Source organism: Calonectris borealis, chromosome 24 (assembly GCF_964195595.1).
Source record: "Calonectris borealis chromosome 24, bCalBor7.hap1.2, whole genome shotgun sequence".
NCBI classification, from domain to species: domain Eukaryota; kingdom Metazoa; phylum Chordata; class Aves; order Procellariiformes; family Procellariidae; genus Calonectris; species Calonectris borealis.
The window spans coordinates 8101946-8386195 of record NC_134335.1 but is presented as its reverse complement, the minus strand read 5'-3'; the positions used below and the strand labels follow the sequence as shown (position 1 = coordinate 8386195).

The window sequence follows — 284250 nt, the reverse complement described above, 5'->3', positions numbered from 1 at the left end:
TTAGTCCAATTCATAACTCCAGCGATTTTATTATGGAGCTGTAAAAAGGTATTACTTTCCCACGTATAAACTGTTCTTGCCCATAGTCCTATTATACCTACGATGAATACCCATGAATACCCATTTTTCGTTGAAAGCGTAATTTTAGGGGCCCAGCTGGTGTTGATTTCCATAGTGACCGAGGGGCCTTTTTCACTCTGGTATGATGGATCCAGGCGCTCTGTTCTTCAATCTTGATTGCCGTGAAGGAGGTAAGGAGTACCTGGAATGGTCCTTCCCACTGTGGCTCCAAAGTCTTTTCTGTAAGAGACTTTATATACACATAGTCCCCAGGTTGTATGTTATGTACAGGCCCATCCAAACCCCTACTTCGAGTCCCAACCACATGCTTCTCAATTTTACTGAGTTGTTTGCCTAATGCCACCATATAGGAGGTCATGATTTCATCCCCAACTTGTGTAGACATCCCTTTCTGTATTCTATAGGGTCGTCCATACAAGATTTCAAAAGGGCTCAGTCCTTCTCTTGCTCTTGGCCTAGTTCGTATGCGCAAAAGAGCCAAAGGAAGAGACTGAGGCCAGGCCAGGTTAGTTTCCTGTCCCAATTTCACGATCTGCTGTTTGATTAAGTGGTTCATTTTTTCTACTTGGCCACTCGACTGAGGGCGATATGGGGTATGAAGCTGCCAATCTATGCCCAAATGGCGGCTAATTTGTTGTACTACTTTTGAGATGAAATGTGGTCCTCTGTCAGAAGATATGGTTGCTGGAACCCCAAAACGTGGTATTATTTCTTGTATTAATGTTCTAGTTCCCTCCCGAGCCTTGGCTGTTCTGGTAGGGAATGCCTCTGGCCAACCTGAAAAGGTGTCAGTTAATACCAATAAATATCGATACCCCCCTTTTCTTGGGAGTTCTGAAAAGTCGATCTGCCATTGTTGTCCAGGCCCGTTGCCTTTCCCAATTTGGCCCATTTCTGGTTTGGGGGTATTCTTGGGATTAATCTGGAGGCAAAGATCGCACTGTTGAGTTACTTGTCTCACAGTGGTGTATAGATTTCTGGCTACGATCTCTCTAATTAGATGTTTATATAAGGCTTCTGCCCCCCAATGTCTCTTCTTATGTTCCTCCCTTATCAGAGACCATGTTAGCTGGGAGGGAATGATCAGTTTCCCTTGTGGGGTGAGAGCCCACCCCTCTTTATTATATGTCCCTTCTAAATCTGTAATAAGCTTTTGATCTTCTTTTGTATATTCTGGCTTACCTTCTAGGGAGATTCGCTCGTCAGGGACTAAAGCTCCTTCTATTTTTACCTTTGCTTTGGCTGCCTGTTTTGCCTCTCTGTCCGCCAGCTCATTTCCTCTTTCCAACTCCAAATTCACTTTCTGGTGCGCTTTAATGTGCATGATCGCCACTTTCTCAGGGAGTTGGACTGCCTCCAACAGTTTCAGGATCTCCTCTGCATGTTGGATGTTTTTACCCTGTGTGTTCAGTAATGCTCTCTCCTTCCAGATTGCTCCATGCGCATGTACAACTCCAAAGGCGTACTTCGAGTCTGTATAGATATTCACAGCTTTGCCTCGGGCCAATTCCAAGGCGCGAGTTAGAGCAATTATTTCTGCCTTCTGTGCAGAGGTATTCATGGGCAAAGGCCTTGACTCTATTACTTCCTGACTGGTGGTAATGGCATATCCGGCATGTCTTTTACCACTTGGGACATAGCTGCTTCCATCCGTGAACCAATTTTCCGTGTTTTCCATAGGACTGTCTCTCAGGTCCGAACGGCTCGAATATGTTGCTTCTATGGTTTCCAGACAGTCATGATGCACTGGTTCTCCTGTGTTTTTACTGAGGAAAGAGGCTGGATTGACAATGTTAGTGACTACAATCTCCACATCACCTTGTTCTACCATTATAGCCTGGTATTTCAAGAATCTTTGTGGGGAAAGCCAGTGTCCACCTTTCGCTACTAGTACTGCAGATACTGTATGGGACACCAACACAGTCATTTTCTGGCCCAGGGTGAATTTTCGGGCTTCCTGGATGTTTAGTACTACGGCCGCGATCGCTCGCAAGCATCCCGGCCAACCCTTTGCAGTTGCATCCAATTGTTTGGAAAGGTAAGCAACTGCTCGTCGATACGGGCCCAGATCTTGAGCTAATGTGCCTAGGGCAATCCCCTGCTTCTCGTGGGAAAAAAGGAAAAATGGCTTACTTGCATCTGGGAGTCCCAAGGCTGGGGCCGACATCAGGGCCTTTTTTAGCAGCTCAAAGGCCCGTATGGTCTCTTTGTTCCATTTAAGGGGTTTCTGCTCAGTGGTCGTTAGTGCATACAGGGGTTTAACAAGCAGTCCATAGTTGTAGATCCACAGTCGGCACCACCCAGTCATCCCCAGGAAAGTTCATAACTCCTTCACCGTTTGCGGTCTCGGAGTTTGGCATATTATTTCTTTTCGGGCCTGTCCCAAAGTCCTTTGTCCAGCACTGATTTCATAGCCCAAATAAATCACCTTGCGCTGTATTACTTGGGCTTTCTTCTTAGACACCCGGTACCCTTGGAGCCCCAAGAAATTTAATAGACTCACCGTCCAGGTGATGCAATCATTCTCTGTTTCGGTGGCAATCAGGATATCATCCACGTATTGTAGCAGTTTTCCCTTTTCAGACGGGATTTCCCATGATTGCAAGTCCTTTGCAAGCTGATTGCCAAAAATCGTAGGGCTATTTTTGAATCCTTGTGGCAACACCGTCCAGGTGAGTTGAGTCTTGCGACCGGTTTTGGGGTTTTCCCATTCGAATGCAAATATTTTCTGGCTGGCTTTATGGAGAGGGAGGCAAAAGAAGGCATCCTTCAGGTCTAAAACAGTAAACCAAGTTAGCTCAGGCGTTAATACAGTTAACAGAGTATATGGATTAGCCACTACGGGGTAGAGATCCTCAGTTATCTTATTTATAGCCCGTAGGTCCTGGACCACCCGATATGACCCGTCGGGTTTACGGACAGGTAGTATGGGAGTGTTAAAGTCAGATTCGCATTCCTTTAATAATCCCAGTTGCAAAAATTTTTCTATTATTGGCTGAATTCCCTCCCTGTCCTCCTTCCTTAGGGGATATTGTTTGATTCTTACCGGCTGTCGTCCGTCTTTGAGCTTAACCTCAACAGGTGAAGCATTCTTTGCTTTCCCGGGCACATCGGTGGCCCATACCCCGGGATATACCTGGTTCATGATTTCTTCGCTGATTTTTCCTTCTGTAGGAACACTAGTTAGGAATAAACTCATTATTTGGATATACTGCTGGTCATTTACGTCCAGAGTAATTTCTCCCTTTTCAAATTTAATTATTGCACCCAATTGTTCCAATAAATCCCTCCCCAAAAGTGCTTTTGGGGAGTTAGGCATGTACAGAAATTTGTGGATGCCCCATTGTTTTCCCAGTTTATAACTCAGAGGTTCACAAAAATATGCCTTTTCACTTTGGCCAGTTGCCCCTTTTACCATGATACAGTCACTTCCCAGGGGCGTCAAGGCTTGATTCAAAACCGAATACGTTGCCCCCGTGTCAACCAGAAATTCTACTTTCTTTTGCTCCTTCCCTAGCTGCATTATAACCAGTGGATCCGCTAGGGTAGATTCCCCCGGTTCCCATCAGTCCTTTTTCACATGAGCCACTATCCTCCTCTTCTGATTATTCCACTCCTTTTCCTTCCTTTTCCATTTCTCCGGACATTCATTCTTCCAATGACCAATTCTTTTGCAAAATGCACACTGATCTTTGCCTAGCCGCCTAGGTATCCTTTCTTCCTCTTCCCTAACAGCCGCTATTATTCTCCTCTGCCCTTGCCTATAACCCTCCTCTCTATTGCTAAACACTCTCCACGCTTCATCCAACAATACTTCCAAATTCCTGCTTTCTGTAGTGCATAATTTCTGGAGCTTACGTCTAATGTCCCCGGTGGACTGACCTAGAAACAAAGAAACTAGCTGTTGTATCCCTACTTCAGACCCAGGGTCCAGTGGCGTATTACGGCGCATTGCATCCCTCAATCGATCCAGGAATTCGGATGGGGACTCAGAGGGACCCTGTTTCACTGCATACAAAACTGACCAATTTATAGTTTTGGGGATGGCCCTTTCCATTCCTCTTGAGATCCACTCTTGATAGCCTTGTAGTTTTTCTATATCTGCTGATCTATTTGGGTCCCATTTTGGATCCTGGAGGGGGAAAAATTCCTTTACATCCTCTCTTGTGATTTTGTAGTGATCCTCAGCCAAATCTCCTGCTGTTTTTAAAATCAACTGCTGCTCTGTTTCTGTCATATATTCTAATAGCAGTTGTATGTCCCTCCAATCAGGGTTGTGCTGTTTTATTATAAACTGAAAATGCTTGGTTACCCCTATCGGATCACTCCTATAATCCTTTGCAACTTTTTTCCATTCCCCTAAGTCAGTAGTGGAAAAAGGTACCTTGATTAGCATTGTCCCACCCTCGGGTCCTACCGCTTCTCGCAGGGGTGCCTGCAAGGCTGTCGGGACAGATTTCTTTCTGGTGCGGGAAGATACTGGGCTATCTGGGGGAGTGGAAGTTTCGTCCGAGTCCGCACCCCGTTCCTGTGGTCGAGGGGGAGGCTTAAACAGGTCAGTTAAGTCTGGCTCCGGTGCCTGATGGATTTTGTTTACTTTAATACACCGATGCCCAATACTGCACGCCGAACAGCATCGTCTCAATTTACTTTCAGATTTTTTGTTATTTTCTCGCTCAAGTGCAAGTACCATAGGGTCCTGCGGCAGCACCATCCCGCAGTCCCTTTGCCACTCGGGATGATTTCGGAGGGTGAAAAACATATCTGCATATGAAACTTCATCCCACTTCCCTTCCCTTCTTAAAAACAGCATCAACTGTAAGAGAGTATTGTAATCTATAGATCCATTGAATGGCCATTTAGCCTCACTTTCCAATTTATACAACGGCCACCATTGGTTACAATACTTAATGAGAGTCTTTTTACTTTCTGTCCCTCCAGTTCCAACAATATCCTTCCAATGGGCAAGCACACAGCCTAAGGGGCTTTTCTTCAAGATTTCCCTTTGAGTGTTACCCATTTCGTAACTCCCTCCTTATCCAATTCCCTCCTTCGTTTAAATATTCCCAGGGTTTGAGTCCAAACCACCGAAGAAGCGATCCCCTCTGTCTTGCTCCTTCATTAACATATAGAGACATTTACAATCTTTCAATCTTTCCATACATTACGCACACATAAAGACAAAGACATAATTGCCAGCCGCTCTCCTCGCGAAGGTCACAAAACAAAACTCTTGCTCTCACTCCGCAGCTGCGCTGCGTCCCAAACACACAAATGGTTCTAACATAAAATACCCAGGCGTTTCATAGATAAAGTATACAATTCATATGCTGGCTGTTATCCCTCCAGCAGCTGCAAATATAAAAATAGCCCAACCGCAATTGCGGGGAGGTTTGCTTACCCTTCTCCTGCTTCTTATATACCAGTCATTAGCAGGTCCGTCCTGGTTCCCAACACTGGGATGCAGCGAAAACCTCGGATCCACTCGATCTACTCCCAAGATCGCTAGCGGCCGCTCTATCGGTCAGCGGATCCCCCTATTACCGTGCAGGGTACCCTCCTACCATACGGGGACTATGCTGCACGCCAGACGTCTCTGCGCGATTTACCAGCAGCCCCGGCCACGCGTACGACTTACAGGCCCCTCTCCTAAAACATACCTTTCCTTTCCGCGGGCTCAGGAGGTTCTTATCTACTCCCAGGGTGAGCGGCTGGCAGCGGAGTCCCCTCCGAGGAAAGTGCTCGGGGCGCGCCCAGGGGCGTCCGCTTCTCAGCCGATCCCGCAGTGAAGCAAAGAAATCTCCTGGCTGGCTCAACAAAACTGACTTGCGGAAAACAGACTCCACAATCTGTGAGATTGTAAAGTAGGTATGTTTATTCAGCGCTGGGCGGCACGGGGGGTAACCCCACCAAAGTCGTGCGCGCCTCAACACGGTACTTGCCAGAAATATATACAGCGAAATGTTGCATATACATAACACGCCTATACATATGCATGACCTATCCCCGCTTTGTATTAAAATAAGCTTCCAGACGTTATTTCCATGAGCCCCTCCTATCTACGCTTGCGCATTGCCTCCTGCTGGTGGTCGTCGGGGGTCGTGGGGATGAAGGTTAGTGGTTCCTCTTCGTCACCGCTAATAACCCCCGTCTTTGTGCAGACTCAGTTGTTCCTTGGCCTTTACCCAAATCACAGGGTTGGTTTCAACTGGCTTTGAACAAACTCCTGGTTCTTATCAGGAACTGTTGTTGCGATTCCTCCGCTGAGCCTTACAAAAATGTTGCAACTAATGTACTAAGTCATTTCGCCCATAGTTTCAATTCTTTAATCACTCATCCCTTCTCGTTCACCCTTTCATTAGGGTTCTGGACATGTCTGGGTGCTGGGTGTTGGAGGTGCGGGGTATGTGCGGCTGCTGAGTGCTAGGTGCTGGGCATTGGGGTAGCTGGGTGCTGGGTACGTCTAGGTGCTGGGTATGTCCGGGTACTGGGTGGTGGGCGCTGGCTGTGCTGCAGGCTGGTCACTGGGGGTACTGGGTGCTGGGTATGTCTGGATTCTGGTTGCTGGGCGTTCTGGGCACTGGGGGCAGAGTGGTGGGCCTTGGGGGTGGTGGTTGCTGGTCATGTGTGTTTGCTTGGCATGTGAAGATGCTGGGTGGGCTGGGTACAGGGGATGCTGGGAGATGGAAATGACCGTGTGCTGGGCATATCCGGGTGCTGGGCTCTGGGGGTGCTGGGTGCTGGGTGCTGGACATGTGCTGGTGCTGGGCACGTCCGGGTACTGGGTGCTGTGTGCTGGGCACTGGGGTGCTGGATGCTAGGCATGTCCGGGTGCTGGGTATATCTGGGTTCTGGGTGCTGGGGGCTGGGGGTGATGGCGTTGGGCATGTCCGTGTTCGAGGCATGTCCACGTGTTGCGTGCTGGGCTCTGGGGGTGCTGGGAGTTGGGCGCTGGGGGTTCTTGGTGCTGGGCATATCCGGGTGATGGGTGTTTGGCTCTGGGGATGCTGGGTGCTGGGTGCTGGGGGTTCTTGGTGCTGGGCATATCCGGGTGCTGGGTGCTGGGCGCTGGGCTCTGGTGGTGCTGGTGTTGGGCATGTCTGGGTGCGAGGCACGCCTGCGTGTTGCGTACTGGGCTCTGGCAGTGCTGGGTGTTGGGCATGTCCATATGCTGTGCACTGGGCATGCTGGATGCTGGGCGCTGGGGGTTCTTGGTGCTGGGCATATCCGGGTGCTGGGTGCTGGGCGCTGTGGTTGCTGCATGCTGGGTGCTGGACATGTCCTGGTGCTGGGCATGTCTGTATGCTGGGTGCTGAGTGCTGTGCACTGGGGGTGCTGGGTGCTGAGCATGTCTGGGTGTTTGGTGCCAGGCCCTGGAGGTGCTGCGTGCTCGGCACGTCCGCTTGCTGGGCACGTCCGTCTTCTCGGTGCTGGGCACTGGGGGTGCTCTGCTGGGTGCTGGGGGTGCTGCGTGATGGACATGTCTGGGTGATGGGCATGTCCGCGTGCTCTCTGCTGGGCAATGTGGTTGCTGAGTGCTGGGTGCTGAGGTTGTTGGGTGCTGGGTAAGTCCAGGAACCGTACATGTCCTAGTGGTGGGTGCTGGCTGATGTGCAGTGGAGGTCCTGGGTGGTGGGCATGTCCGTGTGCTGCGCCTGTCCGGGCGTTGGCTTCTGGGCGCTGGGCTTGCTGGCTGCTGCGCGTGTCCGCGTGCTGGGCATATCTGGGTGCTGGGTCCTGGGCACCAGGGTGCTGGATGCTGGGCACATCCAGGTGCTGGGTGCTAGACATGTCCAGGTTCTGGACATGACTGGGTGCTGGGTGTTGGAGGTGCTGGGCATGTGCGGCTGCTGGGTGCTAGGTTCAGGGCACGTCCAGGTGCTGGGTGCTGGGCCTGTCCAGGTCCTAGACATGTCTGGATGTTTTGTCTGGGCGCTGGGCAGTGGGGGTGCTGGGTGTGGGGCCCTGGGAGTTCTGGGTGCTGGTAATGCTGGGTGCTGGCGGTGCTGGGTGCTGGACACTGGGGGTTCTGGGTGCTGGGTGTCCAGGTTCTGGTTGCTGGTCACTGGCTGTGTGGGATGCTGGGCATGTGCAGGTGCTGGGTCCTGGGGGTGCTGAGTGCTGTGCGCTGGGGGCGCTGGGTGGTGGGCATTGTTGGTGATGGGTGCTGGGCATGTGCGTTTGCTGGGCATGTCAAGGTGCTGGGTGCTGGGCATGTCCAGGTGCTGGGTATGTCCGGGTACTGGGTGGTGGGCGCTGGCTGTGCTGCAGGCTGGTCACTGGGGGTACTGGGTGCTGGGTATGTCTGGATTCTGGTTGCTGGACGTTCTGGGCACTGGGGGCAGAGTGGTGGGCCTTGGGGGTGGTGGTTGCTGGTCATGTGTGTTTGCTTGGCATGTGAAGATGCTGGGTGGGCTGGGTACAGGGGATGCTGGGAGATGGAAATGACCGTGTGCTGGGCATATCCGGGTGCTGGGCTCTGGGGGTGCTGGGTGCTGGGTGCTGGACATGTGCTGGTGCTGGGCACTGGGGTGCTGTGTGCTGGGCACTGGGGTGCTGGATGCTAGGCATGTCCGGGTGCTGGGTATATCTGGGTTCTGGGTGCTGGGGGCTGGGGGTGATGGCGTTGGGCATGTCCGTGTTCGAGGCATGTCCACGTGTTGCGTGCTGGGCTCTGGGGGTGCTGGGTATTGGGCGCTGGGGGTTCTTGGTGCTGGGCATATCTGGGTGCTGGGTGCTGGGCGCTGGGCTCTGGTGGTGCTGGTGTTGGGCATGTCTGGGTGCGAGGCACGCCTGCGTGTTGCGTACTGGGCTCTGGCAGTGCTGGGTGTTGGGCATGTCCATATGCTGTGCACTGGGCATGCTGGATGCTGGGCGCTGGGGGTTCTTGGTGCTGGGCATATCCGGGTGCTGGGTGCTGGGCGCTGTGGTTGCTGCATGCTGGGTGCTGGACATGTCCCGGTGCTGGGCATGTCTGTATGCTGGGTGCTGAGTGCTGTGCACTGGGGGTGCTGGGTGCTGAGCATGTCTGGGTGTTTGGTGCCAGGCCCTGGAGGTGCTGCGTGCTCGGCACGTCCGCTTGCTGGGCACGTCCGTCTTCTCGGTGCTGGGCACTGGGGGTGCTCTGCTGGGTGCTGGGGGTGCTGCGTGATGGACATGTCTGGGTGATGGGCATGTCCGGGTGCTCTCTGCTGGGCAATGTGGTTGCTGAGTGCTGGGTGCTGAGGTTGTTGGGTGCTGGGTAAGTCCAGGAACCGTACATGTCCTAGTGGTGGGTGCTGGCTGATGTGCAGTGGAGGTCCTGGGTGGTGGGCATGTCCGTGTGCTGCGCCTGTCCGGGCGTTGGCTTCTGGGCGCTGGGCTTGCTGGCTGCTGCGCATGTCCGCGTGCTGGGCATATCTGGGTGCTGGGTCCTGGGCACCAGGGTGCTGGATGCTGGGCACATCCAGGTGCTGGGTGCTAGACATGTCCAGGTTCTGGACATGACTGGGTGCTGGGTGTTGGAGGTGCTGGGCATGTGCGGCTGCTGGGTGCTAGGTTCAGGGCACGTCCAGGTGCTGGGTGCTGGGCCTGTCCAGGTCCTAGACGTGTCTGGATGTTTTGTCTGGGCGCTGGACACTGGGGGTGCTGGGTGCTGGGCATGTCCAGGTTCTGGTTGCTGGTCGCTGGCTGTGTGGGATGCTGGACATGTGCAGGTGCTGGGTCCTGGGGGTGCTGAGTGCTGTGCGCTGGGGGCGCTGGGTGGTGGGCATTGTTGGTGATGATTGCTGGGCATGTGCGCTTGCTGGGCATGTCAAGGTGCTGGGTGCTGGGCATGTCCGGGTGCTGGGTATATCTGGGTTCTGGGTGCTGGGCGCTGGGGGTGATGGCGTTGGGCATGTCCGTGTTCGAGGCATGTCCATGTGTTGCGTGCTGGGCTCTGGGGGTGCTGGGTGTTGGGCGCTGGGGGTTCTTGGTGCTGGGCATATCCGGGTGATGGGTAATGGGCTCTGGGAGTGCTCGGGATGCTGGGCGCTGGACATGTCCTGATGCTGGGTGTGTATGCGTACTGGGTGCTGAGTGCTGTGCAGTGGGGGTGCTCAGTACTCGGCATGTTTGGGTGCTGGGCACCGGGGGTGCTCTGCTGGGTGCTGGGGGTGCTGCGTGATGGACATGTCTGGGTGATGGGCATGTCCGGGTGCTCTGTGCTGGGCAATGTGGTTGCTGAGTGCTGGGTGCTGAGGTTGTTGGGTGCTGGGTAAGTCCAGGAGCTGGACATGTCCGTGTGGTGGGTGCTGGCTGCTAGGCAGCGGGGGTCCTGGGTGCTGGGCATGTCCGCGTGTTGTCTTCTGGGCGCTGTGGTTGCTTGGTCCTGGGTGCTTGGCATGTCCGGATGTTGGGATATCTGGGCGCTGGGCAGTGGGTGTGCTGGGGGCTGGTAATTCTGGGCACCTGCGGGGCTGGGTGCTGGACACTGGGGTTGCTGGGTGGTGGGCATTGGTGGTGGTGGGTGCTGGGCATGTCTGAGTGCTGGGCATGTCTGGGTGCTGGGTGCTGGGCACTGGGTGTGCTGGGTGCTAGGCGAGTCCGTGCGCTGGGTACATCCGCGTGCTGGGGGCTGAGGGAGCTGGCGTTGGGCATGTCCGGGCGCGAGGCATATCCATGTGATGCGTGCTAGACGCTGGGCGTGCTGGGTGTTGGGCATGTCCATGTGCTGAGTACTGGGCTTGCTGGGTGATGGGTGCTGAGGGATCTTGGTGCTGGGCATATCCGGGTGCTGGGTGCTTGGTGCTGGGGGTGCTGGGTGCTGGGTACTGGACATGTCCCGGTGCTGGGCATGTCCGTGTGCTGGGTGCTGAGTGCTGTGCACTGGAGGTGCTGGGTGCTGAGCATGTCTGGGTGTTTGGTGCTGGGTGCTAGGGTTGCTGCGTACTCGGCCTGTCCGGATGCTGGGCATGTCCGTCTTCTCGGTGCTGGGCACTGGGGGTGCTCTGCTGGGTGCTGGGGGTGCTGCGTGATGGACATGTCTGGGTGATGGGCATGTCCGCGTGCTCTCTGCTGGGCACTGTGGTTGCTGAGTGCTGGGTGCTGAGGTTGCTGGGTGCTGGACATTGCCAGGTTCTGGACATGTCTGGGTGCTGGGTGTTGGAGGTGCTGGGTATATCCGGCTGCTGGGTGCTAGGTGCTGGGCACTGGGGTTGCTGGGTGCTGGGTACGTCCAGGTCCTAGACATGTCCGATGTTGTGTCTGGGCGCTTGGCAGTGGGGGTGCTCGGTGTGTGGCCCTGGGGGTTCTGGGCGCTGGTAATGCTGGGTGCTGGCGGTGCTGGGTGGTGGACACTGGGGGTGCTGGTTGCTGGGCATGTCCAGGTTCTAGTTGCTGGTCGCTGGCTGTGTGGGATGCTGGGCATGTGCAGGTGCTGGGTCCTCGGGATGCTAAGTGCTGTGCACTGGGTGGGCTGGGTTGTGGGCATTGGTGGTGGTGGGTGCTGGGCATGTGCGTTTGCTGGGCATGTCAAGGTGATGGGTGCTGGGCATGTCCACGTGCTGGGTATCTCCAGGTGCTGGGTGTTTGGCTCTGGGGGTGCTGGGTCCTGGACATGTCTGGGTGCCTGGCATGTCCCTGTGCTGGGTGCTGTGTGCTGGGGACTGGGGGTGCCGGGTGCTAGGGGTCTGGGTGCTGGGTATATCCGGGTTCTGGCTGCTGGGGTTGCTGGCATTGGGCATGTCTGAGTTCGAGGCATGTCTGCATTTTTCCTGTTGGGCTCTGGGCGTGCTGGGTGCTGGGCATGTCCGTGTGCTGGGGACTGGGTGAGCTGGGTGCTGGGCGCTGGGGGTTCTTGGTGCTGGGCATATCGGTGCTGGGTGCTGAATGCTGTGCACTGGGGGTGCTGGTTGCTGAGCATGTCTGGGTGTTTGGTGCTGCGCGCTGGGGGGGCTGCGTGCTCGGTATGTCCACGTGGTGGTCATGTCTGTCTTCTCGGTGCTGGGCACGGGTGCTCTTCTGTGTGCTGGGGGTGCTGCGTGATGGACATGTCTGGGTGATGGACATATCCGCATGTTCTGTGCTGGGCAACGTGGTTGCTGAGTGCTGGGTGCTGAGGATGCTGGGTGCTGGACATGTCTGCATGGTTGGTGCTGGCTGCTAGGCAGCTGGGGTCCTGGGTGCTGGGCATGTCTGGGTGGTGGGTCCTGGGGATGTGCTGGTGCTGGGCATGTCTTGGTGCTGGGCATGTCCGGGTGCTGGGTGCTGGGCACAGGGGGTGCTGGTTGCTGGACATGTCTTGCTGCTGCGCATGTCCAGGTGTTGGCCTCTGGGCACTGGGGGTGCTGGCGTTGGGCATGTCTGAGGTCGAGGCATGTCTCCATTTTTCCTGTTGGGCTCTGGGCGTGCTGGGTGCTGGGCACGTCCAGGTTCTGGTTGCTGGTCGCTGGCTGTGTGGGATGCTGGGCATGTCCGGGTGCTGGGTACTGGGGGTGCTGATTGCTGGGCGGCACTGCGGGGGCTGGGTGGTGGGCATTGGGGGAGATGGGGGCTGGGCATGTGCATTTTCTGGGCATGTCAAGGTGCTGGGTGCTAGGCATGTCTGGGTGCTGGGTATGTCTGGGCGCTGGGTGTTGGGTGCTAGGCGCTGTGGGTGCTGGGTGCTGGGCACGTCTGGGTGTGCGGTATGTCCGGGCACTGGGTGCTGGCGCTGGATGTGCTGCGGGCTGGACACTGGGGGTGCTGAGTACTGAGAATGTCTGGGTGTTTGGTGCTGGACGCTGCGGGTGCTGCGTACTCGGCACGTCCGCGTGCTGGGCATGTCCGTCTTCTCGGTGCTGGGCACTGGGGGTGCTCTGCTGGGTGCTGGGGGTGCTGCGTGATGGACATGTCTGGGTGATGGGTATGTCCGGGTGCTCTGTGCTGGGCAATGTGGTTGCTGAGTGCTGGGTGCTGAGGTTGCTGGGTGCTGGGTAAGTCCAGGAGCTGGACATGTCCGAGTGGTGGGTGCTGGCTGCTAGGCAGCGGGGGTCCTGGCCATGTGCTGGTGCTGGGCATGTGCGTGTGCTGGGCATGTCCGGGTACTGGGTGCTGGGTCTTGGGCACCAGGGTGCTGGGTGCTGAGCACATCCAGGTGCTGGGTACTGGGTACTAGAAATGTCCAGGTTCTGGACACGTCTGGGTGCTGGGTGTTGGAGGTGCTGGGCATGTTCGGGTGCTGGGTCCTAGGTGCTGGGCACTGGGGTTGCTGGGTGCTGGGCATGTCCAGGTCCTAGACATGTCCGGATGTTGTGTCTGGGCGCTGGGCAGTGGGGGTGCTGGGTTCTGGTAATGCTGGGTGCTGGCGGTGCTGGGAAATGAACACTGGGGGTGCTGGTTGCTGGGCATGTCCGGGTTCTGGTTGCTGGGCACTGGCTGTGTGGCATGCTGGGCATGTCCGGGTGCTGGGTACTGGGAGTGTTGAGTGCCTGGTCCTGGGCATCAGGGTACTGGGTGCTGGGCACATCCAGGTGCTGGGTGCTGGGGCATGTCCGTCTTCTCGGTGCTGGGCACTGGGGGTGCTCTGCTGGGTGCTGGGGGTGCTGCGTGATGGACATGTCTGGGTGATGGGCATGTCCGGGTGCTCTCTGCTGGGCAATGTGGTTGCTGAGTGCTGGGTGCTGAGGTTGCTGGGTGCTGGGTAAGTCCAGGAGCTGGACATGTCCGTGTGGTGGGTGCTGGCTGCTAGGCAGCGGGGGTCCTGGGTGCTGGGAATGTCCGGGTAGTAGGTCCTGGGCATGTGCTGGTGCTGGACATGTCTGGGTGTTGGATTCTGGGCGCTGGGGTCGCTGGCTGCTGGGCATGTCCGCGTGCTGGGCATGTTCGGATGCTGGGTTCTGGGTCCCGGGCACCAGGGTGCTGGGCACTGGTAGTGCTGGGTGCTGGTGGTGCTGGGTGCTGGACAGCGGGCTTGCTGGGTGCTGGGCGTGTCCAGGTTCTGGTTGCTGGTTGCTGGCTGTGTGGGATGCTGGGCATGTCCGGGTGCTGGGTACTGGGGGTGCTGAGTGCCATGTACTGGCGGGGCTGGGTGGTGGGCATTGGGGGTGGTGGGTGCTGGGCATGTGCGTTTGCTGGGAGTCACCGAGTGCTGGGTGCTGGGCATGTCCACATGTTGGGTATCCCGGGGTGCTGGGTGTTTGGCTCTGGGGGTGCTGGATGCTGGGTCCTGGAGATGCCTTGGTGCTGGGCATCTCTGGGTGCTGGGTGCTGGGTGCTGAGCACTGGGGTTGCTGGCTGCTGAGCATGTCTGGGTGTTTGGTGCTGGGAGCTGTGACTGCTGGGTTTTCGGCATGTCCAGATGCACGGTATGTCTGGGTACTGGGCGCTGGGCGCTGACCGTGCTGCGGGCTGGACAGGGGGTGCTGGGTGCTAGGCATGTGTGGTTGCTGGGTGCTGGGCGCCTGGGGTGCTGGATGCTGGGTGCTGGACATGTCCCGGTGCTGGGCATGTCTGGGTATTGGGCGCTGAGTGCTATGCACTGTTTGGCTCTGGGGGTGCTGAGTGCTGGGTGCTGAGCATGTCTGGGTGTTTGGTGCTGGGGGTGCTCTGCTGGGTGCTGGGGGTGCTGCGTGATGGACATGTCTGGGTGATGGGCATGTCCGGGTGCTCTCTGCTGGGCAATGTGGTTGCTGGGTAACTCCAGGAGCTGGACATGTCCGACTGGTGGGTGCCGGCTGCTAGGCAGCTGGGATCCTGGGTGCTGGGAATGTCCAGCTGGTTGGTCCTGGGCATGTGCTGGTGCTGGGCAAGTCTTGGTGCTGGGCATATCAGGGTGCTGGGTGCTGGGCAGTGAGGGGTGCTTTGTGCTGGGCATGTCTTGGTGCTGCTCACGTCCTGGTGTTGGCTTCTGGGTGATGGGGTTGCTGGCTGCTGGGCAAGTCCGGGTGCTGGGCATGTCTGGGTGCTGAGTGCTGGGTCCTGGCCACCAGGCTTCTGGGTGCTGGGCACATGCAGGTGCTGGGTGCTGGGTGCTAGACATGTCCAGGTTCTGGACATGTCTGGGTGCTGGGTGTTGGAGGTGCTGGGTATATCCTGGCATGTCTTGGTGCTGGGCATGTCCGGGTGCTGGGTGCTGGGCACAGGGAGTGCTGGTTGCTGGACATGTCTTGCTGCTGCGCATGTCCAGGTGTTGGCCTCTGGGCGCTGGGGGTGCTGGCGTTGGGCATGTCTGAGGTCGAGGCATGTCTCCATTTTTCCTGTTGGGCTCTGGGCGTGCTGGGTGCTGGGCACGTCCAGGTTCTGGTTGCTGGCCGCTGGCTGTGTGCAACGCTGGGCATGTCTGGCTACTGGGTCCTGGGACTGCTGAGTGCTGTGCGCTGGGGGGTGCTGCATGCTCAGTATGTGTGGCTGCTGGGTGCTAGGTGCTGGGCTCTGGGGGTCCTGGGTGCTGGTTATGTCCGGGTCCTAGACATGTCCGGATGTTGTGTCTGGGCGCTGGGTGGTGGAAGTGCTGGGTTCGGGGCCCTGGGCGTTCCGGGCGCTGGTAATGCTGGGTGCTGGCGGTGCTGGGTGCTGGACACTGGGGGTGCTGGGTGCTGGGCACCGGAGGGGCTGGGTGGTGGGCATTGGGGGTGCTGAGTGCTGGGTGCTGGGCATGTGCGTTTGCTGAGCATGGCTGGGTGCTGGGTGCCCAGGCCCTGGGGATTCTGAGTGCTGGGCATGACCTGGTGCTGATTGCTGCGGGTGCTGGGTGCTAGGCGCTGGGTATTCTCGGTGCTGAGTGTGTGCGATTGCTGAGCATGTCCGGATGGTCGGTGCTGGGCTCTTGTGGTGGTGGGTGGTGGGCCGTGGGTGTGCCTGGAATGCTGGTTGCTGGGTACTGGGCATCTCTGGGTGCTGGACATCTCTGGGTGCTGGGCACGTCCGAGTGATGGGTGCTGGGCGCTGGGGCTGCTGGGTGCTGGGTGTGCTGGGCACTGGGCCCTGGGTTTGCTGGATTCTATGCATACACAGGTGCCTGGCATGTCCGGGTGCTGGGTGCCAGGCAGTGGTGGTGCTGAGTAATGGGCACTGGGGATGGTGGTTGTTGGGAGTGCTGGGTGCTGGGCACGTCCGGGTGCTGGGTGTTCGGCGGTGGGGATGCTGGATGCTGGGTGTTACCTGTGCTGGGTGCTGGGCACTGGGGCTGCTGAGTGCTGAGCGCTGTGGGTGCTGGGTGCTAGGCATGTTCCCGGTGCTGGCATATCCAGGTGCTGTGTGCTGGGCTCTGGACATACTGGGTGCTGGGCATGTCCGGGTGCTGTGTGCTGGTCACTGGGTTTGCTGGATGCTGGGAGTGCTGGGTGCTGGGCGCAGGGCATGTCCGGGTGCTGTGCATGACCGGGTGGTGGGTGCTGGGAGCAGAGGTCCTGGGTGCTGGCATGTCCGGAGGCTGGACATGACCAGGTGCTGGGTGCTGGGCGCTGGGTCTTCTGGGTGCTGGGTGTGTCCGGGTGCTGCGCATGTCCAGATGCTGGGTGCTAGATACTGGGGGTGCTGGGAACTGGGTATATCTGGATGCTGGGTATGTCCGAGTCATGGGTGCTGGGTGCTGGAGCTGCTGGGTGCTGGGTGTGCTGGCCCCTGAGTGTGCCGGGTGCTGGCCCCTGGGGGTGCTGGGTACTATGCATATCCGTGTGCTGAACCTTACTGGGTTCTGGATGCTGGGTGCTCAGGGTGCTGTGTGGTGGGCGCTGGGGGTGGCGACTGCTGGGCATGTCCGGATGTTGGGCATGTCTGGGTGTTGGTTGCTGGGCACTGCGGGTGCTGGGTGCTGGGCATGTCCTGGTGCTGGGCATGTCCGGATGCTGGGTGCTCGGCTCTTTTGGTGGTGGGTGGTGGGCTGTGGGGGTGCTGGGTACTGGGCACTGGGGATGCTGGGTACTGGGTGTGCCGGGTGCTGGGCATTGGGTTGCTGGGTAGTGGGCATCTCTGGGTGCTGGGCATGTCCTAGTGATGTCTGCTGGGCGCTGTGGCTGCTGGGTGCCGGGTGTGCTGGGCGCTGGGCACAGGAGGTGCTGTGTACTATGTATATCTGGGTGCTGGACATGTCTGGGTGCTGGGTCCTTGGCACTGGGTGCTAGGCACTGGGGTTCTGGCTGGTAGGCATGTCCACGTGATGGGCTTGTCGGTGTGCTGGATGCTGGCTGCTGGGTGTACTGGATGCTGGGTTCTGGGGCTGCTGGGTGTTGGGAATGTCCAGGCACTGGGCATATCCGGGGCCCGGCTGCGTGCACTGGGGCTGCGGGGTGCTGGGCTCTGGGGGTGCTGGTTGGTTAGCATGTCCGGGTGCTGCGTGCTGGGCGGTGTGGGTGCTGTACACTGGGCACTAGGAGTGCTGGGTGCTGGGCTCTGGGGGTCCTGGGCGATGGGCATGTCCCTGTGCTGGGCATGTCCGGGTGCTGGGTGCTGGGCATGTCCAGGTGCTGTGTGTTGGGCGGTGGGGGTGCTGGGTGCTGGATATGTCTCGTTACTGTGTGTCGAGCCCTGGGGGTGCTGGGTGCTGGGCATGTCCAGTTGTTGGGTGCTGGGCCCTGGGGGTGCTGGGTGGTGGGCACTGGAGGTGCTGGGTTCTGGGCGCTGGGGGTGCTGAGTGCTGTGTGCTGGGGGTACTGGGTACTGGGGGTGCTGCGTACTGGGCATGGCTAGGTGCTGGGCATGTCCGGGTGATGGGTACTGGCCGCTGGGGCTGCTGGGTGCTGGGCTGTGCGAGTGCTGGGTGCTGGGAATGTCTGCGTGCTGGGTGTTGGGCACTGCGTGTGCTGGGTGCTGGGCATGTCCGGTTGTTGGGTGCTGGGCCCCGGGGGTGCTGGTTGCTGGGCATATCTGGGTGCTGGGCATGCGTGGGTGCTGGGTGCTGGGCGCTCGAGGTGCTGCGTGGTGGGAGCTGAGGATGCTGCCTGCTGGACATGTCCATGTGCTGGACATCCGGACATGCCCAGCACCCAAGCATACCCAACACCCAGCACCCCCAGCGCCCAACACTCAGAACCCCCAATTCCTAGCAACCAAGAACCAGACATGCCCAGCACCTGGACACTCTCAGTACCCAGAAGCCCCAGTGCTCAGCACCGAGCACCCGGTCATACCAGGCACCCGGACATACCCAGCACCCCTAGAGCCCAGCACCCAGCAACCCCAGCACACGCACCCAGCACCCGGCCATGCCCAGCGCCCAGATATTCCCACCACAAGACCCCCAGCACCCACCACACAGCACCCCCAGAGTCCAACACCCGGATATACCCAGCAGCCAGCACTCCCACCTCATGACACCCAGCACCCGGACATGCCCAGCACCCGGACATGCCTAGCACCATCACCCAAGATCCAGCACCCAGCACCTGGACCTGCCCAGCACCCAAGACACCCACTGCCTAGCAGCCAGCACTCGGACATGTCCAGCTTCTGGAGATACCCAGCACCCAGCCACCCCAGTACCCAGCCTCCAGAAACCACATCGTCCAGCAACAGAGCACGCAGACAGGCCCATCACCCAGAGATGCCGAGTACGCAGCACCCCCACTGCCCAGCACCAAACACCCAGACATACTCAGCACCCAGCACCCCCAGTGCACAGCACTCAGCACCCACTACCCAGACATACACAGCACCCGGACATGTCCAGCTCCCAGCACCCCTAGAGCCCATTACCCAGCACCCAGATGTGCACAGCACCAAGCACACCCAGTGCCCAGCACATAGACATGCCCAGCAGGCAGCACCCCCGGAGCCCAGCATGCAATGCGAGGGCATGCCTCGCACCCAGACATGGCCAACACCCAGCAACCCCAGCGCCCAGCACCCAGCACGCGGACATGCCCTGCACCTGGACATACCCAGCACCCAGCAAACCCAGTCCCCACACTTAGCACTGAGCAGCCGGACATACCCAGCACCTCCAACACCCAGCACCCAGACATGTCCAGAACATGTCTAGCAACCAGCACCCAGCACCTGGATGTGCCCAGCACCCTGGTGCCCAGGACCAGGCACTCAGCACTGCCAGTATCCAGCACGCGGACATGCCCATCACCCAGACATATCCATCACGCAGCACCCCCAGCAGCCAGCAGAGCACCCCCAGTGCCCAGCAACCAGAACCCAGACATGCCCAGCAACCAGCACCCCCAGTGTTCATTTCCCAGCACCGCCAGCACCCAGCATTACCAGCACCCAGCACCCCCACTGCCCAGCGCCCAGACGCAACATCTGGACATGTCTAGGACCTGGACATGCCCAGCACCCAGCAACCCCAGTGCCCAGCACGTAGCACCCAGCAGCCGCACATACCCAGCACCTCCAACACCCAACAGCCAGACGTGTCCAGAACCCGGACGTTTCTAGTACCCAGCACCCAGCACCTGGATGTGCTCAGCACCCAGCACCCTGGTGCCCAAGACCCAGCACCCAGCACCCGGACATGCCCAGCACCAGCACATGCCCAGGACTCCCGCCGCCGAGCAGCCAGCACCCATCACTTGGACATGTCCAGCTCCTGGACTCACCGAGCACCAAACAACCTCAGCACCCAGCACTCAGCAACCACACTGCCCAGCACAGAGCACCCGGACATGCCCATCACCCAGACATGTCCATCACGCAGCACCCCTAGCACCCAGCAGAGCACCCCCAGTGCCCAGCACCGAAAAGACGGACATGCCCAGCGCCCGGACATGCCGAGTACGCAGCACCCGCAGCGCCTAGCACCAAACACCCAGACATGCTCAGTACCGAGCACCCCCAGTATCCAGCCCGCACCACATCCAGCGCCAGCACCCAGTGCCCGGACATACCCAGCACCCAGACAAGCCTAGCACCCAGCACCTTGACATGCCCAGAAAATGCACAGGCGCAGCCCCCATCACCCCCAGTGCCCACCACCCAGCCCCTGCAGTGCCACCCAGCAATCAGCACCCCCATTACCCAGCACCCGGACATGCCCAGCATCCCACACAGCCAGCGACCAGCAACCAGAACCTGGACATGCCCAGCACCCAGCACACCCAGTGTCCAGCACCCAGCACCGCCAGCACCCAGCATTACCAGCACCCAGCACCCCCACTGCCCAGTGCCCAGACACAACATCCGGACATGTCTAGGGACTGCACATGCCCAGCACCCAGCACGCGGACATGCCCTGTACCCGGACGTACCCAGCACCCAGCAACCCCAATGCCCAGCACCTAGCCCCCAGCAGCCGGATATACCCCGCACCTCCAACACCCAGCACCCAGACATGTCCACAACCTGCACATGTCTAGCACCCAGCACCCCGATATGCCCAGCACCAAGACATGCCCACCACCAGGACATGCCCAGGACCTACTACCCGGACATTCCCAGCACCCAGGACCCCAGCTGCCTAGCAGCCAGCACCCACCACACGGACATGTCCAGCTCCTGGAGTTACCCAACACTCAGCACCCACATTGCCCAGCAGAGAGGACAGGGACAGACCCATCACCCAGACATGTCCAACACGCAGCAACCCCAGCACCCAGCAGAGCACCCCCAGTGCCCAGAAGACGGACATGCCCAGCCCCCGGAAATGCTGAGCACGCAGCACCCCCAGCGCCCAGCACCAAACACCCAGACATGATCAGCACCCAGCATACAGCACCCCCAGAGCCAAACACTGCATAGCACTCAGCGCCCAGTACCAGACATGCCCAGCACCGGGACATGTCCAGCGCCCAACATCCAGCACACCCAGCGCCCAGCACCCAGCACCCGGATATACCCAGCAGCCGCACATGCCTAACACCCAGCACCCCCAGTGTCCAGCGCCCAGCACCGAAAACCCAGACATGCTCAGCACCCAGCACCCCCAGTGCACAGCAGTCAGCACCCAGACATGCCCAGCACCAGCACATGCCCAGGACCTACTACCCGGACATTCCCAGCACCCAGGACCCCAGCTGCCTAGCAGCCAGCACCCACCACACGGACATGTCCAGCTCCTGGACTTACCCAGCACCCAGCAACCTCAGCACCCAGCACTCAGCAACCACAGTGCCCAGCAGAGAGCACGCGGACATGCCCATCACCCAGACATGTCCATCACGCAGCACCCCCAGCACCCAGCAGAGCACCCCCAGTGCCCAGAAGACGGACATGCCCAGCCCCCGGAAATGCTGAGCACGCAGCACCCGCAGCGCCTAGCACCAAACACCCAGACATGCTCAGCACCCAGCACCCCCAGTGCACAGCAGTCATCACCCAGCACCCAGACATGCCCAGCACCCAGGCATCTCCAGCAACCAGCACCCGGAGATACCTGGCACGCGGATATGCCCAGCACCCAGCACCTGGACATACCCAGCAAACGCACATGCCCAGCACCCACCACCCCCAATGCCCACCACCCAGGCCCGCCAGCGCACGGCACTCAGCACTCCCAGTACCCAGCACCCGGACATGCCCAGCATCCCACACAGCCAGCGACCAGCAACCAGAACCTGGACATACCCAGCACCCAGCACCCCCAGTGTTCATTTCCCAGCACCGCCAGCACCCAGCATTACCAGCACCCAGCACCCCCACTGCCCAGCGCCCAGACACAACATCCGGACATGTCTAGGGACTGCACATGCCCAGCACCCAGCAACCCCAGTGCCCAGCACCTAGCCCCCAGCAGCCGGATATACCCAGCACCTCCAACACCCAGCACCCAGACATGTCCAGAACCCGGACATGTCTAGCACCCAGCACCCAGCACCTGCATGTGCCCAGCACCCAGAAGCCTGGTGGCCAGGACCCAGCACTCAGCACCCAGACATGCCCAGCACCCGGACTTGCCCAGCAGCCAGCAACCCCATCACCCAGAAGCCAACACCAGGACGTGAGCAGCACCAAGACATGCCCAGCACAAAGCACCCCTCACTGCCCAGCACCCAGCACCCTGATATGCCCAGCACCAAGACTTGCCCAGCACCACCACATGCCCAGGACCGACCAGCCGGACTTTGCCAGCACCCAGGACCCCATTGCCTAGCAGCCAGCACCCGGCACTCGGACATGTCCAGCTCCTGGAGTTACCCAGCAACCACATTGCCCAGCAGAGAGAACAGGGACAGACCCATCACGCAGACATGTCCATCACGCAGCACCCCCAGCACCCAGCAGAGCACCCCCAGCGCCCAGCACCAAACAGCCAGACATGTTCAGCACCCAGCACCTCCAGTGCACAGCACTCAGCACCCCCTACCCAGACATGCCCAGCACCGGGACATGCCCAGCACCCAGCAAGCCCGCTGTCCAGCACCCAGCACCACCAGCACCCAGCACTACCAGCGCCCAGCACCCTGGTGCCTGGGACCAGGAACCCAGCATCCGAACATGCCCAGCACGCGGACATGCCCAGCACCAGCACATGCCCAGGACCTCTGCTGCCTAGCAGCCAGCACCCACCGCTCGGACATGTCCAGCTCCTGGACTTACCCAGCACCCAACAACCTCAGCACCCAGCACTCAGTAACCACATTGCCCAGCACAGAGCACGCGGACATGCCCATCACCCAGACATGTCCATCACGCAGCACCCCCAGCACCCAGCAGAGCACCCCCAGTGCCCAGCACCGAGAAGACGGACATGCCCAGCCCCCGGAAATGCCGAGCACGCAGCACCCGCAGCGCCTAGCACCAAACACCCAGACATGCTCAGCACCCAGCACCCCCAGTGCACAGCAGTCATCACCCAGCACCCAGACATGCCCAGCACCCACGCATCTCCAGCAACCAGCACCCGGGGATACCCGGCACGCGGATATGCCCAGCACGCAGCACCTGGACATACCCAGCAAACGCACATGCCCAGCACCCACCACCCCCAATGCCCACCACCCAGCCCCGCCAGCGCATGGCACTCAGCACTCCCAGTACCCAGCACCCGGACATGCCCAGCATCCCACACAGCCAGCGACCAGCAACCAGAACCTGGACATGCCCAGCACCCAGCACCCGCAGTGTTCATTTCCCAGCACCGCCAGCACCCAGCATTACCAGCACCCAGCACCCCCACTGCCCAGCGCCCAGAAACAACATCCGGACATGTCTAGGGACTGCACATGCCCAGCACCCAGCACGCGGACATGCCCTGTACCTGGACGTACCCAGCACCCAGCAACCCCAGTGCCCAGCACCTAGCCCCCAGCAGCCAGATATACCCAGCACCTCCAACACCCAGCACCCAGACATGTCCATCACGCAGCACCCCCAGCACCCAGCACCAAACAGCCAGACATGTTCAGCACCCAGCACCTCCAGTGCACAGCACTCAGCACCCCCTACCCAGACATGCCCAGCATCAGGACATGTCCAGCACCCAGCATGCAGCACTCCAGGCCCCCAGCACCCAGCACGCGGATATACCCAGCAGCTGCACATGCCTAGCACCCAGCACCCAGTGCCCACCACCCAGCTCACCCAGCGCACGGCACTCAGCACCCCCAGTACCCAGCACCCGGATACGCCCAGCATCCCACACAGCCAGCAACCAGCAACCAGAACCTGGACATGCCCAGCACCCAGCAAGGCTGCTGCCCAGCGCCCAGCACCACCAGCACCCAGCACTACCAGCGCCCAGCACCCTGGTGCCTGGGACCCAGAACCCGGCATCCGAACATGCCCAGCACGCGGACATGCCCAGCACCAGCACATGCCCAGGACCTCTGCTGCCTAGCAGCCAGCACCCACCACTCGGACATGTCCAGCTCCTGGACTTACCCAGCACCCAGCAACCTCAGCGCCCAGCACTCAGCAACCACATTGCCCAGCAGAGAGAACAGGGACATGCCCATCACCCAGACATGTCCATCACGCAGCACCCCCAGCACCCAGCACCAACCAGCCAGACATGCTCAGCACCCAGTATCTCCAGTGCACAGCACTCAGCACCCCCTACCCAGACATGCCCAGCACCGGGACATGTCCAGCACCCAGCATCCAGCACTCCAGGCCCCCAGCACCCAGCACCCGGATATACCCAGCAGCTGCACATGCCTAGCACCCAGCACCCAGTGCCCACCACCCAGCTCACCCAGCGCACGGCACTCAGCACCCCCAGGACCCAGCACCCGGATACGCCCAGCATCCCACACAGCCAGCAACCAGCAACCAGAACCTGGACATGCCCAGCACCCAGCAAGCCCGCTGTCCAGCACCCAGCACCACCAGCACCCAGCACTACCAGCGCCCAGCACCCTGGTGCCTGGGACCCAGAACCCAGCATCCGAACATGCCCAGCACGCGGACATGCCCAGCGCCAGGACATGCCCAGGACCTCTGCTGCCTAGCAGCCAGCACCCACCGCTCGGACATGTCCAGCTCCTGGACTTACCCAGCACCCAACAACCTCAGCACCCAGCACTCAGCAACCACACTGCCCAGCAGAGAGCACCCGGACATAGCCATCACCCAGACATGTCCATCACGCAGCACCCCCAGCACCCAGCAGAGCACCCTCAGTGCCCAGCACCGAGAAGAGGGACATGCCCAGCCCCCGGAAATGCCGAGCACGCAGCACCCCCAGCGCGCAGCACCAAACACCCAGACATGCTCAGCACCCAGCACCCCCAGTGCACAGCAGTCATCACCCAGCACCCAGACATGCCCAGCACCCACACATCTCCAGCAACCAGCACCCGGAGATACCCAGCACGCGGATATGCCCAGCACCCAGCACCTGGACATACCCAGCAAACGCACATGCCCAGCACCCACCACCCCCAATGCCCACCACCCAGCCCCGCCAGCGCATGGCACTCAGCACTCCCAGTACCCAGTACCCGGACATGCCCAGCATCCCACACAGCCAGTGCCCAGCAACCAGAACCCGGACATGCCCAGCACCCAGCACCCCCAGTGTTCATTTCCCAGCGCCGCCAGCACCCAGCATTACCAGCACCCAGCACCCCCACTGCCCAGCGCCCAGACACAACATCTGGACATGTCTAGGGACTGCACATGCCCAGCACCCAGCACGCGGACATGCCCTGTACCCGGACGTACCCAGCACCCAGCAACCCCAGTGCCCAGCACCTAGCCCCCAGCAGCCGGATATACCCAGCACCTCCAACACCCAGCACCCAGACATGTCCAGAACCCGGACATGTCTAGCACCCAGCACCCAGCACCTGCATGTGCCCAGCACCCAGAAGCCTGGTGGCCAGGACCCAGCACTCAGCACCCAGACATGCCCAGCACCCGGACTTGCCCAGCAGCCAGCAACCCCATCACCCAGAAGCCAACACCAGGACGTGAGCAGCACCAAGACATGCCCAGCACAAAGCACCCCTCACTGCCCAGCACTCAGCAACCACATTGCCCAGCAGAGAGCACGCGGACATGCCCATCACCCAGACATGTCCATCACGCAGCACCCCCAGCACCCAGCAGAGCACCCCCAGTGCCCAGAAGACGGACATGCCCAGCCCCCGGAAATGCTGAGCACGCAGCACCCGCAGCGCCTAGCACCAAACACCCAGACATGCTCAGCACCCAGCACCCCCAGTGCACAGCAGTCATCACCCAGCACCCAGACATGCCCAGCACCCAGGCATCTCCAGCAACCAGCACCCGGAGATACCTGGCACGCGGATATGCCCAGCACCCAGCACCTGGACATACCCAGCAAACGCACATGCCCAGCACCCACCACCCCCAATGCCCACCACCCAGCCCCGCCAGCGCATGGCACTCAGCACTCCCAGTACCCAGCACCCGGACATGCCCAGCATCCCACACAGCCAGCGACCAGCAACCAGAACCTGGACATACCCAGCACCCAGCACCCCCAGTGTTCATTTCCCAGCACCGCCAGCACCCAGCATTACCAGCACCCAGCACCCCCACTGCCCAGCGCCCAGACACAACATCCGGACATGTCTAGGGACTGCACATGCCCAGCACCCAGCAACCCCAATGCCCAGCACCTAGCCCCCAGCAGCCGGATATACCCAGCACCTCCAACACCCAGCACCCAGACATGTCCAGAACCCGGACATGTCTAGCACCCAGCACCCAGCACCTGCATGTGCCCAGCACCCAGAAGCCTGGTGGCCAGGACCCAGCACTCAGCACCCAGACATGCCCAGCACCCGGACTTGCCCAGCAGCCAGCAACCCCATCACCCAGAAGCCAACACCAGGACGTGAGCAGCACCATGACATGCCCAGCACAAAGCACCCCTCACTGCCCAGCACCCAGCACCCTGATATGCCCAGCACCAAGACTTGCCCAGCACCACCACATGCCCAGGACCGACCAGCCGGACTTTGCCAGCACCCAGGACCCCATTGCCTAGCAGCCAGCACCCGGCACTCGGACGTATCCAGCTCCTGGAGTTACCCAGCAACCACATTGCCCAGCAGAGAGAACAGGGACAGACCCATCACCCAGACATGTCCATCACGCAGCACCCCCAGCACCCAGCAGAGCACCCCCAGCGCCCAGCACCAAACAGCCAGACATGTTCAGCACACAGCACCTCCAGTGCACAGCACTCAGCACCCCCTACCCAGACATGCCCAGCACCGGGACATGTCCAGCACCCAGCATCCAGCACTCCAGGCCCCCAGCACCCAGCACCCGGATATACCCAGCAGCTGCACATGCCTAGCACCCAGCACCCAGTGCCCACCACCCAGCTCACCCAGCGCACGGCACTCAGCACCCCCAGTACCCAGCACCCGGATACGCCCAGCATCCCACACAGCCAGCAACCAGCAACCAGAACCTGGACATGCCCAGCACCCAGCAAGCCCGCTGTCCAGCACCCAGCACCACCAGCACCCAGCACTACCAGCGCCCAGCACCCTGGTGCCTGGGACCCAGAACCCAGCATCCGAACATGCCCAGCACGCGGACATGCCCAGCGCCAGGACATGCCCAGGACCTCTGCTGCCTAGCAGCCAGCACCCACCGCTCGGACATGTCCAGCTCCTGGACTTACCCAGCACCCAACAACCTCAGCACCCAGCACTCAGCAACCACATTGCCCAGCACAGAGCACCCGGACATACCCATCACCCAGACATGTCCATCACGCAGCACCCCCAGCACCCAGCAGAGCACCCCCAGTGCCCAGCACCGAGAAGAGGGACATGCCCAGCCCCCGGAAATGCCGAGCACGCAGCACCCCCAGCGCGCAGCACCAAACACCCAGACATGCTCAGCACCCAGCACCCCCAGTGCACAGCACTCAGCACCCAGCACCCAGACATGCCCAGCACCCAGGCATCTCCAGCAACCAGCACCCGGAGATACCCAGCACGCGGATATGCCCAGCACCCAGCACCTGGACATACCCAGCAAACGCACATGCCCAGCACCCACCACCCCCAATGCCCACCACCCAGCCCCGCCAGCGCATGGCACTCAGCACTCCCAGTACCCAGTACCCGGACATGCCCAGCATCCCACACAGCCAGTGCCCAGCAACCAGAACCCGGACATGCCCAGCACCCAGCACCCCCAGTGTTCATTTCCCAGCGCCGCCAGCACCCAGCATTACCAGCACCCAGCACCCCCACTGCCCAGCGCCCAGACACAACATCTGGACATGTCTAGGGACTGCACATGCCCAGCACCCAGCACGCGGACATGCCCTGTACCCGGACGTACCCAGCACCCAGCAACCCCAGTGCCCAGCACCTAGCCCCCAGCAGCCGGATATACCCAGCACCTCCAACACCCAGCACCCAGACATGTCCAGAACCCGGACATGTCTAGCACCCAGCACCCAGCACCTGCATGTGCCCAGCACCCAGAAGCCTGGTGGCCAGGACCCAGCACTCAGCACCCAGACATGCCCAGCACCCGGACTTGCCCAGCAGCCAGCAACCCCATCACCCAGAAGCCAACACCAGGACGTGAGCAGCACCAAGACATGCCCAGCACAAAGCACCCCTCACTGCCCAGCACCCAGCACCCTGATATGCCCAGCACCAAGACTTGCCCAGCACCACCACATGCCCAGGACCGACCAGCCGGACTTGCCCAGCACCCAGGACCCCATTGCCTAGCAGCCAGCACCCGGCACTCGGACGTATCCAGCTCCTGGAGTTACCCAGCAACCACATTGCCCAGCAGAGAGAACAGGGACAGACCCATCACGCAGACATGTCCATCACGCAGCACCCCCAGCACCCAGCAGAGCACCCCCAGTGCCCAGCACCGAGAAGACAGACATGCCCAGCACGCGGACGTGCCGAGTACGCAGCACCCCCAGCGCGCAGCACCAAACACCCAGACATTCTCAGCACCCAGCACCCCCAGTGCACAGCACTCAGCACCCAGCACCCAGACATGCCCAGCATCCAGGCATCTCCAGCAACCAGCACCCGGAGATACCCAGCACGCGGATATGCCCAGCACCCAGCACCTGGACATACCCAGCAAACGCACATGCCCAGCACCCAGCAACCCCAATGCCCAGCACCTAGCCCCCAGCAGCCGGATATACCCAGCACCTCCAACACCCAGCACCCAGACATGTCCAGAACCCGGACATGTCTAGCACCCAGCACCCAGCACCTGCATGTGCCCAGCACCCAGAAGCCTGGTGGCCAGGACCCAGCACTCAGCACCCAGACATGCCCAGCACCCGGACTTGCCCAGCAGCCAGCAACCCCATCACCCAGAAGCCAACACCAGGACGTGAGCAGCACCAAGACATGCCCAGCACAAAGCACCCCTCACTGCCCAGCACCCAGCACCCTGATATGCCCAGCACCAAGACTTGCCCAGCACCACCACATGCCCAGGACCGACCAGCCGGACTTTGCCAGCACCCAGGACCCCATTGCCTAGCAGCCAGCACCCGGCACTCGGACATGTCCAGCTCCTGGAGTTACCCAGCAACCACATTGCCCAGCAGAGAGAACAGGGACAGACCCATCACCCAGACATGTCCATCACGCAGCACCCCCAGCACCCAGCAGAGCACCCCCAGCGCCCAGCACCAAACAGCCAGACATGTTCAGCACACAGCACCTCCAGTGCACAGCACTCAGCACCCCCTACCCAGACATGCCCAGCACCGGGACATGTCCAGCACCCAGCATCCAGCACTCCAGGCCCCCAGCACCCAGCACCCGGATATACCCAGCAGCTGCACATGCCTAGCACCCAGCACCCAGTGCCCACCACCCAGCTCACCCAGCGCACGGCACTCAGCACCCCCAGTACCCAGCACCCGGATACGCCCAGCATCCCACACAGCCAGCAACCAGCAACCAGAACCTGGACATGCCCAGCACCCAGCAAGCCCGCTGTCCAGCACCCAGCACCACCAGCACCCAGCACTACCAGCGCCCAGCACCCTGGTGCCTGGGACCCAGAACCCAGCATCCGAACATGCCCAGCACGCGGACATGCCCAGCGCCAGGACATGCCCAGGACCTCTGCTGCCTAGCAGCCAGCACCCACCGCTCGGACATGTCCAGCTCCTGGACTTACCCAGCACCCAACAACCTCAGCACCCAGCACTCAGCAACCACATTGCCCAGCACAGAGCACCCGGACATACCCATCACCCAGACATGTCCATCACGCAGCACCCCCAGCACCCAGCAGAGCACCCCCAGTGCCCAGCACCGAGAAGAGGGACATGCCCAGCCCCCGGAAATGCCGAGCACGCAGCACCCCCAGCGCGCAGCACCAAACACCCAGACATGCTCAGCACCCAGCACCCCCAGTGCACAGCACTCAGCACCCAGCACCCAGACATGCCCAGCACCCACACATCTCCAGCAACCAGCACCCGGAGATACCCGGAACGCGGATATGCCCAGCACCCAGCACCTGGACATACCCAGCAAACGCACATGCCCAGCACCCACCACCCCCAATGCCCACCACCCAGCCCCGCCAGCGCATGGCACTCAGCACTCCCAGTACCCAGTACCCGGACATGCCCAGCATCCCACACAGCCAGTGCCCAGCAACCAGAACCCGGACATGCCCAGCACCCAGCACCCCCAGTGTTCATTTCCCAGCGCCGCCAGCACCCAGCATTACCAGCACCCAGCACCCCCACTGCCCAGCGCCCAGACACAACATCTGGACATGTCTAGGGACTGCACATGCCCAGCACCCAGCACGCGGACATGCCCTGTACCCGGACGTACCCAGCACCCAGCAACCCCAGTGCCCAGCACCTAGCCCCCAGCAGCCGGATATACCCAGCACCTCCAACACCCAGCACCCAGACATGTCCAGAACCCGGACATGTCTAGCACCCAGCACCCAGCACCTGCATGTGCCCAGCACCCAGAAGCCTGGTGGCCAGGACCCAGCACTCAGCACCCAGACATGCCCAGCACCCGGACTTGCCCAGCAGCCAGCAACCCCATCACCCAGAAGCCAACACCAGGACGTGAGCAGCACCAAGACATGCCCAGCACAAAGCACCCCTCACTGCCCAGCACCCAGCACCCTGATATGCCCAGCACCAAGACTTGCCCAGCACCACCACATGCCCAGGACCGACCAGCCGGACTTGCCCAGCACCCAGGACCCCATTGCCTAGCAGCCAGCACCCGGCACTCGGACGTATCCAGCTCCTGGAGTTACCCAGCAACCACATTGCCCAGCAGAGAGAACAGGGACAGACCCATCACGCAGACATGTCCATCACGCAGCACCCCCAGCACCCAGCAGAGCACCCCCAGTGCCCAGCACCGAGAAGACAGACATGCCCAGCACGCGGACGTGCCGAGTACGCAGCACCCCCAGCGCGCAGCACCAAACACCCAGACATTCTCAGCACCCAGCACCCCCAGTGCACAGCACTCAGCACCCAGCACCCAGACATGCCCAGCATCCAGGCATCTCCAGCAACCAGCACCCGGAGATACCCAGCACGCGGATATGCCCAGCACCCAGCACCTGGACATACCCAGCAAACGCACATGCCCAGCACCCACCACCCCCAATGCCCACCACCCAGCCCCGCCAGCGCATGGCACTCAGCACTCCCAGTACCCAGCACCCGGACATGCCCAGCATCCCACACAGCCAGTGCCCAGCAACCAGAACCCAGACATGCCCAGCAACCAGCAACCCCAGTGTTCATTTCCCAGCACCGCCAGCACCCAGCATTACCAGCACCCGCACCCCCACTGCCCAGCGCCCAGACACAACATCCGGACATGTCTAGGGACTGCACATGCCCAGCACCCAGCACCACCAGCACCCAGCACTACCAGCGCCCAGCACCCTGGTGCCCGGGACCCAGAACCCAGCATCCGAACATGCCCAGCACGCGGACATGCCCAGCACCAAGCACATGCCCAGGACCCCCGCTGCCTACCAGCCAGCACCCACCGCTCGGACATGTCCAGCTCCTGGACTTACCCAGCACCCAACAACCTCAGCACCCAGCACTCAGCAACCACATTGCCCAGCACAGAGCACCCGGACATACCCATCACCCAGACATGTCCATCACGCAGCACCCCCAGCACCCAGCAGAGCACCCTCAGTGCCCAGCACCGAGAAGACGGACATGCCCAGCACGCGGACGTGCCGAGTACGCAGCACCCGCAGCGCCTAGCACCAAACACCCAGACATTCTCAGCACCCAGCACCCCCAGTGCACAGCACTCAGCACCCAGCGCCTGGATATACCCAGTAGCCGGACATGCCTAGCACCCAGCACCCCCAGTGTCCAGCGCCCAGCAGTCAGCACCCAGACATGCCCAGCACCCAGGCATCTCCAGCACCCAGCATCCAGCACCGCCAGAACCAAACACCCAGCACCCCGGGATGCCCAACATGTGGACATGCCCAGCAGCCACCACCCCCAATGCCCACCACCGAGCCCGCCCAGCGCATGGCACTCAGCACCCTCAGTACCCGGCACCTGGATACGCCCACCATCCCACACAGCCACTGACCAGCAACCAGAACCTGGACATGCCCAGCACCCAGCAAGCCCGCTGTCCAGCACCCAGCACTGCCAGCACCCAGCACTACCAGTGCCCAGCACCCTGGTGCCCAGGACCCAGAACCCAGCATCCGAACATGCCCAGCACGTGGACATGCCCAGCAGCCAGCAACCCCAGCGCCCAGAATCCAACACCCAGACATGTCCAGCACCGGCACATGCCCAGGACCTACTACCCGGACATTCCCAGCACCCAGGACCCCAGCTGCTTAGCAGCCAGCACCCACCACACGGACATGTCCAGCTCCTGGACTTACCCAGCACCCAGCAACCTCAGCACCCAGCACTCAGCAACCACATTGCCCAGCAGAGAGCACCCGGACATACCCATCACCCAGACATGTCCATCACGCAGCACCCCCAGCACCCAGCAGAGCACCCCCAGTGCCCAGCACCGAGAAGACGGACATGCCCAGCCCCCGGAAATGCCGAGTACGCAGCACCCCCAGCGCCCAGCACCAAACACCCAGACATTCTCAGCACGCAGCACCCCCAGTACACAGCACTCAGCACCCAGCACCCAGACATGCCCAGCACCCAGGCATCTCCAGCAACCAGCACCCGGAGATACCTGGCACGCGGATATGCCCAGCACCCAGCACCTGGACATACCCAGCAAACGCACATGCCCAGCACCCACCACCCCCAATGCCCACCAACCCAGCCCCGCCAGCGCACGGCACTCAGCACTCCCAGTACCCAGCACCCGGACATGCCCAGCATCCCACACAGCCAGTGCCCAGCAACCAGAACCCGGACATGCCCAGCAACCAGCACCCCCAGTGTTCATTTCCCAGCGCCGCCAGCATCCAGCATTACCAGCACCCAGCACCCCCACTGCCCAGCGCCCAGACACAACATCCGGACATGTCTAGGGACTGCACATGCCCAGCACCCAGCACGCGGACATGCCCTGTACCTGGACGTACCCAGCACCCAGCAACCCCAATGCCCAGCACCTAGCCCCCAGCAGCCGGATATACCCAGCACCTCCAACACCCAGCACCCAGACATGTCCAGAACCCGGACATGTCTAGCACCCAGCACCCAGCACCTGCATGTGCCCAGCACCCAGAAGCCTGGTGGCCAGGACCCAGCATTCAGCACCCAGACATGCCCAGCACCCGGACTTGCCCAGCAGCCAGCAACCCCATCACCCAGAAGCCAACACCAGGACGTGAGCAGCACCAAGACATGCCCAGCACAAAGCACCCCTCACTGCCCAGCACCCAGCACCCTGATATGCCCAGCACCAAGACTTGCCCAGCACCACCACATGCCCAGGACCGACCAGCCGGACTTTCCAGCACCCAGGACCCCATTGCCTAGCAGCCAGCACCCGGCACTCGGACGTATCCAGCTCCTGGAGTTACCCAGCAACCACATTGCCCAGCAGAGAGAACAGGGACAGACCCATCACCCAGACATGTCCATCACGCAGCACCCCCAGCACCCAGCAGAGCACCCCCAGCGCCCAGCACCAAACAGCCAGACATGTTCAGCACCCAGCACCTCCAGTGCACAGCACTCAGCACCCCCTACCCAGACATGCCCAGCACCGGGACATGTCCAGCACCAGCATCCAGCACTCCAGGCCCCCAGCACCCAGCACCCGGATATACCCAGCAGCTGCACATGCCTAGCACCCAGCACCCAGTGCCCACCACCCAGCTCACCCAGCGCACGGCACTCAGCACCCCCAGGACCCAGCACCCGGATACGCCCAGCATCCCACACAGCCAGCAACCAGCAACCAGAACCTGGACATGCCCAGCACCCAGCAAGCCCGCTGTCCAGCACCCAGCACTGCCAGCACCCAGCACTACCGGTGCCCAGCACCCTGGTGCCCGGGACCCAGAACCCAGCATCCGAACACGCCCAGCACGCGGACATGCCCAGCGCCAGCACATGCCCAGGAACCCCGCTGCCTAGCAGCCAGCACCCACCACTCGGACATGTCCAGCTCCTGGACTTACCCAGCACCCAACAACCTCAGCACCCAGCACTCAGCAACCACATTGCCCAGCAGAGAGCACCCGGACATACCCATCACCCAGACATGTCCATCACGCAGCACCCCCAGCACCCAGCAGAGCACCCCCAGTGCCCAGCACCGAGAAGACGGACATGCCCAGCACGCGGACGTGCCGAGTACGCAGCACCCGCAGCGCCTAGCACCAAACACCCAGACATGCTCAGCACCCAGCACCCCCAGTGCACAGCACTCAGCACCCAGCGCCCGGATATACCCAGTAGCCGGACATGCCTAGCACCCAGCACCCCCAGTGTCCAGCGCCCAGCAGTCAGCACCCAGACTCGCCCAGCACCCAGGCATCTCCAGCACCCAGCATCCAGCACCCCCAGAACCAAACACCCAGCACCCCGGGATGCCCAACATGTGGACATGCCCAGCACCCACCACCCCCAATGCCCACCACCGAGCCCACCCAGCGCACGGCACTCAGCACCCCCAGTACCCGGCACCCGGATACACCCGCCATTGCACACAGCCAGTGACCAGCAACCAGAACCTGGACATGCCCAGCACCCAGCAAGCCCGCTGTCCAGCACCCAGCACTGCCAGAACCCACCACTACTGGTGCCCAGCACCCTGGTGCCCAGGACCCAGAATCCAGCATCCGAACATGCCCAGCTCGCGGACATGCCCAGCAGCCAGCAACCCCAGCGCCCAGAATCCAACACCCAGACATGCCCAGCACCAGCACATGCCCAGGACCTACTACCCGGACATTCCCAGCACCCAGGACCCCAGCTGCTTAGCAGCCAGCACCCACCACACGGACATGTCCAGCTCCTGGGCTTACCCAGCACCCAGCAACCTCAGCACCCAGCACTTAGCAACCACATTGCCCAGCAGAGATCACGCCGACATGCCCAGCACCCAGGCATTTCAAGCAACCAGCACCTGGAGATACCCGGAACGCGGATATGCCCAGCACCCAGCACCTGGACATACCCAGCAAACGCACATGCCCAGCACCCACCACCCCCAATGCCCACCACCCAGCCCCGCCAGCGCATGGCACTCAGCACTCCCAGTACCCAGCACCCGGACATGCCCAGCATCCCACACAGCCAGCGACCAGCAACCAGAACCCGGACATGCCCAGCAACCAGCACACCCAGTGTTCATTTCCCAGCGCCGCCAGCACCCAGCATTACCAGCACCCAGCACCCCCACTGCCCAGCGCCCAGACACAACATCCGGACATGTCTAGGGACTGCACATGCCCAGCACCCAGCACGCGGACATGCCCTGTACCTGGACGTACCCAGCACCCAGCAACCCCAGTGCCCAGCACCTAGCCCCCAGCAGCCGGATATACCCAGCACCTCCAACACCCAGCACCCAGACATGTCCAGAACCCGGACATGTCTAGCACCCAGCACCCAGCACCTGCATGTGCCCAGCACCCAGAAGCCTGGTGGCCAGGACCCAGCACTCAGCACCCAGACATGCCCAGCACCCGGACTTGCCCAGCAGCCAGCAACCCCATCACCCAGAAGCCAACACCAGGACGTGAGCAGCACCAAGACATGCCCAGCACAAAGCACCCCTCACTGCCCAGCACCCAGCACCCTGATATGCCCAGCACCAAGACTTGCCCAGCACCACCACATGCCCAGGACCGACCAGCCGGACTTTCCAGCACCCAGGACCCCATTGCCTAGCAGCCAGCACCCGGCACTCGGACGTATCCAGCTCCTGGAGTTACCCAGCAACCACATTGCCCAGCAGAGAGAACAGGGACAGACCCATCACCCAGACATGTCCATCACGCAGCACCCCCAGCACCCAGCAGAGCACCCCCAGCGCCCAGCACCAAACAGCCAGACATGTTCAGCACCCAGCACCTCCAGCGCACAGCACTCAGCACCCCCTACCCAGACATGCCCAGCACCGGGACATGTCCAGCACCAGCATCCAGCACTCCAGGCCCCCAGCACCCAGCACCCGGATATACCCAGCAGCTGCACATGCCTAGCACCCAGCACCCAGTGCCCACCACCCAGCTCACCCAGCGCACGGCACTCAGCACCCCCAGGACCCAGCACCCGGATACGCCCAGCATCCCACACAGCCAGCAACCAGCAACCAGAACCTGGACATGCCCAGCACCCAGCAAGCCCGCTGTCCAGCACCCAGCACTGCCAGCACCCAGCACTACCGGTGCCCAGCACCCTGGTGCCCGGGACCCAGAACCCAGCATCCGAACACGCCCAGCACGCGGACATGCCCAGCGCCAGCACATGCCCAGGAACCCCGCTGCCTAGCAGCCAGCACCCACCACTCGGACATGTCCAGCTCCTGGACTTACCCAGCACCCAACAACCTCAGCACCCAGCACTCAGCATCCACATTGCCCAGCAGAGAGCACGCGGACATGCCCATCACCCAGACATGTCCATCACGCAGCACCCCCAGCACCCAGCAGAGCACCCCCAGTGCCCAGCACCGAGAAGACGGACATGCCCAGCACGCGGACGTGCCGAGTACGCAGCACCCGCAGCGCCTAGCACCAAACACCCAGACATGCTCAGCACCCAGCACCCCCAGTGCACAGCACTCAGCACCCAGCGCCCGGATATACCCAGTAGCCGGACATGCCTAGCACCCAGCACCCCCAGTGTCCAGCGCCCAGCAGTCAGCACCCAGACTCGCCCAGCACCCAGGCATCTCCAGCACCCAGCATCCAGCACCCCCAGAACCAAACACCCAGCACCCCGGGATGCCCAACATGTGGACATGCCCAGCACCCACCACCCCCAATGCCCACCACCGAGCCCACCCAGCGCACGGCACTCAGCACCCCCAGTACCCGGCACCCGGATACACCCGCCATTGCACACAGCCAGTGACCAGCAACCAGAACCTGGACATGCCCAGCACCCAGCAAGCCCGCTGTCCAGCACCCAGCACTGCCAGCACCCAGCACTACTGGTGCCCAGCACCCTGGTGCCCAGGACCCAGAATCCAGCATCCGAACATGCCCAGCTCGCGGACATGCCCAGCAGCCAGCAACCCCAGCGCCCAGAATCCAACACCCAGACATGCCCAGCACCAGCACATGCCCAGGACCTACTACCCGGACATTCCCAGCACCCAGGACCCCAGCTGCTTAGCAGCCAGCACCCACCACACGGACATGTCCAGCTCCTGGGCTTACCCAGCACCCAGCAACCTCAGCACCCAGCACTTAGCAACCACATTGCCCAGCAGAGATCACGCCGACATGCCCAGCACCCAGGCATTTCAAGCAACCAGCACCTGGAGATACCCGGAACGCGGATATGCCCAGCACCCAGCACCTGGACATACCCAGCAAACGCACATGCCCAGCACCCACCACCCCCAATGCCCACCACCCAGCCCCGCCAGCGCATGGCACTCAGCACTCCCAGTACCCAGCACCCGGACATGCCCAGCATCCCACACAGCCAGCGACCAGCAACCAGAACCCGGACATGCCCAGCAACCAGCACACCCAGTGTTCATTTCCCAGCGCCGCCAGCACCCAGCATTACCAGCACCCAGCACCCCCACTGCCCAGCGCCCAGACACAACATCCGGACATGTCTAGGGACTGCACATGCCCAGCACCCAGCACGCGGACATGCCCTGTACCTGGACGTACCCAGCACCCAGCAACCCCAGTGCCCAGCACCTAGCCCCCAGCAGCCGGATATACCCAGCACCCCCAACACCCAGCACCCAGACATGTCCAGAACCCGGACATGTCTAGCACCCAGCACCCAGCACCTGCATGTGCCCAGCACCCAGAAGCCTGGTGGCCAGGACCCAGCACTCAGCACCCAGACATGCCCAGCACCCGGACTTGCCCAGCAGCCAGCAACCCCATCACCCAGAAGCCAACACCAGGACGTGAGCAGCACCAAGACATGCCCAGCACAAAGCACCCCTCACTGCCCAGCACCCAGCACCCTGATATGCCCAGCACCAAGACTTGCCCAGCACCACCACATGCCCAGGACCGACCAGCCGGACTTTGCCAGCACCCAGGACCCCATTGCCTAGCAGCCAGCACCCGGCACTCGGACGTATCCAGCTCCTGGAGTTACCCAGCAACCACATTGCCCAGCAGAGAGAACAGGGACAGACCCATCACGCAGACATGTCCACTACGCAGCACCCCCAGCACCCAGCAGAGCACCCCCAGCGCCCAGCACCAAACAGCCAGACATGTTCAGCACACAGCACCTCCAGTGCACAGCACTCAGCACCCCCTACCCAGACATGCCCAGCACCGGGACATGTCCAGCACCCAGCATCCAGCACTCCAGGCCCCCAGCACCCAGCACCCGGATATACCCAGCAGCTGCACGTGCCTAGCACCCAGCACCCAGTGCCCACCACCCAGCTCACCCAGCGCACGGCACTCAGCACCCCCAGTACCCAGCACCCGGATACGCCCAGCATCCCACACAGCCAGCAACCAGCAACCAGAACCTGGACATGCCCAGCACCCAGCAAGCCCGCTGTCCAGCACCCAGTACCACCAGCACCCAGCACTACCAGCGCCCAGCACCCTGGTGCCTGGGACCCAGAACCCAGCATCCGAACATGCCCAGCACGCGGACGTGCCCAGCACCAGCACATGCCCAGGACCCCCGCTGCCTAGCAGCCAGCACCCACCGCTCGGACATGTCCAGCTCCTGGACTTACCCAGCACCCAACAACCTCAGCACCCAGCACTCAGCAACCACATTGCCCAGCACAGAGCACCCGGACATACCCATCACCCAGACATGTCCATCACGCAGCACCCCCAGCACCCAGCAGAGCACCCCCAGTGCCCAGCACCGAGAAGACGGACATGCCCAGCACGCGGACGTGCCGAGCACGCAGCACCCCCAGCGCCCAGCACCAAACACCCAGACATTCTCAGCACCCAGCACCCCCAGTGCACAGCAGTCAGCACCCAGCGCCCGGATATACCCAGTAGCCGGACATGCCTAGCACCCAGCACCCCCAGTGTCCAGCGCCCAGCAGTCAGTACCCAGACTCGCCCAGCACCCAGGCATCTCCAGCACCCAGCATCCAGCACCCCCAGAGCCAAACACCCAGCACCCCGGGATGCCCAACATGTGGACATGCCCAGCACCCACCACCCCCAATGCCCACCACCGAGTCCGCCCAGCGCACGGCACTCAGCACCCTCAGTACCCGGCACCTGGATACGCCCACCATCCCACACAGCCAGTGACCAGCAACCAGAACCTGGACATGCCCAGCACCCAGCAAGCCCGCTGTCCAGCACCCAGCACTGCCAGAACCCACCACTACCAGCGCCCAGCACCCTGGTGCCCAGGACCCAGAATCCAGCATCCGAACATGCCCAGCACGCGGACGTGCCCAGCAGCCAGCAACCCCAGCGCCCAGAATCTGACACCCAGACATGCCCAGCACCAGCACATGCCCAGGACCTACTACCCGGACATTCCCAGCACCCAGGACCCCAGCTGCTTAGCAGCCAGCACCCACCACACGGACATGTCCAGCTCCTGGACTTACCCAGCACCCAGCAACCTCAGCACCCAGCACTCAGCAACCACAGTGCCCAGCAGAGAGCACGCGGACATGCCCATCACCCAGACATGTCCATCACGCAGCACCCCCAGCACCCAGCAGAGCACCCCCAGTGCCCAGCACCGAGAAGACGGACATGCCCAGCCCCCGGAAATGCCGAGCACGGAGCACCCCCAGCGCGCAGCACCAAACACCCAGACATGCTCAGCACCCAGCACCCCCAGTGCACAGCAGTCATCACCCAGCACCCAGACATGCCCAGCACCCTGGCATCTCCAGCACCCAGCACCCGGAGATACCCGGCACGCGGATATGCCCAGCACCCAGCACCTGGACATACCCAGCAAACGCACATGCCCAGCACCCACCACCCCCAATGCCCACCACCCAGCCCCGCCAGCGCATGGCACTCAGCACTCCCAGTACCCAGCACCCGGATACGCCCAGCATCCCACACAGCCAGTGCCCAGCAACCAGAACCTGGACATACCCAGCACCCAGCAAGCCCGCTGTCCAGCACCCAGCACTGCCAGCACCCAGCACTACCGGTGCCCAGCACCCTGGTGCCCAGGACCCAGAACCCAGCATCCGAGCATGCCCAGCACGTGGACATGCCCAGCAGCCAGCAACCCCAGCGCCCAGAATCCAACACACAGACATGTCGAGCACCAGCACATGCCCAGGACCTACTACCCGGACATTCCCAGCACCCAGGACCCCCGCTGCCTAGCAGCCAGCACCCACCACACGGACATGTCCAGCTTCTGGGCTTACCCAGCACCCAGCAACCTCAGCACCCAGCACTCAGCAACCACATTGCCCAGCAGAGAGCACGCGGACATGCCCATCACCCAGACATGTCCATCACGCAGCACCCCCAGCACCCAGCAGAGCACCCCCAGTGCCCAGCACCGAGAAGAGGGACATGCCCAGCCCCCGGAAATGCCGAGCACGCAGCACCCCCAGCGCCCAGCACCCACACCCAGACATGCTCAGCACCCAGCACCCCCAGTGCACAGCACTCAGCACCCAGCACCCAGACATGCCCAGCACCCACGCATCTCCAGCACCCAGCACCCACTACCCCCAGCGCCTAGCACTCAGCACCCGGATATGCCCAGCACCAAGAAACTCCAGCGCCCAGCACCCAGCATGCCCAGTGCCCAGTAAACAGACATGCCCAGCACCCAGCACTCTCAGTGTCCAGCATGGAACACACGGACATGTCTCGCACCCAGACATTCCCAACCCCAGCACTCCCAGCACCTGGATATGCCCAGCACCTGTACATGCCTAGCGCTCAGCACCCCCCGTGCCCAGCACCCAGCACACAGACATGCCCAGCACCAGGACGTGTGCAGCAACCAGCAGCCCCAAAGCCCAGCACCCAGATATGCCCAGCACATGGTCATGCCCAGCACCCAGCACCTCCAGTGCCAGCACCCAGCATCTTCACATGCCCAGCAACCACATATGCCCAGCAACTACCACCCCCAATGCCCACCGCTCTGCACCCTGCCCCACCGTGACCAGAACCCCCAGCAACCAGAACCCAGACATACCCAGCATCCAGCAGCCCCAGTGTAGAGCCTGCAGCACAGCCAGCACCCAGCACCTGGTACCCGGACAAACCGTGCAGCCGGACATGCCAAACACCCAGCACCCACAGCGCCGAGCACCCAACACCCAGATTCGCGCAGCACCCGGACATACCCAGCACCCGGACACGGTCAGCACCTGGACATATCCAGCACCCGGACATGCCCAGCACTGGGACATGCCCAGCACCCTCAGTGCCCAGCACCCAGTACCCTAACATGCCCAGCACCCAGCCCTCAGCACCCAGAGTAGGTGATGCTGAGCTGGGAGCGGGCCATGGTGGGGCTGGCCGAGTGGTGTGGGCCGCCCTGTCCTGCCGGGGGGCTGCGGCTCTGCGCCCCCCACCCTGCTTTAGTGGTGCCGGGGCGAGGCCCTTTGTGACAGGGGCACGTTACATGGCCAGCCTCACCAGCGACATCACAATGTCCCAACGGTGCCGCCCGGCCACGCCCGGGCTCCATGGCTACCGGCCAGCCCCAGCCGGCAGGAGGAGGGCGGCCGCCCCGCGGCAGCACCGGCCCGGCGTCACCACCACCACGTGCCACCAAGGCGGACAGGGCCGGCAGCAGGCGGGTGAGGAAGATGCCGGCGACGGGGAGCGCGGCTCTCCCGAGGACGAGCAGGGCCGGCAGCACGTGGTCCTGCAGCACAAAGAGGGGCAGGAGCAGGACGAAGAGGAAGAGGAAGGTGGTGCAGAGCAGAAGCAGGACGGATGCCACCGTGAGGCCGAAGGAATAGATGTATATTGTTAGAAATTGGTAAGAATATAAACAATATACAATACACAACAATTTGTAACAATTAACAATTGATGTCGATTTACAAGTTTACTATAACACAGGAGGGGGACTCCTGGGTCCCCCGTGGTGGGGCTGGGACTCCTGGCTCCTCTCTGCCCTTCCTGGAAGGGTCCCAGCCCCACAGCGAAGACCCCGAACAGACCCCAGAACAAGAGCAGGAAGGTGATGCCTGTGGGGACAGAGGGGACACGTGGCGGGGGGTTGGGGACTCACTCAGCCCCGTCCCCAAGCCCTCCGCAGTGGACCCAGGCGTCCGGGCCCCCTTACCCACAGAGAGCAGGGCCAGGTCGCCCACGAAGGTGCGGTGCGGCCGGACGCTCAGAGTAGCTCCGGCCATGGCCATGGAGAGGTTTATTGTGAATAAGAGCTGGGGGAACACGGTGGTCAGTGAGGGGACCCAGGCGTGCGGGGAATGGGGTTCCCAGTAGGGCCCAGAAGCTTGGGCAGCCCCAGGCGTCCAGAAGGTCCCCAGGAGTGCCCAGGTGTGTAGGTGGGGGTCCCCCCGGAGGGCCCAGGCGTGCGGATGCACCAGCAGGTCCCGCCCTGCACTCCAATGAGAAATGATATAATCGTAATGATAATCATAATAATATAGTAAACTAATATAATAAAGTCGTATCATAAAATGCTAATATGACTCCCATGAAACCTTCCATGCACCCCCCCACAACAGGGACACCCCTGCAGACCCCCCTGACTGGATGTCTCCAGAGATCCCCTCCTGGGACACCCAGACACCCCTATGCTCCCCCAAATCCCCCGGGACTCCTGAGCTCCCCACCCCCCACCCCCCGCACAAACCTCCCAGTGACCCCCCAAGTCTCCCTGGACATCACACCCCCCCCCCCCGGTGCACCCCAGGACACCCAAGGACCATTGCAAAAAATCCGCTGGGACCACCAGGGACCCCCCCCAGTGCCCTCCCAGGATCCCCTGGCCCCTCCATAACCCGCCCTGCAACACAGCCCTCTCCGAATCCCCCCCGGGACCCTCTGGAGACCAACCAAAGTCCCCTTGGGACTCCAATCATGTTCCCCCCGCAACCCCCCCGCAAAACACTCTTGGCACTCCCCATCCCCCACTGGGACCACCAAATCCCCCCTCACCTTTACAGGTCTCAAGGCTTTCAGTTACCTCCTCCTCTATAAGCCGCTGGAGGGGCACCGGGAGCTGAGGGGTGGCATCAATGAGGACCCCATATGGGCAGCCCCGCAGGGCCCCCTGCATCCCAAAAATGTAGGTGGACACCCCCTGCATATAGGAGAAACAGGGGCGGGTTAGGCTATGGGTTTAGCAAGGGGTGAGGGGAGGGGGAAAAGGCGTTATGGGCCCCCCCAACTCACAGTTGTCCTCCAGGCCTTATCCAGGTCCCTCATGAGCTTCTCATGCTGTGGGGGCACATGGTCAGTGGAGCCCCGACATGGACTCTGCACCCCCAGACCCAGCCCGGTACCCCCAGCTCAGCCCTGTCCCCCCAAAACCTACTATGTACCCCCAAGGTTTTCCTGGCACCCCCATAACCCAGCTCTGTAACACCCATTTCCACGTTGCACCCCCACATCCCACCCTGCACGCCAAAACCCTGCCCTGCACCCCCAAAACAGACCTTGACAAAATAAAGTCACTCATCCCCCCGCCCCACCAATCCCGCCCTGCACCCCAGCCGGACCCTGCAGACCAGGCTCCCCCCCGCACCCCAAAGCCTCCCCTCGAGCTCCTCCTTTCAGGTGCTGCCGAGAGGGACGGGGACGCCCCACAACGCACCTCCGTCAGCCGCTCCTCCGCCTTCTCGGCTCCAGCCCGGGAGGAGGGCCCTGCGGGGCAAGGGGGCATTTTAGGGACCCCGCTCTGCTGTTTGGGGGGATCTCCCCAGCTGGATCTCCCTGCATGCCGCCTCCTTCCCCTGCTGTCCTCAGGACCACGCAGACAGCAGAACAAAAAGGAGGAGATGGCCCTCATCGAGCCCAACATCGAGCAGAACCAGTCCCTCTGCTCTCCCCTTGGCTCAGGTGGCCAAGGCTCAAAGTCCCTCTTGAAGAACATCAACGGTTTCACTCTCCTCCCTGGGAAGGGTGTCGAGGCTCGGTGTCATGCAAAAGGAGCAGGGCCTCTGGGGGTGAGGGCCGTGCGATTCACCAGCGATTTGGGGTTCTCTCTGCTGGAGAGGGCTGAGAGGAGAAAGAAACTCTGTCGAGAGAGATAGCGGCGTGCTCATGAAGCATGGCGGTCTGTCTGCGAGGCAGGAATGGCTGCAGGAGTAACGGCAGCAAAGAGCTTCAGGCACGCAGAGCGCTCTGCAGTTGTGCCTCGACTTCATCCGCCCTGGCCTGCCTGTCTCAGGTTTTCTTCCCACCCTTCTTCCACCTTCTCTTCATCTCCATTTCCTCCAGCTCTGTCCCTGAACCTTTGCCTGCGCCGTGCTCCCCTCGCATTCACTAGTGACTTTTTTCCCCTGTTCTCTCGCTCCACATACGGCCAAGGTGCTTTTCTGCGGCTCCTTTGGTTTATGCCCCTTTTCTCTGCCCTGTGTCCACCTGAACCACACCGCTGGCAAAGCTCTGTGGGGCTCCTCGTCTGCCTCTGAGCCGGGCCTGCCACGCACAGCTCAGCCTGCTAACTGCCAGAAGCAAATGCCTAGGCAGACCTTCAAGTGAACACACTTCCACCAAAATAGATCCACTTCTGTTTCAGAAGGAAGGTGCCGATTAAGAAATGCATGGGAACACACCGCCTTCGGGTGTAGTGTGCTGAAAAACAGCCAAGGTACAGATACCATGCTGAACCATGATAAATGGGAAAAGAAGAGATACCGTGATCGTGGGGGTGTTTTTTAATCCAGTTTTATGAAAGTAGGTGAGCATTTTCTCCACTGTTACAGATGTTACGATGCCAGAAGTGTAGCTTTTTAAGTGGCTTTGCCTGTCAACTCTCATTCACTGCAGCGAAAGCCCACAGGGTGCTTCAGAAAAGGTCCACTTCTAAGATGTTCTTCCAGATAGGAGTTTTCCAGGGTCACGCCCGAGTACCTCAATATCACTATCTATAAAGGGGCTTTGTTTCTGGCTGGTCCAAAATGGCAGAGAGGGAATAAGAGGAGCATCTCCCAGCAGTGTGGAAATGCAATGCCGTTCCTACTGCTCCTAAATGGGAAATACCACCTGGCAAAGTCAGCGCTGGTGGGAGAGATCTCCTACAAAAGCCGCATTCTGAAATACTGACTGGCTTAGCCATCTGCAAGTTACTGAAAAGAATGAGTGTGACATATAGCTCTTAGAAAAAGATTGCTGTTTATGTTTAAAACAGAGAAAACAAAGAAAGGCCAAAAATACAAACAGCCGAGGACCAGTTGCCATGCTTTGGCCAAAATGAAATTGCGTGTTTCCATTAAATTGTGTGTGTGTGTTTTAACAATTCTTTTAAAAATTGGGAAAAAGGCAAGGAAAAAGATTTCTGTGCGCTCTTCCCTAGACGGGTGGGGGGAGCAATTCCCTAGATTGGGCGGGGGGGCGGGGAGTGTCTTGCTAATCCCCCTAGGGAAATGGCAGTTTTTCACTTGGAAAGGTGTCTCTAAGAGCATGCGAGGGCCCCATTCTGTGCCTGTAACAGAGAGAGGAGGGGAGGGAGAGTCCTAACACACCAACCCTCATTTCCCAGCATTTCACCAGTAGTTGTGGCTGGGATCATTTAAGGATCCTCCTGTAGACGCTTCTGTGGCCAGGCTGGGCAGAGGCGTGAACGCCTCGGGTTGTGTGGGGCTCAGCCACTAAATGGTGTGGGGTCAATGGCACCTGCCCCCCGCATCCCGGCGGGGAGTGTCCCATCCCAGTACAAAGCCGGTTACAGTGGAAGGGAACCCAGTGGTTCCCCTTGCCTCTCTCCTGGGACCCTCCCTGCCCCGGCCTCGACCCACCCGTGCCGAGCCAGTGCTGGCCTGCTCAGGCCTGACCCCGCAGTGCTGGCCCAGTCAGGCCCGGACTAGCCCAGTGCTGGCCCAGTCAGGTCCAGACTACCCAGTGCTGGCCCAGTCAGGCCTGACCCCCAAGTACAGATCCAGCCAGGCCCAGACCCCCAATGCTGGCCCAGTCAGGCCTGACCCCCAAGTTCTGGCCCAGTCAGGTCCAGACTACCCAGTGCTGGCCCAGTCAGGCCCAGACCCTCCAGTACAGGCCCAGTCAGGCCTGACCCCCAAGTACAGATCCAGCCAGGCCCAGACCCCCAGTGCTGGCCCAGTCAGGCCTGACCCGCCAGTGCTGCCCGGTACCAGCCGCGCTAGGCCTAACCCTCCTGGTACCGGGCCTGGTCAGGCACTCTGCCAGTGGCAAGAGACCCCCCCAGGGGTCAATCTCTCCCCAGGGGCAGATACCCCCCGCCATGGGCAAATCTTCCCCCCAGGGCGAATGCCCCCTCCCCAGGTGCAGCTCCCCTGCCCAGGGGCAGATCCTCCCCAGGGGCAGATCCCCCTTGGGGCAGAGATCCCCCCCAGGGGCAGAGATCCCCTCCCCGGCTGTAAACCCCCCGCCCAGGGGCCGATCCTCCCGCCAGGGCAGATCCCCCCTAGAGGAGATCCTCCCCGCCCAGGGGCACTTCCCCTCCCTGAGCTCTGTGTGGGGCAGCCGAGGGGGGTAAATGCCCCCTCCCCGGCCTGGGGGGTGGGCAAATCCTGCCCCCGGGGCAGGAGCGAGGGGCAGAGCCGGGGGCGGCGGGGTGAATTGTCACCGCAGGGCTCAGGAACAAAATGGGGAGACATTTAGAATAAATGGCAACTGTCAATACTTTTAACAAATTAATTTATAGTAAAGATATAATAAATTTGTACTAATGTTTAATAGCTTAGAAATGTATTTATCACGAATCACAGCAGCCCTAAGCATCTTCCTGGGGGGGTTTATTTATTTATTTATTTAAAAAAAAAAAAAAGGCTGGCGAAGGGCCTTTCCCATCTTCCTGTTGCAAGTCCTTTCCCTCCTCAGTGAAACTGAACTACTGGTGGTGCACCGTGTCGTCTCCAGAGCCGCGCTGGCAGACTGCCTTGCTGACGTCAGTCTGCGCTGCCATTAGCCCCCCCACCTCAGGAGCGGTGCAACCTCGGGGACTGGACCGGTCCTCCTCTTTCTGTCTCTGGAAAGTGCAACACCTTTAAGAAACAGCTCCCTAGGGAAGGGGCAGCTTTACCATTCCCCGGGAGGGAGATGACACTGCTCTTCAGCACAGCCTCGTCTCACCTCCTCTCCCCCCAGGACTGCCAGGACCAACAGCAGCTGCAAGGGCCTTTCCACCACGCCATGATGGGCTGGGGACATGGAGATGCATTGGGGCCATGGAGATGGGCTGGGACATGGAGATGGGCTGGGGATATGGAGATGGGTTGGGACGTGGAGATGGGCTGGGGACATGGAGATGGATTGGGACGTGGAGATCGGCTGGGATATGGAGATGGGTGGAGATCGGCTGGGACTTGGAGACTGGTTGGGGACGTGGAGATTGGCTGGGACTTGGAGATTGGTTGGGGACGTGGAGATTGGCTGGGACTTGGAGATGGGGCTGGGACATGGAGATGGGTTGGCACATGGAGATGGGCTGGGGATGTGGAGATGAGCTGGGACATGGAGATGGGTTGGGAACATGAAGACGAGGGCCAGCACAGGAGCAGGCAGACTGAGGCATCTCCATCCCTGGAGACGTGTGCTGGTCCTGGACATGCGCACCCCCAACAGACACGGACACCCACCCATGGGACACACACCCCAGCAGACACAGACAACCAGTCATGGGACACGACAACAGGGGACACGCAGACGGCGCACGGGGACACCAGGAACATGCACACCCCTTGTGCAATCATTCCAGCTTTATTCATGGAGCCAAGGCCGCGGGGGTGCGGCGGCGGTGGTGGCCAGGTGTCTTGGGGACACAGGCTCCGCAGACACCCAGTGCTGGGGTCGGCTCAGCAGCGGCGCCTGCGTGTCACATGCCGCCGGCGGCTCTTCTGACACCGGCGGCTGAGAGGCCCAGGCCGGCTCCTTGCGTACCGCCGGCGAGGCCGCCGCTGGTAGAGGCCAGGGCTTCGGCAGCGGCGCCAGGTCCTGCGGCCGGTCCTGCTGAGCTGGGAGCGGGCCATGGTGGGGCTGGCCGAGTGGTGTGGGCCGCCCTGTCCTGCCGGGGGGCTGCGGCTCTGCGCCCCCCACCCTGCTTTAGTGGTGCCGGGGCGAGGCCCTTTGTGACAGGGGCACGTTACATGGCCAGCCTCACCAGCGACATCACAATGTCCCCACGGTGCCGCCCGGCCACGCCCGGGCTCCATGGCTACCGGCCAGCCCCAGCCCGCAGGAGGAGGGCGGCCGCCCCGCGGCAGCACCGGCCCGGCGTCACCAACACCATGTGCCACCAAGGCAGCCAGGGCCGGCAGCAGGCGGGTGAGGAAGATGCCGGCGACGGGGAGCGCGGCTCTCCCGAGGACGAGCAGGGCCGGCAGCACGTGGTCCTGCAGCACAAAGAGGGGCAGGAGCAGGACGAAGAGGAAGAGGAAGGTGGTGCAGAGCAGAAGCAGGACGGATGCCACCGTGAGGCCGAAGGAAAGGAATAGATGTATATTGTTAGAAATTGGTAAGAATATAAACAATATACAATACACAACAATTTGTAACAATTAACAATTGATGTCGATTTACAAGTTTACTATAACACAGGAGGGGGACTCCTGGGTCCCCCGTGGTGGGGCTGGGACTCCTGGCTCCTCTCTGCCCTTCCTGGAAGGGTCCCAGCCCCACAGCGAAGACCCCGAACAGACCCCAGAACAAGAGCAGGAAGGTGATGCCTGTGGGGACAGAGGGGACACGTGGCGGGGGGTTGGGGACTCACTCAGCCCCGTCCCCAAGCCCTCCGCAGTGGACCCAGGCGTCCGGGCCCCCTTACCCACAGAGAGCAGGGCCACGTCGCCCACGAAGGTGCGGTGCTGCGGACGCTCAGAGTAGCTCCGGCCATGGCCATGGAGAGGTTTGTTGTGAATAAGAGCTGGGGGAACACGGTGGTCAGTGAGGGGACCCAGGCGTGCGGGGAATGGGGTTCCCAGTAGGGCCCAGAAGCTTGGGCAGCCCCAGGCGTCCAGAAGGTCCCCAGGAGTGCCCAGGTGTGTAGGCGGGGGTCCCCCCGGAGGGCCCGGGCGTGCGGATGCACCAGCAGGTCCCGCCCTGCACTCCAATGAGAAATGATATAATCGTAATGATAATCATAATAATATAGTAAACTAATATAATAAAAGTCGTATCATAAAATGCTAATATGACTCTCATGAAACCTTCCATGCACCTCCCACAACAGGGACACCCCTGCAGATCCCCCTGACTGGATGTCCCAGGGATCCCACCCAGATCCCTATACCACCCCTGGGACACCCAGACACCCATATGCCCCCCCAAATCCCCTGGGACTCCTGAGGCTCCCCCCACCCCCCAAACCTCCCAGTGACCCCCCAGGTCATTTATAAGCATTTCTAACAACATATAACCATTTCTAAAAATAAACCATGTCTAACAATATAAAAAAAAATAAAACCAAACAATTTATAACAATTTACAACAACATACCGGGGCCGCGGGCATCTGACGCGCTTCGCGGGGACGGGGAGCGCTGGGAGGGCCGGGGACTGGGCACCGGGGATTGCGGAGCAGGGACCGGTCAGGGCGGCCAGGGGGACCTCGGGGCCACTCCTCACCGCCGGTTACCCGCCACCGGTCGCCACGATGGGTGCATTTGGCCGGAAGTGGCACCGGGGCGGGCAGCAGTGCCCGGGCGTGAGGGCCGTGCCGTGGGCAGGGGCAGAGCGGCCGGGGAGACCCGAGGAGAGCCAGGCACGAGGAGAGGCACAGGGCGATGCCCAAGTGATGTCTTTTTGATAGGACAGGTCCCATCCACGTGTAGGTCCCAAAAAATCAGCTTTCCATTGTTGTTGGCCTCTCAGGCCAGCAATGGAGGCTGGCAATGTTTTCCCACCAGCTGGAATAGTCAACTGGGTAGCACCTTTTACCCTCACTAAAGCCAGAAAGGTGTTGTAACAGAATTGATGGAGAAGTCAATGGGAATATGAATTCCTGGGACAGTCCCCCAGCATTGACAATTGCCTCAATGAAACTAAGCTGATGGAGAGATCTACTTAGCTCGGATGGTGCTCGGATTGTTGCTGTGGCCAGAGGAGCAGCTTGCATCTCTCCAAAATGCCCTTGGGTATGTTGTTACCAGAACGCGACGTTTCCAGCTTGTGGCAGAGCTTGCTTAGATCATTGCAGGTGCTTAGGAACATGTTGAGGATACGCCTGCCGGTGGAATTGTTGCAGTGACGGTCCATGTAGGACTGTACCTGTACGTGGGGAAAGACCGGGTCGTGCATGTTAAATTACGTTGTGCTGCAAAGTTGCTTAGGTCAGTGATGAGAAGCTGCTTTCTCTTGTGACTCTGCAGGCGTGAGCCGCCATGGACACTGCAATAGAGCGGCAAAGACGCACTCGGCGCTGGTGGCAGCGGCAGCACCGGGTCCTGCTTGGTCCAACCCTCCCCCCCATCCCCTTCCCGGTGCCCCCCGCCTCAGCGGGCCAGGACGGCTGTGAGGTCTCCAGGGGTCGCTGCCATGGGGGTGAATTTGGGGGTTCAGATGAGGTTGCAGGATGATTGGGGGTTAACATCAGGGCTCTGTGGTTGGCTGGAGGCAAGGGTACTGTTGGGGGAGGGGATTTGGGGGGTCTGCTGGAGTTGCGGGGTCAGGGGCCAAGGTGGGGTCTCCAGGCTCGGTGGGGGGTGCTGTTGGGGGGTGGGAGATTTGGGGGGTGTCCAGGGGGTGGCAGCTTCTGTTGGGGTGCCTACGCCCCCCCCAGGCTCAGCCAGGCGATGCTCCAGCTCTCTGGTCAGGGGGTGATGCTGGCTGAGGTGCCACCGGTACTTTGGGGGGAGATGTCCCCCTGGCCCCATGGGGACCACCATGGAACCTTCCATGCACCCCCAAGAGGGACAGCTCTGCAGACCCCCCCCAAGTGGATGCCCCCAAGGTCCCACACAGACCCCTGTAACACCCATATTCCCCTGAAAGCCCCCCAAATACCCTGGGATTTCCAGAACACCCCCCACCCTCCCCTGACAAACCTCCCAGCCATCCCCCCCAGACAGCTGCGCCCCACCCCCCCACAGTGCCCCCAGGACACCCAAGGACCCCTGAAAAAAATCCCCTGGAACCACCAGGGCCCACCCCCAGTGCCCTCCCGGGATCCCCTGGCCCCTCTGTACCCGCCCCTGCAACACTGATTCCCCCCTGAGACCCTCCAGAGACCAGCTGAAGTCCCCTTGGGACTCCAATCATGTTCCCCCGCAACCCCCCGCAAAACACTCTTGGCGCTCCCCATCCCCCACTGGGACCACCAAATCCCCCCTCACCTTTACAGGTCTCAAGGCTTTCAGTCACCTCCTCCTCTATAAGCCGCTGGAGGGGCACCGGGAGCTGGCGGGTGGCATTAATGAGGACCCCATATGGGCAGCCCCGCAGGGCCCCCTGCGCCCCAAAAATGTAGGTGGACACCCCCTGCATGTAGGGAGATGACGGGGGCGTGAGGTGGAAGAAATGGGGGGTGGTTAGGCTATGGGTTTAGCAGAGGGGTGGGGGGAATGGGCTTCGATGGGGAGGGGCAAAGGCATTATGGGCCCCCCCAACTCACAGTTGTCCTCAGGTGCTCATCCAGGTCCCTCGTGAGCTTCTCGTGCTGTGGGGGAACATGGTCAATGGAGCCCCAACGTGAGCTCTGCATCCCTAATATAAAAGAATTCCTAAAAACAACCAATTTCTAACAATTTACATCAATAAACAATTTATAAAAATATACAATTTATAAAAATAAACAATTTATAACAATTTCTAAAAATAAACAATTTAGAACAATATATAACAATTTCTAACAATAAAGAATTTATAACAATTTCTAGGAATTTCTAACAATAAGCTATTTACAACAATATATAATAATTTCTAACAATAACCTATGTACAACAAGATATAACAATTCATAACACAGGAGGGGGACTCCTGGGTCCCCCGTGGTGGGGCTGGGACTCCTGGCTCCTCTCTGCCCTTCCTGGAAGGGTCCCAGCCCCACAGCGAAGACCCCGAACAGACCCCAGAACAAGAGCAGGAAGGTGATGCCTGTGGGGACAGAGGGGACACGTGGCGGGGGGTTGGGGACTCACTCACCCCCGTCCCCAAGCCCTCCGCAGTGGACCCAGGCGTCCGGGCCCCCTTACCCACAGAGAGCAGGGCCAGGTCGCCCACGAAGGTGCGGTGCTGCGGACGCTCAGAGTAGCTCCGGCCATGGCGTGCACTTGTTGAATCTGGAATGAGAACATGAGTGTCCTTCCAGGGAGACAAAGGCATGCGGCTGCAACGGCATGTCTGGCCCCGCGCTCCAGTGAGAAACTATGTAATTGCATAATAATGTAATGATATGATATAATAATAATGTAATAGAATTATAAATATAATATAAATATAAATACAATATAATAATAGAAAAATGAATATACTAACATATAATAAAATGCTAATATGACCCACATGGAACCTTCTGTGCACCCCCCAGCAGGGCCAGCCCTGCAGAACCCCAGTAGATGCCCCCAGGGATCCAACCCAGATCCCAGTACCACCCCTGGGACACCCAGTAACCTCCCCCAGGCTCCCAGGGGGTCCCAGGCATGGCGGGTGGGTTCCCGGGGCAGAGGGCGGGCCAGGCCAGTGGGTGCACATCTGAATGTCTCCCCATTTTGTTCCTGAGCCCTGCAGTGACAATTCACCCCGCCGCCCCCGGCTCTGCCCCTCGCTCCTGCCCCGGGGGCAGGATTTGCCCACCCCCCAGGCCGGGGAGGGGGCATTTACCCCCCTCGGCTGCCCCACACAGAGCTCAGGGAGGGGAACTGCCCCTGGGGGGGGAGGATCTCCTCTTGGGGGGATCTGCCCCGGCGGGAGGATCAGCCCCTGGGGGGGGGTTTACAGCCGGGGAGGGGATCTCTGCCCCTGGAGGGGATCTCTGCCCCAAGGGGGATCTGCCCCTGGGGAGGATCTGCCCCTGGGCAGGGGAGCTGCACCTGGGGAGGGGGCATTCGCCCTGGGGGGAAGATTGCCCATGGCGGGGGGTATCTGCCCCTGGAGGTGATTCACCCATGTGGGGGGTCTCTTGCCACTGGGGCAGTGCCTGACCCAGTACCCAGTACCGGGTACCCAGCCGGTACTGGGGGGGTCTGGGCCTGACTGGGGGGTCAGGCCTTATGGAAGCTGATCAAAGTCGTCAACCCAGTCCCTAAATCATGCCCAAAAGAGCCCCAAGAGGTATCTTCAGCACCCCCGTAGCAGAGTTCACCTGAACGGGCACTATTTTTACGAGCAGAACTCATCAAAACTGGGGCTGAGGCGCACAGAGGCCGTGGAGGAGGCTTGGCAGGGCAGTTGTCTCTCTCCCGGCCGCGGTCACCAGGCTCTGGCAGCCCGCGTCAGCCCTGGGCAGTGGGGACCTGAGGGTCGACCACCGACCCTGCCCAGGGGAGCAGCCTTGTCGGAGTGACCAGGGGTCGGAGTGGGAGGCGATCCCGGAGTAATGAGGAGTCCCAATGTGGGTATGGTCATTCTCCTTTATTTCAAAATACTGCGCTACTTTTATAAGCCAGCCACAGTAACACGCGCACCTCCGAATCCTCTATTGGTTACAGTCAGCAAGTACGAATCTTAACATACACAGATTGGTCAAAAGCAGGCGTCCACGCGAACGCTTTCCGCGCCTGCATTCCGTTACCTAATCTACTGATAGTTACATTCCTCAGCCTGCTTCCCTATTCTGCTATCGCTTCAGAGACTCTAAAACTACAATTGCTCTTTAGCAACCCTTTGCCTTATACTGTTGTTAACAAATCCTCAGTGCTTGGAATGTTCATAAGATGTCCGTTATTTAATAAAAACCCTTCCACAAATTCCCCTTTTTGTTTTTGAACAATCCAAGCCTTATTTATTACTTTCGATACAGCCTTTTTTATACAACTAAAAGCAATACAAAAGCATACACACAATATTAAGATGATAATCAATATGCACAAGCCTTCTTTTATCAAAGCTATCAGCCATTGCGGCAACCCTCTAAAAATATTCATGAGCCATTCATCTAAAATGCCATGATTTTGTTGTATCATGCTTGCATGGTTTTTTAACCATTGTAATTGTTTATGTGTAGACTCACCATGATCGGATAGGTTCATGCAACACATAAACTCTTCCACCCAGAAACCAGGCCCACCAAACAGGTTCTGAAAGGCTCTGTTGCCGTAGCAAGAGACAAACAAAACGCAGATTGACCTGTTTTGTTTGCCCAGGTAGCCCACATATTTTCCCTAGGCTCTATGTGATGTATGGACATGGTCACGGGGACTACCATCACTACTACTAATGTTCCAATCACCAGGTTTCGTAGTTGTTTTGCTTTACTTTCCATGCGAACCGCTTTTGACATTTTTCTTTTGTTGCAGCCCATTGGTTAAAGGGTACTTTCCAGATCTCTGGCACCAGGTTATGTCGTTTACACTCAACACCTAAAATAATAGGCAAGCAAGCTCTTTCAGCAGTTAATCTAGTCCACTGGTTACAGCTGATCTGATATGAAAGTGTGTTAGTTATCTCATGCCCAGTAATCAACAATATTTTAGTCAAATCAATTTCTTTGGATAACAGTGATCACACCATCGATTAGCGTGATTAAGCCGAACCCACCATTTTTTCCCACATTGATAACATTCACATAACACCCAGGGTTTACATCGGTGACAGTCTTCGCATCTGATTTTGCTTTTTTCTATTTCATAAGGAGAGTTCATAACAACGTACAGTCTCGGTCGTTACAATTCCTTTGATACGTCTTCCTCTTCTTGTGAGAGCGCAGGCTTCACCGCTCGGCTAGGCACCCATATTGGTCCCTTATCTGTGGAAACACACATGTATCCCCTCCCATGAAATATTACCGAAACTGGGCCCAGCCACATGCCAGTGATTGGGTCTCGATACATTACTTTTAGTTTTGGAAGCGTTGTATGAGAGTTAAACTTAAGGTTTTGGTGATGTATTATAATCGATGGCTCTTCTCTGTCTCCCATCAGACACAAATAATTTAGGGTAAATAAGACTTTATGCAGTCTCATCTGCAGGTCCTTTTCTTCCTCCTTTTGCTTTGTTAGATAGTCCTTCAATACCTGATGCGTGCGTTCTACAAGGCTCTGCCCCGTCGGTGAGTGTGGGATGGCAGTAATATGCTTGACCCCCCATCTCATCAGAAAGGTTCTCAACTTCTGACTGGTGTAAGCAGGGCCATTGTCTGTTTTCAGTTGTTCTGGCACACCCAACACCGCGAAGCAAGCAAGGAGGTGCTTACACACATGATGAGCCTTCTCACCCGATAAAGTCGTGGCCCATATTACCTTAGAAAAGGTATCTATGGTGACATGTACATATTTGAGCTGCCCAAACTCAGCGATATGAGTTACATCCGTCTGCCAGAGCTCTAAAGCCTTGAGACCTTTTGGATTAACGCCCAGCCCTATTCCAGGTCCGTGATTTCCACACTTGGGACAGGCCTGTATGATAGAGCGAGCTTCGTTTTCTGATAACCCATATTGCTTTCTTAAACCCTTTGAGTTTTGATGAAATATTTCATGACCCTGCCTAGCTTGTAAAAATTTATCTACAGGTGGTACATGACACGCTGGACTGACAAGATCGTCCGCTATCTGATTGCCTTGTCCTAAACCCAACTCCCATTGATGGCTACGGATATGAATGACACAGCACGGAGCCGCTCGCTGGGAGATGGTCGATCTTAATTGAATAAACAGTTTCCCTAGCTGAGGATTATTTGTTTCCCTAATCAGCGCATCTTGAATTCTTGGTATAAGCCCAGCTACATATAGAGAATCAGTCACCACATTCAAAGGATGATCAGGCCAGTTCCCTAACGCCCATACCACCGCCATTAATTCTAAAGTCTGTAAGGAATCTCCAGCTTGCCCTTGCAAAATCTTTTTGCACCATTGATCTGTTTCCCACCATACGCATGCAGCTTGTCTAGAGCGTTTTCCCGCATCTGTGTATACCATCAACCCCTCGAGTATCGGGCTATCAACCACCTTAGGTTTTTCTAGCCACTGATTTCGTTTTAGAATCTGCCACAATTTCCCTTGAGGTTGCTGAGAGTGCACCTTTCTGCTAAATCCTAACAGAGATTCTTGAATGGCCAGCATGTGGCGTATCCACCATTCTAAATCTACAGCGTTAACAGGAATACTGATGTCTGCTGGTTCCTGTCCTGTCAGCTCTATAATTCGCGTTCTCCCTTTTCGGATTAATTCCCCTACGGCTTCAGGACGAGTTTGTATACTGAAACATGGTTGTACCCGTAAGAAAACCCATTCCAAAATTTGAAAAAAGGAGGAATTTGGCAAGTTATCATTATTCTTGTTGTCAATGGCAGTCACGGAGTTCATTCCCTGTTGTCCCTTCATCTCCCCCTTCTTGTTTTGCCGTTGACATATAACGGCAAAAGGTGATTCTTCGGCGTTACAGATAAGCAAAGAAAGTGGCAGTTCAAGGATTCTTCTTGCGGTCCAGGCTATAGTAAGTTTGTTTATAATGTGCTGTAAGGCTGCGTTTTGCTCATCCTTCCAGTAACTCAAAATACAACCTAAGAGGCTCTTTTTCACAATGCCTCCACTCTGTTGACCCCCCATCCTGCTTGCCTACACAAAGAGTAGTTAAAATTAGATTTAAAATCACTAAAATTTTACAGATATCCTCTGATTGCACCAAATATACTTCACACGTACAATGCAGACACTCAGTCACACAAACGGGCCTGTTACACTTCTCACTCACACCACAAACTGTACCAATTAGAATAATAATCAAGCTCACATAGAGCATAAATCGTTAACCGTAAACCGTTTGCCACAAGTCCACACAGATCAGTTTAAACCATAATACACGGTACCGGATTTTACAACAGATGACCATAATTATGGCAATGCCACATACAACTCCTATCACTACAGTTAGGCGACCCCAAGGGCAATCGCTCTTCAGTCATGGGCCACTGGTCAACCCAAACAGGGTCATTAGCGAGCCATGTTATGTTGGATGCAACCCCCCACTGTCCGTCCAAAATAGCATCCCGAACAACTGCACTCCATTGGCCGGGACGGGCAGCTGCGGTGGGTCCGGAGAAACAGGGTGGCAAGTTGTCTCTCGAATCTGCGTTTGACCAAGGTTCTCCTTTTTTCTGAGTCAGTGTAGTTAATTCCTTTAGTTGTTGCACAACCTCTTTTAACAGCTGATTAATACTTTCTGTTGAATTTTCCTCTTTTCCGCTGGATGGCAGTGTGGCAGCGCCAGAGGAATCGCTGTAGAGAGGAGGGGCGGTGGGAGGAGGGCGGCACCTTTCCCCGCCTGGAATTGGGGGGGTGGGTGGAGCTGGCCGCTCCTCCCCCTTCATGCCCGGCGGTTGAACTTCCGCCTTTGTCCCGCACTGCTGCTGTGCTTTAGCCCCGGCAACTGCCGGCTTTTCTGGCGAAGACGACGTTACGACATTGGGCGTTTTAACCTCAGAGTCCTGCTCAACTTTATCACGCAATTCGGCAACGGTCTTACAGGTGGACCCCGTCATACCCTTCACAGCAGGCAGCCCAAAAAATCGCGCGATAGGTCCTGCCTTGGATTCCATGCTCTTAGACTGTTCCGGTATGGGGTCCGGAGCCAGCATCTGAGCAGCCGCACACGCCACCTCCCGTTCAGCTTTCATAGCTTTTAAAGTTTCTAGTACGTCTCTCCACAATTCTCTCACAGACTTAATCTCCTTCTCCAATTTTTCATCACCGTCAATAGTCTTCTGCCACATTAGTTCCCCCAGCTCCCGCCATTCAAGCACCGAAAACGACGTGTGAGTGTCTTTAAAATGTCCCAAATGTTGTCCTAACTTAATTAGCTTGATAAGCTGTTTCACCGTTGTCTCGATCCCTCTCTTAGAGAGTAAACCAGTGAGCAACGTAGCAGCTGCCTCACTTTCCATGATGGCAGCTCACCCTCTGGGAGGCAGTTGGCCACTCTGCACCGTTATCTATTCTATTTGTTTGAGCAATAGAATAGTACTTCGCCCAGTTGCTTGTTTCCCACTCCCCTTCTCTTGCTGCTCTTACCGCAGTCTCGAAGAATTGTAGCTTGTAACCATCGACCTCTGGGTTATGAGCCCAGCACGTTTCCGCATCCTCTGCTACCAGATGTCGGAGTGACCAGGGGTCGGAGTGGGAGGCGATCCCGGAGTAATGAGGAGTCCCAATGTGGGTATGGTCATTCTCGTTTATTTCAAAATACTGCGCTACTTTTATAAGCCAGCCACACTAACACGCGCACCTACGAATCCTCTATTGGTTTACAGTCAGCACAGCCTGGTGCTAGATGGACTCCTTAACCTGCTCCACGCCCTGAAAAAAAAGCTGGTTTAAGCTCTTTCTTTTTTTGTGTCGCCTTCAACAGAAAGTGATCCCAACCCAAGGGCTGTAACGGCTCAAAGGAAAGGGAAGCGAGATAAAAACCCTCCTGTGCGTCTCTCGGTTTTACAGACAGCCGGATCGCTGGACTGAGCAGGTCAGAGCCTGCTGACGTGCAAAAGCCGATTCCCACAGCATCCCTCGACGTCACAGGGACGATCTCTTTCGCTGCCGATTCAGCTCGTTTGGCGATTGTCTGGTTTCGGCTGGGATAGAGCTAACTTTCTTTCTGGTGGCTGGGGGGTGTGCTGTGTTTTGGGTTTGGTATGAGAGGAGCATTGATGGCCCATTGACGCTTTGGTTGTTGCTGGGGTGTGCTTGCACCCAGGGACTTTTTGGCCTTCCATGCTCTGCCAGGTGCACGGGAAGCTGGGGGCGTGGGGAGCATAGCTGAGGCAGTTGACCCAGCTGGCCAATGGGATATTCCATACCATGTGACATCATGCTCAGTATAAAAACTAGCTGGGAGGGGCTCTCGCAGGTCAGGACACGCAGTGCGTCGATCGGTGGGTGGTGAGCAGTTGCATTGTGCATCACCTGCTTTGTATATCCTATTATTGTTGTTGTCACTGTTATTATTACTGTTCTACTTTGTTTTATTTCAATTATTAAACTGTTTTTATCTCAACCCGTAAGTTTTCCTACTTGTGCCTGCCCGATTCTCTCCCCGATCCCACGGGGTGGGGGCGGGGTGAGCGAGCGGCTGCGTGGGTTAGTTGCTGGCTGGGGTTAAACCACGACAGTGACTGATTCCCTGAAAGCCGAGCAAAGGAGAAAAAACAGGGAAGCGGGATTCACTCATCTACTTTCTAAACAGGAGCAAGGTAAGGACTGGACAACAGTCCTAAAATCAAAGAGATACTGTAGTCATGGTCAATCTCTTCGGCTCCCTCGTTTTGCATTGTCTTCTATAAAAGGTGGTTGTATTTTCTTTCTTCCTCTATCCGACATGTCTAAGGTCATCTAGAAACACGGCGTTTTAGTATCTCTAATTGAATTCCAGTTTGGATTACTTTTCGAACTTGGGATTTAATCTTCAAACCAATTGACTCCAAACCTTGCTGCTTAGCTTAAACTTGTGCCGGGACACAGGAGTAGTCACCTCTGAATGTGAATGCTTTGGTACAAGAAGCCCTAAGTGTCAATCATGATGTCGGCTTCATCCAGCACAAACATGCTGATCTTCTTCACGCTCACGCCTCTCCAAAACACCAGTCCAGCATTGTGCTGGGAGTCCGGATGACAATCTGCTCCTCCAGCATGGTGCCCCATCACATTAGGCACAGCCTTAGAAAGATGGACCCTAAAGGAATGGGAGAGTCTGCCTCTGTTCCACAGGGAGCCGGTCCAGTTCAGAAGATGGTAATGCACATAGCACATCACGAACTGGGTCGAGGGGAAACCCCGGGCTTCCAGGGAAGCTGACAGAGTATGATATCCAATGGGAAGGAGGTGCTGAGCCACCCCTTGATATGCCACCCTCCCCCAATTCAAGGCACACCACCCCGTCCGATTTACAGAAGGCTACCAAGGATGGGCCTAGTATCTGGATCAGTTCACGGGAATGAAGGGGAAGAGAAGGGCAGGGCTGCCCTCGTGGTCCTCGGATGGGTTGTCCTCAGTCATCCCCAGTCCGATGGTATTACTGAACTCTGGAATGGACTTCTTCAAACTCAGCTACAACTTCGCACTCAGACCAGTGAGTCCAAAACCTCAACTATTACCTCCCTGTATCTCATTACCTTAATGACGCAGTCACTGCCTTAAACGATAGGCAGTCTGGTCTGGGAAGCTTTTGATTGCAGCCACAGTGTAACTTTAACTTCAGGTGAAAATGATAATCATCAATTTTCTGTAGGACAAACTGCCCAGGTTAATTATCCACAAAAAGGAAGCTTTCCTTGCATACTACAAACACCCCCTTGAAGAACCATGGGGAAGGTGTTCAATCCCCAGGGAAATGAACATCTCATTTCCGAGCAGTGGATATCCAAATTATCACAGAATCATAGAACGGTTTGGGTTGGAAGGGACCTTTAAAGTCATCTAGTCCAACCCCTCTGCTGTGGGCAGGGACATCTTCAACTCGATCAGGTTGCTCAGAGCCAGGGCAGTTGCCCTGCTCTGCCTCTTTGAGCAACCTGATCGAGTTGAAGATGTCCCTGCTTATGGCAGGGGGTTGGACTAGATGACCTTTAAAGGTCCCTTCCAACCCAAACTATTCTATCATTCATTCTATGATTCCAAAGCCCCGTCCAACCTGCCCTTGAATGTTTCCAGGGATGGGGCATCTACCACCTCTCTGGGCAACCTGTGCCAGTGTTTCACCACCCTCACCTTAAAAAATTTCTTCCTTATATCTAGTCTAAATCCACCCTCTTTTAATTTAAAACTCATTACCCCTTTTCCTGTCGCTACAGGCCCTACTAAAAAGTGTGTCCCCATCTTTCTCATTAGCCCCTTTAAGTATTGAAAGGCCGCCATAAGGTCTCCCCAGAGCCTTCTCTTCTCCAGGCTGAACAACCCCAACTCTCTCAGCCTGTCCTCATAGCAGAGGTGTTCCATCCCTCTGATCATTTTTGTGGCCCTCCTCTGGACCCGCTCCAACAGGTCATGTCTGCCCTGTGCTGAGGGCTCCAGTACTGCAGGGGGGGTCTCACCAGAGCAGAGCAGAGGGGCAGAATCCCCTCCCTCGCCCTGCTGGCCACGCTGCTTTTCATGCAGCCCAGGATACGGTTGGCTTTCTGGGCTGTGAGCACACGTTGCCGGCTCATGTCCAGCTTTTCATCCACCAGTACCCCTAAGTCCTTCTCTCTCTCAGGGCTGCTCTCCATCCCTTCATCCCCCAGCCTGTGCTGATACCGGGGGTTGCCCCGACCCAGGTGCGGGACCTTGCACTTGGCCTTGTTGAACCTCATGACGTTCACATTCCAAGTGAATAGTACTGAAGATGGATACACACACACATCCATTGTCACATACTGTCCTGCTTCCGGCTGCGACAGGGTTAACTTTCTTCCCAGTAGCTGGGGGGTGCGCTGTGTTTTGGGTTTGGTGTGAGAGGGGCGTTGATGGCCCGTTGATGCTTTGGTTGTTGCTGGGCGGTGCTTGCACCGGGAGACTTTTGGTTTCTCTTTTCGGCCTCCCATGCCCTGCCACGCGCAGGGCAAGCTGGGGCGAGGGGGAGCACAGCCGGGGTGGTTGACCCAGCTGGCCAATGCGGTATTGTATAGCATGTGACATCATGCTCAGTATAAAAACCAGGGGTGGGGGGGGGCCCGCACCCCGTTCGTGACACATGGTCGGCGGACGGTGAGCAGTTGCATTGTGCATTGCCTGCTTTGTATCGTCTGTTATTGTTGTTGTTCTCGTTATTATTACTGTTCTACCTTGTTTTATTTCAATCATTAAACTGTTCGTATCTCAACCCGGGAGTTTTCCTACTTGTGCCCTCCGGATTCTCTCCCCCATCCCACCGGGGCAGGGTGGGGGGGGCGGGGCTGTGAGCGAGCGGCTGCGTGGGGTTTATTTGCTGGCTGGGGTTAAACCACGACAATCCGTTTTGGCACGCAATGTGGGGCAACGAAGCGTTGAGATGACAACAGATTAACTAGAGCATATTAAGGAATTTATATCTGGTAACATATTAATTTGTTCTGCACCATGCTCTTGTTTTTACTGTACCTGTTAAAGATTGGAGTTGGGTTTTGTAGTCTGCTGTGCTCTGCAGTGATTAATGATGTTTTGCCTGGGAGATTTGTTACTAAAATGCCGGCATTGGGGGTTATTTGGGATTTGGGACTTGTAATGAAGCCGTTTCTGTATTTCGGGTACCACCTCATGGAGACCATTAGCAATTATACCTTTTCCTCCGAGAGATTTTTTATGGAGGAAATAGAGAATGGCACCCTCGCTACCTTCCTCTATGATGTCATCTCCTTTGTTAAAATAACTTGCCAGTACCTTGAACATCCCTGGGTAGTTAAGATACATCTCTTGGTACTCCTTGGGAATATTGTTGCGGTTTTACCCAAGGTTAGTAAGCAATTTAAGAACGTCAACCAGAGATCTGCAAGGCTGGATAGTTATGAGTGGCAGGGCGAGTGGGATAGCATGGGCAAATGCCTAGGGCGATGGGCACCCCCAGTGCTCTGGAACTTCACCCCTGAACAAGTGCAGAACCCTGAAAAATTAGTAGAATATTTGGAAGAAGTATGCTGTCACCCTGGCCATTCTAGGGAGACGCAAATCACTGCAATGTGCTGGGGCCTGGCCCACGCCTACCGAGCCCTGTTTAACACCACTCAGAACCCCCAAGGGGAAGGAAACGTCTCTGATGCAGCTGATGACAAAGCAACAGGCCCTGTGGCTACCCCACCCCCCACGGCAAGCACAGCGGCTCCCTCGCCCCCCAGGGCAGGCACGGCAGCTACTCCGCCCCCTGCGACAGAGAACCAACCCACACCGGTATCAGTCACCCCTATACAAAAAAGAAAATGCACAAGAAAATCAGCCCGTCTAGTAAGGGATGAAGATGAACAGGAGGAGGAGGAGGCAGAACCCGTAAATGAGATGGTGACCACTCGATCCCTATCTCTGGGTGAGCTGCGAGATATGCGAAAAGACTTCAGCCGTCGTCCAGGCGAGCACATTGTCACCTGGCTGCTCCGATGCTGGGATAACGGGGCCAGTAGCCTGGAATTAGAGGGTAGGGAAGCCAAGCAGCTGGGATCCCTTTCTAGGGAAGGGGGCATTGACAAAGCGATTGGACAAGGGGCACAAGTCCTCAGCCTCTGGAGGCGACTCCTGTCAGGTGTGAAGGAAAGGTATCCCTTCAAGGAAGATGTTCTATGCCACCCAGGCAAGTGGACCACCATGGAGAGAGGTATCCAGTACCTGAGAGAATTAGCCGTGCTGGAAGTGATTTATGATGACCTGAACAACGAGCAGTTATCCAAAGACCCAGATGAGGTCAAATGCACCCGACCCATGTGGCGGAAGTTTGTACGGAGCGCACCAGCGTCACATGCAAACTCATTGGCAGTAATGACCTGGAGAGATGGAGAGGAACAAACAGTGGATGAACTGGCTGGCCTACTCCGGCAATATGAAGAAAGTCTCTCTTCCTCCCTACGAGCCTGTGTCTCTGCTGTGGAGAAACTGTCTCAGGAGGTCCAGCAACTCAAAGAGGATATGTCCTGCTCCCCCCCTGCACGGGCCACTGTCTCAGCCATTAGGAGCAAGCGTCCCTCTGCTCAAGAGGGGAGACATCGTGGGTACACACCCCGGGGCACCCTGTGGTTTTACCTGCGTGACCACGGAGAGGACATGAGGAAGTGGGATGGAAAACCTACCTCAGTCCCACAGGCACGGGTACATGAGTTGCAAGGGAAAACAACCACAAAAGGGGGTTCTTCCAGGAAAACCGCTGCTCCAGTCTCCAGTGAGCAGTTCCCCACACAGAAAGGAAAGGGACAACTGGGTTTACTGGACTGTGTGGATTCGATGGCCTGGCACATCAGAGCCACAGGAGTATAAGGCTCTCGTAGACACCGGTGCACAGTGCACCCTGATTCCATCAGGCTATAAAGGGGCAGAACCCATCTGTATTTCTGGAGTGACAGGGGGATCCCAAGAGTTAACTGTGTTGGAGGCCGAAGTGAGCCTGACCGGGAACGAGTGGCAGAAGCACCCCATTGTGACTGGCCCAGAGGCTCCGTGCATCCTTGGCATAGACTACCTCAGGAGAGGGTATTTCAAGGACCCAAAAGGGTACCGGTGGGATTTTGGTATAGCTGCCCTGGAGACGGAGGAAATTAAACAGCTGTCCACCTTGCCCGGTCTCTCGGAGGATCCTTCTGTTGTGGGGTTGCTGAGGGTTGAAGAACAACAGGTACCAATCGCTACCACAACAGTGCATCGGTGACAATACCGCACCAACCGAGACTCCCTGATCCCCATCCATGAGCTGATTCGTCGACTGGAGAGCCAAGGAGTGATCAGCAAGACTCGCTCACCCTTCAACAGTCCCATATGGCCAGTGCGAAAGTCCAATGGAGAGTGGAGGCTAACAGTAGACTACCGTGGCCTGAACGAAGTGACGCCACCACTGAGTGCTGCCGTGCCGGACATGCTGGAACTTCAATACGAACTGGAGTCGAAGGCAGCCAAGTGGTACGCCACCATTGACATTGCTAATGCCTTCTTCTCCATCCCTTTGGCGGCAGAGTGCAGGCCACAGTTTGCTTTCACTTGGAGGGGCATCCAGTACAGCTGGAACCGACTGCCCCAGGGGTGGAAACACAGCCCTACCATTTGCCATGGACTGATCCACACCGCACTGGAACAGGGTGAGGCTACTGAACACCTGCAATACGTTGATGACATCATCGTGTGGGGCAGCACAGCAGAGGAAGTTTTCAAGAAAGGGGAGAGAATAGTCCAAATCCTTCTGAAGGCCGGCTTTGCAATAAAACGAAGTAAGGTCAAGGGACCTGCACAGGAGATCCAGTTTTTAGGAATAAAATGGCAAGATGGACGTCGTCAGATCCCAACGGATGTGATCAACAAAATAACAGCCATGTCCCCACCAACTAGCAAAAAGGAAACACAAGCTTTCTTAGGCGTTGTGGGTTTTTGGAGAATGCATATTCCAAATTACAGTCAGATCGTAAGCCCTCTCTATCACGTGACCAGGAAGAAGAAGACTTCAAATGGGGCCCTGAGCAACAACAAGCCTTTGAACAAATTAAACGGGAGATAGTTCATGCAGTAGCCCTTGGGCCAGTCCGGGCAGGACAAGATGTGAGGAATGTGCTCTACACCACAGCCAGGGAGAATGGCCCTACCTGGAGCCTCTGGCAGAAAGCACCAGGGGAGACTCGAGGTCGACCCTTAGGGTTCTGGAGTCGGGGATACAGAGGATCCGAGGCCCGCTGCACTCCAACTGAGAAGGAGATATTGGCAGCATATGAAGGGGTTCGAGCTGCTTCGGAAGTGGTTGGCACTGAGGCACAGCTCCTGTCACGAATGGGTGGTTTTAAGGCCGTGTAAAGAATCACTGGCAGGGTATTGGCAAAGGGAGATTTTAACAGAAATTTGTAGAAACGTGACTGAACAGAATTTGATGGCAAGGTTCACTCTATTACTTATTACGTGGATGAAGTTACACAGGGGAAAATCGTATTAGACTTGTGTTGGAATGATTTGTACAGAGATTAAGAGTAAAAGGGTTAAATGATAAAAGGGTAAAAGGTAAAAAGGGGTTAAAAGGTAAAAAGGGTAAAAAGGGGGACCCTCCCGTTGAGTCACGAGGTTCAGAAGAGATCCAACTGGACCCAATCTTAGTCTCAGACTGGGACAACGGTTTATGTATAATACAGAAAGGGATAGGAAGGACCTCCCGTTGGGAGGTAGATCCCTTTGCTTTCTAAACTCCTTCTCAGAAAGGAGCCTAGGAGCGGCTGGATCTCCCCTTAGTCTCAGACCTGGGCAACGGTTTATGACTAAAGGGTTAAGGGTTTTAGCAGCAACTTAATGCTTAAACATTCATCAATTTGACAGCTGCACAAAGAATTAGTCAAGTTGCTACAAATACTCCAAAGACTAAAACAACTTAACCACAGGTTATACTTGTTAGTAACTGTACAGATAAGCGCGCAAAAAGATCTACATCAATCAATACATATATATGTAACTACAGATTATAACTGTAAGCACGCAAAAGATCTAGATCAACCAATACATATATATATATATATATGCATATGGATCTGGTACCAAAGCTAAATGAAAGGCCTAGAGTTAGTTAATTTATAAAGGTATACCTGTTAAAAATTCCCCTTGAGTACCGTGAAAGACTCACGTTAAATGCTTTGGCACTTCCCAACGGGCAAAGCGTTGAGCCCCGAGGAGCGTCTCAGCCCAAAATCTCGGGGATCCTCCGAGTATCGCAAATTCGAGTTTGTGGACTCTGAGAGGCGTCCCACTCAGAGGGAGATTCTGGATGCGGCCCACTGCGGTCCAGGAGAGCTCAAAGGGTCTCACTTGGTACCGCTGTTTATAGGTTTGCAAGATGATTGGCTTTAGTCATCAGTAAATTTCCATTTTGGCTACTATCCGAGGTGGTCCAGGGCAGTAATTATGGTATAGTTTCACGGTAACAATGGTATAGTTCCACTTGAGCTATGATCCAGGTGGGGAAAGCTTCAGAGCTGTCAGAGATGAGGAATTATCTCTTGTTTCTGTTCCCTACCTTGATCACGTAGCTAGTGTCCCTGGCACGATCAGTGTTGTTCCCCACCTCAGCCATGCAAGAGCGCTTGGTACGGCCAAGGGACGCTTAACCGCCCAGCTCATACACGATGGCTAAAGCTTAACAGAAGGTTCTGAGATCGTATCGTAGCTCAGAGGAAAGGGGGGGGAAGGAATGCACCACCACAATCCACCCCGTGACTAAAGTCAATCCATCTGTCCCTCACAGAGTGGCGGTGTGGTCGCCTCTTGCCTCTGTGCCTGTAAACAGATCAATGCCATATTCCAATTGTAATGGAGGGAAATTTTTGGTCGGTTTGTTTCATTATTAAGATTTTGTTAAATGTGATAGAGCAATCTTATATGTGCGAGGAGGTTTTGATAACAGTGTTACTTGTCTAGCTATTTTCCACACTCAGAAGAATTCCACATACAGAATAATGTTTAGCAACAAGCAAAATATAACAGAAATCAGTAAAATTACAATGGGGTGTAAAATTTGATTTAAAGTCCTTGTTGCAGTCGGTGACCATCCGAATAAAGTGTCCCACCAATGGTGTTCTCCATCTTTCTTCACTCTTTCTAAGACACGGTGTATTTCTTTTATATCGTGATGGACAGTAATTAGAGTCTTTTGTCCATGGTTTTGTATTCATTGTAGTACTTGGTTCAGGTCGTCGTGTTGCAACAGTTTTCTCACCAATGTGAGGTTCATTCCAATGGGGGTAGGTAGTAAATTTTTATAGAGTGTGTAGTTTGATAGTAGCATCTGATGAGTTGTAACAGGGGCTGAATAGTTGAAGTCACATCCTGTGATTTTGGTGAAATTACAAATACAGACATTTGAATGATTATTTGTTTTTATAGTGGTGTTATCTGTAAGTATAGAATCACAAAGAGTTCTTGAACGAATGCATCCGTTTCCAACATATATTAGTACAGTTTCGGGGTTTCATCAGGATGTATTTCAAAATGACAAATACTTTGTTCAGCGTTGTCCTTCTGATTCTCTCCCCCATCCCACCCGGCGGGGGGGGTGAGCGAGCGGCTGCGTGGTATTTGGCTGCTGCCAGGTTAAACCACGACAGTCCTTTTTGGTGCCCAACGTGGGGCTCGAAGGGTTCGAGATAACGACACGTTTGATTGGAATGTGCTAGATTGAATTTATAGCTGTTACTGCTGTTTAGCTATTAATTCGCAGGCTCTTGTGCTTGCCATGGGGCTTGCTTGCCTTAATGTGTATGAGGGTCTTGTGCTCGTTAGTGGTTGCTTTTTTGCTCTCGCTGCTTGCTGTACTGCTGCACTGCTGATCGTCTTACTGTGTTGTGCCTGGGAACATTCTGATAACAGCAATGGGGATGCGCCTGGGCTGGCAGAGGGCCAGGGCATCGCTGCTGCTTCTGTGCTGCTGTGCTGGACAGGCTGGAACTCCAGTGTGAGCTCAAGTCGAAGGGACTGTGACCTGTGGCTGAGTCCATGCGGGACAGGACACCCCGAGGCGTCTGTGACTGTGGATAAGCCCATGCCCAAGCAGGTACATCTTGAAGCGTCTGTGGCCGTGATTATGTCCGTGCCGCAGCAGGTATACCTCTGAAGGGATTGTGGCCTAAGGATAAGTCCACGCTGGAGAAGGTACACCTCGAAGCATCTGTGGCTGTGGATAAGTCCATGCTGCAGCAGGTACACCTTGAAGTGTCGGTGGCTGTGCATGAGGCCATGCTGGAGCACCTCAAAGCGTGTGGCCATGGATAAGCCCATGACAGGGGAGGTACACCCCTGGAGAGATTGCAGCCATGGGTGAGGCCATGTTGGAGCAGGTTTACTTCTGAAGGGACTGTGGCCCATGGAGAAGGCCACGCTGGAATCGGTGCACCTCGAAGCGACTGTGGCTGTGGATAAGCCTGAGCCACAGCAGGGATACCCCTGGAGAGACTGTGGCTCATAGGTAAGGCTCCACTTGGAGCAGGTACACCCTAAGGGACTGCAGTCTGTGGGTAAGTCCAAGCCGGAGCAGGGGCAAGGGGAGGAGTTCATTGCAATGTTAAACCCTATGGTCTGGCCCAAAGGGACCAGGGGTGGAGATTGTAATGGATATACCTTTAAATTGTTGTAACCTGTTAAATTGTTGTAAATGATTTGAGTTGCACGTTATCGGAATTACTATGGCAGGAACCACCTTAACCAACGGAGGACAAACTTTACAAGAAGCAGCGCAGGTGCAGCAGTGACCCGACCTGAGCTGGCTTTGGTGCCCAGTAACTCCACGCAACATACCACCTCTGCTGACCTGAGTGACCACCATAACAGATGGAGCCCAAAGTCATGGACTAAATGAACGCAGTGGACATTTTGTGGACATTTATGGATATTTTATGGACATTTTACAGGGGTGGTCCATAGACTAAGGGAATGATATCTGTGTATTATATCAAAAGATGGGAAGGGGGATGGTGGGTAATGAGAATGTATTGGATAGTGTGGGACCTGAGCATGATGTAAATGGTATGGAATAAGGGGTGGATACTGTCCTGGTTTTGGCTGGGATGGAGTTGATTTCCTTCCTATTAACTGGTATAGTGCTGTGTTTTGGATGTAGTGTGAGAATAATGTTGATGACACACTGATGTTTTGGTTGTTGCTAGGTATTGTTTACGCTAGTCAAGGACTTTTCATCTTCCCATGCCCTGCCAGATGTGCAGGGGGCTGGGAGGGAGGGCGGCCAGGACGGCTGGCCCAGCTGGCCAATGGGCTATTCCATACCATATGACGTCATGCTCAGCATATAAGGCTGGGTGAAGAAGAAGGAGGGGGGGCGTTCGGAGTGATGGCGTCTGTCTTCCCAAGTAACCATTACGCGTGATGGAGCCCTGCTGTCCTGGCGATGGCTGAGCACCTGCCTGCCGATGGGAAGTGGTGAATGAATTCCTTGTTTTGCTTTGCTTGCGTGCGCGGCTTTTGCTTTCCCTATTAAACTGTCTTTATCTCAACCCACGAGTTTTTCTCACTTTTACCCTTCTGATTCTCTCCCCCATCCCACCCGGCAGGGGCGGTGAGCGAGCGGCTGCATGGTATTTGGCTGCTGCCAGGTTAAACCACGACAAGCGTCAAGACAAATGTCTTGGGCTTTTATGGTGTTGCCTTCACAAATGAATCCTTGTTGGTTTTGTACAACACATGCATCTACATCAATAGTTTGCCGTTTGTTTTTATTTTGTTGGGCCCATACTCTGTGTTCTAATGGATAGAGCACCGTTCCATTGTGATTCCATCCTAGCGCAACGACTGGGTACATGGTGTATACCGAAGCATTGCGTATTGTCAGGACAAAAGCTGTCACTTTGTTACCAGTGGGGTTATAAGTGAAATTAATGAAATGCTATCAGGATTGGAATTCCTTTTCAAATTTAGTTGCATTATCCCAAAATGCCTTTTGAATTTCAGTGGGCAAGGTGCCTTACTGCTTTCCCTTGTAATTGTTGTTACAGTAGATTGCACCCACAGCTGAGAAATGTGTATGGTGCAGAACGTACTGTAGTTACCACATTGATTAGCATGAACAAAGGAAGTGAGGGTCTCCACCCTGTGGGTCAGGTTTGTTGGTGTATAAGCCAAATTTGGTTTATGCTGGCAATGATTGCTCCTGTGAGAAGGATAAGCAATCCTTCGATGGTCAACCCAATCTCCAAGGGAGGTGTGTTGGTATCACTCCTGGTGTTGTTCCTGGAAAGAGAAAACAATACAAGTCTCGGCGGGGTTTTTCCGGACGGGTTACCCCTTAGTGGTTTAACTTGTTTAACTGCTCGGACTAAAGATAATATTCCCTTTTCCCACTTGGAATATCTCTGTTCTGTTTCTTTAAATGCAGTCAAGCTGAACATCAAAGGTCTTTTCGCTCCGTCAGGGCCAGTTTGGAACAAGTTACAGTAAGTACCGTGTTCAGCAAAACTCCATTCTGCTGTAATAGGGTCGTGGGAGTGTACTGGTCCCAGTGACTGACATGGCTTTAATTCCTGTGCTACAGTTTTGACTGCCTCTTCATGTTCTGAATTCCATTTCCACGGTTTTCCCTTTCGTAAAACTGAGTATATTGGGTGAGCATGATAGGAAATTTAGGTATATGTTTTCTCCAGTATCCTAAAGTACCTATAAGCTGTTGTCATTCTTTCTTAGATTGGGGCATCTGCAATTGTTCTAATTTACTTAGGTGTCCGGTGGAACTGTTGCACTACCTGCAATCCACCAAGTGCCTAAAAATTTTACTTCTTTCCTTGGTCCCTGACATTTCTCCGGTGGAATTTCTGCCTTTTGTAGCATTTGCCATACTGTTGTTGTTGCTTTCCCTACTTCTTCAGGGGAATCTCCTCCAACCAGAATATCATCTACGTACTGGTACAGTTTCACATTCTGAGGAAGTGAGACTGTTTGTAAAAGTTCAGCAAGCGCAGCATGAGCAATGGTGGGTGAATGTTTATACCCCTGCGGGAGTCTGTTAAAGCTATATTGTATACCTTCCCAAGTAAAAGCAAATTTTTCTTTACCTTTTTCCTGCAAGGGGACCATAAAGAACATGCCTTTCACATCTAGGGTTGCCAGCCAGGGGTGTGCGGCTGCTTGCAGTGTGGTTGTTAAAACTGCAATATTGGGTACTGCAGCCGTTAGTGGAGTTGTGTTAGCATTTAGGCGACGATAATTAATTCTTAATCACCACCTCCCATCTGATTTTCGGACCCATTTCCGAAACACCCTCATAGACACCTGGGCCAAAGAGCATGGCATGGAGTGGGTCTATCACATCCCCTACCATGCACCAGCCTCTGGGAAAATTGAACAATACAATGGACTTCTAAAGACAACGCTGAGGGCAATGGGTGGTGGGACATTCAAGCATTGGGATACACATTTAGCAAAGGCCACCTGGTTAGTCAACACTAGGGGATCTGTTAATTGAGCTGGCCCTGCCCAATCCAAACCCTTACGTGCTGTAGAGGGGGATAAAGTCCCTGTCGTGCACATAAGAAATATGCTGGGGAAGGCAGTCTGGGTTACTCCTGCCTCTGGCAAGGGAAAACCCATCCGTGGGATTGCTTTTGCTCAAGGACCTGGGTGCACTTGGTGGGTGATGCGAAAGGATGGGCAAGTCCGGTGTGTACCTCAAGGGGATTTGATTTTGGGTGAAAGTAGCCAATGAACTGACTTGTATGATGTTAGTTACTATATAATACTGTATGTCATCACTTCTATGGTTACCATATGCCATATTAACAGTATTACAGTAAGAATCACCCAGATTAATGAACAATGAACTCCAATGAAACCGAGCAAAGTGCAATGATGATAAAACCAGACGAGCGCAGTGATAATGGAACCAGAACTGGCTTCAGGATGCAACAGCCCAACACCACACACCATCCCTCCTGCCCTGCAAGACTGTTATGACAGATGGAACCGAAGTCATGGACTAAATGAACTCAACGGACATTTTAGAGGGATGGCCCATGGACTAAGGAACTGATATCTGTGTATGTGTATTTATATAAAAAGGCAGGAAAAGTGGTGATGACTAATTGGAATGTATTGGAAAATGTGAGACCTGGGCATGATGTAGATGGTATAGAATAAGGGGTGGATTCTGTCCTGGTTCCGACTGCGACAGGGTTAACTTTCTTCCCAGTAGCTGGGGGGTGCGCTGTGTTTTGGGTTTGGTGTGAGAGGGGCGTTGATGGCCCATTGATGCTTTGGCTGTTGCTGGGGGGTGCTTGCACTGGAGACTTTTGATTTCTCTTTTCGGCCTCCCATGCCCTGCCACGCGCAGGGCAAGCTCTGGGGGGGGAGCACAGCCAGGGTGATGGACCCAGCTGGCCAATGGGGTATTCTATACCATGTGACATCATGCTCAGTATAAAAACCAGGGGTGTGGGGGAGCCCGCACCCCATTCGTGACACGCGGTCGGTGGTCAGTGAGCAGTTGCATTGTGCATCACCTGCTTTGTATTGTCTGTTATTGTTGTTGTTCTCATTGTTATTATTACTGTTCTACCTCGTTTTATTTCAATCATTAAACTGTTTTTATCTCAACCTGGGAGTTTTCCTACTTGTGCCCTCCCGATTCTCTCCCCCATCCCACCGGTGCAGGGGGGGTGAGCGAGCGGCTGCGTGGGGTTTATTTGCTGGCTGGGGTTAAACCACGACACATACCCATGTCTCATTACCATGCATACATTGCCAGATGCAGGTACGAGGCAAGTGTTTCACACTGCATAATTCTGGAGCTTTAGGCATGGTAGGGCAGGACCATCCTCAACTTGATAGCCAGTAGGTGCAACGTTTACTAATTTCACAATTAGTATTACAATGCAAATGATCTCCTGCCATTGTAGGTGCCCATTTCACACTATTGTCAAAACCACGCGCAGCCAGCTTCTCGTACTGTGTTATCACAAATAGTTAAATTTAGATTAACCTTAGAACTCAGGGTTCGTGTAACATTATTGCCTATTATGCGGCCTTGACCTCATGGTATTACAGATGGTATTCCTCCTGTAAATGTAGTTCTAAAGATGGGTTGCGATTTATCTTGGGAGTTGGACTCTATGATCCTTATGGATCCCTTCCAACTTGAGATCTATGATCTTCCATATCTGAGTTATCCCATAGGCAACAGGGAAAGGCGGAACCTGTTAAAAGACAGGTTTTGGGTGTACGTTCCAGTTATCAGTGCTCCCACGGTGATAAGGAAACGCCACATTTTCCTGTAAGAGAAGACACCTAGGTCCTGGACATAATCCAAGCCTCAGTTATGGTTAATTTACTCCCCTTAGTGCCTACAGCATCCCGTGCTCCTTCTGCTTCGTAAGACAACAGAGTCACCCAGATCAATCCCTGAGCTGGGTGTTTAACCACCGCCTCATCTCCAGGACTTCGATAAGATTTCATTCCCTATACCACGAATTATTTCTACTCCTGGGAGGATGTATTTCCAGCCTTCCCAGTGTTCGCTTTATGGGACCAATACCACCTCCTTGTCAAGTTTCCCAGAGTCGTTTACCTTCCTTGACATTGGCAAACTGTTGCCCTTTTCACGTGTACTGTGCCACTGTTTGACAAAAATGGATGTGCTCTTAGACTGAGCTATATCAGAAATATTTTTCCAGTGTGGTTTCCCCCACGTGTCTCTACCATTTACTCGCCAGTTGGTTTTCATCCAATTTTTCATTGGTTTTTCACCTGCCCATACAGCATACGAGTCTACGTATACACACAAGTGGCTCCTTGCTCCCGGGCCATCTCCACCGCTCTGAGCTCTGCCAGAGACATCGATTCCTTCTGTGAAAGCTTCCCTGGTCTCTACCAGTTATCGGGGAGGAGGGCGGCTGGGAGTACTCCATAGGCATCCCAACCCACCCTACGCTCTCCCATAGCTTGTTTTCCACATTCATCCCATCGCTCGTCACTCAGTGATGTATAGGCAAAGCCTGTCGCCATACTGTAGTCTTAGCGGTAACGGCTTTCTACTTAAAATTGGTTTTAAAATAGGAATAGGCACACATAATTTATCTTTTTTTGAGTTAATGGCTCGGTAGTTGGCAGCCCTTCACATACCACTAGTAGCACTTTCTGGAATGGAGAATAATTCCATTGGGAGCCTTGCCAGGATTTAGAGCCAAAGGTAATAGGGGACTCCTTTCTACCTTGCACATCTTGCTGCCGTCCCCTTCGAGATCCCATATCACCTATGCCTATATGTAGTGTAAACAGGTGTGTAGGGTGGATGGGTCCCACAGAGTGTAGCGTGGTTGCATCCCATCGTGTGTAGGGTGGTTAGGTCCCATAGAGCGGTAAATAAAATTTTCATTTTTTAAAGCAGTTGATGCTTCGTTTTCTTCTTTTCTGTTTTCTTCTTCTTTTATTTCTTCTTCTTCTATTTCTTCTACTTTTATTTATTCTTCTTTTTCTCTTTTCTTCTTTTCTTCTTTTTCTCTGCCGGATGGCAGAGTTTTCCATTCTCCTATCCATCAGTTACCTAAAAATGTAACCTCTTGACTTGGTCCTTGCCGTGTTGAGTCAGGAATGCTAATATTTAATTCCTGTAAATGCTGGACAATAACGTTCATATGTTGGCCAACCGTTTCCTCATCTGGTCCCCTGATCAGGATATCATCTATACATTGTAAAATTGTCACTTTGGGTGGGAGGATGATTGATCCTACCTCTTTAGCTAACATGGCATAAGCAACAGGGAGGCTTGCGGTAGGCAATTAAAGGTGTACCGTATTCCACCCCAAGTTTTGCTCTTGTATTGGGATCATAAAGAATAGATCTTTTATAATTAACACATATCTAGCACATTCATTTATTGCATTAATTGTATCTACCATGCTAGGAAAAGCAGCTGTTAGAGGGTCAGTGACTTTATTTAAAGCCCTATAGCCATGCCCTGTGTCCCATCTGGTTTTTTGACAGGCTGGGTGCGGCTGTGATATGATGAATGTGGTTTTATTTTCCCCTATAATACCCAAATTATTACTCTAATTGTTTGATTAATTCTGTTACAGGTTTTATGGCAGGAGCAGTTTATTGGTTTGCTATTAGGCAAGAAGGCTATATGAAATATGGATTTACATCCACTATTGCAAATGATAAACCTCGCCCTAACTGTATATCGTGCCTTAAGACATGAGTTAATGATCATACGAAGTCACCACGACTAGCAGGACATGCAAGAATGAAGCATCCAGAGATGAAGGCAAACCTCTCCCATTTCTTCAGCGCCACGTCAAGACATGCGATGCTCCAGCCGGGACTCGACAAAATTTCACTCAACTTAACTGTAAACGTTTCGCAGCCTCTTTTGAGGTTTCTCACTTAATACGGATGACAAAAAGCCGTGTGCCGAGTGGGGAAACCCTTGTTCTGTCCTGCTGTGTTAAAAATCCGCGTGGAAAAGGAGTCACGTGATGACGCTCGTCCTCCCTTTGCACCCCCATAGCCCTGTGAGGCCAGCCGTTAAACCCGGTACCAGGGGAAACGAAACTTAAACCCGGTGTCAGGGGAAACTGAACTTAAAACCAGACCTTCAAAGAGCTGCACTGCAAACTGTTAAGCCGAGATTTAAAAAAAGCAGCGTACGTGACCCCATTGCTCTAAAACATGTTTACTTAAAAAAAACACCTTTTTTTTTTGAGAGGAAAAAGATTTTTTGGACCGTTAATAAATAAAATAATTTTTGGGGGAGATACTATTTCATCCTTAGCTCTTTTTTAATTCCTATTTATAATGTACGTAACATATGGGTACAGATGTGCATGTGTATAAATAAATAGATATACACTGCGGGGGGGGGGGGGAGGCCAACAATATTTTAGGGATCGAAAAAGGTTGGAGACCACCCCCCGGGGGGGGTGTGTGTGTGACGTCAGGGCTCCCTTGATCACGATCTGCACCCACCTTCCTGGTGACGTCACCCCTCCTCCCCCGCGCGTGCGCAGTGCGGCACCGCCCCCCCCCCCACCGCCCCGGCGCGACGCGGAGGATGCGGGGCCGCAGGTGGGTGCGGGGCGGGGGGGGTCTGGGGTGCTGCGGGGTGGGGGGGAGTGTGCGTGCAATGAGGGGTGGGTGGGCGTGCATGCGCGGGAGGGGGGATTTTGGGGTGCAGCCGGTGGGGGGTGCACGCGGCGGGGGGTGCAAGGGGCGTTGCTGTTGCGTGCAGGCGGGGGGGGGGGGATGTTGGGGCGCAGCACGGGGATTGCACGGAGGTGCGGGCACCCCCGGGAGCGCGTGCACGGGGGGGGTGGGGGTGGTGTGTGTGCATCGGGGGCGCGCCGCCGTGGTGCATTGTGGGTAATGCATGCATTGCGGGGTGCAGTGGGGTTGCGCTGGCGTACAGGCGCGGGGGAGGGATTTTGGGGGTGCATCGTGGTGCAAGCTCCGGGGTAGGTCTGGGGGCGCGTGCATGGGGGGGAGCTCGCGCCGCAGCGGTGCATTGTGGGGGGTGCCCGCATTGAGGGGTGCATTGGCCGTTGCGTTGACGTGCAGGAGGGTGGTGCAGCACGGAGGGGCGTTGGGGTGCGGGCGCCTCGGTGCATTGTGGGGGTTGGCCGTGTTTGGGGGGGGGCAGCGGGGCGCTGCCTGCCCGGGGGTGCTGCGCATCAGCATCAGCATCCGTCCAAGGGTGGTGCATTGTGGGATGCGCACGCGCTGCGGGGGGGAAAGAGGGGGGCACGGGGCAGAGGCATGTGCTTTGGGAGCATTTTGGAGTGTTGGGGGGGGGCAAGCACGCGGGTGCATGCACGGGGGGTACATGGGTGAGTGCATGCACAGAGCTGCACGAATGGGGGTGCACACAGGCAGGGGCTGCAGCATATGCAGTGCATGCATGTGCAGGTGTGTGCGTGCAACTGGGGAGCTCGCGTTTGGGGGTGCCCGGAGGAGGTTGCATGTGAATGGTGCAGACATGTTGGATTGCATGGTGCATGCACGGTGTGCGTGTATGGGGATGCATGCGTGCACAGCGGTGCACACGTGCACTAGGTGCATACTTGCATGGTGCATGTGGGGGATGCATGCATCCACAGGGGCACATGCGTGTGGAGGTGCACGTGTGCGCATTGTGCGCTTGCACGCCTCTGCACACACCCACCCCAACACGCATGCACCACCTGAGCATGCATGCAGCGAGCACCTTCAGCTGCATGCACCCCTTGCACACGTACACTCTGACATGTGTGCACCCCGTATGTGTGCACTGTGCATGCATGCATAGGGCTGCACATCTGCAGAGGTGCAGGCAGGCACAGGGTGCATACCTGCAGAGTGCATAGGCACGGGGTGTATCGTGCACGGTGTGTGTGCATGCACCCCCCTGTGTGTGCATGCACCCCTTGCACACATGCACCATGATGTGCGTGCAGCATATGTGTGCACCGTGCATGCGTTCACCCTCAAGTGCACACACACAGGGGTGTACATGCACCGCGTACATATGTAGGGGTGCATGCATGCATGCACAGGGGTGCATGCGTGCACAGGGTGCGTGCTGCAGACCTGTGGAGGTTCGTGCACACCCGCTGCTGCACGCATGTTGGGGTGCACATGTGCACGGTGGGCGTGTGGACATGCTGCACATGGGTGCGGGTGCCCGTGTGCACAGGTAGTACTCAAAGCCCCATCTGGGCAGGTTTTCCCCCAAAAGCTGCGGCGTGTTTCTGTTCTCCCCCCCTCCCCAGGGGAAGCGTGAGTGGGGCTGGGTGAGTGGGTTGGGGTAGTGGCGCCTTCACTGGGCTATTACTGGCTTACTATTAGGTTACTATTTGCTTCCTATGACGCTACTGCCAAGATACTACTGGGATACTCTCAGTAACCTTGGAGGGGAGTAGTGAGATACTATCAAGACACGGCTGAGATACTCTCAGGATACTACTGGGATGCTACTAAGATGCTCTCAGGAGTTTACTAAAATGCTGTCAGGATACTCTGCAGACAGTACTAAGGCGCTCTCAGGGTGCCACTAAGATACTGTCAGGATACTATGTGGATGCTACTGGGATACTACGAGAACTCTACAAAGGTACTGTCAGGTCCCTAGCAGGATGCTATCAGGACACTACTAAGGTATTTCCAGCATCTTTCCAGGGCTGATATTGAGATACTATTACGAAGGTACCACTGGGGCAGGGCTAACATGCCGTCAGGTACTCTCAGGATACTACAGTACGTATGGTTAAGATGCTTTCAGCGTAGTAACGTGGCACTAAGATGATATCTGGATATTATATTGCACTACCAAGATACTATCAGGACACTACTAAGGTAATAGCATTGCAACACTATTAGGATCCTGTCAGGACACTGCTCATACGCTGCTGTGATACTATCAGGGCACTGTTAGGATGTAACTGGGATGCTATTGGGATGCTCCTGACATAGTATCAGGATACTACTACCTGTGCTAGTACAACATCAGAGCAATGCTGAGCTATTCAATAGCTGCTACTAGGATACTCTCGGTGTAGCACAAAGGTACTACCAGGATGCTGCTAAGATGTTACCAGGGTACTGCCTGGATACTCCAAAAGACACTGCTGAGATACTTTCACAATACTATCAAGGCACTACTACATCCAAGATGCTACAGGGCCATTACTAGGATACTGTTAAGATACTATCAGGGTACTACTATGATAATATCACGACACTGCTAAGGTGCTATCAGGACAGTACTCATTTTTTAGTAGGATGCTGTTGGGATGCTGGTAGGATATCAGGAGGATACTTCAGAGATACTACAAGGGCAGTAGAAAAGATAGTGGTAAGATACGTCTGGGGTACTATCAGGGCAACGCTCAAACTTTTGGGATACTGTCAGCACATTGCTGATGCTACCATGGTACTTTCAGGCCACTACTAAGAGAGTGATATAGTATAAGGATACTACTAAGATACTACCAGTTCAGTAAAATAGGTAGTGTTATGATACTTTTTATATACGACCAGGGTAGTACTAAGATACTTTTGGGCCACTATCAGCACTTTCTTGCTACTATTAAAGTACTACTAGTATAGTGTCAGGATGTCAGCATATTTCTATGAAGACAGTACTAAGATGCTGTTGGGATACTACTAGGATACTACAGAGATGCTGTTGGTGGTGTAATAGCCCTGGCAGTAGGGATTCAACCAGCATGATGGCAGGAAAGGGAACGGGGAGCCCTGGTGTTGTAACCTGTGAGTAGCCTGGTGCCTCACGGGCACCCTCTCCCCGCAGCTAAGGCGGCGCGTCGGCGTTGAGGAGGATGGAGGCGCCCCTGGTAAGCCTGGAGGAGGAGTTCGAGGAGGGGCCCGGGGACGATGGGGGGACCCCGCAACGCACTGCGGACCCGGCGCTGGCCGAGCTGGAGAGCTTCTCGGCCGAGATGATGAGCTTCAAGTCGATGGAGGACCTGGTGCAGGAGTTCGACGAGAAGCTCACCGTCTGCTTCCGCAACTATGATGCTGCCACCGAGGGTCTGGCCCCCGTGCGGGGGCGTCTCCAGGCGCAGGAGGAGGAGGAGCGCCTCCAGGATGAGGAGTGAGTAAGGCCCCCCTACTCCTGGGGACACGTGCCTCCTCGCACACCTGCAAAATCCACCCCCCCCCAGCGCAAACTGGCTCGCTGCATTGCAGCGTGGTCATGCAACACAGCAAAGTAGTGGTGTAGTAACCTGTGAGTAAGCCCCCCCCCCGGCCTCCTTGCATCCTTGCGAGACTCCCCTGACCAGCTCCCTGCATTGTGGCACGATCATACAACATGTCGGGAATAGCACCGTAGTATCCTATGAGTAAGCCCTCCCTCGGGGTCTGCATGACGCCTTGCATGTTAGCAAGGTACGCCCCACATGCAGGTCAGCCCCCTGCCTCGCGGTGTGGTCATGCAGCAGTTTGGAGTAGCTGTGTAGGATCCTATGAGTAGCTCTATAGGATCCTTGGAGTAGCTGTATAGAATCCTATGAGTAGGCCACCCATGGGCCCACATGCTTCCTTGCACGGTCATGGGATACACCCCATCCCACGGCATGCTGACCAGCCTACCCCATGGCAGTAGCACATCAGAGTAGCAGTGTAGTATCCTATGAGTAACGCCCCTCTGGAGCCTGTTGCACCTCCTTGCATGCTTGCGAGATCTCCACCGCGTGCAAATCAGCCCCTTGCACTGTGGCGTGATCATGCAGCGCCTTGGAGTAGCTGTGTGGGATCCTTGGAGCAGCTGTGTAGTATCCATGGAGTAGCTGTGTGGGATCCTTGGAGCAGCTGTGTAGCACCCTATGACGAAGCACAGCGGGGTGCCCCATGTCACATTGCAGGGGGTCACGGCAGGCTCAGTCTATGTGAGGAGAGCCCCCGGGGGGGTGAGTGTAAACCTTGAGTAAGGTGCGAGTAGAGCTCGCCCTCCTGCTTGCAACGTACAAGCTCTGCACCAAGCCAGGGGGCAGCCAATTTGGGGCAAAATCCCCCCAGCCCTGCCAGAATATAGTGGCATTTACATTAAAATTTAAATTTTCATTAAAAACCTTTTTTTTGTTGCAAAACGCCATTTTTTTGCCAAATTTATGTGGTTTTTTCCAGCCATGTTTATATACACGAACACCCTTCTAATGGATTTTTTTGCGTTTAGTTGGGATTATTCCCCAGGCTGCAATTCCTAATACTCATTTTTCACCACGCAAGGTGGTTGTTTTTAACCCAAAAGCCCCCAAATCTGTTGGTGGGTTTTTTTTTTTTTTCACCAAAAGCCACCGAGGCCAGATTGCTTTTTGTAATTGGCCAAATTGATGGTTTTTCAGAGAAAAACGCGTTTTGGCCCGGTGCCGGGAGCGCCGCGCTGTCGCCGGCAGCTGGCTCGCGGCGCCGCTTTGTGCTGCTTATTGTGTCTTTTTGGGTCAGTTTGGGCAAAACAGGGCTTTTTTTTTTTCTCCCTCTTGAATGAGCCCTGTGTGCACAGGCGGGGGATGGGCTAGGGCCTTAAAGGCGCTGTATTTCCCTAATTATTAACCAATTCTTGCCATAATTAACCCAGAAATCTGCTGCTGCTGCTTGCCTGACCCTGCAGGGTGCTGGCCCTTTAAGAGCGGGGAAAAAAAGCAAATTCGGGGGGATAATAATTTTTTCTTTATTTGCTGCGTTTTTGTTAAAAATAGGAATATAGGGGGGTTTTGACATACGCATTTTTGTGCGTTCATTTGTGAAATATGTGATTTAGGGGGAATTAAGATCAGGTGAGGAGGGAGATGAGCTAAATACCCAAAAATGAGCGTTTTGGGGGTTGGGGAGGGGCAGGCGGTTTTGGGGTGGTTTAGCGGGAATCGGGATGTGCGTGGACGCGGCACGGTGTCGGACTAAAAACGCCATTTGTGGTGGGAAAACGGGTGGGTTTGCCTTAACTGGGGAGAAATTTTCTAATCTCTTTGTGTGCCTTTTTCTCCATTTTTGACCTTTTTCTCCATTTTTGACCTTTTTCTCCATTTTTGACCTTTTTCCCAATGTCGCCACTTAGCAGCTCTTTTCTCCCGTTTTCCCCATTTTTTCCTTTCACCCCCTTTTCTGCCTTTTTCTCCAGTTTTCCACCTTTTTCCCTTTTCCCCATTTTTCTCCTCATTGCCCCTTTTTTCTTACTTTTTCTCTTTTCCCCCATTTCCCCTTTTCCCCCCCATTTTTTCCTTTTTCCCTCTTTTACCCCTTTTCCTCTTCCCCTACCCTCCATTTTCCCATCTTTCCCTTTATCCCCTTTTCCCTTCTTTCCGCCTTTTCCCCCTTTTTCCTTCTTTTTCCCCTTTCCCATTTTTTCTTCCATTCCCCCTCTTTTACCCCCATTTTCCCTTCCCCCACTTTTCCCCATTTTCCCCCTTCTTGCCCTTTTTTCCCCATCTTCTCCTTCTTTACCCCTTTTTTCTCCTTTTTTCTCCTCTTTTCTCCTCTTTTCTATCTCTTTTTCCCCTTTTCCCCCCTTTCGCCCCTTTTCCCCCTTCCCCCTTTTTCCCTCTTTTTCCCCTTTTTTCCCTTTTTTCCCCTTTCCCCCTCTTTTTGCCCCTTTTCCCCATTTTTCCTCTTTTTCACCTTTTTCCCCTTTTCCCCGTTTTTTCCCCTTTTTTCCTCTTTTTCACATTTTTTCACTTCTTCCGCATTTTTTCCCTTCTTTACCCCCTTCTCTCCCCCTTCTCCCCCCTTTTTTCCCCCTTTCTCACCCTTTCCCCCCCCTTTTTTCCCCCTGTTCCCCCTCCCCCATGCACCTTTTTTTGGGGTGAAATTGGGCAAAATTGGTCCAGCCCTGCGGGGGAGAATCGGGCACCCCTAATAGTGGCGCAGAGGAAGGGGGTTTAGGGGGGTTCAGGGCAGTTTTGGGGTGTTTTGGTGCATTTTAGGGTATCAGGGCCATGCTTTGGGGTGGTTTGGGGCAGTTTTGGGGTGTTTGGGGGCAGTTTTGGGGTTGTTTCCGGCTGTTTCAGGGGGGTGGTTTGGGGCAGCATTTCAGGGTATTTTGGGAGGTTTTGAGGGGTTTCAGGGCATCACAGCTGGTTTTTGGGGTGTTTCGGGGTGGTTTTGGGGGTATTTCAGAGCAGCATTTTTGGATGTTCCAGGGCCATATTTTGGGGTGTTTCAGGGCAGTTTTGGAGTGTTTCAGGGCTGTTTCAAGGTGACAATTTGGGGCGTCTCAGGGTGACATTTGGGGGTGCTGTCACTGCATTTTGGGGCATTTCAGCATGTGCCAGGGCAGCATTTTGGGGAGTTTTGAGGCGTTTTGGGCATTGCAGAAGCGTTTTGGGGTGTTGGGCAATTGGGGGGTGTTCTGGAGCATCATGGCGGCATTTTGGGGTGTTTCTTTGGGGAATCAGGACAGCTTTTTGAGGCATTTTAGGGTATTTCTGGGTAATGTTTCAGGACTTTTTGGGGTCTTTCCCAGTGGCATTTTGGGGTGTTTTGGGGTGTCAGGGCGGTATTTTGGAGTATTTGAGAGCTTTTTGGGGTGGTGTTTTTTGGGACAGCATTTTGAGGTGTTTTGGGGTGTTCTGGGGCAGCATTTTGGGGCATTTTGGAGCATTTTGGGGCAGTGTTTCAGGAAAGCATTTTAGGGTATTTCTGGGTGTTCAAAGGTGGCATTTTGGGATGTTTTGGGGCACTCTAAGGTATTTGGGGTTTTTTTGGGGGTGGTGGCTTGGAGCATTTCAGGGTGGCATTTTGGAGCATTGCGGCTTTTGGGGGCATTTTTAGGTGTTTCAGGATGGCATTTTGGGGCATTTCAGGGCATTTTGGAGCTTTGGGACCTTTAGAGGTGTTGTGGGATGTTTCAGAACATTTTGGGGTGTTCCAGGGCAGCGTTTTGAGGTGTTTTGGGGCCTTTCAGAGAGTCCTGGGGCTTTGGGGCAGTGTTTTCGGATGGCATTTCGGGGTGTTTCTGGGACTTTGGGGGCATTTCAGGATGTTTGGGGGCATTTCAGGACATCATGGTGATGTTTTGGTGTGGCATTTTGGAGCATTTCAGGGTGGTCTTTTGGGCCATCTGGGGACATGTTGGGACATTGCAGTGGTCTTTTTGGGGGTATTTTGATGGCAATGTTGGGGGCATCTCAAGTGCTGGGGCAGCATTTTGGGGTACTTTGGGGGATTTCAGGGCAGCATTTCATGATAACATTTTGAGAAGCTTTGGAGTCTTCTAGGGCACCATTTGAGGTCTTCTAGGGCACCATTTGGGGTCTTCTAGGGCACCATTTGGGGTCTTCTAGGGCAGCGTTTGGGGTGTTTTGGGATATTTCAGGTGTCTCAGTGGTGTTTTGGGATTTTTCCAGGCAGTATTTGGGGACATAGCAGGGTATTTCTGGGGATGCGTTTTGGGGTGTTTTGAGGCATTTTGGCACACCGTTTTGGGATGGCATTCTGGGAGGCAACATTCTGGGGTCGCTGCTCACCACCCACCTCCCTGCAGGGTCTGGGATGCTCTCACCGATGGCTTCGCCCCCCGGGGCTCCCCCCGGCCCTGGCTGCTCCCCGGGGCTGAGGCCCCCGACGGCACCGACCCCCAGGTACGGCTGCGGCCCCCCCTTGGCTCCCCAAACCCCCCCTGTCCCTGCATGACCCCCTGGCGATGCTTGACAGCTGTCAATCAGCCCCAAGGCTCAGCGACCATCCGGGCACCGCAAACTACCCAAAAATGGTATTTTTGGGGTGCCGCAGCACCAACACAGTGGGTGTCCACATTTTGGGAGGAAAACACACTAAAACAGGCAGAATTAAGTGTTTGGTTTGGCAATCTGGTCTTTGCCAATTTGCCCCCAAGCCAGGGGTGAGGTGGTGTATTTTTTGGGGTAGAAAATAGTGTTTTCTGCGTTGTAGTGAGTTCATGCTGTGAATAGCTGCGTTTGGGTTTGTGGGAGGGCTGCAAAGATGTCCCAAAATCCACTGAATTTAACCCGTTTGGATGTTACACAACCTGGTGCTAAAGGGGGAGGAGAAGGTAAATTTCTTGGGTTATTTTCTGCTAAAAAGGTGAAATAAACTGTGAAAGGTGGTAAAAAAGAAGATGCCTCCCCGTCCAACATCTCCATCCAACATCTCCATCCATCAGTCCCCATCCAGTGTTCCCCTCTGACATCTCCCCATCTAATGTCCCCATCCCATGTCTCCATCTGACCATTTCACATTCAGCATCACCATCCATTGTCTCCCCATCCAACATCCCCAGCGTCTCCATCCAGCATCTCCAACACCTCCCCATCCAATGTCACTGTCCAATATACTAATTAAAACATCTCTCCGTCCATCTCCATCCAACATCTCCATCCAAGATACCTGTACTTCTCCCTGTCCAACTTCCCAGTCCAATGTCTCCATCCAACAACTCCCCATCCAGTGTCTCCCCAGCCAACATCTCTATCCATCTCCTTGCAACACCTCCCCACCAACACTTCCCTGTCCATCATCTCCCTCTCCAATGTCTCCAGCATCCCCATCCAGCATCCCTGTGCAAAGTCCCTATTCAAAGTCCCGTCCAACATCCCTGTCCAACATTTCCCCATCCAACATCTCCGTCCAGTGTCCCTGTCCAACATCTTTCCATCTCATGTTCCCATCCAGTGTCTCCATCCAACATCCCCATCCAACGCCTCCACCCACTGCCCTCATCTAACGTCTCCCCATCCAATGTCTCCCTGTCCAACCTGCCCATCCGATGTCTCCATCCGATGTCCCCCCATGCAAACCCCACCGCGCAGCGTGTCCCCCTGAGCTGTGGTTCCCTGGTGGCTCTCCCTGTGCCAGGGCCAGGGCCGTGTCTGTGTCCGTGCTGGGGCCATGCCTGTGCCGTGCCGTGCCTGCGGTGCCACCAAGGCCGCCCAGCCTGTGTCTCCTGCAGCTCTGCGAGAAGGAGGAGGAGGAGGAGCTCACTGAGAGGAGTGAGCAAGACTCGGGCATCAACGAGGAGCCACTGCTGACAGCTGAGCAGGTACCCCTGGCCCCCGTGGGCACCTGAACGCCTGCGTGTCCCCCCAAAGCCAGGCTTTAGCCCCCCAGCGTGGCCTCAGCCCACCCCAGCCCCGTGGCCATGTGCCGAAAGCGTAAAAAGAGGCCAGATCCCATCATCTTGGGATGCGGGATGCAGGGCATGGAATGCAGATTTGGATGTAGAGGGAGGTGCAGGTTGTGGCTGCTGAGGTGGGATTTGGGTGCAGATGGGAACGTGGGGCGCGCCTGCTGGGTGCAAATGGGTGGGACGGGATGAAGGGTGAAAACGTGGGGGACGGAGGCAGGATGCAGGTGTGGGATGCAGGTGTCAGGTGCAGGGTGCAGATGCGGGGAAGGGGGTGCGGATGCAGGTGCGGGGTGTGGATGCTGGATAGAGGGTGCAGATGCAGGTGCAGATGCAGGAGGAAGGGAGCAGGATACAGATGGAGGATGAAGAGGAGGATGGAGGATGGAGGATGCAGATGGAGGATGAGGGATGCAATGTCCAGGGTGCCGATACAGATGGAGGATGCAGGTGCAGGATGAAGGGAGCAGGTTGCAGATGCAGGTGCAGGACACGGATGCAGGGTGCAGGTGCAGGTGCAGGGTGTAGCTGTGGGCTGCAGGCTGTAGATGCAAGACGGAGGTAGGATGGAGGTGCACATGGAGGACACTGATGCCCTGCAGGTCATCGAGGAGCTGGAGGAGCTGATGCAGAGTTCGCCCGACCCTGAGGCCGACCCTGAGGTTGATGAGGACGAGGAGGAGGAGGAGGAGGAGGAAACCGAGGCCGATGCTGAAGGCGAAGGCGGTGGCGGGGGCACGGAGCCCATCCTCCTGCGTGAGCTGCGTGCTTTCTCCCCTGCCTTCAACAACAACTGCTCCCATGAAGGTACAGCCAGCAAAACCCGCGCCAGTCGCTTTTTGGGGGCAATTCCAACCAAATTGGACAATTGAGTCTCTCCAGGCTTCAGGGCTGGCTTGCCCCGGTGTTTACACGCTGTTTGGCCAGGAGGGGGCTCTTGGTAAAAAATGAAGCCCACGTGGATCTCGCTTTTAGTATTGCTTTAAATGCACCCCGGGGTTTCGCCCAGAGCGCCATGCATTTTGCAGAATGCCTCGTGCATCGCGCTTTGCGCTAAATGCATGTTGCTAAATGCATGGTGCCTTTCCCTAAAGCTCTCGGCGTTTTGCAAAATGCACCGTGCCGTTCGTTAAATATAGCGTGCCTTGCATTGGCGGTGTCGTGCGCTGTCCGTTCTCCGTGCGCACTGAGCTTTTGGCTACACTTGCCATGCATTTTGCAAAAATGCCTGGTGTGCTCTGCATTTTGCTGTTTGCATCCTGCATTTCAGGAAACGCACTTTCTTGACAGCACCGTGCCTGCGACGGAATGTGCCGGGCACTTCACTGAACCACGCATGGTGCATATTCCTGACTGCACTGTGCATTTTGCTAAGTGTTTCGCTCCCCTGAATGCACCGGTTGCCACTTATACACGCTGGGCACCAGGCATTTTCCTGATTGCACCAGGCATTTTCCTAAATAGATGGAGAATATGGTGGTGCTTTTCACTAATTGCATTATGCATTTCCCCAGGAGCACCACGCATGCTGCTAAGTGCACCATGAAGTATGCATGTAACTGATTGCACCATGCACATGTGGTGCATTTCTCTACATGCGCCGCGCATGCCACTAAATGCACTGTACACTAGGCTCTTCACGAACGGCATGGTGCGTGTCGCTAATGGCCCCAAGCATTTTGCTAATTGCTCTGCGCGTTCCCCTAATTGCACAGTGCATTTCATTTATTGCATTATGCGTGTCACTAATTGCACCAGGCAATTCCATAATTTGCTCATTTATGACACTGGGCATTTCGGTAATTGCACAATGTATTTATTTATTGGTGGGCCAATAAATGCACCGTGCATCTCATTAATCACGTGATGCATTTTAACAGTTTCAGTGTGCATTTCACTAATTGCGCTGTGCATTTCATTAATTGCCCTGGGAATTTCACTAGACGTAGTGTGCGTTCACTTGCACCATGCATGTCACTAATTGCACAGGCATATCACTAATTCCCCTGGATGCGCCAGTAGTTGCATTGTGCGTATCACTAACTGCACCAGGCATGTTACTAATTGCACCGGGCATGCAACTAGTTGCATCAGGTGTTTCACTCACGCACAATCCATTCCAGTGATCGTTCCAGGCATGTCAGTAATTGTATCAGGCATTTTACTAATTGCACCAGGAATGACACTTAATTGCACCAGGAATGACACTAACTGCACCAGGAATGTCGCTAATTGCACTATGCATTTCATTTATTGCACTGTGCATTTAACTAATTGCAGAGGGCATCCCACTAATTGTACCGGGCATTTCCCTAGTTGCAGCGTGCATTGCACTTACCATTGCACTGCATAGGGTGCCTCACCAGTTGTTCCAGGCAGCCAAATAATCGCCCTGTGCATCTTAATAATTGCAGTGTGCATCTCACCAACTGCACGAAGCATTTTGCAAACCTTAGGGTGCCGTTCCCTAATTGCACCATGCACATCAGCGAATGCACTGGGCATGTAACTGGTTGCAGCGGACATTTCAGTAATTGCTCCAGGCATGTGACTAGTTGCACTGGGCATTGCACTAATTGCACTGGGCGTTGCACTTACTGCACTGGGCATTGCACTTACTGCACTGGGCGTTGCACTTATTGCACTGGGCATTGCACTTACTGCACTGGGTGTTGCACTTACTGCACTGAGCATTTCACTTACTGCAAGTGCATTTCATTTATTGCACTGGGCATTGCACTTATTGCACTGGGCATTTCATTTATTGCACTGGGCATTGCACTAATTGCACTGGGCGTTGCACTTATTGCACTGGGCATTGCACTTACTGCACTGAGCATTTCACTTACTGCAAGTGCATTTCATTTATTGCACTGGGCATTGCACTTATTGCACTGGGCATTTCATTTATTGCACTGGGCATTGCACTAACTGCACTGGGCGTTGCACTTATTGCACTGGGCATTGCACTTACTGCACTGAGCATTTCACTTACTGCAAGTGCATTTCATTTATTGCACTGGGCATTGCACTAATTGCACTGGGCATTTCATTTATTGCACTGGGCATTGCACTAATTGCACTGGGCGTTGCACTTATTGCACTGGGCATTGCACTTACTGCACTGAGCATTTCACTTACTGCAAGTGCATTTCATTTATTGCACTGGGCATTGCACTAATTGCACTGGGCATTGCACTTATTGCACTGGGCATTTCATTTATTGCACTGGGCATTGCACTAATTGCACTGTGCGTTGCACTTGCTGCACCGACCATTTAACTTACTGCGCTGTGCGTTGCACTTATTGAACCGGGTGTTTCACCAATTGCACCGGGCAGCCCACGAATTGCCCCGGGCATCTTAATAATTGCACCGCGCACGTCTCTAACGGCACGGTGCATCTCCCTGTGGGCACGTGCCCCTCTCTAACCGCGACGCCTGGGCGGCAGGGCTGGGGCGGCTATCGGCGCGGGAGCTGGTGGCGGCGGCGGGGCGCGCGGAGGCGGCGAGCCGGGCGCTGTCGGCGGAGCTGGTGGCGCAGTTGGCGCGGCGGGACGAGCTGGCGTTCGAGAAGGAGGTGAAGACGGCGTTCATCGGGGCGCTGCTGGCGGTGCAGGGGGAGCAGCGGGAGCAGCGGGAGGCCGCCCGGCGTCGCCGTCGCGACAGGGGGCTGAGCCTGCAAGGGGGGCGTCCCGAGCGTGGGAACCACATGCCCCGGAAGGTGGGGGACACCGCGGCCTCGGGGACAGGGGGTGGGGGTGGGGGGGACAGGGGATGGGGGGATTTGGGATGGGGGGAGGGGAGATGGGGATGTGGGGGGTGTGGGGACAGGGGGACATGGGGCAGGCGGGTGGGGGATGGGGGGACAGGGGGATGGGGGGACGGGGGATGTGGGGACAGGGATGTGGGGACGTGGGGACAGGAGGCAGGGGGATGTGGGGACAAGGGATGGGACAGGGGGATGTGGGGACAGGGATGCGGGGACATGGGGACACGGGGCAGGGGGATGTGGGGACAGGGAGGGGACAGGGGGACACGGGGCAGGGGGATGTGGGGACAGGGAGGGGACAGGGGGACATGGGGCAGGGGGTTGTGGGGACAGGGAGGGGACAGGGGGACACGGGACAGGGGGATGAGGGATGGGGGGACAGGGGGATGCGGGGACAGGGGGACACGGGGCAGGGGGATGTGGGGACAAGGGATGGGACGGGGACACGGGGCAGGGGGATGTGGGGACAGGGAGGGGACATGGGGACACGGGGCAGGGGGATGTGGGGACAGGGAGGGGACAGGGGGACACGGGGCAGGGGGATGTGGGGACAGGGAGGGGACAGGGGGACACAGGACAGGGGGATGAGGGATGGGGGGACAGGGGGATGCGGGGACAGGGGGACACGGGGCAGGGGGATGTGGGGACAGGGAGGGGACAGGGGGACACGGGACAGGGGGATGAGGGATGGGGGGACAGGGGGACACGGGGCAGGGGGATGTGGGGACAGGGGATGGGACGGGGGGACACGGGGCAGGGGGATGAGGGATGGGGGGACAGGGGGACACGGGGCAGGGGGATGTGGGGACAAGGGATGGGACGGGGACACAGGGCAGGGGGATGAGGGATGGGTATGGAACGGCAGGACATGGGATGGGGGGATGAGGTGACAGGAGGGGGAACACATGGGTTTGGGCGGATGGGGAACAGGGGGACATGGGGACAGAGGGAGGGGGGGATGTGGGACAGGGAAATGGGAGTCAGGGAGCTGGGGGGACGTTGGTGCCAAGGGAGGGGCCATGGGTGATGTCCGAGTCCCGGGAGGTGACGGGGTGACACGTGCGTCCCCAGCGCTTCAGCATGGAGGGCATCTCCAGCATCCTGCACTCCGGCCTGCGCCAGACCTTCGGCCCCGCCGCCAACGAGAAGCAGGTGCCCTTTTCCCCTTTTTCCCCCCAGAATTGCCCAAATCTGTCCCCTTTCACACCCCCCCCCGCACACTCCATTCCCCTGCATCCCTCAAACCCCTTTTAAAATATTTTTTAATTTTACAGCCCCACTCCGTCCCCTACATCCCGCTAATCCATCTTGCAAAAATCACTATTTTTCATCCCCAAAAATCCTCCCTAAGCAGGGCTTTGTGTTTGGGCGGGTTTTGCAGCATGCAATTAATTTGTTTCCCCCCAAAATACCAGCAAATTAAATGCAATCACAGGAAAATCGCAGACATATTCGGCTTTTGCACCAATTTGGGGTGATTTGTCTCAAGGCGGTGCGAAAAATAGGCAGTTTTGTGCCATCTGGGTGTTTTTTGGGGTGGTTTTTGGTTTTTTTGCAGTACCTGAACACGGTGATTCCCTACGAGAAGAAGGGGTCGCCGCCCTCCGTCGAGGACCTGCAAATGCTCACTAACAGTGAGTACTCATTCAAGCCGCAGTTTTGGGGCAGAATCAGATGTTTTGCATCGCAGCGGGATGGCGGATTTGGGACGCAAATGCACATTTTGCATTGCCGCAGCAGCTGCAATTTGGGTGCATCGTTGCAATGCAGCCAATTCGGGGTGCAATCCCCTTTATTTTTTTGCATCATTGCAGCACGGGCAATTTGAGGTGCAATTGCCCGTGTTGCATCATTGGAACGAAGCCCGTTTTGGGGGGGAAAGACCCGTTTTGCAGGATGGTTTGGGACGTGATCACCCATTTTGCATCACCGCAGCACAGCTGATTTGCAGCACCACCACCCCCCCCTCCATTTTTGCACCCTACACCAGTGCTGATTTGGGGGTAAAACGCCCATTCTGCATTGCCACGGATCGGCTGGTTGGGGGTGAAGGTGCTTGTTTTGGATGCTCTCAGGCCTGGTGCATTGTGGGAAACTCTGGCAGTGTTTCTAGCGCGACTGTGGGGCTGATTTTGGGGGGGGACATTTGGGGGGCTGTGGGGCCGGGCTCACGGCTCCGTTCCCCCTCGCAGTCCTGTTTGCCATGAAGGAGGGGAACGAGAAGGTGCCCACACTGCTCACGGACTACATCCTCAAAGGTACCTGCTCACCTCGTGCAGCTCCTGTGCACGCCTCCTGCATCCTTCATGCAGCTTCCGTGCAGCCCTTGTGCCTCTGTGCAACCACCGCGGATCCCTTGTGCATCCCTTCTGCATCCTTGTGCACCTCCCTTGCATCCTTCATGCATCTCCTGTGCATCCCCCATGCACCTTGTGTGCATCCCTCATGCATCCTTCGTGCATCTCCATGCATCACTTATGCATCTCAGGTGCATCCTTCATGCATCCTCTGTGAATCCCGGGTACATCTCCTGTGCATCCCTCATGCATCCTTCATGCACCTCCCGTGCATCCTTTCTGCATCCTTGTGCATCTCCCTTGTATCCTTTGTGCATCCCTTGCCCATCCCTCGTGCATCTCCATGCATCCCTTCTGCATCTCTGGTGCATCCTTTGTGCGTCCTCTGTGAATCCCGGGTACGTCTCCTGTGCATCCCTCATGCATCCTTTGTGTAGGCCTTGTGCATTCTCACACACCTTCGTAGATCACTGTGCAGCCTCCCTGCACCTCCCTTGCACCGTTACATGGCCCATCTGCTTCCTTCATGCAGCCTCATGAACCCCTGTGCACCCCCTTTCACCCCTCATGCACCATCGTGCGTCCCTCCTGTGCATCCCTCATGCATCCCCATTAATCCTCCGTGCATTTCCTGGGCACCCCTCATGCATCATCTGGGCATCCTTGTGCATTCCTGTGCATCTCCCACACAGCTCTTGTGCAGCCTCCTGCATCCTTGTGCATCCCTCATGCACCCTTCGTGCACCAATCTTGTGCATTCCTCGTACATCCCTTCCATGTTCCTCCTGCACCCTCTGTGCATCCTATTTGCAGCCACTGGGCAGCCTCATGCAGCCCTCATGCACGCTTGTGCATCCTTGTGCACCCACATGCCCTCATGCATCCTTTCTGCATGCTCGTGTGCACGCACACGCACCCTTGCGCACCTCCATGCATCCATGTGCACACTCATGTATCCTCATGCAATCCCCATGCAGGCTTGTGCATCGTTGTGCACCCTCATGCACCATTGTGCACCCTTGCACACTCTTCTGTATCCCAGTGCATGCTTGTGCATCCCAGTGCAAGCCTGTTCATCCTTGTGCATCACTGTGTGTGCTCGTGCATCCCCGTGCACGCTCGTGCATCATCGAGCATCCTCATGCATCCCTGTGCACACTCGTGCATCCTCATACATCCCCGTGCACATTTGTGCATCATCATGCACGCTTGTGCAATGCCGTGCACACTCATGCATCCCTGTGCATCCTCATGCATCATCGTGCATTCTTATGCATCCCTGTGCACAATCGTGCATCCTCATGCATCCCTGTGCACATTCGTGCATCATCGTGCATCATCATGCATCCCCATGCACATTTGTGCATCATCGTGCATCCTCATGCATCCCTGTGCACATTCGTGCATCATCGTGCATCCTCATGCATCCCTGTGCACGCTCATGCATCATCGTGCACACTCGTGCATCATCGTGCATCCTCGTGCACATTCGTGCATCGTCGTGCATCCTCATGCATCCCCGTGCACGCTCGTGCATCATCGTGCACCCGTGTGCAACCCCATCCATCCCTGGTGCACCCTCGTGTGCGCCGGTGCACACCCATGGCCTCTCTCTTTGCAGTGCTCTGCCCAACCTGATGCGGTGCTGCCCTCGCGCCCCCCCACCCCGGCGCCCCTGAAAACGGGGCCAAACCCGAGGAAAATGGGTCGCCCGCGGCTCCCCACCCCTCCCCCCTGCACTTTCCCCACCTTTGCACAGCTGGGAAATAAATAATTCGTTTCATTAATTAAGCAACCGGCCTCCGGCGTCTTCATCCCCCACTTGCGACGTTGTTTTGCAACTTTCCGATAGAAAAAATGCACTTTCTTGGCAGAAAATACCACCAAGGAAATTTTGCTGCGGTGCTTATGAATATTCAGTATTTTATAAAATATGCAAATTTGTGGCTAATGAGCTGCTGGGTGCTCAGCAGCTGCAGCGTTGCAGGCAGCCGCCGCGATCGGAGGGGCAAAATTCAGCTGGAAATTTCATTTTGAGGGGATTTTCCCCATTTTTAGCTTTTCCTCAGCCCCATTTTCTGCTAAAAATTGTGCAAAAATCACCTTTTTTTTCCCCAGAAAATCAGCCCATTAATTATCAATGGCTTATTGGGGGGGGGGGGGGGGGAGGGGCTTCCATTTTGGGGACAATTGCTCAGTTTGGGGGTTTGTCACTCATTTGAGGGGACAGTCCCTAATTTGGGGATCCTTGCTCATTTTTGGAGAGTGTCATCCATTTCAGGGGCAAATTCAGTCATTTTGGGGGAAGTCACTTATTTTGGGGAGATTTCCTCATTTTTGGGAGCATCACTTGCTTTTGGGGAGAGTCACTCATTTTCGGGAGGATGAGTAATTTTGGAGAGTATCATTTTGAGGGCACGTCACTCATTTTGGGGAGTATTGCTCATTTTGGGGGAGAATTGCTCATTTGGGGGGAAGATTTTGGGGAGCATCATGGTTTTGAGAAGATCAATCATTTTTGGGGCACCACTCAAAAAAATTACTCATTTTGGAGGAGAGACCACTAATTTTGGGGACCACTGCTCACATTTGGGGAGCATCCCTCATTTTTGGGGAGCATAACGTGATTTGGGGCAGCATCACCCATTTTGGGGCGGGGTCCCTCCTTTTTGGGAAGCATCACTGATTTTTGGAGAACATAACTCGTTTTGGGGTGAGGATCACTCATTTTGGGGGAGAATCGTTGATTTTTGGAGAATATAACTCATTTTGGGGTGAGCATCACACATTTTGGGGGAGAATCACTTGTTTTGGGGGGGGGGATCGCCCTGTTTGGGTACCATTATTCCTTTTTGGGGAGCATCACTCATTTTTGGAAGATATAACTCATTTTGGGGTGAGCATCGCTCATTTTAGGGGGGTGTGTGTAACATTTTGGGGGAGCATCACTCATTTTGGGGGACAATCACTATTTGGGGGGGGGATTACCTCTCTTGGGTAGCATCATTCCTTTTTGGGGAGCATCCCTCATTTTTGGAGAATATAACTCATTTTGGGGGAGAATCATTCATTTGGGGGGGGGATTGCCCTGTTTGGGTACCATCATTCCTTTTTGGGGAGCATCCCTCATTTTTGGAGAATATAACTAATTTTGGGGTGAGCATCACTCATTTTGCGGGACAATCATTTGGGGGGGGATTGCCCCTTTTGGGTATCATAATTCCTTTTTAGTGAGCATCCCGCATTTTTGGAGAATATAACTTCTTTGGGGGTGAGCATCATTTATTTTAGGAGTGGTGTAACATTTTGGGGGCGCATCACTCATTTTGGGGGCGATTGTCCTGTTTGGGTACCATCATTCCTTTTTGGGGAGCATCACTCATTTTTGGAGGATACAACTCATTTTGGAGTGAGCATCACTCATTTTTGGCGGGGGGGGTGTAACATTTTGGGGGTGTATCACTCATTTTGGGAGAGCATCATTCATTTTGGGTTAAAATCACATTGGAAATCATTTGGGGGGGGCATCACTTATTTTGGGGGAGCATCACTTTCGGAAGTATAAATCCTATTTGCGCTGCATCACTCGATTGCAGATTTGGGTCAATTCACCCGTTTTGGGGCTGATTCGCCTAGTCGAGGGGAGTTTTGCCCATTTTGGGGGGTTATTCACCCATTTGGGGGCTTCTCCACTCACAGGAAGAAGCTGCCAATAAAATACAGCTGCGAAACCTCATCTCGTAGCACTTTATAATAAATGGCCATGAATTAATACTAAATTACAATGAATCCTTTATGAAATTACAGATTACATTCACGCCAGATCAGTATCGAAAAATAGGCTTTTCTGCCCATTGCATCACTCGTTTTCCCCCGCCCCCGGCTGCTCTTTGTTGGTTTTTTTTTTTTTCCTCAACTCCTCAAGAGCCAAAAAAAAAAAAAAAAAAAGGACAAAACCGGCAAAAAGCCGCAAAAAAAAAAAAATCCTTCGTACAGAAACCTGCATTTACAGGAGGAACCTGCAGAAGAAAATTCCTTTATTATTTTTGCCCCGCATCACCCGGGTTTGCTTTTGCGTTCCCCTCCCACCCCACGTTTTAAGGCGAAATTTGCCCTTTCGCTAACATTTTAAAAACTCCCCAAAATACGTTGGTTTTTTTGCGGAGCCGCCCTCCCCCATGGCTCGTTTGGGGTAAAACTCCACCATTTTCCCACATGGGTGGACAATATCGGGGATAAAAACATCTTTCCAGCAACAATATTGAATTTCCTTCCACCCGGGTGAATCTTGGGGGTCGCCATTCAATTTTAGGTGAAAATCTGCATTTTTTAAATCCATTGTTTTCCCCATTTTTGCCTGACTCAGTGCCAAAACGCCCTGGGAAAGTCTCACTCCCTTGCCCCAACTCTGCGTCCAGTCTCAGCCCTTAAGGATGAGGATGGGGTGGTTTTTTTCCAGATTCGACGGGTTTTTAGCACATAAATTAAAAGGATCTGGGGGAATTTCCTCCCTTTTCCAGAAAGTTGCATCCGGAGTCACCAAATAGCCGCAGCGTCGGCCAAAACGGGGAGGTTTGGGCAATCCGGTGCCAAACCCTCCTCAGATCCGACCTGAAGCAGAACTTGCATTCGCCGATTTTTTTCCCCGTGTGCCGATATTTATACCTGTGAATCATCTTTTTGGGGGGAAAAACCCAAAAAGCATCAGTCCTGGGGCTGGGGTTTTTTTTTTTTTGCACCAAGAAATCCAAGTGATGGACGCAGTGGCCCCTGGTGAAAACCTGGTGTCGCCCAACAGCATCCGAGCATCGCTTGGGGAAAACAGCTTCCCCTAAAAACGCTTTTTCTTACCAAAAATGAAGGGAAAAAGGGGAAAATAAGAATAAAACCTGAAAAAAAAAATTAATCTGGCCACAATATGTGCCTTGTAAACATGTGTCCTTCACTTCCACGCGCCGACGTGGTGGTCCCCGCGCTCCCGTGGGCAGCCGGGGCATCCGCCGGCGCCTCCAATTTGCTTTTTTTGTCACCAATTTTGTTTTTGTTCTTGCCGGGTTTTTTTGGCATTTTGGGGGGAGTTTTGTTTCCGGTGCCATCAATGATTTGGGAGGACGCAGGAGGAGCTACTCCAGTGAGTCACTGTGGTCCAAGCCAAGGTCGGCGCCGGGCGCTGCCGGGAGGCCACCAGGCTCTTCCTCTAGCTCTTCCTCCTCTTCTTCCTCCTCCTCCATCTCATCCTCATCCTCCTCATCCTCCTCCTCTTCCTCAGTGCCGTCAAGGGAGTCATCATGGGCCGCCAGCATGGCCTGCTGCATGGCCATGGTGGCCGTGGCTGACGAGAGGGGTTGCAGGTTGTCCATGCTGAGCGAGCCTGAAATTTAAAAAAAATATAGAAATAAGGACTCCCCGGCTAATACATAAAGGACAAAAATGTGCATAAACTAAGAATAACCCAAGCGAAAAGCTGTACCTAGGCAGAGCACTCTGTAGGGTATCCCACCTCCCCCAGCCGCTCCCAAAGTCCAACCCTTAATTTTTTTAGCTAATGTATCTCCATTAAATAACAAGAAACCTTCATTTTTGAGCAAGTAGATGCCCATATTGGTTGGGCAGATCTTCTCTTCATCCTCTCTTAATTGCTACCTTCCCTTCTCTTCATCTTCTTTCTTCTCATCTTGTCTGGTCCATGCTCATCTCTGCTCTCTTCGCCTTCTCTTCATCTTCTCTACTCCTCTTCATTTTTGTCATCTGTTCTCCTTCATCTTCTCTTCATCTTCTTGCTTCCCATCTTGTCTCATCTGTCTTCTCACCTTTTCATCTTTTTTTCATTTTCTCTGCTCCCCTCTCCCCATCTCCCCCTTTTTCCCCTCCCCAGCACCTCAGGAGATACCCCAAATGATCCCCATAGAGGGTGATCCTTGAGGGCTGTTCCTGTGCCCAAAAGAAGGCAGTGCCCTTGTGATGGCCAACTGGAAGCCTTCTTGCATGAGCCACCTCTTCAACATGTTTTTCCCCATAAGGGTGATACAGGGCTCTAGAAATCCTTAATTACCAATTAAGGCCATAATTTAATGTGTGGCCGCCCCATCCAGGAAGGGCAGGAGCCATCGGGGTTTGTCCTTACCGTCAGGATTTGTCCCCGAATTGCCACCCTGCTGCTGCAGGACCCCAGCGGCGATGGAGTTGGGCCAGAACCGCTGGGTGGGCCGGTGCTGAGATTTGATTTTCTTGGCTTTGGGGGCTGGGTCTGGGTTGCTGGCATCAAGCATTGGCTGCAGGATGCGCCGCCGGGCATTTATGAACCTTTCGGGGGAAAAACATTTGAGTAAATAAGAGTCGTTACATCAATTTTGAGTTAAAACAATGGACATTATGACAATTTAATGAGTTGCAATGTAAAACCCTTTCGAAAGTGGCTGCATGGTCTAAAAAGCTGGGGTTTTACCCTGTTTTATTTGTCTGTGGCACGTTACACCACTGCATTCATTTTTCCAGCTATGAGGTGGGAGGGTGCTACATATTGGGTTTGCCAGGAGAGGGCACTGAGACATCGCAAACGAATGCCGTCAATTAAACACACCCGAGCCCGTCTCCCAGAAATCATCCCTAACCACCCAAGTTACCCTCAAAAAAGCATTATATAGTACCAAAACAGCGTGAAAACATTTCTAAAGCCAGAAAGATGACTGCACGGGCCACCGATGTGCTCACCAGTTGTTGACTTGCAAGAGGGTCAGGTTGGTTTGGGCAGCGATTTGCCTTTTCTCGTCCTCTGTGGGGTAGGGGTGCTGGAAAAAAAAGAGAGATGGGGCAGCAAAATGACATCCCTGAGTGCAAAATGGCAGCCCCGAGTGAAAAAAAAAATGAAACCCCCCCCATTTTTTTTCATTTTCCCACCCCAGATTTGGTGGCTCCTTGCATTTGCAAGATGCAAGGCTTAAGGGTGGCATCTGAGGGCATCACGGTTTCCCCAGAATCCTTAGAGCTTTTCTTTGAAGGAAAAATTTTTTTTATTTTTTTTTTTTTTTTGGTTTTAGCGATTTTTTAATAATGATTGTTGGTAAAGGTGGGATTTGGGCTTCAAAACCCGCTGTCACCCACAACGCTCCTTGTCAGGTGCATCAATAAAACACCCTGAAACATCTGCAATAGGAGGCTAGAAGCACTCAAAGCTTCATCAACTCCCTCCCAACTGCACTAAAATCCTCTTTTCCAACCCCAAAAATGAAATTATTATCAAACCAGCCCCACGTGTCATTCTTCAAAGCCCCAAGCCAGCGCCAGTGTTGATTCACATGACTTGTTTTCCAGCTGTTTGCCCCAAAATAATGTGATTTCCTTGACAAAACCACCCAAAGTCATAGCATGCAGGAGACCCCTATCCCACTGGGGCCTCAGGGATGCCAAAGTGGTTAAAAAGGGCTCTTTTTTGGCAAAAGTATCTCCATTTTTGGCATATTATTTCCAGGATTCCTTCCTCCTGCTGGTGCTACAAAACTCCCAAACCCAATAAAACTATGAGCATCAATGCTATTAGGTTAAAAACCACATCGTTATGATGTCAGATGGGGAATCCCAAGCATCTTCTGACCATGAGGACCAGGCTGAGAGCAAAGGTCCAACCGTCCAGTAGAAGAAGAATTTCTTTCAGTTTTTCGATTCAGTGTTGGAAACTTCAAACCATGGGGTTCTCCTAGCAGCTGGCAGAAAAATGTTCTTCAGTTTCTGGTCTTCTCCATCCTTTTTCTGCTTGCAAATCTGCAGTCCGGCCCTCCAAAAGCGTGGGAGATGCACGATGCAGCTTGGGATGGCGGCTCTTGTCCTCCATGCAATAAATCCAAAATTTCCCATAAAAAAAAGGCTGGAAAGTTCCCAACCAGCTGCTCTTCCATGTCCTGGGTCATGTTTTACCCCAAGTTGCTCCTTGGAGCTGTTATTTTCCATCTTGCTGCTACCTTGGGTGCCTCCCACCCTCCTGGAGACCCTCACGCCACTCTGTGCAACCAGCTTCTGCGTGATTTCTTGGCCAAATTATGCAGGAGAAAGGGGCTTTTTTTTCTGCCCTTCTCCCAGCTCTGCTGATGGGCGAGCAATCTCCTTGCATTAAAATATCCCGGTTGCATCGTCTGAGCTCCCTCCGTCTACCTACATCTCCATCCCCAAAAATGGGGCGATTTTGCAATTCTGCATTTTGCCTGATTGCTGATGTGCCACATCAGGGCAGCTTTCACAACTCGGCTTGCTGGAAAATGGTATTTTGGAGCTGTTAACTGGAAAAAAATGCTCCATCAGGCATCCACAATAATTTGTGGAAGTCCCCCTCTGTTTTTGTTTGCTTTTTCATGCATTAAGGGAGGATTTTGGCCACCTGCAGTGAAAACGGTCATCCCCAAAATACTCCCAAAATAAAACCAAAGCCACTTTGTGCCTCTGAATATAAATTCGACAAACCACCACCCTGATTTGTTCGTTTTGGGGTTTTTTTTGCCTTTTTTTTCCAGCTTTGCAGGATGTTTTGGCAGCTGTGGTGCTCACCATGAGATGCTGGAAGAGCCATGAGCGCATGATGTTGGTGGCATGTTTGGGCAGGACGCCCCGCTTGTTCTTGGACTTCTTGTCCTCGCCGTCGAGGAGGGAGGTGAGATCCAGGTTCACCTGCCAGAGGAACGGGGAGAGAATTGGCTGAAGATGGCGATGGACAACCCAAAAAACGAGCAAAACCAACCCAAAAAATGAGCAAAACCAACCCAACATGGGAGGGGGGTGAGTGCAAAAAACAGGAACTCATAGGGAGCATCCAAAATCCATTTTTCCCCCCCAAATTTGCATTCCATCCCCATTTTCCCACCGGATCTCTAATATCTCCCTTTTCTTGCCAATGCTTTGCAAAAGCCCCTGGCTATGGCCTTTTTCTCCCTGTGGCACCGGCACCGGCACCGGCACAGCTGGGGACCGTGGTGCCAATGCCATGACCGTTTTCGATGTGCGATTAAGGAGGAAAACGCTTTTACCTTAAAAAAACAACAAAAAAAGATGACTTTCTAAACCAGAGGTTAAAACCCTGCCATTCATTAACCCCTTGCAAACCTGCACTCCTCACCCAGCTGATTCCCACCACGAGGAGAAACACTGAGCGAAAATTTGCCTTTTTTTTTTTCCCCCCAAGAAATAAAAAATAAACATCTTGCTGCAAGAGAAGTTTTAATGAGGTTGCGGGAACCGAACTGAAATCTCAGCGCTTGAGTTAAAAAGGGATTTTTTTTTTTTTTTTCCCCAGCTCTTCATCAAAACACTTCTCCTGGATGAATTAAACATCAGGCCAGCAGTTCCCTGCGATTCCCCTGGGCTCCGGCTGAATAAATCATGCCGGCGGCGCGAGAAGAGCATCCGGAGGTGCTTGTCCAGGGCTCTCTCCCTGCCCCGATATTCCCTGCGCGCGTGTTTTTCACACCACGGAGGGTTTTGCTGCAAGATTCAAGCCCGTGATGGAGAGATATTAAAGAAAGAAGGAAAAAAAAAAAGCATTGCAAAGGCAATAAAACCTGCCAGGGAGGTGCCACCCGTTTCCAAAATGCTACTTTTTTTTTTTTTTTTTTTTTAAGAGGCTCCTGCAATGAAATTGGGGCCTTTCAGAAAAAAATTTGCATAGGGGGGTTTTTGCTGATCTGCCCCTGGGAAGCAGCGTAGCAGAAATCGATGGGTTTTTGCCCAAATTCCTGGGGAATAGGGGTTTGGAAGAGATGATGGGCAATGCAGCCAACGGGGATAGCAAGTTGTCCTTAAAAATCCATTTCTACCCCAAATTGTCAACTCACTGCAAGAATGCAGCCACACGCAGTTAATTGCAATTACAAAAAAGGAGTGAAAAACAGAGCAAATGGCTAAAAAATACCCCAAAATCCAAAAAGCAAGGAAAAAAATGAGCCTTTCCCATGAGCGCTGTGATTGTCGTACCAGACAGGCAATGCCGGTGATCCCAGAACCATAATATAATAGCAATAGTATATATTCTATACTATACTATACTATATTCTATATACTATGTATTATGTATTATGTATTATGTATGATATATTATATATTATATATCATATAATATATATTATATATTATATATTATTATATATTATATATTATATATTATATAATATAGAAATAATATAAGCATTGCTAGAATTTGTTAGGTCGTTGCTATAATTTGTTGGGTACCCCAAAGGCGCCCAGCAGATGGATTTAATCAACTTTTCTTGCTAATTACAAATTTAGGATACTCCAAGGGTTGAATTTATGGAGAAATTGGGGTTTTTGCTTGCTGCGGCAGTGTAAAATACTGGGTAAAATGGGAATTCGAAGTGGGAAGGTCTTACCTGGGCGTTGGGGATCTGCAGGGCACCGGGGGCGATGGCTTGGGCGAGGACCTGGCCCTGCGACGTCACCATCGTCACGGGCTGGTACAAGGCTCCACCTATGGATAAAAAGGCTCGTGGGGGTACCAAACCCCCAAATTTCTACCCCCCTCCGCCAGCTTCCCCCGTGGTCCCTACCTGGGACGGCGGGTGAGCCGCTGCTGGCGCTCATGGCCAAGTTGCCTGGCGGTAGCGCGGCCGCCGGCACCACGATGCCCGGCGGTGGGTTGGAGGCGGGCGGCAGCGCCGCGGGTGAGCTCTGCAGCATCTCCTGCAGAAAAAAATATTAAACCCATGAATTTTAACATGCAGCGGGAGCGTGCAAGGTTTTAATTTCCCCCCTGCGATAAATCCACCCCATTGCCTTTTTTTTTTTCCCCCTAGGTGGTTCAACAGGCAAAATTGCAGAAAAAGGGATTTTTCAATTTGCGGCAACTGAAAAAAAAGGTGGAAAAATAAGGATTTATGCTTTGCAGACCTCCTACTTAGCATCTTCCCCAAACTCATCCTCTTTGTGCAGCCACTATTTCCCATAAGGAAAAAGGAGAGAAAAAAAAGAGCATGATACAGAAGTAGGAATTTCTTCAATCTTCTTCTTTCTATAAATTTCTGGGTTTTGGTGCTTTGACTGGAACTGGATGATGCAGCATTTGCTAAAAGCTGGGGCAAACACCACAGTTTCCCCTTGCCAGAATAATAGTAAAATAATTAAATTAATAATAATATAACCCAATTTGATATCATTCCTTGCAGCTTTAAGCTAACTTCTTGCAAAAACAGGCATTTTTTTAGCCGGGAGCTGTAATCTGATTATCAACCCCACCTCTGGAGCAGCTCTTGCATGTGAGAAGCAATTGGAAAAACCCCAAACTGAATTATTATTTGAGTATTTAATGAAACATTTTGGGAAGGGAAGGGTGCCGTGATTGAGGATATGGGGGAATTCAGGGAGATGTACAACAACCTCGCAGATGGGCAGAATTTTTGTGCATTACGCCAATAATATTTAGAAAATTATCATTTCAAAATAAGCCAAAGATAACTATATATCTCTACTTTGCCCAGCTGTAATGGAAATAAAACTGCACTCTTTTCTTGTAATAAAAATATTTTTTCCCCCTTTTCTACCCATTTTCCCATTCTGCATCACTTCCCTGGTGTCCGGCTGGTTCTCAACTGTTGAACAAAATGCCAACAAAGGGGATTTTTTCAACTTTTTATCCCATTTCCCTTCAGTTTGATGCATTTCTTCAAGAAACCTATTTCTTGCCTTAAGAAAAGAGTCACTGGACTAGTGACATGCAATGGCACTGGAAAACGTGACCACGCAAACGTGGTTGGGTCGGAAAAAGCCGTAGCTCGTCTTTTCCTTGCAATAAAACTATAGAGATGGTAATTTGAACGCACAAATCAATCAATTTTACCTCAAGAGATAATGTGGGTGCATCGTTCAACGGGGAGTTAGGGTACCCCTTCGTCCACATTGATGCATTTCCCACTGCTAGGGGAAAAATGTCATTTTTGGTCAGTTTTTTTTGCTTTTCCCCATTACATTCATGCTTCTATCAGCTTTTTCCCCATCAGTCATCACCGATTTGCTTGTGCAATGGTTCTGAATAAACTCTGATTTCCCTGCATGCTTTTGCTATTAAAATCCCTTGCTGCATTTTCCCCTCCCGTGATGCCAAGCCCAAAATGTTGCAACCACTGCCTCTGCCACGTCTTATTTTTGCCCTCTCCATTGAGGATCTGACTATTATTTATCTCGAAATTTTGCTGCAATTGCTGTGAATTTTTGCTTCGCCTTCCAGACATTCCTTTTCATAGCTAAATTAATTTTTAAAAAAGCAAATATGACCATAAAATACTTGTATTTCTTTTCATATCCTTTCCCCATCTCCAGCCTTTTGGGGAAAATGGTTTTTGGTTTGAAAAATGAGGATTTCTCAGCATACAGAAAGCAAAACTCGATTGCTTTTGCATGTACTTGGACTTGGCTTTTGCTAAGCGTCTGGCTAACAAATGCTGTGGAAATATTCATATAAAACCAAAAGTGGTCCTTGGAGAACCTCAAAAAGCAGTCAGATATGGCCAGGGGTGACCAGAGATCTGGACCAGCCTGAAGACCTCCAGCTTTCCTCTCCTGCCTTGTTTTCCCATGATTCTTCCAAAAGAAGGGCATCCAGAAGACCGTTTGTGGAAGTGCATTGGGAAGAAATAATTTGGGATATCAGAAAATGGGAACAAGAAAATGCTATTTCCAGATATAGTGGTCAAAGCCATTTTCAACAGCATTTTATGATGAAAAAAATTGCATTTTTTTGGTGGCCTAGAGGAAACCTCTAAGCCCAGTGGCGTCCAAAAAGGCAGAATATTGGTAATTATTAGAAAAAGAGATGAAATACATGGTGTTTCTGCAACATCACTGTGAAACCAAGGGTACCCAATGAAAGTGGAGGCTATGCCTTAAAATAAATATAGATATCTCCAAGAAGATTTAAAAAATATATTTTTGCATACTGATTGCCTTGGATTGCAAATGCCAGCCAAATTATCACTTGTGATTATGCTGCAGTGGAAAATGTTTTATATTTTAGGACTCAAACAAGTTGAAATGTTTCCGGCAATTTTGAAACTTGAGTGTAAAAAATGTATCACTAGGTGTCTCTGCAGATCCACATCTTGGCGCTGATCTTCCACGGCTCTACGGCAAAACACGATTTCTCCGAATTAATAGTCACTTTAATGAAGAAAAAGACCTCGTACATATTGCATCGCACAAAAAAAACCCTTTCTCACAATAAGGCAAGTGTTAAAGACCAAGCATGAGTAAGTGCCAAAATTCAGCGCTACTTGGGCTGATGTCCTTCCCCTTGCGCTTTATGATACAGCAATTTATTTTTGGGTGGCACACATGCGTAAAAATTTCTGTCTCATCCTAACTTTGTGAAATTTATTTGTGCTTGAGTAAAGCTGGGGAAAATTGGAGTTAGTTGGAGAAAAAAGAAACCGATGAGTTTGCCGAGAAAGAGTTGGCCAAACTCAAACTCATGTGGGAACATTCATAGGGCTCCTTCATGGATGGATGGGTGGATGGATGGAGATGAAAAAAAAAGCTGGTTTTAAATAACAGAAATCCAGGCTTGTCCACAGGGCAAACTTGAACAAATTAAGATCTATACAGACAAGTACTGCATCGAGCCAGGCCAACCCAACCATCAGCCTCCAACCACCACCAAGATGGGGAGGAAGACAAGAAGAAATGCTGTCCTGAAAATGCCCACATAAACACTTCTAATCTGCTGCAATTCTCACTCAAAATGAGAGCTGAAAAATGCAAGATTTAATGCAATTTAAAAATCCCTGGCAGTGCTGTGGTTCCCAATATGATTGGCTTTGTGGTCGGTTTTTTCTTGCAAGTGAAGTCAACTGGAGAGCTATGAGGACCACTTTGATGTCAAAGGAAAGTTGAACTGATTTACTTTAAGTGTTGGATTAAATGGGCTTTTTTTTCCCCTCCTTGCAACAAGCACCTCCCCTCTCCTGTCCTTGTCAGAAAAACTCGAAAAATACTCATTAAACGAAGGGAGGGAGTTAAAAGGGGTCCGATGAGGACTCAAGGGAGAGGAATGCAGCCAAGTGAAAAATAGAAGAAGGGGAATTGCTTGGTGGATTTGCAGGCCAAAGAGGCTAAAACTCCTCCGCAAAACAAAGTGGAACACAAAATGAGAAAGCGATGGAGAAAACAGGGTAGAAAAATGTCTATAGGGTCATGAAGGTTCAAGGAAGGCTCATCACATAGGAAAAAACCCTAACTTTTCACCCAAACTTGGCCAACACCAGGAGTCATCTCCAGACTTAGTGACACGAGAAGATTTCAGCAGCAGTGGAAATGCCTCCCTTTGCCCAATTTTCCTGTCATGCACCTGTCTGGTGCTCACTCATCTTTCCATCACTTCTAGGCATTTTTGCGTTTCCATAAATTCTTGCATTTTTCATCTTAGAAAGCACAAATAACACCAAGTCAAGGGCCATCCTTTTTGGATACACCAGGGAAATCCAACCGTGATTCTCCTGCGACGACGATTTTGACAGGTCCGGCCATTGTTTTCTCAGTTTTGGTTGACATCCCTGTTATTGCGTACCCATAATTTTTTAAGCAGGCTGTCCTATGGTAAAAAACGTTGCAAAAAATGGAAATATTTTGCTTTCATGACCAACCTGGTGTATCTGCTCATAAAATGATCAATGTCCCTCTCATACCCTGAGAAAACCTATTTTCTGAGAATCTTCATTCATCGATATTAATCACATTTCCATTATGTAGATTTTTTTTTTTAAATTCCTAAATTAGTGGTCCCTTAGCTGTTTTACCTGCCCTCAGCATGAGATTAATAGTATAATAATTAGCGAAATCATCCCACTTGCCATTTTTTAAACACTGATCCTGTGATTCTTCAGCTCTCTGGAGCATCCCCAGCCCTTAAAACTCAACTGATGGATATAGAGTATCTCCACCCTTTTTTTTAAGCCTTATCCGTGCAAACTCAAGTATACTCAATGAGTCAAAGCACTTGACATTGCTCAGTTGGATAATTAGAGAAAATTTGCCATTGTATCGTCATCCTCATCCAATGACCAGGTGAGATGGTGGCTCCTTCTGGTCTATCACTGTGAATATTTCGGCTCCCGTTGCCTGCTGAAAATCCCTTAGTCGCTGTGCCAGTGTTTCCCCTCCAGTTGGGTCTTTCCTGGGTGCATTCCCATTTATTTAGCAACTGCCTCCAAATCCTCACTTGAATTTCTCAACTTTAGAGACTTGCCCAGAAGGGAAATATCGGCAGCTCCGGGTTTGCAGGAATCAGAGGCACTTGGTACCTCTCCATGGGCCTGATTATTTTCCAAAGACTTGTGCTAATTTTCTGATATGATCCCCACCTCTTTGTGAGGCACTAAATCCTCATTACTTTTCCTGACCGATGCATTCTAATTAGATCAACACTTTAAAAAAAAAAAAAAAAAAAGGAAAAGAGGGAAAAAAAAATCACAATAGCCACAGGACGGCTTTCCATCTCATTAACTCCCTCACTTATTATTTTCATGAAAATTACTGATAAAAAACGTGCATCTCCATTTGCTGGGACCGGGAGCTTCGTCGGCTCATATCTAACATCTCTCTCATCACCCGGGATGCGAGCTGTTGCCATGGTGACGCACAATAATAGAAACTAATAAATTACAAACGAGATGCTCGTTGAGCAATTATTGTTCTCTTTTATGCAAGTGTCTTGCTAATTTTGATCATAAGGAATGCTACCATAAAGCAGCAAAGGGATAATAAGTCCATTTCTAGAGATTATTAGAAAATAGAGAGAGGCTGGGTTTTTTTAGATCAATTATTAAGTGGTTTGGTGCTTTCAGGAAACCCAAATAAGAAGTAAAACTTTTTGGGGGGCTTTTCCCTCTCTGCGCTGGGGGAAGAAAATAGCCACAAGCGTCGTGTCGGGAGCTTCAAACTCTGCAGCACTTGGAGCTGAGCTGCTAAAATCACTTTTTTTTCCTTTCCACCACCCTAAAATGCCCTGAAAAGCCCTAAAAAAGCCCCCACCACCTGCCTCCTTTTGTGGGATAGGTCCAAGAGCTGCCTGTGGAGGCCCTGGCTTATTTTGAGCTGGCTGCAGTTATTTCTGATGGGATTGTGCAACCCCAAATTTCATTTTCCCCCAAAAAAATCCAGTATCTGAGAGAGAGAAATCCATAAGGGACACACAACTTTGCATCAAGGAAGTTTTTTGGGATGCAACCAGCCAACATTTATTCCCTGCACTGCAAATGCACAGGAAAACCCCAAGCTATGGGCAACTTGTTTTCCAAAGATTAAGTTAAAATCCCTCATTTTGCCCCAAAAGCCACCAAGGTGCAGCTTGGTTTGGCCATTTCAGTTGATATTTCTGCAATACTTGGGCATCTCCTTGTACTTTCCCACTGTGCTTGAGGCACCAAATGTTTCCTTCTCCCAGCTAAAACCCAAATTATGCAAAAAAAAAAGGTCAAAGTGGAAATGTTGATCATGCTGGGGGAGAACTGCAAGATGTTCCGGGGCAAAAAAGGAGCAGCGAAGCCAAAAAGGGTTAGCTGAGACCCAAAAATCTGTTCAGCTGCTTTGAAACGAAGACAAGAATGGGGAGGGAGGAAGTGGTGGAGAGAATCATGGTGTTTCTGTCCCTCCCGCCAACAAATAGTATTTTTTCATTAAAAAATGCAAATTTCTTGTCCATTTTCCCATGTGCTTGCACGGCTTCTGCAATTCCTTCCCCCCACGTTTCATTGCTGCAACATAAGAGTTTAGGAGAAGTCCTCATCCCTCCCTTTTGCAGAGACACAAACATTGGGGTTGCAGCTGTGCCAAACCCATGAAAAAAAGGCCATGGAAAAAAAAATAAACAGAAAAAAAATCACCACAGCATCATTTATTGCAACATATGAGCAAGATATGGGTTATTTTTAATTATTTTCCTCAATTCGGGATGGGTTTTGATGAATTTCTAAGAGGCCACAAGAGTTGTAGAGCCACCCCGCAACGTCATTGGCCCAACTTGCCCGTTGGCCAATGTGCAACGATGGTGATTACAGGCAATTTTAAGGCGTTACCTGGGGATGGAGGCTGATGGAGGAGGGGTTGGGGGAGTAGGGCCCCCCCAGGTCGTTCCTGAGTAGGTTGTCGCTGTGCATCTTGGTTTTGAGGCAGGTGATGTAACGGTTGCAAAAGTCCTTGCACAACTCGTTGACCTTCTCCAGCTCCAGGAGGTGGATGCGCAGCACCTGGATCGCCTTCACCATCTATGCAAGGACACAGTGACTGAGTTAAAACCATTTTTTTCCTTGATGCGTTGGAAAAAAAAAAAACCAAAAATCAATATTCTCACCCAAAGTCTAACCTGGAACAGATCCCTACAGTAGAATTAAATGCATTTCCTTTCTCAACACAACAAAAAAAGCCAAAAAATCAATATTCTCGCCCAAAAACCATCCCAGAGCACATCCCTCTGCACTTCTTTTCCCTCCCCATCAATCATATCTCTGAAATGCCACAAAGCCAAAATTCACAAAAATTGCCGTTGCCTTCATGGGAATTTCTCCCTGTGCCCCAAAAAAGTCCAAGCCAAAGCCCTGGATGTCGGAAAGTGTTTGGTTATTCTCCGGAGGCCACTTCTTCTAACAAGATTATGGGGCTGCAGCTCCGCTGTAAGCTGTTGCCAGTGCAAAGCCTGGGCCTCATTAAAACGTACCCCATAAACGTTAAAAAATTTACACATAAAACATTCCTCTCGCTGAGCTGAAACCTTAAGTTTTACAGCTGCTGTTTGAAATCTTGCATAATATATAAAATTTCAGCTATTCACTCCGGGGCAATAAATCCAGTTTTATGTAACGAAGCGTCTTTGCATTTCAAAGGGTGTTTTTAACTTGCAAATTTTAGTGGTCATCTTTACAAACTGCAAGTCGCCACGGTTGGGAAACATCCCGAAAAATCCAGGACCAAACTCGGGTGGCTGCTCCACGACGGAGAAAGTGAATTTTTGGTTGGCAAACAACAAGGATGATGGGTGGTGGTTGGAAAAATTCTTTTTTTTTGGCTTTTTCTGGCTTTTTTTTGGCTTTTTTTTCCTCTTCCGCAGTTGGTGTAGGCAAAGCGCAAGGTGGAGGCGTCGCGCCCCGGCTCTCCGCATCCTCCAAGGGCTCAACGGCCATGAAAGTCAATATTCAAGGGCAAAGGCAAGAAGACCTGACACATATATGTATAAAAAATAAATCTCTCAATTATCTCAGCTCATTTGCTTAGGGTCTCATTTTATGTCCCTGCTCCGCTGCGCCGTATATCTGTCCGGATAAAGAGTTACAGTCTGACGGCGTACGTGCGCGGGGTTGTAAAAAATACAGATGCTGAATTAATTGACTGTGTGGCACTCGGCAGCTGATTGAGTTGATAATGGTGAGATCTGACCTTTTTCTAATTTCTAATTATGTGCATCTCGGCGGTGAGGAATACATGACTCTTATTCTAATGATAGCTAATGCTGCTGGCCTTTTCATCCCTGCTTTGCCATGACCGATTTCTGGGGAATCGATGGTGTTGAAAAAAAAACAAACCAAACCAAAAAAATAACCAAAAAAAATGGACAATGCAAATAGGGAAAAAGGGTCAGCTCAGGAACAGGTGGAAATGTTGAGTTTTGAGCACTGCAAGACTTTTTCATCCCAAATTCTTCCCACTGAAGAACAGTCCTTCTTCAGCATCACATTAACTATCTCCTCTGTCTTGATGGAGTCCAACCACACTGAGCAATTTGGACGGCTTTTGGACAAGTTCTGGGCCTTGGATAGAATATATATATGCACATGTGTCCTAGAAATAGGGCAAAAATACATATATGTATGTATATATGAATATGAATATGAATATGATATGAATATGAATATATCCAGTGCTGCAAGATCATACATGGGATCAATGCAACTGCCCTTGGCTAAATTTTACCTCGGCAGCAAAAGTTGCTCCAAAACATGCCCAAAAAACATGACTGGTGTGGGGTTTTTTGAGAAACCACCAAAAAACCAGTGAAAATAGCCTCTGTGGACGCATCTCCTGCACTGACCATTTGCTGGAGATGTTTCACCTTGATATGTGTAGAAACAGGTTTTCCTCCTCCAAAATTTTAGATTTTTTTTTAGCTTCAGCTGGCTTCATCTCTCTCCTCTTGCTAGATCATTGCACCCATTTTTATGTAATTTAATATGATGGGGTTTTTTTGGTGCACCTCAACATTTGATGCATGTTCAGTCCCAAAACTGAAATAATCCAAAACATTGCTTTTTTTGGTAGCTCGTTCCAAAACGATGTCTGTTCTTGGCTATAAAACATTGTGAAATGGGTTTGGTGGTCTGCAAACGGGGCTTTGCATGGCCTGTAATTTTTTTGGAGGGGTTTCCACAGAGTGCTAAGCCATTCTTGATTTAGGGATGTCACAAAACTCTCCTCTGTGAGCTGAAATCGGGTATAAAATCCATCTTGAAACTGTTTCTTGCGTTTTTAGGAAAGCGGTAGTTTTTGCACTTGGATGAGCATGGCTCATTCTTCTTCCCTTCGTGACAGGTTGTTGGACAAACTCACCTCCTTGATATCGCCAACATTTGGAAAAAGCTGCCAGTGGATTGCCCGATTTTGCTTTTTTCCTGGGATGGAAATCCCTCTGCGACACATCCCGGGGGCACACCATCCCTCGGGGAAGGTGTTTTGCTCTTTGCATCATCAGAAGTGGGTGAAATTGCCTCTTTTGACCTTAAAAATCTGCTTGCAGAGCGCTGGGAGGGTGCAACAGGATGGTGCCATGGACCTGTCCCCACACGCTTGCCATAGAGACCACATGTGGAGGCCTTCTGGACAAAATAATGCTATTTGGGGAAGGTTCCTGAGGTCCTCACAAGAGAAAAGCTCCATCCTAAGCAGAGTCTTCTAAGGCACCTTCCAGCAGCAATGGGTATGGTAGGAAATTTGGGTGGCTATGACAGGGAAGCCACCAAAAACGGTCCAAAGTGTCCCAAACCATTAATATGCATCACTTTTTTGGAAAAAGCTCTTATTTTGCCTTGTTTCTAGGTCAAGAGCTGTCCATCACACTTGAAACAAGATGGTGCCAGACAAGAATGCAGACGCTATTGCATGTTGCACCGAGGAGCAGTAATTCCTGCAGAGACTGCAAGTTTTGGGGCACAAACCAGCCATCGATTTTGGCTGTTCCCACGAAATGCGTTGACCCCAGGGTGTTTGTGTGGGAAAACTAGCCAAAAATTGGGCAGGGGTTTGTTCTCACAGGCAATCTTATGGAAAAGGTCTCAGAGAAGGTCCTGGAGAAGGTCTCACAAGGTCTATGGAGAACACTGCCAAGATGGCCAACACTACAAACGGAGCCACAAGACGTTGCCCAACGTGGTAGATCTCCATAATTTGTTCCTCATCCCCTACCTTTTCCCCACCCCCCAAAAACCATCTGCCAAGCCCCGGCCGCCTCTACCAGGTTGTCCAGCTCGGGGTCATCGCTGAAGAAGGGCTTGTGCTCCTGCTCCTGCTGGTGGACGAAGTTCTCAATGTCGACGTCGAAGCTGGCCGAGGTGATGCACTCAGAACCCTGCGTTGCCTGCTCGCACTTCTCAAAGAGTAGAGTCAGCAGCGGGAACAGTGGGTGCCTGCAGAGGACAAAGGAGACCCCTCGTAACGCCCACTGTTTCAGGTCCCATGTCCATTTTTACCCCACACCATTCATCCATTCCCTCCCAGCTTGCAAGAGCTTGGTGGTGCAAGCCTCACTCCCAAGCCAATGCTGGAAGTGCTCCCTCTAGACCTTTTCCAACAACAAAAAAAAGCTTAAAAATTGCAAAATTCACCATCTTCTCCACCAGGCAATGACTTCTCCCAATGTCTTGGTGCTTTCCATCATTGCACCACAGCCAGCGTTTTTGAGACGTTTTGCCACGGCCAAAAAAGTTTGGCTTCAGGGTGGTTGTCTTGGAGCTGTCTGCTGTCCTGGTGGCTTTGCATTTTGGGGATCGACATCAGCACCCACTCATCGATGGTAATATTTTATCCAAAAATGTCTCTCTTGGTTGGAGATGCCGGATGGGGATGAGCTGGTATGTCTGTGTGCCCACAGCATCTTGCTATGTGTTGCTCCTCCACCAAGAGGTCTCTTTGCACCCCGTCAGGCACATCCATGTCCACGCACGAAGTAAAAGATGGGTCAAATCCCACTTATTTCTTACCGCAAGATGACTCTTAGAAAACAAAGATTTGCAATTCTTCTTGCAAATCCACAATTTCCTCTAATGATGATGCTAAATCGATGCAATATAAAATGCAAATATATGTACAGCACCAAAGCACATGGAGAAGAAGGGAATGAAGACCATGAGTTAGCGCAACCCTCAATGAACTTCTCCGGCTGTGCAATTTAAAAAAAAAAATTATTCATGGAGTCTTTCGGGGGAGAAATGCAAAATGCTGCTACAGGGATGGTCTCCCCCAACACCCCAGTCTTCCCAGCACAATGGGATTCGCTCCACCGTTTTATCTCCAAAAGATGTCCCAAAAGATGATTACAAATCACTTCCCGCCGGTCTTTTCCGAGCCGGAGTCAGGCGAAGGGGTTAAACCCCTCGGCTAAGTCTTCATTTGCAGCCGCTAATACCGCAGCATATTATAGTTTAATCTGTCCTGATCCCGGTTTAATGCAAGATTCGCTGAGGCTGGAGCGGGGAACGGAGAGGGGGGGAAATAATTTCATAATTTCGGCCGCCCCGCCGGGGCTTAGCCAAGGGATATGAAAGGCAAATTCCAGGCGGCGGGCTGAATTATTGGGACTTATGAACCGGCGGCTCAGCGGCAGGTGCCCGCTGCCATTTGCAGAGCCGCTCCATCAATTAGAAGCGAAGGCACGGAATTACCCCAAGGATGGTTTTTTATTTTTTTTTGGCGGGGGGATTGCAGCCCCTGAGCAATTTGTAGCCCCTTTGCTTTGAGGGGTTGCATCGACCAAGGGGGGATTAAGACCGTTGCCGGCATCACCCCGCGCTGCTCAGTATTAATAATCGGGGCAGCGCTGCCGCTGACCCCCGTGAATGTCTTGGAGCGCTGGCAGGGAGGAGGAGGGGGTGGCACATGGCTGAGGGGAGGGTGGTTTGCTTTTCAGTTGGGAATAAAATAAAATAAAATAAACAAAACAAAACAAAACAAAACAAAACAGAATAGAATAAAACACATAAAAATTAAAAAACAAAACAAAACAACATGAAGTAAAATAATAAAATAAAACAAAACAAGGGGGAGGCGCAAAACCCCCAGGGATGGGTTAAAGGAGAGCACCGAGGCTCCTAGTCAAGCACAGTGTCAAGCAGCAGCGAAATTTGGGTTTCTGCCACAAGCTATATGCTGAAATGTTGTTGCAATTTTTTTTTTGGCTTTTGCATGCAAAGAAACCCCGCAATTTTCTCTATTTCCAGCCTTCTTGTGGCCACGACAGGCAGGGGAAGGGAACAGCCACCGCGGGGTTTTGCGGGCAGAGGTTGTGGCATGAAAATTGAGAGCTGGAGCCCATCCTTGCTATGAAATTTGGGGGGATATCCAGGATGGATGGGGAAACAGGAGGATTTTCCCCACTGTTACAGAGGTGGAAAATCACCCCTACAGCACAAGGAAGAGTTTTGGGGTGGAAAAATCTGATTTTCCTGAATATGGTTTTGCCAAACCCCCTTTTTTTTCCAGAGAACCCTCCAAATAAAAGGGCTGAACCAGCCCTGACATTTTCCTGCAGGAGAGAGGTCGTTCGCAGCCACTAATAAAAAGGATTCGACACGGGCTAATAAAGAGAAATGAATTCCTCTAATGGCCTAATTTCGCACCTTCAGCAGGGCTCTGCCCGCGAGCCGGCAGCACCGTGGGCACATCACAACATGCATTTTTTTAATCCAGCTCCAACACGCACCTTTCCTCCCTCAAAAAAAACCAAAAAAAACCCAGAAAATAAACTTAATGCAAAGAAATCCAGCCGTTTCGCACTTGGAAAAATCCAGTTTGCGGTGCTGGGGTGATTTAGGCATCGATTCCCGCAGGAGCACCGTCTTTACCGGTCCAAAATCCGTCGGGAAGTCCCAGCCCCGCTGTTGCATAAAGTGAATAAAATACTTCAGCTGGGAAAAAATTGCAGCAGAGAAGTGATGCTGCTGGACCAGTCCCTGCGAAGATGCTCCCATGCCCAGCAGGGAGGGGGAGGATTAATTTTTTTCCCTTTTTTTTCGATGTTTTTCAATGGGTGATAAACCTCCCACTAGAGCATAAAACCCGGTGGGGTGACTTGTCCAGCACTTTTTATATTTCCCATCGCATTTTCCCGGCGATTTCCCTCCAGGTTGATCGACCGACGCTTACAGCCGATGCCTTCTGCCTTGGTGCAATTATTGTAAATTAACAGAAATCCGTTGTTTTGGGTGGAGGGTACAGCTCTGGGAGGGCTAAACTGGGAGGGCTAAACCCCCCCCCCCCGCATGTGCATTTCATAGCTAATGACATATACACAATCCATATTAACCACTGTATAGGTCAATATTCAGATTTTGCACGCAGCAAAAAAAAGCTGATTGGGTGTGTTTTTAGAGATAAAAATACATTTGGGGTGTAGTTTTGGCTGGTACCCAAAAATAAGCATCCAGATTTCGGCAACCGAGTCCACGTGTGGGACCAGCCAACAACTTTTTCCCTTTTCTGAGTGGGAAATACCTCCAAAAACGTATTTCTGGCATTTTTTTGACCTTCAAATGAAGGCTGTAAAAACTCCAAAGGGTTTTTTGGTTTTCGTTATCCCATGAACGCTGCAAAAATCCTTGCAGAAGTGCAAAGAAAAAGTGGTTTTTTTCTTGAATGACCTCTTTTGCCTTGAGAAAATTATTTCCATCCTTGGAAAAAATCTTGAGACCCTTTGAATAATCCTTTGCATTTTCCTGGGAAACCAGCGAGTTTATTCCACACCTTCATCTGTCTTTCCAGACCTTTCGAACTCCTAATATTTGGAGTCAAAATATTTTAGTTCCTTCACTTCCGAGCTGCAATTTTTTGGTTTACAAGCCCCGGCGGCCCTGGCCATTAACGGGGGGTTAATCCTTAACCTTAAACCTTAATCCTAATTACATCATAATATTATACATTACTGTTACATCATTACTGTATACATTGTAATATTGTAAATAATTACATATCACTTATATAATTATATATTACTTATATAATTATACTATTTACATAATTATGATGTTACTTATTACAATTATACGATAACGTTGCTGCATATATTACAATATTGTATATTATTAGCTCCGAAGTGAAAAAACAAGGGGACCGGAGGGCTCATCCATCCCTGCCCGCGCCCTGTATGGATGCATGAACTGCACATTTCAGGTTAATACGTGACTTTCCTCCTTCTGAGTGCTTTTTTGGCCCAAAATTGCATGGTTCTGCAAAAAAAGAGGCTAATTTGGGTTTTCTGGGGGGTGAAGATTTTGGGGGAGGGGGTGCGCTGCAAAACCAGGTTGACGAAGGAGCTCCACCACCACGCACTATTATCGATAGTTATTATTGCTAAAAAGGAGCTAATTGCTGATCCCCCCATTCCTGTGTGTAAATTAATGCATTTGAATAATAGTAGATTAATAATGCATTTTAATAATGAATGCATCAACGAATCGATGCATTAACCAATGCGTTAACTAATGCATCGCCGAATCGATGCATTAATATTGCCTTAGAATAACTAATGCATTAATGAAATAATGCATTAATTAATGCATTAATTAAGTAATGCGCATTGATATTAGCTTGCATCACCTGTAGACGGCTCGCTTGTCAGCCTCCAGCTGCGCCTGGGGGTCGCCGGCTGCGGCAGGTACCGGTGCGTTGGCGGCCGCCGCCGGCGTGGCAAGATGCACGGGCTGCGCCTTGGTGGGCTGCTGGGCTGTGGCCGTCATCTGGGAGGGGGGCAAAAAAAAAATAAAGGAGAGGAAAAAAGGAAGAAAAGAAAACAAAAATGCGGTTTATTGCACTTTTCCACCGAGTTTTGCAACCTTCCGCGCTGAATTTTTAAGATTTTAAAATTTTAAAATTTCGGAGGAGGCAGCCCCGTGATGGGGCTCTGAGCAGGATGGTTTGGGGTGGGCGTGAAAACATATTTGCATTTCACCTCATCCTAGAAACAGGAGGATTAGGTTCTTCCCACTTTTTCCACTTTTTACTTGGGGAAAATACAGGAAAAAATCCCCACATCCTTATTGCACTGCCAGCAAAGCAAAGGTGGAGGGTAATTTATTAAGGGATGCTTTGCAGAAGTCCTAGATTAAATCAGCTGCAATTTTTTTTCAAAGCAGGTATTATTGTCTAGACACACAGGCATTTTAAACTTTCTTCCAAAATTACGTGAGCCTCTTCCAACTTGCCAAGCCCAGGGATGAATCATTTTTGCACCGCGAGAAGCCAGCCAAAAAAAAAATCGACCTTTTTTTTTTGCCCCTGCCCAAATCACCCCTCTTTAGGCCCAGATCGCCGATGCAATGGGAATCACAATGCGCCGTGGCTGGAAACCTACAGGCAAAATTACACCTGCTATGCAATAAATTGTTCTGCTGACATTTTGCTTTTTTTAAAATTGCAATTATTTTAGTTATATATATCTATTTAAGTTGTGAGATGCGTGCGTGCCGGCGCACGTGCAAATCACTGCGCGTCCTTCCAGCATCACCCCCAAAACTGCCACCCCCACGTGTACAGGATTGCACGTATTTAGGGACAATTTCCACTTAAAATTAACAATTGCATTAAAGAAATCTGAATTATTTGCTGCCGGGCTGCAGACAGATCCGACGTATGCCGCACGACGCATTGCTTTATCTTCACAAGATTTGGTTAAAAAAAAAAAATTCAGGGAGAATTTTAATCTATTTGGGTTCCAACGCATCAGCAACCCCCCAAATCCGATGGTTTTAGCTCAAAATCTCAGTGGAAAATTAACACAAAGTGGGTGTTTCACCTGCTTTGGGGTTGAAGCATTGTAAAAAAATTAGCATTTGCCTGTTTTCACCGGTAAATCTTCAATCCTCCCTTGAGCTGGGTAGCAAAAGGAAGCCTCTGCTTCTTGCTAAGTATCATATATATTATTTATTTATTTGTCTAATATATATTATTTCTGTGTTTAGATTTATATAAATAAGTGTCTATATATATTATTCATTTGTCTAATATACTGATATATTTGTGTTTATTTATATAGAAATATTTTTATATAAATCATTTATTTAATACTTCTTTATTTCTGTGATTATTTATATAGAAATAAAATGTTTTATAATGTTTATATTTTTATATAGATAAAAATGAAATGTTTATTTATATTTTTATATATAAATAAAGTGTTTTTAAATATTTCATGTGTTTATATATAAATAATATGTTTTTAAATACATATGGGTATACATGTGCATGCCCACAGTCTTCCCCAGCGAAACTCACCCTTATACTCAGGTTCTTGGCACGAAAAAAGCAGATTTCTCGCTTCCCTTAAAAGCTGCGTAGACCTGAGCTGAGCCAAAACCGCGGCCCCTTTTGCTTTTAAAATGTTTGACTTTAATATCTCCTGCCTGACCTTTTGCTGCCGATACGGGGCTTTTTTTTTTTTAATCTCCTTTATTGTTCATAACTCCAAAGTTTGGCTCCGGCACCTGTAAATTCACCCGGCACTGTTTAATTTCTAACTCTCCCAACCCAGAATTTCATTTCCATCCCTCGTCCCTTCCCTGGTGCTAAATAAATGAGTGAAAATTTGGGGTTCACTTCCCGTTCCTATCCCAGCAGTTTGGATTTCTCTTCCCCCCACCCCCATCTTCTATCTAAAACCAAAATGCAAGCAGATTTTGGGATGCTCCAGCCATGCCACTGAATATCCCCCCATCATCTCTATTTTTCCCCTTTTTTCTCCCTATTTTCTCCCCTGAAAATTACTTTTTTTGGGGAAAAATGGCTTCCCCCCCCCCTTTTTTCCTTTTTTAATTTTTTTCCCCTCGTCACACTCATTTGCCAGGATGCCGAAGCCCTTTTCGCATCCTGCCCCGAAATCCTGCCAAGTTGGCTGTTTCCAGCCGAGTCTGCAACTAATTGGGCTATTACCCAAAAAAAAAAACCCTCCTCTGCGGCTGTTTCGAAGCCATTACCTCACCTTGGACTAAAGAAAATAATAAAAAATAAATAAAAATAATCCCAAGACAGCAGAAAAAGAAGCTAGAGGATGCTCGGATGCGAGTATTTGCACCCCGATGGGGATGCTGGGCGGGGAGGAAGGGAAAAATGCAGCCAAAAATGGCTTTATGGGGAGCAGGTGGGGATGGAAAGGAGGAAAAAGGCAGCAGGTTTCTGGCTCAGGAGCGTGAGCGTCTCGGCAGTGGGAAAATGGGGAAATATGGGGGAAAATGGTCTGGATTTGGGTATGAAAGTTGCAGGCATTGAAAAAAAAATGCAGGTGGGTTTTTGGTGTGGGTTTTTTTTTTAGGAAAATGGCCAAATAGTTACAGGAGGGAAAAAAAATGTAAAAAAAAAAAAAAAGGTAAAAAAAGAGAGTACAAAAAAAAAAAGTACAAAAAATTATGTAAAACAAAGTAAAAAAAAGATTAAAAGGTTAAAAATATGTAAAAGTATTATGTAAAAATATGTAAAAATGTAAAAATATGTAAAAATGTAAAAAATACGTAAAAATGTAAAAAAGTAAAAAAATTGTTAAAAATATGTTTAAAAATAGGTAAAAAAGTAAAAAAAATTTGTAAAAGGCAGTAAACAAAGAAGTTTTACAAAAAGTACAAAAAAAAGAAGTAAAAAAATCCCCGTGTTTTTGCAAGACTCCAGGTTAAAGCAGAGATTTTTGAGGTGCCACTTGCTCAACGATGCGCAACCCCTCCCAGTCATATTCCTTTTTATATTATATTTTTGGTTTTTTCACTTCTTTAGGAAGAAAATCCTTTGCTGGAGTCAGCGGCTGCTCACCAGGCGATGTGGGGGCTTCCCGCAGGTTTAAATGCGATAATCCCTCTCGCTTTAGGTTTTTTTTGAAGACTATGGCCAAATACGTCAACTCTAGAGAGCAACCACGGTGAAGGTGTTCAGGGCAAGAAAATTTCCTAAATCAGCAACATTTACCCTATTCCTTAGTGTTTCACAGTGAAATTTCTCACCGCCGTCACACGTCCTGAAAACAGTGGTTCTGAGCCCAAAAGCATGCTGAGGACACCAGGAGTTGGGGGGATTTCATTGATCGTACTGAAAAATTAATATCTCCACCCAATTTTGAATCTGTGACTTTTTAAAAAATATTTTTAGAATTAAAAATAATATATATATTTTTATAATTTTCCATTTTTGTCCCTGATGTAATGACCTAAAAAGCACTTTTTTGGGGGGCAAAGCTGCTTTTATCGCTTTCTGTGCTGAAAATGCTGAAAAATCAACATCTCCACCCAATTTTTAATAATTTTTAAAAATATATTTATATAATAAGTAAATAAATAGATAAAATTTTACATTTTTTTAATCTTCCATTTTTGTCCCTGATGTAACCATCTAAAAAACACTTTTTTGGAGGGGCAAAGCTGCTTTCATTGCTTTCAGTGCTGAAAATGCCTATTTTTAAAACAACTTCTGTTTGCTAACTTTGACAATGAAATGGCTGAAGACTTTCCCTCGGCTTTTTCTTTTAATTTATTATGGAAAACATACGGATTTTTATGCAGACTCTTCAATTTTCAACAGGTAGGGTTGCTCGGCGAGCGCGATCATGGTTGGTATAAAGGATGCTCCGTATTACACCCCTTTAGCAGAACCAGGTAATTATTAAAGCATTTTTTTTTCCTCCGAAAGGCAGCTTTTCCCATAATTTCTGCTTCATTTTTGCACATTTCTGACAATGAGGGTGATCGCTTGCACAGCCTCTGCAATAAAATATTAATGCAAAGCTCCCCAAACCCTTTTTTCAGCGCTTTTCTCCCCAAAACGGACCCCTTGATGATGATGAGATGGTTGTAGCTCTAATAATTGATTTTTTTAATTATCACTGACCCTCCCCATCTCTCCCCTGTCTTTGGGGAGAGGAAATTTGTGCAATTTGCTTTTCCAAACCTTAGAAATCCCAAATTTTCAGGTGAAAACCTCATAGCAGTCACAGCATAGAGTCACAAAAAAAGCAACTCTTGGCTGCAGCTTTTCCTCCAAACCCACTAAACTGAGGGAAAAACGCTTGAGCAACTCCCTCAATAGGGAAAAAAAGGAGGGTTTTGGTCAACGATGCTCCTGAGGATGCCCAAAATTCAATATATTAAAACAGGGGGCAGATAAGGGACAGGGATGGGGAAGGTAGGGGGGACGTCTCCGTAGGATGCTGCGGAAAAACTCAGCTATTTTAAAAGTCCCTTAAATTGCCCATCAGGACTAAAACGGCGTCGCGGCTCCCCGCTGCATAAGTGAGAAAGGCAGCGTGTTTCAACGCGGGGAAAAAAAAAAAATTGGGAAAAAAACCCTCTCGGAGCGGAGCAGCGAAGCGAGCAAATGATGACACAGAAGTTGGAGGAGCCATAAAAACCCCACCGAGGTGTCGTTTGCAAGAAGTGACCTTTTCCCACCGAAGGAGACGAGCGGAAAGGAGACCCGGGTGGCTTCAGGGGGGGTGTAAAAGTCGATTTATTTATTTTAGCTTGCGAAGAACAGGCTTGATTATTTTTTTTTTCCTGGGAGGGGAGATTTTTCTGCTTTTGCAGCCGAGATATGCAACAAATGGGGGAAAAACTCAAAATTTCCCTTATGAAGCCCCCAAAAAAGCTGCTTTGAATGTGGAACTGGTTCGCCGCTCAATCCGGATCATCCCTATTTGGTCATTGTAGCCAGGAAAATGGAAACATGATGTGGATTTGCCCCCAAAAAAATCTCGGGATGGGCTGCGAGGCACCGGACTGTCTCCGAAATCCAACCTCAACCCCCACGTCTAGCCCATTGGGGGGCTCCAGTAGAGTTTCTCTTGGATAAACTCCTCTTCTTATAATAACTTAACTGCGTAACGATGCTCGGAAAAGTTATTCAACCCCTTAGAGCAACATTGTAGATGAAATCTTTTTTTCCCCCTGCTGTGGGTTGCCAAAAAATGCCGTAAAAATAAACCAAAAGGCCATTCCTATGGCTAAACCAGTCCTGGTTTTGCCAGACGTTTCGTCTTTCCAACTTATTAACCTGCTGGCTGCAAACACGCCACTGTGTTGGCTTTCCAAGAAGACCCCACGACCCCAAATAAGCCAGAAAGGGGGAAAAATCTCCATAGTTTCACCCAAAACCCTTCAATCCTGGAGATTGTGTCAAGAGGGGTTTTAATTTTTGCCAGTCTCCGAAATGAACGTTTTGGGGTGAAATACTTTGTAATGGTCATTATTTAGGAAGGCAGGGTAATTAATGCAGGAGTTGGGGGTCATGGGGGGACCCCCCCTGGAGTAGCCCATGGGTGGTGGGAGACACTCACCTGCGGGGTGTCTTGGTAGGGAGGAGGGGGCACCGTCTGGGTGGCCATCATCGTCAGAGCCGGTGCCGGGGAGACATGGTGCATCCTGGGCGGGAGTCACATCGAGAACCTGCGGGCGGGAGAAATGCCACTGGATTAAGGGGGATCTCCCCCCAAAAAAACCCCACGGAAAGGGAAAAAAAAAGGGACAAAAAGGAGAGGTGACATTTCTCGCATAAGCACGCTGGCACAGCGCTCCACCCCCCAGTCCCTGGAAGAAACCCAAGATGATTTGATGACCCGTATCATAATTTGATGATTATTTGAGATTTGTGATTTTGGATAAGGAATGCATTGGAGGTGAAGCGAAGAGGGACGCTGGCAAGGAGATCTTCCCTGAAGAGCAGCCAGGCAAGGGCAGAGCTCTTGGAGACGATGGCTGCCATCAGTGAACCTCATTATATTTTCCCTCTTGTGAGGTGCACCTCAGGTGCACCCAGGGCATTTTCTTTCTATGCCTTATGCCTATAACCGCACTGCCTAAATGGGGATTTCCATCCCCTTTCCGGGTATTCCTCTTTTTTGGAAGCAGGAAGACAAGTCATAAATGCAAAACTTCCCATTTTCTGAAATTACACACTAAAAAAACCCAAATGATGTGTCTCTTTGCCTTTGGCCACCACGGAGTTACATCCTCAAGCATTGCATGCTCAATCCAGAAGGGACATTGAGTATCTGATGTTGAGTTGACCAACATAGTTGACTTCTATGTTGCGTTGACCAACCCCGTTGACTCCTACATTGAGTTGACTGACCCCATGGCGATTGAATGCACAGAAATGAGGAAAGAGGGTTCAAACCCTTGCTCAATTTGAACCAGGGAGCAAACCCTGATTTTGCACATCCCATACGGACATCCTTGAACCCAGGAGGCAGTCTGAGACATGCTGCCCTCAACCTGTCTTGAAGTTGCTCTGCTTTCTGTAAACCCATAGTTATTTTGGGGGGAAAACACTCTTTTTTTGGTATGTTCAGGTCCCAAGGACATGTGGAAGAAAGAGGGGCACCAGGAAGGGACAAATTTGTAGGGGAGCTCTTGGCTGGATGCTGTCAGATGTGGCAGATGTAACCAAAAAGTAACTATTGGCCCCAAAATGCCTCCTCCCATATTATTTCACTGCAGCTGTGTGGTTGCTTCAGAAAAAAAGCCAATAACCTTGCTTAAATCCTCAAAAAAACCCCTGTCCTTAGTCCTCTCCGAGGCTCTGAGCTCTGTATTGAGCCAACTCACAAAGCCACCTGGCAAAATCTCCCGAGAGCCTCCAAAAGTGCCCTTCTCCCTGCAATGATTCATTTTTCTAAGAGAGGACATCTCTCGAAGGGTTCGCCCCATTGTGGTGCCCATCGTTGCGTTGGGTTCCCTGTTGGCTTCTCATCTGGACAGGAGCTGCCGCGCTGTCCCGTGGAAAGCAGAAATGCAAAAAGTTATGCACAATCCTCTGATATAGTGAAGGGATCTACCAAAAAATAGCATCAGCGTTGCTTTTGCCATGAAATGGTGGCATGCAGGAAGAAACACTCTCGAACAAGGCAGAGGAACGGGGATAGCGATGAGCTCAGTAAAAAACAAGGCACATTTGGGGCCTTCGGATCAGTCTCCACAGTTTTTTGGGGAAGATGCACAATATTCTGGTCTTCTCCATGAGGTCCACAGTCGTTTGGGGGAAGATTCGCAATATTCCGGTCTTCTCCGTTAGGTCCATGGTTGTTTTGGGGAAGATTCGCAATATTCCGGTCTTCTCCGTTAGGTCTACGGTTGTTTTGGGGAAGATTCGCAATATTCTGGTCCTCTCCATGAGGTCCACAGTTGTTCGGGGGAAGATTTGCAATATTCTGGTCTTCTCCATGAGGCTTCGAGCCTTACGGGAACCATGAGGCACCAAGTGCACAAACGCACCGTGCCCATGCGGAAAGTTGAGCGTTGTCTGCATGGGATGAGTGTCAATCACTCGTTATTTTGCATGAATAAATTAAAAAAAAAGCAATGCATAATTATTTTTCTCACGCTTTGCATTAGTATGGATGCCCCGTGAGTTGAATATTAAGAGAGCACACCCAAAATTGGGAAGGCAGACCAGGGTCCTTGCATGACACAGACCTCTTGCAGCCAGAAGGTTATTGCATTTATGGGATTAAAAACGATGCTTTTCATCTTTTTTTTCCCAACAGCGAAATAGCAAGAAGCAAAATTGTCTGCTCCTGAGTGAACTCGAGGCTTAAAATCTTCAGTGTCCGATGTCAAAACTGGGCTCACAGCTGCAGGCACGTCCTGGAGGGGTAACACCAAGGGGAAATCTCCCCACTAGAAATACCTGCAGCTGGAGAAAAGCAGAATTCAGCACCGTGACAATCTAGACATCTTGGTGGGAAGTTGAAAAAAAAATAAGAGATTGCTATTTTGGGAAAAAAACCCTGCTTGGCATCTATTGTTCATGCCAGGAGTGAACCTACCTCTAGCCCGTGGCGATTTATTGCGGGGTGTGAGCTTTTCGGCCGAATATATTCCCAGAAGGTGGCAGTCCGGAGCCCAATTTAATTGCCGAATATCATCTAACCTGCTAAAATCAAGCCGTTTGTTAAGGCTTTATGGGCGTTGATTTGTTTGGAGAATAGGACTTATAGCCAAATGTAAAAAAAAAAAAAAAAATAGGATAAAAATGAGAGACAGCTGTTGCCAATAGCGGTATATTTATCTTGGGGGAAACAAATGCACTCAGGCGCCGTAAATATCCGGGGAAGCGCCTGGCGCCCACGGGAAAAGCCGGACGGGTGTTTCACGTGGGAGCCCCCGGCCATGAATCTTGGGATAACGGTGCAAAGCTGTCAGCCCCGTGGATTTATCGGCAGCCAAAGGCAGGGGAAGGGTCGAAAGCTGCTATTTTATGCATTAATCCTTTCTTATTTTTTATATTTTTTATTTAATGCATTAATCCTCTCTTTCTTTTCTTCCCACCTCTTAAATCAATTTAGCCACGTGAGCTCTTGACCATAGGCATCCAGATGACGAAAGGAGCAGAGCATCACCAAACCCCTGCCAACCCCTTACAGATCAGCTCAAGACAATGATCAAATCTTGGGCGAGGAGTGAATTTTGGGGGGCTGGGGGTTGAGGAAGGCAGGAATTGCAGCCAACTCCTGGGGCGTTTGCACAGAGGAAAGAAATGGTGAGCAATAAAACCCATAAAGGCTCTTTCATTTCCGGAAGCGGCAGTACTTTAGGTTTTGGCAGCAACCTGAGATCAAAGTATCCTAAATTTCCTTACGAAATAAAATTATTTCAGCTATCGCTGAAATATTGCCATTAAGTTGAAAATGTATTTCCCAAAGAGCTTGCGTCTACCTAAAAGAGTCTCAGATTTATAGGCTGCTTTTTTGCCAGCAATATATTACCTCCTCTTTCAAATAAAAATAATTAAAGACTAAGTTGAGAAGCTGTTTTTTTTTTTTTCCAGCATGGTCACTGATGCCTTAAAACATCTAAAAAATCAAAGTATTGCAGACAGTCGTCCACCACCCCCCAGGTGAATATGATCTCCTTGATTAATAAAACAGCCGTAAAACCCTACTAGAAGTAGAGCTGAATGCAAAACAAAAAATCACATTGTTGGACTCCACGTTATCGTTTTCAGCGGAGAATGTTAATATTAGCTTTGCAAGGTGCAACTCTTGTTTCCAAATCAATGGGAAGATGGGGATCGTTTTTTCTAGCTCATTCAGCAGCTTCTCCCCCCCCGCAAAACATGCAATTGATAACAGAGGATTCAAGGTGAGAAATCAGAGAATCAGCTTTTCAGGCATTTCCTCTTCTCTACCCAAAGTTTCAAAATTATTAGAGATACCTAAGGATGTTTTTCCAGCCATGAGAAGGTATTTTTCCGTATTAAGGGAAGATTGCTTTTTCTAAAGGGTGTTTTTTTTTTTAAGAGGGGATGCTTTGGGATTTGCAATGACGCCGTGTTAGTCATGCTCCCTCCGCAGTGGGCTGCAAGTTTTTTATGCCACCATCTTCACTTGTGCATGCTGAAGTTTATGATATATGCATTCATTATATGCATATATCTAAGTTAAAATGAAGAAATACAGCTGAGGGGGAAGGGAGAGGCACCTCCAGAGGACGATACATCTCGCTCTGAACTGCCAGCGAGGACAGGTTCACCCTCGGCAGGTGATGCCGACTCCTCGTTGGCCATAAAGTGAATCGAGAGCGACCCTCTTACTCTTGAACATCTCATTTCTACTTACCAACCTTCACCCTTTTTGCTTGTTTTTACCAAAATTCATCCATTACCCTGAAAGATGAACACCAGGTTTTCACAAGCTATTGAAGAAACCCCCTTATGCCACCCTGAGCTCATTAAAAACAAACTGAATGCTATTAAATGGTAGAAAATGGGGAAGAATCCCATTTTTCAAGACATCACCCGTTCTCGGTCATTCCTCACGTTCAAGGTTGCTTCCAAGCGGGCTCGTGTGATGCCTCATCTGGGGATATCAGGAGTGTTTGTGCAAGAAATACCACCAAATATTTTTAATTTTTTTAGGAATATTTCGTAGCCAAATTTCCTATATCCAAACCCAGGAGGTTTGCTCTCAGTCACGATGCTGGTTCCCTAAATGCTGACCTTCGTACCCTTCCCAGCATCCAGTTATCAAGTTATTTCCCAATAAAAAAGGACGAATCAAGTCTGCGCTTCTGCTACAACCACGAGCTAAAGCAGATGGAGATCTGATACTTCTGCAGGATAAACCCTGGACTAGAGCAAACCCCTTTTCTACTTTTCTCCTAAAAAAGCTCTCGGTCAATGTATAAGCACTGGGGTGAACGGGAGAGGGAAACGCTATGTCAGACAATACCAAAAAGCTCTTGCCAAGCACCGGTTCGGTTTGTCACCGGATGGGACGTCTCTTCTGCGTGCAGGGGAAAACAGCATTCAGTTATTTAATATTGGTGTTTATTTATTTAATATTTGCAAATCCTCCTCCCAACTCCAGCTCCATAGAAAGGGGGGAGCTGCTACAGTGAATTTCTGATAAGAACAACAATTACTGCTAAATATTTCTCTCCTCTCCGAAGATACCCATCCCTAAAAGGCTCCAGGGATATCTCTGCAACATAAACACGAGAATAAAACCTGCAAGAGCCAGTCAGAGCTTTAGTAGACAAGGTTAATGTACCTTGAACAGCAGCATTAAACAACTTTGTTCTTTTTTTTTAAGTGGAGAGCTGAGATACCTACATACATTTTAAAGTGTTATTTTTATAGAGGGAGACCATTAAAGCACCTTCCAAAACAAACCGGTGCAGGGAAACATCAAAGAAGCTTCTTCAAAGTAACCTGAAAATACTTGCATTTTCTGCAATCCAGCCCCCGGCCCAGCAAAAGTTCCCAAAAGAGCAAATTGTGAATTTTTTCAGAGGGCAAATCGAAAAGCTTTGAAGTGAAACGTAGCTGAGGAACCCAAAAAATGCGCAAACTTCCTCTTGCCGGACACGGATTGTCCAGGAAAAGTTTCTGATTGCCTTGAGAGTGCTTGGAAAAAACAAGGAGTGGATTAATTTTCCAACAGTTCTTTGCTGTGAGCAATTAACTGTGAATAATTTATGATCAAAATCTTGCCCGACGCTTTCAAACCTTGCCTTGCACACTTCATTTTCCATCACAACCTGCTAATCCCATGAGAGAGGAATCGCTGAGCACCCACATTTCCATCATGCAAACACCAAATCTCAATCCCATGCCAGTCCTGCAATGGCAAGGTCTCATCCCCAAGGTCTCAGCCAGGTTCAGAGGAGCTTCTCAGAGGACAAAGAAGATGACGGTGAATAAACGTGATGAAGTTTGGAGAGATGGGCTGGAAGAAGAGGCTTAAGTATGGGTCTGAGATGAACGAGGTGCCGGGAAAATGAGAGATTTGTGGGTTTTGCACTGCTTCTGTGCCACCAGCAAAGGAGACGTCAGAGCTTTTGCTTCGAGGATGGGCAGCTGAGAAGGAACACGCTTAAAAACAGTCTGGCTCAGCAAAAATGTAACCATCAGCCACATTTTTGCCATTCCAAACTGACAACTGAAGTCCTTCACCAATTTCTCAGCCAGCACAAGTATTGCAAAGTGCAAATCAGGCCAACCCGGTGCAAAACCCACCCGCAACCTCAACATGGACGGGCAAATGATTCCAGCAAAGATCCCACCACAAACTATGCAATAACTTTTTCCAACCATCGCTGCAGCCCATAAACACCCTATGAGCAACAATGCGATTTTTAATAATGCCTTTTTGGGGTGTTTATTTTGCAAATCAAAGCCCGCAGGCTTCATGCAAATCTCCCAACACCTGCACGAGTAATTGCGCTGGGTAAACACAAATGGAAATCTGCTTTTTGGTGGGCTTGCAGGATTTGGTCTAAATGGAAACCTGCTTTTTGCTGGGCTTGCAGAAATCGGGCTAAAAACAGCAGACCTAACCCAATTGCAGAAACACGGGCGAGACGTGCACAGGAGCGTGCAAAGATTTCCCCACCCATGGGAAAGCCCCGAAAACAGAGCAATGCCACAGCACACCCAATAAAAGTCTCTCCTCCCTTAAATCTGCCTCATTTCTTGATATATCCTGCTAACACGCTTGCAAATTTTCCCTTCGGGAGAGGGAAAGAAATCCCTCTGGAGCCGGCTGTTTTCCTCTTTCCCATATGGCAGATAAATCAGAGCTCCCAACTCGCCGAGTTTCCGCTTCGCATCCCTCTCTTGCAGCTCTCTGGCTCCTCCCAGTCTTACCTCCCCGCTGAATTTCCTTTTAAAATGTAAAATTCCCAATGAGAAATGACTCTACAAACCAGAAGACCAAAAAAAAGGTTTTCCTGCCAGGCTTCCTGGTATCGGCAGAGAATTGTCCCCATCCAAGCCTGAGCCAAGACACCAAAGATTGCGATGTGAGCCGCTAGATTAATTGCCTCAATTTAAACATCTTTCATTCGCCCATTTGAAAGCAATTTTTTTGCCAGATTTCCAGCCTCAATGACGAAAGAGAGGTTTGAGATGTGACGCGGTGATTTATACAAGCTCCAGCTAGCTAAAGAGTTACAAATAGTTTTGAACTCCTTTAATCATGCTTAATTACACTGTCTTATCCGTTTACTCTGAATGGTAGATCCTAAGATATGTTCAGCCTGGTCCGAACTCAACACAACGAGGAAATTGGGGACAAAAAAGGACTGGGAAGAGTTTACGGTGTGAGACAGATGTGCCAAATTTTTTTGCAACTCTTTTTACACAGTGACAAAAGGTACAACCTGGCCTTGGAGGTGCATCTCTCTGGACATACGGGCTTCAGGAGGAGAAAAGCTGAAATGCTTTGGTGCCTGGAAAATGGAGGGAACCACGTACAAGGTGGAAAAGGCCAAGGGGAACCAAGTTATTTCTCACAAGGTGTCCTCAGGATAGATAATTTCTACCATTAGCCACTTAGAGCAATGCCAGCCTTCTGTTCCAGAAGGTAATTAGGTGGACACCCATCATCATGTCTTTCCGTGCCTTTAGCAGGACGTGTTTGGACCTTGTTGGCACAATTCGTTGAATAGGTTGGGTTTGGTCTTCTTGCTGGAGATGCTTCCCAGGCCAGGTTGTGCTTGTCCTCCACAGACACATGCTCGTGTCCTCCATGGGCTCAGTTTCCTCCAACGGGAACAACCCAATGTGCCCAAAGTACATCACAGGGCACCGAGCCCTTCCACCCAAGCGCTGGGCAGCTCTCATCAAAATACTGATTGGAAAGAGGGCAACAAGACAGGGAGGATCTCCCCAAAAAGAAGTCCTTGTGGTGACCCCAAGCTCCCACAAACCCACCAGAGAAGTGATTTCAAGGTGAGCCCAACCTGCACCTTTACTAGAAACGGGGCAAAACCAGAGCCTGATCTGGACTAATGAGAAATTCAGCCGCTTCATCACATCCTTAATCCTGGGGGTTTTTTTGGCCGAGGGAAGGTCACCGGCAAGAATCAGGGCTGAAAGGACAGCCTAGGGGAAATAATTGGTTGCTGTTTATTAAAAGGGACTTTCCGAGGAGGCAAGACTCAAAGAAAAGATGCTCTGCTGTGCCATGGAGCGAATGAAGCTTCGCTTCGGGATGGAAGAACAAAAAATCGCTTTTGGGTTTTCCCCTGAGATGCCCCCATCCTAAACATCACCGGTTTAGAAAGAAATCAGGCACTTTTGCACAAATTGAAGGTGGCACCTCCATTTTCAGTGACCAAAGATTTCCCTTTGCTCCTTTAGGAGTAAAGCTGCAGCCAACAGGGTTTTATTTTTTTTGTCACCTGCCGGGTGCCTACGGTTTTGGCAGAGATCGGGCACATTTGTCACTCCGTCAAGCTCTCATTTTAGCGATCGGGGTTGACTAAAGGACTGCGAGACCCTCGGTTTCACGTACATCTTATTTTAAGCTCCACGTTTCAGTTATTTTTAGCTGGTGGCCATTTCTCCACATCCTACTGATGTGCCAAAATTTTGCAGTGATAACAGCCCATATTTCAGGGTATTTTTAAAAAAAAAAAATCTGTGTTTTCCGCCAGGCTGCCTATGGCTTGTAGGGCTCTTAACAACATGTTATCAACACGTAAGCTTTAAATCAAGACTCGCTGCACACCCTGATTTCTAAAAAACAACAGAAAACACAGCAAAAAAGTATACTTCCCCCCCCCGAAATGCTCACTGCATTTAGGGAGGGGGTGATATAATTTGCATGTACCAGAAAAGAGCAGAAATTCCCCCAAAGAAAGCCCCACTGGGGTCATGACTCACCACATCCCGCTCGATTAATATATATAATTGCCTAATTAATATAAAGCGAAGCAGCCTTACCGTTTGGGGGGTGCTCGGGAGCCGTTGCCCTGCAAGCGTCCTCCCACCGCCCCGAAAAACAAGATTTTCTGGGTAGGGATCACAACCTGGGAAAGCAAAGGATGAAATATTTGAATATTGAGAGAAAATGATGAAACGAGAAGGAGAACTATTAAGCAGAGGATGAAGCTTTCTGCACTAGGGGAGGTCTCTTGGCGGCGTCAGCGAAGCCACGGTGGGCAAGTCCGCTCTTAATGCACTTTTTTTGCAGGGTAGTGGGGAAAATAGGAGGAATCAAGGAAAACTTAGGTGGGAATATCCCCTTGGAGGTGAAAGCAGGGCTGATGGCCGAGCTAAATCAAAACCCCCCCGGGTTTTGCCTGGGCCGGTTTGAACGTCTCCAAGGAAGGACAAAAAAAAAAATCAGATTTTTAGAGGTCGAACCGAGATGTGTCCAGAAAACGAAGGCGTGCTCGTTGCCGGTCTATCCGCAAAGGATGAAGGGCGACACAGTCCCGTCCTGTCCTTTTCAGCTCCTGGAGGGCGGCGAATCCCTGGCACGGGATCTCACTGAGGGTTAGCGGTACAATCCGGGTCTGAAAAGGAGAAAAAAGGGAAAAAGCAATGAAACAGCATTGCCGTTGGCCGTGCCCCCGTTTCGCGCTGGCTGTCGCCATCCCCCTGGTTAATTATAATCTTTGCTTGAGTGTAAATGTGCTTTTACACTCGGGCTCAGACGGCGCGAACTAGGGAAGAGCCATTAACTGAAAAACAGGGGAGCTCCCAGCTGTTATTTAATAAGCAAAAGTCCACACAGATGTTAGAGATGCTGCTGCATCTACCAAGGATCTGGCCTTTACGCAGGCTGAGGTTGGGATTTCTAGACCCATCTAAACAGATCCAGTGGGAAAAATGAAGATGGGCTGAGCAAGGATCAGCTTGGCCGTGGGGGTGTTTTGTGTTTGACTGAAAAAAAAAGGAATAAAAGAGAGAAAATTCCTCAGATCTCTGAATATACATCACCTCTAGCAAGCCGCTCAGATCTCCAATATACGTCTGATAAATGTCCCTCAATATATACATCACCTCCAGATATTACCTCTATGTTAGGTGATAAACATCACCTGAGATCTCTGATATACGTCTGATATATCTACCTTGATATATATCACCTGGTAGAGAGCTCCTCCGATCTCCAATATATGTCTGATATATGTCCCTTGATACACATAATCTCTGTTGAGCTCCTCAGATCTTCAGTGTACATCTGATATATCTACCTTGATATAAATCACCTCTAGACAGCTCCTCACCAATATACATCTGACATATACATCTCTGGTATATGTCACCTGACTGGAGCTCCTCAAATCTCCATTATATATCTGATACATCTAGCATGATATGCATCACCTCTAGAGAGCTCCTCAGATCTCCGATATATATCTGATATATCTACCTTGATATATATAACCTGGTACAGAGCTCCTCAGATTGTTGATATATGCCTAGTATATATATATACACCTTGATCTGCTGAGCTGCTCAGATTCAAATATACATCTGATATATGCACCTCTAGATACACATCACCTCTAGAGAGCTCCTCAGATCCCCAATATATATCTGATATATCTACCATGATGCACACCACCTCCAGAGAGCTCCTCACACCTCCAAGGCACAGCTGAGGGACTCATCTCTGCTATACATCACCTGCAGGGAGCTATGCCTCGCGTGGTGAGGCCGTCTGGGAGATCCATGAGAATCGTTTTCCCTGGTTTTAATTCCATCCCAAACCCCTTGCAATAACAACGTTCCCATTTTTGTGCCCTCACAGACTGTATCCATCATCGCAGCCAGGAGTATGGGTCCCAAGGACAGAGATATATGGGGAAGCTTGCATACGAAGTGCTATTTCTGGAAACCTGGACGTCACCGAGGCCGTTGCTCAAGGAGAGATATGGAAGCAACTGGGTGATTTCAGGGCAAAACGGGGCAGAAACCCCCAAACATGGAAAACTTGGTGAAAGGGGAGAAAGGTCAAGATGCCTCTTGACTTCTTGGGCAAGCGTAGGTCCTGCCGAGAGGTTTAGAGACCTCATCTGGGTTATGCTAAATGCTCAGAAGGGGCTTGAGCCCAAAACTCTTCCACCGCTACAGCAGATGAAATATCCTTACGGATATTTATGACCAGGAATAAAAAAAAAACCTACTGGCTCATGCCTTGGAAGAGCATGCACAGGCTGACGCCAAATACGCAGCGAGGACCTGGGACTTGATTTGCATTGGATTTGTCCTGACAACATGATGAAAAAGCTCATGTTTTGAGGCAATCCTTCATCCTTCATCAAAGACTTTTTTCTCTCGTGGGAGAGACTTTTGTCATCTGGGCTCGCCGAGCGAAAACGTGAGGAGTGGAGGAAAAGGAGGAGATAAATAAGGCTCTGCCAGTGCTAAAAGAGCTCTGGTAGACTGATTTTCATCCTTGGAGGTGATCAGGGCTGAGGTCTTGGATGCTGTATGCATGTAGGACAAAAATACGGGCTTGAGCAGCTTCTGCACAAAAGATGCCATTTTCGTCCCCATCACAAAGAGCAGCAAGAGCCAACCCCACCGGGGACATCTCTCTGAACACCCTTGTAGAGGGAGGTAAGTGTTTTTGAGCCGGCACACAGTTTTAGTGACTTCAAAAGGCATCCTTTGAAGTTTAGCAGAGGCCTTTGAAGTCCTCCCGACGCGAAAGGGAATGGAGGAGATGCCTCCTTCAAGATGCTCCACCACGGGCGATGCAAGCCAGCAAGATACGTGGTGTTCTGGGCACTCGAGGTTGGATGGGGCAGCTGCCGGAGGGTCATAAATGAGACACCATTAACAACAAGCCATCAATCCGCCCCAAATGCCCTAATCAATCCCCAGAAATGCCCTAAATCCTGATCTACTCGACCTTAAAAACATCCAACAGTGGAGATGGGAAACCAACACCCCGGGATCTCAGCCTGTACCCAGGTTGCAAAAAGCCAAGGGCATCCCTGTTAATAAAGATTTAATTAAGTATAAGAGAATGCTAATAAAGCTGACATTTAGCAAAACAAAATCCAGAATTTTTGCAAAAAGTCTAGGATTTTAAAGCAAGAAGGCTTTCCCCAGCGTGTCACCTTGTTTCCAATGTGAGCAGATCATGATGCTTCCAACCTCATCATATCAATGCTGTTTAATTGTGACTATCATTTTTTTAGTAAATTTAACGCCAGCTCCTCTGACTTAAGTGGAAACAATGAATGGTGAAATCCCTAATGACGCTGCTGGGTTTTGTGAATTATTTTTATACCCCACACTACGCTCAGGAGTCCGTCACCAGCTGTACTGGCCCCCAACCCTACAGCCATGGGGAAAACCGAAGAAACCCTGTACGCGTGAAAACCAGTATAAAGGCAGAAATCAAAGCTCAAATTTCAGTTTAACTCTTCAAGGAGCTCCAAGGGGCAATCCCAACTCTCCAAGCGCTTTGGCAACACTCACTACCATCTGCAATGAGGACCATTGCAAAAACCCCTTTGATTTGTTGGGGTTTTTCCCCCCAGAGCGCAACTTCTGCAGCATCTCCAGCCTCTGAGCAAGGGCTGGGGCTGCGAGGTGGGGATGCTCGAAGGTGCAATATGGTATTTTCATCCTTCCACCTCCCCAGTCCTGCAAGTTAAACCTCCTGATGCACTAACTCCATCCTTGCTCAGAGAGAGTGAGGAGATTTAAGATGTGCACACAATATTTCTGTATTTCTGCAGAAGCAAAGCCACGGTCCGGGAGAGACGAGTCCATCGGTGGAGCCCTGCCATAGGCGATTTGCATTAACCAAAGGGGGCACGTATGGAAATATCAGACACCCCCACCCCCAGACGTGCACATGTGCGCACATCTGGGCCCGGGGAACAAAAGCGGCCTCACTACGCCGCGCCGATAAATAATGGAAAGTCAAAGTGCCCCGCAGAAGCGGCACCATACTGTTCGGCCTCAGGCGAGACGGAGGAAAATTCGGTACCCATGAGGTCTGGAACAGTGGGATTAATAACACATCAATTTTAATGCAGGGTGGGTTGTGGGGTTTTTTTTTTTTCCCTTTTTCCCTTTTTTTTTTTTTTCCCTGCTTCACAAACAGCAAAGTGAATGTTTGAGCATCTCGGCGGGGGGTTAATGAGGACTCTGATTAGTTATTCAGATTTGCCGATGCTGCCTCCATCCATCCTCGGATGGGGGAATAACGGGAAAGGGTTTGCAGAAAAAGCTCTTAAAGACGACCTGCTTGGCTTTCGCAGCTCGGGCGGACACAGGTTTCAGGGGGCTTATGCCCCAGGGATCCCCAAACCCAAAATCCTAGTGCCAGCTTTGGGGCGGAAAAGCACATTTTTCCACCATTTTGGGGGGATGTGAAAAGCTGCTGCGTGCTGGGCCATGCTGATTCCTATAAAGGCTCAAGGGGAAATATTTGGATTTGTGGGTTTTTTCATGTGAGAAACAAATTCTTGGGTGCTTTTAATAAAATTTGTGTGCAATTATGGTCAGAGATACATGACCAAAAATGAGGGATGCATGGATGAACGGTTGCAAGGATGCATGGATGAACAGATGCATTGATGCAAGGGTGCACAGATGCAAGGATGCATGGATGTACAGATGCATGGATGTACAGATGCAAGGATGCAGAGATGCAAAGAAGGATGGACCATCCCGTAAGCCACCACTGGGCTGCAAAAATGCAATATTTTCCACTGTTGCAGTATTTCACACAGCATCTTATAAAAGTCTAAGAGAGTGCTTTATGTCCTTGCGCAAAAGCAAGGAGCTCACCTCTTTGCTCCTTGGCCCAGAAATATTTTAAGCAGGTTGAGCTCACCCACTGCTGGAATGGTTTTGGTGTTTATTTCCAGATTTAGGCTTTTGTTCTTCACCTTTCATCAAAAAAAAAGGCGACCTGAGAAAATAGATGGCAGGTACCCGAAACAATGCTGCAAAAAGGCTTTAATGGACCCTTCTTTAATGGACCCAGAGTGGTGTTCCGTGGTACTGCAAAGGGGCCTCGTCAAAAAAAACAGGCATTATTTCAGGATTCATGTTAGGATTCATTATTTCTCCATCAAGAAGAAATATTTTAAGGATGGACAGGGTGGTGACAGCACTTTCACATCAATGAATTCATCCCAGCGATGAACGTCAGCGCTTTAGTTGGGTCTAGAGACCCAGTTGGCTCTTGCTTCGAGCATCACTCAACTTAGCGTTCAACCGGGTTTTTGGGGAGATGAACTCCCCGATATTCGTGTCATTCCCCACAGCGCCTGCCAGGATCTCAAAAGAAAGACAAACTGGAGTTATTCATCTGATTTTGTAAACGCTGGGGCTCTCCATCCCAAACAGGCTCTTTTCCCCAGGATCGCCTCCATATGCTACGTCTAGGTTTTAAACGGCACGTTAATTGTTCTGAATTAACAGCTCCAGCTGGAGGAGCAAACAAGCAATTTGCAACCTTAAGATAACGCCCAACTTATCTCAAGTGATTTAAGTTGGGGGTTTTTTGAGGGGAAATCTCGCCTTTCTGGTTGCGAATGCACTGCTCAGAGCTTGGCTAAAATCACATCACTGAGAGGATTAACGCACCCATTTAGCAGAAGTGGCTATTAGCCCATAGCCACAGGAGGAGGTGGGATGGTAGGAAAAAAAGAAGAAATAAAAAATCTCCACATTTGGCTTTACTTTAGAGACAGGAGAAGTATAATCCACCCTCTTCACTGCTGGGCAACCCAATGATTGCAGTAGGGCTTATGAATATTTTCTCCCCAACACACTTTTTTTTCATATTACATTTACATTTTGTTTCAAAATATTCATACTCTAAAAAAAAAAAAATCTTTCAAGCTTTATCCCTTTGCCCTCTTTCATCTCTTTTTCCCTTTTCTTTTTTCATTTGCTGCTAGATAGAGATGAGAAAGAAAGACCACGATGATTATTTGTTTACAAGTCTGGATCTTCAACATGGATAGATTTTTTTTTTAAATTGGCATTTTCACCACTTTAAATCCTTTCTAATATCACCCAGCGTGTGGGATTCAAGAAGCAAAGTCCATCCCCACCTCCACACCCTGTCATGCCTGGTTTCAAGAGGATCAAATGCTGCTGTCAGTGAAAAGGACTCTACAGAAATGTTATTTCTCCTATGGGAATGCATAACTGCTCTGGAAATGCAAAAAAAAGCTGTCTATGATTACAACCAAGTGTCTGCTGCCAGATCAAGTAGAAACTCCTCTTGCTACCCCAGCCAAGGTTGAGTTGGGAGTCAATGTCCATTGACCCCCATCGGCTTTCGAAGAGCGTCAAGGTTGGGTCCCATCAGATGACCAGTGTTGTGATTGGAGTCATGGTCCTCCAACAAGGTCTTCTGCTGAAGCTGGGACAGTTCGTCTCCATTTACAGGGAAAAAGGAGTTTCATTGTGTCCTGAAGACACCAAGAAGGGACACAAAAGCAATCCTTAGTACGGACGCTGCATCAAAATCCAACGATGCATCTTTCTCCAACGACAGGAGGTACCTCCAAAATACAGACCCGATGTCCAAGGTCATGGGCAACGCTGCTGGGACTTGAGCAGCCTTGGATGCCTGGATCCCCGGCGCTGAGCCGTGCTACCTGACGACCTCCTGGCTCACGTATAAAGTAACAGGAGAAGCGATAAATCACTTTGGTACCTTCCCTGGGCATGGCAGCCCTCGACAAAAGACCAAAATTCAGGGGAGGCAGCCTGACACCACTATTCCCAGCACACCCTGTTACGCAGATTAATCCTTCTTGATGGAGAATTACAATTAGGGCTCCGTCTTAAGGAGATATCAGCAATCAGATATCTTATCAAATGCCACCTCAATTATTCAAATAATCCCTGGCTCTTAGATTTGGGTGCTGTTTAGGGAAAGCGGTCCGATTAATGTGCTGACACTTCCCCATCACGTCCGACATCCTCAACTTCATGTCTGATTACGGAATTTGCATTCAATTTAATTTTTTCCATCTGGAGTAAATGAATAATCCGAGTACCTACCCCAGCCTTAATTACATTTGTTAAATTAAAAACCCGGGATGTGAGAAATTTAAATGCATGTAGCTCCGCGGCCAGACAAACCTGCACGTTCAACCTGCTGCAGCCCTGCTCCAATTTCTCTTCCTTCCCCACAGCCATGCATCAAAGAAATTACAACTAGAAAACAAAAATTCTTTCTAAGCGATGAAACAATAGATGATCTTTTGACATTTCCAGCGCTGTTTGCAGGGGAATGAGATAAAATGTAATAAATTCATATACTTCTGTGTGTTTCTTGGCTCCAGCAGCTAAAATTTCCATCTCTTTATGCAGGAGTCCTGGGGAGCAGAAATCCTTGATAATGCCAAACAATTCGACACTTTATTTTCTCTTTACTCCGCACCATGCAAAACACAGGCTTCAAGCTGCCAGCTGCTGGGAGTGAAACCAGATGCCACATCCCTTTTCCATATGGAAACAGAAATCACCCCGTCTGGGGGCGCGCGTGCTCCCCTCCGTCGCAGCCCTCCATGACCCCGGGGTTGCTACCGGCACACGGCAAAGCCTCTCCCCAACAGCCAAAAAAAATCATCGCAATGGTGCAATTGTAATTTTTTACGCTCAACCTGGTTCAGGCCAGATCCTGGTACCATCAGCCCCGGAGAACGGCAGGGAAGATTTGCCCTGAGCCACCAAATTTCCTAATTTTAAAATAAAAAGGTAAAGAGGGGGGTGGAAATAAAACCACTGAACTTGACATTTTTTTAAAAATAGCTTTGCAGAAGCTTGCTAAATTCCCCTCCTTTTGGAGAAGATGAAACTTAAAAGGCTGAAATTAATAGGTGGACTCAAGGTGGTGGTGAGAAAAGTGTGTCCGAATAATTAAAGAATAAGTAAACATAGATAGAAAATAAAGCATTTCCAGCTCTGGCCATTTTAGGAGCAATACTCCATATATTGCGTGATGGGAAATGTCAAATAAATATATTTGGGTGTTGATCTAGATGACAGCGACAAATGAAAACGTTCAGGAAAGTCTGTTCTTAGCACTCCCAAAGACTGAATTAAATAACTTACGTCTGAGTGAGCGCAATGGTAATAATCACCCCTACTTTGGGACTTGCATGACCGGTAATAAAACACGGCTAAAAATATTCAGGAAAGCCACGCTCGGGTAAAGTGAGACAGGTGAGAGCAGAGCCGAAAATAGCTTTTCCCTTCGCTCCCAGCGTGCTCGCAGCCCAGGCAACATTTCTGCACGCCGGGGAAGCTGGATTTGACTCTCCACCCCCAGAAAAATCGCCTTGGAGGGGTGTAACAGACCGTCCCCCCCCAGGCACAGCGGCAGGATTTGGCCATCAGAGAAATCAAATCCCCTCCAAGCAGGCGGCTCGGATGCAGACTGATGGACATTGCGGTTCCTCATCCTTTCTGCCTTTCTTCTGCTTTGTTTTGAGTTAACAGTTATGGTGCCGGAGGAGAAAACATCATGTTTTAGCAATGAGGTCCCCGGTGAGGCTGTTTAAAAATTAATTAGTGCCATGCAACATATTAGCAATGAATAGTAATTTTAGCTTTTGTACCTACTTCATCGCTTTCTACACCGCAGTTATTCCAGCTTTTCTATGCTCCTCCTGGCCAACCAGGACCAATATGGAGGGTACCCAAGAAATTGTTGCCCATGTCTCCTGGAGATACCCCATTCGACACCAAACACACCCCCCCACCATGTGTTCTCTGTGGAACTTTTAAATAAATTAAGGTCATGGTTGCTGAGCTGGCCAGAAGGTAGGAACCTGCTCTTCTCACGGAGCAGGTTCCCATCATCTCAAACTGCAGTCATCCAAGGGCACGAGCTTGGCTAGACCCCTCATGGCTCCTAAGCATGGTGGGTGTTGTGGTATGGAGGAGGTTGTGGGTCCTGGCTTCGTCCAGGATGGAGGACGGAGATCCTCCATGGGTGGAGATCCCACAACCCTGAGGATGGAGAACATTCAAGGATGGAGATCCCCCAACTATGAGGATGGAGAATCTCTGAGGATGGAGATCCCCCATAACCAAGGATGGAGATCTGCCAACCCCAAGGAAGGAGATCCCCCTAACCCAAAGATGGAAACTCCCCTAAACTCTGAAGGTGAAGATGCCCCAGCCTCAAGGATGGAGCTCCACAAACCTAAGGATGGAGATCCTCCTAATGTCAAGCATGGGAATCCTCCCAACCGCAAGGATGGGGATCCCCCAACCCCACAGGTAGAGATCTCCAAAACCCAAGGATGGAGACCCCCAACCCTGAGGATGTAGATCCTCAAAACCCAAGGAGCCTCAAAACCCTGAGGATGTGGATGCCCAAAACCCAAGGACCCTCACAACCTTGAGGATGGAGATTCCCCAAACTCCAAGGATGGAGATCCCCCAACCTAAGAATGGAGACCTTCCAAGGAGAGAGGTCCCCTCCAGCCACGAGGATGAAGATCCCCCCAAAACCCCAGGATGGAGACTTTCCCCCCCCTTCTCCAATCCCAAGGAGGGTGATCACCCCCTGGGCCCTCACTGGCTGCATCCCTCACCCCACACTGCACTGGGCAGGACCTGGGGGCATCACCTTGGTCTGGTGATGGCCACCCCCCCAAACCGCAACCCCAAATGAGCCATTATCCCGCTCCTTCGGGCAGCGAGCGAGGCAGCAGGGACCGAGGAACCTTGCTGCGTCGGCCGCCTTCAGGTGGATGGCGAAGCTGAGGGGAATTTACAGGGACATCTGGAATATATTCATTTTACAGCATGTTTCATATCACAGACAGGTACTTTGAAGCAGTTAAGTAGTAGCAGGGCGGCACGTCCCCATGGGTGGGCTGCGGTTTGCGCTTTCAGCCCGAGCTGCCCCGGCATGACAAAGGGGCTGGGGAGACGGAGCTGACGTTTTCCAAACACAGCTTTGTGCCTCTGGGGGCAAATCCAGAAAGACATTAAAACCCAAAAGGCCGAAAAAAAAAAAAGAAAAAAAAAAAAAAAAAAGAAGAAACCAACCCCCACATCTAAGTGATGTTGATCCCCGTATCAGGCTATTAACAGTCCCATCACAAATTGTAAATGACTCAGATAAATTAAATGGCTTAGCAGCTGTGAGGAAAGGCCCTTCTGAAGATTCATTTGTTTCGCGGAAAAGAAATTAGTCGGGAATTTAAAATCTTTTCCAGCAGCTTGACGCAGACGCCCTGCCAAAGCCCACATGTTGCTGCTCGCACAGACCCGGGATGCAGCAGGCCCCTGAAAGGAAAAGTCCTCCGCGAGCATCCGAAAGCGGGGGGGGATGCAGGCGTGCTCCCATTAGCACGCTGCTAACGAGGCTGCACCTCCTCCCAGTAAACCTATTAAAAGCCTCAAGCAATGAAGAGGTCTGAAAACAGGAAGATTTGACCCAAAACACCCCCATAGTGAGGAAAAGCCAGCGACCGAGTTGCAATAAAAAAAAAAAAAAAGGGGAACGGTAACATGGGGAGGGCTCGGAGCAGGGCAAGAAGTTGGGGTTGCACCCCCTGGGTGCAGTGAGGTGCAGTGATTCACCCCCAGATACACTGAGCCGCAGTGATTTACCCCCCAAGGAGTGAGCTGCAGCGATTGACCCCGGGTGCAGTGAGACGCAATGATTTACCCCCAAAAGCAGTGAGCCACTGTGATTTACCCCCCGGTGCAGTGAGACGCAGCGTTGCCCCAGCTGCAGCACGCCCCAGCGATTTACCTGATGACTCCCAAACCTCCCCACTTTCCTAATGCTTCCAGGCAGGGAAATACCGGGACCAAGCTGCGCTCACCGCAGACACCCTTCCTCCGGTGTTAAGCCCTGAAATCAATGCGTTAAACCTCCCCACGTTCAGAGGTTTCCCTGGCAAAGTCCTGCTCCCCATCCACGTCCCTTTTAGCTGATGCAAAATTGAGGGGGTTTTCACCTACAGACTCTATTTCGCAGGCAGCGGCATCTCAAAACCCCTTTTAGTGGAAGTTCAGAGGTATAAAAGATGCAAAACGTCCCTAAATTATTCACACGGTGTTTCAATCGAAGCCCTGTGATGGGATAAAGGGAAGGATCTGGTGACAGAGCCATGACCCTGTGATGTCTCCTCATCTCTGTTTGGATGGAGAAACCCTTCTTGTATTTACTGGGGAGAAGGGAATGGGGGAGAGGAGAAAATAAAAGGGTTTCCTCCATCCAGAAAAGGGCTGGAGAGCGAGGAAACACAAGGTGCATCCAACCAGAGCAACCCAGTTGCATTTCCCCTTTGGAGACATGAAAGCTTTCCCAAACTTTTACAGGACTTGAGGAGCAAAATGAAAGTGGGGCACAGGAAGAGAAATTGCAAACCAAGAAACCCCACCACAGCAAGAAGGGAGAGAAGCAACCAAAAAAAATAATGGTGAAAAATGAATAAGAAACTCGGAAGTGATTTTGCATTTCAAATACAGGAGGTTTTCAAAAAGGAAAAAACCCTGGAAGATCTTTTTTTCTTCCAGTTTTTCCTCTGTGTTTTGCTTCTTTCTGTTTCATTGAGCATCCAGGTGCTCCCGAGCTGGGATTTCCATTCCTCCGCCTCCTACTCGGGGCAAAACCCCAAGAACCCAGTGCAAAAAAAAAAAAGAAAACCCAAAAGTAGGACACCAAGCCCTGCTCAATCCAAACTCAGCTTGATGCTCACTAATTACCCGGTAATAGTATTTATATGCTGCTGGCACGCTCGGAAATGCAGCTCCTAATAACCGAGGTCCACATCAATATTAATGTCCCGGCTTGACTCTCAATACCCGGGGACCGACGGGAGACAAAGAAACATCACAGCAAAGTGAAGGAGGGAAGAAAATGAAATAATTTTTTTTTTTCCCCCATGTTTGGCAGGAAGGAAGTGCTTGAGATCAAATGATGGGATCCCCCCTTGGCATGTATCAGCAATCAAAATAAACATAAATTGTAAGTTCCCATCTCTGGGGCATAAATCTTCCAGCAGCAGAAACTTTTTCACCATCCGTAAGCCCTTCCACGAAATTTGAGTTCCCCCATACGTAGAAGGCGGCTGGAAAAAACTCTTCTTTTCTTGTTATGGGAATAGATTTCTAAAATTCGGGGCTTTCCCCTTACCTGCGTTACTCTGAGACGATCAGCTTCAAATATTCATCCCTGCAAACTTCAGTCCGCTTTTGGTTGCTCATGCAAAACCTCAGGCTTTGGGTTGGCTCAAGCAAGAAATGCCGCTTGAAACGAGCTCCTGAAAAGCATTTTTTTCCCAGCAATGCTTCAATCCTCATGGAAAAAGGAAGCACATCCCCCAAAATTCACCAATATTGTATTGCACGTTAATATGCACATGAATATTTGCAGAAACGTGGCTACGCAGGGCACGGCGTGGGCTGCAAACGTGCCCCGGCGCCACTCTGTAATTCGATTAAAAGGCTCTTTTCTTAATAATTTCTATGCAGAGACACTTGGCACACTGGGAGCTTTTAGGCAGAGTTTAAATGGAGTTAATAAACTATTAATAGCCTGCAGTAAGGCTGTGATAGATTTGAGCTGCATGTGCTCCACGCGCCTCAGTACAAGGTGTTATTACCGATGTCTGCGCTCGGCGCACATCAAAAAAAATCACGGAGGTTTTCCATGAAAAATGCAGTTCCAGGAAATCCCACATTTCTTGACGAAAGATGCGTATTTTCAGGATTTTTTCCATCAAAATGAAATCTGGCAATTTGAGAGTAAGCGTGGACGTAGTGTTTACCCCATGGAGTGTTGGGTATGGGGTTAAGCCGCACCGTTGACCAGTTAATTAGTGTTGATCCATGCTTGTTAGTTAGTAATATTCAAAGAAAATTAATTAAAGCCATAAAGTTCACGTCTCTCGAAACTCCACATTAGGATGTTCCCAGATCATCATCTTTCGGTGCTTTCATTTCCATGGAAGTTGAGAATTTCCTTATTTTTAGTCAAATTCCAAGCGAGAAAAAGGCAAATTCTGGAAAGATCTTGAAAATAGATGTTCTGCTTCCTCAACAAACCATGGTTATGAAGCATTTACTGACACATATTTATTTGAGCAGTTATTCAACAACGGCAACAAGTAATGTGTTGACCCTTCAGAGAAAAGCCAACCTTGCGTTGATGACGACAATGGCAATGAGTAACACGTTGACCCTTCAGAGAAGAGCCAACCCTACGTTGATGACTAGGTTACATAGAAGCAGGACTCAAGCCAACTGCCCGAAGACTGCCATAAGAATCAAACGCCGCTACAAAGTGACTTCAGATATTGCAAGAAATCCCCAGATAGAGCCTATTTATAACCTCGTTTGGCAATTTGGGCTGGAAACAGCACTCTGCAGTTGTAGGCTTTGCCATCAATTCTGGTCAAGCTCGAGAAGATCTTTCTAAAGAGCCATTGAGTGACCCAGTGGAAACAGTAATTTTTCATACAGAAATTTTCCCGAAGCTTAAATCACCTCTTTATTAAATATTTCTTAGTTCTAAGTTGTGGAAAGAGGCCATGAGGTCTATTCCAAGAGGAGCCGTCTATGAGAATTAGTCAGAGGGTAGAAACGAGCCTTTCTCAGGGAAAAAAACACAGATTTCCACTCCAGAGAATCTGATCGGCACCACTGGAGGACCCAAAACCAACCTCCAAAAAAGGGGGTTTCTGTGTTTCTTTGTTGGGGTGATGGAAGAAGAACCTTCTTCCAACCTTCTTCCAACCTTCTTCCAACCTTCTTCCAACTTCCAGGTGCTCATCACCTTTTGGGCATTCAGAAACACCGTTTCTGCAACCAAAACCACGTCAACCCACGAGAAGACCCTGCCCCACCACTTCCAGCCTTGCTCCACTTAGCACCAGAGAAAACATCCAAATCACCTCAGCTTGCAAATCCCTCCCTGCCTTTCCCCCTCCCAATGGCTGCTTTCCCCCAAGGAACCACCAAAATGCCCAAAACCTGCCAAAAAAACATGAGCTACCAAAAAATTAACCAAAATCAAACGAGAAATTGAGCCAATTAATTAATTGGGAACCGATGCAAGTCAACATGCTGCACAATCAACTTGCCGTATGGCCGCCTGCACTGGACATGGCTGGTTTATCGGCGCTCAATGTTGGCCCCCATTTTATTTACCATGAAAAAGGAGCTGCAAGGATTGGGATAAATAAAAGTAAAAACGATTTTGAGGGTTGCTGTAGCTTTTCGGCTCTCCGTTGTGATATTATTGGCTGATCTCCTACACAGCTGTTCCCCGCTGAATAGGCACATCCCACCTCCAATGCCGTTGGCCATCAACCAACGTGGGAATAAACACAAGTTTTGGGATTTTTTTCAATTGATGTGACTTACTTGGGGATTTTTTTTTTTTTTTTTTGAGGAATATGCAGTGATTTATCCAATATTGCATCTACATGGAAAAAAAACCCTTCTTTGCTGTCTCATCTCCACCGAAGTGGGCAGCCAGAGGGGGTCCAGTGCGGTGACCACCGACCCGCAGTAAAGTGAGTTGGGACTATTTAATACCAAAACTGGGGGGGAAATATTTGATTTCTTCAGCAATAAATGCTCCTTTTTCCAAAGCGCTAGTTCAGAACGGAGAAAAACATGAAGTTTTGAAATGCCTCAATGAAATTTAATTTTTGGTGTGAATCAACAGCTTCACTCAGTGCCATTTTGATGCTATTTTAAGTTGAAATGTCAATTGGAAACTAACATTTAAAAATGTCAAAACATTTCACGTCTGCAGACGGAGCCAATAGTTTTTTGCTTCCATGTGTCCAAACAGAAAATGCTTTTGGAATTTTACCGTGAAAAAAAAAATATATATCTATAAAAATCAATATTTTGACTTCTTGGAATGAAAACAATGTTAAAATATAATATTTCCTCCAGGATGCAAACAATATTTTCTGACAAGCTGTAATCACCAAAAAGTAATCTGAACCAAATGTTTGCTACCACGGTCTGTTATAGCTACACGGGAAGAGAAGAGAAACAGGGATTTTTGTTACTGTAGGCTTTCTGAACCCTTTTTTTGCCAGTTACTTCCATATTTCCACAGCTTTTATCTCTTATTATATCCCAACAGGATAAAAATTAGGGTGTGCAAAGCCCCTTCCACCATCCAGAACCATTTCCAATGCACTGATTTTCCTTAATAGCGGGGAAGAAGCCTGGAAAAAAGATGGGTTTTCTCATCTAGAAGAGGCAACATTTGATTTTGGGGGGATTTTCACTGTATTTTGCATTAATGACACCCTCTTACCCCCCTCAGTTTGGGGATTTGGGGAAAAACGGTACCGGGATTTTTTTCCCGTGCTCGTGCCATCTGCAGGGAGCACATGCACGGGGGTGGGTTTTTTATCCAATATAAATGTAATTTTCCAGTGATCTCACCTTTTAAATTCCTGTCTTGGCCATGCGTTGCCAAAAAAAAAATTCAAAAAAAAAAAGGAAAAAAAAAAAAAAGCAATCCAGTCTGGTTGCAGTAAAAAAAAAAATTATTTTTACTGATTTTTCTGGTTCCAGGAGCAGGGTGTAAAAATGCAGCGTTGCAAAATAGGATGAAAACTGGCGGGTTTGGAGCCATCGCTGGGCTGTAAAGCAAGTTTTTCGACCCAAAGCTCACAGCTCCATCATCCTTGACAAAGCAGCTCGGCCGCCCTCCATCACCTTTGCATCTCCCCCAAATTTCTCTTTTTCTCTTTTTTTTTCTGAGCCCGGGCTACAGCCCCGCGCAGGGAATAAGCGCAATTATCTCGTCTCGCCACATTTTTCCAGTCCTGCCTGAGGTTTAATTAAAGCCAAGCAAAAAACACAGAGGAGAAGCACTTTGTTCCGATATCGCCCCATTGCATGTGGTGGGGAGGGGGGGAAAAATAGGAAAAAAAAAAAAAAAAGGGAAAAAAAAAAAAACCTTTATCGTAGACTTTTTAATTTAGCAAACCTTCCTGGATATTGCTCCTTTATCATATTTCCTTTAAAGAAATATGTCTAAAAATATATATATATATGGGTATGCATGCACACATGAGTATATATGCATATATATATGTACAGTAGGATACACACACACCCTCTCTATATAAAAAATATATATATAAGCGTACCTTAATCCCCTGTAATCTCCTTGAATTACACCTAAACCACCCTCCTTGCAAGTGACCTTTCCACAAAAGGCTGTTTCTATGCCAACAGCATTGTTTGAGTCAGGCGAGAGAAAAAATATGGTACAATAATCTTTAATTTTTGCTTAATTTGGTGTTTTCACCGATGGCCAGGAGCCGGTTGATGCTAGAACCCCCCCAGTCATGGGAAAAAATTCATATTAAATATTAATTAATATATATGGAGTTTGAATATTAGGGGGAGAGTGCGGTAACCTCAACCCAATTTAGACTTTGCCTAAATTCCCAGCATTGTTTTTGGGTGAAATTCCCCTTGTTTTGGGGTTTAGGAGCAAAATCCTATAGTTTTAAGGTCCTTTTCACCTTAAAATCTGTATTTCTATCTCCTGCCTCATCTCACCCTGCTAACGCGACCTGCGGGCATCAGTTCCTATTGAAAAGTCCAAACGTAAAATCCCGAAAATCCCCAATTTTTTCCATTTTCACTGATTTTTAGGGAATTCCAGCAAGGAGCTTGTGTCCAATGGAAAAAAACAAAATTACAATGAAGAACAGACCTGAACTCCAAAAAATTTGGAGAAATTGTTAAAAAAATAATATGCATCACACCGGCGAGTAACCCCGGGTAATAACGTGGTGATGAGATTTGGCGGAGTAAAAGCAGCTCAATATAAATAATTTTCTGCAAATAAAGGCTGGTTTGGGTCTGGATAATTTTATTCCATTGAAAATTTGGGATATTTTTCCTCGCTTTCTTGAGTTCCTTGAGTTCCAACTCAGCCCATAAAGCCGCATCCCAAACCAGAGCATTTAAAAATGATAGAAAGAAGGAAAAATGAGATTTTTCCAGCACAAATTATCTGTTTTCATTTGTTTCTGGGGTTTTTTGGTATGTTTTAGAGGGTGGCACAAGGATCTGAGGCCCGTTGAGTTCCAGCATCCCCACAACTGCCTTTTTTTTGCTTGTTGAGAGAGAAACGTCATCCAAATTCCTGCATTTTTTTTTTTATTGGCAGGAGGGGGTGTATTTTTATTTTTCTTCTGACCCGACCCCAACACCTTCACGGGTCTCGGGAGGGAAGATATTTCCCGACGGCTCCATCTCGCAAGGCGCCAAACCAAGAGGATAAAAATACTGGTTGCCATGGGAACATAAACTCCAGAGTTTGAAAATACCAGAATTAAACCTCGCACTAGTTTCCGTCCTTAAACCCCCATTTTTGCATCTGTGTTTTGGCGGGTTTGGGGGGTTTGGAGCAAAAATCTGAATTTCAAGCAACCCAACCAGGGTTTAACATCCTTACAGATGTTTCCCCACAGCTGGATGCAACCCAGAACCAGAAAGACATTTATCATGAATTTTTTTAAATTAAGAATAAGAATTAATCCCGGCTTGCAGAATCGCCTCTCGCCATCCGGCCTCGGAGCCATCGCTCTGCATCGGCCCCGCAGATGCATCCTGGCGCCCAGGCGAGGAGCTGAGCATCCAGGGCTAACAAGGAATATGAATTTTTGCATATCATCCACAAAAAATGCTCACGAGGCTTAATTTTATTTGCTCAAAATACACCGCGATCACTTAACAAATATTAAATTATAATAATAAGGCCCCAGTGTTAACGATGCTCGGCCAGAGCATCCCCTTTTCCGGCGGCATCAATAGCTTCGAACAGGCTTAAAGCAACTTTTGGAGTTGGTGTCTGCAAAACTGCTCAGCCCGAGAACGGAAAAACTGTGCTCAAAGAAAAAGAAATCATTTTTGACTTCATAATAAGCAAACAAATTTGGGATCGCGAGCCCCCTATTTGGGGATAGGCCGCAGGTCACAGAAGAAAAGCTAAACGGTAAAAAAAGGATTATGAATTAAAAGGGGGCAAGGGTAATCCTCTGTGCAAAGATCCCCATCATTAAACTTGAGTTTCCAACGGCAAAACAGAAGAGGGAATTCATTCCTCGCGTCAGAAAAACACGGAGTTACTGGAACTAATTTGTTGGCGACGGCAATAAATCGACTCTACACTGGCACCTGAGGAACTCTGCAAGTTTGAAGGTTTTGCGACGCAATGCAATGCAATGTGTCTGCAGGTTCTGCAATGCAATGCGTTTGCAGTTTTTGCAATGCAGTGTAATGCAATCCAATGTGTCTGCAGGTTTTGCAATGCAATGCAATGTAATGCAATGCGTTTGGAGGTTTTGCAATGTAATGTGTTTGCAGGTTTTGCAATGCAATGTGTTTGCAGGTTTTGCAATGCAATGTGTTTGGAGGTTTTGCAATTGCAATGCAATGCAATGCAATGGGTTTGCAGGTTTTGCAATGCAACGTGTGTGTTTGTAGGTTTTGCAATGCAATGCGTTTGCAGTTTTTCCAATGCAATGTGCTTGCTGGTTTTGCAATGCAATGCGCTTACAGGTTTTGGCAACTCTGCCAAGTTGCACTGCATGCTTGCACTTTTGCAGCTTTCCAGTGCAACGTGTATTTGCATTTTCTTGCAACTTTGCAATGCAATGCCTGTTTGCTTTTTTTTTTTTGCTACTTTGCCTGGACCTTTGCAACTCTGCATCGCTCCAGACACTTGCGCTGGAAGCGTTGAATCTGTTCAACCATCTCCGTAACACGGGTTAAGTTTCCTGCAAAATTCAGGCCGATGCTTTTGAAACCACCCCCAATCCCGGCTGCAAAACTCCAGGTGACAGAGACAACGCGGCACCCTGTTGTTTCCACAAATGACTATTTCCACTCTCTTCTTTCCCAAAATAGGGGGGTTCTGCGTAATTTCATTTCTCTGGAGCAACCGGGCCACAATCCTGCTGCATTTTGAGGGGAAAAAGCTGTGTTTTGGGGCATTTGCGGATGTTAGTGGGACGCTCCGCCAGGCGCAGAAGCAACCGCGGGAATTTACTTACCCAGGTGATGCTTTCTTTTTGCAGCAATATCCCCCCCCCAAAAAAACCCAATTTGGGGGAGAAATGAGCCTCTGTCCCAAAAAGGGTGTTTTTCACCCCAAATTCCTAGCTGGGAGAGGAGGCTTGGCCGCTTGCACTCCTCTGCAAAAAAAAAAAAAAAGGCAAGGAAAAGCAAAAGAAAAGCAAGCAACAAAAGGAAGGAAAAGCAAAAAAAAAAAGGACGGAAAAGCAAAAAAAGGCACGTAAAAGCAAAAAAAGCAAGCAAAAGCAAAAAAAGGCAAGCGAAAAACAAGCAAAAAGCAAGCTCCTCGGAGCAGTTTGGGGAAAAAAAGGTTGAAATCAGCTTCGCCGAGCCGCTTTCCCGTCGCCCCATAATCCCTCGCTGTCCCCCAGTGGGCTTGTGCAAACAGCCTCCGAACGGCGAGCGGCCGGGCTCCGGCCACGCTCCTCCGCGCTGGGGTTTTAAATAAATACGTGAAATCTGCTGCGGGCGAGGGGCAGGGAGAGAGGTTGCACCCGGGGTCCCCGTACCGGCGGGGAATCTGCGTTTTGGGGATGCTGAGAGGAGGATTTGGGGGGATCTGTTGCTCCCCCGCGTCTGAAAATAGGATTTTCCCGGTAGCACGGGAATGGGAAACTCTGTTTTCGAAGCCCAAGCGAGCGTTGCGAATGGATTGTATATGGTATATGGTATATTCAGAATTAATTTGCCGTCTTTTTAGTAATGCGGCCAGAAAATTCAAGGCCTGGGTATGGCAGAGAGAGAGGGGAGTGGCCACAAGGTCACCTATTCCATTATATATTATATATTACATCTTATATATGTTATATGTTATATATATGTTATATGTTATATATACGGGAATAATATATACTGTATTAGTTATTATTCCAACAATATATTATATAGTAATCCCATATATATAAGCTATGATATGGTATGTATTATAATAGATATGGGAACAATAAATTATTTATTCTCTATTATTCCCATACATGGATATATATTATACGATGGAAAGAATATATAATATATTATGTATTATTCCAAAATATATTATCTATTATTCCCATATAATATATTATATTGTATCATATATATGATAGGTATGGTATGGTATGGTATGGTATATGACATGAGATGAGATGAGGTGAGATGAGATATATGGAGCAATAAATAATATATATTATTCCCATATATGGGAATATATATAATATAATGTCAATAATACAGAATATATTATCTATATTATATATTTTAACATATATTTTTATACATCATTTATATGTATTTATATCTATCATATATATGCATTTATATATATGTGAGCTTCGTTATTTTTCTTGGGTATTTGGGGGGAAAAAGGTCTTTTCACAGCGGTCCCTGAGGAGAGACGGAGGCAGCACGGGACCCACGCGGTTACTGCGGGATGGGAGCAAAGAGCTGCAGAAAGCAGATTTGGGGGAACGCGGCCCTTGCACGACGGGTGAAGGACGATGCCAACGGCCGTTTGCAACCCCTGACACCAAAACCCACCTTTTTTCCCCCTGAAAAACCCCACTGCATCATTCCAGGGATGCTTTCGGTACTCTAGAATAATTCAGATGCTCACACGGGGGAAAAAAAGGCGATTTTCCTTATTGACCACCATCCTCGCGCAAAGAAGCCGAAATTTGGTGCCTCTCCCCACCCTGAGTTTTTACCTGGACCTGTTTTTCAGCCCTTCCCTAATAAAAAACAAGCCAATAAAGTGAAGATGAAAATATATTCATTAGGATTGATAACGCTCATTAGAACTGGCTGCGTAGGAAAGCATGACTCCGCTTCGGAGAAGTAAGGGGGAAAAATGCAAATTCTTCTGCATGAAAAGAGGAGATCTCCCTAATCGCCCCAATCAAACGCCGGCGCAATTATCTGTGGCCAACCCAACGGGTTAAAATTATCCTCTTCATCTCCGGACACAGTAAGGAGCCGAAAAATGTTTCATTTTAATAAAAATGAAATCTGGACCCTGCAGAAACCAGCTTCGCTAATGACATGTTTACACAGAAAAAGACAATTTCTATTTAATGGTGATTACTAGCGAGAAGAAATTAAACTTCCTGGAGTATATGGGTTAGAGATAATGGGAAGAAAAGAAAGTTATTGAGGGTGCGTAAATCAGGAGAGCTGCATATGGGGGGATGTATCTGCACGTGCTGCTTGCTAGGAGCACACGTCCCTGCCTCGCCGGGCTTAGCATGCGAAAGACGTACAGATTTTGCTACGAGGACTTTTGTGCATATGCATGCGTTTGCATAGACGCCACTATGTATGTGCATGCACGTGCAAACATGCAAATGCACGTGCAAACATGCAAATGCACGTGCAAGCTTGCAAACGCAAATGCAAACGGCCATGCACATGCACACGTGCACATGCACACGTGGATACGCACGTGCGAACATGCACATGCAAACATGCACATATGCGCACGCGAATATGAAAACGCACGTGTGAACATGAACCTGCCCATGCAACTGCGCATGCAAACGCACATTCAAACATGCAAATGCGCATGCAAGCGTGCACATGCAAACATGCAAACACACATGCAAACAGGCAAACGCGCACGCAAGCATGCACATATGCACCTATACAAATGCACATGCAAACAGGCAAGCGCGCAAGCAAGCATGCTCGTACACATGCAAACATGCACGTGTGTGCATATGCACAGGAGTCCTCGTAGCAAAATATGCACAGTTTTTGCACGCTAAACTTGCCAGGTCCCACGAGTGATGCTCCCAGGTGTCTGGGTGGTTTTTTTGCTCCCCCGTCAGGAGAAAAAAGTGCAAAATAGGGTTTGATCGCGGCAATTCAGGTTTTTGGCTTGCAGGGTTATCTGTGCTGATTCTTCCTATTCATTTTTTTTTAATTATCCTTTTTTTCCAGAGTGAAAATTTTTTTTTTTTTCCAAAAAAGCCAAGCCGAGACGAGGTCTTTTTGCAACCGGCTCTTGCAGAGGATGAAGTAAGTTTTTGGGTTCCTCTTTGTGCCAAGGCCATTCCCATCCCGCGCCGACCTGTGCAAACCCATCCCGGGGCAAAATCATTTAAACGTCGGGCTTTAATGTCTGCTCTTTTATAAAGCAGAGCAAACATCTGCAGAACAAGCCCAGATGTGAGTCGCTCCCTCCCCCCCCCGCCCCGAATTCAGGAATTTCAGCTCCAAGGCACATAATAAGGCAGCGTCTGGGATGGTTTAATAATAGTAAAATTAAAATTGTTAGCGAAGCATAATGAAGAATGCGCTCGCAAGGAGGTTTGCGGGGAGGGGGGGGGAAAAAAAAGCCTGAGCTGAAGTCTCTGGGGAACTGTTGGTTCAGAGGAACGGTAAACAACGCGCAGAAATGCAACTTAATTATCTTCCCAACCGGAGTACGCAACCGGCTGCTGCAGCTTTCGAGGGATGCGGGAGCGGAGAGGTGCGTGCATCCTTTGCGCTGAAACCTGAGCATCCCCAAAACAGCGAGAGAAAGGCTATTTTGCAGAGTTTAGCTTGAATTTTAAGTAAATTAGTAAGTGCGGCAGCTCTGTCGTGGCGTTGGGGACGCTCGTCCTGATTTCTCGCTCACCTGGGCAAAACACAGCTCGTCGGTATTTTTCTTGTGCAGTTTTTTTAATCTCATTAGGGCAAGAAAAGCAAATGATTGGCTTGAACTCGGGCAGCTCTGACCACACACGCGACCGCCATCCCCCCCCTGCATTAACACCAGCCGGGGATTTGCCACCCATCGCTCGCCAGGACAATCTACCGGGAAAAATTGCTGAAAAAAGTAGGAATGGGCAAGAAAAATGCCTAAATTCAGCTTTTTACCCAATGCTCTAGAAACTCCAGATACGGATTGAGTTTCTTCTGAAGCACAAGTCCCTTCACTTCATTTTCGCATCAGCTAAAGTTAAAATATCCAGCCAAAACTAGATGAAAAGCAAGAAGATGCCACGCCGCGGCGGATTTGGGAAGGGAAAGCGCTTGGTTTTTGCAAGGACTTGGTTTGGGCAAGAGGTGCTCAGAGGATGCCGGGGGCAGCGGGCTGCACCGGCCCCGTCACAGCCATCGGAAACGTGTTTATATATATATATTTATATATTTACATATATAAGCTGGAAATTGTGTTAAATTTAAACTGAGGATGCTGGTGGGGATGCTGGCTAGGAGCAAAGCAAAGTTTAAAATTCAAGCATGGGAACTGGCTTGGACTAAACCAAGGATGCTGGAGAGGATTAAACCAAGGATGCTGGAGAGGATTAATGCAAGGATGCTGGCCAGGGTCACACCAGGAATTATGGCCAGGGTCACGCCAAGGATGCTGGCCAGGGTCACGCCAAGGATGCTGGCCAGGATCGAGCCAGGGATGCTGGCTAGGATTGAACCAAGGACGTTAGATAAATTCAAACGGAAGATGCTGGCTAGGACCAAAGCAAGGATGCTGGGTAGGATTAACTCAGGGATGCTAGAATCAAGCCATGGGTGCCGGCGCTTACCAAACCAAGGCTGCTCGCTAAATACAAACCAAGGATGCTGGTGAGGGGCAAAGCAAGGATGCTGGCTAGGATCGCATCAGGGATGCTACCTAGAAGCAAACTGAAAATGAGGGTTAGGATTGATGTAAGCTGGGATCAAACCAACAGTGCTGGCTAGGATTCAACTAAGGATGCTGGTTAAAACCAAACCGAGGATGCTGGCTAAAACCAAACCAAAGATGCTGGCTAAAACCAAACCAAGGATGCTGGCTACAATCAAACCAAGGATGCTGGCTAAAATCAAACCAAGGATGCTGGCTACAATCAAACCAAGGATGCTGGCTAAAATCAAACCAAGGATGCTGGTTAAAACCAAACCAAAGATGCTGGCTAAAATCAAAACAAAGATGCTGGTTAAAATCAAACCAAGGATGCTGATTAAAATCAAACCAAGGATGCTGGCTACAATCAAACCAAAGATGCTGGTTAAAATCAAACCAAGGATGCTGATTAAAATCAAACCAAGGATGCTGGCTACAATCAAACCAAGGATGCTGGCTACAATCAAACCAAGGATATGCTGGCTAAAATCAAACCAAGGATGCTGGCTAAAATCAAACCAAGGATGCTGGCTAAAATCAAACCAAGGATGCTGGCTAAAATCAAACCAAAGATGCTGGTTAAAATCAAACCAAGGATGCTGATTAAAATCAAACCAAGGATGCTGGCTACAATCAAACCAAGGATGCTGGCTACAATCAAACCAAGGATATGCTGGCTAAAATCAAACCAAGGATGCTGGCTAAAATCAAACCAAGGATGCTGGCTAAAATCAAACCAAAGATGCTGGTTAAAATCAAACCAAGGATGCTGGTTAAAATCAAACCAAGGATGCTGGCTAAAATCAAACCAAGGATGCTGGCTAAAATCAAACCAAGGATGCTGGCTAAAATCAAACCAAAGATGCTGGTTAAAATCAAACCAAAGATGCTGGTTAAAATCAAACCAAGGATGCTGGCTGGGACTGAACCAAGGACCCCAGCTAAAATCAAACCAAAGATGCTGCCTAGGACCAACGCGAGGATGCTGGCTAGGACCCAACCACAGATGCCAGCTGAAATCAAACCAGGGATGCTGGCTAGGCTCGAACCAAGCTAAAAGCAAACTGAAGATGTTGGCTAGGTCCAAAGCAAAGACACTGGCTAACAGCAAAGCTCAGCGACTCTCCATTTTGATCCAACTTTTTAAAAAATGCTAGTTTTTACATCTCCCCAGGCTGCCAGCAGCCCGGTGAGGCTCAGCGCCGCTCCGCAGACCCTCCGGCGAGGAGGCTATGGTTTTTTTATTAACGCGACTGAACTAGCTGGGAAAAGCAGAGATGCTTTCTGGCATCGTTTGGATCCCAAAAGGTCTGTCCCGCTCCTGGCTCCGGAGCTAAGGGCAGCCGCTGCCGGCGTGGTACAGGCATGCCTGTAAGTCGGTTCAAGTCCCGAAAACCCCACAGGCTATTTCTTACCACGGCGTGGTTTTTTCTGCAAAAATCATTTGCTGCCACCACTTAACTCATCGCGCAGCCCCGGCGCACAAATTCGGCGATATTTCCGTCCAAAGGTGCTTTTTATCCCAAATTTCTTGCAAAACACACGCTGCTAATAATTTCTGCACCAAGCGCAGGGCTTGGCTGTTAAACAGTGATGCTGCTTTTCAAGGGATATTCAGCTTTTATCAAAGGCTTCCAGCAACCCCAGATCAACCAAATCTCCCCCCCAAATCTGTATTTAGTTCCCGAGCTCGTAAGAAAACCTCAAGATTTGGGTTTATTGGGGTTTGAGAGGTTTTTTGACACCAGTTTGCATGGGTAAATCAGCTGTCCCAAGTGCAGAGTAATTCAGTCTGGCCATGTCCTTTACCCGCCCTCAAAAAAAAATAAACCTTACGCTTTGAAATTCAATTAACTGCTTTTTTCCCTCTATATTTTTTTAAAAAAAAGGTGATTTTCCCCAGAAACATCTCATTTTTCATCACTCCCTTGGGACACCTGAGCTAGATTTAGCCCCCAGAAGTAACTCCAGGACAGAGAAAGCTGCAAAAAATGGTGTTTTCCCTGCAAATCCACTAGCGATGCAGCAGCTGGAGGGAAAAACGGTCCCTGACCACACGCCCAAACTACACCCAGTTTCCAAATGGGACAAAAAAAAATTCCTCTGCTGAGCTTTGAAGTCAATGAAGCTGCTTTGCAACATTTTTCTGCCCCGGGATGAAGATAAATTAAGCTTTGGGTGTCGCTAAAGCCTTGTTCAACATTGCATCCTAAAAAAATATTAATTGCAAAATGGTTTTATAATTATTTTAATAAGGATGCAGCTCCGGTACGATGAGATGCGATGCTCTGCAACCACACCGGGCTTTTTTTTTTTTCATGCATTTGAGTGCCATAACGTCGCGATCCGGGACCGGGGAGGTTTGCACGCACGGTTATTTGAGCTCTGTGCTTAATGACGGACACCTAATTAAAGCCGGGGAGCGCTGGCTTCGTCAGGAGACCCTGCGTCAAGTCTGCCCTGGGTTTTTTTGGAGGCGAGCATCCCTGGCCGTCTGGTCTCTCATCCCAGCAAGGTCACGTCTGCAATAATTATGTATTTCGGCTCATCGGCTTGCACCATCCTTGCACCATCAGGGCTGCTTTTTGCTCTGCGCCGAAATAATCCCAAATAACATCCCGAATTATTCTGCCGATCGAGCTGGTGTTTGTGTTCCCGGGAAAGGAAAAGCACATGGGAAAACACGGATGCTCTTAAATTCCTTGGAAATAAGGAGGGCTGAAAGCTTGGAGGGATGCAACCCCCAAGCACGGATGCTAAATAGGATGAAGGTGAGGATGTTCGTAAAGTAAGGATGAAGGCAACTGCCTGCATCCGTCCCGGCCGGTCGCCGGATGGCGAGGAGCCCCGAAAGGACAGGGCGAAAATTAGCAAGAGCCATCAACTTAACGAAGTGGAGGTCTGGTGTCATCCCAGCGCTGGGTTAATGGAGCTCTGCAGCAGCAGCTGGCGGCCGCCTTTGTGAAAAATGCAGGATTTTGCCCCAAATCAGATGCTAAAACACACTTTCGGCGCGAGGCGAGGATGCAAACGGTTGCATGTCACCGTGGCCGATGGCTGGTCGTTGCTTTTCTCCCTCCCGAGCGCACAAACTCCTGCAAAATCTCTTTAAGGGACGGCTTTTTGCAGAGGAGGGGCTGAATTTGCACCACGTCTCGGATGCTTCAGCATCGTCCGGCGCAAACTGTCACCGCTGCCGTTGCCCGAGATTTTGCCATCCTGATTATAGAGGTTTTTCTGCTTTCTAAACCTAAAATTGCAGCTCTGGACGGTTAAAGCAAATCTCAAGTCCCCCCAAAAAACGGTGCCACTGTGAGTTACCTGTTGGGTACCTATATGTGTTTTCAAAAGGTTGCATGCCTAAAAAAATGCCATTTTTTCTAAGAAAAATCCCACTGCGCGCACCTTGCTGGAAGGTAAGGCTTGAAGGTCAGTTAGTTTCTTAAAAAGATAAATTTTGCAGAGTTTTTTTTTAATGCATTTTATCTCCTTTTATCTCTTAGAGGGAATAAAGGTGAGCGGCCCCGGGCTGGGGAGAGCACGTGGGAATTTCTCATTGCTCCCCGAAGGATGCACGGTTCAATATTTCCATTATTATGCGGAAATATATTTACAACGAGAAACCCTTGTTCCTATAGTAAAAATGATTTTTTTTTTTTTTTTTTTTAACGGGACATAGGCGGTTTTTGGGGGAGACACTTGATGGGCGCAAAAGGAAACCACGGGATGCGGGATGCAAGGGTCGGCGAAGGACGCGGTGCCAGCCAAGCGGCTTTCAGGGTCATTTTCAATAAAAAAAAAAGGATTTTCCTGAGATATTGCAAGATGCGCTCCCCGGATTTGGTGGGTAAATCCATATTCCAGTGGTTTAACACCCAGAAGAGTCGAAGCTCTCCGGCGCGATGAATATGCGAGTGGCAGCATCCCGGCGCCGCTCGGCCCGGGGGGAGCCCCCGCGATGCCCTTCCCGCCCGGGCACTGACCCCCAACAAATCTGCCACCCCCCGCAACAGCCATACCCGCCTTTCCACTTCTTATCTATATAAAATATATATGTCTTCATCCGCATTATCCAATTATCTCCATCCAATATATATATTATGGGATTATTATACATATATTATATATGTATTAGATATATATGTCTTCACCAACATTATCCAATTATGCCCATCCAATATATACTATTCAATTATTATACATATATTAGATATGTATATTAGATATATATGTCTTCATCCACACTATCCAATTAAATCCATCCAATATATATATTATTAGATTATTATATATATTACATAAATATAATTGGATAATGTGGATGAAGACATATATATAATGTCTATATATATAACCATCCTCTCTCTCTATATATATATAACCATCCTCTCTCTATATATAGAGAGAGAGTATAGAGAGAGAGAGAGAATATATGAGGGGAAGAGGATAGAGAGAGAGAGGGTATAGAAAAAAAATATACGTATAATATATATTGGATTGATATACTGGATATATTATACTACATATATATTCAACGGTTGTATTACATGGATATATAGTATGGATACAATATTATATAGATGTAATATATCTGATGGATACATATAATAGATCCAATGGATGGATATAATGTAATATATCCAATATATCCAATATATATCCTCTATATATATATATAAAAAATATCCAATATATCCATCCAATATAATAGATTCAATGGATGGATATAATGTAATATATCCAATATATCCAATATATATCCAATATATCCAATATATATTCAATATATATATCCCACCTTCTGTACGCATTAACCCTTTCTGCTACCGTTTTTCATCTCCTTTATCAAACTTCCGCACTCTTCTCAAAGAACAAAAACTTTTCTCAAGTTTTTGGCTTTTCCCCCTCCACCACGATGGCGATAATTCCATTTTTTCTATGATTGCTACGATTAAAGCATTTTCCCCTCTGTTTTGGGGTGCCCCTTGCACCTTGTCCAAAAATAGCTATTTTTTGCAGCTTTAGCAGGCATGATGCTTATGAAAGCGATACGGCCATTTCAACCCAGGTTTTACCCATTTTCAGACGTCTACCCAAATACCGGATAATTCTGAGGGTGGGACTGGCTCTGAGTATTTCACCTAACTGGGAATTTAGCTTTTTCAAAGGGTTTTCCATGAGTTTCCAGCCGAATTTTACTTTGCTGTGAAGCCCCATGCCTGTGCTAATGGTGTCCGTGTCGGGACGCTTTGGCCCTGAGCATCACGCTACGGCCAAGGGTTTGATTTTGCCTTGTTTTGCAAAAAAAATAAAGTCCTGCTGGGAATTGATTCATTTTTTGTGGAAAAAAAAATCCCTGAGCTGTGGCGCCCGACTCCGCGTGGTACCAGGATGGATCCCGGCTCCACCCCAGCACCTGGACCACATTCGCATCCAGCGAAAGAAGGGAAAACGCAGAGGAAGGATGGTGAAAATGGGAAAAAAATAAATTAAAAAAGAAGTTTTTATAAATAAAAAGAAATAATATCTGCTGGAGGAGCAAAAATAATACCCAGTGAGCCTTCAAATTTCAACCAAAACCCAAAAAGCTTGGCCTCTACCCCTGGCTGCTGGGCAGATACGTTTGGTAGCAGAAATGGGTATTTTATAGCAATAAATAGATTATATAGCAATATATATATAGCAATATGATTATTGCTGTTATAAATAATCTGTGCTATGTAATATATAGCAATATAATCATTATTAGCAATATATTATATGGCTGTATATCTAGCATTATATATCGATATAATATATTGCTTATATCAAGCAATATATTACATATTTCTATAATATATAATTATATAATGTGGTTGATTAATGATTTATTAATATATTCGTGTATTCTATTAATGTATTATTATATGTTATATTATATAGCAATGTAATTATATTGCTATGTATCATATATTTCTATAACATATAAATATATAAATTATATTTATAGCAATAAATACAGTATATCGCTAGATATATAGCAAAAAATAAAAGAGGAAAAGCCAGCTTTTGCAAGCCAGCAGGAATTTAGAGAAAAATAATATAAAAAATCCCCCCAAAACCCAAAAAGGTTCAAGCCTGGATACGGGGAAAACCCACGCACACCTTGACGATGCTACACAACACACACCCAACACCCAAAAACACACCCAAACCCCTTTATACCGGGGAAAGTTAACCCGATAAAATAAAAGAAGCTGTTTAAATATCTTTTTTTTTTTTTTCCCCTTTTTTTTTTTCCCTTTTTTTTTGCCCACAGAGCTGGAGCTGGGAATCCATTAGCCTTTAATGAAGTGAAACCCTCATCTTGCCGGAGCCACCTCATTTAGCGCAATTGTTTCGCAGCCATTACGGAAAGACAATTACAAGGAAGCGGCGAGAGTAATTGGAAATGCTGGCGGGAGTTGGGCGAAATGATAATAAATAAAAATATTCCCCCTAATAAGCTTGCCAGGAGGGGGGTGGGCTGGAGAAAATCAACATAATTAGAACTGAACCTCGGCGAGGAAAAACAGACAGCGGGGTGGCGAGCGCTCGGCACGGAGAAGAGGGGGAAAAGTGGAGAAAACTTCGGTTTTTGCCCCAAAAGCAGCAGGAAAAAATACTTTTCCCACCTGTATGAAGCTACCAGCAGAAAAAAATGGTTGGAAAGGGGGATGCTGCCCTCGGGGATGCAGGTGATGCTCCTCTGCTACCCACCCCAGGATGGGTTTGCTCCTCCATCACCTGCTCCGGGCTGAAATTAAAGGGAAAAAAAAACTTTAAAATGAGATGGTTTTGCTCACGGGACGGCGTGGAGGAGCATCATCGGGTAACATGAATTCCTCCGCAACGGAGGTGGTTTTTTTTTTGCATGCAAAATGCAATTATTTTAGCAAAAGGCTGTAGTATTTTAATTGTCCTTAAGAATAAAAAAGCATTACGGACAGGGATTTTTTGGGGGGTATTTTGCTTGGAGAAGGAAGGAAAAAGGGTTAAATCACATTGAAAACCCTCCTCAGGCAGCCGTCAGTGGGTTCCCTCCTCGCTCCTAAAATCCTGGCTTTTTTCCCCAAATTAAGCCCCGTGTCCTGCACAAGCATCCAGGCTCTGTCCCCATTTTCATCCCACCCCGATGCTGCTTTAGCAGCTCCTCCAAAGCGGTTTGCAGCAAAAAAAGTCCCATAAATTGGGGTATTCCACCAAAAAAATCCATTCAGGCAGGAGTTTGCAGCAAAAAAAGGTCCTTCGAGCAGGGGTTTGCATCCAAAAACTCCTTAAAGCAGGGGTTTGCACCCAAAAAAGTCCTTTAAGCAGGGGCTTGCAGCAAAAAAAGTCCTTTAAACAGGGGGTTGCAGCCAAAAAAAGTCCTTAAAACAGGGGTTTGCAGCAAAAAAACCCCTTCAAGCAGGGGTTTGCAGGAAAAAAAGCACTTTAAACGGGGTTTGCACCCAAAAAAGCCCTTTGTCCTGGTTTCAGCTGGGATAGAGTTAAGCAGGGGTTTGCACTCACAAAAGTCCTTCAAAAAGGGGTTTGCACCCAAAAAAAAAGTCATTCAAAAAAAGGATTTGCACCGACAAAAAAGCACTTTAAACAGAGGTTTGCACCAAAAAAAAGCCCTTAAAACAGGGGTTTTGCAGAAGAAAAAGCCCTTCAAAAAAAGGGTTTGCACCAAAAAAGCCCTTCAAACGGTGGTTTTGCACCAAAAAAAGCACTTTAAGCAGTTGTTTGCTCCAAAAAAAGCACTTTAAACAGGGGTTTGCAGCAAAAAAGTCCTTCAAAACAGGAGTTTTGCACCAAAAAAAGCACTTTAAAGAGGGGTTTGCTCCAAAAAAGCACTTTAAACAGGGGTTTGCAACAAATAAAGTCCTTCAAAACAGGGGTTTTCACCTAAAAAAGGCCTTGAAAAAGGGGTTTGCACCCAGAAAAAGACCTTCAAAAAGGGGGTTGCAGCAAAAAAAGTCCTTCCAACAGGGGTTTGCACCCAAAACAGCCCTTAAAACAGGGGGTTTGCACCCAAAAAAGCCATTCAAGCCAAAGTTTGCACCCAAAAGAAGTCCTTTAAAGAGGGGTTTGCACCAAAAAAGCCCCCCCAGCACCTTCCCTCTCTGCTCCCATTCTCCGTACGTGCAATATTTGCCCCAAAATTTGTCTCTTGCAGCTGATCTCAGAATTTCGGAGGGCTGGGTTAAATCCCTATCCCATCATATTTTCTCGAATATAGGTGAAATGCCGCCTAGGGAATTCTATTCCTTAGAATTTCTTTCCTACTCGGAGTCTCTGCAATCCCGCTGGGCAGGTGGGATAAGCCAGTGATGTTGCGAGCATCCCAAGCCCTGACAGGGATGCTCCCAAATATAAAACACCCCCAAAAATAATAAAATACCCCCCCCAAAATAATAAAATACCCCTCGAAAATAATAAAATACCCCCCCAAATAATAAAATACCCCAAATAAATAATAAAATACCCCCCCAAATAATAAAATACCCCAAATAAATAATAAAATAGCCCCCCAAAATAATAAAATACCCCCCAAAATGATAAAATATCCCCCAAAATAATAAAATATCCCAAATACATAATAAAATATCCCCAAAAAATAATAAAATACCCCAAATCTCAGCTCCAACCCTCTGGAGCGAAGGCGACTTTCATTTAAAAACCACGCACGTTTTTTGCCTTGCCGTTTCCGAACTCCGTTAAGATCATTATCACAGAACGAGATCGGAGATAAAACATTTTTATTTTCTTTTCTTTTCCTTACCGTGGGATTTTTTAGTGGTGCATCCCCCCCTCCCAGCTCCCATGGAAGTCAACTCATGTTGAGAGTTAATGTTTCGTTAATATTTTTTTTTTTCCCGTTAAATATATTATTTTTTTTTATTTTAATTTTCCATATTTCTCCTTGGTCGCCAATTATTTTGCTCTCAAAGGGGTTATCGCAATTCTCCCTGTAACTTTTTTAGACTTCCTGCCTTCCATAAGCCGCAGGTGATGCTCACGCCACAATACCATGTTATTAAATCTTATTAAATCTTATTAAATCTTATTAAATATTATTAAATATTATTAAATATCCTGCAAAGCTGCATGCACAAATATTTGGGAACTGCAAAATGCCTCCGCTACCGGGATGCTGTGCTGGGCACCAGCGCGCAGAGTCCTGCAGGGGAGATGTTGGGCAAAGCTCTTGCAAATTGGGGAAAAATTGGGCTATTTTGGAGCTTTTTAGTTCACTGATGGTGGAGGAGGGAAGAGGGAGGCAGTCGTGGTGCATGGGAACGTGTGTGGGAGCGTGCAGGGAGCATGCAGGGGAACATGCATGGGAGGGTGAACGGGAGATGGAGGTGTGCATGGGAGCGTGCAGGGAATGAGCAGGGAGCGTGCATGGGAACGTGCATGGGAGGATGAAGAGGAGATGGAGGTGTGCAAGGAAGCGTGCATGGGAGCATGCATGGGAGTGCGCAGGGAGGGTGCATGGGAACGTGCATGGGAGGATGAAGAGGAGATGGAGGTGTGCAAGGAAGCGTGCATGGGAGCATGCATGGGAGTGCGCAGGGAGGGTGCATGGGAACGTGCATGGGAGGATGAAGAGGAGATGGAGGTGTGCAAGGAAGCGTGCGTGGGAGCATGCATGGGAGTGCGCAGGGAGGGTGCATGGGAACGTGCATGGGAGGATGAAGAGGAGATGGAGGTGTGCAAGGAAGCGTGCATGGGAGCATGCATGGGAGTGCGCAGGGAGGGTGCATGGGAACGTGCATGGGAGGATGAAGAGGAGATGGAGGTGTGCAAGGAAGCGTGCAGGGAGCATGCAGGGAGCAAGCAGGGAGGGTGCATGGAAACGTGCATGGGAGGGTGAATGGGAGATGGAGGTGTGCAAGGAAGTGTGCATGGGAGCGTGCAGGGAGCGTGCATGGGAGGATGAATGGGAGATGGAGGCGTGCAAGGGAGCGTGCAGGGAGCATGCATGGGAATGTGCATGGGAGGATGAATGTGAGATGGGAATGTGCAGGGAGTGAGCAGGGGAATGTGCATGGCAGGATGAACAGGAGCTTGAAGTGTGCAAGGAAGTGTGCATGGGAGCGTGCATGGGAGGTTGAACGGGAGCTGGAAGTGTGCAAGGAAATGTGCATGGGAGTGTGCAGGGAGTGAGCAGGGGAGAGTGCCAAGAAACGTGACTGGGAGCAGACAAGAACCATGCATGGAGCGTGCGTGGGAGACGGGAGCATGCAAGGAGCGTGCACAGAGCGTGCACGGGAGCATGCGCGGAGCGAGACACTCCAAGCACCTAACTGCAACCAGAAACGACACAGAGAAAGAAACTTGTGGGAAATGTGCAAAAAGTTGATTTTCAGGGAAATTTCCTTTTTTTTCCCTTCCGGGGAGGAGCAAAAGCAAAAGCCACTTTCGATACAGAGGAGTAAAAAACTACAAGTTTGCTTTTTATTCTTATTTAAGGGCACATCCAAGCATCCGCCGAATGCTCTCGCAGCCCCCGACTTTTGGTGCCGAAATCTGAAATTTCGCTGATCGACACCCCCTTCCCTAGGGCGTCTCTAGGCGCCCACTCAAAATCCCATCGGATTTGCCAGAATTGGGAAAATTCATGGCATTACTGCACCCACCAACCGGCCGGAGATGCTTTGCAGAGGACTTGGCATCACTTTTGCATTTGTGGCAATGCTGCAGCAGCGTGCAGCCCTGTGAAATTTTTTTTTATTATTGTTAGTAATATTAGTATTAGTATTAAAATAATTTAATTCCATGATTTTGGGGTAGTTTGGGTGTGAAAATTTGGAGTGAATCGGCGCCGCTGCTGTTGGCGCGCTAGGTTATCAGCTCCAAGCAAGGTGCATGTGAACTGGTATAATGTGAAGAAGGCTTTGCAATTTTTATATACATAAAAAAATTACTTTTTTTACATATATATACACGGAGTTACACATATTTTATATATATTATATGTAACTCTGTATATTATATATATTATATAATTATATATAATCTGTATTACCCATATTATCTATATTATACGTGTTACCTATATCATATATTATATATATAATAAATACACAGAGTTAATATCATTTTATATATACACAATACAATTGTATATTATCTATGTGTTACCTACATTATCTATTATGTATAATAACTATACAGAGTTAATATAGTTTATTCTATATATACACTATATTACATATAATATAGATATATAGGTAATATGGATTATATATTGTCAATATATCTATATTGTCTATATATTATATACTATATATGATGAATATACCGTTAATATAGTTATTCTATATATATACACTATATAATATAGATAACACAGATTACATAGATGATACAGATAATATAGATGATGTAGATAATATAGATGATATATGGTATCTAATTATATCATATCTATAATAAATATACAGAGTTAATATCGTTTATTCTTCTTCACTGGAGCTCCGGCTAAAGGGACAGTGATTTTCTTGAGCTGTCTTTCCGGAAAATGATTTACGGTAACGACTGGTGCTTAATTGGGTGCCTATTAGCTGCAGCCAGCGCCAGAGCAGGGGCACGGCGATTAGCCAGGGGCGTCACGGTGTCCGCGTCGGAGCGGGGGGTTCTCCCCGCAAGGTGGCCGGGGGGATGCAGAGGGGTGCCCAAAATCTGCGGGGCAGGGCGAGGAGGGTGCTCAGGGAGGGCTGCCCCAGCGCAAGACCTTTTCGGAGCGGGACGATCCCCCGCTCTGATTATTTTCCCCACGGAAAAAACCCAAGTATGGCCAAAATCCCCCCGGCAACGCCCGCCCAACTCCGAATTTCCCACTGAGGCTGAAACGATCTTATTTTATGCAACTCCCATAAATATATTTTTATATCTTTTTTATATATATATACACACACACATATATAATGCAAATAAATATTAAAATATATATTATACGTGGGTAGAACTGCAGATATATATTTTATGTTATATATTATGTATCATATATCATATTGTAGATATTGTATATATTGTATATACTGTATGTTCTATATATTATATGTTACGTATTATATATTGAATATATTGTATATATTGTATATACTGTATATAGTATATGTTTTTGTCGCGAGTGAGTGGTTTAGAGGCCGCTCTAAAGGGGGGGGTATGAATGCACCACCACAATTATATATTATATATTATATATTATATATTATATATTATATATTATATATTATATATTATATATTATATTATCATCTATTATATAATCATTATCATATATTGTATGTCACATACCACATACCATGTATCATATATATGATAAGTGATATGTTATATATTATATATGTATGATATGTATTTTATGCAAAACCCATGGTTCAGCCCATATTTTATAGAAAATATACCTATTTTATGCAAAGCCCGTGGTTCAGCCCATATTTTACAGAAAATCGATATTTTTTAAGTCAAAACCCACAGTTCAGCCCCTAAAGACACCCAAAAAACTGCAAAAAGACCCGAAATCTTTGCCATCCGCAGCGGGACGACCGCGAGCGGGCGACGCATCCCTCTTCCCCACCCAAATTTGCATTGTTTAGACTTGATTTATGATAGGACTGAGATTTATCTCCAGGGTCAGGATCTGGCATGCGAGCCATTTAGAGGGATCATTTCTCATTTGATAGGAATATGCAATAATAATAATATGTGAGATATTTGAGATATAATATATCTCAATTCGATATCTCAGTTGAGATAGATTGAGAAATAATAGTATTTGAGATATTTGAGAATATCTCATTTATAGGGATCTGTTCCATTCTCTTCTGTTCTACTTAATCCGAAGCGAATTAGCTCGGAGATTCCCACGGGAGATGGCGGAAATAGAGATTTTTAGGACAAAAACCTACAGAGATGCGCGACTTCGGATTGGACAGGACTTTTCTGAATTTGCAAGAATTTCCTTCCCAGATTTCCTGACTTCATTTTCCTGAATTTACTGAATGTACTGAATTTCCTGAATTCGTTTTCCTGAATTTCCTGTATTTCCTGAATTTCCTGAATTTCCTGAATTAATTTTCCTGAATTTCCTATATTTCCTAGATTTCCTGAATTTCCTGAATTCATTTTCCTGAATTTCCTGATTTTGCAGGATTTTGCTATCCCGGTGCTGCGGCTCTTTGGAGAAAATCCGATTTATTCTTAAATAAATCCGCCTTTTGCTGCAACACCCCAAGACCCCGATGATGAACTTTGGGGCTATTTTAGAGCCTCAAAACCCCACCCTGCTTCTTCCCAATCAACCAACCCCAGATAAGCCAAAACCCTCCTGAATTTGCTACTTTGCAACCAGAAATACATCTATTTTTTGATGCACGAGCATCCCGATGCGCAGCCACGCCGGAGCAAAAAAGGGGATGCAGGGAGCAACTCCCCTATATTTTCGGGGGGATGGAAAAGCTTTTTTAAGGTTGCAAAAATTAATTAATTTGCCAAGGCGATGTTTGCATTCCACAATCCCCGTGGTTTTTTTTTTCGGTAGCCGAGTGGAAAGGTTTATTTAGCCGGCAGCGGCGATGGCTTCACAAACATTTCCCCCTATCCTGCAGGGAGAACTGCACCGACCGAAAGGAGATTTAATTAGCAAAAATCTCGTTAGGCAAACGAAATTATCCGTAAGACAATACTCCTCTGGACAGGGGGTATGATTAAACAAAGCCATTAATTGAGAAAGGCGCTCCAACAGTCATCTTGGCTCGAGGATGGGGGGGGGTATTTTTTTTGAGGGGGGTGTGTTAATGGTAAGACCCCTCCGTGCTCGCCGAAAAGCCCTTGAGCATCTCATCAGCGCGCCTTGATTGCATCATGCAAATTGCAAGCCGGCGCGCACCGACCCACCGTTAGTTAGTTTTTAGTTTCATCGCCCCCCAAAATAGGAAAAAACCCCGTATTTTGGAGGCGCGTGCACGGGCAACCCCAAATTTAGGTGGGGGGCCAGACTGGTACCCACCAGGACCGCGTGTCCGCTGAGCCCTAAGTGACACAAATGCTATTTTTTTTAAGTTATTTTAAGATATTTTGGCATTATTTCTAGCTCTTACTCAAGGTTTTTTTACCCTAAGGCTGCAGGCGTGTTCACACTGGTCCCTAATGACGGCTGGGAGCACTGTGGCATCCACATGTCGTAACGCTAACGGCGTTCGTTTAGACAGCACGGCACTATAGGGAAAGCTAAAATAGCTGATAGCACAAGCTGCTGTACTTAATAATTCCCCGTGATTTAAAATCGGAGGTTATAACAACCGGCTGGAGAAGGGAAGAGAAACGCCGCTGTTCTTTTAACCTTTCGCTTTATTAGTATATTATGGAGCGACCTATAAAAAGCATCAATTCAGGGCAAGAGAAGCCTTCACTTTTCCAGGAAGTGCTCCAGGATCCCTTAAAAAATGGGGAAAAAAGCACAAAAACCTCATAAAATAGATACCCAGCGAACACTCGGGGTTTTTAGATTTTTTTTTTTTTTTTTATATATATATATATATCTTGTTCAGGAGGAATTGCTAGGGACCTCGCGCCCGCTGCCGCCCCGGCAGCATCCTCCATCCCCAATTTTTAGCATCCCTAAAATGATGCTTCTTTTCCCCCCATCGGTTCCCAAGCGACGCCTGGAGGAAAGACACAATATCACCGTTGCCACCCAAAAAAATTGGGAAATTTGGGGATTTTTAGGCACGGTGCGAAGACGACCTCGCTGAAAACAACCCAGGGATGCGTCAGGTACCAGGGGGGTGAGATGACGGAGCGGGGCGACGATGGATCCTGGAGGAATGACCCACCTGATGCCGGCGGGAGCAGCAGGTAATTAAGAAATCCCAATTAAATCCCAATTAAATCCAGGCTGGCAGAGCCCCGCGACCGCAGAAGAGGATTCGCAAACACCCTTGTCACCAGCACCCTCTAATTTTGGGCATATTTGAGCCCGTTTTGGCCAAAATCTTGGCAGGCCCTTGCACGGAGCAGCATGCATCAGCTCCTCCATAAACCGCTGCCGACGGCTTTTCCCGATCCAGATTTAAAAGGCGAAGAGGAAAAATCCCGGTTTTGCATGGGCAAGGCGGGCAGGATTTTTTTTCCCCTCCTACATTCTATTTTGGGGGAAAACCCCATGCAATTCACCCTGCCCCTCCCCCACCTTAGGACCTTTACCTCCCGCTGCTGCCGGCGTTAGCATCCCATCCCCACAGCATCCCCGAAAATCCCAGCCGGATCCCTCTTTGCTCCCAGGGGCGGAATAAAATATCTTACCGAGGTATTGCAGAATAGATAAATTACAGGGAACCGCTGAGCCCCAAAGTATGGAATAAATTCCCCATTATATATGGGGAATATACATAATATTCCCCCATATATATATATATCTTCCGCAATATTCCCCAATATATATATTATATTCCCCAATATATTCCCCAATATTACACACACACATATGAAAAATATATATTATATTATATTATATTATATTATATTATATTATATTATATTATATTATATTATATTATATTATATTATATTTTTATATATAAAAAATATGCATATTCTAGTATTTTATATATATGGGGAATATAATATAATACTATATAATGTTCTTCAATATATAGCGGGGAATATTATATGATTCTATGATTCTATACTAACATTATATAAAATTCCCCAATGTATATTGAGGAATATATATAAAATATTACCCAATATATTATATTCCCCCAAACATTCCCTCACTATATTCCCCAATATTATATATATAAAAAATATTCCCCAGTATATATATATGGGGAATAGATTATATAATATCATATCATATTATATAATATTCCACATATATATATTCTATTCCCCCAATTCCACATATATATATCTATTCCCCCAATATATTCCCCAATATTATATATTAATTTATATACATGTATAAAAAAATATATTTAATATTCCTCCATATATAGGGGGAATATATATTCCCCGCTTCCCCGAACGAGACGGGATCACCCGGCAATGAAGGTGGATCCCCAGCAAAGCAAGAAGCCACCAGCATCGGGTGTTTCTAAGCGATAATATTCCCAGTTTTTCCCCATACGCCCAGCAAGAAACGACACCCAGCGAGCACGAACCCCGGCCACGTGCCGACGGTTGGTCACCGAGCCAGATTTCACCCCAAAAAACTCCTTCCTCGCCCTTCAGCAGCGACGTGCCCAGCTGCAATGCGGTTTTTCTTTTTTTTTTTTTTTTTTTTTTAATTTTTTGGAATTTTTAATTTAATTTTAGTTGGGGATGATGGAAAGGGAGCAAAAATTTAGGTGGTACCCAGGACCAGGAGGTAATGCTCCGGCTCCGCACCCCATCAAAGAGCAAAGAGCTCGCGGGATGCGCTCGGAGCATCCTCTTCCCTTCTCGCTTGTTTGGGTTTTGGCGCTTCATCGCCCTCCCGCACCCTCCGTCGCACCCAACCCCGCAGCAAAAATCCCCCCGTTTCCACTAAACGGCACAAAACCACCCCGGTTTGCGCTGCCCTTAACTTAGAAGCAACTCAGCGGCTGCAATTAATGCAATTATTTGAATTTTTTTGCAATATCCATCCATTTTTCCACCTCTCGGGCTCAACTCGCCGTTGTCCCATTTCTGCCCCAAATTTGGTACGAGTTTTGAGCAAAACCCACTTAATTATTTGCAGGCAAAAGGGGTTTCACCTTTAATGCCGCTCGCAAGGTCCCACTCTCGGGACGCAAAAAAAACCATTGAAAAATGTGGTTTTATTTAAAACCTGGTTTCATCAGAAAATCAAGATTTTGCAGAAAACCTCTATTTTTAACGCAAACCATCGACAGGCACCAGGCGCGAACGGGAATTAAGAACTTTTGGCATCCAACGTGCCGAGAAACTGATTTTCGGATGAGACGGGAATGACCAGCTCGGCACCGCGGCTCGCAGAGAGGAGCCTTTCGGATGGCTTTTGGGAATTTTACTGCTAAAAGTGAGATTGCAGCTGCTGGGATCTTGAATTTGGGCGCCCTGCAAGGGTCTTTGCTAATTAGGGTGCTCTACAAGGATCATTGCTAATTTGGGTGCCCTGTTGGGGTCTTTAATTTAGCTGCCCTGCATGGACCTTGGCTGATCTTGGGTACCATCCCATGGTCTTTGCTAATTTGGGTGTCCTGTTGGGGTCTCTCATTTGGGTGCCCTGTGAGCATCTTTGTTAATTTGGGTGCCCTGCAAAGATCTTTCCTAATTTGGGTGCCTCATCAGGATCTTTTGCTAATTTGGGTGCCCCATCAGGATCTTTTGCTAATTTGGGTGCCCCATCAGGATCTTTTGCTAATTTGGGTGCCCCATCAGGATCTTTTGCTAATTTGGGTGCCCTGCTCGAGTCTTTAATTTGGGTGCCCTCTGAGCATCTTTGATAATTTGGGTGCCCTGCAAGGGTCTTTGCTAATTTGGGGAACGTCCCACAGTCTTTGTTAATTTAGGTGCCACGCCAGGGTCTTTTCTGATTTGGGTGCCCTATAAGGATTGTTGCTAATTTGGGCGCCCTGCTGAGGTCTTTAATTTGGGCGCCTCGAGAGCATCTTTGCTAATTAGGGTGCCCTGCAAGGGTCTTTGTGATCTGGGTGCCATCCCACAGTTTTTGCTAATTTAGGTGCCACACCAGGGTTCTTTGCTTATTTGGGTGCCCTGCTGGGGTCTGTAATTTGGGTGCCCTGAGAGCATCTTTGCTAATTTGGGTACCATCCCGTGGTCTTTGCTAATTTGGATGCCACACCAGGGTCTTGGCTAATTAGGGTGCCCTGCAAGGATCTTTGCTGATTTGGGTGCCATCCCACAGTCTTTACTAATTTGGGTGCCCTGCTGGGGTCTGCAATTTGGGTGCCCTGCCACGGATCTTTGCTCGTTAGGGTGCCCCGCGAGCATCTTTGCTAATCTGGGTGGCGAGCAGCGCCGCAAACCCTCAGCTGCGGGTGATGCAAAAAGATGCTACGGAGGCGACATCCACCCCTGCCTCGGAGCTAAACCCTCCGCAGGCGAGCACGGCGCTGGTCAGGATGCATCCCTCGACCGCCGGCATTTTGGGGGACCCCAAAATCCTGCGGGGGAGCATGCGACGCACAGCTTTGCGGTGGTACCCAGGCAGCTCCCGGGACGCCTCGCTGGCACGGGAGCATCCCAGAATCTCATCGGCGGCTCCCGCGCCCGCGTTAACAGCTCGTATTTTGCTAATTGTACAAATCTAATGGGGGGAAGGCGCTGGCGGGGAAAAAAAAAAAAAAAAAAAAAGGGTAATGGCCATCAGGCCAGCAATAAACCAAAATTAATGGTCCGTGGGAAGAAATCATGTCCACTTAATCCCAGCTTTGAAACTCTAATAGAATAATGTAAGACCGAGGGGGTTTTGCTGTATACGGGGGTCGCTTACGGCGCCGTCCATCACGCTCTGCCCAAGCCCCCGCCGCCCTCCGGAGCAGGAATATTTCGGGAGGCGAGCGGAGAGAGCAAGAGCATCCTTCCACCGCCCGGGAACCTGCGGGCAAGCAGGAGGAGGGAGGGTTAAGTCCCGTGGGAGGCGAGGGGGGAAGAGCCGCCAGCATCCCGTGGGATCTGGGCGCCTTTCTGCTGGTCCGGCCTCTGGAAGAGCAGCTCGGAGGTGGCCGGAGGGGAGCGCCGCTGGAAAATACCTTGCTGGGGGTGTGCCCGAAGCTGGGGGGTGTTGTCTTTTTGTTTTCTTTTTTTAATTTTTTTTTTTTATTTTCTTTTTTCTTTTCTTTCTTTTCTTTTTTTTTTTATTTTTTTTAATTTTCTTTTCTTTTTTTTTATTTTTCAATTTTCCTTCTTTTTTGTTTTTCAATTTTCTTTTTTCTTTTTATTTTTTCTTTTTTCCAATTTTCTTTTTTCTATTTATTATTTTTAAACTTTTTTCTTTTTCTACCAGTTTTCTTTTATCTTCAATTTTCTTTTTCCTTTAATTTTCTTTTCTCTTTTTATCGTCTTTTTTCCCATTTTCTTTTTTCTTTTCCAATTTTCCTTTTTTCTTATTATCTTTTTCCTTTCTTTTCCTTTTTTTACCAGTTTTCTTTTTATTTCCTTTTTTTTTTTTCCCTCGAGACAGGAAAACTCAACAATTCCCCTGCCACATCGGGGGCGGGGGGGAAAACCCACCCAAACCTCTAACACACCAGCATCCCCAGCAAGCCGCCAGCACCGCAGCCACAGCGCCCAGGGATTCCCAATCCCTATATTCAGTATCTCCCACGCAACCCTTCCCCCAGCCCTGCTTCACCCCAGTAAAAATTTAATTATTTCAGGATTTTTGCTCACCCTGGGATGAAAAACCAAGTATACGAATATCCCCATTCCTGGAGGAGAGGGACGGGGAGGTGGCGCATCCCGAACTTTCCCTTCGGATTAAAAAAAAACCCCGACGCGAAAAACTTTTGCCCGGGAAAGTCTGGGCGCGAGCAAAGCCCTTAATTCCAGGAAAACTGGGATTAAAAGCGGATGTGGAGTATTTATACGAAGTTGTGTAAATACAGACGCCACAACCTGGCGGACGCCAGCAGCGCTTTTAAAAATCTAAAATATGCGACGGGAAAAATCTGTGTTTTCCACTGAAGCTACACCACCCCCGAGCCAAAAAACCAGTAAAAACCAGTGGTTATTATTAATGCCCCAAATCATACTGGTAATGCAAGGATGCCCTCTCTGAGACCATCCCAAAACCAGGCTGGGATCCCCGTCTCCAGCTACGGGACGGCTCCCCTCCAATGATGCCAACCCCCCCCCCATGGAGGCTCCAGAGCTTTTTCCTATGGGAAAACCGTAATTTTTCCCGCTAAAAATGCCGGGGGGGGGGGGGGGGTGATAATTGTTAAAAAACGCTTCTGCTGTTGAGGAGCCACTTGGGGCCGGAGGAGGATGGGGCTAATGGATCATCCCGGGCCGGATCAGGGATGCTCAGGGATGCTCCAGCTCCCTGTGCACGGGGCATGGAGCAAGGATATACGGATCATCCCGGGCTGGTCCAGGGATGCTCAGGGATGCTCCAGCTCCCTGCGCACGGGGCATGGAGCAAGGATATACGGATCATCCCGGGCTGGTCCAGGGATGCTCAGGGATGCTCCAGCTCCCTGCGCACGGGGCATGGAGCAAGGATATACGGATCATCCCGGGCTGGTCCAGGGATGCTCAGGGATGCTCCAGCTCCCTGCGCACGGGGCATGGAGCAAGGATATATGGAGCATCCCGGGCTGGACCAGGGATGCTCAGGGATGCTCCAGCTCCCTGTGCACGGGGCACGGAGCAAGGATATACGGATCATCCCGGGCTGGACCAGGGATGCTCAGGGATGCTCCAGCTCCCTGCGCACAGGGCATGGAGCAAGGATATACGGATCATCCCGGGCTGGACCAAGGATGCTCAGGATGCTCCAGCTCTCTGTGCACAGAGGGAAAAATAAGCACCAGGCATGGATATACTCAATTCCCGGATTTTTCCCGCAAGGATTCAGGCTATCCATATGGAAAACTCAACCGGGATCGCAGGCACAAGCTGTTTTCATCCCTCCCCGAAGGCAAAAAGAGGAGCGAGCGGCCGCTCATCTAAATAAACCCGGGATGTAACCAAGGGATGCGCTGGACCGGCCGCGCTACCCGGCTCGTGTTGCAGGATTCGGCCTCGCCGAGAGATTGCAGGGCCGTGCCGTAAAGCGGCTATTTTAAGACGAGATACCGTTTCACCAACAATTTCCCTTGGTTTCATGTGACATCGAGCCCTAAAATAAACGGCCGGCCGCTCCCCCGTCTTAAAGGGAATAGAAATATAAACGTTAAATATAATAACGCAGGCGCCCCAATAATTTACATTAATGATTTTTTGAGGTTATTTATAGGAAGGAGAATAAAAGCGCGCCAAGGGCGAAAAGCGCTTTGGATTTCAGCAAATATTTGGAAATCTCGTTAATTAAAAGTACACCGGACTCAAAGACGCTGCTGAGATGCGGAGCTTGGGATCACAGAGGGATTTGGGGGATTTTTACCCTGATTTGGGGAGTTTTCCCACAGAAATTAGAAAAAAATAAATAAAAGTTATCACTCTCCGGGCAGGATTGGCCCCCCCCGGCCGCACGCTCGGGGTTTTCTTACCCCGAGCGGCAGCAAAGACGTGATGCTCCGTGTGCCAACGTAGCAAAAATCGTTGGGAAAATTATTGTTCGCGGATTTTTTTTCTTATTTGCCACCCGCCACGAGCCCAAAAGGGATTTTTGCTGTTTGGGGCCAAAAATCTCTAATTGAGGATTATCCCCATCCTCCCACTCCCTGAAGCTGCTTATTATTATTACACATTAAAATAATTTCCTATTATATATCTTATATTATACCTTAAAAGAATTTCACTAAGATTTCAATCTCGTGATTGAAAATTATCTTTTATCAGCTGGAAAAATCACCTGCATCTCTCGTGGGAGATAAACGTCACTTTTTGCAGCTCAAACTCACTCGGCAGCAAGTCTCGAAGTTCTTTTTGACTTTATTTCCGCAGCTCCGGGGACCTCACCTCCGCCTTATTTACTTTCCTCGCTTGCAAACGAGAAGTCAAGTTTGCAATTCGTGTTATAACCAAAGAAACCAGCAGCAGGGCAAGGATTTTTCCAGGAATCTGAACATCCGTGACGCTCGCGCGCTTGAACGCTGGCGGGAAGGGCGCCGGGAGCGTGCGCGCGTATCCCAGCGGTGTGTTTTTTTCCCTGGAAATCGCCGTCCGTACGGCGCGCTGGGATGTTTAACTCACATCGTAAAAGTTATTTTTATTTACGAGTATCTGAGCGGGTCGATCGCCAGCTCGCCGCTCGCTGGCGGAGGATGCGAGGATGATTTTCCTCCCCCCCCCCAAAGCCGCGATGGGGAAGACAACGCCAGCTCCGCTCTCCGCTCATTTCCGATTATAAATCAATCCGTCGATCGTTTTCGATTATAAATCAATCAACCCATGGTTTTCTACTATAAATCAATCAATCGAGCGTTTTTTTTATTATAAGTCAATTAGAATGAAAGCGAATTTAATTAGATTTAGGTTCAATCGCCGCCGGGCTAAACGCCACCGTGCAACCCCCCCCCCCCCCAAAAAAAAAGCAGGTATTTATAGCCGGCGCGTCTCATCCCCGCTGCCCTCAGCCCCAGCGATTAATTAAATTAGCACAAAGAGGGGCTTGTTGAGCGTCTCCGGCCTCGCAAAGTCGAGCTGGTGAACAGGAAACAAAGGGTTGAATTCTGTCTGGTTGGCTGAAGGGTGCTGTGTGTCCCGGCCGGGCGCTGGAGCGGGGCCAGGGGTCCCCCCCCCCCCCGCCCTGCCCCCCCCCGGCACCGCGGCAGCGATGCCAGCGGATGGGAAAAGAGCCCCCACCCCGCGCCACGGCGGGATGTGGGGTGATTGGGGTGAGCCGTGCGTCGGCTGGCGCGGCTGGGCGAAGGGGGGGGTGCCAAGGGGGCTTTGCTAAGGGGGTTTGGCAAAGGGGGTCTTGCTAAGGGGGGCTTGCTAAGGGGGGCTTGCTAAGGGGGGCTTGCTAAGGGGGGCTTTGCTAAGGGGGCTTTGCTAAGGGGGTCTTTGCTAAGGGGGTCTTTGCTAAGGGGGTCTTTGCTAAGGGGGGCTTGCTAAGGGGGGCTTTGCTAAGGGGGTTTGGCAAAGGGGGGCTTGCTAAGGGGGTCTTTGCTAAGGGGGTCTTTGCTAAGGGGGGCTTGCTAAGGGGGGCTTTGCTAAGGGGGTTTGGCAAAGGGGGGCTTGCTAAGGGGGGCTTGCTAAGGGGGTTTGGCAAAGGGGGGCTTGCTAAGGGGGGCTTGCTAAGGGGGTCTTTGCTAAGGGGGGCTTGCTAAGGGGGGCTTGCTAAGGGGGTCTTTGCTAAGGGGGTTTGGCAAAGGGGGGCTTGCTAAGGGGGGCTTGCTAAGGGGGGCTTTGCTAAGGGGGGCTTTGCTAAGGGGGGCTTGCTAAGGGGGGCTTGCTAAGGGGGTTTGGCAAAGGGGGGCTTGCTAAGGGGGTCTTTGCTAAGGGGGTCTTTGCTAAGGGGGGCTTTGCTAAGGGGGGCTTTGCTAAGGGGGTTTGGCAAAGGGGGGCTTGCTAAGGGGGGCTTGCTAAGGGGGGCTTTGCTAAGGGGGGCTTTGCTAGGGGGGCTTGCTAAGGGGGGCTTGCTAAGGGGGGCTTTGCTAAGGGGGTTTGGCAAAGGGGGGCTTGCTAAGGGGGGCTTGCTAAGGGGGGCTTTGCTAAGGGGGTTTGGCAAAGGGGGGCTTGCTAAGGGGGTCTTTGCTAAGGGGGTCTTTGCTAAGGGGGCTTTGCTAAGGGGGTCTTTGCTAAGGGGGGCTTGCTAAGGGGGGCTTGCTAAGGGGGTCTTTGCTAAGGGGGTCTTTGCTAAGGGGGTCTTTGCTAAGGGGGGCTTGCTAAGGGGGGCTTTGCTAAGGGGGGCTTTGCTAAGGGGGGCTTTGCTAAGGGGGGCTTTGTAAGGGGTTCTTTGCTAAGGGGGGCTTGCTAAGGGGGTCTTTGCTAAGGGGGGCTTGCTAAGGGGGTCTTTGCTAAGTGGTTCTTTGCTAAGGGGGGCTTTGTAAGGGGTTCTTTGCTAAGGGGGGCTTGCTAAGGGGGTCTTTGCTAAGGGGGTCTTTGCTAAGGGGGTCTTTGCTAAGGGGGTCTTGCTAAGGGGTTCTTTGCTAAGGGGGGCTTGCTAAGGGGGTCTTTGCTAAGGGGGGCTTGCTAAGGGGGGCTTGCTAAGGGGGGCTTTGCTAAGGGGTTCTTTGCTAAGGGGGGCTTGCTAAGGGGGTCTTTGCTAAGTGGTTCTTTGCTAAGGGGGTCTTTGCTAAGGGGGTCTTTGCTAAGGGGGTCTTGCTAAGGGGTTCTTTGCTAAGGGGGGCTTGCTAAGGGGGGCTTGCTAAGGGGGGCTTTGCTAAGGGGGTCTTTGCTAAGGGGGTCTTGCTAAGGGGGTCTTTACTAAGGGGGGCTTGCTAAGGGGGGCTTTGCTAAGGGGGTCTTTGCTAAGGGGGTCTTGCTAAGGGGGGCTTGCTAAGGGGGTCTTGCTAAGGGGGTCTTTGCTAAGGGGTCTTTGCTAAGGGGGGCTTGCTAAGGGGGGCTTGCTAAGGGGGTCTTTGCTAAGAGGGTCTTGCAAAGCGGGCTTTGCTAAGGGGGGCTTGCAAAGGGGGTCTTTGCTAAGGGGGGCTTTGCTAAGGGGGTCTTGTAAAGGGGGTCTTGCTAAGGGGGTTTTGCTAAGGGCGTCTTGCTAAAGGGGTCTTGCTGAAGGGGTCTTTCCTAAGGCAGTTTTGCTAAGGGGGCTTTGCTAAGGGGGCTTTGCTAAAGGAGTTTTGCAAAGTGGGTTTTGCAAAGGAGGCTTTGCAAATGGGGGTTTGCAAAGGGGTCTTTGCTAAGGGGGTCTTGCTAAGGGGGCTTTGCTAAGGGAGTTTTGCAAAGCAGGTTTTGCAAAGGGGGTTTTGCAAAGGGGGTCTTGCTAAGAGGGTCTTGCTAAGGGGGTCTTTGCTAAGGGGGCTTTGCTAAAGGAGTTTTGCAAAGTGGGTTTCGCAAAGGGAGTTTTGCAAGGCAGGTTTTGCAAAGGGGGCTTCGCAAAGCAGGTTTTGCCGAGGGGGTTTGGCAAAGGGAGGTTTGCAAAGTGGGTTTTGCAAAGGGGGCTTTGCAAAGGGGGGCTTTGCTAAGGCGATTTTGCTAAGTGAGTCTTGCTAAGGGGGTCTAGCTAAGGGGGTTTTGCTAAGGGGGTTTTGCAAAGCAGGGTTTGCAAAGGGAGCTTTGCAAAGCAGGTTTTGCCAAAGGGGTCTTGCTAAGGGGGTCTTGCTAAGGTGTTTTTGTGCAAGGCGTCTTGCTAACGGCATTTTGGCTAAGGGGGCTTTCCAAAAGGGTCTTCACAAAGCGGTTTTGCAAGGCGGGTTTTGCAAAGGGGGCTTCGCAAAGCAGGTTTTGCCGAGGGGGTTTTGCAAAGGGGGTCTTGCTAAGGGGGTCTTGGCAAAGCGGGTTTCGCAAAGGGGTCTTTGCTAAGGGGGTTTTGCAAAGCAGGTTTTGCAAAGGGGGCTTTGCTAAGGGGGTTTTGCTAAGGGAGCTTTGCAAATCCCTCCTGGGGGTTGGTATCCCAGTTCCATCACTCCCCAGATTTAGGCTGAGCACCCCCAAACCAGAGGCCAGGATGCCGATTTGGGTGCATTTCAGCTGCTTTCGGTGTCGGCCTCCATCACGACCCGGTGATAAATCGTTAAAGGAGCAAGAGGAAAAAAACCCTAAAACCCCTGAGCCCTTCCCAACTCATCACACTAGCGCAAGAACGCTTATGCACCGAGCCCCTCTCCCAGCGCAATTAATTCGGGGTGAAAAAGCTCCCGGTAATTCCCGCAGGGATAACAGTGTCAGGAATTTCCCTGGCTTCCCCGCATCGAGCCAAATCCCAACATAAATGGTTGCAGGGAAAATAAAACCCCCCGATGTCTATAGTCTGAGATAACCTTGGCCACTTTCCAGGTGCTCTGCTATTAAAGATGCTACTAAATCGCTTTATTTGGTGTTTTTAGCATAAATATTCTCACCGGGTCCTTCAGCTACGCTATTTGGGATGGTAATTTTAAACGGGGAGGAAGAGGGAAAAAAAAACAACTGTTTTTGGAGGTTGTTTAGGTAAAGAGGAATGATTTAGCGTGGCGTAGGGTGATATTAAAATGGAAAAGGTTACGTTAAGTAGAAGGAAAAGCTCCCCGACGGCACGAGGTGGCTCCCAGGATGAGAAGAAAAGGCTGAAATGCTCAAAATGCATGAAAAGCAACTCAATAAAAAGCGACGGGTGCGAGGGCGGAATTTTGGGGGGTCAGGTTTGCACAGGGGAAAATAGTGGGAATGGGGAATATGCCCGTGATGGGGACTGGTTTGGGATGAGTTGCACCCAAAAGCTGGAGGAGCATCACTAAAAATGTACAAGTATCATTAAAACTGCACCAGTATCACCAAAATTGGACCAGCAATCCCCAAAATCGCACGAGCATCACCAAAATCGCGTAAGCATTGCTAATATTGCACAAGCGTCCCTAAAATCGCACCAGCATCCCTAAAATTGGACAAGTATCACTAAAAGTGGACGAGCATCACTAAATTGCACCAGCACCATTAAAAGTGGACGAGCATCCCTGAAGTTGCACCAGCATCCCCAAAATCGCACCAGCATCCCTAAAAATGGCACCAACATCCCTAAAAATGGCACCAACATCCCTAGAAGTTGCACCAGCAGCCCTAAAAATTGCACCAGCATCCCTAAAAATTGCACCAGCATCCCCAAAATTGCACCAGCATCACTAAAACTGCGCTGGCATCCCTAAAATTGCACGAGCATCCCTAAAAGTGCACGAGCATCCCCAAAATTGCACGAGCATCCCTAAAACTGCACCAGCATCCCTAAAAATCACACCAGCATCCCTAAAAATCACACCAGCATCCCTAAAATTGGACCAGCATCCCTAAAATTGGACCAGCATCCCTAGAATTGCAGCATGGCCAAAAACTGGACAAGCATTATCAAAACTGGATGAGCATCCCCAAAATTGCACCGCCGTCACCAAAATTGGACGAGCATCCCCAAAATTGGACGAGCATCCCCAAAATTGGAAGAGCATCCCCAAAATCGCACCAGCATCCCTAAAAATTGCACCAGCATCCCTAAAACTGCACCAGCATCCCCGGCATGAGGCAGAAAGGTGGGAAGAGCCGCGGCGGGGCCGGCCTGCCGGCGCTGATAGGGGTTTTAATTATCGGCTCATTACGAGCATCGCAGTTATCAGATGAAGCTTCATCCCGCCAAGCATCCCTCCTGCGCCCCGGGGAGCGAGTAGAACCCCGAATCCAGCGGGACCGGGCTGCAAACGACTCCGCTAACGAAGGGGAGAAGGGAAGGCGGCTGCCATCCAAGGATTTCCTAGCTCCTATCCCGGGAAAAGCGACGAATGGGGAGGGAAGTCACGCATCTCCTGGAATACAAGATAAAAAGTCTTTTCCTTAAATTTATTTATTTAAGAGTGCAAATAAAGCAGGATCCTCATCCCGTTATTCACCATCAGCTTGAAAACCCACCCGCGCTATTTAAATCCAGGGAGGGGGATGCTCCAGCCTGACAGCACCGGGAAATAAAGTCAGGACTAAAATTTGAGCCAGATTAAATTCAGTTAAGACTCTGCCTAGAAGTCTGTCTCTTAACCCTGGTTTATTTTACCCATCTTATTACGCGCCAGATCCTTGCAGGAAAATAACCCACCGATACCGTTTATTATTTATTATTTATTTCTAATTATTAGTTATTATTTATTTATTTATTATTTATTACTTAATTATTATTTATTACTTATTTATTAAGTTTGCTCTTTGTCGTCACGCTGACAAAGCGCCCCAATTTATAGAGCGGTTTGCTCAAAGCCAAATAGCATCCACGGGCTAAATATTTGCCAAAAGGCCCATTTCCACCTAGCGAACAGCTTCAAAATGCATTTCAAATGCTATTTTTAAAGGTTAAAACGCACTCCAGAAACAAAGGGGTGGCCACAGTGTATCAACGCCTGACAAAATGCCCCACTTAATTTTTTTTATGGCAATTAATTAATTGGCGGAGTTAAGAGACGTTGGATCTGGCACCGAGATATAAAGAAACCAATTTCTGTACGTAAATGTATTAAAAGACCTTTCCGGGCACTTTCTATAAATGGGATTTTTTTGGGATTAAGATAATAAATAACAATAAAATTTTTTTTTTTATTATTTTTTTATCTCCTCCAGCAAAGTTAATGTCCTCAGAATCCAGATTTGGGGGTGTTTTTTTAATAATTTTATTTAAAGTAGTGGGTCATAAGGAGGAGCAAGGTCAGGGAGAGGATGCAGGGTGCGAGAGGAGGGATGGAGAGCACGGGATGCGAGATGCTCCGGAGGGGAGGCCCCTGCCCGCCATCTCCGAGGCGATTATTTATAATTATTTATTATGAGCTGATCAAGGGGCTAATAAAATATAAGACCCGGCTCCTCGACCCCACTCACTGGGGGTCTCACCTTTGGAAAAAGGTAGCGGAAAGATGCTGGAAAATAGGGGAAAAAATAGAAAACGATCAGAAAATGAAGGAGGTGAAAATCTCTTTTTCTGGGATAGGCACCAAAATCACCAAACCGCAGCCCGGCCGTCCCCGGCATCGCCGCTGGCAACAGGCGGCAGCGCTCGGACGGAGAAATTAGCAGCTTGGAACAATAAATTCCCTTTTAAATTTATTGCTCGGGAGCATTAAAAATGTCTAAAGCGGTTTACATCCACCATCGCAGTGGGAATTTGCTCGGGGATAAGGCAGCTTGTAATTGCTATTCTAAAACTTGCCTTAGAAGCTTCAAGTAGTGTTTAAAAAAACCTTTTAAGGGCTTTATAAAGCCATAAAGTGCCTTCCGACATACCTAGAAGTGATATATCTGTAAAAGACTAGTCCTGCCTCCGCCAAATAATCCGAGGAATAACACGCCGCTGATCAGATAACGTGAAATGAAACCACGAAAAGTAAAATATTCTAATTTTTTTAAAATTATTTGGAAAAGTTTTGACTCGCTGCTTGATTGGTGGTGTTATTTTGGCATCGCTTGCAGCGTGGGAGGGGGATGAGCATCGGCGAGTCCCGCAGGGGACATGGAGGAGCCCTGTCCAGGGGGCACGTCGGCTTTTCTGTTCGAACCAGGCTGCCGAAAAGAAGGCAAAAAAGGAAAAAAAAAAAAGGAAAAAAGCAAAAAAAAAAAAAAGAGAGAGAAAAAAAAAGAGAGAAAAGCGCGCAAAAAAAATCAAAAAAGGCAAAAAAAAAAAAAGAAAAAAGGCAAAAAGCAAAAAAGAAAAAGAAAAAAAGAAAAAAGAAAAAAAGAAAAAAGGAAAAAGGAAAAAGAAAAAAGAAAAAAGGAACAAGAAAAAAGAACAAAGGAAAAAGGAAAAAGAAAAAGGAGAAAAAAGAAAAAAGAAAAAGGAAAAAGGAAAAAGGAAAAAGGAAAAAGGAAAAAAGAAAAGAAAAAAGAAAAAAGAAAAAAGAAAAAAAGAAAAAAGAAGAAAGAAGAAAAAAGAAAAAGAAAAAAGAAAAAAGAAAAAAGAAAAAAAAAGAAAAAAGAAAAAAGAAAAAAGAAAGAAAGAAAGAAAAAAGAAAAAAAGAAAAAAGTTTAAAAAAGAAAAAAGCAAAAAAAAGGAAAAAAGGCGGCAAAAAGGGAAAAAGACAAAAAAGAGAAAAAAACAAAAAAAAGAGCCCCCAAAAAAGCAAAAAAAGAGGGGAAAAAAGCTAAAAAAAGAGAGAAAAAAGCCAAAAAAGCGGCTTTTCCCATCAAGGAAAAATTCCGGGGGGGTTCAAGCTCTAAAATAAATTCAAAGCCGGAACCTGAGCGCGGGGGCAGCCCCCCCGGGTGCCGCCGCGGCCGCTGCAGGACGCAGTTACCGGTCGGCTTCTTGACGGGGGGTGACGGGATTTTCATGGTCCCAATCCTGTTTACAAACAACGTCCTTGAAAAAATACAAAATCGAGGAGAAATCAAACAGGAACCTCTCAAAACGGTCCAAAATCGGGATTATTTTTAATTGGCTTTATGGGATTTATTGATAGGAGAAAGCCAGCCGTCGCGGCCGGAGAAAGGGAGAACCGAGCAAAAAAAATGTGGTTTTGGTTATAACTTTTTTCATAGTTTTTGCAACACCTTATTAAAGTTGAAAGCTCCGTATAGAACATTATTGGGGCGTTGTTGTTTTTTTCCTCATCCACCCAAGGAGGATTTCATGGCAGCTTGCAAAACTCTCCTCCACCTGCACGGAAATAATCTGGGTTTTTTGCATCCCTAATTTGAATTTTTATGGCCTTTTGGTGGGGCTACCTGGATATTTGGGATTTTCCTGCCTGGATTATAGGTGGTGGACGCGGGATGGGACAGGTTGCACAGCACGGGATGCTGAAAGATGGTTGAAGCATGGAATGGAAAATAAAACTCAATGTAAAAAAATAAAATAAAAAATGGAATAAAGAATTATCTAAAATAAAATAATATAAAGATGAAATAAAAAAATAAAAAAATAAAAATAAAATGAAAAATAAAATGAAAGATAAAAAATTAATAAAAAACAAACGTCTAGACGTGGTGCTTAGGGACATGATTTAGTGGTGGACTTGGCAGTTGGACTTGATGATTTTAAAGGTCTTTTCCAACCTAAATGTTTCTATGATTCTATGACGCTACGAAAATAAAAAATAAAATAAAATAAGATGAAAATATAAATAAAATAAAAATTAAAATAAAATCAAAAAATGAAAAATAAAATGAAAAATAAAATAAAAAAAATAATTAAAAATTAAATAAAACTTTGAGGGTCACGGAAAATTATTTCTAGTTGAAACGGCCCCTACACGGGCGTTTTCGATAAGCCTCGTCCTCCTCCCAAGCCCTCCTTCCCCATCTCACCCCTCGCTCCTCCGGCGTCGGTCCCTTGGAGCATCTGCATCTCATTAGCCGCCAAGAGCATCCCGCTAGAGCAGCGCTGACCGAAAAAAAAAAAAAAAAAAAGCCCTTTTTGGCCTCTTAAAAAAAGAAAAAAAAACCCCAAAATAATACGCCAGAAGCTCACAAATATTTAACAAACGCTAATTTAAACGGAGGTGTGGACTAACGAGGGTTTAGTTTCCCTTTCAGAAGAGGGAAGGCCAAAAAAATAAGATCTAATCAGGCGGGAGGGAAGAGCCGAGGCCAAATTCTCATCTTATTTATACAGCTGCAAATCACAGCTGGGCAAAAGCGACCTCATCCCGACGGGATGGCGGCTCCATCCCGATGGGATCGCGGCTCCATCCCACCCCGGAGGGGCTGGGTTTCCCCATGGGGATTACCTGGAGCATCACCTCTGTCCTTGCAAGGCTGGAGGGTGATCAAAACCGGGTCTAAATTTAATCGAGGATTAATTCCCATCCCTCCGGATTATTATTTTGAGCCGGCATCTTAACGATCCGACTAATGACGCCGGGAAATAATTTAGTTTTTTGCTAATTAGAGGGCATTTGTTAACACCCTGTTTGGTGGCGGTGAAAATTATTTGGGAATCGAGTTATTCGACGGCGCGTGGGATATTAAATTCGCCCGAGAATTGTCTGGATCCAGCAAATTATCCCGCTAACACCCCAAAAAAGCATTTTTTCACGTCCCGGAGTAAAATAAGGATGGAGAATAATCGAGGATGGGATGCTGAGATGCGTCGGGGACATCATCTCTCCTCTAATTTATCCCTAATCGTGGCAAAAGTTTCCTCTCCACCTTAGGAAACGCGGCACGTTGTTCAGATTTGGTATTTCTGCAAGGAAAAAAGAAAGGCGTCGAAGAGGGGGTTTTTATCCGGAGCTGGAGGAAAGGGAGCTCAGCATCATAAAACTCTCACTTTAGTATTTTAAATTAATATTTCCCATTATAGCAGGGGTTTTAAATCCTCATTTTTTTATCCCTGCCTGCTTTTGCGCCAAGCTTGCGACGGGCATCCCCGCCCATCGACTCTCAGCCGCCCCATCCCATCGCCGGGACTAATTTTACTCATTATTTTAAGCCGGAGCAGCTCCCAGGAAAATTAATTAGGCAAAACTGGGGGTGTCCCAGCACCCCGGGGTTATTTTTCTCCACGTCCTCAGGAAATATCCCCTGGTATCCATCGCGCATCTCAAACCCGACGGCGCGGTGGAAGCGGGATGCGGATGGTACCCGGAGGCGCGGTCCAGCCTCCGCATCCCGGGGGGATGAGGATGGATGGGGGAAGGATGCTCTTCCCAGCGGGACCGCGCCACTATTTAAGTTTCCTGGGAGGAAAAAAACAGAACCGGGGCTCAGAGACTTATGGATGCTGTCGATCAACGTGAAAAAAAAAAAATGTGAAGTCATTTAAAAGTTCACTGGAAGAGCAAAAATCACCCGAAATCCAAAGCTGCCCCATTGCAGGGACTTGTTTTATCCACGACTTGGGAAAAAAGGTTATTCCCTGATGCTCCAGTGGGATAAAACCTTCCCCTCCCCACACAACTTTCTGCGAAAAAAGGAGATTTCCTTAAAAAAAAAAAGGAGATTTCCTTAGGAAAAAAAAGGAATTTCCTTAAAGATAAGGTATTTCCTTAAAAAAAAGGCAATTTCCTTAAAAAAAGAGAGATTTCCTTAAAAAAAGGGGAGATTTCCTTTAAAAAAAGGGAGATTTCCCTCAAAAAAAGGCAATTTCCTTTAAAAAAAAGGCAATTTCCTTAAAAAAAAGAGGAGATTTCCTTAAACAAAAAAGGCTATTTCCTTAAAAAAAAGGAGATTTCCTAAAAAAAAAAGGAGATTTCCTTTACCTCCTCCTCCCAAAAATGATGGAGGGAGAATGGAAAATGTTCCTGCAAGCCCGCCGGGGATGCTGAGCATCACTTTTATCCCCTTTTTTCCCTTCCCCGTGATATTGGGGGGGTGTTTAATGTCATATATATATCACATGTTATATCTATAATGTTATATATATCTCCTGTTAAAATTACAGGGGTTATGGGACTCCCCCGATGCTGTTTTTGGGGGGCCAGGGTTGCAAATTGCCTTAAAAAACCCAATTTTGGGATGATGGGGAGCGCAGCATCTCCTTCCCCGCCCGCTGCCCCCAGCTTCCCTGTTAACCTCTCCCGTAATTAGCCTCGAGCAATTAACTTTTGCCCCTAATGAAGGAATCTCAGCGCGGGGAGTTAAATCAAATGGGAGGGAGGGGAAAAAAAAAAAAATAAGGGGGAATCCTGATCCCGTCGTCCATCTGCTCTGTACGGCTTAAACCCCCCCCCAAAAAAGGTGTTCTTTTTTAACCCAAATCACCCAAAATCCCATTAATTCATCCAAATCCCTCTCCCCATCCATGCAGGGCTGAAAACCGCCCCGAAATATCAGACCCCAAAGATTTTGGGGTTGTTTTTCTCAGGGAGCACCCCCCCCCCTTCTCTGCAACGGGAAGATGCCAAATACGCCGAGTCAGCACTTTTGGAGGCGCGACGCCCGAAAAGTTTCGCCGAAGCCGGGTCTACCGAGCCACGCGCCAGTTTTTTCCCCCCTCCGCCCGCACCGCTTTTTAGAATTTAAAGGTAAAATTAAGTCTAAAAAAGCAAAATTAAGCCGTTTCCCCTCCTATTTTCTGCTTCTCCCCGGCAGACAGCTGCCCCCGCATCCCGGCCAAAAATAATCCATCCCCCCCCTTTCCCTTAATCTAATCTCCCCGGCTGGGAGTTTGAAAATATCCTGCCAGGTTTAGGGTTTCCCGTTACCCGGCGGGCGGCGAGATAGTGGGAAAAAGATCCCTGGGAGCGAGAAAAACCGGGAAGAGCCCAAACAAAGAGCCGGAGCCAGAGCCTAAGTTGAGCTTCGACGCCCGGTGAGGACCGGGATGAAGGGGGGGGGACACCGATCCCTCGGCAAAACTTCCCGAGTTGCGCGATGCCGCCGGCGGAGCCGCCCTCCTGCGGATGTAAATACACTTAAAAAATTAAAAGTCAATTAAAAATAATCATAATTATTAAAAAAAGCCCCCCCGCATCGCTGCGAAGCTGCTAAAATGGATTTTTTTAGCATTTATCCCACCCCACGGGCATGGGAGGCATGCGCCGGGGGCGGCCGCGGAGCCGTCCCGGGGGAAACGGGGTGCACCGCGGGAAATGGGGTGCACCGGGAGAACGAGGTGCACCGGGAGAATGGGGTGCGCCAGGGGAAACGGGGTGCACGGGGAGAGCAGCGGGCTGCGACACGCCAGCGAGGGCCGCGTTTCGGCGCTGGCGTCGAGCCCGCGTGGGGCCCTGCAAGGCGGCGGCGGTGCATGTCCCCCCCCGCCACGGTGGGTGCCCTGTGGGTGCTGGGAGGGGGGGGCACCCCGAGGTAAAGGGGTGCCTTGGAAAACTGGGAGGCTGCGGACAAAGTGGCCCCCCCTGTGCCCTCCCCCCCCCCCAGCCCCGTTTGCACGGCGGGCAACTTTCCAGCTGCAAAATGCAACGAACTGGAGGGGGCTGCAACCCCCCCCGGGGGGTGGGCATTGCAACCAATTGGGGGGGCTGCAAACGGCTGGGGGGTTTGCAACCTCTGGGGGGCATTGCAACCGGCTGGGGGGGCTGCAAACCCCCCCGGAGTACATTGCAACCCTTGGGGGGGAGGGCTGCAAACGGCCTGGGGCCATTGCAACCGGCTGAGGGGGTTGCAACCCCCCCCCGGGGGGGCATTGCAACCGGTTGAGGGGTCTGCAACCTCCTAGGGAGCATTGCAACTGGCTGGGGGGTCTGCAGCAAGTCCCAGGGCATTGCAACCAGCCGGGGGGGACTGCAACCGGTCGGGGTCTGCAGAGGGTATTGCAACCACCCGGGGGGGCTGCAACCCCCCCGGGGGGGCACTGCAACTGGTCGGGGGTCTGCAGAGGGTATTGCAACCGGCCGGGGGGGTTGCAACCCCCCCGGGGAGCATTGCAACCAGTCGGGGTGTCTGCAGCAAGTCCGAGGGTATCTCAACTAGCTTGGGGGGCTGCAACCCCCCCGGGGGGGCACTGCAACCGGTTGAGGGGTCTGCAACCAGTCCGAACGCATTGCAACCGGCCGGGGGGAGGCTGCAACCAGCTGGCGGGGGGGGTTGCAGCCAGTCCGAGGGCATTGCAACCGGCCGGAGGGGGTGCAACCCCCCCCAGAGGCACTGCAACCCCCCGGGGGGCATTGCAACCGGCTTCGGGGGTCTGCAAGCAGTTCGAGGGCATTGCAACCGGCCGGGGGGGGTCTGCAACCGGCCGGGGGGGGTCTGCAATCGGTCCGAGGGCATCGCAACCAACCGGGGGGGTGCAACCCCCCTAAGAGCATTGCAATCCCCCCAGGGGGCATCGCAAGCGGCCGGGGGGGTCTGCAACCCCCCGGGATCACTGCAACCCCCCCCCGGGATCATTGCAACCGGCTGGGGGGGTGGGGGGTTGCAACCCCCCTGGATCATTGCAGCCCCCCGAAATCATCGCAACTGGCCGGGGGGGGGGGTCACCGCAGAGAACCGCAACGGCGGGGGCAAACCGCAGCCGGCTGGAGGTCAGCCCGGAGGGGGGATTAGGGCGGGGGGGGAGAACCGGACACCGGGGACACACACACACACGCGGCAACCGAGGCCCGCGCTACCCCCGGCCCCGCACCGGGAGGGGAGGCGGTGCGGAACGGCAAGTTACTTCCCGCACCGGAGGGGATGGAGCGGAGGAGGGGGGGGTCCCCGCCGCCGCCGCCACACGTGCCCCGCCGCCCGGGCCGCTTTGTCCGCGGCGCTCGGCGCGGCTCCGCCCGCCCCCGCGCGGCGGCCCGCCGGTGAGTGACAGCCTACCTGCCCGCCAATCTTCATCACACCGACACCGGCCTGACAGCGCGGCCGCCGCTCGCCGCCCGCCCGCCCGGCCCCGCCGCGCCGCCGCCGACACGCCCCGCCCCGCCCCGCCGCCCGGACACGCCCCCCCCGCCGCCGCGCCACGCCCCCGCCGCCGCCGCCGCCGCCACGCCTCCCGCCGCCGCCACGCCTCCCGCCGACGAGCCACGCCCCCGCCGCCGCGCCCCGAGGCCACGCCCCTCAGGCCACGCCCCCTCGCCACGTCGCCGAGCGCCCCCTGCTGGCCGGCGCCCCTCGCGTACACACGCCCCCGTCCCGTCCCGCCTCCCCCCCAGGCAGCGCTGACTCCCCCCCAGGCACCCCCAAAGGGACCCCCCCCAAGCAGCCTTCGGACACCCCCAGCACCTGGGATCCCTCCAGGGCATCACTCAGACCCCCCCCGGCTGCATTTGCTCCCCCAGCAGCATTTGCCCCCCCAAACAACATTTGCCCCCCCAAACAACATTTGCCCCCCCCAACCATATTTGCACCCCCAAAAACATTTGCCCCCCTCCCCCAGCCGCATTTGCCCCCCCAGCCACATTCAGAGCCAACCCCGGTGGCCTTTGACTCCCCCACGCTCCAAACACAGCCAGCCACCCCCCCACTCCACCACAGGGGGTGCCACCCCCCCCCCATCAAGGTCACCACCCCCCCCCAGCACACCTTTCACACCCCTTAAATTTAGGGCACCCAAAAAAATCCCTTCCCGGGACACTTCCCACCCCAGGCACTTCCTGTGGGATTATCCCCCGAGGCAAGACGCTCCGATTTTGGGAGCATCTACTAATTATAATTAATTTGTGGCGGGGGGGGGGGATTTCTGACCGAGCTCCCCCCTGCCCCAAATTTGGGCCATGTGAGACCTTAACCCCTCCTGCCTTCTCCCAAGGACCTGGAGATGAGGTTTCCCTGGAGTTGCTTCCACTGGGAGCACTGGGAGCACTGGGTCCTGCAGCTAAATTTTCCCACGTTTTATTGCAAAAGCCACGGGGACGGATTTTTCCGGATCAACCCCGGCCACAATTTGGTTTCTCCCGATTTTCCATCCCCTTCCCCGATAAAAAATACCGTCAAAACCGGATTTTGTGAGAAACACTGGATTTCTGCTCGTTTCCTAAGGAATATTGGATGGGAGAGGGAATCACTTGAAATAGCCCCGGAATTCTTTCAGGAAGGGTTAAAATTGGCTCCGAAGTGTTACAGTGGCAATAAATGATGCGCAAGGGATGGCTGTAGGGTCAGGGATGTGATGGGAAAGGTGGAAAAACGAGCTTAAATTTAAAGCTAGGAACCCAAAACACCCCAATTTTCCCTCTTGGGTTTCCCGGGGCGAGCGACCACTTGCAAAACCCCCTTTCTAAATCCCTCCTTCCAGCTTATCCTGAAAAAAAACCCATCTGGAAAATATTTGCTCCGAATCTTTCCGCCTCGTACTTGAGAGCGGTGACTAAAATACGGTGATCGCCTTTTGGTGAGCAACCAAAAATAGATGGTTCATGCCCGGGCTCCAGCGATAAAATAGCGGAGAGATGCAGCGGGTGGTTGGGATGCATCTCCTTCCCCCCCCCCCCAAAAAAAAAGCATCCTGGGACAACCAGCTGGAATGCGGGGCATCCCCCCCCGATCCTTTGGAGGTGTTGGGGCAATGATTTATAATTTCTTGCCTTGTAAATCAGCCGACGGGACGGTTTTCCCCTTCCCTCATTGCTATTCCATGGGAAGGAGCGAAGACGAGGAGCCATAAAGCTGTCGCCGGTTGTTTCAACCAGCTGGGGATGCCGGGCAAAAAATATTTCGGGTTTTTCGGAAGCTGGAGGGTTTGAATGGGAGAGGTAAGGGGAGGCGGATGGAAACCCCATCATCTTGGTATCAAAGGACCGTGGGATCATCCGCGCTCGGCATCTCGTCTTGAAAAACAGATAAAAAGAGGGCAGGCAAACGTGGGGCGTATTTTAAGTCCCGTCATCACCAAAAATGTTCAAGTGCCCAATATTTTAGGGTTCTCCTGGTGCAGAGCTGTTTCGAGCATCCCATGTTTGCTCCTTGAGCATCCCAAGTTCATTCCTCGAGCATCCCACATTCGCTCCTCCAGCATCAATTTCCTCTTCCCCAATTTCTGTTGCCGATCACCAAAGCGATTCCTCCACTGGTTTCGGAAACTTGCGTTCATCCTCCAGGAAAAGTATCCAGGCCTGGATTTTTCCTCTGCAAATGCAAAAGCCATTTCTTCTCTGGAGAGTTTTTCCAGCGGTTAATTATCATCCCTGGTTAAAAAAAACGGCGCCTGATTTCCCAGTTGAACTGGCTCCGCTTCAACATCTAGCCATGGGGTCTTGCTGTATTTTTTTTGGCGGTAAATTAAAAGCCTCCTGCACTCAATCTTGGGGTTTTTTCCCCCAGAAATGCATCTTTCTGCTGTTACAGGTCACCCCTGGATAGTCTTTTCTTGATGGGATCTTGTCCTGCCAGACCTGCCTGGTGCTCCCCAGACCTGCCTGGTGGGACCAGGGATGCTCGGCAGCATTCCTGCCAGGATGCAGAGCCCGGCTCCCGTGGGGGCTCTGGTGGGTACCGACCCGCTTCTCCCCGCCCTGGACCACCCTCCTGTGGCTGCAGCCCAGGGATGCAGGTGGTACCCAGCTGGAAGAGATGTCCAAAAACCTCAAAACCCTCAATCAAACACCTTATTCCACATCCCCATCCCAAGCCGGGGCACGGACCACTGGAAAACCTCCCTGAAATTAAACCCTCTTCACTCAGGGGTCCCCCAAAATTTGAGGGTTGTGCCGTTTACCTGCCCCAAAGCTGGTGCGTGGGCATCTCAGAGGGATGGGTTTTTGCGCACTCGAAGTCGGTGTTGTAAATATATAATTACCGCAAACTAATCAGCGCTTATTCAAGAGCACACGGACGGTTCCTTCTCAACAGTGATGAGTACTCGGAGCGAGTTTGCTAAAATATTAAACATTTGGCAAGAGCGGCAACATATATAACCGGCAATATTTACATTTTTACATAACGGGCTTCAGGAGAAAACAAATTACATAAAATATAGCGGTTTAGTCTCCGTCGTTTGACTGCTCCTCCATAAATAATTCAATTCTCTTTCCAAGATTGCATTATTGCTCGTGTTGGATTTCTCTAAGAAAACTGTGACAGGATACTCTGAAAAATACATAAGAGTGAAGCCGAGTAAATTATTAAACGATAGATGTTAAAAACAAGATGGGGTTTTAGGATGCAGCCACGGCCGGGACTAAGGCTGAGCTTTGCGGCTGAGCCCAGCTTAAGCACTGCGATGGTAAGATAACTCTTAAGAGGGGTAAGAGGGGTAAGATAACTCCTCCAAATTGCAAGCTCGCTCCCTGGGAGGATGTCCGACCCCTTTGGGAGCTAAAGGATGCTAAAAAGGGATCCCTAAGGAAAATTTAGGACTTGTTTCGGATCAGATGCTGCTCCAAACTGTCCCAGCTCGGACGTTGGTGGTACCCACCAGCCCTTCACCCCTCCTGCTCGGGCACCGCGCTGCGATCGGGGGACGATGCTTAATACAAATCACCCATTAAAACTTGCATTGGATTTTTATAAGACATTTAGGATATAGACATTTTCTCACGCCTTTCAAAACCCTCTCCAGATACGAGTTTCAAGAAGAGAGGAAAAAAGTCAGCATCATCCAACGCAACCTTAAAAGCAACATAATTAACCCGGGACCGGACACACGGACACTCGTCCGTCTGAACCCAATGATGCTTGCACGAAATCCGGGCTGAAGTGAAGGGATTCCCCAAATCCTAACTATTTAGCTCATGGAGGATTTCTATTAAAGCTGATTTCCCTCAGTTTGTGGTACCTCAGATACCCACAGGGCAACTCCTCTCCTTAAATATGTTTATTTTTACCTCTGCACATGATTTTCCTGGGAATAATAAGAGAGTGAATCCAAACAGATTTACGGCACTGAGGCGACAGCATTATTTTTGAAGCCACCATGCATTTTAAATAGTCTCAGACACACAAATAAGAGCAAGCAGCGCTACACAGATTTGACAACTATTAATAGATAAATACACGGGAGAATGTAATTAAAGGCTTTATCGATAATCCATAGGTGCAAGGAGGATGTATTAAGAATAAGTGATCGATGCCGGGATGGCTCGATATTTCCGGAGGTTTCCCCATGCGAGATTAAATAAGATTACAGCTTATTTCTTGCGCAAGATTGATGGATCGATAATAAAGCAAGCTAAAGCCAAAAGAAAAGATTTTTCCCTGTCGTTGCCTCCACCAAGCAGCCGGGATCAAGCGGGAAAATAACTGAAAAAATGGGATTTCTCCCCTCCCTGCACCAGCTGAGCAGGGGTTAATGATGGCTCGTTGAGCCGGGAAAGCACTTTGGGGTCCTTCCGGAGGAAAAATGCTGGATAAATGGCAGGTTATATATATTTTGATTAGAAAATCCCTGCTGCCAACTTACTCCTTTTAAATGTTTAATTTCAAGACGTAATAAGTCCGTGGCTGGTTCTTGCTGCTCCTTCAGGCTCTCCCATGCAAAGTTACTGTGAGCGTCTGATCGACTGATCCTTTTCCAAGCATTTCCAGGCATTAAAAAAAAAAAAAAGGAGGATCTGGATGTTTAAAGCGACTTACCTCTAGCACTTGGGCAAGCTTTGGAATCTGTTTTCCGAAGGCGATATCGGCCAGTTGAGATAGGGATGGGCTGGAGGGATACACACCGAGGGGAATAAAAAATCTAAATAATCACAAAACTACACCTTGTGCAAACAGCGTGAAAATAAAAACTAGGGTTGATTAATGGGATAAACCAGGTAAAGCAATAAACCCCCCCCCCAACTTATTTTTTACTTGGATATCTGCGGTAGTTGGGTACCAGACAGCCGGCAAAAGCGATGTGGAGGTGCTGAATCCTGCCCTTTTAAATTTTGGCTCCACCTGAGATGTTTCTTCACCTTGGCTGGGCTTCAGCATCCCTTCCCATCCTCGTTTCGGTTCAGTCCACGACGGGAGTTCAACCTTCATCCGCAGCATCTCTTCACCAAGCGATGCAAGCGCGGCGCCAACCGCCGGCACCGGCCTGGCTTCGGAGGAGCCGGCGAAGGGAGAAGCGGAGAGATGGTCACAACTCTTTAAAGATGCAAATTGAGAAGCAGCCATCATAACAAGAGAGCTCTGTTAATTCTCTTACGAGTATGCAGATTTCGACGCCGACTTTTCCTAGGCTTATTTGTTTTATTTAGCAATAAATTTAATACCGGCTCCCTGAAGCAAAGAGACAGATGGACTATAAACTTTGAATTTTGAGTAGCTTTACTTCCTTAGGTTAGTGTCATCTTTGATCTCTCCTGAAATTACATCTAGGAAAGTTTGCAGGGATTGAATTCTGCTTTTTTACAGCCCTCAAAGCCATTTGATTAGCCGCCTTTTAATTTTTTTTTTTTGCACAGGTTACCCAAAAGGATCTTAAATACCATCTAAATGGTTCATACCCTTGGCTACTGGAGTTATCTCAGAGACTTGCTGATGGACCTGAGAAAACCAAAGCACTACATAATATCTCCTCCGCAGGTAAAGGAAAGCAAAATAAGTTTTATGCATCCTTTGGGATGCAAAGGTCCCCAGGTCTGAAACCAAAACCCCAGGGCTGAAATAAAATGGTGCCCTTGGGAGAACATGGGGCAACCGCTGCATGGTTTTGGAAGGACCATGGAGTCATGATGCAGCAGAAAGGACGCATCTCCTTTTTTTTTGCCATCCACCAGCAATTAAAAAATCGATTGGAGGTGAGGCCTGGCCAGGGAGGTCAGTGCATCCCAGGGAGGTCCCCGAGAGGTGGGCGATCTCCATCCTTGGGTTTGTCCACAGGTGGTAGGATGAAGCCATGAGTTGATCGAGCGCTGTGATGGCCGGATACACAAGAACATCCTTTTTACCAATGACCCTGAGGTGTGTGAAATTCCAAAATTTAATTTTGGGATATAAAAGCCACTTCCTACATGCTCAGAACTTGGGGAGATGAGTTCTTAAGGGCAACACTGTGACTTTTGAAGGAAGCTCCCAGTAGCCATGCAGCGCTTTGACCTTGCTGCTCCAGGCCCAGACGGTTCCCACCACGACTAATTTCCCTGCCACCACACACAAATAAGGAAGGAAATTAATTTTAAAAAAAAAAACAGCAACAACAACAACAACCACATCACCCAAGGAACGGGGAAAAAAAATCGATATATGTCAAATGAAAAGGAGCGAGAGCAAGGTGTTGCAAGGAGTGGAGAAGAAAACCATAATTAAAACTGCAAACAGGCTTAGCTGCCAAAAAAAAACCCTGCTTGAAAGTCTTGGGGACTGCAGCGACAAATTCGGGCCATTTCAGCAGATGTTGGCTGCTCACGGTCACCCAACGTTCCACCATGGATGGATGTTGCCGTCGCCCAACCCTTTCCAAGAAGGAGACATTATTGACCGCTCAATTGCGATTGAATTACTACGGATGAACATATTACGGGCACATTAAAGTCTAATGAGCGGCCGGTGATTAATGCCATTACGAGGAATACCAAAAGAACTAATGATGATGAGCCACTTAAAGTGAAGTGTCGAGGGTTTTACTATCGATGACTCCTTGGTTTCTCGCCTAAAAACTCTTGGGCTGGAAGGAGGAAGAGGTTGACAGGGGTAAAGGCGAGAGGTTTCCAGAAGCGATGACACAAGGAGGTCCCATACTGATACTCTTTTAAGATTGATGGGAAATAGCATTTCTTGGAGAAATGTATGGGAAATCGAAGTTTCTTGGAAAAACACCTCACCATGGGATTTAGCACCTTCAGGAATGCCATTATAAAAGCAAATTTTAATTTTTAGCATCTCCCCAGACCCTGTTCTTGCCTTTCTTTCCCCCCTCGACCTTCTTATATTCATTTTCCATCCGTTCTTTGCCTCCTTCCTTTAACTTTGCCTCTGCTCCATCACTTGCAGCACCCAGGGAGGGCTCTACAACCCAATTTAAGTCTCTCAGGAGGTTTCTCTCCTCCTTCCTCTCCTTGGCTGGGTCAGATTTTGTTGCGATATCACCCAGGGCCTTTGATCCCATGGGAAACGTCACCCTATGTGGGCATGATGACATTTAAGCATCCCCAGAAGACAACTATAGGAGTGGTTTTCTTAGGGTTTTTTAGGGAAATCACTCTGCAGTTGCTTTAACTTCAGAGAGCCAAGTATCGAAAAGCATTATTTGTACTGATGTAGAAATTTACTGGACTGAATTAGAATTGCATTTATTATAAAAAGTCACCAAACCCAAAAAACGACCAACTTCCTCCCACTTGGGAGCATTTTGAACCACAACGGGTGATGACAGAGACACCCTGTCTTCCTCCATCCACCTTCTCCAAGTGCTTCTCGGTTGGGGTCGGACTCGTCCCACCATGGGAAATGCTTTTGCTCCTCCACCTCCCACCAGCCGAGGCATTTTTGGCTTTTAGAGGCATCTCCTCTTGCCGGGATGGGATTTTTTTTATTTTAAAAGTGACTTCATATCCCATCTTATTATTTTTCGAACGTTGCAGGATTTGTTCTGTTTGAAGTCTTACATCCTCATTTCCCGTCAGGACGATTAAAATTGATTTCCGCCATCAGCAAGAGAAAGATAATCCGAAGTGGGTTCCTGCGAGAGAGAGCTGTATCCCCACTGGAGCCATTACAAACCCTCTCCTATTATTTTAACTTTCTTTTCTTAGGGATTTCTTTTCGGAAAAGGGCAATTTAGCACTTCTCGGCCATACACGTCCTCCAAGAAGTCGGGGAGAACTATTTAACCTCATATATTTCCATCGCAGAAAGTGGACCGGGGGATTTAAATAGCTCTTGTTTACCACCGCCACCCTCCCGGAGGTATTTTTAGAGGGGTAATCGGATCCTCTCAACGCCTTCGCTTTCCTTTCTCGGGATCCGCATCCTCCAACCCCATCCCTGCACCTGTCCCGGTTTGTATCCGGGCAAATCGAAACGGGATGGGTTTTTCCCATTGCATTAAGCTGGGTGGTTCCCGGTACACCCGGAGGCTTTGCAGAAGGAGGATGGAGGGATTCAGGCTGGAAAACCATCTCCAAGGTGTAAAACTTCTGGCCGATGAAGAAGATGTGGAAATAATGGGCACAGAGGGCAAGCGGCACTCAGGGATCCAGCCGTGCCTGCTTTACCCATCTCTTAAATCATCTAAACCCAGAATATCCTAAAAAAAAAATAAATTAAAATAATTAAAATCAATTAAATAAATTTAAAAATCAATTAAATACATTTTAAAACTAATTAAATAAATTTTTAAATCAATTAAACCGATTAAAACCTGAATACCCTAAATAATCTCTGAAATAAGCCAAAAATACCTCAAAAATACAAATAGCATCTTTCCAGGCTGGAGGATCCCAGGGCCTGACAACCGTCCCACTCCTGCGCTGATTTGCAGCAAACCTCCATAAGAAAATTTATGCAAATGAAGGGATTTGGTGGTTGCTATCGCACCTGGGGGGGAAATGATGGGTTTGTACCAATGCTGCAAGAGCTCGGCTTTCCCCAGCCGCCGTCCCCGGGCTCCCAACCCACGAGGAACAACCCCAAAAAGGGGGTCCCCAGCCAGGTCCCCACCATCTAACAGCATCCCCATCATAAGGCTTAAATACCTTTACAAGAGAGTAATTTAACGCCATCCCCAGCTTAAGCTCCATATCTACCGGGCGTGAAATTAGTTCCAGCAAGCTGCAAATTTGCCGCTAATAAAAATATTTAGCAATTCGCTAGTCTTTAAATCAGGAGCAGAATATTTTCTTGCTTGCATCAACGCCTGTTTCTTTTTAATTCTAATATTGGAGTGTCGGGGAGCTCCAGCCGTAAAACTGCAAGTTTTACGACTGCGCAAAGAGTTTTAAATCAATTCCCCCAGCACTTCCAACTCCGCCACCAAGAGTTTGACCATTTAATATCATCTGATATTAGATCATGTTGGTCATTTTGGCCACTGGGATGAACCAGGCATGGCAGATTTTCAGTTTTTAACCTGAAAAAGGCCATCTCGACCCAAACCTGCCCCGTTTCTGGGGGCTGCTCCTCAAGCGATCAAAAGAGCTTTGATCCATCTGATCCTGCCTTGCAGCCCTTGAAGTAAGATGACCTCTCCATCCTCCTGGGCCAAGCATTTGATTAACCTCGGCACTAATTGCATCTCTCTGCCAGGCCCATTTTGTCCAATTCCAACGTCAGGATCTTTCTCATGCCTTTGGCAAGAAACACTGCAATCCACGGATCTTTTCCTTGGGAAAAACCACCTGCGGTGATGAAACAACCTTCAAATCATTCCTGGGCAGGACAGCATCTCCCATCCATTGGCGACCACCTGAATTATTTGTGTCCAAATAAATTCTTTGCATTGGGTTTTGCTGGGCTGTGAGCATCCAACAGCATCCAGATGACTCTGCTTCTCCTTATTTACCACGTAAAGCACGGTATTGCTTGAGAACCTTGCCAGTAAAGGCTTTACGGTACCTAGATTATTGATATCAAATATGTTGGACCTGGAATTAACCGTTACCACATCGTTTGTCATCGGTTTGATGCGTCCTGCCCAGAGTAAGGGTTTAGATGCAAGTCAAAAGTCTCTGTGAAACTCAGATCTGCAGACATCCCCACATCAGCCATTATCCTGGAAAAAAACACCACAAATATGAAGTTTCTCCTAAAGTCATGCAATCACTGCAAACAATGCGAAAATCCTCAATTTCTGCTGCTTTCCTACATATTTAAATTCACATTTTATATCCAGTATTGCTTTTTCCCCCCTTTCTGTTTGTTTTTTTTTTTTTTACAGGTGCAGTGCAACTCTGACACAAGCAGTAAATGATATCAAATCCTAGCAGGTAAAAGCTGAAAAAAATCCTCATTTTAGGACAGCAATAAATTATTCTTTGGCCATAAAATCTAATCTTTGCATTTAACTGACCAGCTGCCAGAGGAGTCCCATAAGGCAAATCACCGTCGAGGCACTTCTGATGCCGGGGGGAGGCTGAGATAAAGAAGAGGGTGTTTAGGATGATGTGGTTTGTTGCAGATGGGTTGAAGAAATTTCTAAGGAACGTTGTGCTTGGAAATATCACACCAATGAGGTTTGTTTTCCCACGTACCTTCTCCCAATCCCTTAGCTGTGGATTTACAGCTTGCCTCCGTTGTGCTCAAAGAAACCCATAGCCCTGCTGCCATATATGTGCCATATAAATAAATATTATAGGGATATTCTGGAGTGCATTGGGGTTGCTGGGCATCATTTCATCTCCAAATCTTAGTGCTTGTGTTACCATCAGCCCAACTATGCTGGATACAACAGATGGGATTAAAACCAACAAGCAACATGTCCTCACCCTGGCCGCTGGATGTGGTTGCTGGGGCGTATATCAAATTTATGCTTCGACCTCTGGCCAAATATCTGGGATGTGGCGTGGTCCAGCAATGGGTTCAATAGTTGGGTGATTCAAGCTCTCTGCTGCAACCTCTTGAACTTAACGTTGTCATTGCCGGAATGAGGAAACTACCAGGCAGCACCAAGAGAAGATGAAGGAGATAACAAATACTGAAAAGACCCAGTCGACACAGGAACAGGTTAAAGATGCCGTTGTTAAAGCTGCGGATAAAAGATAGAAGGGAAAATTCAGTAAAGGAAAAGCCTTGTTGGCTGATGGACAAAAATGATTGCTTTTAGATGGAAAGCCAAAGGATGGAAGAGGAATGGCAGCAAGAGGAGGGTCTCTATGAAAACAGGGCTATGAAGAAATTTGGGGTTTTACAAACTACCGGGGTCCAAAAATGCAAATAAATGGGAAATTAGAGAAAAGCAAAGGGAGATTCTCAAACAACAGGAGCAAATTTATCGTTTCGGATTGCCAACAGGAGCAGGAAGCACGGGGAACAACGGAAGAGAAGGGTTGGGAAAATGATGGTGAAGACGGACATCGCCAACATGGGGTTTGCAGAGAAAAAAAAAATCCTCTCTGGTGGGATTAATGGCATGAGACGGTGCGGGAAGGAGTTTGCTATCAAACATACGCTTTTAATATGTTGGCAGGCGGTTCCTACTCGATGCCAAGTAAAAGCAGGTGTCGGAGACAGTTTGCGCTCTGCTTGCCGAACTGGTTGATGTCACGCTGGCGACTTTGATTTCATCGCAGGGAAAGGCAGGTTGGTGCCGCGCAGCATAATTAATCACCGTTTTATTCCTCCCATTGAAAGAAATGACAGAAAGAAAACAGCAGTTACGTGACATTTTATGCAGTCAAAGTATCATCAGACTTAAAGTAGTAGAAAGGAAAAACTGAATATATCAATGTATTTACTTTTTTTGGGTTAGCTGGTAGGTGAGCCGTGAATACCGGCATAAAGTCACCCATCAAACCATACCGGCCAAGGTCTGATGGGCGAGATGCGATGGGGAAGAAACAGGATTTAAAAACAGGCAGAAAAATGGCTTTAAAATGGAAATCCCTCGTCTTGGTATTAAAAGATGCTCGGTGCATTAACAAACCTCCTTGGCTTGGCCGGAGGCCCTTGACCCCCCGTGTGGCTGTCCACACCGGTGCAAAACTCTGCCGTATCCAGCCGTGTTTATATTAACCAAATCTGCCTGATTTGGGCCCTAAATATTTTCAGGGTGTGGGCAGTTAAATTTCAGGTTTTTGGAGTTGAGACCTCGCTCCAACAGAGATGCTCCCTGCAGCCGGGTGGGCAAGAGCTGGCTGGCAGCCACGGCCGGTGGCAGAGCCTACGTAACGAGCAACGCTGGGTTAATTAAGCACCGATCTGTCTGCCACGGGAGCAGGGGTGAGGGAAATTCCCACCGGGAGCACTTCACAGGATCGGGATGGGGGCCCCAGTCGCCGGAGGGGCAGCGGCTGGAGGAGGGTCCTGTGAGCTCCCTGACACCGGGACCGGGACCGGGACCGGGACCGGGACCGGGACCGGGACCGGGACCGGGACCGGGACCGGCGTGCACGAAGCCCCGTGGCGCGCCACTGCCTCTCACGCCGCGGGAAAAGCCTCGGCCCCGCCCCCACGTCTCGCCCCACAGCCAATGGGAAGCGTCGGGCGGGCGGAGGACGGCGCTGATTGGCTTGGCCGCTGCGGCGCGGTGCGGTTGCTAGGGGGAAGCGGCAGCGGCGGAGCGGCATGGCGGGCACGGCGCTGGGCGTGGGGCCGGGCGTGCTGGTGCTGCAGCTGCTCTGGGGCCTGGCGCTGCTGCTCTGCCTGGCGCTCTCCCGCGCGGCCGGCCGGGCCCGGTGAGCAGCGGGAAAGGGGCGGGGAGGGGGTGGGATCAGGCCGGGCCCGGTGCTGAGGCCGCTCCGCCCGCCTCTCCCCGCAGGTTCGCCGTGGTGCCGGTGACGCTGGGAGCCGCCATCCTCAGCGCCGCGCTGCTGCTCTTCCCCCGGGAGGACGAGCGCCCGGCCACAGCCCCCGCCGATGAGGTGAGCCCACGCCACGGCCTGCGTGGCCAAGCGGGGTGGCGGGATGTTACCGCAGGGAAGGCCCCAGGGGCCGTCCCGAGCCCCCGGGGGTGGGCCTTTACCTCAGGGATGGCCCCAACAGCCGCTCCGAGGCCCCGGGGATGGGTCTTTACCTCAGGGCTGGCCCCCACGGGTGCCCTGAGGCCCCGGGGATGGGCCTTTACCTCAGGATGGAGTCCAGGGACAGGTCTTTACCTCAGGACTGGCCCCCACGGGTGCCCCGAGGCCCCAGGGATGAGCCTTTACCTCAGGAATGGCGCCAACAGCTGCCCTGAGGCCCCAGGGATGAGCCTTTACCTCAGGGCTGGCCCCCACGGGTGCCCTGGGGCCCCGCGGATGGGCCTTTGCCTCAGGGAGGGCTGCAACTGCTGCCCTGAGGCCGCGGGGATGGGCCTTTACCTCAGGGAAGGCTCCAACTGCTGCTCTGAGGCCCCAGGAATGGGCCTTTACCTTAGGATGGAATCCAGGGACAGGGCTTTACCTCAGGGCTGGCCCCCATGGGTGCCCCGAGGCCCCGGGGATGCGCCTCTCCCTCCGGGATGGCCCTGCACGGCCTTTTCAGTCTCCCACGGCTCCTGCACCGGCGCAGGCTCCCGTTGGTGCAGGCTGTGTCGCTCACAGAGCAGGGATCCATTTATTTCCTTAACAAAATCCCTTATTTACATGCCGTGATTCATGACCTGTGGGTTTTAGCTCCCATTCTCCCATCCCCAGGCCCAAGGGGGTCTGTGTAGGAATCGCACCCGTATTTTTATCCCACCCAGCCCTGGGCTGGAGCAGCTTCTGCTCCCCCTCTGCCATCCCCTTTCACAGCTTGGTCGTGGCTCTCTGTGCTCCCACCTGCCTCCATCTTCCAACGTACCTTGGAGCATGCCGATAGCCACGTGGCAGGTAGTTTTGATAATTTTCCCTTCTAATTCTGCAGCCTTTCGCTTTCCCCCAGTTCTGTTTTCTATTTTAAAGCCCAGTAACTGCGTTTTGGCTCTGTTGTAGGTTATTGCCGCGCTCAAGCATGGAGCCATCTGTGTTTTTAGACAGCCCCTTGTCTGTGTTGTCAGGCGTGGGGATCTCCCCCAGTTTTGGGTCGCATCAGGCTGCCTGCACAACCGCTGCCTGAGCTGCCATCTTGAGCTTTCCCAGAGCTCTTTGGGCTTTGAATACAAAGTTTTGTGGTGTTTTAGGTGCCGTTTCCTCCGTTCTATTATTAATGCATATTAATTATTGCTTTTCTAGATCTTGATCTGTGTAAATTGCTACTAAAGATCCTTGTAAGCTTTTTCTTTTCTCTGCCTTGCATGGGACCTGCTCGTGTAAAGGTTGGAAGCGAGATGAAGGGCAACCGAGCGCATGTTCGTGCCCGGGAGGCCAACAGAAATGGAAAGCTTATTTTTTTGGATCTTCAATTGGACTGAACCTGCCCTGACTATCAATAATACATGACCTGGGCTTTCTGCACCGAAACTGTGCTAATTGGCTAATTAAAAAGTGAAACGTGCAGAAGGAGCCAACGCGTCGCTCACAAGAGACTCTTTCTACAGCAACACCAAGGCTGAGCGTGTGCTAATGCGTTTTAGAAAACTGAGCCGGGGGTGAGCAAAGCTCTGGGGTAGTCTCAGGAGCCGAGAGGATGATTTCGTAACCAGCCTTCTCGCGGTTGGCTTCTCATTGTGTCTTGCCTTGCCGCTGTATCTTCTTTTTTTAATCTTTTTTTCTTTTTCCCTCCATTCCCCTTCTAAAAAGGAAGAATTGTGCACAGTTCCTTGCAGTGCTGGGAGGTTTCTGCCCGGGGAGAGCTGCTGCAGGTTTTGACTCGTGTTTCTTCCCTGTGCTCGGTACTGTGCTGCTCTTTTCCTCCACGTTAGCTTTCCCACGAGCGGCTTTTTTCAGAGGAAAGGGGTTCTTCTTTCAATCGTTTGTTGCACACCCTGCTCTCCCACAGAGAGCACCCGTGTCAGGAATGAAAAGCGAGGGGAGAAATCTGGGGGAACCCCAAAGGTTTTCCTCCTGGGGTGATCTTCTTGGACAATCCTCTTTTCCAGGACGTGGCGTGCTCCCTCCAGGCTCCTGGAGCAGACCAAGGCTGTAACGTGTGTTGTGGTCTTTTTTTTTCCCCGCTCTCCGCAGATCGTGGACACCTTCTTCATCGGCCGCTTCGTCCTCCTGGCCGTGATGAGCCTGGTCTTACTTGGGTGCTTGTTCCTGCTCCTGATTTATCACCTCATGGAGCCCATATATGCCAAACCGCTCCACAGCAGCTAGCAGCAGCCGGAGGCAACAATCCACACAAAGAGAAAATCCCATTTTCATGGCAATAAACCAGGAAGGGAGACCAGGAGACTGTTCTGGAGGTGAACGCGTCGAGTTTTTCCGAGCTCGGAAAGAGCCGGCGAAGCAAGCAAAGTGTGTCGCTTGCACCCAGGGCTGTGTCTTTCATCTTTAAAAGCCAAGTTTGGACTGAGCACGAGCACCTTCCTCTCCAGGGACTCTGCAGACTGCAAAGGTGCTTTAACCTCTCTCTTCTTTTCTCTTTTACAGGAGAGTTTAAATCCATGCACTTTGTACTACACTTGATTCAATGAATTGAACTGAGCCGAGATGGTTTGTTATTGTTATCCACAAGAGATGGTTTGTTATCGTTCCTTTTTCACCTTAGTTTAATAAAACTCTCTGAGAACCCCCTGACTCAGTCTTTATTTATTGTCTTTTGCCACCCTTTGGTGACAGTGTCTCTGAAAACTGCCTTTTCATGTGGCAGACGTGGGTTTTTTTGGAAATTCAGTGGATCGTTGGGGACGGTCCCTTTGGCCGTTTACTCCTCTGTTGTCTCTGTAATTGGCCCTGTTCAGCCTTTCTGCAGCATTCCCAGGAAGGAGCTGAATGATCTGTCTTCATTTGGTGGAGGATTGGAAATGGGGGAGTAATCCCTGTTCCCTAAAATCAGAGGATCAAGAGGAATTTTTTTCCAGGCTGGAAAACTGAGGCTTTGGAGTGGGGAGGGAACAACATGCAAAATAATGCTGAAATGGGCAAATTAAAATCTCCCCTCTGCAAGCATGCAGAGGAAAGCCAGGTCTTGCCTCCCCGCGCTAAAAAATCCTGCCAGCCCACAAAAAAGCCTGTTGCTTTTCCAGGACCGTGCTGACACCCGAGTGTCTCCCACATGTGTAGGGATCCCAAGTTGTCATCCTGGGGCGGGGAGCCGAAGGCTCGCGGTTTCTGCTACCCTAAAACACAAAACCGTTGCTCACACTAGTGCAGGCCACTGGCTGAAGCCGGTAATCGACTCCAATACCTTTCCTCTTGGGGAGAAAAAAACACTTTTTATGTTGTTCAGCAGCAGCAATGGGATCAAATCCCATTCATCTCCCTGTTTTTTCATGGAAATGGAGGGAACAGCCCCACTGAAGCGGAGCGGGGAGGCTGGGCTGAGCTGGCAGATACCTCTGTCTCCCGCCTGTGCAGCGAATCAATCTGTTGATAGCAGCGGCTCGCACAGGCTGGATGTCTGTACTTAACCAGCAATAATTACTGCCTTGCCCTGTCTTCGCCATCCCTCAACAGCGATGGTTGATTTTCTTGCATGAAATCTCACAAGGCTTTTAACTTTGCTTGCAGGAGAAAAGCATTTTGGCCCAGAGTGTCGTGTGATGGTTTCGGAGGAGAGAAGGAGCCTTTACCATCCATACTGTGCCGGGAGAGGTTCCCATAGGTGCCCCGCGGTAGCTGAGGGAGGTGAGTTACGTTGCGGTTCGCGTTTTCCAGCCCTGGAGGAATGAAGCCGCTCGGCCTTTCACGGTTGAGAGGGCAGCGAGTATTGCTGTGAGGTTAGAGCCGAGCGCGCAGCCCTGAGCTGTGTTCAGGGGCAATATAGCCAAAAACCTCAGGACAAGAAACTCATAGCTCTTGTACAGTTTGGGGGGTTTTTTATTCCCATTTTAGAGATTTTCTTTTTCTTTTTGCCTTTTTTTAATTTTGAACTGAAGGTGGTGAACAGTAAATAAAAGAACCGGCTGGCTTCTTCCAGCTCTGTCCTGCCAGCTGTCAGTCACAAAATATCGCTGTCAGGACATGAAAGATTAATAAGGCAGAGCTAGTGGGCTCGAAGACGACAATTCCCCTGCAGAAAATGCCCCAGCGCCCAGGAGCCCTAACTCGGTCAGCTGAAAACGTGCAAGTACACTTCAAAAAAAGGCAGAGGAGAGGCGTATCTGCTTTTTAAGCCGCGTAAACGCTCAATCCCTTCCTATCCTGAAGCTTATGTCCAAGGGAGTCGAACTATCATGTTAAGGAACACGCCGAGCATTTATGCAACACAAGCGCGTTGAGTCTCTTGGTGATTTTGAAGATATGCCTGAAACAAAATTCATATTTAATTCATCATCTTAATAACATTTATGAACCCGAAGCTAGTTTTGCAGCTCGCTCCGGCTCCGTGCCTGCCGTGTCTTTATTCCCCGTGCTTGTGCGATTTGGAGAGCCTCGGTGAGGCCGCAGCGGCAAACTATGCCAGCCGGAGACGGAAGCGTTTTGCCAGGCTTCAAGTCCAACGAACAGGGAAACAGCGGCAAAAACAGCTGGGGCAGTAAAAAAACCAAGCCTAAAAGCAGAAATGTGAAGCTTCTTCCAGTTTCACGCTGTAAATAAACCCAAGATATTTGCTTTTTCCGTCCCTTTAATCTGTTTGTAACTAAAATCAGTAAAAAGGCTTATTGTGCGGGGGGTATTTAGGGGAGAGCGGAAAGCCACGCTGCAGGAGAGACGCGGTGGCTCTTGCACGAAGAGGCCATTTCAGCGCTTTTCCAAAAGTCTCATGAATTGGGGAAAAAGCCCCATGTGCTCTCGCCCCCCCCTCCCAAGACATTTCAAGCTCCATCCTCATCCTTCGCCACCTTTGGCAGCAGGGAACGACCGGCTGGATGAACTCAACCCGGGCTCTCTCCGTGTATTTATTTATTCTGGGCAATTCTGCTCCTCCCCGCACAGGGGCTTTCCAGACGGTTCCTGTTTATTTTTGGGAAAGGAAAGACCGCGTCAAGGAATTGGTATGAGCCGGAGCTGCTTTCCAACAAGCCCTAAATCGTGATTTCTTTGCTGCCGTCCCCCACCCACCCCTTCAGCTCCTGAAGGATAACCTCTCGCTAGCACATCCGCCTCCGTACAGCACCCTGAGCTTTTTTTTTTTGCAAATAATGTGTAGCAGGAGGGCGGGTTTGGCTTAAATCCCAATCTCTCAGTCACTGACGGGAGATGTTATAGCCAAGGAGCCCTGCTCCAGCCCCGCTTTCTCCCAAAACTGTGAGCAAACGATCCCAGCTTTCCTCTCACAGTGCCGGGTGCTCCGTGCCGAGGAGCCAGCCCCGTGCAGGCGAAAAATCATGCTAAATCCCAGCGAGAGAAACCTGCCATGCCAAAAGGGATGTTTGTGCAAGATACCGCGTGCACCAGGAAGAGGGTGGCCAAAGTGCTTTCAGGTCAGGCGGGAAAACAGCCCTTTTCCCCCCTAAATTCCCTGCCTGGCTCGTTAGGAACGAGCAGAGATGCCAGTACCCAGCTCATCGCAGGCTCACGCGACCTGAGGGCAACTGCTCCCTCCTGCCCGAGGCCAGGCGGTGAGCGGGGATGGAGGGAGCGCGTGTCTGCAGGAGAAACTCCTCTCCTTGATTTAAGGTCCTTGAATGACGGCAATTCCTCACGCTTCGTGCTGCGCTCTGCCAGCACTTAATTACCCTCACTGGTAAAAGCTGGCCTCTTATTTCCACCTTGACTTTGCTGACTTCAGCTTCCCTGCTGTTGAATCCCGCTTTGCCTTTGGCTGCTAATTAAAAAGCCCTTCAGCGTTCACCGGCTGCTCCTTGCATAGGTAATTACGGACCGTGCCCCAGCCACCTCTTCACCTTCACAGCAGCCGGGCAGACTGACGGCATTCCTCCAAAATACGTGCAACTCCTTCCCAGGCTGCCTCCTGGCAAAGCTCAGCTGAAACGGTGTCACCTATAGAAAAACACCCAGGCTCCGCATTTACCAAACGGACTCCTAACGAGCTCGTTTCAGGCGCGATGTTTTTTCCCATCCGCAGGACAGCAGCGGACGCGTGTTCGTGCTCTCCTGGCTCGCGCAGTCCCCTCGCTGCGATGCTGCGCGGAAGGGGCTCGTGGCAGGGGGAAAAGCAGCAGCCCCTTCTCCGGCGGCGGAGGAACGAGACGCGGTGAGTTGCAGACTTCTCCCGGAGGAGCTCGGCTCGATTTAAACAGTCCTTTGGCTAGGGCAAACCCAAGGGATCCCCCGCTGCCTTCCCGCCCACTCCTCAATCTCCAAAATCTCAGCAAGATCTGGGGTTTTCTTTGGCATTTGGCTCCTTACGGTTTTTTTAAGTATAAAACTGCCGTGGGCCGTCTGCCCTTTCTCCTTGCTGCCGGCAGCGCAGCCAGAGCTGCTCAGACTTTCCAAACACGAGTGGGACGCGGCCCAGGCCTAAATCTGTCCCGGAAAAACTATGAGCAGCTGAAAGAACAGGCAGGAGGTGGGGGGAAAAAAAGGAAGAAAGAGGAAAAAAAACCAACTTGTTTTTGCAATAAGCCCCTGTGCGTGTTCAGGGCTTCTGGGATTTTTTGCTTGAAAATGTATTTCAAGCCTGGCCGTCCTCCTCCACAAGGTGGATGGCAATTAAGCAAAGCGAAAGCTCAGTCACACATGCACTGAAATAACTGTTCTCAGCCCGGCGCGTGGCATCTTTGCTGGCATCGTTGACCCTTGTGCCTTTGCCAGGAGCCATGCAGCCTGGGGATGCCGCGATGTCAGCCCTTTGTCTGTGCTGAGGACAGACCCTGTCGTGACGCCTCTCTCTGTGGCTCCATCAGGGTTTGCCTTGGGGCGGAGTTATTTCCCTGGGAAAAAGGGCAATTGGGGATTTTGCTTTTCTCTGCCTGCCCCATCGTTTCTCCTGATCTCTCCCCCAGGGATCTGCAGGCAACCAGCGAGTTTTCAAAGCCCCATCAAGTATCTCCGCTCACTCCCGTGGGTCAGCGTGGAGGGGACCGAAGGCCATTGCCACCTCGGCCGCGTGGCTGCCACTCTCCGAGTTGCCTCTCCCTTCTGTGCTGCTCCATCGCCTTGCAGGGGTTTACAGGGAGCTGATCCAACTGACCAGCAGGTTTTCTTCTTTTTTTTTTTTTTTTTTTCTTTTTTTCCCCTTCGCTGATGAAATCAGCACTTAATAAAATCACATCAGGCCCAGATGTTTTCTCCTTGGGTTAAGATCCAAGGAGGTGAAGTCAATTAGAGTTCAGATTTATACCGGGTATAAACGCAGCCCCTGGCACCCGGCACTGCTCTCCCCTGGGCAGAGAGCCGGAGCCTGCCTGGGCGCGATCCCTCCATGGCGAGCAGGCTGGGAAACGCACCCCACGGCTCGCGAACGCCCCACGCGCCCCAGCTTCTCCCACATCAAAGTCGTGCACAGCTGGCCGCACAGCTGGCCCCCACCTTAATCAAGTGATGCTGCCGGGGCCTCCCAGACCCACCTCTGCCCGGGGGAGCCCGTGTGGCCGGCAGGCCAGTGGCGCCGGATTAACCTCCTGGGGGCTCCCAGGCGCCTGTCACACGGTTCCTCCTAATTAGGAAGGCTTCTAACGAAGACCATCAGCTGCCCGCGCTGGACTGAGAGCAGCCACAGTGTGCAAGCAGCTGTTTGCCATGGCATGGGGGCTGATGTATGGCTACGGGTCCTTCTTTTGGGGCTAAATGGTACAAATTGGGAATCATAATAATCAGGAAGAATGCTGTTTTGTTTTGGTTTGGTTTTTTTTGCAGTGCTATGAGACGAGGAGCAAAACCAGCTTAATTTGGACTCAATGAAAAGCCCGGGAATGTGTTTTACGTAGAATAAGTGGCGCTTTGTCAGTGAGGCAGTGCCTTAAGTGATTTGGTGCAGTCCTCCTGGTCCGATATCCTGAAATATCAAGTGCCAGGGTGGGGCAGGCTTGCAAACAAGAGGCTGCACATGGAGAAAAGCAAGAAGGGTGCGATCACCGCCCCCAAGTTCACGCGGACCTGGCTGAGCCCCACCAGGAAAGGGCACGGAGTGGCCACACAGGTTTTGCACGTTTTTATTAATAAAAACGGTCGACGGCGAAGAATCGGCCCAGAAAACCGGTCGGCCGGGGCCCTCGGACTGCTCCTCGACGCTGCCTCCCTCCGAAGCAAACCCACGGTAGCGGTACGAGCCTGCGGGGCCGTGCCTCAGCTCTGCCGAGACGAACACGCTCCCGGCATGCCCCAGCCTCTCTCCTCCCTCCGGGCCTCTCGGCTCGAGGCGGCTCGCAGGGGGCACGTCAAAACTCCTTAAACCTGCGGGGAGAGAAGCGAGCGGCTGAGCGCAGTGGGCGCCATTTGGCAGGTGTTGGGATCAATGACGGGTGCCGCGGTGCTGCCGGAGAGATGGAAAGGGAAAATGGCTCTGCCTGGAAACCCCAGCCCCATCTGCACCACAAGCCTGGAGGAGAAGCAGGCGCAAGGAGCAGATTCAGCCACTGTTTCATCTCCAGCCAAAGCTGAAATGTCCCCAAAAAAGAAAACCCCCAGCGTTTGCACCTCCTCTCCACAAGCTTCTCCAGAGACAACGTGCTCCCCAAAGCCCTCTAAGATGTTGCAGTATTTCCACAAACCAAGCCAGCTGCTTCCCCCAGCACAAAACAGCCGGATTTTGGTGCAAATGGGGACGCTGCCAACCCGGCCAGGACAGTCCTTGTCCCAGCCAGCCCCGGCACAGGAGAGCAGAGCCCAACAGCCCTCCACCAGTGGCCTGAGAAGGAGTTTTGGGCCGCACTTACCACAGCGCAAGGCCCAGACTATTGGTCTTTCACCTGCAAACACAAGACATAAAGGACCGAACGTTCACGGGGGGTCCGGGGTCTGGCACCCCCACCACTGGGACTGGCTGCGGCCCCTTCCCCCTCGGTGCTTGCAGGGGGGCTTTGGTGGCAATCGGAGACAGGCCAGTGCTGATTTGGAGATTATTTACACCCTCGCTGCAGTGATTTGGCCAGGGATTTGATTAGCGAGCCTGCGCTCTGTGTAATCAAGCTCATTAGCATGGGTGGGCAAGTCAGCCTATAAATTCGGCCGTTTCAAGTGCATTAATCAATGTTTTGCTAATTGGGCATCTGGGCTAACGTTTCTCAAGTCAGCCGGAGACAAGGACGTGCTCCCCACCCGCCCATCCGCACTCTCTTCCCCAGCCATCGCAATTTGATCCTTTGATTCCCAAATCTTGATCTCAGCCCTTAAATCATCAGCGGAGCCTGCCAAGTGAAACTCAAAATCGGGGTGAATCAGGCTTGCATTTGCATTTAATCCTCAGGGCTCAAGCAGGGATACTCACACCGAGCTACTTCCCATCCAGCACTGACTCTGTTAGCTGCACGCTAGAGCTACAAAGACAGAAGGATGGCACGTTTAGCACCGAGAGAGTTTCGCGAGGTGTGGATGGCTAAAATCCCTCGGTGCTGCCCTGGCTCGAGGTGGAAAGGTCTCTTTGTGCCCACAGGAGCGAGACGTCGGGCCGACGGCCTCGCGCAGCCCGACGCGGTGCCCGCGCGGAGGTGCAGCAGTGACAGCAAGGGATAACAAACATCTTTCCGGAGCGGCACCGACGCCGTGTTTTGGCATCGTGGGACCGGAGGCCGCCCCGGGGCAGTACGTACGTACCCTCTCTTCCTCGCTATGTGGCCGCACCACCCACGGACCTCTTTGACCACCACGCGAGCAAGGAGCTGCAAGAGGAAAGGTGGAGGATTGCCACAGGGCCAATGGCTCTGCAGCCACCAGCCTCGGCGTGAGCATTTCCATCATTTAAGGCTCTTCCTAGGGAAGATCGCGTGAACTAAAACCATGCGTGAAGGAGGTCATTGGGAAAAGCCAAGCGGATGGAGGCAAAGGTTTGGAATCGATACAGGTCTTTCCAATTTGCCCTGTGCCCGGCTGTCTTCCGAGGACCGTCCCTGCCCACTGCCGGCGAGCGGGCGGCTAAAACGGAGCCGTTGAATATCCAGGGTAGCAAAACGACTCCTGCCGGGGAGGGACCTACCAGGCAAGCCAAGACGTCAGCTGCTATCAACATGTAGAAGACGTTATTCCAGCCCGTGGGGGAGATGAGCCCTGCGAGCAGTGGCCCTAGTGCAGCACCTGCGAGGGTGCACGAGGCACATTAGGAGATGCCCTGTGCACGGGGGAGAGCGGGTCAGGACCCCCCAGCACCACAGCACCGGGGGAAATGGGCGCTTGGCATCCCCCAGCTGTACAGACCTATGGATCCTGTGCCGTCAATGATGGCCGTGACAGTAGAAAGGGCTTTGGCGTTTCCTTTGAGAGACTCATGGGTTCCCTGTAGGGACGGAGGAGCAAAATGTAAGGAGGAAAAGTGGCTTCGGGGTCTGCAGCTGGCAAGTCCTAGCATGAGGCCGCTCGCACCCCTGGCAGCAATTTCCATGCATCGGACCCAGCCGTGGACGGGAAGACCAAACTCAGACGCTGCCTGCAGCCAAGCCACAGCAAAACCGGGATCGCCAACAGCAAGCAGCAATCCCAGGTGATTTCCCAGCAAATTTTTCCACCAGGATTGTGGTTAGAGGGAGACACAACAGGGCCAAAGCAGAGTTGTGCAGCCAAGGTGAAAAAGCAATAGGAAAAAAAGCTGTGTTTAAGGGAGGGTGCCGACTGCGGCACGAGGTGTGACAGCCCGCCTTTCTCCGCTGGGCTTCAGAGGCATTGGAAAACAAAGCTAAAATGTAAAAATCCCAGCAGATGTCCCTCCAGGAAAGAGGGAGCAGCTTTTGGGTGTGCAAGGGCAGCGTGGCGGGGTCTGAGGTGCGCCTCTTACCAAATCTGCCGAAACTGCTGTCGTGATGAGAGCGTAGGGCCCGTTAACCAGAGCACCACAGACAATCAGCATCGCTACGAGGAACGAGACGGCCGCGGAGGTACCCGGGAAGAGATTAAATCTTTAAGTGCAGGGAGCAGCAGGACATCGGGTCCATCATCCCCGGCCCGTGTGCGGACATTGCTGTCCCACACATCTGTCTCCTGCGCATCTCCGTTTTCCCCCGGCGATCCCACCCAGCAGGCAGCGAACACTCATCCAGCACCACCCTCCCCCAAATCCCGGACTGGGAGCCCGGCTCAAGAGGAGAAATAAAAGCAGGTGAGTCCGCAGCATCTCCCATCGCCCCTCAGTGAGGGGAGCCCGCTGCACCAAGGAGCTCCTCACCTATTGATGTGCCGATGCTGTTCTGGCCAACATGGTTATACAGGAACAGCTGGAAAAGAGACATGAGATGAACCAGTTACGGCTATTCCAGCTGTTTTCCCAAGCATTTTCCCTGCAGCAACGCCCCGGGGACAGGATGGAGAAGGTGGGGACCTGAATTATCGCTGGCGTCAAGCTTCGCAGACGCCCCCCACTTCGGGACGTTTGAAGAGGAGAGCGCCAGCCACGACGGGGAGCCGAGCGCGCCCTTGGCTCTGCGTCCTGCCGTCTGCCTGCCAGATGAAATACCTGGCAGCTGGCAAACAGAGGTGCTGCCGCGATTTATGGCCCGGCGAGGCTCGTGCGCCTCCCCGCCGGCTGAAGCCAGACGGTAATTTGCCCCGCCGGCACTATCGGGGGACGCGGATGTGATGCGGCCTCTCTGCTTTTCAGTGCGCGCCAGCTTCTTTGGAGGGGAGAGGCTCGCGACCCAGAGCCAGCCAGGCTTGGATTACAGCTAATTAGCCACGTTTTTGCGGCAGCAAAGCCAAATGAGCTCCATGCAGGTGCTCGGGAAGGACGTCCCAGCCAAGCGCCGGCGAGCATGAGGCCAGCGGCACGGGGGCTTTTGGGATGCAGAGCAAAGAGATGAAAGCTGGAGCAGCTCAGTGGGACCCCCAAGGCTTTAATGGGGAGGAAAAAACCACCCCTAAAGGTTTTTTTTTTAGCTGTCAAGGACTATACAATCCCCTCCCAGCCCCCAGATCTGGACGTTCACCCCGGGAACATCTGGGCACGTGGATCGATTCCAGCTCTCGTCTCAGCCGAGCGCGTGACCAGCTCATCCTGGGTGCTTGGGAAGAGGAAGGCGGCTGTGACTCAAAGGAGCCGGAGGAGAGGAAAACCTCGTGATTGGGTTTTTTTCCCCGCATGACAACGCACCATGGGAGCCGCGACGACCAGCATCACGCAGCACGTGGTGGCTCTGCCGCCGGTGTAGTCGGAGATGAGGCCAGCAAAGATCCCTCCTGCAAGAAGGAGTCGCAGGTGTCAGTCACGCTGACCCAGCAGCAAAGCTGTGCCCTGGCTTAACCCAAAATCCAAAGGGACGCTGCACTGTGATGTTCTTTCATCCCCCATCTTTTCAGCAAGATGACCCGAAGGTTAAATATAGTAATATCAGAGAGAAGAGCTTTGATTTATCCACACTGCTTTCTCGCTGCAGATGGTTTCTCTACACCTGCACGCAGCTCTGGTCCCTTCCGTGCTTGCAAAATGTATTATTTATCTAAGAAAAAGGAGAGCCTCAGCAAGCGAGACCCAAGGAAAGGTGTTGCGATGGTCACCTGGATGGCAAAATAAAAGCGAGGGGCGTTTGCTGCCTGCTGAGCGCTACAGATGCCGAATAAACCTCACTATGGTGCTCCAGGGAAAGAAATGTTACCGGCAAAGCGCTGCCATGGAGGGGACTTTCCATCAAGGCCAGGATTGTCCCCAAATCATACCCGATCCACCCTCTCTGCCTGGTTACGTTACAAACCTAAAATGCCCCCGACGTCAAAGAGGGTCGACAGGTCCCCGGCTTCCTTGGCACCGAAATGAGCTGCGAAGGAGAGGAGAGGGGTGAGGAGATGCTCCCCTTGGCAGGCTCGCTCCCACCTCACCGTCCCCAAAAACTCACCGACGTTCACGATATAGAGGGGCAGCCAGTAGAGGAAGGTGTAGCTCACCAGCTTGGCAAAGAGCAGGCACAGGGAGAACTCCACCACACCCTGGGAGGAGAGGAAAAGACATCAGAGGAGCCTCCTTCTCCCAAGCCTCCTCCAGATGGTGGTTTTGTTCCCCAATTTTCTGCTCTGTGGGCACCCTGTTGATGGCTTGAGCTGCCCTGGCTTTGCTCTTTCCTCCCTCCCCACCACGATGCAAGGGGCATCCCGTGACTCACGGGTATCCGGAGCGCCCCGAGGAAGCTGATGGCTTCGGGCTCCTCGGCTGGCTCCGTGGGGCTGTCGGAGCGGTCCATGCTGCTCTGGCCTGTGATGCTCAGCGGCCCCTCGTTGGGGATGACTGCTTCGGAATCCTTCCCATTGGAGGTCACCCCTCCAGCATCCTCCTCGTCGGAGGCCATCTAAAAGCAAGCCAAAGGCAGGAGGTGTGGCTCTTGTTGCTGGAAGGGGCTGAAACATGAGATTTGCTGCTGGGACGTGACCCAGAGGATGCTCGCACTGGAACAGCAACGAGCATCCTCTGTGATAACTGAACATCGCTCTAATTTCTGACGTTATGACTTGACGCCCCGGTTGTTTTGCTGTAAACTGAGTGACCACCCAGCCCAGGACAAGCCCATTGGGAATCGATTCGACTCACGTGATGCAGAGGTGGGCTGCAGCCGACGTCCTCGGGATCTGCAGGGAGAAAGGAGATCCCGTGAGAGCCTGGACCAGCCCCGCTCTGCCTGCTCTTCCTCCAGCATCTCGTGCCACAGGGGAGAGAGGTGAGGCTGGGAAACCCCCAGGGCTGGGCTGCATCTCTGGATACCCACGTCCCGGCAGCACAAAACCCCCGGTAAAATCCCAAAGGGCTTCCCAAATGTTTCCTAGAAAGATAGGCTGAGAGGAGCGGGCGGCACAGGGGCTGAGCCTGCCTGGACGACCCCAAAGGATGCTGAGCATCCCTGTGGTGGTCGAGTCCACATTCCTGCTTGCCTCAAGCTGGAAATAAGTATTTGGGGTTGCCAAAAACGCTTGGAGACGGGTAAGGAGAAAAATTGTGTTCCCACTGATCTTGGTGTTACACCAGACATCTGCTGCAGCCCAGATCACGCCACTCACACTCCACGAGGAAGAAGAAGCAGATGATGCCCATGGCGGAGATGATGATGCCAGGCACGATGAAGGACAGACCCCAGGAGGAGGAAACCCAGACGCCGGCGATGAGCGACCCTAAGATGTTGCCGACAGAGGTGTGCGAGTTCCAGATGCCCATGATCAAACCTCTCCTGGCAGGGACAGAGCCGGGGTCAGCATCGCCAGGGCCAACAAGGACAAGGACCCGGGTGGGATATGCCGGAGAAACACTCACTTTCCTTTCCCGAACCAGTTCCCAACACACGCCACGACGGAGGGCCAGCCGGTCGTCTGCACCAGCCCGTTGCAGACCTGGCAAGAGATAGGCAGCATCACGTGGCAGCGTCGGCACCCAGCGAGCGCCGACTTGATCCATGGAGCACAGCCCCTGCACTGTTTCGGGTAGCCGGGCTCAACAATAGCCACCCCCATCCCAAAGCTGTCGAGAAAACACTCAGTTTGGGGTTTTTTTTTTCTTCTGCTGGAGCAATCCCAGAGCCGTTTGCATTGTTCCTGTCGCTAAATTGGGAGCGGCTGGTGTTGCCAAACCGGCCGCCCGCCCTGCTCGGCAAGATAGGCGCGCCTGGTGGTTTCGGCGCCCACGCCACGCACGACCGTGTTTTGCGGGGAGTGGAAATGCCTGGCGTGCTCCCGCTCAGAAACTGGGCCACCCCGATCCCCAAAAGCCACCGAAAAAACGGAACGAGGCCGCGGCGGTAAAATCCAAAGCCTGGGCATCCTCCAGCGCGGACGCACCTGCACAACGATGAAGTACCAGAGGACGTGGATGTCCCAGAAGTAGCCGAGGCCGAAGAGCGCGGTGAAGATCCCGCTCAGCACCATCCCCCCTGACAGGTAGTAGCGCAGGGGGAGGCGCTCCCCGAAAATGCCGCTGCGGAGAGAGGGAAGAGTGCGGACAGGATCCGTCACGGGTGATGCCACCGACAGGTGCTATCACACTGAGCCGGTGCCCGAATTCCGAGCAGCTCCCAGCACCCGTCTGCTTTCTCGTTAGCATGACCCCAGCCCGATGGAAACCATTTTCCTGGCAGACTGGTGCATACTGGTGTGCGGAGGAAAAGGGTTGCAAAGGACCTGGGTACCTGATAAACATCCCGATGGCGTAGGCCACCAGGAAGGCATTATCCAGCGCCCCGAAAAGCTCCTTGTAGTTGTCCCCATCTGGAAAAGAAATATTAGGGCCATGTCAGCCTGGCCCCCATCTTGTTTTCCCTCCCTGTGGCCGCCTGGCTCGTCCTCATCCGCCATCCCCAAAACTCTTCTCCCCGGGATGGGGGTTCTCAGAGCGTGACTGGATGCCATCGGCACTGGGACACGGTCCCACCCCGGCCCCGATTTCGCCACCCACTGCTGCCCTTTGGCCCGGGGGCACAGGGCAGACACACGCTGCTTAATTACCTCCAGGTGCCTAACAAGCAGCCGGCCCCCTGCCAAAACCTCTGGCCACGACCGGGCTTAGGGCAAGTGGGGAGCCTGTCTTGGCCTCCATGAGGGTGGTTTTTGGGGTGACGGGGGGGGCTCAGCCTTACCGAAGGGTGCCCAGCTGCACCACGTGCTGCTGTTGGAGTCGTTGCTGGGGTTCGGGCTGAGGGCCGAGCAATTGGGGTGCAGCTGGCTCTGCGGGGAGAAAGAAGGGGTGAAATCAGGGTGCTCGAGGACCCCCGTGTCCCCTCTCCCCGCGGTTGGGGCGAGGGTGGAGCTAACCTTGACGATGCTGATGGGTTTTCGGGAGAGGTGGTAGCTGGTGTAGCAGAGGAAGGTCAGCACCAGCGTCAGCCCCCGATACCTGCGGGATAAAGCGAGCGGAGGGGGTCAGGGTTCGTGGGACGAGGATGGGGACGGGGATGGGTGGCCTGTCACCGTCCCAGCTGGCAAAGCCCATCCCCTGGCAGGGATGTCTCAGACATCTCCAGCCTTGGTGTTAACTGTGGTCCTCTTCCCCCTACCCCACCCCAAATTCATGCTTTTTGGAGAAAAACATCAGGTAAGGGGGATGAGAGCCAGTACCAGGCCAGGATGAATCCATTTGGGATGCGGATTTTGGATGCGCGCACGCAGCTCCAGCGCTATTTAACCTGCGGGGTCTTAGAAACGCATGAGAAAGGGGAAAACCGGGGTCGTTTCTGCTTGTTTCCCTGGCAAAATACCCCCTCGGCACCAAACGGGGACAATTCTGCCGGATCAGTGATGTGAACCGGCTCAGCTGAGCCGGTGGGGAGGTGACCAGCCCCCCCCCAAAATAGGCAAGGATGCGGCTTAAAAAGATCAGCTGAGTTTTGGGGGGAGGGAGCACTAATCAATGTTTCCCCCTCCTCGAGCCGCCGTCCCGGCAAACCGCAGGGTGAGCAAGCGCCTTCCTGGCGTCACGGGTGGAAACAGGGCGCAAGACTGCGGCTGATTCATCATCACTCCTGGCGTTAATTAAAGACGAGCTGGGAAAAAAAAAAGCGGGGGGGGGGGGGGGATATGCCCCTAGCAATGCCCGCTCCGGTTCCTCCACCAAACAGTGACTTTATCCCTTTTGCTCGAATTAAATGCAGGAAAATGGGGGAAAATAAGGGAAAAATGGGTCTGTGCTCAGGGACAGGGATGCTGCTCCCAGAAAAGCAGATGGATGAAGCCTGGAGAATCCCAAACAGGATCCAGCACCCTCCAGAGTGGGGTGAGCACCTCCAAAGGGCCCCATCCTGCATTTAAGGGGGGTTTTGCAGAGGGTTTTACGGCAGCGCAGAGGATGCGAGCGGTCAGGGAGCGGCTCCGGCACTGAGAGATGTCACGGGGTTGCTCCAAGTTTAGAAGAAAAAAAAAAAAAAAAAGAAAAAAAGGCCTTTTTTTTGCAGTTTTAGCCTGCCCCGCTCCTCTTCGCAGTTTCACTTCTTCACTAAACTGCAGCGATTACAGACACCCGCAAATCCAGGGCAGCTCTCTGCTTTGGGGTGCCAGCTCCGAGACTGCAGCACAGCTGAAAAATTGCTGGTTTCCACCCCAAAAAAACCCTGATAACACCCTCCCCCCCAAAAAAAAATCACCGCTGATGACTGTGGGGCTGATTCGAGGGGAGCGGAGAGGCCACGGCGAGGAAGGGGAAGAGGAACTTCACGTGCGGTACCCGACTCGGCCAGATGCTTGTTTGTTGGGGTTTTTTTTTTTACCCCATGTGTTCTGGCAGGGAAAATTACAGCTGATGGAAAAGCACGGGGGTTGTTTGGCAATAGGCTTCAAAAAAATAGATATATTAAATAAAATGAAACCCGCAGCGGGCTTGTCATCTCGCCAAAAGGGAGGGAAGCCGGCGGGATCTCGGTGCTGGCCACATCTCACCAATTTTGAGGGCGAGGGCCTGGCACATGTGGAGGGACAGCTCGAGGCTCGTGGGGTGCTGCTGCCCACCGTGGGGTCTCCCCGCATCCCTCCTGCCCAGCCCCACGGTGCCGGAGCGGGGCTCGGTGCCCCCCGGGATGGGGCCGGTTCCCGGGTCATGCAGAAACCCCCAGGCTCGGTGCCGGTGCTGCGCTGGATCCGGTCTCGGGGTGGACCCGGTGCCCGAGGGGTGATGCTGGTCCCCGGGCAAGTGACCTCTAGTCCAGGGCTGGTCCCCGGGTGAGTGACCCCCGGTCCAGTGCTAGTCCCCATCCCGGTGCTGGTCTCCTGGTCCAGGGCCGGTCCCCGACCCAGTGCCGGTCCCTCGGTCCAGGGCCGGTCGCCAGCACGGTGCCGGTCCCTGTCCCGGTGCGGGTCCCGATCTCCGTGCCGGTCCCCTGGTCCTGAGCCGGTCCCCAGCGCGGTGCCGATCCCTATCCTGGTGCCGGTCCCCGGGTCCAGAGCCGGTCCCCATCCCAGTGCCGGTCCCTGTCCCGGTGCCAGTCCCCATCCCGGTGCCGGTCGCCGTCCCGGTGCCGGTCGTCTGGTCCAGGGCGGGTCCCCATCCCTGGGCCGGTCCCCAGCGCGGTGCCGGTCCCCCCCCAGCCCGGCTCCCCATGTCCCCGGTCCCCCCCGGTCCCCGCTCACCGGCTGTCCCGGGGGAGGGCGCGGAGCAGGCGGACACCGGGGGCGAGCGCTGCCCTCATGGCGGGCGGTGGCGGAGCTGCAGGTCCCCCCCCGCGGCTCCTTTTCACCGCCCCGCGGGGCCGCCGCTCCCCGCCCCGGCCCGGCCCCGGTCCCGCCCCGGCCCCGGCCCCTTCCCCGGCCGCAGCCCCGCGGAGCCCCTCGCCCGCCCTCTCCTCCAGCCCCTCGGTCCCCAGCTCCGGTTAAAACAAAAATCAGCTTAAAATGCGGCTCGCGGGAGGGAAAAGCAAAGCTGGGCACCGGGGAGGGGGGAGAACTCCCGAGGGGGACTCACCTGCACCGGGATTTTCCCCCAGATGCTGTTTTTCCAGCCGAAAATGCTGGGTTTAATTTTTCCCCGCTCACTTTTCCATCACTCCCCAAAAGGGCTTTGGTGCCCTGATTTCAGCTAAGCCACCCCAGCCCTGCTTTTGGGTTTATTTGCATGGATTTTAGAAACCCCGCCCTACTCTCCCACAGGTTTCACACCAGGAGAAATCCCCCCCCGCCGGCAACCAAAGGATCCCATTTACACCAGCGGGATAGAGCCAGCACTGGCTTTATTTAACCACCATTCCTTTGAACAAAGCCCCCAACCAGCTCCCGGTCCTTGGGGGGCCGCTCCAGCCCCTTCGGAGAGGTGGAAATGGGGGTCCCCAAGGTCTAAGCAAGGGCTTGGGGACCTGCCAAGGAAACGCTTGTCCTCAGCCGCCCCGGCACAAAGCCCTGCCCCGAAATCAGTTAAAAAACACACGTGCAGCTTTAGCCCTTTGCTTCCCTGGCCCCGGCGCATGCAAAAACCTCCCAGGGCGGACGCTGCCCTTTACAAATCCACCTCAACACCCCTTATTAGATGCGCGGTGTCTTCCCCTGACGCAAACGGTGGTTAATAAATAGCACCGGCCGCCACGAATAAGTCGGTGAATGATTCTCCAGCAGGAGCGGAGGAGCATCCCTGGCCCCGGCTCTGCGCCTCCGTGCTACCTCTGGACCGGGGTCGTGGGATGGTAACGGAGCGTGCCGGGAAGGGGGGAAAAAGAAATTATGCGGTGGGGAGCGGAGAAGCAGGGCTCGGCACACTCGGGCGCCCATCCTTCCGGCCGTGGTTAATATTGGAGAGGTGGCGGGAGAGCAGCCAGCAAGCAGTAAATATTAATGACGGGTTATGGTACAACCTCCGTCCACCGGTGTCATTTTTGGTAAAAACCATCTTCCTCCAGCACGCCCTGGCGAGGGGCTGCAGCAGCACAGCAAAGCGTCACACTCACCTGGCGATTAAATACGGATTTTTTCCTAGGAAAAAATTCCTTTCCGGAGCAAAATAGAGGCTGTGGGAGCATGGGTCAGGTACCAAGCTGGGTGGATGTTACTGGAGGAGAGGTCCTCACCCGGAAGAACACGAAGGAGCAATAAATACCTGGCTCTGGACCGTGTCCCGAGAGGCAGGGGCTGGCAGGAGCCAAAGGGAAATGGAGAGAAGGGAGTGGGAAGGAACAGGGTAGAAACTGTGAGGGTCTCTATAACGTCAAGAGATATTGACCCCACGTCTACCTTGTTTCTCCTCACCTCACACTCCCAAGGAGACAAACAAACCCTTGAAAACAGTTTATTCCACAGCTGAACGCCAAAATTCAAGCGCCTGCCTATAAACCAGCCCCGCAGAGCAATCGGCTCCTTCGCACCTACCATCGCCCCGCACTCCTGGGCCGGCCGGAGCAAAACGGGAGAGGTGCAGCCTAAACCTGAGCACAAGGAGCAGGAGAGCAAAGGTGCTGTCCTGGATGGAGTGGAGGGACAGGCAGGAGCAGGCAGGACAGGGCACAGCCCTGCTCTCTACTTACAACAGTCGCCGAAATAGGGGGACGGGAGGGAACACGCGGCTGCCCTCGTCACAGATGCTTCCCCGAACGAGCGCAGAGAGCGGCCAGGTCTCGGAGCGGCAGCCTCGCCGAGGGGCTCCTGTCCGCGGGGTCGCAGGACGAGACGACGGACTGCAGAGCGTGGCTGTAGGCTGAGCGGGAAGGGGACACAGAAGTAGCGTTAAGAGATGAGAGTTTCACTTACGGCCCGAAACTGGGCTCGGCTTCAGCCTTTAACTAAAGCAGAGAGAGAAAAACTGGTTTTTAAGATAAATCGACATGCCTGTACTTTTCCACATGCTTATTTGCACGCTCCTGTGTACAAAGCGGTATGCGAGCCAAAGCAAGAAAGCCAAAGATATTTTATAAAGCCCCGATTTCTCTATTTTTTTTCCCCCTTGAAGATGACTCCCAGTTGCTCAGCCAGTTTTCCAAGCTGTCCTCAAGATCCTCTGTCACCTAACAAAGACAATTCCCGCTGCCTTCTTGCATCCTCCCAACAGAAGACTCAGCGTTAAAGGCCAAGAGGTTTTCTGTGCCCGAATCGAGCCTGTTTTTGCAGCGTTTTCCTTACGGTTCTCCCCCTACCAACACAAGTATGTATTACATAGAGGCCGGTGCTTTGCTGAGGATGCCGCTAAGCTCCCTGAAGGGACAGAGGAAGAGGTTGGGTTAGAAACAAGCGGCAGAGCACCCCACTTGCCCTCTCTGGAGTACCTTTGTAGGAGCAGCTCTACACAGCAGCCTAGGGAAACGTCTAGCCAGGTTTGATTTCTCCCTGTATAATCAGGGCTCCAGGTCTAGGCGCCTCCGCTCCAGAAGCGGGAGCTCCTACCTTTGTGGTTTTTGTAGAAGACGCAGTTGTTGGCGCAGGTATCCGGGTGGGAATCCCAGAAATCGGACCCGCAGGAGCACAGCGGGGGCAAGTCAATGTTATATAGTTGTATCTTCTCCCTCATCTGGGCTCTCAGAGCTTCGATGTACCTGCAAGGGATAAAATATTCACCTTCGGCAGGAACAGACGGCTCTGCGCAAGGAGAGGAGATCCGGCCGTACCTCACGTACTCCTTATTTCGCTGCTGTTTTTCCTTAACCTTCTTCACTCTCCTCTCCTCCAGTTTAAGCTGGGCCAGGGTTTCACAGGCTCCCTCTCCCGGGGAGGGTTCCTGCTGCTCAGCCATCTCTTGCATCCTCTGCTCTTCCGCCCGGCGCTGGTTCTCCTTCTTGCTCTTAATCCTGCAGGCACGCACATGCTTAGAGAAGGAGCTTCCCCATCCCAACCTCCATTCCCTGCCGGCCTCCGGTTGTAAGATCAGGGCAAGGGGATCTAGAGGCTGCTGCTTTCGCCCAAACTACCCACAGCAGGTGAAAGTAGCTCTGCAGTAATTGCAGCACTGACTTTCTAACGGCTTTAAATATAAAATGGTCAAAAACGCTTTCCGAGCCTTCTTTCTTTCCCCCATATGGAAATACCAGCCTATGAATGCTCTCCTGCCCTTGACCTCCTCCTGCCTGCTAGTTTTCTCACCATCGTGGCCTCCAAAATAGGCTTTAAGCAGCGTTTTTAACCAAATCTTCCTCTATTTCCTCAACCTCCCTTGCACCTACACGGCCCTCCAGCCCTTTCAGTGGAATCTGGGTTCTATAAGTCACACCAAACGCAAAGCACGTTCCCTTGACAAGCGGCAATTACGAAGCACAAAGACTTTAAACTGAAGCATCTGCCATTTTCTTCCCGCTGATGAGTACCAAATGCAATAACATGTTACAGGCTGATCGCTGCCAAAAGGCATTCAAAAAAAACCCAAAAAATCAAGGCTGGGTAGAAGCCAGGAGGAGAAAGCGTAATCGAATGAGACTTTTCAGATGTTCCTCCATTTGGGGGGTCAAATCTTTACATCAAGAAGGAAAAGTGCTGAAGCCAAACTTCTCTAGTCAAGTTATAAACTCCAAAATGTTTTTTAAATGAAGTGGTAATAGAACCTTAACTACCCACCATAAATCTTCTGCTATAGAAACTAAGGCCAAGGCCAACTTAAGGCTTTACACTAAGTAATTACAAAACCAGCTCTTTTCCGCATACGTTCTGAGCAGCTTGCAGCTCCAGCAGTGCCCCTGCAACTGGGAAAAAAAAAAAAAAATACAATAAAAAGGTATCACACTAACTGGGAAGTCCCCGGTGCCTCCCCAGCACTTGCAGGGCAAGAAAAGGTCTCCGAAGCTCCCAAGTGCCAACTTAAAAGCCAGGAACGTGGCTGGAAGAGCGTTTCTTTAGACTGACAATTCCTCTGCAAAAAGTGACCATGAAAATCCTGCCCCGCGGGTGCCTGTGCTGCTGCCACAAAGCCTGCCCACTGCTGAGCCGGCGTTAGAGACCGAGACGGTCAGGGCTACATCGTTTTACTTTAGAGCAAGGCAGAGGGGGAAAAAAAAAAAATATCTAGAGTCTCTTTCCTATTTTGGTGTGAATTTACAGAGCTCCTCCTTAACACACGCCTTAAAAGGGAGAAGATGACTAAACCACCAAAACAAGTACTGATACTTTTACACAGATACTGAGTTTTCAACTCCGGAACAAATGCTGAGAAATCTTTTTATTACACTATATATTTTATAGCTGTGAAGGTGAAGGGTCTGACATTAAAAAGCCCAGAGATAAGATCAGTTTAACAACAACATGACCTCAGCCCAAAGTTTCTAAACACGGACTGTAGCACAGGGTCTTGGGATCAGTTCCCAAGAGTCAGGGTTTGGTGAGCTGCAACTCTCCCAGCCTGATGTTTCAGTTCCCAACTCCTACTCAAGCTGCACGGGGACTCAGAAGGTCGATAGGGACGGGCTGAGCACCTCTGAAGGACCTGACATGGCCCAAAGGTCTCTCTTGGGTTGAATGAATCCCACCCCAGGGTTAACAGATCGGGCACTAAAATAAACCCAGGAGGTAAGTCAGGCTTTACAACCGGCATTCGTATTGTGGAGCTTCTTTCAACACACTCCCTGATTTTTAAAAAGTTGATAACGTGGCCTTTTTAATCCATCAGGGGCAGCTTGCAGCCAAGGAGGCAGAATGCTACCCATCACGTGGGGGTTTTTTTTCCCCATATCGAGCTGGACGGTCTTCTCAAAGCCTCTGCATTTGGGCTGCAGCAGTGCTTTCCAAAACACTGCTGCCTGGTTCACGCCAGACAAGCACGCAAGACCCTTCCAGCCTTAAGAAGGGCTCTGCCTGTGACGAAGGAGGTGACGCCGAGAGGCCGGCGCTCATCCGCGCGTACTCACTCGGCGATTCTCTTCTGCCTCTCTTTCTGCCTCTGCTGTTCCTTCACTCGCTCTCGCTCGATATTCATGAAGAGGCGCCTGTATCTCAGGAACTCGTTCTGACGCTGCGGGAAAGAAGAGGCGCCTTTGAGAAGGCCGTCTGGGATCGATATCAAGTGGTATCAGCGCTCAGCTTGACTTCTGGAGCACACGTCTATCAGGATAGAAACCTCGCTCCTTCCTCAAGAGATCCCCAAACGTCTCCTAGTGCACACGGCCCAGGACTAAGAAGCTGGAGAGACGGTGGTTAGCTAGGAGAGGAGGACCAAGACATCTCAGAGCATCAGAGAGCTTTGTACCAGCATCCCTCGACTGAACCTTCCTATGGATGGGAGCTCTGCCACCTGACAAATTCCTAAACTCTCAACTTTCCTGGGCGTAAAAGAGCTGATTCCCACTTCAACCCACTTCACCAGAGCGCTACAAGCTACAGCCTGAGAATTTCAATACACCTGGGGATTGGTGGTCCTCTGCGGTTCACTGGAAGCCTGTATCTCCAAAAAGCGTGAATGTACAACACTGAGCTGGACCCCTACATGCAGGAGAACCACAGACGTGGCAAAATCATCGCTGAGACAAATTCAAGTTGTTCCCAGCTCCCGTACGGGCACTGAGCGTACAAAGAGGTTTAATGTCTGGCCTTCAGCTTAACCCCACGGATGCAGCAAGGGTGGGGAAACCTCCCGGCTAAAGCTCACACCAAAAGTCCTCCCACCCGCATGGGAATCAGTGGATACACAGCTTAGTTTGAGCTCCACGATGCCAGAAAGTTTAAGGCGTGGATTTTTCCTCATCAACGCCAAGAGTTTTGGGCTGAGTTTGTCCATCTCGCCCAGCTGAGCGAGCCCCGCGCAGCTGGACATAAAGGAGCAGGAGAAATCGCCAGGCTGAAAGAGGAGAAAGCTGGATGGAAAAACCCCATGCAGAAGAGAGGGCTGCAAAACCAGTTATCTCAGGGTGGATCAGAGCCAAGGAGATAAAAAGCAGGGGGCAGAGGGAACCGCTGGGGGAAGGAACAGCCTGACAGGCCCCAGCTGCTGTCACGCTGTCTAGAAACCACAATTGGATTTTGGATCAGCTTGTTGGAAAAATGCACGTAAGGAACAAAAAAAAAAAAAAAAAAAAAAGGCAATTTGTTCAAAGTCTTTTCGAGTTTTACGCTGTAAGCAGCAAGAAAGCCGACAAAAGAAGAGCGAAGTGTTCCTCTTTCATGTCAGGAGGAAGCAGGAAAAAAAAAGTCACTTCCTTTAGGCATCCAAGAGAAACATCATCTCTTTGCATCGCCTAGATTAGCATGAGCCAAACTGTCCTGGACGCAGGCTGGTAAGCCCTCGTCATTAAATCAGACGCTCAGCATCAGGCCCGCAGTCCGTGCTTGAAAGCCACCATCCCGATGCCTGTCAGGTGCTGATATGGTAGAAACCTTTATACTTCCAGCCTTCTACCCAAACAAGACAAAGTGGGTTTTGTTCCTTTTTTTTTTTTTTTTTTTTTAAGCATTTTTGGCAGCTCCTCTCTCTCTCCACGCAACTACAGAAAGCGACACCTTTGTTTTGCCAGGCAAAACGAAGGAAGCCCGTTTCTCCTCCGACCCTTCAGCGTTATTCAGATCCCAGATTTTGCGGGAGGAGCACGTAACGGTTGCACTTACGGTCACGACGGCCCTTAAAAAAAAGAACCCGGTAGAGGTTCAGGCCCAAGGCTTGAGACGCCATCAACACTGAGAAACTTATAAACCTAGGCTGCTCTCGAGGCTTCTTATCTGAGCTAAGCAGCTCAATACCGTTCAGTCCTGAAACGGAGACGAAACAATGAGGACTTGGCTCCAGCGGACAAACCTGCTTCCTGGTTTCCTCTTGGTCTACACCAGCCCAGAGTACGAGGGGAGCTTGGTAATCGGCGTGCAGCCTCTGGGGAGACTCAGGCAAGCTCGAGTCCTTCACCGATCCATCACAGAACTGGAAGGTAACATAAGAGAGCAGCATCAGCATCTTCAGGGTCAAGTTTCTCATCTTCCCGCAGCAAAATACTCCTCTGCGCATGATCCCTACAGTCCTCAACGGGGCAACCCACCTATGAGGTGTGCTTTTTTTTCAGGGTGTAGGTTGGCTATAGACAGGAGAGAGACGTGTGACATCTCCATGCAGCAGCCTGAGCACCAAAGCTTTGTCAAAACAATTCTAAAGATATCCTTGGAGGAGGTTTCTGGTTTAGTTTAAATATGGGTTCACACTTCGCCTCACCAAATTTTCATTCTGACCTTTGTGAAGTGCAAGAAAAATAACAATAATACAAACCACCATAATAAAACCAACAAAAGCGTCAGGGCAATTCAACGGCCAACATCTCCCAAAACCTCAGCGTAAACCTCTGCCTTCTTCCCTCCGCTCAATATTTGTCAAGCCAGTATTTCTGCTCTCAGCTGGACTAATCACCAGCTGAGCTTGGGCACACAATGTTACAGCCATAAAGTATTTGCTAACTACTCCAGGAAATCAGGGCGAAACATTTCCACATCTCAGATGCTTAATGAAAAGCCTGAAGACAAAAGAGGAGTCGATAACTACATTAGCTCAGTCCTCACAGGCAGACACATTCACGCTGCCTCTAAGGCAGGGGTTTCGCCAGCCCCAAGGCACAGGAATCCTTCCTCTGATGCAAAGCGTTTTGTTTTGTTGGTTTTTTTTCTTTTCTTTTCTTTTCTAGGAGGTTTCCGGCTGATTTGATGCACCACCCGCAGCTCCTCCACCCCGCTGCTGCCTCCAAGCAGGGCAGCCGGACCCCAGGCAGCTGCAGGTCCTGCCGGCCACAGTTTGGAGTTCGGTTAAGCGTACGATGCAATTGCACACTCAGTTTCAGATTTCTGCTGAGCGCCAGCCAACTGGCATCACGAGGCAGGCACAAATAAAACCCCTTTTGAAGCCACAGCTGTAAGATGAAAGCAGTGAAACAGAAGCCGCCAGTTTGACTTAGCTTTGACACTGCTCTTCAGCTTGTTTTGACAACAGTAGGCTTAAGAGTTAACCAAGCCTGAGGGAGCACCTGCTCTACTACAACAGCAGCCTCACCGACTCTGCCAAAACAAACCCAAATCCCAACGATTCGAATCTCGTAAGACCAACTGGGCCAGCCCCGTACGAGTCTTACTTTTGCAAATTCAATTTTGATGTAGAAGTCATCGTCTTGCTCAGCTTGATGCGGGGCTGTCCCCTGGTCTTGCAGTTCAGCTGGAAGATCATGATGTCCTGCTAGAAGCAGTTCCTCACTCTCATCTTCTGCAGGCACTGCGGCTGCCTTGTAAGACTCTGGTTTCTGGAGGAGAAGGGAGGAGGCGGGTGTAAATACGGAATTCAAATGTAGCTGCTTTGGTGCTGAGGGCAAATTCAACAGCCTCGTGCACGGGTTACAAGTAGCTTTAACCTGAGGGCACTTGTTCCGTAGTCAGTTGAGATCTGGCAAGCGGCAACGCAATGTGTTCAAGCATCACCACAGGGCACAAGAGCCAGAAAATCTGAATTTAGCAGGGTAACTCGTGACTACGTTCTCACCAACTGCAGAAACAGAGGGACAGACGCGTGCGGGGCGAAGGAAAGACGAGGAAAAGACCTCTCCAGGCGCCGTTTCGCAACCGCAAGGAGTTAGGGGGCGGTGGGATCTCTGGAGTGACACTCGAGTACGTAGCGTACTCCTTCAGATGGTAAGTGGGCAGGCTCCCCAGTGGCAATTAACAATATTTTGAGAGGCAGCAGATTGTTTCCTACAAACTAACAAATCAAAATGCCAGAAGCAAGCTCGGAGCCAGGATGGTTTTTTTTTTTTCTTCCCTGCCTTGCTGTCCTTCCAGCATGCTAGGAAGGGAAGAGTAGGACTGCTGACAGAGGAAGAGGATGGATCAACAGCAGGAGAGCAGGTCACGCCAGGGATCCCTTGAGATGGCTCTGTTGCAATACAGGAAGGACGGAGGATAGCCTGGAGTTAGTCTGAACATGAAATTATTTGATAGGCATAGGAATTACTCTATCAACCCTGTTATGACAGAAACACAACACAGAAGAGCTGCTTTGGTGAGGACAAGGGAAGAGAGAGGAACGGTTATTGCTTTGTAAGGATGCTCTGAGGCCCTGAAGGTGGTAGGAAATGAAACCGTGGGGAAAAAAAAACCACAAACCAAAACAAAAAACAACTTTGAGGAATGATCAGTTGGGGAAAAGAATTTGGGTGCTGTCATGCTGCGGACCTACAGCAGTCTACCAAACCCTAAAGGCGAAGTGGCTGAAGACTCGGTGAACAGGATCATGTGAAACCCAGGACAGGTCATTTCCACGCAATCACCATCTAGGTATCTGCTTGGGAAAGCAGGGAAAAAGCTCTTTGAATGTTTTTGACCTGAAAAGAAATCTCCGGGCGAGAGGAAGAGCAACGATTTTGGGAACATGGACCGCAGGGAATGCAACGCTTTAGAGGGAAAAAAAAAAAAAAAGAAAAATGCAGAGAACAGGACTGAAGGAGAAGCAACAGCTCCTTTACACTGAGCAAACGCAAACTACCCAGCAGAGTGGAAAGACAAGCAGCGCAGTGCGAGACAACCCTGGCTAAGCCCCGAGCTCTTCTTGCGCCCACGATCCACGCGAGCATGGAGGAAGTAGAGCACGGGTCAGATTACTGAAGGAGTCACGCAGGAGACAACACAGGCACGTGGGGACAAAAAAAAAACAAGTGCCAGAAAGGCCAAAGCTCTAAGTAAAACATGACAGATCAAGGTAACAAGTCAAGCTTTAGGAAGAGAGACTAAAGGACTCGCTACTCAAGAAGCACAGCTATCAGAGGGCACCAGGAACAACAGTGGTTTATGCTTCTGGGCATTGGCGTTCAGCCAAAGGCTTGCTCTGAGCTAACAGCAGCAGCAAGAAAAATCTTGGATTATTATTGGGAAGAAAAAGTCAGATTATTCGCTGAAGTTTTTAAGCAGGCAGGATCTGCCCTGGGTTACTGCCAGGAGTGGCAGACAGGCTGCTAACAGCCTCCCCCCAGAAATCTGTGGAGGTCCAGATGATCAGAAAAGGGCACAAGGAGTTTCTATCTTTAAATAAAGGAGGGGAAAAGGAAATACTAAAGAGAAGATGTTAGCCTCAAGAGTTTAACTGCCTGACTTTTGGAAAAAACGAGAGGAAATCACCTTGCAAACTGCCTGTAAGCTGCTAGAAAACAAGATAAGCAGCAACCAGCATAAATTTGTCAAGAGCAAGTCATGTCTAGCTGGTTTGAATTTCTTCTACAATAGAGAAAGAGGCCTCAGGCAAAGCGCAGGGGAAGACATCTCGATTTTAGCTTAGCTTTTGACATGGCCTAATTCAACACTTGTGTAAAGAAATACCTGTTAGATGAAACTATTACACGGGAGGTGCAACACTGATTAAAAACGCTACCCAGATTCAGTCTCAGGAGTTCACTGCACAAAAACAGGGTAAGAACTAGGTGGGCTCTGCTTGATAATTTCATTATCAGCCTGGATGATGGAAGAAAGAAGCACCCTGATTACATTTACCGACCCCACCAAGCCACTTGAAGTTGCAGCAGTATTTGAGAACAGGCTAAAAATGCTTGGGTTCAAACCAAAGGAATCGGCTGCAACAGACAGCACAAGGAAATTCAACGCGGACAAAAGCAAAGGGCAAGGCAGTGCGCTAGGGCAGCAATTACCAGGGGTCGTTAAGGGCACAGGTGGTTAAGTCCACAGCAGCCTTTTGCACGTGAAGAGAAGAGAATAAGCCACTGTCCTGCCTAGCTGTGAACATGGCAAACCTTTACACGGGGAGAAAGAGTCCAATTAACATTAGGGCTTTTTTTTCCTCTACTATCTTGGAGTAATAAAACAGAGTAATGCAATAAATCAATAAATTCCTCCCAGAATTCCTGCCTGAGGAAGCTGTTAAATCCTCCTTGCCAGAGGTTTGAAGAGAGCGTAGATTAACTGTAGCTGCAGTAAGGTTCAGGTGGGAGGATGGCCCAGGATCCCTGCCAGCCTTGTTTCTCACTGCCGTGGATGACTCGCCACGGGACTCCCACACACCCCCACTCTTCTGTAACCCTCTGGCTTGCAGGAGCAGCGACTGTATTATTCATGCGAGGCTTTAGTGCTGCTAATAGCCAAGTAATGAATCACTCCATCTTGCTGAGCAGTCTGAATGCACCGAGGACTTAAACACAAGGTACGTTTAGTGTCCGAAACAGATACGAGGTTTTCGAGCCCGTAATTATACTGTTTCTGTAACTCTCGTTCACAAAGCTGACTTCCTTGAACACAAATCCAACAGCACACCGAGGAGGAAGAGCCGGACCAGCCCTTCTATAAAAGGTATTTTCTAGATAACAGCCAGCCAAGATCTACCTCACCTTTGATGAACCCGAGAAAGAGATGGGAATGAAGAATTGCAAGATGGGCAGGAAACTGGCTCCGGAGGAGCCAATAAGACAAAATACCAGGTTGGGTTGCTGCTGGTGTTCTCCGGGACGGATAAAGTATGTCAGTTTAGGAAAGGTCTTGGCATAGAAAGCAGGATAATAGCTGTGACACAAAGCTGCTCTTGAGAACTGGAGTGACAAAAGCAGGACGCAATTCAATAGAACAAAAGGTGAGGCACTTGGGACTGACCTCCTTACGTGGCTCCTACGCACTGCTTCGAGGAAAGCAGATGCATGCCAACAATTCTCTACCAGAAGCCAGCCCTGGGTGAGGAAAAGCCTCCAGATCTTTGCCACCCACAGGACACAAGGGATCGATGCAAGGGAAAGAGTTGTTGAAGTTTGATGAAGAAATAAAGGCACCTAAGGGGAGGGTTGATCATCACATTCCTCCCAGATACCCAGATCACAATCTCAGCCTTTAAAAAATCTTTTTTGAATTCTTGTTTCCTAGTTTATCTCTTGTTAGTCTCTGCAAACAGAGACGTTTTCACCCACTTTATCCTGCTGCCTTCTCTGAAAGGCAGCAAGAACAGAGGGACAGAGCCCTCAGGCCGCCGAAATCCATGAGCTAATCATCAGGTGGGTACGAAAGACCAGTTTGTTTCACTTGTGCTGGAGAAACTCACTGAACTATGCTGTGGATTTGCTAATTAGAGCCAGACCTTCAACAGTTTGCAAGGTAACTCCTCTTACCCTACCCCAGGCACCCCTCACTCACCTCTTGCCTCCAGACACCTCCGGGGAGTTCGGGGGGACCCGCTCCTTGGGGCACGGTTTTGCAGGATGCCAGCCTGCGCCGAACTTGCTTCACGGTTTTGCTAAGCTGCCGTTAAGAGGCAAAGTAAAGACAAGACAAAACAAGAGGTCGCCAGCTGCTTTCTGTGAGGGCTACGCCAAGAAGTTTAGCTGTGCAAAAGAGACCTCCTGATGTACCCTGCTCCAACCAAGGTGCTTTATCAAGGGAGCGCAACAAAACACACAATTGGCTTCACAAATAGGTATGAGGTAACCTGCAACCCAAGGTGTCTTGCAGAGCTGCCCCAATGCACTGAAATTCCGATCTAGGCAAGGTAAAGGACTTGGTTACAGCTCATCCGTTCCCAAATCACTCTGCTGAGATGCCAGAAGTCCCAGATCCCCGATTGTCTTGCCCGGTGTCCAGCCAGAAGGGATTCCCCACCCCAAGGGAAGCGGTACTTCAACCGGCATAATTCCAGCACATGCTTTCTAAAATGCCAAATGCAGCATAAGCATCACTATCAAAAAAAAAAACCTTAAAACAGTCCCTAAGGCAGGTTTTCGAAGATTTCGCGATCCCATACTGCTGGTCTGCAGGAGACAAGCTGCAATGAGGTGGCACCACCTAGTGCCACCTCTCTGACACGACACGTCTGCACAGCAACAAGTCCCTGCATGCGGAGGGAAAATTCCCTGTATCTACAAGCGGTGGGGCAAGTACAACCGCAGCACCCTCCAAGACGACATCTACCATCAGTTTCGAGGCTCTGATAAGAGCTATGGAGGACTATAACGACATGCAGTAAACCAGAGGGAAAACGTAAGCCAATGTTTCGTTCAGTATAACAAAAAAATTAGGGATGCGTTGTAAAAGAGGGTAGAAAGATAAAGATTGCCCGTCCTCCGTTTCAAACCAGGAGCACCCAGCATGACGAAGCAGAGATGAAAAACGCAGGAGGGGAACCGCTCACCTTGGCGGCTTGCTGCTGGAACGGCTCGCTTTGCATCCCTTGCCGCTGTGCCGGGACGGCGCGAGCACCGGCACCACAGATGGCGGGCGCGGGGTGGCTCCGAAACAGGCACGTGTTCTTCCTGGGGGTCAAACGCAGCGCGGAGTTCGAGTACTGCACGGCCACGCAGCTCTCCCTCTCTGCCTGCCGGGACACAGACCCCCGAGTTAAAAAGCAAATCTCTAACCATCACCTAGCAGGACATCTCCCGTGCTGCGCGGGAGTTGCTGGCTCAATTTGGTGGCATTTCTTGGGATGGACTCTCCGTGCTGAGAGGGGCACAAAGAACCATCGGGCTCTCAGGGGCTGAAGGCATCCGTGGGCTTTCAGTTTGGAGACGTGCTAGCAGTTACGTGAGGACGTGCCCACTCAACCGTGCCTCCCGAGCCCTGGAAACAGCCCAAACACCCCAGGGGCGGCCAAAACCGTGGCCATTTCAGCACGTTCCCTTCTCGCTTCACAGTCAGTTTCTGGAAAGTCTTTCTGGCAGTTTGTTTAAAAGTAGAAAGGATTAAATATATTCACAGGATAATCTAAAAGAAGCCAACGGGGGAAACGGGAGTGTGGAGACAGCGTGAAAGTGTTGCTTGCGAACTATTTGACTGCCCTGGAAAAGGGAGCGCAGAAATGAGCTGCTCTGTTTAAAACTCGACCAGGAGACGTCCACATCATTCACAACTGGCCTGGCTATTTTTTAACTCCAGCCAATTCTGCCCAGGGCACCGGGACTCTGTTCTTCTGCTGCCCGAGAGAGCCAGCGACCTTTCCGCGGGGAGGCAAAGGGCTTAAAGCACCTTCAGCACCAGAGCGAGCCAAGGTTTCACGCTGACCTCACTTGAGGGGACACCGTTTGCGACCACGGGGTCTGCCGTGACCACGAGTTTCCTCATTTTTTTCTTATTAACACCTCGACTTGAGGTCTAGTGGGGTTTTTTTCCCATTTACACTGGTTTCAGAGGAGTTTCTCCTGCAAGACTCTTGGCGAGGCAGGGACAGAGATCTGCTTACTGCTTCGTAGGACTTCTGCAGCTGCTGCTTTCTTCGCATCCTGACCTGCTGGTTCACCCGCTGCTTCACCTCTCCCTGGAAACGTTTCAGGCTGGCTGCCTTCTCCCGTTGCTGCTCCTTTAGCTCCTCCTCCACCTGAAATGCTGAAGCCTGCGAGAGGCGAAAGCAGATTTTACGTGAGTTTTGCTACATCGCAGCGTTACAGCAGCTTGTGTTCCATCTTCCCTTCCCACACCTGCATCTACGAGCCAGGCAAGCAGCACCCAGAGCAAACGTTAACGATGTTTTGTTTCAAAACCCGTGCAATAACAGCTTGGACAATGTCTATTAAATTATTTGGAGCTTGGATTGAATCTAGGAGCGCGCACACCTCCTCCTTTAACTCTCTGCAACGCACACAGAAAGAAAAAAGAAGGCAGCCTCATACAGCAACTCCTAGCTCCTGCTCCCATGAAAAGATGCTCAAATATTCAAAGCCCAGATCCCTGATCCCTATTAATGCTCTGCAAGCGTATCAGGGAAGCAGTTTGCAGAGCACAGCACAGGCGAGGCTACGGCTCCGAGAATGTTTTTACCATCTGAAGGAAAAGATTAAAAGCAATGACCTAAAAAAAAAAAAAAAAATCAGTTGTTTTTTTTGGGTTTTTTTAAGGTTCTCACTTGAAGTCACGCCAAGCAATTCTGCTGATACTACCACAGTTTAAAGAAAACCGGTATCGCTCTCCCGGCTGTCACCGCAGCACGGCCCAAGGCAAGAAAAATCAGTGAATGGACGGAGGAAAGGGGCAAGTCTGAAAACCAACTTAGTAAACGCCGAGTCGGATGCTCCCTACCTCCCACTGACTGCCAGGACCGTTACCAGCAGCAAAGCAAGGTCAGCACAACCAAACAAAGCACGAAGACAGGGAGAAATCTGCACTATTAACGACAAAACCAAGCCACAGCTACACGAAACGGCGCCATCGACAGCTTGCTACGCTCCCCTTTGGCAACCTCATTAGCAATTCTGACGCAGGAGGCATTAATATATATTTTTTAATATGCTCCGCTGGCATATAAAAGTGTATTAAATAAGCTCCAATAACCCTGTGCACCTTCATCCACGCCTGAAGGCACCTGCAAGCCCCCACACCGGGGGAGGACCGGGAGCACCCCGGCCCCCCGAAGCAGCCACGAAGAGTTCGGCTCCCCCAGAAGTTTGACGCTGCCGAGGTGGAAGTTATGTGGAATATGGAGATGATTCATTTCCATATATTATCTCAACCTTTCAGGATTTAAATTACAATATGGAAATAAATCATCTCAGAAGGGCAGGAGCTTCTGTAACATTTAGACATTAATTACAGGGGACTGAACTCATCATCCTATATTTAATGCACTTTCAGTCCTCTTATAATAACCCTCAAAGCAGAAATCCCTGAGATAAGCATCAATAAAGATTTTCTTAAGTGTTTCTAATGGGGTACAGCGGAGATTGGCTCCAGACCCTGAAACATTGAACTTATTTAATTTTTTTTTTTAAAAATCAGCAACGTGGAATAAAAGCTCGCCGACATCCTTTATGGATGAACGGCAAGGCGAAGACCAGCATCGATACGGGGGGGGACCGGTCAGCCGGGTACGGCACAGGAACCTCAAAATGCAAAGCTACAGCATGGAGTTCAAAATCCGGCACTGATAAACCAAGGAACATCTGGGAATACCGAGAAAAAACTCACATCCGGGGGGCCCAAACCTGCTAAGTTTTAGCTGTGCTACCTACACTGGAGGGTAGCTTCTAGTAACACGTTGGAAATTTATAGATCCAGCTAAAATTAAAAGTGCAGCGCGTACAGGACGAATAATTAAGTAATAAACTGCAGTTGACTAGCGCATTGGCTGGATTCCCCACCTGACTGATTTTTTTAAAACCGATGCGTTTCTCCTTAAAACACGCAGCTTATTTGATGGGAATCAACTCAGGGCTTGTGTAAACGTGACGCCAGGCTACGTGGACACCACGGTGGCTTTTGACCCTACCAAAAATCATTAAAATAAATTATTCTTTTTAGGAGCAGTGTTCCTGGCTGCCTTCAAACGGAGATAAAGCTCGTTGTCACCTCCGATTGCCCCCGCAGGGTTTACTGGCACAACTGGGGGGTTGGAGACACCCATGGCAAGACCCGTAAGCCCGGATGGTGCCCGGGACCCCCGTGGCAGGACTCACGAAGGCCAGGCTCTCCTCCGGCTCCCCCGGGGCGCTCTCCACCCAGACGCCCACAGGGGCCACGCTCTGGTTCCTCTCGGCCAGCACCCGCCAGCTCTGCTGCGAGGGTCTCGCCTGACGCCCCCCTGGGTGCTGCCCGGCCCCCCGGGGCCGCTCCTTCGAGGGTGGCAGCATCCTGGCACCACGGTGGGTTTGGCCCTGGGGAAGGGGCAGAGGAGGTAATCATGCCCCCCAGGCACCCTAACCTGCACCCACAGCCCCCCACCCTGCCCCACGCCCCATCTCCTGCCTCCCGTGCCCACCTCCACGATGCGCCCCACTGCTCCCCGCACCCCGCTGTACCCCCGGTTATCCAACCCCAGAGCACCCCACGGTAGCCCTGCAGCCCCCCGACCTCCCCATACTGACTGGGGGAACCCCAACCCCTCATGGCTGAGTACCCCTATACCTCCCTATACCCCCTGTGCACCCTCCACCCCATCCCTATCAGCCCCCCCCCTCCACACCCTCACCTCTCCGTACCCCCCTGGGCATCCCTTACACTCCCCTCACCTACCAGGCACCCCCATGCCCCCAGGCACCCCCTCCCTTACCCCAACCCCCCCCAATCTCCTCACCCCTTGGGCATCCCATAGTACCCCCTGCATCTTCATCTTCCCATAACCCCCCCCAACCCTGGCCACCCTCCTCTCATCCCCTGGGTCCCCCCAACCCCTGCAACCCCCTCCCCTCACCCCCTGGGCACCCCAAACCCCTGGGTCCCCCCAACGCCTGCACTCCCAAACCCTGCACCTGCCCCTCACTCCCTAGGGCCCCCCAACCCTGCACCCCTCCTCCCCTGACTCCATGGGCCCCCCTAACCCCTGGGTCCCCCCCCCGCCCCTCACTCCCTGGGCACCCCCAAACCCTACATTCCCCCTCCCCCGACCCCTGGGGCTCCCCAACCCCTGCACCCCCCCTCACTCCCTGGGGCCCCCCAACCCCTGCAACCCCCCTCCCCTGACCCCATGGGCCCCCCCTCACTCCCTGGGCACCCCCAACCCCTGCACCCTCCCCCCCCGAGCTTCCCCAAGCCCTGGGCCCCCCCTCATCCCCTGGGCACCCCCACACGCCCTGGGCACCAGCCGGGGCCCCGCCGCCCCCTCCCCTGACCCCCAAAACGCCCTGCCCCTCCCCAGGCCCCACCAACCGCCACTTCCGCCGCAACCGACGCTTTGAATCCCCGCGCCACTTCCGCCCGGCCGGCCCCACCCACAGCCCCGCCCCCGGGCCCGCCACTGCTCCAGCCCCTTTGGCACACCCCGGCCCCGCCCCCGGCTCGCCCCACCCCCTCTTGGCCCCGCCTCCGGCTCGCTCCAGCCCCTCCCTGCCCCGCCCCCGCACAGCCGCCCGCCCCCAACATGATCCCGGGGCCGCAGGTTCGCGTCCCGCCGCCGGCGGGCAGGGGCGCGGGGGGCGGTGACTGCTCTGTGTCCCCACCAGAGCATCCCCGAAACAACGCCTTGAGCATCCCTGAAACACCCAGAGCATCCCCCTGAAACCCCCCTAAAATATCCCTGCAGTGTCCCCCGTAGCATCCCTGAACCCCCCCAAAGTATCTCCTTATAACGTCTCCCCACAGCGTCCTCCCCAAAAGCCCCCCCATAGCATCTCCCTATAGCATCACCCCAAAGCATCTCCCCCACCCCCATAGTAACCCCCCTTAATGCCCCCCCCAAAAGTCCCTAAAAGCCTCTCCCTATAGCATCCCCCAAATCCCTCCTTATAGCATCTCCCTAGAGCGTCCTCCCAAAAAGTCCCCCCAAAACACCTCCCCGTAGCATCCCCCCACAACATCCCCCCAAAAAGTCTCCCCCAAAGCATCTCCATCCCGCTGGGGCAGGATGCTCGGAGGTCTGGACCCCTTTTCGGGGCCAGGGAGCCTCCTCGGGGGGCGGATGGTGGCTCACTGGGGTGATGAGCTTGGCAGGTCTCAGAGGGGGGGTGGGAAGCGGCTCCGGGCATCCTGCCCCGCATCCCCGCTGCCCTATTCAGCGATGCCCGGGGAACCGGCGCTAATTGGCACCGGAGCTGGAACGAAGCCTGGATGTGACCGCGGCTTCTTTTTAAAGCCTGGGAAGAGAAAAAAAAGGGGGGGGGGAGCTTCATTTCGGGGGGGGTCCAGCTTTGCAAAATACCCCCCCCCCCAAAAAAAACCCAGCTTAATGGGGTGCTCAGAGCCCTAAATCCCATGGGATTATCCGTGGAGAGGACGGCAAACCTTAGGCAGACTTGATGGGGTGATGCCCCCGACCTCCAGCATCTCCCCAGGATGGGGAAAACATGGAAATGGGGGGTTGTAACGGGGGGAAAAATTGCAAATCTGAGTGTTTTTTCCCCAAATAAATGTCAGCTCGAGGCCGCCGGGGAGGCGAAAGCCACCAGGACACAGGGCTCTATTGAGAAAGGAAAGAACAAACAAAAAAAAAAGGAAAGAAAAAAAAAAAAAAAAAAAAATTAGCCGGGCGAAGCGCCAAGCCGGGAGCGTCGAGGGACGTGCCCGGAGTGGGGAAACGGAGCGATTCGGGGGGCGAGCCTACCCGAAATGTGGGGAGCGCCGGCCGCCCCGCGGGGTCACCCCGCTCCCCCCTGCTTGCTGCCGGTGACCTGGCTCCTGGCGCTGCACACAGGTAGGGGGTTTTCCCATTTTTCCACCGTTTTTCCTATTTTTCCATGGGTTTTGGGGGGTATGCGGATGGAGGATGCGGTGGGGAGGGGGTGAGAAGGGTGGTGGTACCTGGTGAAGGGGGGGTCTGGGGGGTGTTGAGCCATCGAGCATCCCCTCCGCTTGGGAGAAGAAAAAAGGGGGGAAAATTGGGAATAAAAACTGGGAAAAACACTTTTCCGGAGCCAAGCAGGTCCTGCTGGGGGGGTGGATCCGGCACCGGCCAACCCCAAGCTTCTCCCCAGCTTTTCGGCTTCCCCAAAACCCCTTTTTTTGCTCATTTTTCAGCATCCCCAAATCTATTCTCTTACCCATCCTTCAGCTTTCCCAAAAAGCCCTTTTTCCACCCCGTTTCTACGTTCGCTCCCATTTCCCCCATCCCACTGCAACCCTGGTCGCGTCCATCATTTATTCCCTAAATACCCATATTTGGGGGTTCAACGAGCCCCAAACCACCCCATCCTGGATCCGGCGATGCGGAAAATCACCTGCAACAATTTTGCACCATTTTACCAAAGTTTGGACCCAAAACCAGCCCCGTGGAGGCCCCATTTCGCTCCGGATGAGCCGAGGATGCAAAGCAAAGCCAGTTGGTTTTGCACGCCGCCGGCTTTGATTTACACCCTAAAAAAGCTCCAGGGCCGCAGCCAGGGCACCCCAAAAATGCTGCTGTGCTTTTTCCAAAGAAATAGGGATTTATTCCATGAAAGAGTGGGAAAACGAGGATTTTTGGGTGGGTTTTTTTCCGCAAAAGCCAGCGAGGAGAAGTGGGAGATCTCCATCCCTAAGCCAGGGATGCTGTGGAGGATGGGATTATTCCCTGATTTATGAATTAACTCCCAAATTTATTACCCGGAGTGGAGAAAAAATGAGCAATCGGGTTAAAAAAGGGAAGAAACGGTTAAAGAGCGGCGATTCGGGGGTGCAGTGGGTGCAAAGATGCATTAAAAGCCGCATCCTCATCCCGTGCCTGCGTTTTCCCTATGGGGGTCCCCTAAATTTTTTGGGTCGGGGCATGTTTTCGGGGCCGAGCTCTGCGCTGCCGGGGAGGACGGACGGACGGACGCTGCATACCAATAGGTCCCATGACTTTTCGGGCTTGTTTAAAGCCTTTCTTGCTCCCGCTTCGCCCTCCCCAGCTGGTTTTCCCACTCTCCCCTCCTCTTCAATATGGGGTTTGTTTGCCCTCGGATGACGGCATCCGGATGGGGGTTCGCGGATGGGACCCCTGGGCTGGCAACGGGGGGGGGATGAGGATGCAGTGTTTGAGGGAGAGAGGCTGTTTTGGGGAGTGCCCCCCCCCCCCCCCAAATCTTTTTTTTTTCCAGTTTTTCCCTGCCTTTTTTGGCATAAAACCAGCGATGAGGAGCAATGCACGTGCACCGACCCCCTTGATGCAGTTTTGCATCTGCAGGTGGAGGGGGGGTTTTGCTCGACCGAAGCATCCAACGGAGCTGGGGGTGGGATGCAAAACTCCCCCCCCCCTGCAATTTTTGGGGCGATGCACACGGCTTTGCAAAGCATTGCAGTGACCTGGGCACGGGAGGGCTCCCCCCCCCGTGCAATTTTGAGGGGGCTGATGCATGCATCTTTGCAGAGAGTTGCATCAACCTGGCTGCAGCAGTGCTCCCACCCTCCCACGCAGGATCTGGGAGTGATGCATGCATTTTTGCAAAGCATTGCATCGACCCGGCTGCAGGAGAGCTCACGCCCCCCCATGCACATTTTGGGGGGCAATGCATGCCCTTTTGCAGAGCATTGCATCAACCCAGTAACAGGAGGTCTCCCACCCCCCGTGCATTTTTGGGGATGATGCATGCATTTTTGCAGAGGATTGGTTGCATCAACCTGGCTGCAGGAGCACTCCCACCCCCCATGCACTTTTGGGGGGTGATGCATGCATTTTTGCAAAGGGTTGCATCAACCCAGCTGCAGGAGGGCTCCCAGCCCTCATGCAGCTTTTGGAGGGTGATGCATGCATCATTGCAAAGGGTTGCATTGACCCACCTCCCATGCTCGATGCACTTTTTGGGGTGAGGCATGCATTTTGCAAAGGGTTGCATCAACCTGGGTGCAGAAGCACTCCCACCCCCAATGCAATTTTGGGGGTGATGCATGCATTTTTGCAAAGCATTGCATTGACCTGGGTGCAGGAGGGCTCCCACCCCCCATGCACTTTTTGGGGTGATGCATGCATCTTTGCAAAGGGTTAATGCAAACAGCCCGCTTGCACGGTGGTTGAGCGTCCCAGCGCTGGTGATGCATTTTGGGGGTGCTCAGCACAGCTCTGGGAGGGGGGGGTGTCCCCATTTTTCTCCAGGCTGAGAGCACCAGGCACCTTGCCTGGACTTGCCACCCCGCTGTCTCTCTCCCCACCCCAAGGTCTGCTGGCAGGGGTGAACATCACCAGCCCCACCCCGTTGGTCCGCGGCACGGCGGGCAAAGCGGCGCTGCTGTCGGTGCGCTATGCCAGCGCCAGCGCCGACAAGCCAGTGGTCAAGTGGCAGCTGAAGCGTGACAAACCCGTCACCGTCGTCCAGTCCATTGGCACCGAGATCATCGGCAACCTACGACCTGATTACCGTGACCGCATCCGGGTGCTGGAGAACGGCTCGTTGCTCATCAGCCCCCTGCAGTTGGCCGATGAAGGCGCTTACGAGGTGGAGGTGTCCATCACCGACGACACCTTCACCGGCGAGAAGACCATCAACCTCACCGTGGACAGTAAGCGCAAGAAGGACGTCCAGTGGAGATTGGGTTCTCCATGGGATGTCTTCCCCGACTGCTTTTTGGGAGGGCTTTCTCCAACTGGGAAGTGGTTTCTGGGGTTCAACCACCCCATGCAGCCAAGCTACATCCCTAATGGGATTTTGATGTCCCCCTTCCCGTCCCCTGGGCCCATCCATCCCCCGAGACACGGCATCACCATGGTTCCCCCGCTCGCCCGCAGTCCCCATCTCGAAGCCGCAAGTGCTGGTGGCCTCCTCGACGGTGCTGGAGCTCAGCGAGTTCTTCACCCTCAACTGCTCGCACGAGAATGGCACCAAGCCCACCTACACCTGGCTGAAGGACGGGCGGCCGCTGAGCAACGACTCCCGCCTGCTCCTCTCCCCTGACCAGAAGATCCTCACCATCACCCGCGTTCTGATGGCTGACGATGACGTCTACAGCTGCCTGGTGGAGAATCCCATCAGCCACGGCCGCAGCATCCCCGTGAAGCTCACCGTCTACCGTAAGCCACCCATAAGTTCCCCCCTCCCACACCCCTGGGGCTGGCCATCCTTTGCAGATGGTCCCAGCTAAAATTCGGGGGGGGTTGATCCCCCTCATTCCTTTCCCCCAGGCCGGAGCTCCCTCTACATCATCCTCTCCACGGGCGGCATCTTCCTCCTCGTCACCCTGGTGACTGTTTGTGCCTGCTGGAAACCGTCCAAGAAGTACGGCTGGGGGTAACGCGGGAGCCAAAGGGGGTTCCTCTTATTTTGTCCTGTCTTGTCCCATCCTGTCCCGTCCCATCCCATCTCATCTCTTCCCATCCCATCCCATCCCATCCCATCCCATCCCATCCTATCCCATCCCATCCCATCCTGTCTTGTCCCGTCCCATCCCATCCCATCCCATCCCATCCCATCCCATCCCATCCCATCCCATCCCATCCCATCCCATTCCATCCCACCCCACCCTATCCCATCCTGTCTTGTCCTGTCCCATCACATCCCATCTTATCTTGTCCCATCTTACCTCATTCTGTTTAGTCTCATCTCATCCCATCCTATCCCATCTCATCCTGCCTTGACCCATCTGTCCCGTCCCATCCCATCCCCTCCCATCCCCTCCCCTCCCCTCCCATCCCATCCCATCCCATCCCATCTCATCCTGCCTTGACCCATCTGTTCCGTCCCGTCCCATCCCGTCCCATCCCATCCCATCCCATCCCATCCTGCCTTGACCCATCTGTCCCATCCCATCCCATTCCATCCCATCCCACACCATCTCATCTCATCCCATTCCCATCTTGACCCATCCCATCCCATCCCATCCCATCCCATCCCATCCCATCCCATCCTGTCTTGATCCATCCCATTCCACCCCATCCCATCCCATCCTGTCTTGTCCTGTGCAATCACATCACATCTTATCTTGTCCCATCTTGACTCATCCTGTTTAGTCTCATCCCATCCCATCCCATCCCATCCCATCCCGCCTTGATACATCTGTCCTGTCCCATCCCATCCCATCCCATCTCATCCCGTCCCATCTTGACCCAACCCATCCCATTCCATCCCATTCCATCCCATCCCATCCCATCCCATCCCATCCCATCCCATCCCATCCCATCCCATTCAATCCCATCCCATCCCATCCCATCCCATCCCATCCCATCCCATCTCATCTCATCTCATCCCACCCCATCCCACCCCACCCCACCCCATCGCATCCCATTCCATCCCATCCCATCCTGTCTTGATCCATCCCATCCCATCCCATCCCATCCCATCCCATCCCATCCCCACCCATCTTGTCCTACCTTGTCCCATCCCACCCCACCCCATCCCAACTCTCCCTCACCGCAGCACGGGGCCCTTCCCCAGCTGAGCCGCGGGCAGTCCCCCCGCTGCCCCTGCCGCGGTGCCGGTGCTGCCGCATCCCCTCTCCCTTCCCCAGGGAGAAGCGCCAAGCGGAGACGCAACCGGCCTCCGAATACGCCGAGCAGGACGAGGAGCGCCTGAAGCACGAGGGTGAGTGCCGGCCCCGGTGCGGCAGCGGCGGGTTGGGGAACGCCAGCGCCGCCGGCGCGGTAAGCAACGCCTTGCTTCCACGCAGCCGAGGGCATCCCGCGGAGCGGCGAGCACGAGCGCAAAAACCCGGTGGCCTTGTACATCCTCAAGGACAAGGTGAGCGACCGGCAGTGCCGCCGGCTTTGCGCCGCGGTGCCGGGTCCCGTACGCTTCGCACGCTCGTCTACCCTCGGCTTTTGGCAGGACTCGCCGGAGGCGGAGGAGGATTCGCCGCCCGAACCCCGCGGCACGGTTGAACCGGGTTACACCAGCTCGCCGGTACCGACAGCCGGTCGCTCGCCGGGACCGGTGGGGCGTTCGACTCGTCGGTACCATCGTTCGCCGGCTCGCTCGCCCGCCTCGACGCGGACGCATAGGTCGCCACCGGGTTCGCCGGCGCGTTCCCGCGGTGCCCCGCGGCTGCTGCGGACTGCAGGAGTCCACGTCATCCGGGAGCAGGAGGAGGCCAACGCCGTGGAGATCAGCGCCTGAGCGGGGGGGACATGTGCGCGCTTCGGCGGCGGCGAGCGAGCGGGGACACCGTCACGGCCCCGCCACCGGGCATCGTTCGGCTGGGCGTAAAGTCACTAATTTGCTATTGATCCCACCCGGAGCTCCCCTTTTCCGTCCCCCGCCTTCCTGGGGCGTCGCTTTAATGGCTTTCTTGCCGGGACGAGCGTGCAGGGAGCGTGCAGAAAGCATGCGCGCTTGCCGGGAGCGTGCAGGAGAGAGCGTGCATGCAGTGTGCAGAGAGAGCGATCGCGGAGCGTGCAAGAGGGCACGCACGGAGCGTGCAAAGACAGCAGGCATGCAGTGCGCAGAGAGAGTGTGCACCGAGCATGCAAGAAGGCACGTACAGAGCGTGCAGGGAGAGCATGCATGCAGTGCGCAGAGAGCGTGCACAGAGCATGCAAGAGGACATTCACGGAGCATGCAGAAAGCGTGCAGAGAAAGCGTGAACATAGTGCACAGAGAAAGATGCACGGAGCATGCAAGAGGGTGTGCACGGAGAATGCAGAGAGAGCGTGCAGAGAGAGTGTGTGGAGAGAGCAATTATGGAGCGTGCGAGAGGGCATGCACGCAGTGTGCAGAGAAAGCATGCACGGAGCATACAAGAGGGCATGCATGGAGCATGCAGAGAGAGCGTGCAGAAAGAGCATGCACATAGCGTGCAAGAGGGCATGTACGGAGCGTGCAGAAAAAGCGTGCACAGAGCATGCAAGAGGGCATGCACGGAGCATGCAGAAAGCGTGCAGAGAAAGCGTGAACATAGTGCACAGAGAAAGATGCACGGAGCATGCAAGAGGGCATGCACGGAGAATGCAGAGAGAGCGTGCAGAGAGAGTGTGCACAGTGTGTGGAGAGAGCAGTTATGGAGCGTGCAAGAGGGCATGCACACAGTGTGCAGAGAAAGCATGCACAGAGCATACAAGAGGGCATGCATGGAGCATGCAGAGAGAGCGTGCAGAAAGAGCGTGCACATAGCATGCAAGAGGGCATGTACGGAGCGTGCAGAAAAAGCATGCACAGAGCATGCAAGAGGGCATGCACGCAGCATGCACATAGATCATGTAAGAAGAGCATGCACATAGTGTGCAGGGAGAGCGTGCGTGTAGTGTGCAAGAGGACATGTATGGAACATGCAGAGAGAGCGTGCAGAGAGGGTGCAGAGGTAGCATGCAGGGAGCATGCAGAGAGCATGCACAGAGCGAACAGAGGTTGTGCACAGAGCGTGCAACAGGGTATGTGCGCAGCGTGCAGAGAGGGTGTACACAGCGTGTGCAGGGATGTCACGCAGAGAGCGTGCAGAGAAAGCGTGCATGAAATTTGTGGAGGGAACATGCACAGAATGTGCAGACAGGTCATGCACTGAGCATGCAAGAGGCCATGCGGACAGAGTGTGCCTGGAGCATGCAGAGAGAGCGTGCACAAAGGGTGCAAGAGGGCATGCGCAAGGGTGTGCAGAGAGGGCATGCATGCAGTGTGCAGAGAGAGCACGCACAGAGCGTGCAGCTAAGACTGCACGGATTGCGCGGAAAGCGTGCACACGGAGAATGTGGAGAAGGCGTGCATGGAGCGTGCAGAGAGTGTGCATGGAACGTGCAGACAAGGATGTGCATGGCATTTGCGAGAGAGCGTGCCAGCATCGGGAGTGCTTTCCGAGTGTGCACGGAGCGGGCAGAGAGCACACGTGCACAGAGCATGCGGAGAGAGCGTGTGGAGAGAGCCTGCGTGCAGCGTTTGCAGAGAGCGCGCACAGAGCATGCAGGGAGACCGTGCAGGGAGTGTGAGAAATGAGCATACGTGAAGCTTGCAAGAGGGCATGCACAGAGCGTGCGAAGAGAGCATACGTGCAGCATTTGCGTAAGGCATGCATAGAGCATGCAGCGAGCGTGCAAAGAGCGTGAGGCGAGAGCGTGTGAGCAGTGCTTGCAGAGGGCATGCACGGAGCGTGCAGGAGGAGCGTGCATGGTGCATGTGAAAAGAGCATGCACGAAGCGTGCAGCTAAGACCGCGCATGGAGCGTGCACGAGCGCGCGGGGAGCACGCGCACAGCACGCCGAGCGAGCGCACCTGCACCCGGTGTGTGCCAGAGCGCCGTGCCCGCCGCAACGCACGGACCCGTGCATGCAGGCGCCCGGTGCTGCACGGAGCGCGGGGCGCGCTAGCACGCAGGGCTCGCCTAAGCGCGCACGCACGCAGGAGGCCGAAACGGGGGACTCCCTCCTCCCCCCCCCAGCTCCCCAGCTGCACCGTCCCCTAAACGTGGGCTCAAACCCCAGGCCCGAGTGCTGCCCCTCCGCCGCGCCTGGATTTTCTGTGAAAATCCCCCGGTTTTGGGGCGCGCACCGTCGCCTCTCCCCCAGGTCTTCCCGGGAAATAGGTTTAGGATGAAAACTGGAGAGCGGCCGGCCAAGCCAGCCGGGCGCCGGGGCACCCGGGGTGGATGCCGGGGCACCCCAGGGTGCTCGGGGTGCGCTACTAACCAATAAACTAAACGTACTACCCGGCCGGCGGTGGCACCCTTGGGTGTCTTTGTGGGACAGGATGTCCTCCCAGGGTGGGGGTCGACACGAGCGGCGGGTGGCAGCTGAGAACGGATGAGCTTGACGCGCCCAGCTGGCACCCAAATTTAAGCTTGCAGAGTCTGGGAGACCCTGCACTGTTCACTCTGGTCCCTACTGATGGCGTCTCTAGCCGAGAGCTCGTTTCTTCTTAATTTGTCTTCCTCTGAACATGGGGGGGGGGGGGGCGGAATTTCTTCCGATTAATTAAATTCGTTAACCGCTGGCGTCCCCAACCCCGCTGCCTCCGGGTGCTGCCGGTGCCACCACGACGGGGTGCTGCTATCGCCGTGGCTCGGCCGAGCTGTTTCTGTCCATCCCCGCCCCCCGTCACTTCCCGGCCCCTGCGTCCGGCTATTGTCCCCCCCCATCCGGAGCTGGATCCGGCCCCGCTGCTGGCGGGGAGGGACCGGGATTTAGGGAGGAAGCGGGAAGGCTGGCCGGGGCCGGCATGGCGGGCGGCTGGGCGACGGCGCTGGGCTTGGGGCTCTGCCTCACCGTGCTGCGCCAGGGAGGTGAGTGCAGCCCCCCGGGGGGGGGGTAAAATACCCTTAACTCTGCCCCCCCTCCCCCACCGGGGCTGAGACCGTGCCTGCTCGGTGCACCCACCGGCCTCCATGTCACCCCCCAGGCTGCCACCCCCCCGGCACAGCCACGACACCCCAAACTGCAGCTGGTAAGGACACCCCATGGGGATGATGCGGGTGGGGGGACCCCAAAAAATCCTGGTGTGTCCCCCCCCCACACCCATGGTGTCCCCTCCCCACCGCAGCACTGCGGGACAATTTCCGCCTGCAGCCGGGTGATTTGGTGGCCACGGCGGGGCAAGTGTTGGAGCTGGATTGCGTGCCACCCTCGGGGCACCCCGAACCCCGCGTCACCTGGAAGAAGGACGGGGTGACCTTGGACTTGACCGGTGACCGGTATGTGATCACCAACGGGAAGTTACGGGTGGCACCGGCGCGACGGAGCGACTCCGGGCTCTATGTCTGCGTGGCAACCAACACGGCAGGCGAGAGGGAGAGCCGGGGCGCACGCGTCTCCGTCCTGGGTAAGCCGAGGGTCTCCCATGGGTGGTGGACACATCATGCTCAGCCTTGGTGCCACGTCCTCAATGTCCCCCCGCAGAGAAGCCGACCATCGTACGGCGTCCAAGCGATGCGGTGGCGGTGGCCGGCAGCACCGTGGAGCTGGGCTGCAGCGCCCAAGGTGACCCAGCGCCACGAGTGCAGTGGCACAAGGAGCATGGGGACCTGCCCTGGGACAGGTAGGCGGTGGCAGGGTGGAGGTGTCCCATCCCCAGGGTGGGGCAGCGACGGGGCTAATGGAGAGTTGGTGACCCACAGGCACGAGGTGGACCAGGAGCACACGTTGCACCTCTATGCCGTGATGCCCGCCGATGCCGGCACCTACGTGTGTACAGCACAGAGCCAGCTGGGCACCGCCGCCGCCACCGCCCGCCTCCACGTGGAGGGTCAGTGGTGGGACCTCCATGGCCTCCACCGGCACGGGCACCCAGGGTCATCTGGGGGTCCATGCAAGGGGAGCCATCTAACAGGGTCAATGGGGTTCATCTAAGGTGGTCACCCAAGGGGAGTCTATCCAAGGGGGGTCCATCCAAAAAGGGTCCATCCAACCAAGTCATCTAAGGGGGTCCATTCAAGGAGTGTTCATCAAAGGGGGTATTTCTGAAGGGGGGTCCATCTCAGGAGGTCCATCTAAAGGCATCCATCCAACAGGATCCATCCAAGGGGCCCATTCAAGCATGTCCATCCAAGGGGATCCACCTAAGGGGATGCATCCAGGTGGGGGTCCATCCAAGGGGATCCATTCAAGAGAGTCCATCTAAAGGGGATCCATTCAAGCGGGTTCCTCCAAGGGGATCTATTTAAGGGGGTCTGTCTAAGGTGGGGGGTCCATTAAAGGGGGATCCAACAAGAGGTATCCATCCAAAGGGTCCATCTAAGGGGCATGCATCAATAGGGGTCTACCATGGTGTCCATCAAAGGAGGTCTATCCAAGATGGATCCATCAAAGGAGGTCTATCCAAGACAGATCCATCAAAGGGTCTCTGTCCAAGGTGTCCATCCAAGAGGTGTCCATCCAAGGGATCCATTTGACTGGGTTCTTCTAAGGAGACATCAGGGTCTCCAGGCATGTGATCTGGGGTGGGTGCCTGGGCAGGTGCTGGAGGACCTTGCTCCTGCCTGGCGCTGCTGTTAGCCTCCCTCTGCCCACAGACCAGCTGCCGACGGGCCGGCGGGAGGCTGCACCACGGGACCTGCTGGCCTTGAGGCTGCACCTGGACAACGGCACCGCGCTGCCCGCCGCCGCCGTCTGGCTCCGCTGGCGGGTTGGTGTGATGCTGGGATGTCCCCACTGGAGATGTGGGATGGACATGGCCGGAGCTCCATCCCCATGTCCCATCTGCGTCCCACTATGCCTCGTAACTCTTCCCGTCCCCTCCAGATGCTGACACCGGCACTGGTGCCGGAGGGCTACATGGTGCTGTACCGCTGCCTGCTCCCTGCCAGCACCTCCTGGGTCCAACACGACGCAGGCAGGGAGCTCAGCACCATCATCCCTGCGCTCCGCAGGGGCTACAAGTACGAGTTCAAGGTCCGACCCTACGCTGGAGGGACCCAGGGCTTGGACAGCAACATCAGGCACCTCTGGATACCTGAGAAAGGTGTGCCGGGCGTGAGGTGCCCTCAGGGATGCCCAGGTGAAGGATGGGGGGGTCGGCTGGTGGTCCCAGGTGTCTCAGCATCCCTGTCCCAGCAGTACCAAGCGCGGCGCCCCAGCACGTCACCGTGAGCCAGGCTGAGATGGGGAACGGCACCGTGGTTGTGAGCTGGGAGCCACCTCCTCCTGAGGCCCACAATGGCATCATTCAGGGCTACAAGGTTTGGGGTGGTGGGTTGGGGGGAGGCTGGGGGGGCTTCTGGCCAAGGACAATCCATCCAAGGGTTCTGTTTAAGCGGGATCCATTCAAGGAGGGAGCCTTTCAAAGGTGGGGTTCTATCCAGGGAGAGGCCACCCAAGCAGTCCATCCAAAAGGGATGCATGTAAGGGGTCCATCCAGGAGGGATCTCAACAAGAGGGTTCATCCAAGGGGGCGAACCAAAGTGGAGGTCTGTCCCAGGAGATCCATCTAAGCAGGGAATCCATCCAAGAAGATCCATCCAAGGGGTCAATCTAAGGAAGGGGGTCATCCAAGTGGATCTAACCCAAGGGGATCCATCCAAGGGGATTCAACCTAGGGCATTCTTCTTAGACGGGGTCATCCAAGGGATCTGTCCAAGAGGGATCCATCAATGGGTGTCCATCAAGGGGACTCATCTAAGGGCGCCCATCCAATGGGGTTCATCCAAAGGGTGTTCATCCAAGGGGGTCCATGCAAAGGGGTCCATCCAAGAGGGATCCATCAGTGAGGGTCCATCAAGGGGATTCATCTAAGGGGGTCCATCCGAGGGATGTTCATCCAAGGGGTGTTCATCCAAGGGGTGTTCATCCAAGGGGGTCCATGCAAAGGGGTCCATCCCCTGGGGATCCATCAGTGGGGGTCCATTGAGGGGATTCATCTAAGGGGGTCCATCCAAGGGATGTTCATCCAAGGGGTGTTCATCCAAGGGGGTCCATGCAAAGGGGTCCATCCAAGGGGGATCCATCAGTGGGGGTCCATTGAGGGGATTCATCTAAGGGGGTCCATCCAAGGGATGTTCATCCAAGGGGTGTTCATCCAAGGGGGTCCATGCAAAGGGGTCCATCCAAGAGGGATCCATCAGTGAGGGTCCATCAAGGGATTCATCTAAGGGGGTCCATCCGAGGGATGTTCATCCAAGGGGTGTTCATCCAAGGGGTGTTCATCCAAGGGGGTCCATGCAAAGGGGTCCATCCCCTGGGGATCCATCAGTGGGGGTCCATTGAGGGGATTCATCTAAGGGGGCCCATTCTTTTGGTGCATACCAGGTCTGGTCAATGGGCGAGGGCTGGCAGCGTCCCACCAACAGGACAGTGGATGGAGGCACCCGCCGCCTGGAAACCCTCCCCCCGAGCCCTGGGGCTGAATTCTGTGTCCAGGTGGCAGCTTTCAACAGCGCGGGGCTGGGGGTCCCCAGCAACGCCACCTGCAGTGTCCTGGGTAGGGGTCAGGGAGCAAGGTGGGGTGCAGATGGGGGTCAAGGTGGTGGCACAGGGGTGACGTTGGTGGGACACTTGCAGGGCTGACGGTGGGGAGCAACGGGGTGGTGTGGGTGCTGCGGCAGCCCGCTGTCATCGCAGCCGCTGGCTCGCTGCTTTGGTTGGCCTTGCTCGCCCTCCTCCTCCTCCTCTGCCAGCGCCGCGCCAGCCAGGACGCCGCAGCTCGCCGCAGGTGAGCGGCTATGGGGTGGGGGAGACGGGGGTTCCCCAATGTGGTGGGGACGAGACACCCTGATGGCACCCCTTGCCCCACAGACTGGTGGCTGGTGACTCACCATGGCTCAGTGGCCCCTGGAAACCCGGCTGTGACCCCCGAAACCTCAGCAGCAGCAGCAGCCTCAGTAGTCGGCTCCTGGGCAGCGATGGCAGGGACCCCCACCCCTCCAGTGAGTCCCAGGGCTGGGACCGACCCCCAGAGCCATGGGACCCCCACCCCTCCAGCGAGCCCCAGGGCTGGGACCCACCCCCAGTGCCATGGGACCCCCACCCCTCCAGTGAGTCCCAGGGCTGGGACCCCTACCCAGTGCCATGGGACCCCCACCCCTCCAGTGAGTCCCAGGGCTGGGACCGACCCCCAGAGCCATGGGACCCCCACCCCTCCAGCGAGCCCCAGGGCTGGGACCCACCCCCAGTGCCATGGGACCCCCACCCCTCCAGTGAGTCTCAGGGCTGGGACCCCCACCTGGTGCCATGGGACGCCCACCCAGTGCCATGGAACGCCCCCCCAGGGTGCTCTGGGACTCCCACCTGGGGCCATGGGACCCCCACCCATCCCAATGAGACCTCCCACATGATGCCATGGGATCCCCCCCCAGTCCCCTGAGACCACCCAGTTCCATGGGATCCCTCACCCACTGCCATGGGACCCCCACCCCTCCAGTGAACCCCAGGGCTGGGACCCCTACCCAATGCCATGGGACCCCCACCCCTCCAGTGAACCCCAGTGCCATGGAACGCCCCCCCAGGGTGCTCTGGGACTCCCACCTGAGGCCATGGGACCCCCACCCATCCCAATGAGACCTCCCACATGATGCCATGGGATCCCCCCCCAGTCCCCTGAGACCACCCAGTTCCATGGGATCCCTCACCCACTGCCATGGGACCCCCACCCCTCCAGTGAACCCCAGGGCTGGGACCCCTACCCAATGCCATGGGACCCCCACCCCTCCAGTGAACCCCAGGGCTGGGACCCCTACCCAGTGCCATGGGACCCCCACCCCTCCAGTGAGCCCCTGAGGCTGGGACCCCCACCTGGTGCCATGGTACCCCTACCCAGTGCCATGGAACCCCCCCACACAGTGCTCTGGGACTCCCACCTGGTGCCATGGGACCCCCACCCATCCCAATGAGACCCCCACATGATGCCATGTAATCCCCACCCAGTCCCCTGGGACCGCCCAGTTCCATGGGATCCCTCACCCACTGCCATGGGACCCCCACCAAATGCTTGGGATCCCCCCAGGGTGCTATGGGACCAGCAAAGGGTGCCCGATATGCCCACCCCCTGGTGCCACTTGGGTGCCCCCATTGCATGTGGGACCCTCTCTGCAGGCAGCAGGGACCTGGGGACAAACAGAGCCAAGGACAGAGGGGACAAGGGACACCCGGCTCAGCACCCATGGGTGCTCTGACTGCTCTTGCCCCTCCAGCCCTCTCCTTGGAGCCGCCAAGCCTCGGCCCCCCCACGCCCCCCAACCGCAGCAGCCTCCGTGGGGGGCACCCGCCGCCCCTTGGGGACACTGGGTGCTGCGGTGGGGGGCACCCCGGGGTGCGCACCTCACCCAGCACCCCGAACCCGGCACCCTGGGAGCACATCCGCAAGAGAGGTGGGTATGGGGCGGGCACAGGGGGACACAGGGGACACCGGAGAGGTGGCTTATGGCTCTGTGTCCCCCTGCCCCATGCAGAGCTGCACCAAGTGCACAGCACCCCGGTGCTCACGGGTGGTCCCAGCCACATCCCCGTCACCGGGAGTGGAGGTGAGTGGGGGACAGATTTTGGGCTGGCAGCCAGGTGGCCTCAGCAAAGGGGACATGACGGTGACACCGCCACTGCCGTGCTGGCCGGAGGGGACCCACGGCAGCTGCCGGTCTTCAGCTCCCCAAAACCGCGGAGGGGCAGCGCCTCACTGGCCTCTGGCATCACCGGGTCACCAGTGACACCCCCGAGGCCACCTCACGCCTGGCACCCACCGGTGACCCGGTAAGTCTAGGGGTCCCCATCCCGGGGATGCAGATGGGTGCCCTGCACCCCAACCCCATGCTGCAAAAGCCACCGTGTCTTGCATCTGCAGGTCCCCGGCCACTGTGTGCCCCAGGGACATGTCCCCGGTCACCAGGTGCCCCAAGGACATGTCCCCAGTCACTGGCATTCCCAGGGACATGTCTCCGGTCACCCGGCACCCCAGGGACACATCCCTGGTCACTGAGAGCCCCAGGGATGTGTCACCGGTCACCAAGCGCCCCAGGGATATGTCCCTAGCCACTGAGCACCCCAAGGACATGTTCCTGGCCACCAGGCACCCCAAGGACCCATCACCAGCCACCAGGCACCAGAGGGACACAATCTCAGCCACCAGGCACCCTGAGGACATGTCCCTGGTCACCAGGTGCCCCCGGGACATGTCCCCAATCACCAGGCACCCCAGGGAGATGTCCCCGGTTCCCAGTCACTGCAGTGACAGGTTCCTGGGCAGCAGGTACCCCAAGGACATGTCCCCAGCCACCAGACACCCCAGGGACCCATCACTGGTGACCAAGCACCAGAGGGACATGTCACCGGCCACCAGGCACCCCAAGGTCACGTCCCCAGCCAGTGGGCACGCAAGGGACATGTCTCCGGTCACTAGGCTCCCCAAGGAGAAGTCCCCAGCCACCAGGCACTGCAGGGACACATTCCTGGCCACCAGGTACCCCAACATGTCCCTGACCACCAAGTGCCCCAGGGACCCATCACCAGTGACCAGACACCCAAGGGACACATTTCTGGCCACCAGATACCCAAAGGACATGTCATCAGCCACCAAGTACCTGAAGGACATGTCCCCAGACATGAGGCACCCCAAGGACACGTCCCCCATCACCAGGCACCCTGAGGAAATGTCCCCAGTCACCGGTCACTGCAAGGACACATTCTTGGTCACCAGGTACCCCAAGGACATGTCCCTGGTGCCCCAGGGACCCATCAGTGGTGACCAGGCACCCAAGGGACATGTTCCTGATCACCAGGTACCCTGAGAACATGTCACCAGCCACCAGGCATCCCAGGGACACATCCCCAGCCACCGACCACCCAAGGGACACATCCCCAGTCACCAGGCACCCCGAAGAGATGTCCTCAGTCACTGTTCACCGGAGGGACATGTTCCTGGGCAACAGGTACCCCAAGGACATGTCCCTGGTCACCAGGTACCCCAAGGACACGTTCCTAGCCACCAGGCCCCCCAGGGACCCATCAGTGGTGACCAGGCACCCAAAGGACATGTTCCTGGCCACCAGGTACCCCAAGGACACATCCCCAGCGACCAGGCACCCAGGGCACAGGTCCCCTGTCACCGGGCGCCTCTCACCAGCATTCAGCGATGGGGTCCTCACGCCGCAGAGGGTAGCTGAGGACCTGGAGATGGACCAGGACACCACCTGCCCCAGGTACACCCCATCCCCCTGGGACACCACCATGGTGGCAGCATCCCCCAGTGCCAGCGACATCCCCGCCATGTCCCCCGCAGCCCCCCGGCACCGACCACACCACGGTCCTTCTCGCCACCGCACACCTACGGCTACATCTCTGGGCCACCAGCCTCCGAGCTGGGTGAGGAGGAGGAGGAGGAAGAGGAGGAGGAAGAGCGGCCAGCGACGAGGGGCTCGCCGGGGGGGTCACTGCTGAATGGCTGGGGGTCTGTCTCGGAGGACAACTTCGCCAGCGCCCGCTGCAGCTTGGTGAGCTCCTGTGATGGCTCCTTCTTCCTGGATGCCAGCTTTGCCCGGGCACTGGCTGTGGCCGTCGATGGCCTCTGCTTTGGCCTTGAGGACACCGATGGGGGCTACGGGGGTGAGTGAAGTGTCCCCAGATCCCCGCTTTGACCCCAAGCATTGTCACATCCCCAGAGGAGATGGCCCCATCTCCTGCCTTCTCCCCAGCAGGTTCCTCACCGCCACCATCACCCTTGGAGGGGGTCTTCTTGCCCGGGGTCCCCATCCCCACCTGGGACTGGGGGACAGCGCTGGGAGTCCCACGGAGAACCGGGACGGAGGCGGCCACGGGCATCCCGCAGCACGGTAAGCGATGCCCCAACGCTGGGGTGATGGGCACGGGGGGTGGTGCAGGGTGTCACCCATTGCGGGGTGCTGAAAAATGTCCTCTTTTCTTTCCAGGTGGCCACGGGTTGGGGAGTGGCAGCCCCTGGGCCAGGGCGGGTGGCGAGCCAAGGACAGGAGGGACAGGAGCGTGGCGGTCCCCAGGGTGTAGGACACGGCAAGACCAGAGTCCCCTCGGCTCGGCTAAAATCCAGCTTTATTAAGCAGTTCCCCAAAAAGGGGCTCTTTGCTAGCAAAAGCCATCCACAAAGGGTGGGTGGCACCAAGGTGGGTGGGTGTCCCTCCTTCTCCAGCGTCATTATCCTCCCCAAGGGTCCTCATCCTCCCCAAGTGTCTTCATCCTTCCCTAGTGTCCCCATCCCTCACTGTCCCCATCCCTCCCCAAATTCCTCGTCCCTCCCCAGCATCCTCATCCTCCCCAAGGGTCCTCATCCTCCCCAAGGGTCCTCATCCTTCCCCAGTGTCCCCATCCCTCCTCAGTGTCCCTATCCCTCCCCAAATTCCTCATCCCTCCCCAGCATCCTCATCCTCCCCAAGGGTCCTCATCCTCCCCAAGTGTCCCCATCCTCCCCAAGTGTACTCATCCCCTCCAAGTGTCCTCATCCCTCCCCAGTGTCCTCCTTCCCCAGCATCCTTGTACCCCAACCATCCTCATCCAGCCCAAGCACCGTTGTCCATCCCAAGTGTCCTTGTCCTTCCCCAGGGTTATTGTCCCCCTGACAGTCCTCATCCCCATTGACCGTTCTCATTCCTTCTGATGGTCTTCGTCCTTCCTGATCGCCCACGTCCTTCCTCAGCATCCTTGTCCCCCCTCAATCATCCTTGGCCCTCCCAAGTGTCCTCATCCCTCCCAAACCACCTTGTCCTTCCTGAATGTCCTTGTGCCTCCTCCGAGCGTCCTCATCCCCAGGGTCCTTAGCCCTCCTGAGCATCCTTATCCTTCCCCAACTGTCCTCACCCTCCCCAAGTCTCCTCGTCCCTCCCCACCATCCTCATCCCCCTGCGACCATCCTCTTTGTCCCTCCCTACTGTCCTTGTCCCTCCCAAGCAACCTTGTCTTTCCCAAGTGTCCTCTTCCCCCCAGCGATCCTCAACCCCTGGGCATCCTCGCCCTTCCCCAGTGTCCTCATCCCCCCAAGCATTCTTGTCCCCAAACGTTCCTTGTCCCTCCCCAGCACCCTCATCCCTCTGCAGTGTCCTTGTCCTTGGTCCTCCCATGTATGCTCGTCCCCCCAACTGTCCTCATGCCTTCCAACCACCTTCATCCCTCCCAGCCATCCTTGTCCCTCCCCAGCGTCCTCGTCCCTCCCAATTGTCCTTGTCCCCCGGGTCCTTGCCCCCCCTGAGCATCCTCCTCATCCTTCCCCAGCATCCTTGTCCCTCCCCAGGGTCCTCATCTCTCGTGACTCTCCTTGGCCTCCCCAAGCATCCTCGTCCCTCCCAACTGTCCTTGTCCCCAGGGTCCTTGTCCTTCCCTCAGCATCCTTCTTGTCCCTCCTGAGCATCCTCATCCCTCCCCAGTGTCCTCATCCCTCCAGCTGTCCTTGTCCCCAGGGTCCTCATCCCTCCCTGAGCGTCCTCCTCATCCCTCTTGAGCATCCTTGTCCCTCCCCAGCGTCCTCATCCCTAGCGACTGTCCTTGGCCTCCCCAAGCATCCTCCTCCTTCCTCAAGCATCCTCGTCCCTCCCAGTTGTCCTTGTCCCCAGGGTCCTCATCCCTCCTGAGCATCCTTGTCCCTCTCCAGCATCCTCATCCCTCCCAACTGTCCTCGTCCCCAGGGTCCTCATCCCCTCCTGAGCATCCTCCTTCCTCCCTGAGCATCCTCCTTGTCCCTCCCCAAGCATCCTCATCCCTCCCGAGCATCCTCGTCCCTCCCAAGCCTCCTTGTCCATCCTGACTGTCCTTGTCCCCCCCCTCACATCCTCGTCCCCCCCCTCGTGCTTGCCGCCCACCGGCTGCTGGCTCTGTGCAACCCTAATTACACGGTGCCACTCAGAAATTAAATAGAATCCCCCCCCTCCCCCCCCATGTCTGCATCCCCATGTCCCCAACCCTGCCACCGGCTCGCCCTCCGCTTCATCGCTTCTCCTGCGATGGGCAGGGAAACGGGGAACCCGGGTGGCGGCGATGACCGGTCCCTTCGCCGCGGTCCCCCGGCGTCCGGCTGCGCCCCGAGCCGTGGCCGCGGGAGCCGGTGGAGCCGCGGGACGAGACGCTGCCCGTCGTGGAGCAGCTGCCGGACGCCTGACCCCGGGCCAGGCAGGAGGGTTTGCCGTAGGGGACGACCTCGTCTGCAAGGGAGGGGACAAGGTTGGGGTTCGGCGGTGACACCCCCTCCAACCTCTTTGAGACGCGGTCGGTGGCTCTGGCTTACCGCCGCGGGGTGGGCGATGGGTGACCTTGTGCTCAGCCCCGCTCGGCTCCCGCTCCGGCGAGGGGCCGGGGGTCTCGCCCGGCGGTGGCAGCGGCGGCGGTGGCAGGTCTGCGGCAGAGAGGGAGGAGAGGGCTGAGACCCCCCCCAACCTCCCCCAGACCCCCCCCCATTTTTCCCCCCCGCTCACCTCCCGGCTGCTTTTCCCGGTGGTAGCGGCTGCATTTGGGCTTCGGGCGACTTTTCGGGGTGTCCCCGTGGGTTTTCCCTGGGGGTGATGGCAGCGTCAGTCCCCCCGCAGCCGATGAGCCCCCCACCCACCCAAAATGGCCTCCCAGGACTCACCTGTGCCGGGGGGGCGGCGGGCTCGGGGCGGGTGACCCTCGCTGGCATCCGGACTTGGAGGGCGGCTGGGTGCCTGCGGGGGGGTGCCGGCACCGTGGGGGGGTCTCCTGGCAAAGAGGGGGTGTGGGGTGAAGCCGGGGTGGGGGGAGTGGGGTGGGGGGCTTGGTGGCTGCCACGGTGCTGGCAGGACCCCGCCAGCGGGAGCAGGGGGGAAGCCATGTGGTGGTGGCACAGCTGGATGGCAATGGCATGGGTGGGCTGAAGCACCACAGCTGGATGGCAGGGCCGCAGCTGGATCACAGCTGCACGGCAGGGTTGCGGTTGGCTCGCAATGGCACAGCTGGATAACAACTGCTCAGCTGGATTGCAACCGCACCGCTGGATTGCAACGGCACAGCTGGCCCCTGATGCGACAGCTGCATTGCAGTGGCACGCTAGGATTGCGACGGCACAGCTGGATTGCGATGGCACCGCTGGATCGTGGCAGAGCCGGGCCATGACAGCACAGCTGGATGGCAATGGCCCAGCCAGCTCGTGATGGCGCAGCCATATCGCGACGGCACAGCTGGATTGTCGCGCCACGGCCAGCCCACAGCGTCATGGATGGATCATGGCGGCATGGCCAGAGCATGACCAGACAGCAGAGGTGGATGGTGGCAACATGGATGGATCGTGATGGGACACCCGGACCATAGTGGGACATCCAGACCCCAATGGGACATCCAGACCCCAATGGGACATCCGGACCCTGATGGCATGGCCAGACCATGATGGCACGGCAGGGCCTGGTGGTGACAACATGGCTGGATGTGATGGGACATCTGGACCATGGTGGGACATCCAGACCCCAATGGGACATCCGGACCCTGATGGCATGGCCAGACCATGATGGCACGGCAGGGCCTGATGGTGACAACATGGCTGGATTGTGATGGGACATCTGGACCATAGTGGGACATCCAGACCCCAATGGGACATCCGGACCCCAATGGGACATCCGGACCCCTATGAGACATCTGGACCCCAATGTCACAGCCAGACCATGATGGCACAGCAGGACCGGATGGTGACAACATGGCTGGATTGCGATGGGACACCCGGACCATGGTGGGACATCCAGACCCCAATGGGACATCCAGACCCCAGTGGGACATCCGGACCCTGATGGGCCTTCCAGACCCCGATGGCACAGCCAGACCAAGCGAGGCCCATCTCCTACCGGGGCAGGTGGGGACTATCGAAGTCGCGGAGGCGAGGGATGTCCTCGGTGGCGCGGGGCGATGGCATCAGCGTGGCGGTGGACCGGCAGCCGGAGGAGGCGGCGGGTGAGGATGCGGCGGTGGCACAGGGGACATCCTCACTGGGGTACCACTCCTCCGTCCCCAACCTGCAGCGAGGGGGCCACCGGGTGGATACTGAGGCCAGCGTGCCCCAATCCCCCCAGCCCCTCACGCTCACCCTCCAGCTGCCTCTTCCTCTTCATCCTCCTCTTCCTCCTCCTCCTCCTGGGCGCACTGGCTGAGCTCGCTGGCCGAGGGCGGCGGGGGCAGCAGCTCCATCCAGCTCACTGCCGGCGGTTTCACCGCTTGCCCCAGCTTCTTCCCTTTGGCCCCTGCGGTGAGGAAGGATGCCGGGGGGGCCTGTGGGGAGGGGACCGCACCACCGGCACCCGTGTGTCCCCCCCACCCGTCCCACTGCCCTACCGTGCTCGGCCCGGCCACGGGGCACCTGAGGGGCCAGGGCATCCATCGGCTGGGGACCCCCCCCAGGGTAGGGGGTCCCGTGCTGCGAGAAGGGACGGGGGAAGGTGCGGAGCTCCTCACCGCCCACCTCGATGGTGCTGTAAACCGGCCCCTCGCCCGCCCCTGCCCCAAATTGCTCTGTCTGGGCGATGTAACGGGTGATGCCAGCGTCTGTGGAGGGGGGCCGGCACCATCAGGGCTGACCATGACCCCCCCAATCCAAGCCACCCATCCCCATGATGACCCCTCACCGTTGTAGTATCTCTCGGTGGTCCCCAAGCAACCGGCGGCACCGGCCGTGCCGCCGCCGCGCCACGCGTCCGCCAGCCACGGGTAACCACCGCCGGCGGCTGCCCTGCAAGGAGACGGGGTGAAGGGATGCCGGCTGTCGGCACTGGGGGTCCCGGGGAGGGGGGAGGGATACCGGGGGGTTACCTGGGGCTGCCGCGCAACGGAGCCGGGAAGGCGACTGCGGAAAGAGGTGGGGGTGAGGGCAGCGAGGGGCCGCGCCGGGACCCCGCGGCACCTATAGGCTTACCGGTGGGCGTATAGGCGAAGGATGCTGTAAAGAGAGAGTTGGTGGGTAGCTGGTGGGGTGATGGGTGCCAGGGTGGGGGTATCCCAGTGGTAGCACCCCCCCATACCGGCAAAGTGGCTCAGCTCCTTCTTCCTCCGACGGCGGCCGTAGAGCCAAGCGGCGAAGGCGGCGAGGATGACCCAGCAAGCGCCGCCGACGCCGGCGATGAAGGCTGGCTGCCTGGCCACCTCGGCCAAACGCTCGGCCACGCTGCTGCCTCCCGCCGGCCCCGCATCCCGCTCGGCCGGGGGGGCTGGAAGTGACATGGGGAAAGGGGAGGACACACCGGCGGGGGTGCCGAGGAGCCGTCCCCAGCACCAGGGTGACCCCTGCCACCCTCCCCCCGCCCCACCCATGGGTGCAGCAGCAGCAACGAGGTACTCACCGATGCGGATGGGGACGGGGGCACTGCGGGTGCCCACGCCGGCGCCGGTGGCAGCGGCAACTTCGGCACGGTAAGGAACGCCGGGGACCAGTCCCCGCAGCACCGTCGCCAGCACCGTTCCCTCCACGCTCTGGTTGATGTGGAAGCGGCTCTCGTTGCCCAAGCACCAGATCTGGAGGGGGGGGGGACACAGGATGGGGACGTCCATGGTGACACCATGACACGGTGTCGTGGGGGACAGAGGGGACCCGCCACGTCCCTGCCGCTGCCCGCCCTTACCCGGTAATCACGGATGACACCGTTCTGCTCAGCCAGCGGTGGTGGCTGCCACGAGATGCGGACACTGGTGCCGTTACCTGCCACACTGACGGCTCGCGGCGGGGCGCTGGGGGCTACCAGGGGGACATGTGGAGTGTCACCTCCAGGGGGTTGCCGGGGGACCACCGCCATGCCCCCAACCCCGCACTCACCCGCCTCGGGGGTGCGCAGGGCTCGCACAGCGCTGTCAGGGCCGTGGAGGTGATGGAAGTAGGGTCGGACCTTGACCTCGTAGTCCTGGCCCCGGCGCAGCTCGGTGAGCAGGGCCCCCCGCTCCCCCGGCGCCTGCACCGCCCGCGCCTCCTCCCAGCGCCCGCCGCGCCGCCGGTACAGCACCCGGTAGCCCTGAAGGAAGGGTGCTTGCCGCTCCACCTGGGGACCCAAGGGGAGGGTGGGATGGAGGGGGATGCTCGGCACCGGGAGGACTGTACCGGCGGCGCGGTGCGGCACTCACGGTCCAGGAGAGGCGGACGGCACCCGGCGGCAGCACCACAGGCTCCTGCAGGTGCACGGCCACTTGCGCCAGCTCCCGCTGTACCTGCTCAGGGTCCAGCCCTTGCTGCGTGGGGCTGGCGTCTGCCGAAAACATGAGAGGGTGGTGGGTCCTTGGGCAACTCCACTGGTGGCACCAAGCGGGGATGCACCCAAGGGTGGTGGGTCCATGGGAACCTCCATTGGTGTTACCAAGTGAAGATGCACCCAAAGGTGGTGGGTGCATGGGCACCTCCATCAGCATCTCCAAGCAGAGATGCACCCAAGGGTGGTAGGTGCATGGGCACCTCCCTTGGTGTCACCAACTAAGGATGCACCCAAGGGTGGTGGGTGCATGGGCACCTCCATTGGTGTCACCAAGTGGGGATGCACCCAAGGGTGGTGGGTGCATGGGCACCTCCATTGGTGTCACCAAGCGGGGATGCACCCAAGGGTGGTGGGTGCATGGGAACCTCCATTGGTGTCACCAAGTGAAGATGCACCCAAGGGTGGTGGGTGCATGGGCACCTCCATTGGTGTCACCAAGTGGGGATGCACCCAAGGGTGGTGGGTGCATGGGCACCTCCACTGGTGTCACCAACTAAGGATGCACCCAAGGGTGGTGGGTGCATGGGCACCTCCATTGGTGTCACCAAGTGGGGATGCACCCAAGGGTGGTGAGTGCATGGGCACCTCCATTGGTGTCACCAAGTGAAGATGCACCCAAAGGTGGTGGGTGCATGGACACCTCCATCAGCATCACCAAGCGGAGATGGACCCAAGGGTGCTGGGTCCATGGACACCTCCACCGGTGTCACCGTCGGGTCTCACCTTGAGTGCGTACGGGCTCCGAGACGCCGCTGGGGTCGCTGAGCCCATAGGCATTGACCGCCCGCACCAAGAAGAGGTAGACGGTGTCGGGGACGAGGCCGCTCACCGTGTGGGTCTCACCCTCCACGTTGGCCGCCACCGTCTGCCATGGGCCACCCGCCGCCTGGCTGCCGGGGGGACAGGGGTAACCCATTGCGGGGTGGCACTGGGCTACCATGTCACCCCTGCATCCAGAGAGGACGCTTGTGTGATACCTGAAAGCCTCCACAATGTAGGAGGTGACATCGGTGGCACCGCTGTCCTCGTTCCCTTTCCAGCTCAGGGTGATGCTACTTTTGGTGACATTGGTGACCACGGGGGTGGAGGGTGGCCCAGGGAGGACGCCGGGCTTGGGGGACAGCGGGGAGAGGCTGGATCCATCATCTGTGGGGAGATGCATGGAGATCTGGGGTGGCTTTGTCCCCGGTGCCAAAGTGTCCCTGGTGCAGTGATGTCCCTGTGACCCACCTTGCACCTCCAGGGAGCCACCCCAGCGTGCCTCGCCCACCAAGCTGGTGGCCACACACTCGTAGTGCCCAGAGTCCGTCACCTGCGAGGGGAAGAGCTCCTGCCCCATCACCCTGAGCACCCGTCACCTCGGCACCCACCACCCTGAGCACCCACCGCCCTGAGCACCCATCCCCTTTGCACCCATCACCCTGAGCACCCACCACCCCTTGCGCCCACCGCACTTTGTGCCCACCACCCCAAGTACCCACCACCCTGCGCTCCCACCACCCTGGGCACCACCCTGACCACCCATCCCTTGCACTCACCGCACTTTGTGCCCACCACCCCAAGTACCCACCACCCTCTGCAAACACCACCCATCGCACCCACCACCCCTCGCACCCACCAGCCTGAGCTCCCACCACCCCAAGCTCCCACCACCCCTTGCACGCACCCACCTGAGCATCCACCACCCCTTGCATGCACCCACCTGAGCACCCACCACCCTGGGCACCCACCACCCTTTGCACCCACCATCCCTCGCACCCGCCGCACTTTGTGCCCACCACCCCAAGTGCCCACCACCCTTTGCAAACACTGCCTTGAGCACCCACCACCCTGAGCACCCACCACCCTTTATACCCACCACCCTTTACACCCACCACCCTGAGCTCCCACTACCCCGAGCTCCCACCACCCCGAGCTCCCACCACCCCAAGCTCCCACCACCCCAAGCTCCCACCACCCCTTGCATGCACCCACCTGAGCACCCACCACCCTGGGCACCCACCACCCTTTGCACCCACCATCCCTTGCACCCGCCGCACTTTGTGCCCACCACCCCAAGTGCCCACCACCCTTTACACCCACCACCCTGAGCTCCCACTACCCCGAGCTCCCACCACCCCAAGCTCCCACCACCCCTTGCACGCACCCACCTGAGCATCCACCACCCTGGGCACCCACCACCCTTTGCACGCACCCACCTGAGCACCCACCACCCCTTGCATGCACCCACCTGAGCACCCACCACCCCTTGCACGCACCCACCTGAGCACCCACCACCCCTTGCACGCACTCACCTGAGCACCCACCACCCCTTGCATGCACCCACCTGAGCACCCACCACCCCTTGCATGCACCCACCTGAGCACCCACCACCCTGGGCACCCACCACCCTTTGCACCCACCATCCCTCGCACCCGCCGCACTTTGTGCCCACCACCCCAAGTGCCCACCACCCCAAGTACCCACCACCCTTTGCAAACACCACCCATCGCACCCACCACCCCACGGACCCCTCCCATCCCTGCAGTGCCACCCATTGGGTGCCCCCGGGGGTGGGTGCCCTGAGCCCCCGCTCCGGGCCGGCTCACCCGGAGGCCAGTGATCTGCAGGGTGCCGTTCTCCAGCAGGCTGGCGCGGGGCTGGGCACCCACCAGGGTGCTCCCATCCTTCAGCCACCCCACGCTGGCCGGGGGGTCACCGCCCCCCACCCGGCACGGCAACCGCGCCGTGGCCCCCACCGGCAGCACCGTCCGGTTAGCGGGACCCCGGCGGATCACCGGCGGTCGGCGTTCAGCCGGCGCTACGGTGAAGAGGTGGGGAAAAACCGAGAATTCCCTGGGTGCCGGGATGGGTGCCCACTCCTGCACCGAATGCGCCCGTTCTCTGCCGGCGCAGGACTTACCCTCTTCCACCTCCAACCGCGCCTTGGCCAGGACGCTGCCGGCCACGCTGATGGCCTGGCACAGGTAGTAACCGGCGTCGGTGGGCTGCACGTCGGCGATGGTGATGGCGCCGCCGGGACTCACCGAAAAGCGGCCGGTGGGGTGCGGGGGCTGGCCGGGGACCAGCAGGGTCTGGGGGGGGGAAGGGAGGGGTGCAGAGGGCTGCATGTGGGGTGGGGTGGGGTGGGGACACGGATGGGACAGGGATGGGCACGGGGACGGGGACAGGAACAGGAACAGGGATGGGAATAGGGATGGGGAGAGGGACAGGGACAGGGATGGGGACAGGGACGGGGACAGGGACCGGGATGGCAACAGGGACAGGGACTGGGATGGGGACAGGGATGGGGACAGCAATGGGGACAGCAATGGGGACAGGGACCGGGATGGCAACAGGTATGGGGACAGGGATGGGAACGGGGATGGGGATAGGGCCAGGGATGGGGACAGGGATGGGGACAGGGACAGGAACAGGGATGGGGATGGGAATAGGGACAGAGATGGGGACAGTGACAGGGATGGCAACAGGGACAGAGATGGGGATGGGGACAAGGATGGGGACAGAGATGGGGACAGGGCCAGGGATGGGGACAGGGATGGGAATGGGCACAGGGACGGGGACGGGGACAGGGATGGGGACAGGGGCAAGGATGGGGACAGGGACAGAGATGGGGATGGGGACAAGGATGGGGACAGAGATGGGGACAGGGCCAGGGATGGGGACAGGGATGGGAATGGGCACAGGGACGGGGACAGGGATGGGGGGACAGGGACAGGGATGGGGACAGGGACAGGGATGGCAACAGGGATGGGGACAGGGACAGGGATGGGGACAGGGATGGGGACAGGGACAGGGATGGGGACAGGGGCAAGGATGGGGACAGGGATGGGGATGGGGATGGGAATAGGGACAGGATGGGACAGGGACAGGGATGGGGACAGGGATGGGGACAAGGACAGGGATGGCAACAGGGATGGGGACTGGGATGGGGACAGGGACAGGAACAGGGATGGGGATGGGAATAGGGACAGAGATGGGGACAGGGGTGGGGACAGAGATGGGACCAGGGCCAGGGATGGGGCCAGGGATGGGGCCAGGGATGGGGCCAGGGATGGGAATGTGCACAGGGACAGGGACGGGGATGGGGGGACAGGGACGGGGACAGACCTGGCTCCCCTCCTTCTGCCAAAACACGGCGGGCGGTGGGTTGCCCTTGCTCTGGCACTGGAAGGTCGCGCTCTGGCCGGGGGTGACAGTCTGGTTGCGGGGCGCAGTGACGAGCTGGGGGGGAACTGCCGCAGCGCCGGGAGAGAAAAGGGCTCGCCTCGGCGCTTTGCCAGCACCCCTGGGTGCTCCCTCGGGACCCCCCCCCTTACCGTGCACCGTGAGGGTGCCCGACGCCTCCGACCGGCCCACGCTGTTGTCGGCCACGCAGGTGTAGGTGCCCTCGTCCTCCGCCCGCAGCCGGCTGATCCGCAGGGTGTTGTCGGGCAGCACCTCCCACCTGGGGGGGGAACCCCGCGAGGCCGCGGTGCCGGCAGGGTGCCGGGGCGCCACGAGGGTGCGGGGTGCCGCCGGGATGTGGGATGCGATGGGGATGTGGGATGCGATGGGGACATGGGATGCGATGGGGACATGGGATGCAATGGGGATGCGGGATGCGATGGGGATGTGGGATGCGATGGGGACATGGGATGCGATGGGGACACGGGATGCAATGGGGATGCGGGATGCGATGGGGATGCGGGATGCGACGGGGATATGGGATGTGATGGGGATGCGAGATGCGATGGGGTTGTGGGGTGAGATTGCGATGTGGGATGCGATGGGGATGCAGGATGCAATCAGGATATGCGATGTGATGGGGATGCGGGATGTGATGGGGATGCGGGATGTGATGGGGATGCAATGGGGATGGGGGATGCAATAGAGACGTAGGATGCGATGAGGATATGGGGTGTGATGGACACGCCGGATGCAATGAGGATGCAGGATGCGATGGGGATGTGGGATGCAATCAGGATGCAAGAAGCAATGGAGATGCAGGATGCCGTGAGGATGGGGGATGTGACGGGGAAGCGGGATGCAATAAGGATGCTGCATGCAATGAGGGTGCAGGATGCAATGGGGATGCGGGATGCAACGCAGATGTGGGATATGATAGGGATGCAGGATGTGATAGGGGTGCGGGCTGCGACGGGGGTGCGGGATGCGACGGGCATGCCAGGCCAGCATGCAGCGATGCCACCTGGCTGCACCTCAGACACCCACCCTGGCCCTGGCACCCACCGCGCCAGCCCCTCACCCACCGCTCACCTTCCCGGCGGCATCTCGCCCTCCTCCTTGCGCCAGCGAGCCGCCGGCCGGGGGTCCCCCACCACCTCGCAAGGAAACTCCGCCGTCCCCTCCACCAGCACCGCTTGGTTGAGGGGCCTCCTGCCGAACGCCGGGCGCTCTGCGGGGCGGCCGTCAGTCCCGCCGCGATGGCACCCACCCCCCCCAACACCCCCAAAATGCCATCCCCGTCCCCACGCACCGAAGACCACCAGCTCGGCCGGCTCGCTGTCCCTCTCCCCCACCACGTTGGTGGCCACGCAGACGTAGACGCCGGCGTCGCTCTTGCGGGCGCTGGCCAGCATCAGCTTCCCACCGCGGATCTGCCGGGGCAGCCCAGCTCAAGCAGGGTGGGGGGGCTCAGACCCCCCCCCAACCCTGGTTTTGGGGATCCCCCCGCCCCCCACCCCGTATCCCTCACCGTCAGGCGCTCGTCCTTGTCGTCGAGCCGGGCGCCGTTCTTCTTCCAGGAGACGCTGGGTTCGGGGTGGCCGCGGGGGGGGACGCACTCCAGGACGGCCGGTTCGCCCGCCGCCACCACCACGTCCCCGGGGGGCTGCCGGAAATCGTCCCGCAGCACTGGGGGGGAAGGGGGATGACATCAGCCCTGCCTCAGTTTCCCCATCCCTGCACCCCTGGTGCTGGGGACACACACCCCCCCCCCCGCCCCCGCCCCGTTCCCAGCATGGAGATAACGAAGCTCAGGGATGTTGTGGTTGGTGTCGGCAGGACCTGGATCCGACCCCCGATCTAGCCCTGCCCCCCCCAAATAATCCCCGGTGATTGAGTTAAGCTCACGCCCGGGGCTAAGCCTGGTCTGGATTTAAGTCCAGCGTCGCCCCGGGCCCGGGTCTAACCCTGAGCCTCGGCTCAGCGGGAGCCCCCGAGCCACCGGTGGGAGGTCGGGGGTGGCACCAGGGACATTGTTTTCATTTATTTTCCTTTCTTTTCACTTATTTTTCCTTATTCTCATTCATTTTAATTTATTCTCAATTATTTTAACTTCTTTTCGCTGGTTTTAATTTGTTTTCAATTATTTTTATTTTCATTTCTTTTCACTTCATTTCTTCTCACTTCTTTTTACTTATTTTCCCTTTTTTCATTTATTTCCAATTATTTGCACTTATTTTCATTTATTTTCACTTATTTTCGCTTACTTTCAATTATTTTAACTTATGTTCATTTATTTTAAATTATTTTCAGTTATTTTCAGGGTTTTTTTTTCAATTATTTTCATTTCTTTTCATGCCTTTTCATTTCTTTTCATTTATTTCCAAAGATTTTCACTTATTTTCATTTATTTTCACTTATTTTCAATTATTTTCAATTATTTTAACTTATTTTCATACACTTTAGCTTATTTGCATTTATTTTCAGGTTTTTTTACTTATTTTCCCTTATTTTCCCTTATTTTCATTTAGTTTCACTCATTGGCATTTATTTTTACTTATTTGCATTTATTTTTGCTTATTTTCATTGCATTTTCACTTATTTTCACTTATTTCACTTCTTTTCACTACTTTTCATTTAATTCCACTTATTTTAAATTATTTCCAATTATTTGCACTTATGTTCATTGATTTTCACTTACGTTCATTTCTTTTCTCTTTTCTTTTATTTTCTCTCATTTTCACTTCTTTTCATTTATTTTTACTTCTTTTCATTTATTTTCACTTCTTTTCATTTATTTTCATTTATCTGCTCTTATTTTCACTTCTTTTCATTTATTTTCACTTCTTTTCATTTATTTTCACTTCTTTTCATTTATTTTCATTTATCTGCTCTTATTTTCGCTTCTTTTCAACTATTTTCACTTCTTTCCATTTCTTCTTTTCACCTCTTCTCACCGGTGACACCAGACCCCCCACCCCCCCCCAAAATCCCCCACCCCCCCCAAATCTCCCCCCACCCCCCCATCTCCCCACCGTCCCCCTCCCAGGGGACTCACCGGCCACCTCCAGGGAAGCGTTCCTGCTGGTGGCCTCCCCCAGGTAATTCCTGGCCACGCAGACGTAGACCCCCTCGTCGGGCTTCCCCCGCCGGCCGTGGAGGATGCGGAGGAAGAAGAGGGACCCCCCTGGCAGGAGGGTGCGGTGGGAGCGGGGGTCCTCCCGGTCCGTCTCCACCCGCTCCCCATCTTTGTACCACTCCACCGCCGGGGACGGGCGACCTTCGACTTTGCAGCTCAAGGTGGCCGGTTCCCCCTTGGAGACCAGGAGATCCGTGGGGTGCTCCACGATACGGGGGGCCGTGTCCTCCAGCTGAGGGTGGGACCCTGCGTAAAAAATAAGGGGGGGGGGGGTGGTCCCAACCACACCCCCCATAGGGAGGTGGGGAGGGGGCTTTGGGGGGGTTGAGCATCCTCCGTCGCCGTGCACGGTGCTTTCCTGGCACCATCACCTGCTTTGCTTGGTGAGCAGGAGGTGAGATGAAGTGTGGTCAGGTCTCAGCCCTGTGTATGACCCCCATCCAGCAGGTCAGATGACCAGGAGGTGAGATGAAGTGTGGTCAGGTCTCAGCTCGTTGTATGCCCCCCCCAGCCAGCAGGTCAGATGACCAGGAGGTGAGATGAAGTGTGGTCAGGTCTCAGCCCTGTGTATGACCCCCACCCAGCAGGTCAGATGACCAGGAGGTGAGATGAAGTGTGGTCAGGTCTCAGCCCGGTGTATGCCCCCCCCACCCAGGAGGTGAGATGACCAGGAGGTGAGATGAAGTGTGGTCAGGTCTCAGCCCGGTGTATGCCCCCCCCACCCGGAGGTGAGATGACCAGGAAGTGAGATGAAGTGTGGTCAGGTCTCAGCCCGGTGTATGCCCCCCCCACCCAGGAGGTGAGATGACCAGGAAGTGAGATGAAGTATGGCCAGGTCTCAGCCCAGCATATGCCCCCCACCAACCCAGGATGGGTGCTGGTGGGGTGGGAGCAGGACCAGGAGGGTGTCGGACCTCGGGCACACAAGGGGATGAGGACAGGAGAACAAAGCAGCTCCACTCCCAGTAACACCCATTTTCCTCCCAGTTTGCAGCAGGGCATCCCTGGGGAAATGGGTTTGGGCCTAAATTGCCCCAAAAAGGGGATTTTTTCCATCAGCTGCAAGTGATGATTTTCTGTAGCGGAGCTGGTAACTCCAGGTTGCAGAAAATGCTTAATTTTAAGTTAAAATCCCCCCATATTGGGTCTGTGGGGCTGTTCCAGGAAAATGGGAATTAATGAATGCTCATTAATGCTGGGATAATTAATGCTCATTCATGCTGGGGTCTAACTGGCTGGGTCCGGATGGCATGGTCCACCCGTGTCCCCAGTGCCACCCACGGCTGGCGCTGCAGTTCAGGCTGTGGTCACTGAGTGTCACTGCTGTCCCGGAGACCGACTGCGCGCACACGCGCACGCGAATGCACGCCCAGACATGCATGTGCATGCACACGCATGCAGCTTGCACGCACGTGTGTGTGTATGCATGAAAATGCATGTGGCCATGCACAGGCACGCATGCATGCACCAGGCACGCGTTTGCACACGTGTGTGCACTTACAAACATGCACTTGCAGATGCATGCATGCACGCGTGCATTCATGCAGGGGTGTGCATGCACGCACTTACACACACATGCAGGTGCATGCACGCAAGATGCATGCACGCATGTGTGCATTCACGCAAGGGTGTGCATGCACGCACTTACACACACATGCAGGTGTGTGCACACACGTGTATTTATGCAGCGGCATGCATGCACGCACAGACATGCATTTGCACACACATTTGCACACACACACGGGTGTGCACATCCATGCACATCCACACACGCATTCCAGTGGGGCGGTTACCCCCATCCCTGCGTATCCACGCATGCACACGCATGCACACGCATGCACACGCATGCACGCAGCTCCACACATTTACATGCACGCCCACCACACGCGTGTCCCTGCATTTGCACGCATGCACATGTGTGCACACACGCTCCTGCCCCAGCTCCAGAGCGTCGCGGGGGGGGGGCTGCAGTTTGGGGCACCCTGGGCAGGTGGGATGGGTTGCCATGGGGATGGGATGCGGCTGCCATGGGGACGGGGAGGGATGCTGCGGGGTACCAGGTACCCCGTGGGGTGGCAGTGGGGTGGGGTGGGCGCAGCGGGGGCCGAGGGGGCCGCAGCTGGGCCCGGTGGCTAATTGGGATGAGCGGAGGGTCAGGCCAGGCCCCCTCCTGCGCCCGGCTGGCTGTGCCAGGGCGGGGGGTCCCGCGGGGGTTTGGCCCCCCCCAATGAGCTACCCAGAACCAAACGGAGGGGAAAGTTCAGACTAAAAAAGAGCGGAAAAAAACTCAAAAAGGGCTTAAAATTCAGGTGGACACCCCCTCCCTCATCCCCCCGGTACCCACAGCCAATCCTGGCTGCCCCCCTCTGCCCCTGGCTCCATCCCAGCTCCGGGACACGGGGCTGGTTTGGGGACACAGGGTTGGTTTGGGGACATGGAGGTGGTTTGGGGACACGGGGCTGGTTTGGGGACATGGAGATGGTTAGGGGACACAGAGATGGTTTGGGGACATGGGGTCAGTTTGGGGACATGGGGCTGGTTTGGGGATATGGAGGTGGATAGGGAACACAGAGATGGTTTGGGGACATGTGGTCCCTCCTGGCTCAGGGTCTGGGGTCGGTGTGGGACATGGGGCTGGTTTGGGGACACGGGGGTTGATTCCAGTTCAGGGTCTGGGGTTCGGCTTGGGGACACAGGACTGGTTTGGAGTCATGGGGTTGCTCCTGGTTTGGGGTCTAGGGGTTGGTCCAGGGACAATCTGGGGACACCGGGTCAGTCCCAGTTCATGGTCTCGGGGTCGGTGTGGGGACACGGAGGCGGTTTGGGAACAGGGAGTCACTCCCTGTTCGAGATTTGGGGACATGGGGCTGGTTTGGGGACACCGGGTCGGACCTGGTTTGAGGTCTATGCATTGATTTGGGGACACAGGGTTGCTCCCGATTTGGGGACACTGGGCTGGTCCCGGTTTGGGGTCACGGGGACTATCTGGGGACACGGCATCGTTCCCGGTTCGTGGTCCAGCGGTTGGTCCGGAGACACGGAGCCGGTTCCGGAGTAGGGACACGGGGCCGGTTTGGACACACCGGGTGGTTGGTCCCAGTTTGGGGACACGGGGCAGCTCCCAGAGTGGGGACACGGGGCCGGTTTGGGGACCCGGGGCCGGTCCCGGTGGGGTCCCGGCTGGGGCTGGGGGGCTGCGGGCTATTTCCAGCCTCACCGCTGGACCAGAACCCGGGGACCCCGGGACAGCGGGACATGGGGACAGCAGGACCCGGGGCCCCGGGGCCACGTACCGTTGCCGGGGGCGAAGCCGGGGAGGTGGAGCGCGGCGATGGTGCGGTTGATGCCGAGCAGGAGCTGGGAAGAGTTGGAGCCCTCGGCCCCCAGCGAGTCGGCGAACAGGTTCATCTGCAGCAGCGTCTTCAGCAGGTACCGCAGCATCCTGACGGCGGGGCGGCTAGGCTCGGCTTAGCTAGGCTCGGCTTGGCTAGGCTCGGCTTGGCTAGGCTCGGCTCAGCACGGTCCGACCCCAGCGCGGCTCGGCTCGGCTCCGCACAACGCGGCTGAGCTCAGCACGGTCCGACACAGCACGGCTCGGCACGGCTGAGCTCGGCTTGGCTCGGCTCGGCTCGGCTCAGCACGGTCCGACCCAGCGCGGCTCGGCTCGGCTCTGCACAACGCGGCTCAGCTCAGCACCGTCCGATCCAGCGCGGCTCGGCACGGCTGAACTCGGCTTGGCTCGGCTCGGCTCTGCACAACGCGGCTCAGTTCAGCACCGTCCGATCCAGCGCGGCTCGGCACGGCTGAGCTCGGCTTGGCTCGGCTCGGCTCTGCACGACCCGACTGAGCTCAGCACCGTCCGACCCAGCGCAGCACGGCACGGCTGAGCTCGGCTCGGCTCAGCTGAGCTCGGCTCTGCACGACCCGGCTCGGCTTTGCACGGTCCGACCCGGCACGGCTGAGCCCTGCTGAGCTCGGCTCAGCCCGGCTCGGCTCAGCTCGGCTCGGCTCAGCCCGCGGCACCGCCCCCCGGGTCCGAGGGGGAGCGGGGGCGCGGCCAGCGCGGGGCGGGGGGGGAGATGGGGGTGTCCCTGCCCCCCCCCCGCCTTTTTGGAAGGGGGATGGGGGGGGAAGGGAGGGCTCCCATATAGGGTGGGGGCTCCATGGTAGCGGACGGAGGGGGATTGGGGTGACCTGTGGGGGGGGCAGAGGAAAAAGGGGGGTGTCTTGGGTTGGAGGGAGGAGGAGGAGGAAGGGGAGGAAGAGAGGGTGCTGCGCTGCCCGGCCCCACCCAGCCAAAATCCCACCCTGGCACCCCCCCCCTCAGTGAACCCCAAAAGGCAGCTTCACTCTCCCATTCTATGGGGAAAACACGGGGGGCGCAGCCTTACACCCAGATACCCCAACATTGGGGTGCGCTGGCAGAGGTGGGTACCACTTTTGGGGGTGCTGGACCCCCAGTGGCCTTGAATTTGGGGGGGGGGGGGACAAGTGGGAACGTCTGCCTGGTTGCACGATGCTTCCTGAATTTATAATTAGCAATTAGCCGCTTAATTAATGCGCTGGGGCTGATGTGTGAAGCAATGCACCTCCTCCAGTGAGCCCCCCATTACAGGGGGGTTTCATTATGGGGGGGTTCGTTATGGGGGGGTTCATTACAGTGGCACTAAAGATCTCCTTGGAATAGGGCAAAGGTGGGGGTGATGATGGGGGGGGGGGGAAACGGGGGGTCGGGGATGTGGGGAGCCCCTGGGGGGTTGGATGGGCGTGGGGTGGGGAGGGGAAGGGGCGATGGGGGAGGACCGGGGGGGGATGACATCTGCGTGCACATCTGGGGTGCGATGGGCAAGGTGAGCAGGAGATGGGACCTCACATCTGGATGGTGAGACGGGCCCGCACGCCGTTGCACATCTGGAGGGGGTGCGGACGTGCCCCAAATGGGGGTCACATCTGGAGGGCTCTGGGGACACAGCCGGGGAAGGGTGGCTTTTTTGTGCACATCTGGGGCACCAAGGGCCTCCGGGATGTTCACATCTGGGAGGGTTGGGTGGTCTGGGGGATACCTGCACCTTCCAGCAAACATCTGGAGGGCTCAGGTCACAGCTGGAGGGGTCCTGTCACAGCTGGGCACACACCTGAAGGCACAGGGATGCCTAAGCACATCTGGAGAGCCGGGTGGTCTGCAGTTGCGCACATCTGGAGGCGCACATCTGGAGCGCTCGCATTACCCCCCCCCCCCGTGCTGGGGCCACAGACGGGTGCACATCTGGACCCCTGCGCACATCTGGGGCTGCTCGACCTCGGCAGCATCCTCCGGGCTCTCCGTATCCCACCGAATCTGGCAGATCCCTGCGCTGCCAGCGACGGCAAAGCTCCTGTCCCGGTGTCCTGGGGACGATGCATTATTCATCCATCGCTCTCGCAGCCAGGCACGGAGAAAGTAAATAAATATTAATTTAATAGGATCACAAAGCTTTTCCGTTTCTCCTGCTGGGGATGCGGCAGCCCAGGGATTTCCCGGTAGGATCAAAAAAAAAAAAAAAAAAAAAAAAAAAAGAAGCAGAAATAAATTATCCGTAGAATAACAGGTTTATCCAGCTATTATCCGTATAAATCTGGGATGGGAATTGAAGGTGATGCTGGAATATTAAACGCTGTGGTATTTCCACCCCCCCGCTCCTGCTTTTGGGTGTCCCTGGAAAGCTGAGCTGTGGGGATGGGACATCTCCGACCTGGGAATTAGGGATGGAAAGGGATGTTAATCCCCAGAGAGCTTTTGGGCCTCTTTTTCCGGAGTGTTTTGAAGAGAGGAGAGTTTTTAATGGGAATCCTGGAGTTTTTTGGGAGCCCCAGGGATTAAAGCACCTCTGTATTAATTCCGCTATGAGGCCTGAGGCTGCGGTGATGGGCTCCCAGGGCTGGCACGGGCGCATCCGTCGCTGATACCTCCTCCGAGACGGCTTGGGATGGGTAAAGGAGACAAAGGAGCTGCTTCATCCCGACGGATAATCCGCCCCCCCCCCAGATTCATCCCCGTTAATCAGCTGGGCAAACAGCGAGCGCAGGGGCATCGCCTCCTTGTTAGCAGATTTATTATCGCTGCCGGGGCGTTTAATTGTCCTTTTATTCGGCGATTAGCAGCTGTTTGCGCAGGCTTTGCCCAAACCTCTCGCTGCCGCGGCCCAAAATCACCCCCTGAAATTTTTTGGCTTCCCCCGTACTTCGTTATCCTCATTATTCTTCCTTATTTTCACTGCCTCCTTATTCCTCTTTATTTTTCCCAACCCTTCACGGCATCGCCGGGCAGCATCGGGGTGGGGAAACTGAGGCACGAAGGAGCTTGCAGTAATGACGAGCGAGAAGATATTTGTATGGGCAAACGAGCGGCTGGCCGTCCCCGCGCCGATGCCGGGGGGGGGGGTAAATCCCTGGCAGCCCCGTTATTAACATACCCCCCGGGAGCCCCCCACCCCGAGCCGGGCGTTTTGCCGGAAAATGCGGCTTTTTGAATATTTATAGAGGTTGTGGCACGGCACATGGGGAGGGGGGGGAAGGGGGGAGGCAGTCGGGAGAGGAGCAGTGCTGGGGTGCTGGAGGGGACGATGCTTGAATGGTTTAGGGGATGATACTGGGATGCTTTAAGGGATGGTGCTGGGATGGTTTGGGGGAGCATACGGGGATGCTGTAGGAGGTGATACTGGGATGCTGTAGGGGATGACACTGGGATGCTTTAGGGGATGGCACTGGGATGCTTTAGGGAATGATGGTGGGACGCTGTAGGGGATGATGCTGGGATGCTTTAGGGGATGACACTGGGATGCTTTAGGGGTGAGACTGGAAAGCTTTAGAGGATGGTGCTGGGATGCTTTAAGGAATGATACTGGGATGTTTTAGGGGAGCACACTGGGATGCTCTAGGGGATGATGCTGGGATGCTTTAAGGAAAGATGCTGAGATGTTTTAGGGGAGCGTACGGGAATGACACTGGGATGATTTAGGGGATGATACTGGGGTGATTTAGGGGATGACACTGGGATGCTTTAGGGGATGATACTGGGATGATTTAAGGGATGATACTGGGATGCTTTAAGGGATGGTGCTGGGATGCTTTAAGGGACAATGGGGGGATGTTTTTGGGGAGCATACTGGGATGCTATATGGGATGACACTGGGATGCTTTAGGGGAGCTTATTGGGATGCTTTAGGACATGTCACTGCTATGCTATAGGGGATGATACTGAGATGTGTTAGGGGATGGTGCTGGGATATTTTTGGGAGCATAGTGGGATGCTGTAGGGGATAACACTGGGATGCTTTAGGGGGTAATGGTGGGATACTTTAGGGGGTGACAGTGGAAAGATTTAGAGGATGGTGCTGGGATGCTTTAAGGAATGATACTGGGATGCTTTAGGGGAGCACACTGGGATGCTCTAGGGGATGATGCTGGGATGCTTTAAGGAAAGATGCTGAGATGTTTTAGGGGAGCGTACGGGAATGACACAGGGATGATTTAGGGGATGATACTGGGGTGATTTAGGGGATGATACTGGGATGATTTAGGGGATGATACTGGGATGCTTTAAGGGATGGTGCTGGGATGCTTTAAGGGACAATGGTGGGATGTTTTTGGGGAGCATACTGGGATGCTATATGGGATGACACTGGGATGCTTTAGGGGAGCTTATTGGGATGCTTTAGGACATGTCACTGCTATGCTATAGGGGATGATAATGAGATGTGTTAGGGGATGGTGCTGGGATGTTTTTGGGAGCATAGTGGGATGCTGTAGGGGATAACACTGGGATGCTTTAGGGGATAATGGTGGGATACTTTAGGGGGTGACAGTGGAAAGATTTAGAGGATGGTGCTGGGATGCTTTAAGGAATGATACTGGGATGCTTTAGGGGCTAATGGTGGGATGCTCTATAGGATGATGCTGGGATGCTTTAGGCGTGACACTGGGATCCTTTAGGGGATAATGGTGGGATGCTTTAAGGAAAGATGCTGAGATGTTTTGGGGAGCGTACGGGAATGACACTGGGATGCTTTAGGGGATGATACTGGGATGATTTTGAGGATGATGCTGGGATGCTTTAAGGGATGGTGCTGGGATGCTTTAGGGAATGATGGTGGGACACTGTAGGGGATGATGCTGGGATGCTTTAGGGGATGATACTGGGGTGCTTTAGGGGTGAGACTGGAAAGCTTTAGAGGATGGTGCTGGGATGCTTTAAGGAATGATACTGGGATGTTTTAGGGGAGCGTACGGGAATGACACTGGGATGATTTAGGGGATGATACTGGGGTGATTTAGGGGATGACACTGGGATGCTTTAGGGGATGATACTGGGATGATTTTGAGGATGATGCTGGGATGTTTTAGGGGATGGTGCTGGGATGCTTTAAGGGATGGTGCTGGGATGCTTTAGGGAATGATGGTGGGACGCTGTAGGGGATGATGCTGGGATGCTTTAGGGGACGATGGTGGATGTTTTTGGAAGCATACTGGGATGCTTTAAGGGATGGTGCTGGGATGCTTTAGGGGGCAATGGTGGGATGTTTTTGGGGAGCATACTGGGGTGCTTTACAAGATGACACTGGGATGCTTTAGGGGATGATAGTGGGATGCTTTAGGAGATGACACTGGTATGCTATAGGGGATGATACTAAGATGTTTTAGGGGATGATGCCAGGATGCCCTAAGGTAAAATGCTGGGACATTTTAGGGGAGTGCACTGGGATGCTGTAGGGGGTGATGGTGGATGTTTTGGGGGAGCATACTGGGATGCTTTACAGGATGACTCTGGGATGCTTTAGGGAACGATGCAGGGATGCTGTAGGGGATGATGCTGGCATGCCCTAAGGAATGATGCTGGGATGTTTTCAGGGAGCGTACTGGGATGCTTTAGGGGATGATGGTGGGATGCTGTAGGGGAGCAAACTGGGATGCTTTCAGGGATGTCACTGTGATACCTTAGGGGATGATGCTGGGATGCTTTAGGGTAGTTATGCCAGAATGCTTTAGGGGATGATGCTGGGATGCACGGAGGGATGCCAGGATGTATTAGGGGATGATAGTGAGACGCTTTAGGGGAGGACACTGGGATGTTTTAAATGAGCGTACTGGGATACTTCAGAGAGTGACGGTGGGATGCTTTAGGGGATGATGCCGAGATGCTTTAGGGGATGATGCCGAGATGCTTTAGGGGATGATGCCGAGGTGCTTTAGGGGATGATGCTGAGGTGCTTTAGGGGATGATGCCGAGATGCTTTAGGGGATGATGCTGAGGTGCTTTAGGGGATGATGTCAAGATGCTTTAGGGGATGATGCCGAGATGCTTTAGGGGATGATGCCGAGATGCTTTAGGGGATGATGCTGAGGTGCTTTAGGGGATGATGCCGAGATGCCTTAGGGGATGATGCTGAGGTGCTTTAGGGGATGATGCCGAGATGCTTTAGGGGATGATGTTGAGGTGCTTTAGGGGATGATGCCGAGATGCTTTAGGGGATGATGCCAAGATGCTTTAGGGGATGATGCTGAGGTGCTTTAGGGGATGATGCTGAGATGCTTCAGGGGATGATGCTGAGGTGCTTTAGGGGATGATGCTGAGATGCTTTAGGGGATGATGCTGAGGTGCTTTAGGGGATGATGCCGAGATGCTTTAGGGGATGATGCTGAGGTGCTTTAGGGGATGATGCTGAGATGCTTTAGGGGATGATGCCAGGGTGTGCTAAGGAATAATGCTGAGCTGTTTTAGGGGAGCGCACAGGCATGCTTTAGGGGATGATGCCGAGATGCTTTAGGTGAGCAGATTGAGATGCTTTGGGGGCTGACCCGGGGATGCTCTGTGGGACAGTGGGGGGATGCCTTAGAGGACGGGTGTCAGGCCGTCTTTCCTCCACGCCTGGCAGACGCAGGAGGCCGGTGGGTTGAGGTCTCCTCGCGGGGCATCCCAGCCCGCCTCATTACCGCCGTCTTTGGGAAGCCGGAGCCCATGTGTTCTCGAGACGAGCGACTCGGGGTATATTAACATCCCATTTCCACCTCTTTAATATAGAGTTTGTCGAGATCATTTATCAGCCGAGCCTCCCTTCAGGGCCGGGGGAAGCCGGGCAGAGCTCGGCAGCTGGGTCACGGCGAGAGGCGAGGGATGCTCGTCCCCGAAGGAAGCCGACTCCGGGTTTAACAGGTAGTGGCTCATGTGCGAATCGCTAGTTTGGGACCAGCACATCATTGGGAAAGGCTCTATCAAAGCTGGGCTTAATTGGGTGGAAGGCTTGTTTGCATGGCCGCTAATGGGGGATCAGAGGGCCGGGGACCCAGCGCTGACGGCCCTACAAAGGCAAGCAATTACTTGCTTGTCTGCATTATGTATTAACCCATCTGGGGCCGGGATATTGGCTTTGAAAGGGAGACAAAGGCGGAGGCGTGCCGCCAGTCCCCACGCCGAATTAGCCCGCCTGGGTCCCCTTTGTGCAGCGGGCAGGGCAGCTGGATACGGGATGCAGCCCCTAAGGATGCTGATGGGTACCAGGGCGTGGCAGCAGGGCGCTGCCTCCCTCAGCATCCCTGCATCCTCCTCAATATTGCATCGAGCATCTTTTCTCGCCTTTCATCGGTCACCGCGGTTTCCTGCCCGCGGCCACGTCTGGGGATAATTAGAGCTTTGGCTTTAATTAGCCACCGTGGCTGTTAATAAGTTTATACTTTTTTTTTGGTGATGTATTTTGGAGACGGGAGGTTAATTATAAACAGGTCAGTAAATTGCAGCAAACACTAGTCCATATCTACTGACTTGTCCACTTGGCTTTTTGGCTAATCGTTAATTATCGTTATTGAATTGGAAGGTTGGCTCGAGCGAGGCAGCGGGGAAGCATTGGGGAGCAGGGGGGTGTCACCGGGGAGCTGAGGACAGCCACAATTCATTGCACAGGGTGAGCCCCAGCTGAGAAGAGCCACAATTCAATGTACAGGGCAATCCTCACGGAGAACAGCCACAACTCCTCGCATGGGTGAGCCCCAGCTGAGAACAGCCACAACTCATTGCACGGGGTGAGCCCCAGCTGAGAACAGCCACAATTCATTTCACAGATGAGCCCCGCTGAGAACAACCACAACTCATTGCCCGAAGCAAGCCGCTGCAGGGAGGCTGAGAACGGGCACAACTCTCTACAGGAATGATTCTCGGAGGCGTTTGGCGGGTTGGGGGGGGAACCCATGAGCCTCCCGCCGCCGTGTCATTAGCAAGCGGTCAAATGGCCCTAATGGGGACGCGGGGCTGCATCGCAATCAGCTGCTCTAGAGGAATAATGAATTTTTCAATCCCTAATTAACCGTTAACCTCATTTGCATTCCTCCCCTGGCTTACGGCGAGCCCCTCTAATTGGGGCCTGATCAGCTCCCGGGCAGGGGTGTTTCCATACAGCACAGAGCCGGTGGGCTCGGGGACAGGGGGGAAGGGGCTGGTGGCACCCTGGGGCTTGGGGACGTGGGTGCCCAGCTGTGGGGACATGCAGGCAGGGCTGGCAGTGAGTGTATCCCCGTGGGCAGCTGGCTTTGGGGACACCAGCAGCGGGGACGTCCCTTTGGGGACACACCAGCAGTGGGGATGTCCCTTTGGGGACACACCAGCAGTGGGGACATCCCTTTGGGGACCTGCTTTGGGGACACGTGGCAAGGCTGGTGGTGGGTGCAGCCCTTTGGGGACACGATGTAAGGCTGGCAGTGGGGACATCCCTTTGGGGACACTCCACAGGGGTGGAAGTGGGGACATCCCTATGGGGACATGCTGCAGGGGTGGCAGCGGATGCATCCCTTTGGGGACCCAGTGATAGTAGGCACATCCCTTTGGGGACACTCCAGCAGCAGGGACATTCCTTTGGGGACATGCTGCAGGACTGGCAGCCGGGACATCACTTTGGGGACACACCAGCAGTGGGGACATCCCTTGAGGGACATGCCACAGCGCTGGCAGCATGACATCCCTTTGGGGACATGCTGCAGGGGTGGCAGTGGGTACATCCCTTTGGGTATGTGGTGGCAGCAGGGACATCCTTTTGGGGACATGCTGTAGGGCTGGCAATGGGTGCATCCCTTTGGGGACACACTGCAGAGCTGGCAGCAGGGACATCCCTTTGGGGACACGACACAGTGGTGGCAGAGGGTACATCCCTTTGGGAACACACCAGCAGCAGGGACATCCCTTTGGGGACACAGTGGCAATGGGTACAACCCTTTGGGGACACACAACAGGGGTGGCATCAGGGACATCCCTTTGGGGACACACCAGCAGTGGGTGCATCCCTTTGGGGACATGTCACAGTGCTGGCAGTGGGTGCATCGCTTTGGGGACACTGTGGCAGCAGGGACATCCCTTTGGGGACATGCCTTGGAGGACACAGTGGCAGTGGGTACATCCCCTTGGGGACATGGTGGCAGCAGGGACATCCCTTTGGGGACACACTATAGGGCTGGCAATGGGTATATCCCTCTGGGGACACGGTGACAGCAGGGACACCCCTTTGGGGACATGGTGAAGAGCTGGCAGCAGGGACATCCCTTTGGGGACACGCCAGCAGCGGGTACATCCCTTTGGGGACACGCTGGCAGCAGGTACATCCCCTCGGGGATGTGGTGGCAGCAGGGACACCCCTTTGGGGACACAGTGAAAAGCTGGGAGCATGGACACCCCTTTGGGGACATGATGAAGAGCTGGCAGCAGGGACATCCCTTTGGGGACATGTCAGTAGTGGGTACATCCCTTTAGGGACACGGTGGCAGCAGGGACATCCTTTGGGGACATGCCACAGGGGTGGCAGCAGGTACCTCCTTTTGGGGACACACCAGCAGTGGGTACATCCTTTGGGGACACGGTGGCAGCAGGGACATCCCTTTGGGGACATGGTGGCGTTGGGGACATCCCTTTTGGGGACATGGTGGCGTTGGGGACACACGGCAGGGCTGGCAGTAGGGACGCTCCCTTGGGGACAGGCAGCCGGTGACAAAGAGCCCGCCGTCCCCGCACCCCCCCCCCCCCCGCCCCGGTTAATGTCCCCTCCCCGCGCCCGCAGCCTCGCACCGCCGCCAGCCCCTAATCCCCGTAATTAGAAGAGGATAATTACGGCCCCTGATTACTCCCGGGCCGCTCTGCTGCCAGATGTGCTGCAGCAGGCAGGAGCAGGCAGGAGCAGGCAGGAGCAGGCAGCCCCCCCTAATCCTGCCCTTTCTCCAACCCCCCCCCCCGATTTGTTTAACCTAATTAAAGCGTTTAATTAACGACCCCGGGTGGGCGATGCCAATGCTGGGGGGGGACCCCATAGGACCCCCCCAAAAACCATCCCCCTTGGATGGGGGGGTGGGGAGAGGTTTTTTTTTTTGGGGGGGGAGGATCAGGCGAGGTCAAATCATCGCTGCTCGTTAGTCTTGGCTTAACGAAGAGTTTGGGGCGCAGGTGGGGTGCCGGGCCAGCCCCCCGCTCCCCTTCGTTAGCTGCCCCCCAAGCTCATCAATCAAGGGCCCCCTCTGGTCCCAGGCCCGTTAATTAGGATCCCGGCGGGCGAGGGGCCGCGGCGCAGACGCGGGGACCCTTTGTGCCGGCGGCGGCACGGGGTCGGGGGGCAGCAACCGGCCGGAGGGAAAGGGGGGTCCCTGGTCCCCCAAAAAGAAGGGGATCCCCCATATCGGGGGGGGGGGGCTCAGCCTCAGTATATGGGGATGCTCAAC

General features: G+C 52.7%; 8 protein-coding genes across 17 annotated transcripts; 4 read left to right on the top strand and 4 right to left on the bottom strand.

Moving 5' to 3' along the window:
• Positions 1-76260: 76260 nt before the first annotated feature.
• On the top strand, positions 76261-93737 carry FEZ1 (fasciculation and elongation protein zeta 1). 5 transcript variants are annotated; one of them, XM_075173143.1, is made up of 10 exons: positions 76261-76372; positions 79590-79892; positions 84279-84375; positions 85704-85793; positions 86480-86684; positions 89330-89601; positions 90721-90801; positions 91208-91283; positions 91842-91907; positions 93568-93737. In XM_075173143.1, the coding sequence occupies exons 2-10, from the start codon at positions 79618-79620 to the stop codon at positions 93582-93584; spliced, it is 1179 nt and encodes a 392-aa protein (XP_075029244.1). In that variant the 5' UTR covers positions 76261-76372; positions 79590-79617; the 3' UTR covers positions 93585-93737. The 5 variants fall into 5 exon arrangements, with proteins under 5 accessions (XP_075029244.1, XP_075029246.1, XP_075029248.1 ...); XM_075173145.1 differs by having other exon boundaries at positions 76305-76372; positions 79558-79892; XM_075173147.1 differs by having other exon boundaries at positions 76339-76372; positions 85610-85793.
• Positions 93738-95835: 2098 nt separating this feature from the next.
• Positions 95836-190576, bottom strand: PKNOX2 (PBX/knotted 1 homeobox 2). The gene is made up of 13 exons (XM_075173140.1): positions 190483-190576; positions 131805-131956; positions 131382-131467; positions 122488-122596; positions 116781-116920; positions 112426-112597; positions 109004-109192; positions 102491-102623; positions 102314-102411; positions 100482-100601; positions 98658-98734; positions 98071-98249; positions 95836-97317 (listed from the first exon to the last, which is right to left on the bottom strand). Exons 4-13 carry the CDS (start codon positions 122569-122571, stop codon positions 97070-97072), a joined length of 1440 nt encoding a protein of 479 aa, XP_075029241.1. The 5' UTR covers positions 122572-122596; positions 131382-131467; positions 131805-131956; positions 190483-190576; the 3' UTR covers positions 95836-97069.
• A 12153-nt stretch (positions 190577-202729) lies between these two features.
• TMEM218 (transmembrane protein 218) lies at positions 202730-205763 on the top strand. The gene is made up of 3 exons (XM_075172717.1): positions 202730-202856; positions 202940-203042; positions 205206-205763. Exons 1-3 carry the CDS (start codon positions 202747-202749, stop codon positions 205338-205340), a joined length of 348 nt encoding a protein of 115 aa, XP_075028818.1. The 5' UTR covers positions 202730-202746; the 3' UTR covers positions 205341-205763.
• Positions 205764-211170: 5407 nt separating this feature from the next.
• Positions 211171-221313, bottom strand: SLC37A2 (solute carrier family 37 member 2). Of its 2 annotated transcripts, XM_075173132.1 has the most exons (18): positions 221199-221313; positions 218895-218976; positions 218720-218807; positions 218273-218351; positions 217926-218061; positions 217405-217481; positions 217155-217321; positions 216691-216728; positions 216269-216451; positions 216005-216095; positions 215864-215926; positions 215266-215351; positions 214345-214393; positions 213958-214031; positions 213384-213462; positions 213166-213263; positions 212787-212851; positions 211171-211427 (listed from the first exon to the last, which is right to left on the bottom strand). In XM_075173132.1, the coding sequence occupies exons 1-18, from the start codon at positions 221255-221257 to the stop codon at positions 211412-211414; spliced, it is 1530 nt and encodes a 509-aa protein (XP_075029233.1). In that variant the 5' UTR covers positions 221258-221313; the 3' UTR covers positions 211171-211411. The 2 variants fall into 2 exon arrangements, with proteins under 2 accessions (XP_075029233.1, XP_075029232.1); XM_075173131.1 differs by lacking the exon at positions 211171-211427 and having other exon boundaries at positions 212410-212851; positions 221199-221264.
• Positions 221314-221783: 470 nt separating this feature from the next.
• CCDC15 (coiled-coil domain containing 15) lies at positions 221784-239099 on the bottom strand. 2 transcript variants are annotated; one of them, XM_075173130.1, is made up of 12 exons: positions 239028-239099; positions 237839-238036; positions 235633-235782; positions 234586-234768; positions 233595-233699; positions 229559-229723; positions 228250-228369; positions 226373-226476; positions 224150-224329; positions 223929-224077; positions 223076-223245; positions 221784-222502 (listed from the first exon to the last, which is right to left on the bottom strand). In XM_075173130.1, exons 2-11 carry the CDS (start codon positions 238010-238012, stop codon positions 223124-223126), a joined length of 1452 nt encoding a protein of 483 aa, XP_075029231.1. In that variant the 5' UTR covers positions 238013-238036; positions 239028-239099; the 3' UTR covers positions 221784-222502; positions 223076-223123. The 2 variants fall into 2 exon arrangements, with proteins under 2 accessions (XP_075029231.1, XP_075029230.1); XM_075173129.1 differs by lacking the exon at positions 221784-222502 and having other exon boundaries at positions 222825-223245; positions 239028-239056.
• An 853-nt stretch (positions 239100-239952) lies between these two features.
• On the top strand, positions 239953-248619 carry HEPACAM (hepatic and glial cell adhesion molecule). Of its 4 annotated transcripts, none has more exons than XR_012677120.1 (8): positions 239953-240507; positions 242925-243266; positions 243493-243774; positions 243886-243979; positions 245208-245281; positions 245367-245437; positions 245525-246699; positions 246744-248619. XR_012677120.1 is itself a non-coding variant. In XM_075172716.1 (7 exons), the coding sequence occupies exons 1-7, from the start codon at positions 240423-240425 to the stop codon at positions 245810-245812; spliced, it is 1236 nt and encodes a 411-aa protein (XP_075028817.1). In that variant the 5' UTR covers positions 239953-240422; the 3' UTR covers positions 245813-248619. The 4 variants fall into 4 exon arrangements, 2 of the variants coding, with proteins under 2 accessions (XP_075028817.1, XP_075028816.1); XR_012677119.1 differs by having other exon boundaries at positions 240169-240507; positions 243886-243991; XM_075172716.1 differs by having other exon boundaries at positions 245525-248619.
• A 217-nt stretch (positions 248620-248836) lies between these two features.
• On the top strand, positions 248837-257107 carry ROBO4 (roundabout guidance receptor 4). Its single transcript, XM_075172957.1, is given in 21 exon segments — positions 248837-248900; positions 249017-249061; positions 249158-249436; positions 249514-249652; positions 249732-249859; positions 250626-250738; positions 250855-251074; positions 251170-251291; positions 252358-252529; positions 252610-252760; positions 252844-252974; positions 254238-254414; positions 254496-254790; positions 254882-255106; positions 255167-255613; positions 255644-255767; positions 255769-255980; positions 256131-256235; positions 256316-256638; positions 256731-256865; positions 256962-257107. Coding segments are annotated over 21 exon segments (3753 nt in total).
• Positions 257108-258981: 1874 nt separating this feature from the next.
• ROBO3 (roundabout guidance receptor 3) lies at positions 258982-273969 on the bottom strand. The gene is given in 27 exon segments (XM_075172713.1): positions 258982-259196; positions 259280-259387; positions 259467-259544; positions 259622-259728; positions 260841-261008; positions 261080-261233; positions 261325-261534; positions 261615-261718; positions 261799-261925; positions 262008-262233; positions 262235-262305; positions 262308-262497; positions 262605-262717; positions 262796-263015; positions 263098-263212; positions 263933-264112; positions 264200-264368; positions 264453-264534; positions 265811-266022; positions 266125-266296; positions 267333-267457; positions 267542-267669; positions 268482-268620; positions 268702-268822; positions 268921-269078; positions 270448-270774; positions 273822-273969. Coding segments are annotated over 27 exon segments (4167 nt in total).
• Between the last annotated feature and the right edge of the window lie 10281 nt (positions 273970-284250).

Excerpts from the sequence above, each read along its gene's own strand:
- FEZ1 (XM_075173143.1), top strand. The coding sequence starts at position 79,618 with ATGGAGGCGCCCCTGGTAAGCCTGGAGGAGGAGTTCGAGGAGGGGCCC. Across the intron at positions 85,794-86,479 it reads CACTGCTGACAGCTGAGCAG|GTCATCGAGGAGCTGGAGGA; the intron begins GTACCCCTGGCC and ends GATGCCCTGCAG. Across the intron at positions 90,802-91,207 it reads CCGCCGCCAACGAGAAGCAG|TACCTGAACACGGTGATTCC; the intron begins GTGCCCTTTTCC and ends GTTTTTTTGCAG.
- PKNOX2 (XM_075173140.1), bottom strand. The coding sequence starts at position 122,571 with ATGCACCATGTCTCCCCGGCACCGGCTCTGACGATGATGGCCACCCAG. Across the intron at positions 100,602-102,313 it reads TGCAGATCCCCAACGCCCAG|GTGAACCTGGATCTCACCTC; the intron begins GTAAGACCTTCC and ends TTCCTCTGGCAG. Across the intron at positions 98,250-98,657 it reads CTCTTGCAAGTCAACAACTG|GTTCATAAATGCCCGGCGGC; the intron begins GTGAGCACATCG and ends TTCCCCCGAAAG.
- TMEM218 (XM_075172717.1), top strand. The coding sequence starts at position 202,747 with ATGGCGGGCACGGCGCTGGGCGTGGGGCCGGGCGTGCTGGTGCTGCAG. Across the intron at positions 202,857-202,939 it reads CGCGCGGCCGGCCGGGCCCG|GTTCGCCGTGGTGCCGGTGA; the intron begins GTGAGCAGCGGG and ends CTCTCCCCGCAG. Across the intron at positions 203,043-205,205 it reads CCACAGCCCCCGCCGATGAG|ATCGTGGACACCTTCTTCAT; the intron begins GTGAGCCCACGC and ends CGCTCTCCGCAG.
- SLC37A2 (XM_075173131.1), bottom strand. The coding sequence starts at position 221,257 with ATGAGGGCAGCGCTCGCCCCCGGTGTCCGCCTGCTCCGCGCCCTCCCC. Across the intron at positions 216,452-216,690 it reads GCAGCCCACCTCTGCATCAC|ATGGCCTCCGACGAGGAGGA; the intron begins GTGAGTCGAATC and ends GCTTGCTTTTAG. Across the intron at positions 216,096-216,268 it reads TCGGGGCGCTCCGGATACCC|GGTGTGGTGGAGTTCTCCCT; the intron begins GTGAGTCACGGG and ends CTCTCCTCCCAG.
- CCDC15 (XM_075173130.1), bottom strand. The coding sequence starts at position 238,012 with ATGCTGCCACCCTCGAAGGAGCGGCCCCGGGGGGCCGGGCAGCACCCA. Across the intron at positions 229,724-233,594 it reads GAGGTGTCTGGAGGCAAGAG|AAACCAGAGTCTTACAAGGC; the intron begins GTGAGTGAGGGG and ends CTTCTCCTCCAG. Across the intron at positions 223,246-223,928 it reads CTTCTACAAAAACCACAAAG|CCTACAGCCACGCTCTGCAG; the intron begins GTAGGAGCTCCC and ends CTTCCCGCTCAG.
- HEPACAM (XM_075172715.1), top strand. The coding sequence starts at position 240,423 with ATGTGGGGAGCGCCGGCCGCCCCGCGGGGTCACCCCGCTCCCCCCTGC. Across the intron at positions 240,508-242,924 it reads GCTCCTGGCGCTGCACACAG|GTCTGCTGGCAGGGGTGAAC; the intron begins GTAGGGGGTTTT and ends CCCCACCCCAAG. Across the intron at positions 243,267-243,492 it reads CATCAACCTCACCGTGGACA|TCCCCATCTCGAAGCCGCAA; the intron begins GTAAGCGCAAGA and ends GCTCGCCCGCAG.